The sequence below is a fragment of the Cydia pomonella genome, chromosome 15, assembly GCF_033807575.1.
Source record: "Cydia pomonella isolate Wapato2018A chromosome 15, ilCydPomo1, whole genome shotgun sequence".
NCBI classification, from domain to species: Eukaryota; Metazoa; Arthropoda; class Insecta; order Lepidoptera; family Tortricidae; genus Cydia; species Cydia pomonella.
This window is the reverse complement of record NC_084717.1, coordinates 1-218942: the sequence shown is the minus strand read 5'-3', so window position 1 is coordinate 218942 and position 218942 is coordinate 1. Positions and strand designations below refer to the sequence as shown.

Sequence of the window (218942 nt, the reverse complement as noted above, 5' to 3'; positions counted from 1 at the left end):
CTCGCCTCATTCCGCTACGCGGGGTCGGGTTTTCTAATCTTGAGGCACCAGGTATGGCGTGAAAATGCCAATACTACAGGTCACTTTACGTAGGTTTGTCGGTCACCTGGACTCGTTGCGCCAAGCAATGAGAACAGTACCACGACAGTCGGCACCTTACATCGACAAATCAAAGTGTTAGGTAACAATATGTAATGCCGGAGATGTAGTGAAAGTTAGCCTGAATACCGCGGGAATGTGGCACGCGGCCAGTTATGTAGGCTACGAGGGATGAAAAACACATAATTATTCCTATTCACTTTGTGTACGAGTATGGCGCCGCCCAAGAGGTTATGGGCCGAAGCCATCTAGACTTGCTAACTGAAACACAGTGGAAAATATTTACCTCTGTGAAACTCTACGACTGTAGCAAAACAATTTCAAGCTAACGTATAGGTATATTGTAGTTCATTTACACATTATAAAATAAATATAAAAGAAAACTGGGTCTACAAATCTGTAAGTACCTACCGATAGTTACACATTAAAGATGCTGATAGACTTGTAATGAGCATTCTCGTGAACATCAGAAGAATGTACCTACCCGCGTTCGTCAAACAATTCACCGAAACTGCGAATGCCCGATGTCCTGCTAGAGTAAATGCTCCACTCTATCAGTACCTTTAACTCAGCATCGCACAGTGAAGGACGTTTTGTCTTTTTAAGGTTTACGAATTGTCGGTCAACAGAGACGATGGTTGGCAACTGGTCGCACCGTCCATACTGCTAAGTTGCTAACAAACGACTCGTAAGCCTCATGCAAAAACAATAGCAAAGGGTTCACCATTCAATGGTTTGTATCTACTTAGTTGGGATTAATTCAACGTCCATAGATCAGGTGAACGTAATTTCAAAAACCTCGCTTGACAGTCTGTCTCGTATTCCTTCCATCCTTCCGCGCGTTGCATCAGCTGCGTACGCACACGCAACGCTGCTGCAGACAATTTACCGCACGTTCCTAAACCAAGAAACCAATTCAAACTCACATTGTGTCATGAAAATGATGTCCGTTGCGATTTCCTTCGTACTTGTCCGTACATGTAATGGCGCGAGCGAGACGCACGGGCGATGACATCATTTTAATTTCACAATGTAAGTTTGAATTGGCCTCTAGGCTTTTGACCAAATGTCACTGTTATTATTTTACTAAACTTGCGTACCTTCGTATTTACATACAAAAAAAAATTAACATAGTCCTGGAAGCAGTGAAAATTAAATTAATTATTATCAATTGGTACAAATGAAAATTCTTAGGCTTAGCAAAATAAAAGAAATGAGAGTCACAAGTAGTATGGAGCATGATACCTGCGTACCGAGATAGCGATCTGCGCATGGACATCATATATATGTGTTACCTATTGACTTACAAAAGCTCTACCTAGATGTGATGAATTTAGCAAATCAGTGCATCAAAAACAATATTACCTACACTAACACACTTTCAATATAAATTCCACGTCTGTCACTTAATCCACCCTCATATTTATGTAAACATGTCACAGTTTTCACGTCTAAAAAAAGATGTTTTGTAACAGATCGCTGCCATTTCCACTCCCTCTTGCACAACACGCTCTCTCTACCACCGCGGCGCCGGCGCAGTTGCACCTGACGAGCCAACCGACGCGCACCAATCACAGACTAACAGTGCGAGATTCCAATTTCAAATCTCCGAACGAGAACTTTGATTTTTTATAAGTTTCAAGTGCAGTGTTTTGTTTCTTGTGAGTGTGAAGTGTGGGCATGCGTTAAGTTTTCGCTTTCTACGGCGACAGCACGGTGAGTTGACCTCGGCTTGCGTAACGAAGAAAGTGCATGAAAGTGTGACCTGGAGTAACTCGGGTAGAAAATGTTGGTTGTCCACTGGACGGGTTTGGTAGGATTGTGGACAGGTAAAGTTAGCTTACTATTGAGCATTATCGACTAGCTGGGTTTCAGGTACTAAGTCGTATTGTTCATGGAAAATAGTAACGTATGACGTTAGATTTACGGACACTATCCAAACCATACCTTTCTTTTCTAATTTATCTTGTATGCGATCAGATTTGTTTAGTTGTTTAATCTGAATCCAATCGAAAATTAGGCTTAAAGGCCCTTAAAGTCTACAGGAAAGACGTACTCGTAAATCTGAGGGTCGGTTGTACTAGACCATCTGTCACCGTTAAAGCATTCGTTAAATTTTATTGTATGGGAATTTTCATAGTTGTTTGTTAAGTGACGTTGATCAGTCTGTTAAGTGTGGTCGGTGCAACTGGCCCTAAGTCTCTGATGACCTACAAGGGGTAACAAAAATAATGGTCATCCGTTTAACGGCATATTGGGTATCGTATGTTGATTAGGAAAAATTAGAAGAAAACATTTTTGACGTGAAACATTTTTTTACGGGGCAGGTCGTTCTAGTCGAGCAACCCTTCGTTAACTAAACATTTTTGGCGTCAAAAAACATTTCTTATTATTTTTCCTAATCAGAACACGATACCGAATATGCTCTTAAACGAATGCCCACTATTTTTGTTACACCTTCTATAGAGTACGAAACAACTTGTTGAATTTAACAACTGCTTTATCTATGGTAACATGGTTAGCAAGGCCATCCGTCACCGACACTGACCTACTCCTATATTATACTAACATCAAGAAGTAGAAAGAATAACTTGACAGGTGCACATTTGCTAGTTGCAGAAAGATTCCAAAAAGTTTGATGAGTTCTCGGAAATTTCAGGACACAAAAGAAATTAAGGATACTTTCATTTTGAAAATAGAAAATTTTTATTCTTATATAAAAATATGGGAAGTTACAGTTTAGGTGGCCCATGAGCTCGTTAATGTCTAAAGCCTGCTATTAAAACATCGGCATAAGCTCACTCATCTGAAGCCCGGTCGGCGCCTTATGCAAGCGGTAGGTCGCCGCGACCCGCCATCAATCACCTGCGAGCGTGACGTTATGTAACCGCCATGAATGACCCGCCGTGTGCCGAGCCTAGTGGCGTACTCATAATCATATTAGCAAACGTTTATAAACTTTGGTAAACTTTCACGGTCTTCGTTCATCTTACTCGTAAACGTGTAAATGTTTTGTTTTGTATATACGTCGTCGTTTCGTACGTGTGACCTTTGTCATGTTTGACATCTACTTACCAAAAGATTTTATAAAACGCTCGCTTTTTTGTGACTTAGACTTAATCTCCGATTAACGCCATAAAATGTCAAGTTTGGCGAACTCAATATAAGCTACAAATGTACCATACTTTTTGAAAAAAAAAAAATAACAACGTGAATGTCCGACAATAACAAAGCAACGTCGGCTATCTAATATTTAAGTCAACTAATGTAAACATAAACTTTGAACTGTCACAACTACTAATAGTTATAGCGAGCTAATAATATAAAGATCGTGAACGTTTAATAAAATGATTATAAATGATCATAAGGGCGGAGTTATCTATCGCCGAGTAATTTACGAGTTCATACGAACACTAATCGGAGTACAAATGATTATGAACGATGTGGGTGTCTGCCTGTAGATACTGACCTACAGCAGACTCGCTTCAAATGCAAAATGCAGCCTACGCGTTTACAGCTAGTTTTGATTAAACCATACGAGTTCATATAAAGTAGCTACAAACAAAAGTATGTAATACATAGGAATGTTTTATTGTTATCAAAATTGAAACCAGGCAACAAAATTACCATTAACATAATTAACTTGTTAGGTCTATATACAATAAATTGACGACTTGAATTTTGATACTAATAATACTTAGAAATAAAGGAAAAGTGGAAAAACTCACAGTCTCGGGCGGGGCTCAAATTTGCAAGTCCGGGATAAAAGCTCGCCGCTCTACCAATTAACTACCGAGACCTACCAGCTGAATATCGCCCGGGACAGTGACGTTTCCACTTTGACTTTATTTCTGAGTACGGCATCGTTTGCAGACGTTTCTGCATAATACATAATTAATTAACAAGAATTATTACGAATTGAAACAGCCGTAAGTAATAAATTACACTCAGGGTATGATGGATATGATGATGAAATATGCCACTTTACAAGTACCTAACGTTACATACAAACGTAGACACGTTGATGAATAAATTAGTTAAATTAGGTTAATCAATGATGGGAATCGGGTTATATGTATGAACGCAACTATATTGAGTAACGCACCAACATCCATTTTCTTTTTCGTCATTCAAGTTCTAGTTAGGTTTTTCTACCTTCATTAGTACACCTACTCGTACCTACATAGTTAGGTACATATTTCGTGATGAATGCCAAACGTTTTGCCTGAGGAATCTTGCACGCGACGTGCACACGCTTTAATGTCGCGTGAGCTACGTGACGCAACGCATAGATGGAAGACTAGCAATTAACAGCAAAACGAAATTTTGGACGACATTCTTGTAAACGAACTGAAGGGCAGAAAGGAATGACACTTTGTAACACCGCGCAATTGATAGAGCTGTTATTATCATGCTATGACGTAGACCTAGAAACAGACAGCCTCAAGCCTCAACTACTAAACGGAGCGGAGCGGATAAGCGCTCCCGTACTACCTAATTTAGAATGGGAGCGCGACCGCTTAATTTAGTCGGTAGTCCTCAACTGTGGGTTTCTCCAAAAACTTCCTTCCTCGCACTGCTAAACTATGGAGTGAACTGTCGCCGGGATATCTCCGGACTGACACGACTTTAAAACCTTAAGGACCGGCAAAGCCCTACAACCCCTCTGTTGTTGCGGGTGTCCATGGGCGGCGGTAATCGCTTACCATCAGGCTCGTTTGCCTCCTACCTATATCATAAAAAGAAACTGTTGTTAGCCAAGTCAGTGTTAAACCAACACCCTGCCTGTACAACGTGCCCGCGCCCGCGCCCCGCCGGTTGCACCCAGCCATTGTGCACTTGCCGTTGCCCAATCATTCTCGTTCCCATGAGAATCGGAACCATTAATTCATCCATTGACTTTCCAGTTAACAATACAATTAGCCAAAGCCCAATTGCAGGGCATTTTTCCGATTGGTTTTGCTGTCTGTGAAATATTGTGGAGATTTTTACTTCCAGTTTTGTAATCTCACCATAGCTACTCTGTGGATAGAGTTTTTCAGAAACAAGGCATTTTTAGCTCTTACTTTTAGCAGATGTTTGGAACCTAATATCATATCAATCGGCTGTTGACTATTGAAAAACAAAAGAGATACGTATCTATATGCAGAAAAAAAAACGTTAATAAATACTTTTGAGTGCACACTGTATAGATTTACCCCTATTTAAAAGATTATACCAGGTTGGCAGATACCTTTGACGCGTTCTTTCATCCGCTACTATTGACGCCGGTGGCGATATAAATAAGTACCTACTTAGCTATTTCTTATAGAAAATATCTTAGCAGTGGAAACGCAGCCTAACGGACGTCAGGTAATTTGATTGATTGGCCGAGGAACGTCTCAATCAGCCACAACTGCTATAATCACGCCTTTTATGCGCATGCGCGGCATGCATGTCAAAGAAAGGCGCATGCGCTTTTATTTCCCGTCAATTAACGACTCATTTTATAATTGCTCCGATGACAAACTACAGTTCAGAACTACACGTATAATCAGCATCAAAACTAGCATATCAGACTATGCACTAAAAGTATCTGCCATTATCTGATTGCTCAACAAAAGGAGATAGTAATGTAAAGAACAATTCAACTGTGGCGGATAGTTTTCACCGGGAACTGTCGACATACATATGTCATCCCTGCTTAGAAAAGTATTTGGCGGTGGCACTAGCATGGATAGCAGTCTAATAGCATGTGTGCATTAATATCTCTTATACGTATGTTTGTCATTTATCGCTAAGCCAGTGACCCACATAGCGCCGGCGAGAACCGTCACGCGCCGATAACTCGCCGCTAAATGCGTTTAACGACCATCACTCGGCGCAATCACAAACATTGTGTAGGTATACACATACAGAAACTGATTATATCGCCATAGAATGAGAGCTGACCTCTTTAACAACTATACTACTTACATAAAACAAGCAAAACTTTTGAAAACTGACAATACTAAAATGTTACAAAAATAACCTTAGCACAGGGTGAAATTAAAATGAAATAAAACAGAAAGCCAGGAATAGTTTATAAATGGAAGTGTTATTTTTTTCAATAACGAAGACGAAATTAAATAGATGTTAAAGATCCTGAGGCAGCACAAAATCACTATTGCGAGTGTAGGATTCGATTCGGCTAGCAACAATGTGGAAACGAACACAAACGTCAAAGTCCGATGAAAATGCGCACCCCTTTTCGACAACGGCGACAATAATTGTTCCCTGACATTGACAACCGTTACTTCTGTTTCACTCATTTCCAAAGGTTAACTGGAAGAGATCCCATACATGGATAAGTTCGCCTTTGTTGTATTTAATTTACTCTGTAACTGTGTTTTTCGTGTTTTTATTTCTATGTACAATAAAGTATATACATACACACATACATACAATTCACCGTACATTGCGGTCAAACAAGAAAATGTTGACGCCATAGATTATACAGCCGTTACTTACCAACCTAGAAATGTACGGGAAATTATCATTATCAGGTGTCGAGTTGGTGAAACAGGTGCCTGATGCGCACCGTCTAAATGAGCCTTTATGAAATTTAATAAGTGGCACCTTGCGTGTGCGCAGGTTGAAGCAGTAATAATATGGTGGGCGCGACGATCGCATTACGATACGAGACCTGCCGGCTCTCGGGCAACAAGGTCAGATATTTAGCTGGCGTGCGAGCGGATTACTACTACCTACACTAATTTGTTTGTTATTTGTGTGACTATGTTTACATACACTGGCCTGACTTGCTAGCGTGAGTTGGTTCTCGCGCGCGACTCCATTCATTTTGCGCAGCTTCAAGTATGGACTCGCGCGTGAAAACACAACTCATGCTAGCCGGTGAGACTGTCAGTTTGGCCATTTATAATTTAATACAAAAAAGCGATCTATAGATCTTACAGATGTGCAGATTGCGGAAAGTTTCCAAAAAGTTGGAAAATTCTCGAAAATATCGGAAAATAAAGGAAACATTTTGGGAATGGATAATTTCGATCCCAATACGAAAAAGATAGTATCAAAGTCTTTGATATTCATTCATGCGATATTTTCACAATTTGTGGACTTTCCGAACGCACATAAGTAATTAGTCGAAGACGCTCGGCGCTCTTAGATAGATAGATAGAATACTCTTTATTGGCATACCTCAGTAAAAAGATACAAGAAAAATAAACAATTGATTAAATGTAGAGGCAGACAACAGGCTCTTCAAAAGCACTTTTATTACTTTACAGGCCAATTAGAACGCACACTGACAAGAGAATTATATTTTATATGTTATTTAGTTATCGTACGTCTCGCTCGCGCCAATACATGTACGGACAAGTACTAGCGAAATGCACGCTAGCTGAATGAAATCAGTTAGATGTCATTCTGATATCAGTGTACGTTCGAATTGGCCTGTTAAAAAAACAATTAAATAAATTAATATTATAGGCCATTATTACACAAATTGACTAAGTCCCACAGTAAGCTCAATAAGGCTTGTCTTGTGGGTACTTAGACAAGGATATATATAATATATAAATATTTATAAATACTTAAATACATAGGAAACACTCATGACTCAGGAACAAATATCCGTGCTCATCACACAAATAAATGCCCTTACCAGGATTTGAACCCGGGACCATCGATCGGCTTCATGGGCAGGGTCACTACCCACTAGGCCACACCGGTCGTCAAAATTTAAACGTATCATTTGTTTGTTCGTTTGTTATTCCAATGCTAAACACTACTTAAAAACTGGCAAAATCTAGCGAATTATATTGCACGTGCGCCGAATGTATCCAGAAAGGATAAGCCTCAAGAAAACAATAACGTAGACGTTATTAACGCGACGACACACTCGCACAACAAAATGTAAACCATCTCCACCTGCAAAGAAAAAGTTAATTAATTATTAATAAGCACTGACCCCTTTTAGGAAAAGCATTTCACGAAACTTACGCAACGGCTTCTAATGAACGCGTTACGTCATATCATCCAAATTAAAGATCGCCGTTAACACTAATTATCTATTAAGCGTCTTTATGTTATTTCAAGATATATTCTACAAATTTTATGGAAACTTCTATGTAATTATGACATTTAAAATAACACTTGCACAGTCTATGCTATCCAAGTCGCTACCGATTTAGCTTGGTTCGACTCTGGTGGCTTGGTATTAGAAGACAGAGTTACTTTCGTACATAGGTACATGTTATAATACTTATCAACAATATATAGTACAGTCAAGTTTATAAATATGTACACATTTCTCCACCTTAATCCTTTGCAATAAGGTGAAAAAATTTACACATATTTATGAACTCGACTGTACGGATTACAATTATGTAATATACATATATATAAGAAAACGCTAAAGTCACGTGCGTATTAAATCCCCCACCACTCCATATATTAAAATCTGAACGGCTGCCGCCTTAACAATAATGTTTATATTAATGTAGTATATTATGCCAATATGGTATAATTGTACAACATGTAATGTTCGTGGGAATCTCATTCGAGCCGGAGCCGGTCGGAGCCGTCCGGCTGCGCGTTGGAGGCCAATTCAAACCAACGTTTAGATATCGAAATGATGCCACTTTGTGGCGAATGATAATGCGCCTGCCATTTATACTTAGGTAGATTAGGTAGTATGTGTAGTTGTCTTGCGCCCGCCAATACATGAGCCAACAAGTACGAAAAAATGCATGCGCGACTAACAGCATTTAAACATATTTATTTAGTACATGGAATACTAACAGCGTTAACCCAGATATTACCTCTACCTGTGAAAACTTATAATTGGCTTACTGTTTTTATTTCGGATCATATTTTGTTACTTTTTCTTTAAGTTTTTCTTAGAAATAAAATAAAAAATAAATTACAATAAAATTTCAAAGCCAATTTATGTTGTCACATATAGAATTGTAATAAATCATAATAATTTTAAGTGTGAGCGGTGATGGTTGTAAGACTAACTAAGAGGCAATATTATCACCCAGGTTTGCACGGTGTAACGAACACGTGGAACCGACGCTATTTCCTAGGATGCTGCTGAGGCTGCGGGAGCAGTGCAGTGTATCTGGCATGTTTGCCGCTGACGACTTCTTTGCCATTAGGCGAAAAAAAATAGCTGCACTGCTGAAACGAGTGCGCGGCGGTGGCAACAGCATGCTGAGGTGTATGACCGAGCGTCTTGACCGCCCGCTGATAATAGGTATCGGGTTGATGTCACGATAGGGAGGGACGAGTATAGTTAGCCCAAAAGTAGGGGTATTTAAAAAAAAAACATTTATTTCGCATAACGAGACCCATACATTACTAATTACACAATATAATATAGTAGTAGTATTATGTTTCTTTCTTTTTACTTTGCTTTTCTTTATGTACACTATCCTTAAGGTTTTTAAGGTCCATTTTAGTAACTCATCTACGGATTATGTTGGTGCGAAACAAACATTTTTTTTGCCCACTTTAATTAGATCCTACAGCACAAGAATAGTAGATATATATAGTTTTTTTTTCCAAAAAATTAGAGAAACCTATCAATAGGTACATATATAGTCACCCATGAAGTATCAAATTAATTTATTTTTGATTAAAATGTTGGTTCGAATCGGCCCCCTGACGTAACCGTGCTTTCACCGCGCGCCCAAACACGAGCGGTTTTATAATTATATCGGAATGCGATGCTTTCTTATTTCGATTCGCGCCGGTTTCCGATGCCGTAACATCGATTATTCACTTCCGTAGGATCTAACAGGGATTAGCATATTTAGAATGGGATTGAGCACATATGGTCAATGTCCTAGTGCCCCATATGATAATGTCCAGTAGGTGACACCCTTCACTCACCTCACGACTTATACGACAAGCACTCACCTTAACAAAAATATACAAATGAACATGATTTCAATGGAATCATCATTGGCCTTAAAGTCTATTACAGACTATAGAAACAGTGTCAGATAAATTTAAATGCTTATTTCAGTACAATAACGATCTAAACCCAGGAAAAAGTTATTTAATTACATTAATTTAGTAAACATCACGGTGCAAGTGAGTCAGAAATTTTGTTTTATAAATACCTACATTACGTTCGCTGTTAAATCTTCGGGACGACGCTGTGTTGAGCAAATCTTGATTGTCTTGGATTGCATCCTAAAAGTATGTTCGGAGAAAAATAAATTCTAGGAAACTCATTAGTCGATGTCTATATTTCCAAGTCACGACCCTCAGTTTGAAAGAAATCATAAATGAACTCGACTACCGGGGTATTCCACAAAAGTTCTAGTTCGTCGGGGACGTGAACAACCCGCAGAAATCTGTAATTAATGCCGTTGAATAAGCTAAGGTATAAAACGTTTAACAGCTTCTTATTAGCATTAACAGGAGTGTTACTAAAATAACACCACGTTGACCCAATACTTACAATCTGGACTGCTCCTACTGAGCAGTTTGTCAAGTTACTCAATGTGATGTGTAAAAGACATAAACGCGCGCCGCGCTTCACATTTTTTGACGCCAATAAATTTTAAATTAATATAAATAACTGACAATACTGACATCATTCGTTTATCTCCTCTCACTCAGTAATATCAAATACCTCGAATAGTTATGACATAACGTGGCATAATCGACCTCGTACATACATATGTATACGTATTAATATTAATCGTTTTATTTATTACGGATGCTAATGTTTTTCCTTCCGTTTCTAAGTAGTTAGGTATTAGTAGCTTCCAGTTTTAAGTGTGTAACAAATATAGAGTTTATATTCAAGACTTATGGTTCACATTCGTATGTTATCTTTACACTCGTAATAGGCCTTGGCTTGTGCTGTGTTCATTACTTAACTAAGTATGTCTAGTGTTTAGGCTTTAAAATTTCCGCACTATACTTGAAAAAAAGCGGCCAAGTGCGAGTTGGACTCGCCCATGAAGGATTCCGTACCATTTATGACGTATTAAAAAAAACTGCTTACTAGATCTCATTAAAACCAATTTTCGGAGAAAGTTTGCATGGATTACCATGCGATATTGCATATACATTAGTATATTATATTTTTTTTTTAGGTTTATCATTCTGTTATTTTAGAAGTTACAGGGGGGGGGACACATTTTACCACTTTGGAAGTGTCTCTCGCGCAAACTATTCAGTTTAGAAAAATATTATATTAGAAACCTCAATATCATTTTTGAAGACCTATCCCCCACACGTATGGGTTTGATGAAAAAAGAATTTTTGAGTTTCAGTTCTAAGTATGGGGAGTCCCCAAAATTTATTGTTTTTTTTCTATTTTTGTGTGAAAATCTTAATGCGGTTCATAGAATACATCTACTTACCAAGTTTGAACAGTATAGCTCTTATAGTTTCGGAAAAAAGTGGCTGTGGCATAAACGGACAGACAGACGGACATGACGAATCTATACGGGTTCCGTTTTTTGCCATTTGGCTACGGAACCCTAAAAATGGGTCTTATCGTTAATAACTAAGTACTACTGTCGGATCTACAACTTCCTAGCTGTTTAAATTTTCCTGAGTTGTTATTTTATTAATAAACTATCATGAACTGAATGGTTAACGCAAACTACCAATATATACTTATTTTGTAATTTCTACCTAATTTAAATATTTAAAACCAATCGTTATCATTTCAGCACTGGGAAAGTATTTAACTCCACTTTGATTATGAATTTTATAGAACTTTTTCGATATAAAAAATAAATAAAGTCAAAAATGCCTTAAAATAAGAAATGAACTAAGTATTACAAAGAATATGGCTCTACAGTGCCATTTTTCTTGTCATTATATGGTGTCACTATCAACATTATATCTTGACTTGTGAAAGAGCCCTACTACAGAGGCCTACTTGCAGAATACATTTTTGAATTTTAAATGTTGTCCATCTTCCATGAGTGCTTGTCCATTATGCATGCAGCTTATTATATAAAATGTTCATGTTCGTGTCCCGATGTAAACAGTTGCTTTGCTACTAATACTTTTCCCATAAAGGTGGCCTCCAGGAAAATGTGGAATACGCACAGATCTACCATCATCATCTATCATCATGTTCGAGTGATTGCGTAAATTATTTGCTTTGTAACAGTATATTCCAAGATATAACCGTCCGCCGTATCTCGTGAATTCAGCTTTTCATAATTTCTATTCTGCTAACCTTACGTTTCGGTACATTCAAGTGGCCGCTAGCGGCCGATTTGAAGCTCAAAAATGGTCCCGCTTTTTAATTTGCAGTCTGCCTCTTTCGCACTCATGTATTGTTCATATACGCGATGGCTTTCCTTTTGCCGATTCAATTATCTCTAAGCGTAAGCGTCTGCAACCCTGTAATCTAGATCTGTAGAAATACGAAATCAATTAAGGAGAAGTCTGTCACATTTCGAAATGCTTGCAATTTATCGGTCCCTGGTAGGTATTGCGAAATCCAACAGAAAATACGAGCGAAGCCTTCAGAACGAAATGAGCCTCATTACCTCATTTCTAGTTGCAGTCTCAGAACACGTCTCAACTTTGGCGGGCGCTTATAAGAGGACGCATTCCACCTGCTTAAAGAACTCCATAGACTTGAGATTATACGTACTGTAATAGTACAAAGCTCGAGTTCGTTGGGAAGAACTTATAGTTTTGTGTTGAGTTTGAATAGGAAGCACTTGTTTTAGTTTGTCCATGATAAAAACTTAATTCTTCCTCACCGAGTTTTCTATTGAGCTTTTTTAAAGTTATCTTTCGAGTCTTTTTGAAGCGTGTTAAGACCTGTAATAAAGACTAAGACCTAACCTCACACCTATAATGAATAGTTCATTATTTCTAAAGAAGCTAACGAGTTTCAGATATATTCTATAAAACGTATTCCAGATTCTACAGAATACTTGAAGTCAAACAACTGAAACAACTAAACTTTACGAGCATATAATAAAGGAAATCATGCGGTCCTAAAAATTAAAAAAAAGTAAGATGAAGATCATGAGACATACTAACATTTAACTAATTCTACGGATTCCACTCACGTGTTTTTATTTTTAATCACGCGCGCGACATGTTCTCTTAAACATTAAAATAAAATCGGTTAAATGACAGAAATTCTTTATTTTTATCGCCTGTCACCATGCCTATCACATTCTAACCAAGTATGTAAATGCGAACTGACCGTCATAGTGGCAGGAGATAAAAATGAAACCATGCTACTACCGCAGGTCTTACAAATAAATATTAACAGGAAATTTTTAGTGTCAGATATCAGTTGTTACCGTGGTAAAACATGTAGGCCCCTGCACTCGGTAAGCTGTCTAAATACGTAGCCAAATCGCCACCGCGCATGCGTGGCGCGGAATAATGCATGTGCCGGCGCCGCGCCGATTGCGAACTACTTACCACCGAATAATGCATGAGGCGTTCGGCAGCCCGAATGGCATAACGTAAATCTCGGACGGACACTTCGGGCCGTGTCGACTTTTTGTGCACAGTGCATAAATAAATATTGGATTTCGTCAACTCCTTCAGAGCATTAACAGCAAATACAATTTAAATGGTAGTTAAAATAAATATAAAACGCAGTTAAAATTGTGTCTTAATTATAATCCAGAAAAATTACCATAGATTGAAAAGAAAGTTAAGTTTTCCCAGATTTGATCAGTTGGTCAATAAAGTATTTCTGATTCTGTGTCTATGTTCAGGATGTTTACTGGCTTGATCCTCTCATCTAATCAAATGTCTCGTAATTAAATCAGCTGGCTAGGAAACAGGTGACATTTATCGCCCTAGGTCTATACCTACATCGAGGTCAAGCGCATCCTAATGTAGAGATTGATCTATTGAGCTTATTAAATCCGTTTACAGGTTAAACAACACGATATTGAGGTACCTAGCTTATCTTGTTGCAGTAAGGCCAGTTAACAGTACCTGTAGTTGCCAGCGATGAAACGAGTGACCCCGTCACAGACATCTAGAACCCCATCGAGGGCCAACTTGATCCGGCGTGGCCGTGAACTTGGTCAAACGCCTATCATCGGCCTAGTTTGGTTGCTATATACCACTGTGCACTGCGCAGCGAGAAGTGAACAGAGTTTGTTACTTTTAATCAATATTCAAACTCATTTTAGCATCATACATTGCAAGGTTCACGTACCTCCCGTGGACATATCAAAAATGAACGGCTACCAAGAATAATTTTCGGATTCAACGCTTAATATTATGCGGCTTAATGGGTACTTCTTTTCTATGAACACAATTATTAGTTGTAAATACACACAAGCTGTTAACGATTGACCACAACATGCCAAGTTTTCTTTTAAAATCAGTGTATTTTGAGAATTAACCCTTCAGCATCTTGAGAAAAGTTTACTCGTAAACCACGATCAAACACAAGACAGTTTTTGACGTTATACGAGTAACTAATAGTCGGTGGTCTAGTCGCATTTTCATGGCAGTTGCTGAGAAAGTACAATTGGTAGAAGCAAATTACTTCATCGTAAATTGGATACCTATATCAATATTTGAAATTATTTACGTAGTCGCGAATATAACGAGATTATTGGCCAATTACACACATTGAGCATTAACCGAGGCGTTAGATCGTAGCTTGTTACGTGTAATACATTTTATAAGTGTGATATATTTTCTCGACGATAGCGATCGTAATTACATGTTTACCATACAAGAGTTAGCAGTCACTGGTTTCACTTTCATGGCTCGGCCGTCCTCTTGAACATGGGCCAACTATCCTCGTCTGCGCGGGAGCAGCGAACTCTATATCTCACAAAACCATTGTACCTTGAACTCGAGTTGCTTACCTTCTAATGTGTAATTAGAGTTTGTATATCTGACTGGATTTCTGAGACTTTTAGTCGCTGGAACACGGTGTGTGGCTGGAATGTCTTGATATAATTAACCACACACAGATGGCAGATAATTCTAACGAGCCCGGGAAAGCGTCCGGTGTGCGAGCGAGGCGGAACTAGTGATTATTATTACTTAATGTTAAACAGATTATTTTCGAGAAAATCTTATATCTTAAATTACATCTGGATTATTCGGATAATGGCTTCTCATAACTTTAATAATGATATACGTGCGGCCACTACCTTTTTCAATAAGTACTCAATTGGGTACTTGACACATGTCGAATATTATATAAAAATTTAGCTAAATGGATAGAAAATGAGCCATCCATTATAAAAAAGTGTAATTTAAAAAATTATATTGATGTTATAAAAAAATACAAGGCTACAAAATCTCAAAAAAATTTTTTTTTACTTTCCAATACAAAAAAGGAAATGGTATTCGTTATTCGTATTCGCGGGCTGGGTTTCCGCAACTCGACGTCGCAATTCGCGCCTATTTTGCGTGAGAGGAAATGGTACCATTCGATTCCTTACATTTTATTGAAAAATGAATTGTATGACAACTATACACATAAACGCAATATTTCAGGGTCAAAATGGCAATTTCCTTGATTTTCCATACATTTAGGACAGACCAATGTAATGTGACGTCAATATAATGTGACGCAATAGGTTCACTAATGTTTAACCAAAACAATGTTGGCAAATTTTCATTTTACAAAAAACGTTTCACCAAAGTATTATTTGGCAAATATGTTATTCCGCAAATGTATCATTTTACAAAAAGTCACTTGACAAATAATCATTTAGTAAATAATACATTATTACAATATGTCAAAATACAAAGTATCAATTTTATATTTTTCATGTCACCTAGTAATATGTTTAGCAAATTTATACATTCACCAAACTTTGAGGGAATAATTCTGCATGGTTGCAATTTTCATTTGGGCCAGATTATTTTGAGGTAAGTTACTTAGTTGCAAGACAAGCAAGCAATCGTTGCTTACATTTTTCGCGTTGTTAAAAAAAAAATAACCTCGAAGCCTAAGGCGGGAGCAAAGCTCCCGCCTTAGGCTTCTAACCTAACCTATCCGAGTCGGATTGCCCCGACAGGTCTGGCTCGCTTACAGTTTATTAGTACAGAAACACATGTCAAATAATACATTATAGCAAACATTTTTTAACCAATGATAGATTTATTTGTTAACTTTGTTGTTAAATAATCATTTGTCAAAAAGATCTGTTATGAAATGAAATTTTATTAGTTAATTATTTGGTAATAAGAATAATTTGTCAAAAATATTGTTGTAAAAAAATGATTTGCTAGAATATAATTTTGCCAGTAGTTGGTTGCCAAGTGTCAATTTGCTAAACATCTTTTGGCCAAACGACAGGACACCGACGCAATAAGCTTAACTGGAGCTTAAAGAATAGTAAATTCTTAACCAAGGGATGAAACGGTACCTTTCACCCGAGTTAAACAAATAGGCAAATTTGCATAATCAGTACCTAATTAAAGTAAGTAAGTATTTTTACTATGAAGGGGAAACTTTTTGCGATAACTCAAAAACAGCTAAACTGATCATGTCCGCTATAGTTTTCATTTAATTTATTTCTTAAGCTCTACTTCCATGATTTTTTTCATATTTTTTGGACCTATGGTTCAAAAGTTAGAGGGGGGGGACACATTTTTTTTTTTCGGAGCGATTATATCCGAATATATTCACTTTATCAAAAAAAAATTGTTGGCGACCCCTATTAGTTTTGTAAGACCTTTCCAACGATACCCCAAACTGTAGGGTTGAAGCAAAAAAAAATTCACCCCCACTTTACGTGTAGGGGAGATACCCTCAAAAAAATTAAATTTTTAGATTTTATTGTACGACTTTGTCGGCTTTATTGATTTATATATCCATGCCGAATTTCAGCTTTCTAGCACTAACGACCACGGAGCAAAGCCTCGGACAGACAGACAGACAGACGGACATGGCGAAACTATAAGGGTTCCTAGTTGACTACGGAACCCTAAAAAACTGTCAAGTAGCCAATTAAAGCTTAATCTTTAGATAGTACGAGTAACACAGTTGCCATCAGTTATATCATATTGATTATATTTGTATTATATTTTTACATTTTTATGTTACAATAAGAACAAACTTAACATAAGAATTAAGATTTAACATGTAAGTCTGTGTGACTGTACTGTAAGTTTATTATGTCAATTATGTGTCTAAATAAATTAATTGAATTGAACATGGTAGCGGCCAAGGTGTTCCCAAATATCTGAACAAATCCTCTATTAACGTTGAGCTGCGTGTTCAGATATTTTTGAGCACCTTGGCCGATCTGATTTATCTGATGGCGACTATACATTACATTTCAAATGTGATTTTCACCTACATATCTGCAAATGTAACTTTAATGCATTAGGTTGGGATTTTAATCGTCTTGTCTAATTGCGTCTCTTGGGTCGTTCTGCATAGATCCCATGAAATTGAACAGATTTCACAGAAATATCCATTGATACTTGATAGCGTTGATGGCTGAATACACAGTTTTATGAACGGAGCTGGCGATTTCTCTAGAAAGTATAAACAATTTAGCATGAAATGGTTTCTTAACGCGTAATGTCTTGCAGCTGACACGGATGCAGCGGATAGCTACTAAGTTCTATAATTAGGTATAATTTCTTTAATTCATTCGATATTTGGGCTGATGTTTCTCATTGGCCAGTATAACTGTTACAATCGGAATTTTTAGTTGATAAAGTGCCAGGATTAGGCCAAAAAATTGTTTGGAAATATTATAATATTATAAATTATGAACAAAAAAGATGATGTCACACCACACCAGTTAGCAGCGACTCTGCTAAAGTAACATACAGTACATCGATCGATCGATCAATCTCAGATGGAAAACTACAACCCCTGGGCACTTATGAATGATCAACTTTAAAAACCAACAACTTTGAACTTACAACGATCTAGTTATAAAACATGTAACCATATTGAAGCCATATAGATATAATATTTTTTGTTCTTTTACTTTTGACAGAGTACATAGTCGTGGTCATTATTTACATGTACAAGCTCCATACGCTGCCATTTTTCTCTGATGGCTGCCTTCCTGGCACATTCGTGGGTCGAAACATCCACTATTGGTGATTTTCTTCTTGAATTCTTGATAGTGTTAAATAAGGTACTTCTTCTATCTTCTTTCACACATGTTAGTGACAAAGCACAATCAGAATATATAGATCAATCACCTCACCCACTAATAAAAGTGTTATAACTGCCATTCCGTAATGACCCATGTATCCAAAAAAATTAGATATCTAAGGTTGTTTTATAGCTTCTAAATAACAATAGAATCCGTGATGAAGAGTCGTAGATAGTCGATAGCAGTCGTGTCTATCAAGGCATTATACTTATACCAAACGTGAATACGACTTATGTTTCTAACAATAAGAATTAATTGATAAACAAAAGGGCATAAGTTAGTTAGACTGATAGACGGCGACGTGAATTGTTTTTTGTCGAGAGCAATATGGAACAGTTTCCAATAGAGACCGTGAGAGAATTACACAATGCCGGTAATGAAACTGGGGAAACGCGGAAAGCGCGAGAATTATGTAAAGATGATCGTATAATGTCATGTCTATTATGACATATTGACAAAGGGGATTCTATCGGCGAACGAGGCTGACATAAGTAGGCAGTAATTAAGAAATTGATTAATTATTTTACATTATTAATTTTATGCCTGTACCTTGGAATGAGAAGGGACTTGGAAACGTGGGTACCATTTGATGATAATATTTATGATTGCTCAGAGGTACTACAACACCAATATATTTATTGCTATATGTTACAAAAATAATTATATTAGAAGACACGTGTATTTACCACTAACATTTTTACTTACAATGTTTTTTTTAATCTTCTTTTTATCGCAGAAACAAACTGAGAGACATTTTACTCCAATTAACACTTATATCTTATATTACATACGGCGGGATGCATCTATGGATAATGCATAATTTAATCACACAGCTCCCACGCGCGTGCGCTCGGCATTTGTAGTGTACTCCTGTGGAATTATATATTAGAATCAAATGTAACATCGCCGTCGCTTGCGTAGTATGACGGCACTTCTTGCACAATGCACAAGCACTTGCGGGCGTAGCGTAGGACGGACGCTGCTATCCACGTGATAAAGCAAATGTCACTGTATCAGGTCGATAACGGCGAACATAATAATACATGCGTATTAGTGATTAGTCGGTATGGATGGTTATTAAGTCCCAGCACGCCTGACCTTTCGGAAACAAATAATGTCCATCCGCACCATCTATCATATTGATCGATGAATGCGTGTAATATCTCTATCAGCAGGGCTATTATGGTCGATTTTATAAATGATATGGCTGTATAAATGATAATATAACTAACATTTTATCCAGTTTTTATTGATTTGACGTCTTTTCCACTTTTGACAGCGATAGATGTTAAATGATTTACGCATAACATGGTCGGTGGATAATTTGTCATTTGTCTAAATTTCTACTTAAACTTAGTTGATAAGTGGATAAGTTAAATGATATAAATGACACTTGTCTAGATTTATATCGTTTTATAGCATTTATACCGTTTTGTCTACTTTTGACAGCGATAGACGGTAAATGGCAACGTTTGTTGAATAATTAAATATATAGTCGAGTTTTGACGGCTAGACTTTGATTATTTTATCCTAGTGCTCACTGGGTCACGATAAGTGCTCTTGTGCTATATAAATGGTGCAAAATACAAATTTTTGGAGTTAAATATCAGTAAGTATCTGTGTTTTTCATTATATATACAATCAAACTCATTTATTTACATATAACATGATCAATACATTTTTCAGGGATGGCAAGACATTTCTTCTTGGCAGCTGCTGCTATCGAAGAAAAACAAGACAGAAAACTTCAACGCCGGGCCATAAGGGATGCATGCAACCCGTTTGATAAGCCCGACGGGGAGTTATGGCGCATATATAGGGTGCGGAAAGAATTAGCACTCTATGTGTGCTGAACTTGACGCCGACCTCAAGCCTCAACATGGCGATGGATTGCCGGCACATCTTAAAGTAAAGATATAATGTTGCACTATTCCTCAAATCATTCCCGTTACCTTTACCACCTTGATCATAATCATTATTTCATAATGATATACCTACTTACAAGTCTTTGTTTTAGGTTTTAACATCACTGCACCTATTGGCTGACGGTAGTTACTAACGGGGAACTGGACAAGACCATGGCTTGTCCATTGCTCAGTCTACCGTCAGCCGGTACTTGGATCAATTTGTAATTGTGGTGAATAGAAGGTATGTCCATTTTGGTACAGAATACCACTGACACCGGAGATAAGAAGGTAAAAAAACACGAGTATGGATGTGCAGTGGTGCATATGAAGGCAAAAAGACGCAGTCAGTAACAAAATATTTATATTTATTTTCTTACGTAGATTTTTAGGGACCATGAAGTACAAATGAGGCTTGAATGTGGATTTTTGTGGTATTTGTATTTGAAGTGTTTCTACCTAAATATTTCAATGCAGAATCATACCTTATTTTTGTTATTATATGCAACTTCTTTACCACTCTTACATATGTATTTATGTAAGTATTATTCAATGCTACGTGTAGCTAAAGTACCAAATCATGAAAGTGTTGGATTGTTTACAGACTCAAGGACACTTGGATAGTCTTCCCAGAAAATTAGAGGTGTTCAGGAGGCATATGGGGTTGCTAACATTTTAGGCACAGTAGACTGCACCCAAGTAAAAATATTTCCATAACCTTTACCGCATGGCGTACAGTTTCTAAACAGAAAAGGAATTCATTCGCTAAACGTTCAGTTGGTATGTAATAACTGCAAAATCATAATTAGAAATTTTAGAATAAATCGAATGGATGGACAGAATCGATATTTTCTTGTAAACCGTAAGATCGCCAAAGTAATCCCTGACAACACCAATGGGGATTACTTTGAATCGGGATTAGTACGTTTTGTTACAACTCATCATTTTGCTAAATCGGATACAAATAGGTAGTCAAATACTATTTTGTAATTTCTAAAATATTAAGAGATTACATATACATATAACCGTTGTTATAATATTTTAAGTATAAATATTTGTGAAATGTTTGACGTTTTCCGCGATTAGGTACATAGATACCCAGAGTCGTTCCATGCAAGTCACCTGTTAGTTTTACGTGATGTATCTGCAAAATTGCATGGACATTGGACACTTTATGAATAAATTAAATTTAGGTTTACCTACCATGTTTAGGGCTCCACTCCTCAAATTTGCTCTGCGGTGACCGAACACATACCCATGTACATGGATTTTTTTAAATGGGAGACTGGGGGCAGCTGCCTACCATATCCATTGAAAAAGTATTGTACCTACGTTGGTTGCTCTTAAAGACTAAGAATTGTTATTAGAGAAAAGTGGTTTACAAATACCTTAACTAGGATTCCTTGTGTTTCAGGCAGAAATGGACAATATGAATATTTTTTTAACTATTCACTTAATTATAAAATCTTAACGTCATAATGTGTTGAGAAAATAACTTGTGAGACTTCTAATTGTTTTTGCTGCAATTACCTTATATCTTGCGATTAGCTTAATCAAAGTAGTTTTAATGCAACAATATGATATTGTGATCAGAAATTTTAATATAAACTGACGATAAGGCACCGACTTCAAACATATTAGTTGGTAATGCATATACTTAAAAAAGTATAATATTTTATTTTATCCTTTTTGAAGTCGGTTTACTTTTTTTGTAAAAAGTTTTTTTGATTATTTTACTTTATAGGTATAATTGGTTTTTCTTTTTTCCAGAAATCTTCCAATAAAAGGCGAACCTGAAGCGGAAATGGAAGGGGGCGCTGCTCGAGGGATGCATTACATGCAGAGAAGCGTGCCCTATTAATAAATAAATATTTCGCCTAGTATTATTTTATTTTGTTATGTTCATTAACACTGCCTTCCTGAAAACATTCTGAGGAAACCGGACTAGCCCCAAGAGGTCATCCATTAATTAGATCACACGTTAAGGAGGAGAGAGGGGGTCAAGAAAATGTGACATGTTGTGACTAGAGGGAGGGGAAGTCATAAACTTTGTGACGTCATAAGTCATTCATTTACGAAATATAAGGTATACATAATCCTATGTATGCAGTTCATAGTTAACTGAGCCAAGCTAACAATAAGCACGGCATGGGATCGAATTTAAACGGTTGTGAGTCTAACTTTAGCAAAAAAGAAATATGACTAGCGTGAATGCTCAGATGAACTAGACATGATTGAAAATGAAGACCTAATAGGTTCTCCGAAACATGTCGCACAAGTGTCAAAAATAACGTGAGTTAGTTAAACCGTAGTGTTTAACTTACGGTGTGGGCTGTCATTAGATAGGTCTTTTAAAACAAATATGGGTCTTTCATGACCATTTTTAGATAAAGATAATATTTTTGTAAATAATCGCTCTGAAAGAAAAAAGAAGAGTCCCTCCCTCTAACTTTCGAACCATGTTGGGTCCAAATAATATGACAAAAAATCATACATTCAACTTGGAACACACGACTGGCTATTGGCAGGTCTCGACATTTTTTTTTTTAAGAGCTCTCAGAGGATAGCTTGTTATGCAATAACTTTAGTTTTGTACTAATTTAAATTAAATTATGAGCAGGCTCAATCAAGGGGTTCTGGAGCTATATAAGAGCCTAGAAACCCAAAAGCTATTTGTGAGGGGTCTTATTGCTATTCTAGTCAACTTGTTTGCAAGAAAGTGTGGTCGGCGGTATCAAATGAAAAAGCCCGGCTTACACGTTTTTGATATTGTTTTTAAATGTACCATTTTACATAATTAGCAAGATAAACGAATTCAAAATTACATAATATAGTCATTTGGTAAGAAACGTAACCGTTTACCATAGATACGGTCTTTTTAAATCTCTATGGTGACTTGAAACTATACTCAAACACACCCAGTTTGGCAGTAGAAAAAGGCGCAAAGTTTAAATTTTATATGGGAGACCCTTTGCGCCTATATTTTTAAAAATTTACCGCCTTTTTTCTACCGACCAAGTTGCTGTACCAGAGTTTATCATTTTCCGAGTAAGTAGGTGCAACAAATGCAATCGCTATACATAATTTTTGGCAAACCGCGAGTTCTCAGTTCCGGGCGAAAAACTATTGAAGGAAAACTATAGCGAACTCCGCCGTATACTAAATCATCCACATCGCAATGGAATGTGGTGCAACGCCAGTGTGAAGACCGCCTTACGTTAATTTCACTCAATAGGCACAGTCCGTACCAAAAGTAACTCATCGTGTGAAATGTTGGAAATGATCTACACGCTTAATTTTGAACACCTTACACGCTTCACTACATTTGCCTGTCTTTCAAACCTTAAAACGTGCCTTCAAATCAAAGCGAGCAATGATTCCCCATTTGCTATGTATGAATTGTAGACACAAGCCAACTATTTATTAAAAGACGTCTTAATTAAACACAATAAGAATCTATTTTGCAAACTCTTAAATCATGGATAACTTTTAACTATCAATGTCAAATGTGGATATGTGGTAATATGTCATTTAACCAACTATTCATTAAAATACGCTTTAAGTATACTTGTTTACAATTTATTTTTCAAAAGCACAAACCATGGATAATTTTTAACTGTTAATGTCATATGAAGATAAGTGGTAGAATGTGATTTAATCATCTATTCTTTAAAATACGCCTTAAGGCATAGAGTTTAAAATTCATTTTTCAAAACCTCAAAATATGTCGCGCTATCATTAGTCAATTATAGGTTACCCTCGCGACTTTATACCGAATTAAGTCACTTATCAGATAATCGCCAATCCAAGCATTAAATGATTAATGATATAATGACAAAACCATCATAGGCCGGCTGCATAGGTCATTTAGAAAGTGATTTATCGAATTAATCGATATTACAGATTTAATTACTTACATGATACATCCGACTTCCGCTGATCTGTTCAGTTGGTTATCGCACTAATTCGGTGCAGATGCGATTCCAAAGTGATATTTCAATGTTTAACCATCTTGGATTTAAGCTAAGTCCGTTGTTCAATACGACGCTTTGAAATGTCCAATATAAAGAAACCCCTAAATGTCTTAGTAATTTCAGCCAACGTTCCAAAAATAAGTTTACACGACAACCCGACCTTAATATCAATATCTTAGAGGCGTGTAAATATATTTTGGAGCGTTGGCTAGTGAAGATGTTTTATTTGTGAACTCGACTGTTCAGTCACCAGCACATATATCGGAGCCGCTAAGGCACTCACAAATATATGAACTCATCTCTATTGTCAAGGCGTTAGTGCGTGTTCAGATATTTTTGAGCACCTCGGCCTCTCCGATATATCTGACGGCGAGTGAACACTATGGCTACTTTATGAATGTGTTAATTCATAATGTGTCCATACAATTTTGCAGCTCGCCGTACATATCTCCTTCTTATCACGCGATATCTAATTACTTAATTAGCTAGGTATGTCATGTTGAACATTGTGTAATTAATCGCTGAACGCTCCAGTTGCCGGCTCACAATAGTCACGACGCGCACATAGCCCGCTCGTTACAGTCGGTTAAAGGGCAACTTTCTAGGAAACCGACAATATGGCCGGTGCAACTCTTGTTCATTAGATAAGTGTCCTCTAGGAAAGTTAAATAAATCGAGAAACAATGACAGGTTCTTTACGAGCCATTAAGTGGAATCAGTACCCCTAGTGTAAATTTGATCGACATCATAACGTGACGAACGCGTTTGCGTTAAGTCTCATTTTGTATAGGATTTTGAGTTTCCAAAACGTCCCTTTTCGCGCTCTTTCTAAATCCAATACAAAATGAGACTAAACGCAAACATTTAGTCTCATTTTGTATTGGATTTAGAAATCACGTCACGTTTCGAAATGGAATTTATTTACACTAGGGGTACAGTTCTCAAGAAATTTTCTGTATATTATAGACAGGTTAAAGAGCGTAAATCAAAAATGCAGGTTTTCCTGAGAGTTTCACATTTAATTATTAAAAGGGGGCGTCAAGAGGGACGGAAGATTTGGTCATCGCACCTTTTACCTATTATATAAATATATACTTCTTTTAAAAAAAAATATTCGTCGGATCCCTCGGCTATATCACTAGCTATTTATTTTAGGCTCAAATTATACGGCTATGGTATAGTATGCAGGGTAACGGTGTTCAACTGAAAACAAATGTACCATAGATGTGTGTTAAGTGGTAACTTAAGTCGAGGGGAAACAGAGACAGCAGCGTATCAGATTAGATTTCAGTGCCGTACCATGTAATTAATAAAATAATAAATAAATAAATAAATATTTATAGGACATTATTACACAAATTGACTAAGTCCCACAGTAAGCTCAATAAGGCTTGTGTTGAGGGTACTTAGACAACGATATATATAATACATAAATATGTATAAATACTTAAATACATAGAAAACACCCATGACTCAGGAACAAATATCCATGCTCATCACACGAACAAATGCCCTTACCAGGATTTGAACCCGGGACCATCAGCTTCGTAGGCAGGGTCACTACCCACTAGGCCAAACCGGTCGTCAAATTAACGTTTCCAGTTGTATTTATTGATAAGTACAGTCTTAATTGCTGATTAGGTAGTCCTTGCTGAGAAAGGTAGAATAGCATTTAGAAACTCTGGGTGTTAAAATATTAAATATAACCGGCCAAGAGCATGTCGGGCCACGCTCAGTGTAGGGTTCCGTAGTTACTCTTCCGTCACAATAAGCTAAACTGGAGCTTAAAGTATAGTAAATTGTTAACCAAGGGATGAAACGGTACCTTTCACCTGAGTTAAACAAATAGGCAAATTTGCATAATCAGTACCTAATTAAAATAAGTCTTTTTACTATGAAGGGAAAACTTTTTGCGATAACTCAAAAACAGCTAAACTGATCATGTCCGCTATAGTTTTCATTTAATGTCTTTCTTAAGCTCTACTTCCACGATTTTTTTTCATATTTTTTGGACCTATGGTTCAAAAGTTAGAGGGGGGGGGGGCACATTTTTTTTTCTTTCGAAGCGATTATCTCCGAATATATTCACTTTATCAAAAAATGTTTCTTGAAAACCCGTATTAGTTTTGAAAGACCTTTCCAACGATACCCCACACTCTAGGGATGGAGCGAAAAAAAAATTTCACCCCCACTTTACGTGTAGGGGAGGTACCCTAAAAAAATTAAATTTTAAGATTTTATGGTACGACTTTGTCGGCTTTATTGATTTATATATCCATGCCAAATTTCAGCTTTCTAGCACTAACGACCACGGAGCAAAGCCTCGGACAGACAGACAGACAGACAGACAGACAGACGGACATGGCGAAACTATAAGGGTTCCGTTTTATGCCATTTGGCTACGGAACCCTAAAAAGGATTTTTTAAATCTCTACATACATTTTCACATAGAAATGGAACTCCCTCACGAAAAAAGTAGAGTTTGCCAAAGGGACAAAATTGTCTACATGCTAATATTACATGAAACTTGGCAATGAGCATTTAATATATCATTTAACATAATAATATATGTATAAAAATATGTATAATTCCAATTTCTAGCAACAAAAACTATATATTAATGTTAAATGTCATGTTACTTTAGAATGTCGTTAAGATGACTTCGATTGTATGGCGGCGGCCTGTTCGTGTGACCCGAATAAAGTTCGTGGTCATATATTTATGTCCCTTCATTCAGATACTTATATTGCCTGTTATGCCAATTACATTATATCCATAAAAAGCGGTTTGAGGAATTAATTCCCAGTAAGCTGGAAATCGTTTTAATACCTTCATCTGGTCCAAATTGCGTGTAATCCGAGCTTGCGCAATCCCAGGAGGTGTGCATACATTTTGAGAGCTTTATATAAATTGTTCCTTGCATTGCCAAACTACTCGATGCAGAAGACCCCACCATCGATTACAATGGCACCACCAGCAAGGATGGATCAACACTGGTGAAGCCAAGGATATCGTATTTTTAACATGATCATACCAAAAATAAAGAAATTCAAAATGGTGGCCATTTTTTTACAATTTTGTCTACGAATTCATATTAAGGTGCGTTTCGAATCCTCAGATATCAATTATCATCAAAACAAATTTTAAGTCGGATTTACTGTTTTCGATCTACAAGCAAAAAACTTAAAAAGAGTAAAAATTTATGCACACCTCCTGGGATTGTACAAACGCGGATTAAACGTAATTAAGACTAAATAAAGATGTTCAAACAATTTCCAGATTCTTGGGAATAAATTTTTCGAAAAATTCTAATTTGATCTGCCCATGCACCTACCTAAGTAACTTTTTTTCAACTCACAATAATAGTTGTATGTTAACACATTCAGTTGCATAACAGCCATTTACACGTATTTTGTCACGTCTGAGAACAAAGAATAGCTTTCATGGTCTATCGTTGTCAGTAATGGACCATTATTATGTAAATCCACACGTTTGTACGTCATCGCCGTCGGATAAAGGAAATTATCAGAGCGTGACTGATGTCCAAGGCGGGGCAGAGGACCATTTGGTGATTAAATTCATGATTACTTTACTGACCAATACTCGTATTATGACTGCGAAAGACACTTTCACGCTATAACTGAAGTATAGTGTATTCGAATAATACCTTAATACTTTCAGACTTACCTTAATACTTTCAGTGCCAAGCGCCCCATTTCCAATATAAAATGAACCCACCTAGCGGGTTCTTGACAGTGAATATGTGTTAAACTAATTATTTTAACATTTTTTATGAGTAGAAAACTCAATAGTGGCGTCTTACACGACAAAAAAGGTACGATTTACGACAAATGATGATGATGAAATTTACTTTTGCAAAGTTGTTATTTTGACCGCTGGTGCATGGCCTAGCGTTAAGAGCGTGCGACTTTTAATCCGAAGGACGCGGGTTCTAATCCCGTCTTGTACCAATGAGTTTTTCAGAACTTAATATGTACGAAATATCATTTGATACCTATTTACCATTCGCTTTTCAGTGAGGAAAACATCGTGAGGAAACCGGACTTATCCCGATAAGGCCTAGTTCCCTCTGGGTTGGAAGGTCAAATATATGGCAGTCGCTTTAGTAAAAATTAGTGCCTACGCCAATTATTGGGATTAGTTGTCGAGTGGATCCGCAACCCCGATGAGCCGCGGCAAGAATGCCCGATAATTCGAGGAAGATGATGTGATGGTGAGAGTTAATTCGTTTGACTCATAGATTCATTTAAAAAGGGGATCTTAAATATTAAATTTTCTTTGCATGAAAAATTATGACTTGCCGCATGTCGTCCCCCAAAATTAAAAAAAAAGACAAGTTTTCTGTGTGACCATTTATTTTAGTATAATTTTTATGTAAATCAAAATATGTTACTGTCGATGTCGGCACAGGCTACATATTTATCGGCACAAGAAATCTTTCTTACTTCGCGTTCTTTAATATACAATATACGCCAGTAAGTATTTAAAAAAAAACATTTCTCACTAGATCCATTTTGGATCTATAGACTGGATCTATCGAGAATGAAGGTGCTGCAAAGTAAACCAAAATCATGAAACTTGTTTAAACACATATAGCCGTATTTTCTTTTTCGTTTCTCTGTCTCGAATAGTCGGAGTTTCTCGCTGACTCATCCGTTTTCCGCCGCGTTTCTCCGCGCTCTTTGATGTGCGCCGGCGCCGACGCATAGCACAGCGGCATTCCTACTTAAAAAAATACGTTAGGTCAGGTTATTTGATAGGTAGTTATGTTATGACTCGCTCGCACCAAAATATACGTCGGCGGCTGATCGTAAAATCAGGCAGATCATGAATTTCCTAGGCATATCGTGAAACGTGAAAATCATTGTCTCGTTCCCTTAAGCACCCAACCTAATCTAACCTAACCTAACGAACTTAACCTGCCTATCTATTGGTTTAATTCAATATGACTACCGTCAAAACATTTCACAGGAACTTTACGATCGGCCGTCAATAACACTTTATAACAAAGTACCCTTAGAGGCATGGAACCTGCCCTATACTTCATTCAAGCAATACGTCAAAAATGCACTTCTCAAAAAGGGATACTATAAAATAGATGACTACTTGGGAGACACGGAATCATGGCCAAGTATCCAGTCTCAAAAGCTGTAATAGTTTTGCGTGCAGTGTCCCGGAGAGGCATATGGCGCTGTTGTTTCTAGCTGTTCAACCTTATGTATTAATGTTTGTTATGTTTTAGTTATTTTGATGATGACATTGACATATTAAATACATAGTAGTTATGTATTCTGTAGAACTAGTTTTAAGATTGTTAGCTTAACAGTCTCTTGACGTGAAATATGTATTTCATACAATTTTTTATTTTTTTTATTCTTTGACATTTGGAGAACCTTTACACCTCCAAATCTTATTATTGTGTATTATTATTTTTCTCAGACCGTGGGGACCTTATACATCTCCAAACTTAATGTATTAACCGTGGAGACTATACGTCTCTGTCATATTGTATAATATACTTGACTTGGTACATACTAGTTATGTACAGAATGTAGCATTAGTTTATGAGACTGCTAGTTTAACAGTCCAGACGCGGTTTATTTATTTAGTATAAATTTTATTTTGACACTTGGAGAGACTTTACACCTCCAAATTTTATTAGTATTAGTACTCTGACATTGGGGACCTTTTACATCTCCAGATTTAATGTGTTTTAACCATAGAGACTATACATCTCTATTGTATTGTATTAATTATTTATTTTAAGATTATTATAATGTAATGTTTACCCAGGTATTGGCTGTTGTATTTATAAATGTTGTTATGTATTTTTCATGTCACTATATGATGTTACTATAAATGTTGTATTGACTTGTAAAAGAGCCCTTGAGGCCTACTTGCAGAATAAATTTTTTAATTTTGAATTTTGAATTTTGAATATATATGACACCGTAAAATTGTAAATACTCGTCAGTTTATAATGTCGCTAGTTACATTATAAACTGACGGCAGTTAGATTACAAACTAATTTAACCTAACCTACGTTATATTATCTTACGGTGTCATATAGGTATACATCAAGACGACAATTTGAACGCCATATTGGGTCGGGTTAATCTTCGTAAGATCACCGTTTGCTGTTGCTACTTAAATTTTTAAAAACTCACAGCGGATATTGGGTAAGAAGAAAAAATTATGTCTATACTTTTTCTTCCATCAATTAACCAAACTACGCATTTTCTATTTTCCCTTTTTACAGGAACTTGTCTTAAAAGGTAAAATTACCCGAAGTGTAACTTACAGTCGATACAAATGCAAATGGAATACTTTTCCGTTTCGTGCACAATGTTTTGTTGTTATAAATGACACGAAAATTTAAAGAACCATTTAGACTTTTATTGCCACTTTTCATTGTCCCTGTTTACAAACATAAACATCACTCAAGTGTGTTTATTATTCACGCAGTGTTAATGTTAAAACGCTCGGAAAATCACACCGCTTCTCATAGCTTTATAGGTTTCCTGCCACTTTCACTCACTATGAGGGTTTAAGTGTTATGCGTGTAGAAAACGCGACCAATGCTCATTGGCTAATATTATATAGGTATTGATAGTAATCAACTGATCAGGTAATCGCAGTAATATCAATAAATGAATAGACTAATAGCTAGCACGCACGCATGTATATGTAATTAATTTGAGTTACTTGCATAAAATGGCTGACACGTCGTTTTCATGGTTTATGCTGACGTTTTCTATCTGAGGGTTGAGTTTCTCATAACATCTGGGGTGCGGTAGACGAGCAAAGCGAAGTGCAACGGCGCTACTTACCTTTTCTCGAAGCGCTTCGTCGTTTTTTTGAACTCTCATAACTTGGGTTTGAATTATACCAGATAAACGAAAATCTCGGGATATAATGTCAATAGTGGACTTATTAAGCCAAAAAAATTCAATTGTATAGCTATCATACTCTAGATTTCTTCATATCTAAAAAAACCCGATTTCGTCACTGACTCACTCACTCACTCACTGATGTTCATCGAAACCCTTAGGGTACTTCCTGAAGTCTTAGGAAGCTGAAATTTGGTATGTAGGATAATATTAGTACACAAATAACAAAAAAATCAAAAACTCGTAACCATACTTTGCATGGGGTCTTTCGGCACCTTCTCGTAAGCTGAAGTGAAGCTGTTAAAAGTACAAAATTAACCCGCTTTCTAAAATGGCATTAAATCTTATCAGTTGTTTCTTTTGTTCCAGATGATTCCCGTAATACGGACGTGCGCCGTGCTCTGGCTAGTGGCGTGCGTGTACGGCTCTGACGACAATGCCACCACCACCGTCATCCGCACCACGCTGCTGCCCGCGCGCACCACGCGCACCGAGCTCAAGGTCTCGCGCAGCCTCAACCCCGACGCCACCACCACCCTCAACGTTCGCACCAGGACGGGGCACATGACTCAACTTATAGTCAAGAAAAAGGATAGGTCTACTACCCTAGCCAGCACAACTATCGCCCCAACCACCCTCCCTATCAAGGACGCAAATGACATCAAACTAAACATCACAGAGGAAAACAAAAACAAAACCGAAGGCAGAGACCAAAGAAAGCTCAATTACGTAGGATCGCTTAACAGCGACCTAGCTGGATTCGATTATTACTTAAATCGTAAAAACTCCGAGGAACCCAGCGACATCAAGGCGGAGTACGGCAACTGGTCGCCCGTGTCCGTCTACCCCGAGTCCCACATTCAGGAGGACGGCAAACAGCCGCAGGCGGACCCGGAGACTTCCAGTTACTACCCCACGTACGACAACGAGAAGAGAACCGAGAACAAAAAGGTATACATCACATCGACCAGCTTTTTGGATTACGGAGGCCCTATTAAGAACTATAGGTTCGATCCCAGTAATCCGGTTATAAAGAACGACAGGAATCCTGTCTACATCGAAGTCGTCAGCACGAAAGTTTCCGATGGCGAAGGACGGTCTTCGAAAGTGCCGGATCCCGTTATTATTAGTTCAGACCCCGTCTATACGAAGAAGGTTTTGGACAAGTTCAACAAACGTGGCAGGTCTATTCTGACACTCGGTGATGACGGGATTCCTGAAATCCAGGGCGTAAGAATGCCCGACGACGAATCCGACAAGAAAACGTGGCGCAACGCGAGGGTTGTCAACGGTGAGCTTCTACCGTACCCAGAAGGATATACTCCCCCCAAGGCCATACCGGAGGCTGACGTGTATCCTGACGTATCTGTTGCCGACCCCGCGCAAAACTTCGGCCCGTTCACCAAAGACGACAATTTCGAACTAAAGGACGGACCCTTCACCAAACACGACAATATCAAGTTCGACGAGGGCGACAGTATCGGCCCCTACATGACCAGCGACAACCCAACGTTCGCATATAAGCACAAAAAAGAAAACCATTATCTGAAATCCGGATACGGTCCTTTCACTAAAGCCGATAATTCGAAAGTCGCCAACTCGAAACTCATTGAATATATTAAGCAAATTAACGAGCAGGAATCGAAACGCGATTACTTCAGTGGGCGGAGCTCCCGCGCGCACACCGGCGACCTGGAGTACGCCGAGAGCCACATCCAGCGGCGCATGCTGCAGCACCCCGGCGAGGTCAACTACCCCAACTCCGCCATGTACACGCCCAAGAACGCCAAGCCCGGCTTCGACGAGAGCGTTAGAAATCCCGTCCTCCAATACGCGCACCCCGATCTAGGCGTGCAACCCGCTAAAGTCACACGCGACAATCCAGAATATTACGAAAACAAGGAACGTAAAGTAAAATACTACACCACGAATGTACCGAAGAGCGCTCACCCGTATCCCATGGAGCCCATTGACGGATACGGCCAGCAGCGCTCGCAGGGCCCCACCAACGCCAACCGTTACTACGAGGACGAGTACAACAAGTTCTCGTACTACGACCGCAGTCACACCAGCCCGCGCTACCCCTACAGCTACGGCTACATCAAGCGAGTGCCCGAGCCCTCCCTCTGGAAGAAGTTCACCGACTCCATGAAGGACACGTTCCATACCGCGACCCAGACCGTCCATCAGTTAGCCAAGCCGATAACTGATCCTATTGCTAAAGTAACGCAACCTATTTTTGATCCTTTAGTCGAAGCTACGCAAAAAATATCACACAACTTAGGTCTGTATCCGTCAAACTCTTTACAAACACAGAGATATGCTCAGGATAAGATCGGTGTTGCCGCGGTTGCGTCTGGAGCTCCGGCAATGTTGCCCGCTATAGGCTTGATGGCCGGAGGCGCGGCGCTCGGAATAGGCGCCGTAGCTATGGGCAGACTGTTCGATGGCAACTTAATGCGAAGTGCGAGCTTAAGCGAGGACTACGACGAGTTAGAGAAGGAACACAAGCGCGCTCTAACCGGCGCTCCGTACGACATCGACAAAAAATTCATCAGCCGACAGAAGGTGTACGATGACAATTACAAAATGCCGAGTGAGAACGTGTACGTGGTGATGTCTCCCGATGAAGCGAAGAGATCAAAGCGAGATGTGTTAATCCAGGGCGATAGTTATCACGGCAAGGATTTACGGAGGACGAAGCGTCAAAGACGGTCTCTGTCTGAAGACATGCCCGATGAGCTGCAGCACCTAGACGGCAACGAGGGTGGGTCGTCGCTGACGGCGGCGGCGATGGAGCTGGTGCGGCAGACGGACTGGCGCGACCACCAGTGCGCGAAGCGCACCTTCTGCCGGGTGCTCACCGCGCAGACCTCCGACTCCATCTTCGCCATGGAGAAGAAGATGGAATCGTTACTTAAAATGTAAGTAGCCTTGCCTTACCCCTGTACGCTGTTAAGGTTTTTAAGGTCCTCTATCATTAGCCTTCGTTTCATCCGTACTGAATGAGTTTCCCTGTGTAGTGGCGTCATGAGAATTACGTGCTTAAAAGGTACACAGATATTTAGATTCGAATTTCCCATTTGTTCGCATTCAGTCAAAGTATCCGTCATTACTAAGTGTTAAACAACTAGTCAGGTACCAAATCATTGCCTAAAAACCATCCTGGAGAGCAAATAGAAATTTTAGAGATCTACGACCAACAATTCATCATTGTTTAGTTTTAGTTATTCCGAAACTTTAAAAGCACAGGCCGAAAATCTTCAAGCAATGAAAGTTCCTGTTCAATTTCCAAATTTGAAATTTGATGACTGCAGTAATGGTCCATTTCTTGAGCGCATCACATTGCATTCGCGCTGGTATGCATATATTCCCACACTTTTCGCATACAAACGAGAAATACTAACTGCCCTATTAGAGCACACTGTCGTTGCGTCACAAGTTTCACTTTCAAAGGTCGCCAGCGCAGCGTAAATATCGTCGCAGTATTCCACGCACGCGCTGTTACAGTCACCTGCTTATATACGCGCAGCTGACCGCTGATGTGCGAGTAACTTTCGTGATTTCAATAACAATGCAATAAATCACGACGGGAATGTGTAAGGCTTACATTCAGGTTATACTTAGCCAGGTCATAAGTTCTGTCAAAAAGGTTTTGACTGATAAAAAAGCTATAGGATACTACCTACCTAGAAACTAAATTTTCTGTCTCAGTTTTGCACAATTCTATGCAATATTCAGAAAAATGTTATAAAAAACATGCATAAAATACGCGACCTGTTCGAGATGATTTTGATCCCTAGTTATTTATTTTTCTTGTTTACATGGTCGAATCTTACATAAAATAAAAGCTGGATCTTTTATCTTCCTTAAAATATATAATTTATGTGTATTGGTATTGCCAACCTGCAACTGTACGTGTTTTACCAAACGTACTCGTAGGATGGCAGTCAAAAATTTGCAAATCACTGAAAAATACCCTAAGTTTGAAGGGTATTAGCTGAAGTACAGACTTGTCGGAAAACTAATTGCAGGTGATAAAATAACATTCTAATAAAGTAGATTCAAACAAATAAACGATTGTACCTATTTTATTAATGTGACTCTGATTTTTACTTCCTTTGGTAAAGTATAATTTTTCGCAATCCAGCCGCGTATTTGCATTTAACATCAATCCCAAAGTAAACAAGTAGTAAATTAAGACGTGACTTAAATTTTAAACTAATTATATTACGTTTTGATCAGTATAAAATAAGCTTTCAATTCATGGCAAACTTTTTTTATTAAATGCTTTATATTACATTTTATCAGTCAAAACCTTTGTGACAGAACTTATGACCCAACTAAGTAGGTCATATTATACTATGAATGTTATAATGGTTCTCAATGCTTAAAAGGTACACGTAATTGTTCCTTTCGTAATTGTTATTTACAGTTTTTAACCATATATACCTACTGTGTTAACACTTTAATTTTGTGATGATACAAATGAGCCCCATAATAACTCAACATTTAACATTTAAAACCTTTGTGTTACGAACATGACGGCATATAGTGACAGTCGATCAAAATGGAACCATCCTGCCACTGCAGGTCAGTATTGCTTCCAATACAAATGAATAAAAACATCCAAATTACGGTAGCATCTAAAAGATACTTTAAGCAAATCATGATATTCATGATTTACAATAAAACCATAGTGCACATCACATGAAGAGTCGTAGTTATGGAAGCTAGAGGCAAGGAACAGAATCTCCATATACCAAAAAGTGTCCGACAAGAAACCATAAATAGGTGGCGCTACAATACCTAGAATACTTGGGAAAAAAATCTAATCATAGACAGCGCACTTCACTCCGTCAATAACGCCTAGGTTCTTAGCTACTGTAGCGCTACTCTAGAGAGATTTGGAACTATTATTTATAGCTGACAGCTGGACACTTTTGCAACAGTTCTGCCTAAGGAGATTCTGTTCCTTGCCTCTAGCTTCCATAGTCGTAGTTCCTCTATCTTTTTAATCCGGCATTTACGGGTTCACACACCCACATAACGATACAAATAACCACAACTGTCATAAACCTATGGCTTTGAAACACCGAAGTTTAAAGTTTAAACCCTGCCAATGTTTGTACCGTGCACGCGGGCAGCTTAAAGCCACAAACACGTGCAACGAGTTGCGTCAACTTTCCTTTACAACGGCCCAGCGGGATGACGATGGCGGTGACCGTCGGGACAAGTATTGCTAAACGCTTTGCCAGGGGAAAATAATCAACAATCCATCTTCTATTCTTTATTACCAGCGGGATGGCGATGTCGAGTTGATGACCTTTGGGACACAAGCAAATACGCTTTAGATGACGGAAAATACTGACAAATGTAAGTCCTTTATGGCTATAAACTGCGGGTAACGACCGTTAGGACACAAGTTGACAGGAAAACACTGACGGGTACTGTCAATCTCTTAAGTTGGCAACGCGTTAGCAATCTCGATATTGTATATATCCGCAATGTGCTAGTCTTAGCCGAATATATATGCGTTTGATACGACGTGTCCAATTAAATTGATAGTAACTTAGTAAAGCCCGACCAGAAATATGTGATCATGTCAAGAGGGCGCTGTTACTCCCATGTATAGGGTGACACTTCAGTTTAGTATGAAAAATTTAGTTCCAATGAAATTCCGCAATATGGCACGTGATCATATATTACTGCTCAAGCTTTAACTTATACTATATAATTTTGTAAACTCTAACGGGATTAAATAATTAAACTCTTACTCTTATCAGCAAATTGGAAGAATAATTACCATCAATATTTATAGATTTCACATACCGTAGAGAAATGTTCCATCGGTCTTTTGATTGAAAATTTCATTGCTAGTTAAGTTTCTCTCTGAATAACTGCTAATGCCACCATAGATATATAAATTACCACTTATTATTTTGTAAATAAAGTATTGGACAGAAATACGTGTAAAAAGTGGGAGGCCTTTGCCCAGTTGTGAGTTTCTTTATTCCAAGCTAACAAATATAAATAAAGTTCTGTCAGAATATTCAAAATGGAAATCCAAGAGCTCTGAAGGTTCTGAGAGACGTCTCAAAACAGTGCGACCGTATGCATGTAAAGTAAATATCCATGTGTTTGTGTTACTCCAAACATTTGCTTAGTAGCATCAGTCGCAAAAGTGAGTGGCCGGAGAAAGTGCAGCCTCGACGCACCGTCATGTAATATGTGCACGCATGCTGGCACACTGGTCTACTGATAAATACAAATGCAACGATTAATATCCGAATGAAAATCTCCTGGAAAACTATTATTAAGATTTTCCATTCTAACCTGACAAGGAAAGGCGTTTGGACAGTGCACGAAAGTACATCTGGTGTTATGCTGCGAAAACGATGTATTTCTCGTCCTTAAACATCACTTCAGCCAAAACCGGCAGTAAGAGTATTGATAGAGGCCCTACCAGTAGCTCTTTTAAGTACACTGATATCTAGAATTTGGAACAATGTAGTTTTAAAAAATATAATGAAAAAGAAAGAAGTATATATGGACGGTGGAATTAAAAGGAGTGAATTCTCTTATAGTAGAACTGTTGCAAAAGTGTCCAGCTGTCAGCTATAAATAATAGTTCCAAATCTCTCTAGAGTAACGCTAGAGTAGCTAAGAACCTTGACGTTATTGACGGAGTGAAGTGCGCTACCTATGATTTGTTTTTTTTTTTCAAGTATTCTAAGTATTGTAGCGTCTTTATTTAAGGTTTTTTGACGACACTTTTTGGTACATGGAGATTTCATTCCTTACCTGCACCAGAATAAAAAAAAAACAGAAAGTCCGTTCTCGCCGTTCTTGAAACTACAGACCTAAACTTGCCCGACTCACTAGGGTTGCTTCTGTATTAAATTTCGAATTTTAAAAAGGAGTAGGTAATATAAGTTTACAGACATACATATACATAGATTCGTTTATACATACATCTTATCATATTTACATTCCTTAGAGACTGCATTTTGAAGTACATGACAGTAGGTACCTACGTAGCGGCGGGGACGCCAAGTGAGCAACGCACGCACAGCCCGACTAAGCTCTGCCCGAGAGTGCCCGAGAACGCCTGTAAATGTAACGTCTGTGTGCGTAAATGTCACGTCTGTGTGCGTGCGGCGAAAATGGCACTTTGTACTGAGCGGACTCTCTGCTCCGGCGCGCGCCGCCGCTATTGCCTCCTAATACTATGTGCCTCCACCTTCTATAAAAAGAAGCTACGTGCCTAAATAAAAGCAATTTCAAGTCATAAAAAGTATGAACGCAGTAATCACATGAAATACACGCCCACAATTGTCACTTTACTTTTTCTGGATTCCGACTACAAGTATACTTAGTAGGTATATTCAACGAGAGGGTTTTAAAATCAGCTGAAATGTATACCTTAGGTAGAAACCTGAAACTGAAGTTGTTCGTATATTACTTTTGATATCCTATTGCCCGGCAGAGGAGCTTTCTCTCTGCCTTTTAATTTACGAAAGTTCTTCAAAGTTTATCCCTTGACCGTAAAACAAATGGCTGCCGTTAAGAGGAAAGAATAGCTTTTTGAATGTATGAAATTCCATTTCGGGAGAAAACGGTTTCCACTTACTAAATCTTAACAAATCACTTTGATTTTGATGTCGATCGCTTCAGCATAATAGGTATATTCTAGATTTATAGGTGTCGCTTTTTTGGAAAAAAAAAAAATTTTTTCAAATTTTGAAAAAAAAAAGGAAAACCTATAAACCTAGTTTTTCATTGTGTCAATATTATACAAACCATCAGTGAGAATGGAAAATATTTTGAAGTGGAAAAACGTTATCTCTTTTTGTACGAACGATCACGTGGTATGATACTTCCCTCATTCAGTATTCAGTATTCAGTATTCAGTCATTTATTGCCTTCATAGGTACATATTAAGATGATACATAAGAATTCTGATCAGCTATGAACCCTGTAAGGGCACTGCAATTCATTCATCGTCATCATCATTTTTAGCCTCCAGCCTCCCACTGCTGAGCATAGGCCTCTCTTCGTGTACGCCACTTATCCCGGTCCTGGGCTAGTCTCATCCAGAAGTGTCCCGCAATTTTTCGAAAGTCATCCACCCAACGAGCCAACGGACGCCAGGCGCTTCTTTCATCCGAAAGCGGCCACCAATCTGTCAACATTTTGGTCCACCTGCCATCACTCTGCCTGGCAACAAGTCCCGCCCAATTCCATTTTAGCTTGGTAATGACATCACCCACTTCTCGCACCTTGGTGCGGCGTCGGATCTCGACATTCCTCACTCGGTCTTGAAGTTTAATGCCGAGCATGGCGCACTCCATGGCTCTCTGTGCTACTCGTATTTTATGCACAGCCTGCTTAGTGAGCGTCCATGCCACTTCCCTCATAAAGCAGTAACAGCAATGAAAGCCCAAATGGCCGGCCCCAGTGGGTCTGTGGGGCAGACAGCGGTTACGATGCCGCAGACAGTGCACAATTAACACGTTACATTTACATAGTGATGGACGTTTTACACGCTTGGTGAATGAAGGCCGTTTAAGTGACCCGAAACTAATATACAGCAACGCGTGGTAAGAATAAGAATTCCCTCAGTTTGTGTTCCAATGTTTTTGTCGGAACCCTTTCTTACACTGAGCCATACTATCATGTAACATAATGGACTTAGCAATTACATTTGTTCTTATTTTACTGAATCTTGTCTTATCAGTACAACGAATCCATTGTAACGCGTCCATCGTCGGTAGCGAACTGTCCCTCCCTTCTCATCCAGTAGATTTAGGTAAATACAACTTATAATTTTTATCACCATCACATTTTTAAAAATACCCATTATTCTGTCTGATGCAATGCAAGTCATGCACTAGCGAGCTGAATCATCAATTGACAAATCAATTTGTCCACACGTGATCCCCTCGTTAGAAACGTCAGTATATCAAGCCGAGACGTGTCCGCGACACGCGGGATGCAGTCACGAAGCAGAGTCACGAGCGAGTCGGCCGTGACGCCCGCCACTGATGCTCTGACTTATCGCACTGCTTGTATATTACTACAAATGTGCAAGTTACGGAAAGTTTCCAAAAAGCGAAAAGTTTTCGGATATTTCAGAAAAAAATTACAGGAAACAAAGCTAACTTCTTATTTTGGAAATGGAAAAAAGGATTCCCATACAAAAAACGTGCCAAGTTTCTGAAATGTTTCCATATGGAAATCTCGCAGTTTTGGAAATATGCCAATAAATAAGGATTAGCAAAAATACGTGCCATAAATTCTCCTTTAGTTTTTTTTAATGTTAAAAATAGAACTGACATACGGCAATTGACACACAGAGGAGCAACGCTGTATCTCTTCGCTGAACCTCAGATATTCATCACTCTCTCTTTGTACATACATGTAGCAATTATACTTAATTTGCTTATTGTTTAATCCGGCTGCTAACTTTGCAGCCAAAACAAATGTGAACCGACTAATACTAATTAATCCAGCATGACTGGAACGTGCGAGTATCATTTTTCAGGAAATATCGGTCGCCTGTCGCTTTTGCATTGTAATAAATGGTTTAATTAGTTTCCGATCGACAAATTGCATGCCGATATCCTTAGCACGCTTTGTTTATTTGTTATATTGCTGCTCCGTTCAAAATATACTTTTACCAGCCATTGTTACCAACTTGTCTGTTTTTAACAACATTAACAACCTATATATTATTTAATACCTGCTACTACTTTCATACAGATCTTGAAGAAATTATGTTCGGATTGCCACTGACAATACTTGCGTTGCCACCACCACTTTGGCGATGAATTAGCAACGGAAGTTTAATGGTTTTTTCTGGTTGAAAATGAAAACGAAATACCCTGCAACAACGGGGACGCCTACTCATGTGTAGATTTTGGAAAGAAAGCACGTGGAAATTTTTTGGCAATTTCTCATAATTATATGGGGGACGATTTTCCATTACCAAAATGGAAATTTCCTATTTCTTGTCACCGTTCCTGGGCAATCCGACTTTTAGGATACTCTCACAACTGCAAGGATACCATATCGCGTCTTTGGCACTCTGGCCATCTTTAGGTTATAAACATTGAACTCTTATAATACAAATCTTATACCACTGGTTATAAATGTTTTTTGGTGATTATACCCAAATCACTTAAAGTTGTAGTAATCATTCTCCCATGCGTTTAAAGCAGGCAAATCTAATCATACTCATCATTCAATCATCACTCAAGGTTACGCAACATCCACATTATTGTCAGTAACAACAAAAAATACCGATCGCACGCAATCTACAGCCTATGGACCTTTTAATCGAGCTGAGTCAGAGCAAAACATTTTTTCCTAATTGGAGACCAAGCAAATAAAAAAGCAAAACAGCATGACAGCATCGGACGCAATCGAGGCGCCATTGCATCACCGAATCTAAGCCACCAAAAAAACAACCTGCCGGTCAGACGGCTTGCCGCCAAAAAAATATGACGGCGACACGCTCAGATTACAAACAGTACCCATAGGTACGAGTTACAACGTATTGTTATGGAAACACATCATTAAATCATTTATAAAAATATAATAATATATTTTATTTATTGATTGGTATCAGTTGCTAATAGTGGTTCGCCTAGTGTTAATATTTAGCCTATTTATGTCATGGTTGTTCTCGTAGCGCAATAGCGGAAAATATTCAATTCTATAGACTTAATTATTCAAATTTCACTCTTCACTCTATTTGACCTGTAAAAGGTCCTGAACATACCAAACCGATCCAGGACGTGGTAGACCCCCCGCTATTTGGTGGACAAAGTACAAAAGGAGATGAACCAGAACAGCCTAAGGGTCTCCCCAAACTAGTCGACGCCGTTTCGGCAAATCGCGTACGGAAAAAGCTTTATGTCAACGCAATAAGAGCGAATAAGTCGTAAATCGGCTCGGCCCACGCGAAACGACGTCTTTCGACGGGAAAACGGCGTTTTGCCGTAAAGCTGTTCGCATTCGTACGACGCTGTTTGCAGCCTACCGCACACGTTCGCATTCATAAATCTCCTTATACCGCCGTACGGTGCCGGAAAGAGTTGAACGGCTCCGATCACGGCCGAGTACCTACGATAAGGACCGGTCAGAGCTGGCGGAAGCCGTTCAGCGTCTTCGACGGCCGAACATAGCTGACGACGGCCGAACAGAGCCGATGACGGTAAAAATGCTGGTAAGTCTTTTTTTTCCATGCCCGTCTGCGTAAAATATCCATCATCACAGGTTATTATATAATATGTAACAATTACCAAGGAAAATAATCTTACAGGTCTGTTCAATTTCAAACTCAGGTTGTTACTAACAACCAGTCTCCAAAAATGAGATTTACAATTGCCGATCACCCGCTGTCCTACATCTGTTCGTCGGACTCAACGGCTGTACGTGTGCTGTCTGACGTCTCGACGGCAGGACGGAGCACGGGAGAGCCGACCGTCGCTTTACAACTGTTGCGATAGCAAGTCGCAGGCGATCGGGCGTCTCTACGGCCGCAAGGAGGATGAGACTGCTAAACGCAGGTGTCCAACCGCGGAGACGGTCGATCGGCTAAATGCGAATAGTGTGGTGTAAAACACTCGGCGAAAGCCGACTCCGCGTCGACTGGTTTGGGGAGACCCTAACTACGCAGACAGCCTAGAACAGAGCTCTCTGGCGCAAACGTACTTGTACAAGGACAGATGAGCTGGTAAGAAGACTGTTTGACCTGTTTTTGCGGTTACATATTCCATTATTTTATTCATTATTCCTACTCGTTTTTGTATGTGGTTTGTGGTTATTATCAATCTCAATAATTCACTGCCATTGCCGCGAATGAATGTCGTCGTGTCCTTCAGAATGTGTTACTGATGAGATCTGTGTGTCGCGGACATAACCTCTCGTTGCGCAACTCGGAAACGGTGAAAGTGCGCGGACGGCATTCCGGCGCGCGCGCAACTTTGTGTACGCATAATATGTAAACAAGAGGGAAATGTAGGATTTTACCAACACCTTTGACATTCGGCTTTTCTATAATACTATCTTTACGACCAGTTTAGCCTAGAGGGTAGTGACCCTGCCTACGAAGCCGATGGTCCCGGGTTCAAATCCTGGTAAGGGCATTTATTCGTGTGATGAGCATGGATATTTGTTCCTGAGTCATGGGTGTTTTCTATGTATTTAAGTATTTATATATTATATATATCGTTGTCTAAGTACCCTCAACACAAGCCTTATTGAGCTTACTGTGGGACTTAGTCAATTTGTGTAATAATTATAATATTTATATTTATTTAATATTTATCTTATTATATGTATTCAAAAGATTCTACTTACGTTTAACTGCCAGTGAAACTTTCTTTACTCGTTGATTAAAACTGAAGTTGCACTTCAATTTTTTCATTAAAAACTACTTTCATTATGACAAATCTGCATGAAACTCCATAACTTGGTAATTACCAAGAAGACCTTTGTTCGTTGAACGTGCGAACTCTGCGCAATAAAGTGATTTACGAGTATCTTAATTATTTGCTTTGCTTTAATTTAGTAATTTACGCACAAATTATTTTATCCGCTAATAATAAATAGGTTTATTATTTATAATCACACCACCGTCTTCTCTAATTGAAGCTTTCACGATTTTCTCACATTAACTCATTATCTGCCAGCAACGCATACATGCAAACACCGTCAAATAAAATCACGTCTCCCGGCAGTGGTATTTACTGACGCGTACAGTGACGCTGTAAATATCATAGTCGCCGTGGTCTCGGAGAGAGACTAAAGCTTAAGTATAAGAAAATAATAATGTCTGATAATTTCCGTTGTATACTTCTGATTAAAATGTCTTGCTCTGATTCTGACTAACGCACGATTATTTTCATAAACACCTTGCACGCACCGTGGTCCTGGTCAGTGGTCGTGGTCGCTGCTCGGCGCTCGCACGGTTCGAACACAGATGAGCCGATAAGGCAGCGCTGCGTGATAACATCGACGTTGATCGATGGGGTTGCGCAAGCGCCGGCAATACCGTTAGTTTTCCGTGTCGACATGACAGAGATTAGAGAACATTTGCAACAATGTAATTACTCGTAGTACGTAGTATCCATTTATCAGTGATGGAGTAAACTAGAAACTCTAATTTTATCTCTTCGGTTTATATTTCTCCATCACTTTAATCTTCATCTGTGTGCAGCTTTTGTTTTGTGATAAATGCATACCATAAGCTCAGGGCTGTGAACACAGGTCGTGTGCGAGTAGATGTGCACGTTCACGTTGTAATAGGCGGATCCTTATAACGGCACGCTGCTTGCGTGACGTATGCGAGCGCGGCGACGTCTACGCACACAATGCCGGATTTAGAGGTCTGGAGGCCTCGGGCAATAAAGGAGTGGAGGCCCCCTGTCCCCAAATTATTATCCAAATAAAATGGTAAATTTTCCGAAGTCTCTATTGTGGGGGCCCCGGGGCTGTAGCACTGGTTGTCCTCCCCTAAATCCGGCCCTGTACGCACACGCAGCCGGTGTGCTGCTGAAAGTGATACCCCGAGCATATAAGTTATTGCAATAGCTATCACCAGGAAACTATGTGGCAAAAAGCCATTCCCACTGACCGGCTGGAGTCAGGCTGCCCCTGAGCATATTTTCAATGTGTCTATTTATCATGTATGTAAAAAAAGAAGCGATGGAATCCGTCCGGAGCCGGTCAAGTCCGTGAGGAGCCGACCGGCTTGCGGCCGTACAAATGTGAAATGCGCGCTGACTCTGCCATCATGTGTATCTTGCACCTTCTCCAAAAGCATATCTCAAGCGATATGGCGCATTATCTGCAGTCACATGCGTAAATGCGTCGCCGGCAGCTAAAATTTTACGTCTAGATCGATCTGTGTTAAAAATTACTTGCAACTAATAATCAACTTAAAAATAACTACAGTCTTTCTAAATGTAATCATCATTTTCAATAATCTCTACATGCCCAATGTAATCACGTTAAGCAAATCACTATAGAATAGGTTTACGCAATTTGTTTATCGCCAACATCTCATTTCCTCTCACGAATCACGACAAGTGCACATCAGCAGAAATTGCTAGATGAGCGACGTGTTCAAAATGAGCTGAACGCAACCTTATTGTTAAGATACTAAGTGCGTGTGTAGGTTATTTTGGACACCTCGACCGCTTGGCTACTTCTGCTGCTGACTGTACACTGTTATTATCGACGTAACATTGCACTTTCATCGATGTTGTTTGACCCTCGGCAGAAGTCGGGCCGATTAAGTGCAAGTACCTAATAATACTATAGTAAGTACAGACAGAGATGTAAAGTTCAAAACGTGACTTGTGCCGTCGCCTGATTGTAGCTTTCGATTCAATCGATGTAATATTTTCAATGCCTGTGTGAGCTTCAACGACGGAGATGTGCTTGAATTGATCTAGTTCAAATCTTTTTTTTTTATACTACGTCGGTGGCAAACAAGCATACGGCCCACCTGATGGTAAGCAGTTTCCATAGCCTATGTACGCCTGTAACTCCAGAGGAGTTACATGCGCGTTGCCGACCCCCTCGTTGAGCTCTGGCAACCTTACTCGCCGGCAGGAACACAACACTATGAGTAGGGTCTAGTGTTATTTGGCTGCGGTTTTCTATAAGATGGAGGTATTTCCCCAGTTGGGCTCTGCTTTAGATCTGGAATGACATCCGCTACTGTGCTGTGCCCTACCACACAAAGCGAGATGACATTCACAATGCCCATACCTCTCTTATGGACGTAGTTTAAGGACGTACCCGGGTCCAAGATCTTTTTATTAGAACTGAAAACTATTATGCGCGATGTGTCGTGCCACTCGTGACATGCCACCTGTGTGTTTTTTCGACTCGTCGACTTTAAGATGAAAGTGCGCCGTGCGAAATCGCCTTGTAATACAAACGTAGTCCTCATTTTCCTCTCTGGATATTAACATTATTGAAAATATGTTGACACAATTTGTTGTATATGGAATACATCTATGCCCCTACGTTAGATTTTTTTCAATTATTTAATTGTTATATTGTTGTAGATTTAGTATTTATAAGTTTTTTCTTTAGAGCTATGTAGTTTCCAATCTAGTTTTTTGCACCTCCTAAATAGTTAAATTAATATTATCACTTCTCCGCTACCTAAAGGTTGTCTGGTAGAGATCGCTCTTTAGCGATAAGACCGCCTGTTGTCACCTCTGTCTTCATATATTATGTATGTCTCTCTGTAAATGTTATTTTGAGGTTGTGCAATAAAGAGGATTTGTATTGTATTATAAGAGTTTAAAACGGTTTTTCGCTCCTGATTTTTACAATAATCAAAAAAACTAAAAAATCTAACGTAGGGGCATCGCTATTGTTAAGATACATCAAACTACGTAAAAATATTTTCCATACTGTCCATATCCAAAGAGGAAAATGGGGACTACGTTCGTATGAAGAAGCGGCCGTTCCCTTTCCTCTTAATGGTAGAATAAAGACGTCGTATGGGCTCTCGACTCAACTACAAATACTACAATGCCTTTATTACGAAAAACTTTACTGTAGTATGACGAAATTGATGAATTTGACCAATCACGTGTCGCCGCGGTCATGAAGTAACGCGGTCAAAACAAACGAGGGAACAACAGACAACAACGAGCTTCTTTTCAGAAGATAATTTTGTTTAATTATTGAATTTGTCACATCTAAAATATTGATACAGAAAAATTGCCAGTAACATGTATACACGACCTTATTGCCCATATATTAAGGTAGTGTATACATATTTTTGACACTTTGTCCATATCGATATTTTCAGACGTGACGAGTAGAAAAAGTATTATTTTATTTCACTCAATAGAAAAAGTATTGTACTCGTACACAATTTTACCTTGTCAATCTAAGTATTATAACTACAGCCGCAAGTCTAAATACACAAGCCGTGAGAAATGTCGATCCCCAGGGCGTGTGTCGCACGACATTTATTGTATGTCAATGTAATTTGTTAAGATATAAACGGCACGAAATTACCCGCGACATTTTGCGAAGTCAATAACAAATATAACAAGCGTAATAAACAGTGTATTTATGGACTGGGAACCTGCACTTTAACACTACCCATAGTACCCTTAGTACCTACGGATATTTGAGGTGGCCAATCACTAACCAATAATCATTTGTGTCTTGCTTGCTTGTTGTGCCGACCCCACATAACGTGGGATAAGGGCAGGAGGAAGAAGAAGATTTGTCTTGCTTGAAATTATACGAAGAATGTTTGACAATAAATAATTCGTAATTTATTAGATTCGCTTTAATTATAAGTATGTGTCCCAGTTGTACCTCTAGAGACAACTCTACAACTCAATACCTTTAAAATCTCTGTTTGATATTAAAAGTTACGATTACCGTAGCTACAGAACCTAATTACCTAAATATCGTTTGAAATAAAATACCTGTATTTGATCGCTCCCGGCGTAAACAGTTTATTCAAGTTTTATGATGATTTAGGTTATGTACACAAATGTAGCTTAAACTGTTTATATTAACGTATTATCTTGAATCTATGTTTTAAATTAAAGGTAATAAAAATAAAGTGCTTTTCATGAATTCATAATTAGCCCCGTATATCCCGTATAAGGGAACAAGTAGTATAATATTGTCGGGCCGGGTCGTGCGAATGTATATTTGAAGTTATTATTTAGTAAAAGGCACCAGACAGCAGTTCGGCCTTCGGCCATATTTGGGCTACTTACAATCATTTGGGGTTTTCATTATACCACAAATTTGGCCAAGTCTGCTCAAATTACTAACGTTAGGTTAGGTTAGGTACATAAGATTGAATTCAGGTTAGAAGTTAGTGCCGTTCTAAAATAAGGGCGACATTTTCACACGCTAGGTACTTTAAATGAGTTAGTTAAACTATAAGAACAATATCGATGTCATTCATGTAATCATGTATTGCTTTACTTAGCTTCATAAGTCTTAAATGGATTGCCTTAATAGGTAGAGTCACAAGAGACTACAGGTTTACTGCGTTATTTCAACTTTCAACACAAGCTTAGTGCACAACAAAGTGATGGAGTGTCAATATAAGGTCATATATTCATAAAAAAAAGGTCCTTGCTTGGTCCAACTGTACCTTGATATTCAATAGCCACGCGACTACATGTAGCTCTCTCTCATTCCAGGATCACCCGCGGCGGCGCCGGCGCAGGCGTCGTGGCGCACCACCTCGGAGACGTCATGGCGGCCAGCCGCGACCACGACTGCTCGAGGTTCTACTGCGACCGACACTAACGCCATCTGTCGCCGTTTACGAGTAGACTGCCGCCACTGGGGCTGCTAGGCTAACATTACAATCAACTATCGACAAACGCCAATTGAAAAGTAAAAATGTGTGACAGATGAGAAGTCACGTGATCATTGCCATGCATTATTTAAGTTTTGATTGGTGTTTAGGTAGAGTCAGCTGCAGAGATTGTTAACCTTCCTGCTAACAAATTTATAGGTATACAATGGAAGGGTCAGTTACCGCTGCAGCTGACTGTAATAAACGATACCGTGACTACTTTTGCTGGTATCATTGCCATGTTACCGTCAGACGCGGTTTGTCAAGTGGAAGTTGAGGATTGACAGCGGCGGGAGCATTAGAAGTATAAACGGCGTTATACTAAGGGACGTGGACAGAATAGAGACTGATTTGTCGATGTGTTGATAGAGCACTGCCAACAGCAACATTTTACTGACCTATGGTAGACCCTATATCTTTCAAGTAAGGTTTACGAATTGTCAATTAACAGTATGAACGATAATGCTACAGTCGGTGAAGCGAGCCGAGCACCCGTGCTCCACTAGACTGATGGCCGGCTCGTGAATCCCTTAAACGGCTGTACGTAATTACGTGTTACAAGTAACCGCTTGATTCGATTTGATTTGAAAATTGGTACCAGCAAACACTCGAGTGACCAACTTCAAACTTTAGCACAATAAGATACGACCTACTTACAATCATATAAGTGGGTCTTCTTTTGTATTGAAGGCAATTGATTTTTTGTTAAAGAAAAAACTTCCTTTCGTGTGAGTCACTTCTTCTCGGAACGTAATACTTTAATTTTCAATTACAAGTATTGATCAAACAAAAAAGTGTTTGACAGAAAGCCTCGAGCTCTACAGATAGCCTTTTTCCAAGTGGGTTATTCCATTACAGATCACTCTATAGTATGTCCGGTGTTCTGTCGCAATCAGATTAATGTAGAAACAAACTAGATGTTCACAAATATATTGACAAGAATCTATTAAAGCGTAGGAGTATATTTTAAACATTTCTGAGTATCCGGTAGGACCATAGGGTAGGACAGATATCATTTGGTTGCGACGAGTCACTGGACTACTCTAACGATTACGATTTGCAAACGCAAAATTAACGGACGTGGCAGAACTTAATAGTCATACAATTTTATTATATTTACGCAACAAGAAAGTGCGAAAGTGTTACGGTTACATCATGTAGCGTACGAGTGTGACAGGTGGTCTTGGCTACCAAGTAGCCAGTAGGTGAGGCCGGTGGATCTATTTTCGGTTTGAGGAGAGGAATGACGTTTCGAAATATCGATCGAGACTAGAGTCCGTCTAAGCTAATTTAGCCACCAACTTCAGCCAATAAGTGAGGGAGTGTCTGTTGACTTCATATTTTCATCCTTGGTCTGACTGTAGGAATAGACAGCCCCTCATGTTTGTTTATGTAGCCTAAACATTCCCGCGAAAATCTCACATCAGAATAATGACTAATTTATTTTTGAAAAATAATTGTCTAGTTTTTTACGAGATTGCCTCGGGAATGCGAGCGCTTGTGACACATTTCCCGGTGAAATGTACAGTGAATAAATAGAATAGTAATTTATTATTATTTAATTAAATTTAAGTGATCAGGGTGATTTCTTGTTTTAAATTATTTAGTGCAGCGAGACAATGATTTGTTAAGTAATTTAGGATCAAACGAAGCCATATTTTTCCGATATAAAATTACAATCAACCTTCCTATAATGACTACAAAAGTTACTATGCTGTAGCCATATTTGTTTCGTTCCTAGATGTTCACAAAGCATATATTATATGTAAAAAAAAATATTGCAGCTGTACTAACTAAAATTACGTTTAATCAGTGTATTTATTGTTACCAAATAATTATTTATTCGATTACTTTATTCCCCTTGAATTAGTGTTTTTATTTATGTAAATGATTTTATACGACTTAAACGCATTAGTTTTTTGCTTTTCTTAGGTTTAACTTCTTAGTTAGGTTATTCGTATTAAACTACCCGATAAAAAGTAAAACAAAACCCTTGTTATCCATAACTAACAGATACCTTGAGCAATTTGCTATATCACGAATTTTATAATACAAGTGTTAAAGTTTGAGGAAGTTTTACCGCCCCGGGCACGGGTTGTTCACGCGCGAATGTCACGCCAGCGTGGAGTGAACCCCGGCCCCGTTACAAATATTATACATTGATTGTAACATGATTATAGTTAAGTGAATACAAAAATCTATTTATTTAATTTATAATAGATGCTTTGTAAGTTGTAAATACCGCTTTACTGGATGTAAATTATTTATTTATTACAAATTAAAATAAATTGAAATAATACACTTTGTTTTATTTTCAAACATGGTTTTATTTATAAATTTATTTTGTTTTGCAATAGCAAAATAATTAATAATTCATAAATCTACATGATATACAACTGTGTGCAATATTTTGCTAAAGAATATTGATTTTCATCCTTGTTGCGCGTCCTATAAGAATTGGATTTAATCTGGAAATAAAAGATCCAATTACAATTTTTGTAACCCTTGCGAGGCTTATAGGAACATGGCACCAATTCTTTTTGTTTCTATGTGTTAGAACGCGTTTCCAGTAACTTTTTTAGGGTTCCGTAGCCAAATGGCAAAAAACAGAACCCTTATAGATTCGTCATGTCCGTCTGTCTGTCCAATTATGTCACCGCCACTTTTTTTTATATGATTCAACATATAATCACCACTACCATTTCTCCACTACCTAAAGGTTATCTGCAAGAGATCGCTCTGTAGCGATTATGTGTTTCCATGTACATTTATTATGAGGTTGTGCAATAAAGAGGAGGAGGAGGAGGAGGAGGAGTAAACGACCCCGTAGTCCGTACTATCTTATCACTATTCAGTATGTTCATTTCGACCACGGAAACCTTGAGTCTTTAATTGGCGGGGATTACCCACAAAGGGAACACTTAATACTTACTCGTATACCTAGCGCTAGCGACACAGACTCAGTCAGCCGCACACACGCTCACATCACATCCCGCGCTGCGACCGTCACGTCACCTACGTAATGATACCACTTAGGGCTTGTGCACAAATCACGCGGTTTTTTCGGCTACTTTTTGAGCTCTTGGCTAACCCCCCCCTCCCCCACATAACTTCTCTTGTTTTTTTTTATATTTTTTTCATTCGATCTTAACCCGGCCCTAATTTTAAGATAAATAGTATTGTATAGATTAAAACTTGTTTTGAATCGCTATTTTGAAGTGCCAAGTGATGATTTATGTTTAATAAAACCGAGAAAAAGTATGTGATAGATATTTTTTTCGTAGTTTCGTTCACAATAGAAAAATATACGTGAGGTCTCCTTAACCCCCCCCCCCCCCCTCCCCCAACGTGATCTGTCGTGATTTTTTCCTGACCCCCCCTCCCCCCTATCGAACCTCGCGTGATTTTTGCACAAGCCTTTACGTACCTTGTATGAAGTATACGGCCTCAGTGACGAGCGTCCAGGCAGCGGCGCATTCTGCGAAGCGTGTAGCGTTATGTGCTAGGAATTTAACACCTCGCGTCTGTCAGCAGGCGCAGTCGGTGGGCGCCGCGTCGCCGCCCCCCCGGCCCGCGCCGCCGTCGCTGTTAGAGTAGGCACCTCGCGTCTGTCAGCAGGCGCAGTCGGTGGGCGCCGCGTCGCCGCCCCCCCGGCCCGCGCCGCCGGCGCGGGTAGAGTAGGCACCTCGCGTCTGGCAGCAGGCGCAGGCGGTGGGCGCCGCGGCGCCGCCCCCCCGGCCCGCGCCGCCGTCGCTGTTAGAGTAGGCACCTCGCGTCTGTCAGCAGGCGCAGTCGGTGGGCGCCGCGTCGCCGCCCCCCCGGCCCGCGCCGCCGTCGCTGTTAGAGTAGGCACCTCGCGTCTGTCAGCAGGCGCAGTCGGTGGGCGCCGCGTCGCCGCCCCCCCGGCCCGCGCCGCCGTCGCTGTTAGAGTAGGCACCTCGCGTCTGTCAGCAGGCGCAGTCGGTGGGCGCCGCGTCGCCGCCCCCCCGGCCCGCGCCGCCGTCGCTGTTAGAGTAGGCACCTCGCGTCTGTCAGCAGGCGCAGTCGGTGGGCGCCGCGTCGCCGCCCCCCCGGCCCGCGCCGCCGTCGCTGTTAGAGTAGGCACCTCGCGTCTGTCAGCAGGCGCAGTCGGTGGGCGCCGCGTCGCCGCCCCCCCGGCCCGCGCCGCCGTCGCTGTTAGAGTAGGCACCTCGCGTCTGTCAGCAGGCGCAGTCGGTGGGCGCCGCGTCGCCGCCCCCCCGGCCCGCGCCGCCGTCGCTGTTAGAGTAGGCACCTCGCGTCTGTCAGCAGGCGCAGTCGGTGGGCGCCGCGTCGCCGCCCCCCCGGCCCGCGCCGCCGTCGCTGTTAGAGTAGGCACCTCGCGTCTGTCAGCAGGCGCAGTCGGTGGGCGCCGCGTCGCCGCCCCCCCGGCCCGCGCCGCCGTCGCTGTTAGAGTAGGCACCTCGCGTCTGTCAGCAGGCGCAGTCGGTGGGCGCCGCGTCGCCGCCCCCCCGGCCCGCGCCGCCGTCGCTGTTAGAGTAGGCACCTCGCGTCTGTCAGCAGGCGCAGTCGGTGGGCGCCGCGTCGCCGCCCCCCCGGCCCGCGCCGCCGGCGCGGTTAGAGTAGGCACCTCGCGTCTGTCAGCAGGCGCAGTCGGTGGGCGCCGCGGCGCCGCCCCCCCGGCCCGCGCCGCCGTCGCTGTTAGAGTAGGCACCTCGCGTCTGTCAGCAGGCGCAGTCGGTGGGCGCCGCGTCGCCGCCCCCCCGGCCCGCGCCGCCGTCGCTGTTAGAGTAGGCACCTCGCGTCTGTCAGCAGGCGCAGTCGGTGGGCGCCGCGTCGCCGCCCCCCCGGCCCGCGCCGCCGTCGCTGTTAGAGTAGGCACCTCGCGTCTGTCAGCAGGCGCAGTCGGTGGGCGCCGCGTCGCCGCCCCCCCGGCCCGCGCCGCCGTCGCTGTTAGAGTAGGCACCTCGCGTCTGTCAGCAGGCGCAGTCGGTGGGCGCCGCGTCGCCGCCCCCCCGGCCCGCGCCGCCGTCGCTGTTAGAGTAGGCACCTCGCGTCTGTCAGCAGGCGCAGTCGGTGGGCGCCGCGTCGCCGCCCCCCCGGCCCGCGCCGCCGTCGCTGCGCGCGGTGCCGGGCGGCGCGGGCGCCGGCTCGGGGTTGCACTCTGCGCACGGCTCCATTGGGGTTTCCATCCAGTATAGCTGAACACAGTAAACATAATCAGCTGGGTTTCATACTTCACAGTCATTATCAAATTCATAATCCACGATAATAGTAGGACCCGTGACCCATGCTTAGGCAAAATTGCTATAACCGCTAAAATCACTCTGCTAGTGAAAAGATGTCAAAAGGCTTCCGCGAACATCGAAAAGAATTGTAGGATCTGCAGACTGCAAATTGAATAGCCATAATACATGTATGTACCCGCTCGTCGTCGCCGTAGCCAAATTACTTTTTGCTGACGTTGGACATCGTATGCGACCTACTGAGCGGCGATAGTGAACAACAGAATGTATACTATATACAATATGTATGTATGTACCCGTCCATCATCGCCGTAGCCGGTATACTTCTTTGTGACATCAGGAAGGTCTATTGGTGCGGCGTGCACTCGCCCAGGTGGCAGCAAAGTGTGGGAGCCGCCTACCCAGCGGTGGCATTTGTGGGTTCTGGAAAACAAAATCCGGCGGTCATAATATAAACGCATTTTTGAGCAAGAACTTCTTTTCAGTGGGGTGGGTTTCAGATGACCCAAAAGCCCTTTAAGTGCCATTTCTACTATAAGGACCACCAAACATTTTATAGAGTTGTCTAAGGATTGTCTATTCAGCGACTTATTGGTATCCAGTCTTTGCTAATCTTAACCCTTAAGAATTACGGACGGATAGAGAAATTACCATTCCCATAATATTCATAGAATGGTGTTTCTGTAGTCTGGATAATAATCCCGCCTAACTTAGGCATAGGTCATATAGGGCGATGTACTGTCAGATCCATAAAGCCAGCGGTTCCACACTTTGTTGAAGTGCATCACTGACCGGAAGTCGGGGTAGTCGGGCGCGCGGGGCTCGGGCGGGCAGGGCGGCGGCGCGGGCCCGTGGGCCGCGGGCAGCGCGGGGGGCATCGGGTCCGCGCCCGGGTGCATCATGGCCGGCGTCAGGCACGAGCCGCAGACGGCGTCGCGCGCCAGTTTACGCATCAGCATTGCCGCCTGAAAGGATCGAGTAATCGTCTCGTCAGTTCTTAGTTTTACAAGAAGGGGATGTATCTTATGTCTCATCAGATCGCGTCTTTAAGGAGCTCCTAGCCTAATCGGTAGCGACCCTGCCTACAAAGATGGTGGTTGTACTGAATTTAATATCAAGCCAATTTTACTGTTTAACTCACGTATTTTTAGTCACCCGCGCGACTTGTTTCGGAGAGCCTGAGTCTCTTTTTTCAAGTCACTGGGAATACCTTGGACTCTCCAAGTATGAGGGCGATCGTCTCATCAACGAAGCAGAGACGTGTGGTCTGGCCTCGTCTCGGATCTTCAGCAGCTCCGTCACCTGGAGCTTAGTCTCCGCTTGCTCGAGAGGTCTACATTATAAGTATACCTTGGGTTCTCCAAGAATTAGGGCGAGGCGGTTGATCCTCTCATCAATGGAGAGGAGCTGTGTTGTCGCCTCGTCGCGGATCTTCAGCAGCTCCGTCATCTGAGCCTTCGTGTCCGCGAGCTCGCGGAGGTCCCTTATTGCGTCCTGTATTTCGAGACAAAAAAATAACATACAGTCAAAGAATTTAATTTACAACCGACCTAAGGTTCAATATCGTACAGCAAACTGTCGCCATAACAGCTAGCTAGAGCATGGCGTTGCTTTGACATGTCGTAATTTTTGACCTCAATGCATTGCGAATGTCTAACAACATTCAAATAAAATGGATAGGGTATTATATAAAAAAATGTTTATTACTAATGACTCACTAACTAATTATTGTGGCGCAGTGATCCTAAGAGGGTCTTGGCCTCCAAAACGAGAGAACGCCTCCTGTCCCGATCCTGAGCCACTTCCTGCCAGTTATCGGCTTTGAGTTGGCACAGATCCGCCTGCACACTGTCGCTCCAGCGGTATCTCGGCCGACCCACTGGACGGCGACCAATCGGTCGTCCCAAATAAGCTCTCTTAACACCCCGATCCTCACCCCACCTCAGTAAAAGGCCGAACCAGTGAAGTCTGTGGCACTTTGTTTCGCCGATGATATTGGGTTCGGCCACTAACTCCTCGATTTCGGCATTCTTACGGATCCTCCAGGTGCCGTCATCTCTCTTGATAGGTCCCAGGATCTTCCGTAACACCTTTCTTTCCGCTACCAGGAGCTGACTCTCTTCTTTCAGTGTTAGTGTCCAAGACTCGCAGCCATACATAAGGATTGGTCTTATTATAGTTTTATATACCCGTAACTTAGTATTTCTGCTGAGAAGCTTGGACGTCAACACCTTATGGAGGACTGCGCTGCATCGCAGGACGTTTTGGATGCGTATATTGATCTCCTCTCTCAAGTCTCAGGTCTAGGTCTCAGGGTCAGGGTCTCAGGTCTTCAAGTTGGAGGCACCGTTTATCGGGGAGTTGACAAATTTCGGTGCCTGGGATGCACGATTACCGACACAAACGCCAGAGAGGAGGAGATCAACATTATTACTAATGAAATTAATTAACTTCCTTGACTGTATAATTGAAGTCCAACGGGCTTCCTTACATCCCGCGTTATATGAAAAGGACCGCCTTCCATCCAAAAGATCGAAACTATTTCTGCTTCTCTACTTATAGCACCCGTACACTCTAACAATGTAGACTCGAGTACGAAAAATATAAATGCGATAGTAACTCTGTCTGTCTGTCTGTTAGGTACCTCTTAACGCTCAAACCACTGAACCGATTTAGATGTAATTTGGTATGGAGATAGTTTGAGGCCCGGGGACGGACACATGAGTTCATCATCATTCTACGCGGACGAAGTCGCAGAATTTTTAAATGATCGTTTCTCACCATCCAGACTTCATCCTGCCTCTTAAACTTGTCGTTGCACTGGTCAAGCCGCTGCTCCAGATCCGCTTGTGCTCTTTCGAACTCCTCCTGTCGCACCAGCCCGTCCAACATACTGATGTCCGCCTGACAAAACCAAGAAACTTATAATTAGGCAGCGCTATTTCGCTGGATAGCAGTGAATAACTTGATTGATCTCTCTCTACGGTGAATAGTTGTTGACAATGTTGTGTATGTAATTGTTGATGACAAAAATTTTGGTTTAAAGTTTCATAACAATTTGGTCGTTTTCATCCTGTACTGTGATAGCCCGATTGCTTTCAACCCGAACACAACACACAACTACCTTTTTGTACTATACTTTTTGTCTATTTGTGGAGCGGAGACTACAGCCAATGCTATTTGTTGAATCTTTATATATCCGCTCGTCTCCGCTTCAGTAGACAGGCAGCGTAATAAAAAGTATGAAGAAAAGAGCAACCTTGTCTCGCAAAATGTCGAGGAGTTCATCCCGGTCAGCCTTCTGTTCCCGCAGCATCTCGACGCCCTCCACCAACGTCTGCACAAATGAATTTACTTAAAGCTTTTGGTTCATTTAACAATAGATAAATATCGTTTATTACTACACTTATCACAGTGATCAGATATGTTTGGGTGAGGATTATTTATTTGTGGAAAACGCCATTTACGCACAGTGGTTGTTGGTGTGCAGTCACCATCAGGTAAATAGTGACGACGAAAATAGCGAACTATATCGGAATATATCCTTATTTCTAATGATGATAATGATGTGTTATGATATGATGATATGTGGCCCTTTACTCCTAGGTAGGTACTCCTGTCAGCACTATACTCAAGTCACCTTCAGCTCTAGAGTGAGCTGGTGCTGCATGTTGGAGAGCGCCGTGTGCTGCAGCAGGGTGTCGTCCAGGCCTCGCACCAGGTCCTCGAAGCGCTCGTTCAACTCCATCACCGCTGCCGATATCAAGAAACATTATGTAGTACGTCGACTGGTGGGGGATTAGCAGGGCAGGGCATTTAACTTGCCCTGTTAGTATGTATGTTAGCTATAGATCGTTTCATTTCCGAAGACGCATGCTTTGGTTCGTATTGTCATGTTATTAAAGGTTAGAATTTAACAAATCTGCGCGTTATCGTGAATGACATGATCTATAGTGTGGATCAAATCTTGGAAGCTGAATTTGACCCACTTCCCGATTTCCGATTGAGCTGAAATTTTGCATACATATGTAAATCAGATAACAATTCAATATTATGATGACATGGAGCTGACCTCATGATTCAGACAGGAGGTGGCCCTGGGAACTCTGCGATAAAACAGTGCAAACTAATTGTGTTTGGGGTTGTTAGAATCGTCTCGATGAATATTAGTTGCATGTGCATAGAAAAGTACAGTAAGCAATAAAAGCTTGCACAACAAACTAATTTTATGCCAAAAACTTACATATTATATGTATTTAGTTTTTCGTTTGTAGTTATATTTACGAAAAAAACTTTTGGAAAGCATCGTTTACTAAAGTAGAACTGCTAATGAAAACCATCAAACAGCATTTTAAAGTTTTGTCACGGGCCACGGCTTCCTGCAAGGAGGAATCACCTCAAAGCGGGAGGAAGGTGGGTTGTTTACCAGCAGTCTCGGGGTTGCTGTTGCCGACTTCCAGCTGCTCCAGTCCACCTTGCAGCTCGGCGCGCATCGTCGACATCTGTTCCTTGAAGCTTGCCATCTGCACACAACAATTACGTTCAAATCTAGGTAGATTCCCATTACCATAATAACAATAGCCTAATTGACTGTGTTCTTGCAACAGTCAAACTTTTCATCTATCTATCTAACATGTGCAGTGTGGTGTCTCCTAACAACACCTATCTATTATTATTATAATAATTCAGAGTCAACTGTGTCCCACTGCGGGGCAAATGCCTCCCCCCTCTTTTTCTATTCGTCTCTGTTTAGTGCTATATCTGGCCAGCCTCTCAAAAAGGATTCCAAGTTATCCCGCCATCGCCGACGAGGTCTACAAGCTCCTCGGTTAAAGTCGTGGGGTTCCCACTTAGTGGTTCTTGGATTATCTTATGTATATACAAATAAAGATACCTAACACCTATCTAAGAACTACATAAAAAAATTGACTTAAGAAACAAAAGAGAGATCTCATATAAGTAATTGTTACAATGCTTAAACATGTAATGATCACCTGGGTAAGGTAAGACCAGCGTCGAAGCCATTCAGCTGCTCGGCGTAATGCTCCACTGTGGAGTGCAGCGCCGTCAGCCACGAGTCCATCTTCAGGAATCCCTCCATCTTCTCCTGTCGGAGTAAACTATTAGTATAATGATCACCTGGGTGGTGAGACCAGCGTCGAAGCCGTTCAGCTGCTCGGTGTAGTCCTCCACAGTGGAGTGCAGCGTAGTCAGTCTCGAGTCCATCTTTAGAAGTTCCTCCATCTTTTCGCCTGTCGGAGTAAAGCTTCTTTCAGTGCAAACACCGTTTAAGGTAACATAAACCTAAGTAAAAATAAAGTGGAAAGCACGTAACAGTTATGAATTGCCCAGGGTTTGTGGTGACCAGGTCGAGATAGATCTAAGCGCGATGATCGCAAAACCTGGGGGGAATTCGTACAAGGCAGGGTGCGCTGGATACTGACCGACGGTCTTGGCCGTCTTCTCGGCATTCTCGGCAGCCGTGGCAGCTTTGTCGATTTGTCCCTGCAGCGATTTAGTCACTTCATCACGGAACTTCGTCAGCGCGGAGCTGTAAGAGAGATGCTAATGATGATAAAATATATAATATATATTGAGGGTTTACTGAAAGTCGAATCTTATTGACATTTTAGTGGAAAAGTAAGTAGTTTTTTGTACCTATTATTTGAAATTTCAAAGTCTAAATAAAAATTGTGCTTGTTATTTTCAAAATTCTAAAGTATGCTTGTTATAATTGTTAATCGTGCTCGTGTATTATCTTATTTACTAAATGTAACTGTTAAATTCAACTTTAAATTAAAAATACCCAAATATTGTACTTTTTTTCGGAGCAAAGGAATTTTGTATTAGCTGTAAGTGGAAACTGTTTTGGCTTATGTTCTAACTTTATCTTGTACCTTATTGTATTATTATGTGCTGTATGTTTCCCAAATAAATAAATTAAAATTAAATTAAAAAAAATAATAATTCACACTCACACCCTATAATGTGTTCGGTATCCATACGGCTACACGTAGTTGGCGATTTTTTTACTCACTTCATCTCCGGTTTGGTGACGAACTTGTCGGCGGCGGGTACGCTGCCCTTCGACGGAACCCCCGTCCCTCCGGGCGCCGTCTTCCCGGCCTGAAAAAAAATATATATGTATACATACTAGCATCAGTCAGATTATACTTCCTCATACCCCTCCCACTTACTCGTAGTACTAAATTGCAATCCCAAAAACCCTATCCTCTTAGGGGACAATTCCAAGATAAAAAGTTTTCAACGCTACGTCCAACAGCGTCGCCAGAGGGAGGATATTTTGGGTACGGCCTTTTCCAAGCCCCCTAATATGAATAGGTAGATTAACCTATCTATGTGCCATTGCTTTTAGCCGATTGTGCTTGAGGGTTCTATCCAAATATACAAACTTTCACATTTTTAATATTAGAAGCATACATATTTAATTTAAACTAGGATTACATAAATACCTCTCCACCTCCAGGCATATCCTTAGCCGAGGGGTCGATGCGGACCGACTGGTACGCCGTGCCCAAACTTGTTGATTTTATCAGCGCCTGGCATATAAATTTTTCAATATGAATGCGTTCTAATTGGTCTGTAAGTTATTTTATCTCCTAAAATACATCCAAGGTTTGAGTGCGAAAGAAACACTTTGTTCAGAATAGGTGCTTAAAATAGGTATAAGACATCATGGCATCATTTTTTTCCAAAAAAATTGTTTTAGAAAAAAATTAGGAAATGTCGTTGACAATGAACCAATGACATACTTTCAACTTGGGAAGTTTGAATGCTAATAGTGATCAACTCGGCTTATACAACAGCAACACTCTTAACTGCCCATCGATAGACATTGTCTTCGTAACCAGGTTTGCAGTTAACACTCGGGTTCTCGGGTACCTCGTCCTCGTCCGCCCAGCCGCCCGCCATGACAGCCCCGGCGGCGTCGGGCGGCAGCGCCCCGCTGGCAGCGAGCTGAGTCAGCAGCCCGCCCAGCTTCATGATGGCCTGCTCCGCGGCTTGCACGCGAGCTGACACCTGTAATGAAACGCCCAGTAAATACATTGACTTGAAAATATGTTAGTAGGTAGATCGCCCCGAACAGAACAGAACCCTTGCGATACTTTAAACGGCAACTTGTAGCAAATACCTCCTACAACAATAGATGCTTCTGGTTCCTGTTTTGATCCTCCTAATTTCTTAATTATATTCGAATTTAAACATTGTATTACGGAGAATTAAGTTCCTGTCTAATATTACTTAAGTATTAACATTAGTCATAAACGTTAACGAGGACTCATAATTGTGAACCTGCATGGCCTGCATGGCATCGGTAAGCGAGGCGCCGGCAGCCAGGTCCTGTCGTAGCTGCTTGTTGTCAGGCATGGTCAGCTCCGGCAGCGGCCCCGCGGCACGCAGCAGCTCCTCCACTTGCGCTTCGAGTAACTGGAACTGCGACTGCGTCACCACGGCTATGCTGTCTATTACCAATAAGAACAAGCGTCCGTTAAATTAGTGCTAATTCTGCTTCGACTTGGCAAGCAACAGAGCCGCCATAAAACTCAAGTTCAGTGATACACTTGTCATTGCAAACTGTGTGTGAATAAGGCAAAATTCGTGCAGGAATTCAGGAGAGAGAGAATCAGGAGGTATGGTAACAAGGTTTTAATTAATTTTAATCTGATGATGCAGTTGGAAAGTGACGCAAGGAATTCCTAGTAAAGACACCCAATCGCATAGAGTTCGAGCTCATTAAGAATATCTTTAGGAGAAATTGATAGTCTTTCAAACAGCAATGATAAAGCTAGCAATAATGTGTATTAAATTTTGTTTAGTAATTTGTTTTCATTATTTCACATTACCTAAAATTGTATGTTTACTATGAGTAGGTACCTCGATCGCGCGCAGATCCAATAGTAGTTGGTCCTTTTTCAACTGAAATGGAAAAACAATTTAGGCCTTTCACTCGCTTTATTGGGGTTTACCCTGAAGAAATAATATAGAACCAAAAGTTAAATAATTCTCATTCCAATTAATATTTAGTAAGTGGGATGGAAAGGTGGACCCTACAAGTGACAAAAAAAGGTGAAAGCCTAAAACCTGACCAAAATATAAATCACCTACATAAAGAAATCTTACCCACAAGTACTTTTTCTTTTCCTGGCCCTTGGATTTCTGTTGAAATAAATACAGATACGTAAACATTTGCACAGTTTTTAAAAGAAAAACTCTTTTTTTAAACTATGTATCTTGCTCACCACGAACTCCAATGCCCTGTTTTCCTCCGCGTTCCGCATCATCTCTACCTCTTCCATCTCGTCCACCATCTCTCCCCCGTCCGTCTCGTCCTCTACCCCCTTTCCCTTCCCCTTCAGAGCTTCCCTCATCCTCCCGCCCGCCTCGCCTTTCTGTCCTATCCCTTCCCCCTTCTCCATCCCTATCCCTACCGCCACGCCCTCTTGACCTACCTCGACCCCCTTCATCATCCTCGTCCCTATCCTTACCGCCACGTCCCCGTGATCTACCTCTACCCCCTTCATCGTCCTCCTCGTCCCTGTCCCTACCGCCACGCCCCTTTGATCTACCTCTACCCCCTCTACCCCCTTCATCTTCATCGCTGTATCTCCCACCTCTGCCACGTCGTCGACCATCTTCATCTCTACCTTCCGACCCATCACTACCACTTTCCTCGTCGTATCTTCTAGATCTATCGCGGCCTCTCTCATCCTCGCCATATCTACCTCTTCCGGCCCTTCCGCCTGATCTATCCTTATCTGCACCTCCCCTACCGTCTCGCCCCCGTCCTGACCTGCCCCGGCCCCCTGGTTCGTCATCACGACGGCCACGCCCCGCCCCAGGCCTATCGTACTCATCTTCCTCTTCGTCAAAATCTAAGGAGCTCTGTCTCCGTCTAGATCTGGCTCTAGAACGTTCTTCCAGTTCATCTTGTTCTTTCTCCCACGCGATCCGTTCTTCCTCGGATTTGAACTCAGGCGGCGTTCCGCGACGGTACACCTATGCAGTGGGATAAATCCGATAATTAAACATTCCTTTATTATTTTCATTGTCAATTAATTTACTCGAGAAAATGGTCTCATTTTGAATAGGTTGGAGGTTGGCAAACTATAAAGAAATAAAAGCCCAGTCAATCAATAAATTTCAAACACCAATTCTTACGTTGAGCCGACATTAAGGGCGGGTTGCACTATGCCCACTGATGCTGTACAGTTGACGTCAAAGAAATGTCGACTGAGAAAGGTCGACTGTACATAGTAGTGGTTAGTGTACATTTTCCGAGTCATGTAAAAAGCCGGAATTATAGGTCCTTAAGAGCGCATACGGGTCGCAAGCTGCGGCTTGCCGACCGCTGGCCTTTGTTGGACCTTATATCATTGCAATAAGTTTTACAAATCGACCATATCGTCAGTTAGAGTTCATTCCCACTGACGTCCAGTTTGTTTGCGGGATACGAGTTTCTGCAGGATCCCGTTTTAGTAGTATACGTGCTATGCTAATACAGTAACGTTCACAGCATGCAGGATCCGGAAAAAACTGATCAGTTCGAATTTCACTGTTTTTTTACAGCATCATCAGCAGATTAATTTGCAGAAACAGGATGCAAATTTCTCTCAGTGTGAACACACCCATGATTATTGCGGGATATATATAAACCGTTCCCGCAGAACTGGACCTCAGTGGGAAAGGGACGATGGAGTGAGATATGTAAAAGCCTACCTCTTCGTCGTCTCTCCTCCTGCCTCGGCGGGTCGGTGGCGGCCGTAGCTCGGGCAAGTCACCCGCCACCAACACCACCTGCGTTCCACGAAACTATGACTACTCGTCCAGGTACAATAGTAACACGTTAGTCCGTCTAAAATAACTCTGCACAGACTTCGAACCGACAAAAATGGCTCCACAAACTCTATATTTTTCATAAGAATTTGACATTTACGTTGCCACTCCGTTACTGCAAAGTCTGTGCAAAATTAGCTTGGTCTGACTTTAGTTACTATAACGACGATAAAGTAGTAATCCCATCGGTGATTTTAGGGGTTTTATACCGCACCACAAATGATTCAAAATACCGCCTTGAGAGAAGGTAAACACCTAATATGAACCTACACATAGCTCTCATAGTGGAATGCATTCATAAAGTGGAGTGGGTAGGGTAACCAGGCCAAAAGCGGGTACGTCGCTTAACCTTTTCAACGCTTTCTCCCTCGCATCAAAATGTGGCATACACGCCGATATGTCAACTATTGTGAAACGAATTTAAACCTTATCTGTCAACAGTAAAATTGCTTTGACAGCGTCTGCCATGACCTCTTTAGTGGTCGTTGGCGTGGTAGGCACGACAGCACACGACCACTTTAGTGGCTCTTGGCGTTCAAAAGGTTAAAGCGGTTAGGCGCCCATACATCGTTGTATGTAACAGTATGTATTGTGAATGTATGCATGCGCCCTAACAGACCGACCGCCAACGAGTTTCAATAGGGTTGTTTCCATTTACAAATCTTAGGGCAGAATTGTATCTCAATAAATTCTTTTGGATTATAAGAACATGTTACAACTACTTTTAGGGGACCTGTAATGACCATATTTTTGTAAATATTGAATTTAAAATATCTTTTGGCACACATCACGTGACCAAACTCGAAACGTCATTGAAGATTCTGATGACGTCACAACTCTCGGATTGACACTGTTGACAGTTATGCGATAAACAACAAATAACAAATGTCAGTTGACAGTTTGTATCTTCTACGTGTGTATGTAGTGATGTGTCAAACCGTAAACTGTGACGTCACACAATTTTCAAAGAGCGTTTTGGGCGCGAAAGCATCTGTCAAAATATATTTTGATAATTTAACATATTTAAAGCTGTTTTTAGTATAAAAGTTGAATTTTAGGGCAACTTTTAGTTAATATAGAACGTAATACAAGCGTTTCAAAAAATTGGAAACAACCCTATTAGGTCCCAGCAATCCGCTTTCCGCCTTTTCTTATAAGTATTGTGTGAAGATTTTAAGCGGAAACTTAAAAATGTTCTAAATTGAAGTTCGATTAGTTGCCTAACTAATGGCTGCATTTTTTTTTTGTTCAATTCTCACTGCACCCACCTTGAAGTTTCTCTGTTTTGCCTTATGGTTGACTGGTAGAGAATGCCTATTGGCATTAAGTCCGCCTGTTGTACTCTTTTTTATGTGCAATAAAGTTTAAAATAATAAAAATATATTATCGTAGATTTATGCCATTTATGGACGGTTGATATTAGCTTACCCGCGTTGGGCCCGCGTACCCTATCCACTTTTGCAGCTCACAGTACCCACCAACCGTGATATTACGCGTAACAGGTCACTGATAGAACGAATATTTTCGGAAATCTCCCTCTCTTATCTTCTCAGGTACTGCTTCGTAGCCCACATTTTTTTTCCTACACAGTGAATGGTTTACCAATATTTGCTTGTCTGCGATATGCCTATATTTCATATTATCAAGAGGCTTTATAAATACATATTGATTTTAGTTACTTTTTGCTCCAGCACGCGCATCTGACGAGCCAAGATGTGCAGAACTGTCTGGATCATCTTGAAGTTCACTGTATTCCTCTGTAAACAGTTAAATAACATCAGAACTTGCTTTTGTAAGTTACTACCTATGTCCAGTAGCCAAACTCTCCACAAGGCGACTATCGTACCTACCTAGGTACCTACCCATCCATGCAATGGGAGTCCAATAAGAAGTAGAATCGAATGTGGTCATAACTTTGACGTTGGCTCATGAGTCATGGGCTTTTACTGAGTATAAATTCAAAGACTACCTGAGTTAGTTATCCATCCTGTGGAATGTCCTTTCTGAGTAAGGTCAATGTGAGGAAGACCGGTATATACATTTTTTGGTTGGCAACAACTCTCGTATTTGAATACGTTCTTCGCTCAGACACCGTCATAAAGGAAGAGCTTTATTCCTTCTGCTCTGTAAGTGGAGTATGTCATACAAACTCAAGAGTTAAAAGCGATGAAAGAGCTTGTAGATGGTCTTACCTGATGGACCGTCTTCTCCACATTGATACACTTAGTGATAACACCTAGCCGCCTATATACTTAACTCAACTATAAAACCTTCATTATATACATATTCTTGTTGTTTGACACTACCTATCTACCTAATTCTGTGGAGTTCCTCTCTTGGACCCATGGCCCATGGCCAAGGTAATGAGGTCCTCGACGCTGAGCAGCAGGGTCTTGTCGCTCATGGTGGGCGACTACAGCGACATCGCCGACATCTTGGTGTTTATCTACTCGTATTTACCCTATCTTCCTATCTAAATCTGTGGAGCTATCTCTCTGGGACCCATGGCCAAGGAAATGAGGTCCTCGACGCTGAGCAGCAGGGTCTTGTCGCTCATGGTGGGCGACTACAGCGACATCGCCGACATCTTGGTGTTTATCTACTCGTATTTACCCTATCTTCCTATTTAAATCTGTGGAGCTATCTCTCTGGGACCCATGGCCAAGGAAATGAGGTCCTCGACGCTGAGCAGCAGGGTCTTGTCGCTCATGGTGGCCGACGATAGCGATATCGCCGACATCTTGGTGTTTATCTACTCGTATTTACCCTATCTTCCTATCTAAATCTGTGGAGCTATCTCTCTGGGACCCATGGCCAAGGTAATGAGATCCTCGACGCTGAGCAGCAGGGTCTTGTCGCTCATGGTGGGCGACTACAGCGACATCGCCGACATCTTGGTGTTTATCTACTCGTATTTACCCTATCTTCCTATCTAAATCTGTGGAGCTATCTCTCTGGGACCCATGGCCAAGGAAATGAGGTCCTCGACGCTGAGCAGCAGGGTCTTGTCGCTCATGGTGGGCGACTACAGCGACATCGCCGACATCTTGGTGTTTATCTACTCGTATTTACCCTATCTTCCTATCTAAATCTGTGGAGCTATCTCTCTGGGACCCATGGCCAAGGAAATGAGGTCCTCGACGCTGAGCAGCAGGGTCTTGTCGCTCATGGTGGCCGACGATAGCGATATCGCCGACATCTTGGTGTTTATCTACTCGTATTTACCCTATCTTCCTATCTAAATCTGTGGAGCTATCTCTCTGGGACCCATGGCCAAGGAAATGAGGTCCTCGACGCTGAGCAGCAGGGTCTTGTCGCTCATGGTGGGCGACTACAGCGACATCGCCGACATCTTGGTGTTTATCTACTCGTATTTACCCTATCTTCCTATCTAAATCTGTGGAGCTATCTCTCTGGGACCCATGGCCAAGGTAATGAGGTCCTCGACGCTGAGCAGCAGGGTCTTGTCGCTCATGGTGGGCGACTACAGCGACATCGCCGACATCTTGGTGTTTATCTACTCGTATTTACCCTATCTTCCTATCTAAATCTGTGGAGCTACCTCTCTGGGACCCATGGCCAAGGAAATGAGGTCCTCGACGCTGAGCAGCAGGGTCTTGTCGCTCATGGTGGCCGACGATAGCGATATCGCCGACATCTTGGTGTTTATCTACTCGTATTTACCCTATCTTCCTATCTAAATCTGTGGAGCTATCTCTCTGGGACCCATGGCCAAGGAAATGAGGTCCTCGACGCTGAGCAGCAGGGTCTTGTCGCTCATGGTGGGTGACTACAGCGACATCGCCGACATCTTGGTGTTTATCTACTCGTATTTACCCTATCTTCCTATCTAAATCTGTGGAGCTATCTCTCTGGGACCCATGGCCAAGGAAATGAGGTCCTCGACGCTGAGCAGCAGGGTCTTGTCGCTCATGGTGGCCGACGATAGCGATATCGCCGACATCTTGGTGTTTATCTACTCGTATTTACCCTATCTTCCTATCTAAATCTGTGGAGCTATCTCTCTGGGACCCATGGCCAAGGTAATGAGGTCCTCGACGCTGAGCAGCAGGGTCTTGTCGCTCATGGTGGGCGACTACAGCGACATCGCCGACATCTTGGTGTTTATCTACTCGTATTTACCCTATCTTCCTATCTAAATCTGTGGAGCTACCTCTCTGGGACCCATGGCCAAGGAAATGAGGTCCTCGACGCTGAGCAGCAGGGTCTTGTCGCTCATGGTGGGCGACGACAGCGATATCGCCGACATCCTTGGCGTTTACACTTCTCTTCAGACGCTAAACTTGACCTTGTCTCGCTTGTAAATATTTCTAAAAATTTACCAACGACCAAACATTTAGGTATGTGTTGACGTTGATTATAGATGTCAGTTGGATAGCTGAATGTCAGAGCATTGTCAGAGTATTTGCTTTAAGAACAGTTTTAGAATCAGCCAGTTTAGTTTATACTTCAAACTTGCTCCAAACCAAATCCTAAGCTACAGGATATTCTGAGTCATCGGTACTTAAACTCTTAACCAGACAGAAGTTTTCGTGGCAAAATAAAGTGTTTGACAAAATGAAATATCGACATGTCTGTTATCGATGTTACCTACTTATATACCTAGCTTAGGAGCTTCGTCTGCCAACAAACCACTCTGTGGTTTGGCAGAAGTATATTGTAAATATTTATAAGGCATGAAATGTGAATAAACGTTTATTTATTTATTTTTATATATTTTATGAAGTGAAGATAGCTACCGCAAAATACACAACACGTTCGATATCTTCTTTTATATATTGGTCGTTTTCTATTCTTTTAGCACTACTGCGGTTTATGTACATTAAAGTACAAAATAAATGTAATAAAGAAATTATTACGGAAGGTAGAGATAGAAATTATGTGTAATTAATTTTCATTCTTGACACTTCTCGGTAATTAACAGCAAGTAGAATTTACATCTCTTAATTATTAATCTATGGCTAAGTTATCGATAGCAGATTTATCGATGTTTAATTTTTTCAAACACTCATTTTTGCCGCAATAACTTCTATGTCCGCTCATAACCCTATTTTCTGATGAAGTCGCTCCAAAATGGCTGCGATTCCTCGAGGTCCATGAAAAAGGGGCCTTTAACTTACATTCATACCAAATTTCAGGACTGTTCGTTGTATTTCGATTGTGCTAAATATGATAGCATGTGAAAAATAAGTTTTCATTTTCATAATAATTGTACGGGAAAAGTTTTCCTTCACTTGTGGCTTTTCTGGCCGTTTTTTTGTCCCATACAAACTTTTGACTATGGATAGGAACGGCATCGATTGGCATCAAAAGTTTTTCAAAAATGATCTATTTCTCGCACCCTGTATGTTTTTTCCAAAATCTATAACGCCAATCTTCATTAATTTGAAATCGAGGGAAGGTCTAAGACCATTTTCGCGTAGCAGCACGGGATCTGGTAGCTTTTTATCTAACAACAAATGGCGATGAACGGTATACGTTCAACAGCAGCCTACTCAATAAATACAAAATTAATATTTAATATATTTATTATTAATAATAACTCTCGTCTCCTCTCCACACTTAACGTCACAGAGCCGAAGCAGCAAGAATCTCGAGCAATACGAGGAATCGTTAATATTTGTACAACTGGAACCGACTTAATACTGAACACAGACTGCCGGAAACGGCGAGCCGAAGCGTTAACACGATTTTGATTAACTCTAAATATAACGTGGAATGCAAGAGGATTTCATTATACATTGATTTCGAAAATTCACACAAAATATCATCGGGCAAATAATTCATAGGTAGGGTATATAAATAGTATATTTTATTTAATAATAACAACTAATCAACCGAGGGTGCGAGCACCGCGGGGGAACAATATTTACAATGGACGCCCGACAGCTTTAAATACGTAACACAAGTACTTAACAACCTACGCTCTCTACATAGACAATCCTTAGGGCTACGGTCCGCGGCGGGCGTCGACCCCCCCCCCCCCCCCCCCCGCACCCCGTGCAGCATATTCAAGTGCTAAAAATAAAAATTAGAAACGGATAACACAGTCGGGCCTTTAACCCTTTGAACGCTTCACGTCATCAACAAAAACAACACTCACACGCCAAAGTTTTAGTACACCTTCCTTGGAAGTGTGAAGGTTAGTTTGACAGCGTCCGCTATACACGCACTTGCGGTCTCGGCGCTGCAGTCCGGACGCGTGCAAAGGGTTAGCAGCTGCGGGCGGCGGGCGGGGCGGGCGGGGCGGGCGGGGCGGGCGGGGCGGGCGGGGCGGGCGGGCGGCGCGGCCTCTAGTCCTCGAGGTTGCGGAAGGCGGCGGCCATGTCCTCGAGCAGCTGGTCGAAGTCCGCCTTGATCTTGGCCTCGCCCTCTTTCACGGGGTCCTGGTGTCAGAACATTGTGGTTAACAAAAAAATTACTCTTAAAACCTTCAGAATTTATGATCTCGTTTCGCTCGGCTAAAAATGGAAAAGCGATTACATTACTTTTAAGCGGGTCCGGTGGTATTTGTCTTGTAAAAGTTTCCTATATTGCTGCTTTTTCTTATTATCAGAACTAACGAATGGCCCCAGTTGATTACTTTAAGAACTGACGCGGACTTTTGGGGCGTCTGCTGGATAAACACTAGGGGCTCCGTTCGTAATCATAAACGTTCGTCAAATTGAATTGAATATGCCGTTGATCATTGTTGTCGATCTATTTCTGTCATTTGTATATATATTCGTTAGAAAAAGACGTACCAAATATACTTGGTTTGCTAAGTTTTATTAGCGGGGGGGTTCAAGATTGGAAATATTTCGAGACCAGTGTCTTTGGTAAACCTTTTTAAACCGATGTCAAGCCATGACGATTAAGGTTATGATGTACTAACGTCAGCGGACCGTCGGTGACCCTCATGACTTCGCAATAAAGTTTAAAATATATGTCAGTGAACAGTATGGACGATGGTATGTGTAAATGTGCAACTGACCTTGAACTTCATGGAGGAGAGCTGGTAGAGGACGGGCCCCATGGCGTCGCGGATGGTGTTCCACGTGACCTTGTTGTCGGACTGCGCGGTGGCCTCCACGGCGTGGCGCGACATGTCGTAGAACGCGATCATGTTCTTCAGCATGCCCACCGTCTTGTAGAACGGGCAGAAGCGGTCATATGCCGAGTAGCTGTCGAGTAGATTAAACATATTCCTTCAAACAAATTAAATACACGGAAACATCTGACTGCGTAGACAAAACTAACCCTTAATGCCAGAGCACACCGGCTGCGTATGCGTAGACGTCCACGTGCACTAAAATGTTTGACCTGCGCACGCACACGTCACGCAAGCGGTGTGCCGTCTGTCATAAGATTCTGTATACTAAAACGCGCACGTGCACGTGAACGCACACGCACCCACAGGCCTTTAGAGTTAAATAATTGCTTAGACTAGTGAATTCAGTTTCATTCCTTTAGTAATAATGATTGTAAAATCGTATTTCGACGATAAATAATTATATGATTAAATGATTGATTACAGAGTTAAGTACGTTTCAGATTGTGATGTTTTTATTCGTAATATATTCCGTGATCACTTTCATATGAAATTTGGTGAAATTTTGGTTCGCACCCTTACTTGTTCTAAATACAAAAAAAGCGTACCTGTTCTGCTGCAGGAAGTCGTCCTTGAGTAGCTTGGCGACCTCGAGCGTGATCTTGTCGGTCTCGGCCAACGATGCCTTGCCGACCAGCTGTACGATTTCTGACAGATCTTCTTCCTCCTGGAGGATCTCCTTGACCTGCAATGTTTAAAAGGTAATTTTTTACGTTCTTTGAAAAATACAATACAATTTTTTTCAGTAGATAATGGCTCTGACGTAGTTCGGGAGACAAAAGCTGGACTCTGGTGAAACCATTATAAACCTAATTATAAGCTTTTCTGTGTCTAGTCTAGTATAGTATAGCATAATATCGACACTCTATACTGTGTTAGGTTTTTAAGTGAATAAAGATTATTATTATTATTATTTAAAAAAATCGACAAAATGTTTTTCCAATCCACAGTCGCAGTCTGCGATGTGAATATGTTCTTCATACTGAACAACTTTAGGGTTAAACCTGAAATCGCGACAAAAATTAGCTGCGATAAAATAAAACGGGATTTGGTAACTATTAGAGGCTGAATAAAATTTGCAAAGGTTGAAAATAGCCTGTACACGACTAGTCTCACTACATTTTTAGGGTTCCGTAGCCAAATGGCAAAAAAACGGAACCCTTATCGATTCGTCATGTCCGTCTGTCTGTCCGATTATGTCACAGCCACTTTTTTCCGAAACTAAAAAGCTATACTGTTCAAACTTGGTAAGTAGCTGTATTCTATGAACCGCATTAAGATTTTTACACAAAAATAGAAAAAAAAAAAACAATAAATTTTGGGGGTTCCCCATACTTAGAACTGAATCTCAAAAATCTTTTACAGTACATATGGGGCTACTTTAAAGCACTAGTGCGAGAAGTAGCATATTACGTTACTGTGTCGAACATTTAAAGGGCCATATGTACTGTAAAACGTTGTACGATACATGTGCGAATAGGTAATTCGCAACTCGTGTCGATTTAAAACACTCCCTTCGGTCGTGTTTTAATTTATCGCCACTCGTTTCGAATTTCCTATTTTTCGCACTTGTATCGTAATGTACTATTTTCATCAAACCCATACGTGTGGTGTATCTATGGATAGGTCCTTAAAAATGATATTGAGGTTTCTAATATCATTTTTTTTTAAACTGAATAGTTTGCGCGAGAGACACTTCCAAAGTGGTAAAATGTGCCCCCCCCCCCCACCACCCCGTAACTTCTACAATAACAGAATGAAAAATCTAAAAAAAATATATGATATACAATGCCATGCATCCTTCCACCGAAAATTGGTTTGAAGGAGATCTAGTAAGTAGTTTTTTTTAATACGTAATAAAATGAAAAAAAAAAAAAAATTTATTCATCAAACCCATACGTGTGGGGTATCTATGGATAGGTCTTTAAAAATGATATTTAGGTTTCTAATATCATTTTTTTCTAAACTGAATATTTTGCGCGAGAGACACTTCCAAAGTGAAAAAATGTGTGTCCCCCCCCCCCTGTAACTTCTAAAATAACAGAATGAAAAATGTAAAAAAAATATATGATATACATTACCATGCAAACTTCCACCGAAAATTGGTTTGAACGAGATCTAGTAACTATTTTTTTTTTAATACGTCATAAATTAAAAAAAAAAAAATTTTTCGTCAAACCCATACGTGTGGGTTATCTATGGATAGGTCTTCAAAAATGATATTTAGGTTCCAAATATAATTTTTTTCTAAACTGAATGGTTTGCGCGAGAGACACTTCCAAAGTGAAAAAAATGTGTCCCCCCCCCCCCCCTGTAACTTCTAAAATAACAGAATGAAAAATCTAAAAAATATATATGATATACATTACCATGCAAACTTCCACCGAAAATTGGTTTGAACGAGATCTAGTAAGTAGTTTTTTTTAATACGTCATAAATGGTACGGAACCCTTCATGAGCGATTCCGACTCGCACTTGGCCGTTTTTTATCATTTAACATGTCAATGAAATTCAATACGTAAATAATATTTTATAGGGTATAGTGGTTACCTTGGTCCTGAGGGGCACGAAGTCGGGGTAGTTCTTGTCATAGAAGTCATCGAGAGCGCGCATGTACTTGCTGCAAACAAAAAACACATATCTGTATTAGAACCATACTATTGCGAAAGAGAATGATGTTAAAAACCTCTAGAAGAATTTAACAGCATAATTTTTTTTCAGGGATTTGCTATGTCCTTACTCGTATGTATGAAGAGGACAATTTCTATTTATCGGTACCTGTAGGAGATGAGCCAGTTGATGGAGGGGAAGTGCTTCCTCTGGGCGAGCTTCTTGTCGAGACCCCAGAACACCTGCACAATACCCAGGGTGGCGGCGGTTACGGGGTCGGAGAAGTCACCACCGGGCGGTGATACGGCACCTACGATGGACACGGAACCTGGAACAGGGTGAAAGTTGATTGATCTGCTGAAGAAATTACTAAAGTGTGATCGATTAAGATTCACGTTACGCCATGAGGTATCACCGACATCGAGGCGAGCACCCATCAAAGACGAGTCGGAGAACAGGTCAAGGTGTTGATCGAACGCCTACGGCTTCGTGCGGAGTACAAGTGTAGCACGTGGCGTGCGGCTCGGCTCCCTCCCCGGGCGCCGCTCGGGGAGGTGCGGTCGGCCGGACGATGCCTCCGACGACGACTCTCCCTCGCGGTCGGGGTCGCCGAGGCACTCGCAGGAGAGGCTGAGGTGGACTGGGTGGCTACAGGCGGCGGACTCACCCTCGCGGTCGGGGTTGCCGAGGCACTTGACGCGGCCGGCGCGCTCGTAGAAGGAGGCGAGGCGCGCGCCCAGGTAGGCGGGGTAGCCGAGGCACTCGCAGTGGGCCGGGGCTACAGGCGGCGGACTCACCCTCGCGGTCGGGGTTGCCGAGGCACTTGACGCGGCCGGCGCGCTCGTAGAAGGAGGCGAGGCGCGCGCCCAGGTAGGCGGGGTAGCCGAGGCACTCGCAGTGGGCCGGGGCTACAGGCGGCGGACTCACCCTCGCGGTCGGGGTTGCCGAGGCACTTGACGCGGCCGGCGCGCTCGTAGAAGGAGGCGAGGCGCGCGCCCAGGTAGGCGGGGTAGCCGAGGCACTCGCAGTGGGCCGGGGCTACAGGCGGCGGACTCACCCTCGCGGTCGGGGTTGCCGAGGCACTTGACGCGGCCGGCGCGCTCGTAGAAGGAGGCGAGGCGCGCGCCCAGGTAGGCGGGGTAGCCGAGGCACTCGCAGTGGGCCGGGGCTACAGGCGGCGGACTCACCCTCGCGGTCGGGGTTGCCGAGGCACTTGACGCGGCCGGCGCGCTCGTAGAAGGAGGCGAGGCGCGCGCCCAGGTAGGCGGGGTAGCCGAGGCACTCGCAGTGGGCCGGGGCTACAGGCGGCGGACTCACCCTCGCGGTCGGGGTTGCCGAGGCACTTGACGCGGCCGGCGCGCTCGTAGAAGGAGGCGAGGCGCGCGCCCAGGTAGGCGGGGTAGCCGAGGCACTCGCAGTGGGCCGGGGCTACAGGCGGCGGACTCACCCTCGCGGTCGGGGTTGCCGAGGCACTTGACGCGGCCGGCGCGCTCGTAGAAGGAGGCGAGGCGCGCGCCCAGGTAGGCGGGGTAGCCGAGGCACTCGCAGTGGGCCGGGGCTACAGGCGGCGGACTCACCCTCGCGGTCGGGGTTGCCGAGGCACTTGACGCGGCCGGCGCGCTCGTAGAAGGAGGCGAGGCGCGCGCCCAGGTAGGCGGGGTAGCCGAGGCACTCGCAGTGGGCCGGGGCTACAGGCGGCGGACTCACCCTCGCGGTCGGGGTTGCCGAGGCACTTGACGCGGCCGGCGCGCTCGTAGAAGGAGGCGAGGCGCGCGCCCAGGTAGGCGGGGTAGCCGAGGCACTCGCAGTGGGCCGGGGCTACAGGCGGCGGACTCACCCTCGCGGTCGGGGTTGCCGAGGCACTTGACGCGGCCGGCGCGCTCGTAGAAGGAGGCGAGGCGCGCGCCCAGGTAGGCGGGGTAGCCGAGGCACTCGCAGTGGGCCGGGGCTACAGGCGGCGGACTCACCCTCGCGGTCGGGGTTGCCGAGGCACTTGACGCGGCCGGCGCGCTCGTAGAAGGAGGCGAGGCGCGCGCCCAGGTAGGCGGGGTAGCCGAGGCACTCGCAGTGGGCCGGGGCTACAGGCGGCGGACTCACCCTCGCGGTCGGGGTTGCCGAGGCACTTGACGCGGGCCGGCGCGCTCGTAGAAGGAGGCGAGGCGCGCGCCCAGGTAGGCGGGGTAGCCGAGGCACTCGCAGTGGGCCGGGGCTACAGGCGGCGGACTCACCCTCGCGGTCGGGGTTGCCGAGGCACTTGACGCGGCCGGCGCGCTCGTAGAAGGAGGCGAGGCGCGCGCCCAGGTAGGCGGGGTAGCCGAGGCACTCGCAGTGGGCCGGGGCTACAGGCGGCGGACTCACCCTCGCGGTCGGGGTTGCCGAGGCACTTGACGCGGCCGGCGCGCTCGTAGAAGGAGGCGAGGCGCGCGCCCAGGTAGGCGGGGTAGCCGAGGCACTCGCAGTGGGCCGGGGCTACAGGCGGCGGACTCACCCTCGCGGTCGGGGTTGCCGAGGCACTTGACGCGGCCGGCGCGCTCGTAGAAGGAGGCGAGGCGCGCGCCCAGGTAGGCGGGGTAGCCGAGGCACTCGCAGTGGGCCGGGGCTACAGGCGGCGGACTCACCCTCGCGGTCGGGGTTGCCGAGGCACTTGACGCGGCCGGCGCGCTCGTAGAAGGAGGCGAGGCGCGCGCCCAGGTAGGCGGGGTAGCCGGAGTCGGCCGGCATCTCGGCCAGGCGGCCCGAGATCTCGCGCAGCGCCTCGGCCCAGCGCGACGTGGAGTCCGCCATCATGGACACGTTGTAGCCCATGTCGCGGAAGTACTCCGACAGCGTGATGCCTGCGGACAAGGAATACGACTTGAATGGTTGGCGCGACTCCGACGTGAGGAGTGAAACGTTTTCCCACTAATACACTAATAATACATGTGACCCGTTCTCGATACGATGTGTTTGTCCACGAGTAGTGGAGCCGCTGACCGAGAGTAATTATCATTTGAAAGGCAACTTAGTTCGACGCACATCACAGAAAGTTTTGTTTGGACTCGTGTAACTTGTGAAATGTTAATCATGATCATAATGTTTTAACTAGGCCTATCATTTTGATGTCAACTTTAAGCTGATATCCTATACTATCATTTAATAATAAGAAAAGTACAGGTCGACGACCTCGTTTTCGAAAAGAATTATAAAATGTTAAATAAAAGTAAATTTGAAGACAATTTTTATCTTTGTTATTAATTGTCGAAGTATGGAAAATTAAAGTTTGTGTTCTAATTCATAAGCTACCGAATGATTTTTATTTCTTAAAAGTGCAACAGGTAAATGAACAGATAATGGTACATTAACCAAGTGCAGTAGTGTTTGACACAGTGCAGTAGTGTTTGGCACAGTGCAGTAGTGTTTGGCACAGTGCAGTAGTGTTTGGCACCATAAAACTTTAAGGTGCAATTTTAAAACAATGGGAATGGAATGTGATTTGTCGATAAAATTCATCGTACAGTCATGTCTAAAAACATCGATACAATTGAAGTGCAAAAAATATCTATACACAAACTTATGGCCTATATATTAAGGTAATGTGTACATATTTTTGACACCTTGTCCGTATCGATATTTTCAGACGCGACCGTACTATACGTGGTTAACGGCTCCACTATACGTGTACAAACATTGTATATTTAATATGTCTGTGTCTCACGGAAGATTTGGTTATACCTGGTAATTATCTAATCGTATTTGATAGAAATAGAAACGGTTTGAAGTAGACATATGTTTAGATGCGGTGACCGTACAAAGCGGCCGTCGGTAGTACGTGTAGTGTGTGGACTCACCGGTGTAGATGGAGGCCTCGCGCGCGGCCACGGGCATGTTGGAGGTGTTGGCGACGAGCGCCGTGCGCTTCATGATGGACTCCGTGACGCCGTCGGTAGTACGTGTAGTGTGTGGACTCACCGGTGTAGATGGAGGCCTCGCGCGCGGCCACGGGCATGTTGGAGGTGTTGGCGACGAGCGCCGTGCGCTTCATGATGGACTCCGTGACGCCGTCGGTAGTACGTGTAGTGTGTGGACTCACCGGTGTAGATGGAGGCCTCGCGCGCGGCCACGGGCATGTTGGCGGTGTTGGCGACGAGCGCCGTGCGCTTCATGATGGACTCCGTGACGCCGTCGGTAGTACGTGTCGTGTGTGGACTCACCGGTGTAGATGGAGGCCTCGCGCGCGGCCACGGGCATGTTGGAGGTGTTGGCGACGAGCGCCGTGCGCTTCATGATGGACTCCGTGACGCCGTCGGTAGTACGTGTAGTGTGTGGACTCACCGGTGTAGATGGAGGCCTCGCGCGCGGCCACGGGCATGTTGGAGGTGTTGGCGACGAGCGCCGTGCGCTTCATGATGGACTCCGTGACGCCGTCGGTAGTACGTGTAGTGTGTGGACTCACCGGTGTAGATGGAGGCCTCGCGCGCGGCCACGGGCATGTTGGAGGTGTTGGCGACGAGCGCCGTGCGCTTCATGATGGACTCCGTGACGCCGTCGGTAGTACGTGTAGTGTGTGGACTCACCGGTGTAGATGGAGGCCTCGCGCGCGGCCACGGGCATGTTGGAGGTGTTGGCGACGAGCGCCGTGCGCTTCATGATGGACTCCGTGACGCCGTCGGTAGTACGTGTAGTGTGTGGACTCACCGGTGTAGATGGAGGCCTCGCGCGCGGCCACGGGCATGTTGGAGGTGTTGGCGACGAGCGCCGTGCGCTTCATGATGGACTCCGTGACGCCGTCGGTAGTACGTGTAGTGTGTGGACTCACCGGTGTAGATGGAGGCCTCGCGCGCGGCCACGGGCATGTTGGAGGTGTTGGCGACGAGCGCCGTGCGCTTCATGATGGACTCCGTGACGCCGTCGGTAGTACGTGTAGTGTGTGGACTCACCGGTGTAGATGGAGGCCTCGCGCGCGGCCACGGGCATGTTGGAGGTGTTGGCGACGAGCGCCGTGCGCTTCATGATGGACTCCGTGACGCCGTCGGTAGTACGTGTAGTGTGTGGACTCACCGGTGTAGATGGAGGCCTCGCGCGCGGCCACGGGCATGTTGGAGGTGTTGGCGACGAGCGCCGTGCGCTTCATGATGGACTCCGTGACGCCGTCGGTAGTACGTGTAGTGTGTGGACTCACCGGTGTAGATGGAGGCCTCGCGCGCGGCCACGGGCATGTTGGAGGTGTTGGCGACGAGCGCCGTGCGCTTCATGATGGACTCCGTGACGCCGTCGGTAGTACGTGTAGTGTGTGGACTCACCGGTGTAGATGGAGGCCTCGCGCGCGGCCACGGGCATGTTGGAGGTGTTGGCGACGAGCGCCGTGCGCTTCATGATGGACTCCGTGACGCCGTCGATCTCCACCGTCAGCTCGGGGAAGTCCCGCAGCACCTCCGACATCTCGTTACCTGCGAGCCACGGGGAACAGTCTGAGGTTTAGGGGTCGTGATAGAGGAAACGGTCGACGTATCAACCGGACGACAATAAATAAATCAATATTTTTTTTATCTAAAGTAGCGGTACTATTAATTATTTGCGTCGTGACCTTGAGACGCGAGTCTAGTAATTTTCCATTTTGTTCACGTGACGTGGAAAACAGTTTCCAGTCCTATAATAAAGACTCCTTAATCGACTGGTTTTATTTAAATAAGACTAATGAATATCGTCGTCATTGAAATAATTTGTGTATCTATTTAAATCACAAATTTAATGCAAAGGCACCTGTAGACTATAGATGGTGAAAAGGGTGCAGGGAAGAAGAGTAGCAGGAGAAAAAACAAGTAGGTATACGAAAATGAAATAGTTATAGCGGCCGCGAGGGACAGCGTCTGTGTGTGACAGTGGTCAGTTAGCAACTGATTTGGCTTCGATACAGGTACGTATGCATCTATGTATGTATATATAACGTTGCATGTCGCTCGTGCTCACTATTCAATGCGTAAGTATAGATTTATTTATATAAGAAGTACATCATCATACAAAATAGGTAAGTAAAAAAGGTATATATAGATATAAGTATAGGTAAGTATTAGTTTTAAGTTTCTTTTTCAGATTCTGTCATCTACAATCTCCCGCCCAGTACTGCTTCGGCAGTACTCACACTGGTAGGAGTACAATGCGAGATGCTGGTCTCACTAACACTCGGGATTTTGTTTTTACATGGACTGTCTTCACTTGCCAGTCGTCCGTCCTTTATATTAGTTGTAGCTAAGCGCGCCGCTATCAATGAAATTTTATTTCTGCATGCGATAAGGGACACGCACACATCACCGTTAGCATGTACAAGCCTCCAATATGCAATAGCTACGAAGGCGGTCGGCGCTGCATCACGAAACAAATGAAAGACTAGAAGGCTAGTTGTCTCTTTCGCACCCGTTATAAAATTTGCAAACGTAGTAAAATACCATCTTGGTATGTTGAAGTGCACAACACCCTTTAGGTCGGTCGGTGAGCCAGTGTTTACATTCAATAAATAGTTCCTCAGATATTTTATCGTCCCACGATAGGGCGGTCTTCCAGATAGACTTTAGTAATATTTTTCCTTTTATTGTTACAGGTGCCAATATACGAAATATATTATTAATTGACATGGCGTTGCGTAAAATTTCTCGCTTAGTCGACGTTTTCTTGAATTTCAGGATGTCTTCGGGTATATTTTTAAAAGACACATCGACTGCCAAAGTATCATTCGCTGGATCCCATAATAATCCCAAGGTTCGCTGAGTTTTATTTTCGCCATCCACCAACAAACTTTCTCCGTTAGTACTTAATTGATCTTTAGGTAAGTGTGACAAAACATTTTTGTCGTTACTTGTCCAGCCACGTATCTCAAATCCTTCGAATTTATGCACCGTAGAAACATCGTCAATAATATTTATCGCTTCGCTTTCTGTGGGCAGCGAGTCTATGAAATCGTCTACGTAATGACTATGCATAATAGCTCGGACGGCATTAGGCTTTGTTTCGGAGAATTGTTGAAAATTCTTATCTCTTATAAATTGTGCAATAAATGGGCTGCAATTTCCTCCAAATAAAAGTGACGTCATAATATATTGTTTTATTGGTTGATCTTGACTGTCGCGCCATAAAAATCTTAAGGCGTGTTGATCTTCTTCTCTTATTTTGATTCTCAGAAACATGTCGCGAATGTCACCCGTTATTCCTATGGGGTTTTCTCTGAATCGTAACATAATCCCATAAAGTGAGTTCAATAAATCAGGGCCTTGAAGCAAATAATCATTTAGGCATTTTCCATGAGAAATACTAGCACAGTCAAAGACTAGTCTCAATTTCTTCTTCCTGGGATTATCCACTCCGAAGTGGGGAATTACCCAAATTCTATTCCCACTTTCTTCCCGTTTTAATTCTCTTGCGTAATCATTTTCAAATAAGTGTCTTATTCGCTCGCGATATCTCGAAGCGTATTCTTCGTTGCTTCGTAATCGCTTCTCCACGGATTTTAACCTTCTTTCCGCAGTTGAGTAAGATTCCACAAATTTTTCTTTATTTTTCCAAGGAAGTCCTACTTCCCATCTGCCATTTTTTAACTTCGCCGTGTCATTTAAAACAGAAATTGCCTGTTGTTCTTCTTTATTTTCCCTCTTTTTTGAAGTTACGCCGACACTTTCTAAGTTAAAATAATTTCTCACTGTTTCGTGCAATAACACATCTGCGTTGTAATTATCAGCGGGCTCGCTCACATCAATAAATAAAACTGACGATTCAACACAACAGGTTTGCTCGGCCGGCGACAACACGGCTGACGCACATGTACTTACAGGGGCGGCGCGCGCGCCGGGCAGGCCGCGGTTATCGTAGGTAAGGCGGCCAGCTTCATCAACAATAGGTGATGCGCCTGACTTGCCAAGAGGGAGCGAGCGATAATGATGCGCACGCGAGGGAGAGTGAGACACGAATAGGATGTCGCTGGCAGTGCGCTTCTTTGACGAGTCTTGATTTATAGGGCCGTGGACACACCATCCTAAAACAGTTAACGTAGCACAAGGTTCGTTCCATTTACGCGAAATTATTTTAAGAGGCAAAATTAGGTGATAATAATCTTGTCCAATCAATAGTTCCGGTTTCACATTCGTATTTTGATAATAATAGTTATTTAATTCACTTAAGTGTTCGTAGTTTTTAATGTTTATTTTAGATAATTTTTGCACTGGTATATTCAGCTCCGACATTTTTCGAGCACGTAATTTCAAAACATTCATTGTCCACGTTTGATATTTTTAAGTCCACTAGTTCCGATTTGCACAAGATTTCTCCAGAGTTCCAAGCACCACGTAAACGCAAATTTTGAGTTTTTCCAGTCAACCCCACTCGATTTACCACGTTTTCCGAAATCAATGAAATTGCCGCACCGTCGTCTAAAAAGGCGTGCGTTGTGATCACACCCTTAGGACCGTGAACATTGACACGAACAACTTTTAAAAGTACTTTGTTGTTATTATCACTAACGTTCGCCACAATACTATTCTCAGACGCGGGCTCACTTTCGGGCTGTGAGGATTGGGAATCGTCTTCAGGCTCCACCTGGTCCAAATCCTTGTCTTCAGCGATAACATCAACGACATGAACTTGCTTCGGGGTTTGTTTGTTGATAGGGTAATGAAGTAGTGCATGGTGTGGCTGTGCGCAACCGTCCTTGTCGCACATCGGCGCTCGGCAGGTTTCCTTATCATGATCAGCTGATAAGCATTTAAAACAAATCCCATTATTTCTCACAAAGTTCCATCGCTCTTTGCGTAATGATTTTTTAAATAGCCTGCAATTAATTAGGCTGTGAAAGGATAACTTGCAAAACTTGCATTTTTCTGTTTGTTGACTTGTCGTACAAACTGCATGTTGTTTAATCCACTTTTATCAATACTGTAATTTATTTGCTTCATGTTTAGTAAACTGATACCAGATTCAGTAATTTTTGTAGCTTCTTCTGAGAGGAACTGTGATAATAATTCCAACTTGGTTAGCTTGATGTCGATTTTTATTTCTTTTTGTTTATAATAATAATCCGACCACTTAGTGAGTAAGGCCGTCGGTAACTTTGATAAGTCGATTGTACAAATACTGACGCCTTTTAGGTACTCATCTCGGTTGTGCGTTTTTACTGCTGCCATGAAGTTTTTAATTTTTATTGAAAATTTCACAATGTCTCCAATATAATCTTGAGGCAAAGCAGGTAACTTCTTAATATCATTCATGATATTATTTATGATTAATTCTGGGTTTCCAAATTGCAGTTGGAGGGTTGCCATGATGGTGTCGGGCGACGAACCGCTGGTAAGTAATGCCGCTACTGCTTCTCGTGCCGCGCCGACGAGGCACTTCCTCAAACGCCACATATTTTCTTTAGCACTGTAATTACAGAGTTCTGTAGATTCATCAAAGGATTGTTTAAAGTTTAGCCACTCCATAGCATCACCAGAGAAGGTAGGTAGTTCTCGCGGTGTACTCAAACGACTAATTAAATTATTATTTTGTTTGCAGGTGGAAGCTGTGAGATCCTTGAGGGCCTGCGCCAGCATAGACACGGTGGCTTCTGAATCGTTGGCGGCAAGCGCCGGCGGGCGGCCAGTGACGTCACCCTCCTCGCGAGCCTGTTGAAGCACTTGTTGACCTTGGACGATCCACTTCTCAATTTCACTTCCATTATCCTTCTTTTCACTTGACTTCGACGACGATATGTGACTGTATTTTTCTTCCAAGGCTGCTAGATCTGCCGCTAATTTCTTTTGAACTAATTCCGACTGTATGCGAGCTAACTGTTCAGCAGCTTTTATTTTTAAATTTTTGCGTTTATCTAATAATATACTCTTAAACGACGGAGATTTCTTCGACTTCGAGCGATTGCTACAGCGTGAACCGGATGGGTGTTGGGGCTCTTTATCAGCCGGGCTCAAAAACATTGTTGAAGTACCCTCTCCTGGCTCGGGTGCTACGTAAGTCTTGTCGAATTCCTTAACGTTTTTCTTCGAGTTTTCATCGGTAGACTCCTTAGTGAGTTGCTTCACATCACTTTCCTCCTTGTCCGCCTGTTTCATATCGCGTTCCTGCTTTTCACGTTCTTTTTTAACGTTTCTGCGGGTGTTCACCATCTTGCGCGGCGGTCAGGAAATTTCCAGATCCGGCTCGAAGGACCACTTTGTAGACTATAGATGGTGAAAAGGGTGCAGGGAAGAAGAGTAGCAGGAGAAAAAACAAGTAGGTATACGAAAATGAAATAGTTATAGCGGCCGCGAGGGACAGCGTCTGTGTGTGACAGTGGTCAGTTAGCAACTGATTTGGCTTCGATACAGGTACGTATGCATCTATGTATGTATATATAACGTTGCATGTCGCTCGTGCTCACTATTCAATGCGTAAGTATAGATTTATTTATATAAGAAGTACATCATCATACAAAATAGGTAAGTAAAAAAGGTATATATAGATATAAGTATAGGTAAGTATTAGTTTTAAGTTTCTTTTTCAGATTCTGTCATCTACAGCACCGTCTCACTAATCGACGTCAAGACCATCATAGCTTTACGGGAAGTAACCCATGAAATAAACAAGGGAGACGTAATATCAAGCTTTGTGCAGGTCAAGTCGGCCGCCTCTACGTCAGTGGAGGAACTAAACCACCCCAAAATGTTGAGAGACAACACTTTATTTTCTCCCGGACAGAAGTGGGTCACAAAAGCTTCCCGGCTCGCAGTCCATAGTCCCCCGGCCGGCGTGGGAGACGTACCACGCTCTCCGCAGCCCACGTAGACGATGACGTCGGAGTTGGAGTACTTGGACAGCGCCTGCGAGATGACCGTCTTGCCGCACCCGAAGGCTCCGGGGATGGCGGTGGTGCCGCCCTGGACGCACCTATAGACATAACATGTTTGTCTGACTTGCAGTTTTGCGGCACTGCTGGGTGTTAGTAATAAATCATATTTACCGTAATTACAATATATTTTTCGGTAGATTTAAATTTAAATCGTTTATTTATTTACCAAACTTTTTATACAAATTGACATAACAGATTTAACTTAACATAAATTAGATTTTACAATTAAGCTAATATCCATCGGCCCCAAACTAGGCTCAGCCTAGTTTGGGGCCGATGGATATGCTGATGGAAATGCTGGCAACTTTAACTTCTGCCTTCAGTATTGATGTAAAGAGGTAGTAGAAAAGAGGGGTCTTGGGGGACTTTCAGTATATGATCCCTACTCCATCTTCGCACTCAAAAATGTGTCGTCTTGAGCCTCTGACTCTTATCCAGACAGCTCTAATTACGGAAATTTGGACTTTAACTTTCAGCTAGAAAATAATTTGTGAATACGCTTTAATGCTGTTTTACGTTTTAAAGGTTGTTTTCCAGCTCACAGTAAAAACCTATTCGATTGATATATTATGAATACTCCAGCCTTTTAAGCTATTGGACAGTCGGGAATACTTAAAATTGAAAGGGATAGAACTGCAAAACATGTTCTATATAACAACGGACGCTAGGGAAACTAGTGTAGGCGCAGTTTTATATCAGACTCAATGTGTTGTCACGGGTCACACTTGCAACAGTTACATTTTGAACTTGTTCTATATAGCAATGGACGCCAGGGAAAGTAGTGTTAGCGCAGTTTTATATCAAGCTCGGTGTGTTGTTACAGGTCACACTTGCAACAGTTACAACATTTTCAACTTGTTCTATACAACGACGGACGCTAGTGACACTAGTGAAGGCGCCGTGCTATCCCAGACTACGTACGGGAACAGAGAGTCGAGCACGCGCTGGCCGGTGAGCAGCGGGTGGTTGGCGGGCTGTTTCTCTGCACTGGGGCGGGGTTGACGCACGGGCCACACTTGCAACATGCTGAACTTGTTCTATACAACGACGGACGCTAGTGACACTAGTGAAGGCGCCGTGCTATCCCAGACTACGTACGGGAACAGAGAGTCGAGCACGCGCTGGCCGGTGAGCAGCGGGTGGTTGGCGGGCTGTTTCTCTGCACTGGGGCGGGGTTGACGCACGGGCCACACTTGCAACATGCTGAACTTGTTCTATACAACGACGGACGCTAGTGACACTAGTGAAGGCGCCGTGCTATCCCAGACTACGTACGGGAACAGAGAGTCGAGCACGCGCTGGCCGGTGAGCAGCGGGTGGTTGGCGGGCTGTTTCTCTGCACTGGGGCGGGGTTGACGCACGGGCCACACTTGCAACATGCTGAACTTGTTCTATACAACGACGGACGCTAGTGACACTAGTGAAGGCGCCGTGCTATCCCAGACTACGTACGGGAACAGAGAGTCGAGCACGCGCTGGCCGGTGAGCAGCGGGTGGTTGGCGGGCTGTTTCTCTGCACTGGGGCGGGGTTGACGCACGGGCCACACTTGCAACATGCTGAACTTGTTCTATACAACGACGGACGCTAGTGACACTAGTGAAGGCGCCGTGCTATCCCAGACTACGTACGGGAACAGAGAGTCGAGCACGCGCTGGCCGGTGAGCAGCGGGTGGTTGGCGGGCTGTTTCTCTGCACTGGGGCGGGGTTGACGCACGGGCCACACTTGCAACATGCTGAACTTGTTCTATACAACGACGGACGCTAGTGACACTAGTGAAGGCGCCGTGCTATCCCAGACTACGTACGGGAACAGAGAGTCGAGCACGCGCTGGCCGGTGAGCAGCGGGTGGTTGGCGGGCTGTTTCTCTGCACTGGGGCGGGGTTGACGCACGGGCCACACTTGCAACATGCTGAACTTGTTCTATACAACGACGGACGCTAGTGACACTAGTGAAGGCGCCGTGCTATCCCAGACTACGTACGGGAACAGAGAGTCGAGCACGCGCTGGCCGGTGAGCAGCGGGTGGTTGGCGGGCTGTTTCTCTGCACTGGGGCGGGGTTGACGCACGGGCCACACTTGCAACATGCTGAACTTGTTCTATACAACGACGGACGCTAGTGACACTAGTGAAGGCGCCGTGCTATCCCAGACTACGTACGGGAACAGAGAGTCGAGCACGCGCTGGCCGGTGAGCAGCGGGTGGTTGGCGGGCTGTTTCTCTGCACTGGGGCGGGGTTGACGCACGGGCCACACTTGCAACATGCTGAACTTGTTCTTTTCGCCGTCGAACTCGGTCTCTAGCACGATATCCTATAAACAAAGGTTATGAAGGTGTAAGCCTTGTCTTTGTATCTCAGATAATGAAATAACAGTTTTATTGGCCTGATTTTGTAATAAAATAACACATTGGTTGGACAAATAGGAACATTCGAACTGTTGTTTTCGTATCTAAGATGTAAAATAAAGTATACCTATAGTTACAATGTTTACAACTTTTGTTGCCCTAATACCAAAACCGATAATTTAATCTTTATAAAGGCTGCCAGCTTACAACTGACAATCGAATACCAGTTTTTGAGCATAGAACAAACATTTTAAAAGACACGTGTGATCGCAAAGACCGCCTTGATGAGGATTAAATTCTGAGCAAAGTGCTAAAATAGTAAAGGGGTTTATCTCCTAACTCATTTCGCGTGAAAGACAGGGCACGTTGACACCGCGGGGGATGTAGATTGACTGCGTCATATAAAGTAATTTTAAAAGCAGAACTAGCTAACGCAACGCGTAACTGACCACCTTTAAACCTTATGCCTAAGCAATTAAGACTACAAATGATCATTGAACATAAACAATTGTACTTACAGTGACTTTGTAGTTGCCGGAGGGCGCGATGTAGGTGACGGTGCCCTTGGCCTTGGGGGGCACGATCATGCGGTGCTTCACCAGCGTGTTCTCGTGCACCACGCCGTACAGGTCCCCGCCCGTGATGTGCGAGCCCACCTGCGGACAGGGGGGGGGTTAGGTGGGGGAAGTGACACCTATATAATAATAGAGTACAACTTTAGTCTAAGGACTAATCCTACTTTATCATAATTCATAATTTACATAAAAGGTGTTACAAAAGCTACATATCCTAGCCTTTTTAGCCGTTTTTGGCAGCATGCAAATGGGTCCTTATAATATCTGAGGAAATAGGAACTATAATCGAGTCCACAAATATTGTGTGTTGAGAGGAGCGAGCTGAGGACAAATTTGACTTTATGTGGGGGAAATAAGAACTATAATTAAAGGACCAAGTGAGTGCGATGCCGGCGCCGAGGATCATGGACAGTTGATACCTCCTTTCTAACCGAGTGGAGCGAGGTCTTAATGGTTAGTTAGCGGAGCTCTCCAATGTTGTCTCTCTTTGTTTGTAAGACAACTTCTTGAAATTTGGCAGAAGTTTAGTTTAGAGTGACATCTACTGTTCGTGCCAATAAACAGACGACCCTCGTGCTGCCACAGACGACAGTTCACAGGTCACCTAGAAGTATGACTGACCTTGACATTGAGGGGGTTGAACTCCCAGCTCATTTCGCGCGACAGACAGGGCACGTTGACACCGCGGGGGATGTAGATGGACTGCGTCATCTCGTTGATGTCCTTGAGCGGGCGCTGGATGCCGTCGAAGATGGAGCCAAGTATGACTGACCTTGACATTGAGGGGGTTGAACTCCCAGCTCATTTCACGCGACAGACAGGGCACGTTGACACCGCGGGGGATGTAGATGGACTGCGTCATCTCGTTGATGTCCTTGAGCGGGCGCTGGATGCCGTCGAAGATGGAGCCAAGTATGACTGACCTTGACATTGAGGGGGTTGAACTCCCAGCTCATTTCGCGCGACAGACAGGGCACGTTGACACCGCGGGGGATGTAGATGGACTGCGTCATCTCGTTGATGTCCTTGAGCGGGGGCTGGATGCCGTCGAAGATGGAGCCAAGTATGACTGACCTTGACATTGAGGGGGTTGAACTCCCAGCTCATTTCGCGCGACAGACAGGGCACGTTGACACCGCGGGGGATGTAGATGGACTGCGTCATCTCGTTGATGTCCTTGAGCGGGGGCTGGATGCCGTCGAAGATGGAGCCAAGTATGACTGACCTTGACATTGAGGGGGTTGAACTCCCAGCTCATTTCGCGCGACAGACAGGGCACGTTGACACCGCGGGGGATGTAGATGGACTGCGTCATCTCGTTGATGTCCTTGAGCGGGCGCTGGATGCCGTCGAAGATGGAGCCAAGTATGACTGACCTTGACATTGAGGGGGTTGAACTCCCAGCTCATTTCGCGCGACAGACAGGGCACGTTGACATCGCGGGGGATGTAGATGGACTGCGTCATCTCGTTGATGTCCTTGAGCGGGGGCTGGATGCCGTCGAAGATGGAGCCAAGTATGACTGACCTTGACATTGAGGGGGTTGAACTCCCAGCTCATTTCGCGCGACAGACAGGGCACGTTGACACCGCGGGGGATGTAGATGGACTGCGTCATCTCGTTGATGTCCTTGAGCGGGGGCTGGATGCCGTCGAAGATGGAGCCAAGTATGACTGACCTTGACATTGAGGGGGTTGAACTCCCAGCTCATTTCGCGCGACAGACAGGGCACGTTGACACCGCGGGGGATGTAGATGGACTGCGTCATCTCGTTGATGTCCTTGAGCGGGGGCTGGATGCCGTCGAAGATGGAGCCAAGTATGACTGACCTTGACATTGAGGGGGTTGAACTCCCAGCTCATTTCGCGCGACAGACAGGGCACGTTGACACCGCGGTGGATGTAGATGGACTGCGTCATCTCGTTGATGTCCTTGAGCGGGGGCTGGATGCCGTCGAAGATGGAGCCAAGTATGACTGACCTTGACATTGAGGGGGTTGAACTCCCAGCTCATTTCGCGCGACAGACAGGGCACGTTGACACCGCGGGGGATGTAGATGGACTGCGTCATCTCGTTGATGTCCTTGAGCGGGGGCTGGATGCCGTCGAAGATGGAGCCAAGTATGACTGACCTTGACATTGAGGGGGTTGAACTCCCAGCTCATTTCGCGCGACAGACAGGGCACGTTGACACCGCGGGGGATGTAGATGGACTGCGTCATCTCGTTGATGTCCTTGAGCGGGGGCTGGATGCCGTCGAAGATGGAGCCAAGTATGACTGACCTTGACATTGAGGGGGTTGAACTCCCAGCTCATTTCGCGCGACAGACAGGGCACGTTGACACCGCGGGGGATGTAGATGGACTGCGTCATCTCGTTGATGTCCTTGAGCGGGCGCTGGATGCCGTCGAAGATGGAGCCAAGTATGACTGACCTTGACATTGAGGGGGTTGAACTCCCAGCTCATTTCGCGCGACAGACAGGGCACGTTGACACCGCGGTGGATGTAGATGGACTGCGTCATCTCGTTGATGTCCTTGAGCGGGGGCTGGATGCCGTCGAAGATGGAGCCAAGTATGACTGACCTTGACATTGAGGGGGTTGAACTCCCAGCTCATTTCGCGCGACAGACAGGGCACGTTGACACCGCGGGGGATGTAGATGGACTGCGTCATCTCGTTGATGTCCTTGAGCGGGGGCTGGATGCCGTCGAAGATGGAGCCAAGTATGACTGACCTTGACATTGAGGGGGTTGAACTCCCAGCTCATTTCGCGCGACAGACAGGGCACGTTGACACCGCGGGGGATGTAGATGGACTGCGTCATCTCGTTGATGTCCTTGAGCGGGGGCTGGATGCCGTCGAAGATGGAGCCAAGTATGACTGACCTTGACATTGAGGGGGTTGAACTCCCAGCTCATTTCGCGCGACAGACAGGGCACGTTGACACCGCGGGGGATGTAGATGGACTGCGTCATCTCGTTGATGTCCTTGAGCGGGCGCTGGATGCCGTCGAAGATGGAGCCCAGGATGCCGGGGCCGAGCTCCACGGACAGCGGCTTGCCGGTGCGGAGCACGGGGTCGCCGACGGTTACGCCTGAGGTTTCCTCGTACACCTGATTTAAATACGAATTTAGAATTAACTTTACATATATAATTTTTCTGATAGATACAAAATATTTTTATATATTGCACTTAAAAATTTCACGATTCCACGAAAGTATAGCAAGCTTTAAGGGTAAAATTTCAGTTTTCAAGAATCAAGCACATGTCGGAATTTACAAACGTAGCGACGTCATAAACTAAGTAAGTACAGTCAGCGTCAAATAGATAGTGCCGGCCAAAGTAGCCAAATAAATCGGAACAGATCCATATTCCTATGGCAACAAAGGTGTGTTACGACAATGTACTTGTACTGCACCATCTTTTTGATGCTGATTGCACAGCAGTCACCTATAAGCCTTGTTGATTTAGCAGTGGGCCTGCACCCATTCATAGTTGCCAAAGGCAACCCCGGACGCTTATATAATGCAACTAGGTATACTCTAAGATGAGTAAGGAGATATTTAGTAAGTATTTACCTGAATGGTGGCCATGTCTCCCTCCAGACGGATGATCTCTCCCACCAGCTCGTTGTATCCGACACGCACCAACTCGTACATAGCCGCTCCAGACATCTTTTCCGCCGTCACGACTGAAGAACGAGACGAATATTATACGAATACATTCATATACCTAGACCTACATACAATAGTTAGGCAAAAACGTCTTCTACATCCTGTAACGTTACTTCGATTTTAGACACACTAGAACCCAAGGATATAAACTCCAGTTGATTTTTCTTCGTGTCGTCTTTTGTTGACAATGCGCAAATTATTAATCCATTTCCAGGCATAGTACGATTTATCGACCACATACGCGGCAATAGAATTTCAAGTTTAGCATTCTGGTTTAAGGTTCACATTGGAAAAAATGACATCGCTCGTTTTGTATTACTTTTTCGGAGTGATTCCCTTGAAACTAGCTCAACAAATGCTTTCGAGTGTATTCTTCGGATATACATGACTTCTTAATTCTGGCTTTAAAACATTAGGTTTCTAGGCTTACATCTTATACATAAGTTAGTTAAACCAAAGAGAAATAAGAAGACCAAGAGTGCTCCATACAACGGTTTTGTTACCAAAAAATACTATTATTTTCGTAGCAATATTACGTAACAGGCGAGACGTAGTCTCATTTGGCCAAACATAATTAGGACAATGCCCGTCTAACGTGACGTCACCCATGTCAGTAAAGGAATTTAAAGTCTGAACTTACACTACTGAAAAATGCTTGAACATTACTAACCTTATTGCAATGAGATTAAGAGTTATTAATGGACTCAAGCTTAGAGTTCACTCATAACAATGAAGATGAAACTAAAATAACTATAAAAAACCGGCCGAGTGCGAGTCTATAAAACGGCAAAAAAAATCATGTTTGTTGTATGGGAGCCCCCTTAAATATTTATTTTATTCTGATTTTTAGTAATTGTTGTTATAGCGGTAACAGAAATACATCATCTATGAAAATTTCAACTGGCTAACTATCAAGGTTCATTGATAGATACAGCCTGGTAACACACAGACAGACAGATACGTTTTGGGTACAAACCCTAAAAATTATACAAAGTGATCCATTTTTATTTACTCTTGAGTGTATTTGTTCCAAACTCCTTGCTTTAGAAAAAAATAAGTTTTTAACCAATTAAATAGGAGATTGATTCCCAAGCACACCGCATATGTGGACATCGAAATTATGTATGTTCCAGTGGGAGAACGTCCATAGATCTCCATTCCCGCCAGTTAGACTAATTTTCAGCCAGAAACTACATCTCATGAAGCCAATTTACCCGAAAAAAAACATATTATTCCAACATTTGTAAGCACTTTATGGCACCTGACATTCATTAGCTCTCAAGCAACTGGCCTAGCATATTGGCCACAATCCCCGCAGAACACCTGTAGGTACAGTCACCTGCAATAATATGTGACACGCTTTTATGCTCTACAAATAAGAGCGTGTCAGATATTTTTGTGGGTTGTGAAAATTTCTTCGTTGTGTAACATAATATCATTGCAGGTGAGTGTATCGACACTTCTAAAAAGTGATTAAAGGGTACGGCACTTGTAATAAGTAATTTAAGAGTACTTTATAAAGTAGCCTTCTTAGGCTAATAGGCTACTCACCGGGACCAGAGACGGCGAACACGTAACCAAACTGGTCCTCATTCTCCTCATTGGCAATCATCCTCAGATTGGCCCGCGGCCGCCATTTTGAATTTATATTCTTATCTGCAAACATAAAAAAATTCACATAAATATTACTGCAGGTCACCATCCAACCAAGGTGCTCAGAAATATTGGAACAAGCACTTTAATGTCATGATAATAGAGGCGTTTTTGGGTACTGGTGAACCCCTTGACTTGACTGTTCCAACATACCAGATGGAAACTGTACTGAATAATATAGTAATTTAACCATTCTCGTCTGGGTAGTATAATGGTGGTTCAAACAGTTGTGAATTTAATGAAATTATAAAATGTAAATATCTGTAACTTAACATTCCTGATAATATTATGCTAAGCCATTTTCAAGTCCGCCATTGTCAGTTAACCCAATCAATAGAAGGAGACATATTTATTAATCAACTGCTAAGCTACTCAGATTGCGAAAATGTAATGAATAAATGAAAATGTTTTCATAGCACTACACATGTAGCCGATTCTAGTGTTTTCCAGCTTTGTAGAGGAAAGCAACTACAACCAGAGTGCTTGCCAAGCAGGTTCCCGGCACTCAATGTGTTAAGTACCTACAACCACGTCATATATGTTACATCACAATAATCTTAAAGTATTTCACCTGATACAATATGACAATTATAGAGTACATAGCATTGTCCAAGTATAATAAAGGAAGTGAAATAAAAAAACTATAGGAAATAAAATTTCATAACATTAAATTTATAAAACTCATAAAACAATTAAGTAATATTACATACAACAACAATTACAATTTATTTATTTTCAATTTTACTTTAGTTTTCTTTTCTTTTCTTTCTTTTCAAGTTGTCTTGAAAAATAGAAGTAAAATTATTTGATGTTTTTATAATTTAAATTAATTCAATATTGCACAAAATTTTTATATGAAACTAGGAAACTAGAAATATAAAATGTAGTAACATACTTACAAGAAATTATTAAGCCAGTTAAAAACACTGTCAGTGAAATAAATATTCCCAGTGTAGCTAGGTTACCTCAAAATATCTTAAAGTGAAGCTAGGTATCTGTCACAGATCAGATGATTCTTATCTGCTGATAACTTCACTATCCATCATTGTCAATTCTGAATATGTTAACTTTCATTATGAGTCAAATTTAACCCTTTAATGGACCAGATTTTAACAAACCTATGATTCTAGCCCCATTGCCACTTCATAACCTCTAAAATGTATACATGAGAATATTGAGAATAAATACGAAAAGATAATATTTTAGGATGAATATTTTTGCCTTACAATTTTTAACTATTAAAAAATTTTGATTGTTGATGACATGAAAAAGATGAGTGATTTCTTTAATTTTAAATAGTACTGCAGTAACTAATTTAGGGTTTATTCTATTTTATATCTATAGTACTTAATCTCCTTCAATGGCTGATATAATGAAAGCAATCATGTGATCTCAACATGATAAAATACTGGAAAAACATGTACAAGAACCCCATCTTATGAAGGTCTACACCTTCTATGGGATATACATTTATTACTGTCAGAGGGATATTAAAGCTGATTTCATAAGCTGAGAGGAAGTTAATTTTATAAACATTTTATAAACACACAAAAAAGTTCGAAACGATGTTGGGGTAACTTAACTAAGTTTAAATAGATATACAAATAAAGAAATAGCAGCCAAATAACACCAGAGCCTACTCATAGTTGTTGTGTTCCTAATGGCGAGTAAGGTTGCCAGAGCTTAATGAGGTTGCGGAGTGTTAGGGTCGGCAATGCGAATTTAACTCCTCTGGAGTTGCAGGCGTACATTGGATAAAGAGATTGCTTACCATCAGGCGGGCCGTATGCTTGTTTGCAACTGACTTAGTATTAAAAAAATGTATTTTTTTCATCTCATCTCTTGTCAAGAAAACCCCATTCACTGCTAGCTGTGATCATTGCCTACAAGATTCGAATAAGATGTTCATGTACTTTCTTATTTGAATTAAATAATATAATATACCTACTGTATAACAATTTTGTGAATAAAATAGTGTTGGAGAAATCGCAAAAAATGACGACCAAATTAAGGATAAAATAATTGCTTCAATTCATTCAATCAAAATAAGAATACTTATCAAAGCAATGTTAGTGTAAGGGTGTGCTAGGGTTGGTAAATGATGTACCACCAATTGATCACATGATGGGAGTTAATTATTAAATTGCACTTAATTCACGTACCTCGACTCTATCAAATACATGTAATGATCAAGGAAATTATTAATCACATTTAGAAACGAAGTAAAATTATGACGACGTACCAAAATTCAGCAATCAGCAGTCACTTTACACTGAACTACCAAATTTCTGTCAATGGCAGAGTTTGTAAATAGGCTTACCGATTATCAGGATTTTACCTAAATATCCACAATGAATAACACAAGCACAACTAAAAAACAAACCTCGCAAGACCTCAAATTCGATGTTAAATAATTAAATGAGACTCACAAGACGATAAAGATGGAAAAGTCGGGCCGAGAATGGCGGAGAACTACAAATTATCACAAGACCAATGATAAAAGTAAAGTCAGCTGAACCTATCTTCTCTATGGTTAAAGTCTATGGTCGTCATTTCATTGATTTTTTTTGCGTTTTGTTCAGCTATCTAGAAAATGTTATCTATTGTAAAAATACATTTTAGTTAAACTTTACAGTAACATTAAGTCAATAAATTATAACACAACTAGATTACAAAAATCAAATCTTAATTATGTAAGAATTTTTACAATGGTAATACCAAGGTAACGAAATGGTAACAAACGCGAAACATAAATTTTATTGCCAGTGTGCTAAAAAAAAAGGATTTCCCCTAAAATAGAGGAATTCTAGTTAATTCAACATTCATAGAAAAAAAGCTGTAATAAACCACTAAATCTATTTAGTTGTGAATAAAAACGAATAGTACGTAAATTATAAAAAAAAAAATGGTCAACTTCAGTGAGCTATTTCTTAAATTTTTTAAATAAAGACAGTCAGACCTTCTTTTATTAATCTGCATTTTTTTTTGTTTGATGCCAATAATTATATTAATTAAAGCAAGGTTAAAAAGCTGATAAACTTCAAATATGTCTTTATTCAAGTACTAGTCCTAGCAACAACTTCTTTCGAATAGGGGATATTACGCAAAACTCTGAGTGGAGGGCGCCACTACCACATTCTGAGAGCTTACCACGAAACACGAAAATCGAAATTTCGTTATCTGCCTCTCTATTGCTGCCTCTTGCATATTTGAGCGATAAAGAGGCCACACAACGAATTTCGATTTTCGCCTTTCGCGGTAGGCCTTTGTTACAAACCGCTTTGATACATCAATGTCATAGTAAAAACTACTCAAAAAAAACTGAGGGCCTACCGCGAACGTTCGACGTGTTTGCCTCCCTGTCCACACTTACGTACGAATTGCGGTAAGCCCTCTGTTTAGTTTAAAGAATAGTATGTATAAGTTACTCTATGGTTTATGTGATGTGATAGTGCTGCTCTCTGACGGCAGAACATTGGAGTATAGTCCCTATATTGTAGCTTAAATATATAAAATCTTAAGCAAATTATCAGAATATTTTTTTTTAAGCCCTCATTGGTCAGTCACATGTACAATATTTAAATTATAGTATACTTTTTTTTTAAACTATATTCGCAGGAATTCAATAAAAAGTAGAGGGAACGTGGAATTTTTTTTCTGGCAACCCTCTCCCTCAACCCCTCATATTGAATCGTCCGGACAGATCCACAACTTTAGTATTTATTTCCATTATTTTCTAATTTAATACCTACACTCACATGTTAATTATTATTTAATATTTTCGAAATTAATAAAGTTATTTATAAAGTGCTTTCACGTCTCTCGCACAAATACTTACTGAATACATTGCATTGCTAATGTAAGTGCAACTATTCTCTTTGTTGAAATTTCTGTTGACGAAGCAGTATGACTTGTTGTTCCTTATTTATATTCAGTGGTGTGGTGATGTTTGCAGGAACAGTAAGGATATACAGCTGAGTAAATCCTTGTCGTGGCTTTTGCGACACGGAGCGGTGAAGGAAGGATTCGACTTGAGGGTACGTTATTTGTTGACATAGATAGGTGTATTATTATTATTATAACGGCGCTTTGAACAGTTTCGGTTTACTTATTCTGGCTCTAATGCTAGCCTGAAATTATTGTCAATACCCAAATAGATTCTCATTTTCGCGTGGAGGTGTTTATTTGTAACACAATTGGGTATGTATGGTGCCATATGTCTCTGTACTTTTGTTCATCTTCTTAACTTATAGAGCAAATTGTTGTTAAACTGGTTATAACCTAACTTTACCCTGTAAAAAGCAAACATTTGTGACATTCAGCAGGGTACAATCACAAATTGTTGAAAAGCTTTAAAACTAAGCAGCAACACACAGAGACTTTATGGTTATGACATTTAAAGTAACAAAAACCGCAGTTCACTGTGTCAATGTACCACACAATATCAAAGTGTAAAATAATTTGGTATAATAACTTAGAGGGTCCCCAGCAAGCTTGCCTCTCCATACAACTATGTTACACTCCTGTTTTTATAAGACTAGCCAGATTGCTCTGAAACTTTGTACCTACTTACAATAGGATAAAGTATATCTATGCCAGATGCCTGTAATTTCTCTATGTAACTTTAGATACCATAGTTAAAAAAAGTACCACCAATTTAAGTTTTTCATACAAAACCCTTTTTTGGCTCTCTTTCGTTTGTTTTAAAAATTGGAGCTATATAAACTAATTACAGAACTAGATATACCTCATGTCATTGTATGTGCAAAGTTTCAATATAATCCAACACATAGTTTAAATGAGAATGAAACTCCGTTTGTATGGGAAGGTGAAATTGGGTCAAACTTCCCGGGGACTCATAACAAATATGCAGGATGAACATGGGCTCATCATATAAATAAATACAACATGGATTCAAGCCCAGTACCAGCAGCTTTATTGCCAGTCACTACCAACTGGCCTAAGCATCACAGTGCGTTGTTCAAAATACAAACATATTTTGTGTTTTAGCCCAGAAGGATACATTGACATTGAAAAAATATTAAAGCACAAATCATTCAAACAGTACAGCAGCAGTGACATAAAGCTGGTCCATCCAAAATAATGAGAAACAGAGATTCCAACTGAGAGTGAACGCTGACACCGGGGCCACAGAGATCAAGGCTAACCAGGGACACAGCATTGACAAAGTTATGACGCGGAGTTGACTCCTATTCTGACAGTGAGTAAACTATGATTGCATCTTAACTTTTCAAATCACATGAGAGCACTTAACATAATTTAATTTCATTTCATTTTAGTGTAAGGCCAAAGTATTTGACATGACTAGAAGTTTTTTTATTTAACACCACATTGAAAAATGTTTACCAGGCAATGCTACAAAAACATTACAAGCCTTAAAATGAAACTTAATCAGTATTAAGTTTCATTTTAATCAATAACTTATAAAAAACTTTTAAAAATTATGATGCTAAAAAGGAGCGAACCTCAGCATTTTCAGAAACAATTGTTCAGAAAAGTCCAAAAATGTGTCCCTAATTGTCCTATACTAAACTTTTGATAGGTGTGATTTCAAAAGTATGAAGGTGATCGTAAAAGAGTTTTGTCCAAAGTACGAAAAACTCCCTAATATCTGCATAATGCAAGGGAAGATGGCAACTGTTTCAAACAAAAGTTATCTTGAAATGGCCATTATTCTGTTTCAAATCAGAAATATTGGATCAGATCAGCCATGGCCATGTAGATTTATAACATGCCTGTTTTGCAGGAATATTCTTCATACTTATATTTGAATATTATAATAATTGTATGTCCAGTGTCAGTTGACTTGTTCGATATTTATTTAGGTATGTATACAGTCCAATGGTGGGTTTATTAGTGCTCATTATGATAAGCTCGGCTTGTATCATGTTCAAAACAGCCACATAATAGGTTCTTGTGACTACTTATCATTAAGCACTAAGTACAAATACAGATTATACCTACAAACTTTTACTCTGACAAAGTTTCATTGAAGAAGTGTTTATTTTTGATATAGGACAAGATTGCTTAACTTAAAATTATTATGTGTGACCGCGGCCATCAAAACGCTCCACTTTGTTGCTTGCAAATCTTGCAATACGGAACGAGCTTTGCTTTGTATCTTTATACGAATAACCTGACAAGGAGTCCTTATGGCAAGCAACAAAGTGGGGCATTTTGCTGGCTGCGGTCATATTTTATGATTCTGTAGCAGTGAACGGAAATAAAACATAGAAGCATTCTGTCCGCTCAATTATAGCTCAACGTAAACTACTCTGAGGTGGGCGGCGCTTACAAACTACTCGAATGGCAAGTTCAGTTCGACCGAATTGATAGTCAATGACAGATGGCTAAATCGGCTTATAAAAACAAAGTTTTTTTTTATAATTAAACATCTCTTAATGTGTCGTAAAGTGGTGCAGAAGTTATTCTGGTAATTCCAAGGACAGTGCACTCACTTTTCACGAGTAACTAATCAGATAACTTCAGTAAAATTTGGAATAAATAAGAAGACATTTGTTCAGTACTACCATGCGAAGCTAAAACGTAACTGCATACGACTTTCATAGCAACATATGACTTTTTAGATTACGAACGATAATAGCGATGATGTTATGCCAAATGAAAGTAGACTATTTTATTACCTATGTTTGATTTAGGTATTTTCTATATTGGAATGGGTTATCAGTGGATTTGCTTGTTGTAAATTCTAAATCAATGGATATATTGTGATTCATATTGTCAATAATAAACAGTGTTTGGTCTGTAATGCTTATAAAGTTATTTTGATAGCACATGTATTTTTTGTATCAGATTTTGGTAGCACATGTTCATTGAATATTCATTCAATTGACTGAATACACTTAAATAAATTTTGATATCAATATCTAAATTATTTCAAAGGTAAAATTTATAAAATGAGTGCTTGCCTTGAAAACTTGTCAACACTAGATGGCAAGTTGGGTCACGCGCGGTCCCAATACTATGTTTTATGTTCATATCCAATACCTTATATTTCAACACTTTTATAAATTTACAGTTTGTTCAATTGTTTGTTACCACCGCTCTAGTGACAACCAACCCGTGAAATAACCTCACAAATGACCATACCCGGTCTCCTATATGTAGGATATGTTTTTTTCTGTCACTCTTTCAATGAATTAGCTTAATAAATACAGACATTATCTGAAATGTTGATCAGTTTGAATCCATCCTCTACTGTCATATACAGGATGAAATTTTAACCACCAACCATACTCTGCGTAGTGACTTTGTAGGTCATACTAAACAACTTTTATTATAGGACCAATACCGAAAGCACGAAAATAAATTTGGCTGTCCCATAGAAATCAGCGGCATCAGAATCAGCCGGAATGTATGAAACAGGCAATTTTTTCTCAGCTCAGTATGACCTTTAAAGTCACTACTTAATATACTCGTATATCCCTGTATGGCTAAGACTATTTGTCGAATCTTTCTTCCGTTGTGCATTTTCACTTGCAGTGGCCCAGAAATCTTTCATCCATCTTGCATTTACACAGCGCAAAAAATATTTCCGTTGGAACTGAAAGTGGGAAATGAGCCTTTCTTGTCACTCCCCCTGTTCAAATATTTTTGACTCGATTCGTGTACCCATTTAATTTTGCTGGTTGTACCTGAACGTGACTACGCACTGCCATACAGATTGATAATAAAGTACTTATTATAGCGGAATATGTTAACAACAACAATAAACATTTACTTACGTTGGCTTAGTCTGTCATTTCATAATCTGCACAAAATGATTATACATGGATTATTTTACTGGTTTTTTCGACCTATTATGGCATAAACATATCCCTGTCCAGGTCATATTCTAATCGAAATATGAACCGCGAACTCTCAGCTGCCAGTACGTACAGTAGGCAGGTTATTAGCAGATTAATGTCGCTGATTGGTACTATTGGTAGTTATTGACATAATATGCATTTCATCGACACTTAGCTGTGTACATTAGTGTAATAGAGATGACTATTATTTCGTTCACCAGTTTTGATTGCAGGCTCTGTAAACGTATCGCCTTATTTAAATGTAGGCGTAATTGTGTATGTGTGCTAATTGTCTACGAGAATTTGAACGGTAATGTTCTCAAAGGCGGATTCTATGTTATTTCCGTTCCTGTTCTGTGGTCAATGTAGATATCTGTGTCTTAGATAATTTTGCTACACGCCAATATTTTTTCCAGATATCTGTAAGCAATTAGTTGAGGAGCTTGTCATAAATTCAAATCGTTTTTCAGATAGTCCCTCATTAAATGTTAAATAATATATTTTTTTTTTTCTACAGGCCAATACCCTACAGTTGTCCATGGCACTTACACAAATTGCTGGCCACAGATAAAACAGAGCGGGCTCAGCCGAATGAGAAGACGCCATATCCATCTTGCCAAGGTTTAAATACAGATCGGACCGTAATCAGTGGACTGAGGAACAACGCACAGATACATATTACGTTAACTTGAGTAAGGCGCTGGAGGATGGTATAAAGTTCTACGAGTCGGATAATGGAGTCATACTGACTCCGGGCAATGACAACGGCTTGTTAGAGGCCAAGTAACTTTGATAGAGTCGTTGAAGTTTGCTACAGGTTGGTGATTTGTTTGCACTATTTTATGGGTTCGAAAAATCATATATTTTTTTTTATTAAAAAGTGATCGGCGATTGGCTCTAGTCACACGTGATGGAAAGTGAAGACAGGGCTAAGATGGAGCTCACCGGTCAGTAGTAGCCTATTCACTGTTGCTTTAAAGAGTCCGAGGCCATATTTATCAGGGAATACAGATGGCGGGAGCGCATTCCATTCTTTAGCCGTCCGTACCAAAAAAGAGAAAGGCTAACCGTTTAGTGCGAATAAATGGAATGTTTACCACGAACGGCTGCATTCGCTCCCCACGCCTGGATGTCCGATGATGGAATAATTATTTTAATTGAATTGAAAATATTTATTTCAGATTTACAACCATCCATATTGTTAGTATATAACTTAGGAACTAATGTTAATTTTGTACTTATTATAATATTACAACTAAATACCTAACCTATTTTCTAAATTTCAAAAATCCTATAACTTGGCGAAATCCAATGCGCCAGTATAGGATTCTCAACCTCTCTGCAATTACCTCTGCAATTATGATTGATTGTGATTAGGATGAGGTATGATGTGCTAGGTTGACAGTTTCTGAATAAAAATAGTTGTGAAATAATTCCAAAAATCATTTAATATATTGAAAAATGTATAAACTTGTTTCTTTTTTTTTTGTTGAAAAGTTTTCAGTATTATGTATTTTTTTTTTAAGTTTTAAAGAATAGTTGAATAGAAGAAGAAGTGATTGAAGTTATTAGAATAGAGGAATAGTGGTGTTTAAGCAACACCTACTTTTTCGATTAACTTCTCTGTTTCCACTACCCAAAGATTGTCTGGAAGAGATCGCTCTTTAACCAATAAGACCGCCTGTTGTCTGCCTCTACATTTAATCAATTGTTTATTTTCTTGTATCTTTTTACCGGGTGTGCTCCAATAAAGAGTTCTATCTATCTAATAGTACTTATACATTTTATATACAATCAATATAAACATATTGTTGGCCGGAAAAAAGTTATTTGAAATGTGATCACATTATTGTCTGAAAATTTCGCCTAGCCTCATGCTGCCCAATGTGCTATACATTGTACAAAGTGACACACAGCATAACTGCCCAGACTTAAGAAATGAAGTTCAGAGCTAAACGCCCAGTGTACAATACGCTGTATATAAAAGTTTATCAGATGTCTGCTCGCTCTGTGAGGACCCAACTAATGTTTAATGTTGTAAGTGTGTGTGCTTATATTTACCTACTGTCCTGCCACCGATTGCGATTACGGATCTTAATATGTTTGCAAATAATTTATCAACATTAAGGAAAACTTCAGGTTGAGTGAGTCCTATCATAATGTCTGACTGTATGTTATAACTGTTTGAATTCTGATACTTTCAGGTCACCCTCTTCACCCCGTAATGGAGGTACCCGTGGCGCTCGTGCCGTCGCGGCCACCGCCCGTGCACGCGCACGTGCCGCCGGCCGCGCACGCGCACGCGCACGTGCCACCGCGCGCGCAGCTGTCGGCGCCCGCGCGAGCCCCGCTGCTGGCCGGCCCCGCCCCTCGCGAGGTGCGCTCCGCCGGGGGGCGGCGCCGGGGGGAGGCGGACGAGCTGCTGCCCAACGCTGTGCTAGTTACTGGTCAGTACCTGTACCTACACTGCCGCCGCTGCTGGCCGGCCCCGCCCCTCGCGAGGTGCGCTCCGCCGGGGGGCGGCGCCGGGGGAGGCGGACGAGCTGCTGCCCAACGCTGTGCTAGTTACTGGTCAGTACCTGTACCTACACTGCCGCCGCTGCTGGCCGGCCCCGCCCCTCGCGAGGTGCGCTCCGCCGGGGGCGGCGCCGGGGGGAGGCGGACGAGCTGCTGCCCAACGCTGTGCTAGTTACTGGTCAGTACCTGTACCTACACTGCCGCCGCTGCTGGCCGGCCCCGCCCCTCGCGAGGTGCGCTCCGCCGGGGGGCGGCGCCGGGGGGAGGCGGACGAGCTGCTGCCCAACGCTGTGCTAGTTACTGGTCAGTACCTGTACCTACACTGCCGCCGCTGCTGGCCGGCCCCGCCCCTCGCGAGGTGCGCTCCGCCGGGGGCGGCGCCGGGGGGAGGCGGACGAGCTGCTGCCCAACGCTGTGCTAGTTACTGGTCAGTACCTGTACCTACACTGCCGCCGCTGCTGGCCGGCCCCGCCCCTCGCGAGGTGCGCTCCGCCGGGGGCGGCGCCGGGGGAGGCGGACGAGCTGCTGCCCAACGCTGTGCTAGTTACTGGTCAGTACCTGTACCTACACTGCCGCCGCTGCTGGCCGGCCCCGCCCCTCGCGAGGTGCGCTCCGCCGGGGGCGGCGCCGGGGGGAGGCGGACGAGCTGCTGCCCAACGCTGTGCTAGTTACTGGTCAGTACCTGTACCTACACTGCCGCCGCTGCTGGCCGGCCCCGCCCCTCGCGAGGTGCGCTCCGCCGGGGGCGGCGCCGGGGAGGCGGACGAGCTGCTGCCCAACGCTGTGCTAGTTACTGGTCAGTACCTGTACCTACACTGCCGCCGCTGCTGGCCGGCCCCGCCCCTCGCGAGGTGCGCTCGGCGCCGGGGGAGGCGGGACGAGCTGCTGCCCAACGCTGTGCTAGTTACTGGTCAGTACCTGTACCTACACTGCCGCCGCTGCTGGCCGGCCCCGCCCCTCGCGAGGTGCGCTCCGCCGGGGGGCGGCGCCGGGGGGAGGCGGACGAGCTGCTGCCCAACGCTGTGCTAGTTACTGGTCAGTACCTGTACCTACACTGCCGCCGCTGCTGGCCGGCCCCGCCCCTCGCGAGGTGCGCTCCGCCGGGGGGCGGCGCCGGGGGGAGGCGGACGAGCTGCTGCCCAACGCTGTGCTAGTTACTGGTCAGTACCTGTACCTACACTGCCGCCGCTGCTGGCCGGCCCCGCCCCTCGCGAGGTGCGCTCCGCCGGGGGGAGGCGGACGAGCTGCTGCCCAACGCTGTGCTAGTTACTGGTCAGTACCTGTACCTACACTGCCGCCGCTGCTGGCCGGCCCGCCCCTCGCGAGGTGCGCTCCGCCGGGGGCGGCGCCGGGGGGAGGCGGACGAGCTGCTGCCCAACGCTGTGCTAGTTACTGGTCAGTACCTGTACCTACACTGCCGCCGCTGCTGGCCGGCCCGCCCCTCGCGAGGTGCGCTCCGCCGGGGGGCGGCGCCGGGGGGAGGCGGACGAGCTGCTGCCCAACGCTGTGCTAGTTACTGGTCAGTACCTGTACCTACACTGCCGCCGCTGCTGGCCGGCCCCGCCCCTCGCGAGGTGCGCTCCGCCGGGGGGAGGCGGACGAGCTGCTGCCCAACGCTGTGCTAGTTACTGGTCAGTACCTGTACCTACACTGCCGCCGCTGCTGGCCGGCCCCGCCCCTCGCGAGGTGCGCTCCGCCGGGGGGCGGCGCCGGGGGGAGGCGGACGAGCTGCTGCCCAACGCTGTGCTAGTTACTGGTCAGTACCTGTACCTACACTGCCGCCGCTGCTGGCCGGCCCCGCCCCTCGCGAGGTGCGCTCCGCCGGGGGGCGGCGCCGGGGGAGGCGGACGAGCTGCTGCCCAACGCTGTGCTAGTTACTGGTCAGTACCTGTACCTACACTCCATCCGTGCCAGTTGCTACGATTATCATCTAGCCTCACTTGATAACATACACGGTTGTAACATCAGGAAACCGAAAGATTTTAACACTATATTCCTGATCACGTTTAGAGACTAAAATGTCATATAAACTTTTCTGGATTTTGTCTTGTTTCAGAGTTAATACCAATTAATAAGAAAACATCTTCATATTGTAACATACTCGTAGTACAAAAAGCCTTTTTGATAGCGATGATGCCATTATGGGGTACTCCCCATAATGGCATCATCGCTATCAAAAAATACCCTTATTGATAATGTTAAAAAATAACAAGTAACCTTTAAATTTTTTTGGCTCATTTAATTTAACTCATGGACAAACGTGAATAACGCAGCCATACTGGCCTTAATGGCCAAGAGCAGGAGAGAGATAGCAAAGGTGGTCGCCGGCGTCCGTTAGAGCATGGCAAATAAAGAAAAAGAAGCACACACATAACACACACACACTCATATAACATTATTTCCTTCTCTGGCCAGAAGTGCGTGGTTAAAATGTTTTGGGTTCCTCGTGTCACACAGTGTATATGTGGTCAGCGACGTGAGAGACCAGCGGTCACTCTTCTATGATTCCTCGTAGTTTATGCTCGACCCCAAATTACCTTCGTTTTCCAAACTCTTTCAATTATATTCAGGAAAAATTCGTATATACACATAATAATTATAAATTTATAATTCTGTTTATTGTGAACCCTCAACTTAGTTCATAAGAATACTTGCCCGCCGCGCCGCCCGAAATATTATTTGGAACTAAGCGACTCCGTTCGACGCGCATTACAGAAGGTCTTGTTCGGACTCGTGCGACTAGCATTTTGATCTCAACTTTTATAGATAATAAAAAGCGGTCAAGTGCGAGTCGGACTCGCGCATGAAGGGTTCCGTACCATGTAAGACGTATTAAAAAAATCTACTTACTAGATCTTGTTCAACATTTTACCACTTTGGACACACTTTTTACTACTTTGGAAGTGTCTCTCGCGCAAACTATTCAGTTTAGAAAAAAATGATATTAGAAACCTCAATATCATTTTTAAAGACCTATCCATAGATACCCCACACGTATGGGTTGATGATAAAAGATTTTTTGAGTTTCAGTTCTAAGTATGGGGAACCCCCAAAATTATTGTTTTTTTTTCTATTTTTGTGTAAACCTCATAATGCGGTTCATAGAATACATCTACTTACCAAGTTTGAACAGTATAGCTTTTATAGTTTCGGAAAAAAAGTGGCTGTGACAGAATCGGACAGACAGACGGACATGACGAATCTATAAGGGTTCCGTTTTTGCCATTTGGCTACGGAACCCTAAAAAGTAAAAGTAAAAAAAAAAATGTAAAAAAAAAATTTAAGACAATTTTTCATTTTGGTATTTCCTTAGCAATTTTGGAAAATTCTCTGTAACTTTAATGCTTGAAATGATGCCCTAATTCATAGACTATCGAATGATATTTTTTTCTTTAAATGTGGGACAGGTAAATAGACAGATAATGGTACATTAATCAAGTGCAGTCGTGTTTGGTGCCATAAAACTTTGAAGGGTTGCATTTTTAAATGGTTGAGAAAAAACATACGCGGTTAACGGGCGGACTACGTTTACAAACACATTGTATAAATATGTGTTCAAAATGCGAATGTTTTAAATCATACCGTCTCAAGTATTGACTCTTTTTTTTATAAACAACTGACAGTGGGATCTGTTTGACGGCAGGCTACCCTCCCTACACCAAGCCCCAGGACCTCGCCCACGCCTTCTGCAAGTTCGGCTCCGTGCGCCTCAACCACGACTGGATCACCGACACGGCGGCCTGCCTCGAGTTCACGGAGCCGAGCACGCTCTGGCAGCCATACGGTACGGCGGCCCCGGAGCGGCAGCTGACGTTCACATATATACATGACACAACTTGTGACAAATGTTATGTCCTATAAAAAAAACTACAACACAATCACCGACTACACGGTCGGAAACTACAGAGATCACAGCGGTTAGTTTATTTATATTTATTTTTATTTACATTTTGTAGGGCGAGCCGGGCTGTGAACGTGTACGGCGCCTTCCTGACAGTGACGGCCTGCACCGTCCACACCAGACCTCAGCGGCAGCCCCGGAAGAGGGAGCCCAGGGTCGGCAAAGGACAGAACTTCAAAGGTGAGCCGTGTTACCCTCTGACCGCCAACGGCACCGGCCTCGGCCCGCCCCGCCCTCCGGCCCGGCCCCGCCCTCCGGCCCGGCCCCGCCCTCCGGCCCGGCACCGGCCTCCGAGCGCCGGCAAGCTGCACGCTGCACGCCGCCGCGCCGTCGCGCCAGTGTGGTTCCTCTGACGGTTATCAGGTCACAAACTGCGCAGGAGAAAATAGTACAAAAAAAATCTTAGCAATCATTCAGATTAATGACAAAATTCCTGTTCATCTGATATTATTATAAGAGTCAGACCGAGCTAAGATGATAGCGATTTTGGTAGACCAGTGTGTGCAAGTGTTAAGTAAACGTCATAATTTCATAGATGTTTGACGTTTCGGATAACACTTGCACTGTCTGGCTATCAAAATCTTGCCACTTTAACTTAACTTTAAGTTTCATTTATTCACCATAAAGTAATATGTGCATTACATGGTATGTCATTACAAACAATCAAATAATTAATATAATTCCAATACACTATAATACATTAAAAACAGTTGTTTGCAAGCAAAATAATTACGTAAATTCAATGTAATTACTTAACATTATGCAAAGTTTTTTATTCTTTTTTGATTACATATTAATTTTTATTTTTTTATTTAATGCATGTTAGTCATAAAATGTAATGTTTGAAAAGATGTCCATATTGGGATACTCTCCTACAATTTAGGAGAGGTTTTAATCTTCTGGGTCAGAGGTGGAGGTTAAGAGCCGGTGTAGCTTTATATGACGTTTATAAGCGCATTAATATGTCTTTTGAAAAATCAACTATCTTTGGAATAAATAAATGTAGCAATTTTTTACCGATATTGCTTTTCCTTCCCAGATTCATTTGGATCTTATAAAGTGAGGTTTATTCCGTGCAGGTACGATAGTGGACCCGGCGAACATACCGCTGCAGGGCGCTTCCACCAGCAGCTGGACGCCTTGCTGAGCGCCGTGCGCCTCACGCAGCCCGAGATCGAGCGCCTCGGCCAGCTCTACCGCGACCTGGAGTATGTGCTCGGTGAGCTGTGGCCTGGTGAGTTGTGTTTCTTGTACATAGTGGACCCGGCGAACATACCGCTGCAGGGCGCCTTCCACCAGCAGCTGGACGCCTTGCTGAGCGCCGTGCGCCTCACGCAGCCCGAGATCGAGCGCCTCGGCCAGCTCTACCGCGACCTGGAGTATGTGCTCGGTGAGCTGTGGCCTGGTGAGTTGTGTTTCTTGTACATAGTGGACCCGGCGAACATACCGCTGCAGGGCGCCTTCCACCAGCAGCTGGACGCCTTGCTGAGCGCCGTGCGCCTCACGCAGCCCGAGATCGAGCACCTCGGCCAGCTCTACCGCGACCTGGAGTATGTGCTCGGTGAGCTGTGGCCTGGTGAGTTGTGTTTCTTGTACATAGTGGACCCGGCGAACATACCGCTGCAGGGCGCCTTCCACCAGCAGCTGGACGCCTTGCTGAGCGCCGTGCGCCTCACGCAGCCCGAGATCGAGCGCCTCGGCCAGCTCTACCGCGACCTGGAGTATGTGCTCGGTGAGCTGTGGCCTGGTGAGTTGTGTTTCTTGTACATAGTGGACCCGGCGAACATACCGCTGCAGGGCGCCTTCCACCAGCAGCTGGACGCCTTGCTGAGCGCCGTGCGCCTCACGCAGCCGAGATCGAGCGCCTCGGCCAGCTCTACCGCGACCTGGAGTATGTGCTCGGTGAGCTGTGGCCTGGTGAGTTGTGTTTCTTGTACATAGGGACCCGGCGAACATACCGCTGCAGGGCGCCTTCCACCAGCAGCTGGACGCCTTGCTGAGCGCCGTGCGCCTCACGCAGCCCGAGATCGAGCGCCTCGGCCAGCTCTACCGCGACCTGGAGTATGTGCTCGGTGAGCTGTGGCCTGGTGAGTTGTGTTCTTGTACATAGTGGACCCGGCGAACATACCGCTGCAGGGCGCCTTCCACCAGCAGCTGGACGCCTTGCTGAGCGCCGTGCGCCTCACGCAGCCCGAGATCGAGCGCCTCGGCCAGCTCTACCGCGACCTGGAGTATGTGCTCGGTGAGCTGTGGCCTGGTGAGTTGTGTTTCTTGTACATAGTGGACCCGGCGAACATACCGCTGCAGGGCGCCTTCCACCAGCAGCTGGACGCCTTGCTGAGCGCCGTGCGCCTCACGCAGCCCGAGATCGAGCGCCTCGGCCAGCTCTACCGCGACCTGGAGTATGTGCTCGGTGAGCTGTGGCCTGGGTGAGTTGTGTTTCTTGTACATAGTGGACCCGGCGAACATACCGCTGCAGGGCGCCTTCCACCAGCAGCTGGACGCCTTGCTGAGCGCCGTGCGCCTCACGCAGCCCGAGATCGAGCGCCTCGGCCAGCTCTACCGCGACCTGGAGTATGTGCTCGGTGAGCTGTGGCCTGGTGAGTTGTGTTTCTTGTACATAGTGGACCCGGCGAACATACCGCTGCAGGGCGCCTTCCACCAGCAGCTGGACGCCTTGCTGAGCGCCGTGCGCCTCACGCAGCCCGAGATCGAGCGCCTCGGCCAGCTCTACCGCGACCTGGAGTATGTGCTCGGTGAGCTGTGGCCTGGTGAGTTGTGTTTCTTGTACATAGTGGACCCGGCGAACATACCGCTGCAGGGCGCCTTCCACCAGCAGCTGGACGCCTTGCTGAGCGCCGTGCGCCTCACGCAGCCCGAGATCGAGCGCCTCGGCCAGCTCTACCGCGACCTGGAGTATGTGCTCGGTGAGCTGTGGCCTGGTGAGTTGTGTTTCTTGTACATAGTGGACCCGGCGAACATACCGCTGCAGGGCGCCTTCCACCAGCAGCTGGACGCCTTGCTGAGCGCCGTGCGCCTCACGCAGCCCGAGATCGAGCGCCTCGGCCAGCTCTACCGCGACCTGGAGTATGTGCTCGGTGAGCTGTGGCCTGGTGAGTTGTGTTTCTTGTACATAGTGGACCCGGCGAACATACCGCTGCAGGGCGCCTTCCACCAGCAGCTGGACGCCTTGCTGAGCGCCGTGCGCCTCACGCAGCCCGAGATCGAGCGCCTCGGCCAGCTCTACCGCGACCTGGAGTATGTGCTCGGTGAGCTGTGGCCTGGTGAGTTGTGTTTCTTGTACATAGTGGACCCGGCGAACATACCGCTGCAGGGCGCCTTCCACCAGCAGCTGGACGCCTTGCTGAGCGCCGTGCGCCTCACGCAGCCCGAGATCGAGCGCCTCGGCCAGCTCTACCGCGACCTGGAGTATGTGCTCGGTGAGCTGTGGCCTGGTGAGTTGTGTTTCTTGTACATAGTGGACCCGGCGAACATACCGCTGCAGGGCGCCTTCCACCAGCAGCTGGACGCCTTGCTGAGCGCCGTGCGCCTCACGCAGCCCGAGATCGAGCACCTCGGCCAGCTCTACCGCGACCTGGAGTATGTGCTCGGTGAGCTGTGGCCTGGTGAGTTGTGTTTCTTGTACATAGTGGACCCGGCGAACATACCGCTGCAGGGCGCCTTCCACCAGCAGCTGGACGCCTTGCTGAGCGCCGTGCGCCTCACGCAGCCCGAGATCGAGCGCCTCGGCCAGCTCTACCGCGACCTGGAGTATGTGCTCGGTGAGCTGTGGCCTGGTGAGTTGTGTTTCGTTGCAAGTTGCGTACAATCTTCCATCCTCTATTTAAAAATCCTGAATTATGTATTTTTTTAATATATAAATAAGGTCTTATCAATTTTTAGATTTAATACGCGAAATAAACATAAGTTAGTAGTCTCCAAGTTTCGTCTACAGAAAGTTAAAAAATCGTTCATGGAAAACTGTGTAACATTTTATAACAAAGTACCCTTAGAGGCATGGAACCTGCCCTATACTTCATTCAAGCAATACGTCAAAAATGCACTTCTCAAAAAGGGATACTATAAAATAGATGACTACTTGGGAGACACGGAATCATGGCCAAGTATCCAGTCTCAAAAGCTGTAATAGTTTTGCGTGCAGTGTCCCGGAGAGGCATATGGCGCTGTTGTTTCTAGCTGTTCAACCTTATGTATTAATGTTTGTTATGTTTTAGTTATTTTGATGATGACATTGACATATTAAATACATAGTAGTTATGTATTCTGTAGAACTAGTTTTAAGATTGTTAACTTAACAGTCTCTTGACGTGAAACATGTATTTCATACAATTTTATTTTTTATTCTTTGACATTTGGAGAATTTTGAATTTAGACCTCTAACATCAAAATTTGCGAAATCCTCATGCAAACTTTCATTCTCTAGTTTACTGGTTTGGAGGGTAAAAGTTCCAAGTTTTAGATTTTGTTCGTTCGAGATGTAAGGCGTGCTGGTCTCCCCGCAGGCTGCCGCGCGATCCCGTTCGGCTCGGTGACGACGGGGCTGGGCGTGAAGTCGTCGGACGCGGACTGCTTCGTGTCGCTGCCGCGCGGCTCGGGCGCGGGCGCGGGCTCGGGCTCCGGCTCGGGCTCGGGCTCCGGCTCGGGCTCGGCCGCCGTGGGCCGCGCGCGCCGGGCGCTGCAGGCGCACCCGCACGTGTTCGGCGAGCTGCTCGCCATCCCGCGCGCCAACACGCCCATCGTCAAGTTCCTGCACCTGCCCACCGGCGTCTACTGCGACCTCAGCTTCAAGACCGCGCTGGGCTCGCAGAACAGCAAGCTCATCGCCTTCCTGCTGCACTGCGACCCTCGCCTCGTGCCCGTCGCCGTCGCCGTCAAGTACTGGGCCCGCGTGCACGAGCTCACGGGCACGGGCAAGTTGACCAACTACGCCCTGACCATGATGATCATATTCTACTTCCAGCAGCCGCCGGTCGCGATCCTACCCGCGGTCGAGTGGCTCCAGAGGGACCGCAGCTACGACTGCTTCGTGGATTACTGGAACACGGGCTTCATGAGCGAGACGCGCTGCGTGCCCAGGTCCACCGATACGTCGTCTATAGCGGAGCTGCTGGGGGATTTTTTGAGTATTATGCTAAATTTGACTTCGAGCGGCTCGTCGTTTGCCCGGTCCTCGGCCGGACGATCAAAAAGGATGACTTTAGAGACTTGAGACTTCTCCCGGAGGAGTTCAGTCGGTACAAGAGGAACGTTTACAGCGGCGTGTCGCTCCCCATCCGCTTCATGACGTCCATGTGCGTCCAGGACCCTTTCGAGCAGTGCCACAACGTCGCGTCCTCGGTGTCCTCGCGGTTGGCGGCGGATATCTGCGCCTACTTCAAATTCGCCGCCGACGCCTACGAGAAGGAAAAAATGAAAGATTTTTCGGGGCTGCTGCCGACGATCCTGCTCGAGAAGCCGGACCTGCCGCGCGCCAAGAAGGGCGGCTCCGAGTTCCGCGCGCGCCTGCCGCCCGGCCTCGTCGGCAACATCGCGGCGCCCGACTGGAAGGCCGCCGTGCGCGACGTCGCCCTGCAGCTCTTCCAGACCCTGCTGCGCGTGCAGCTCACCCGGCTCGAGGACAAGGAGGAGCCTGCCACGCCGAGCAAACAAGCCAAGCCTGGACACGCCACTAAGGGAGGAAAAGTTTCTAAGCCGGAGGAGACCCCCGGGTCGTCCAGAGCGGGCAAGATAACCAAGCTAGAAGAGACGGCTAAATTGGGGAAAAATACTGAAGATGTTTCGAAACTTGGACAAGAAACTTCTAAAGTGGAAGTGATCACTAAACAAAGGAGAGACTCTCAATCGGAAGAATCTGCAAAATCTGTTAAGGAAGCCCCTAAACCGGAAGAGGCTGTTAAACCTCAAAATGAAACTGCTAAGTCGGGAGACACAAAAGGAAAGGAAAAAGCGACAAAGGAAAAATCTAAAGTGGAGATAATTAAAAACGGTAAAATAGTCGGGGGTATAACCAGGAGGGAGAAGGAATGGTACACGGGCGCGATCACCCGCGCCATCTGGAAGCGGAAGATGTTCTCCAAGCTTTACAGCGTGATGGGGCTCAAGTTCCTCGACCGGGAGACGATGATCACGGAGGAGATCATGAAGGTGGACAAGAACGTGATCGACGTGCGGTTCACGGTGCTGGTGACGTTCGTGAACGCGCCGCGCTCCGCCGTGGTGGCCGTGCGCCACGCCGCCGGCGACCTCAACGCCTTCAAGGAGTTCGGCAAGTTCTTCAACAACACCTTCCAGCACTGGTTCGTCATCCTCTACAAGCCCTACTGCAAGAAATCCCTCCAAAGTACTAACGCCGAGAACAAAGTGCCGGCCGTCACGGACGAGGAGGCCGCCGCGAAAGAACTCAATGAGGCTATGAAAGAAGACAAAGATATAGACAAGAGCGACTCCGACAGTGATTCTGATCTCAGCTACGAGGATGAGAGAATAGATCCGAACGCGACCAATTCCGAAGTAGGCGAGAGCAAAGAGAGTACGAAGCTAAGTGATGCGGACAAAAGCAGTAAAAACGAATCAAACAGTGCTGTTAAAAAACAGAGTGAAAACGATAAAAAATGTGATACGAAAGAAAATTATGACAGTAAAGTCCAAGTGGAAAAAACACCTGACGAGGATGGGTTAAACGCATCCGATAAGTCGCCGCGGAGGCGCAAACACAAAAAGCAACACGCTAACAAAGATCAACCGATAAACCACTTAAATAACAGGGTCGGGGCTTTAAACTTAACTGTCAAATCACGAACAAACATGAATAATATGCGAAATCACGACAAAACACATCAGCAACAAACAGTAGACGATCAAAATGAGGGGAAAGAGTCTCAGCACACATCAACAAAGAACAAAAACAGAACGCAGCACGGTGACCACAACGACACCGGCCAAGAAATTGTCAAGAGCAAATCTACAAGACACCGGCACAGGAAGGGCAAAGACAAAACGCAGAGCGCTCCCGCGGAGCACAGCGCCGCGCCGGCAGCGCCGGGGAGCACGGACCGCTGCCTGCATGGCGGCGTGTAGTCACTCCGATACATTACAAATCTTGATTATTGCCCTTAGTAATATTTAATGTAGCTAACTTCTATGGACTAAGAGCTATAGGTAATTATGGAATAGAGCAACTAAACGTATCAGAATCGTTTTTTTAAGGAGAATTTGAATGTCTGTTAATGCTATTTTTTGTATGTATAATTACTTCATTTTCAATCAATTATTAAATGTTATTTCTCATAAAGCGTTTGTTTTCATTTAATATCATGGATTTTATTCTGAAACGAACTTCTTGGTATGTATAAATTTCCACCTCATCCTACCTACCCACCTTCTTTGAAAGCCAACAAGTGGCCCGAAGCGGTGCCATCAGCGTTCAACAACCAATTAAAATATGTAATGACGACGACGAAGGATTATTCGAAGACTATATCCTATTCAGTAAACGAAGTATTTCTATCGCATACAAGCGTCTCGTAGACGTAGATGTGCCCCAGCTTGCTAAATAAGCAACGGTATTGGCTCCTCTACATGGGGCCATGCGATGGTTGAAACGTAACTACACAATATAGTTCTGGAGCGGCTCACTTGTAGATGCGTACTGCCATACCTTTGAAGTACGGATAAAAAACAGACCGAGGCCATCCCGCCGCGTCCTAATCATTTCATTCATAAGCGTTTAGCAGCTTGAGTATGTACCAAAGAGTAAAGTAAGTATCGCGAACGAAAAACCCGCGCGATCTGCGTAACTGGAGCAAGTACCTAAAGACGCGGGCTAATATGATATGACCTGCTCAAACTACTTGCTCGAATAGCTCGCTCTAGTTGACCATGTTATGTTTTTGAATAAATATTTTCCGTATTATATTAGTATTACGTATGTTTTTCATTCGCTTTTCATTATGCGCAATTCAAACTACATGCGCCTGTGCAAGAGCATTACCTCAGCCATACAAAGCGTACAAACGTACAATTCGGACCTTATTGTGCCATTGTCAAAGTTTGCTGGCTACATTTTTAACATTTTACATTTTTTTGACAATTTGGTTCAGTGTTGCCAGGCGTACGATAATTATCGTAAATGCACGATAATTTGGGCTCCAGTGCGACGTACGTTCCAAAGAGCATTATCGTACGCAAAAGTACGATAATTTCAGCCCTTGGACGATGGCACCCAAAAAGTCTAGTATTTGAAGCAAAATGTGATACTTTCCCTCAGAAATTGGCCTCATGGGTGTTCGGCTCCTTGGTTTAAGTCAATAATGACGAATTTTCCTGTAAACCGTTTAGACCTATAACAAAATACACGAATACGAAACTGATTTTTGTGCAATTAGACAAAAATTGCGTGTGTTTTCTTTGATTATGTAAGCTTATTTTGCAAGAAATTTTAGTGGAAGTGCCTTTTTGATAGACGTACGATAATTTTGTTCATCGGTACGAATGGTTCGATAATTTTAACACTCAAATACGATAATTCTCATCCGCTCACCTTGCAACACTGATTTGGTTTGATTTGACAAATTGACATTCTAACCGAAACGATAACCCATGTTGAGCTAAGAATATTATTTACTACAATATTTTACATAATTTGTTACATTGCTTGGTTACTAGTACGAATAAGAGTACTCCTAAATCACAACTTTATAATGTTATGCTGATGTTCACGATTTAAATGAAACATGGGAACTCAAGGTAAACACGTTATTTTGTAATTCTCTTTCTCTATAGCGAGAGCGTATACCATAACATCTACTAACTTTCTGTTCAAGAACCCAAAGGATCAATTATAAAAATCTTCTCAATCAGCCGCATTGTCAATCCGATATTTACAAAAGGAATGTTTATAATATGTGTATCCCAGTCTACAACAAATTACCTAATAGACTGAAAAGTCTCTCAAGGCAGGCTATTCAAAACTTCCTTAAAACAATGGCTATTGACTTACTTACTGCTTTTACACTGTAAACAAATACTTGAATTCTACTGCATTTGACATGTAACTTATTAAACAAAACATCAATTGTTATTATATTTCTTTCTATGACTATGACATTGTAATTATTTCAGTTTTTGATGTAATATTGTATGTTGACATAACTCGTAATGTAATATTTGTATAATGTAAAAATGTGTATATAGTTTAATATTTGCATGTCGAAAATTTGACTGATACTGGTACAATAACTACAAATTACTGTAACATCTTGTAAGACGTACTATGAGGCAAATAAATCAATTAAAAAAAAAAGGTATAAGATAAATTAAATCATAAATAAAGTTTAATAAGTATTGTAGTTTAGTATTAAAAGAATGCAGCCACTGCACTGGCATCCAAAAATTTCATACTAAAGTCACTATGGAGAAGACTTTTTACAAGCTCTTTCATCAGTTTTAACTCTCGCATTTGCACACATACTCCATGTACAGAAGGTTGGTAGAGCAGGAGTGAAGCACGTCCTTTCTGGCTGTGTATGAGGGATGCATGTATATAAATAGGTCTTCCCTGAAATAAATTTTACATACCAGTATTATTATTATATTATTGTTTGTTTTTTTATACAATTACTGTTTGTTTAGATAATTTTAAATGTTTGTCAAGTATTCCCCACATTGACCTTAAAAGCAATAATTGCAGGAGCCAATATCCTAAATCCAACATGGATGAGGCTAGAGGGTGATTTTGATGAGCAGGTGGCCTGCCTGTTCCAATATGTGCGGCTGTCCCGGGAGGAGGTGGAGAGCTTCCGTGGCCTGTTCCGGGATGTTGAGAATACACTGAGGACACAATGGCCAGGTATGATCACCTAGAGGTTTTTTCGTGAGGTGTTTCAGAGCGATTTCGGTGATTTTTGGAGATTAGACTATAACAATTTTTGGCTACTCATCCCGGTTATCGAAACGGCTCTAACTTGACGACTTGGCGATCTTTTTGACTTTTGGTGTTTTTTTGACTTGGAACGATTTTGTGCGGTTTTTGTTTTTCATTTAAAAATTTCTATCTTCTTTTTCTTTCTTTTTCTGTTCTTTGTTTTAGGCTTAAAATTTTGCATTTCCTTTCCTCTTTCTTCTGTTGTTTTCTCGGTAACGCTGGGACTCTTGGTTCCAGAGTTATAGGGAAAACAATTGTTTGTTTTGAAGTTTTGTGTGTTGTTTTATTTTTGGGAAAAATTTTTTTATCTTCTTTTTCTTTCTTATTTCTTCTTTTCGAGCGATAGGGGTAGCTAGGTAAGGGTAAAACCTACCTAGGGACGTTTAGTTTGTAGCTCTACGACGTCAGAGTCGGGAGTTATTATTTGAAAACCTGGTTGCTATTCCGGTTTTTGCGGCGCTTCCAACTACTTTTCTTAAGTTGGTAAACTTTCGAAAAAGGATAGCGCCTGAACCGGAGTAGTTGGTGTCAGGACTTTTTGGGATTTGGGTAGAGGGGGTTAAACCCCGTATTACTCCACTTGTTTCAAAATTTTTGGCCAACTGGAAGGGGGGAAAAAATAATTTTTAAGCGCTGATTTCGTAAGTTTGTCGAGTGTGGCACAGATCACACTTGACCGTTTTTGCGAAATTAGTGTTTTTGGTTGTTTCCTCCATGGGTTTGGAGGGGGAAACCCCGGATCCGGGTGGGGAAAAGAGAAGAGAAGGGGGGGAGACAAACAAAAGGGGGGGTCACGGGCGATTTGGGGAAAGGGGGACCAACTCGGAATCTCGAAGTGAGGCGAGATCGGAGGTGAGCCAGGATGGCGAGGAGTCTGGAAGAGGGTACATTGGGGGGGGGGATGTCTCTCCCACCCCTAGCTTGGGAAGATTTTGGGCGGGTAATAAAAGGAGGGTAAGGCGCCTCTCAGAGACGTCTTCTGATGAGTGGGGCAGTGTCATTGAGACGGATGGAGCCAGGAGCCTGAACTCTGATGGAACAGGGGGGGAAAAAAGGGGAAGAAGGGAGAAAAGGGTTAGGGACAACCTAGAAAGTGATGGTGAAGGTGAAACTCCGGTGCGCAAAGTGAGCACCTCCCGCCGTGGCCGAGGCAAAGGCCACTACACGGGGCTGTGCGCCGCCAAAAAACAGCTGGAGAACTACGAAACGGAGACAGAGACGGACGCCCCCTATAGTCCCAAGCCTAAACGGAACTCGGGCAGGCGATCGCAAAGCCCAATGGACGCCGATGAAAACCCAGCGGGATTTGAAACCCCTGGCAGCCGCATCAAGGCCTGTGCGCAGGAAATAATGAAGGGTGCGGCCAAGAGCAAAAATCTCAAAGGCGAGATTTGGGGCCAAATTAACTCTGCATGTAGAGAATTAATAAATCTCGCAGAGTCGCTTGGAGAGTCTGAGGTTGTCCGCGCGCTGAAAGCGGACAACGAAAGGATGCGCAGCGAATTGGAGAATCTTCGCTTAGAAACGAAGGCGCTGCGCAAAGCCTTCTCGGAGCGCAAAAAGACGACGGAGCCAGCGCAGGGGAGAGCAGACACGCATACCCTCCTTGAAGAGTTGGGTAATTTAATGGACGTTCGCCTAGGGAACTTCAGGAGTGAAATCTTCAAGTCCCTAGGGAATATGGTCAATGCTCGCCTTGAGAGCGTAGAGGGACGATTGCCGCCAGAGCCCATCCGCCGGCCACCGCTGGCTGCTGATAGGAGGAGGATCCGAGAGAGCCAAGACCTAGAGATGGACGTAGAAACAATGGCGCACCAGGTTGATGAACCTAGTGCCCCAAGGCCGGAAAAAAGGAATAGGGGGGCATCTCTAGCGGTCTCACAAACGGCGGCCAACCAACCAGCAGGGGAGGCACCCCGTGCGGCAGTAAGGCCCCAGCTGTCGCAGGCCCAACCCAGACCGGTACCTACACCGAGGGGTAAAAAACTAGTGGTCCCAGCTCCCAGGGTACCAAGGAAGCAGGCTCGTCCGGGTGTGCCACCACCTGCGCCGCCCGCACCCCCACAGAACGAATGGACCACGGTGGTTAAGAAGGGGAAGGGTAAGGCCAAGGGCAAGAGCCCTGCCTCTCCCCAGACCCAACAGCAGCAGACCCCAAAAAAGAAGACGGCCCCAAAACTAGTGGCCCCAACCATGGCGGCGGTTGTCGTGGCCCTCAAGCCTGACTCCCAAACCGACTACAGAACGGTCATGGAGAGGGCCACTACACTGAAACTGGCGGAGCTGGGTGTCGACCACCTAAATGTGCGCAAAACGGCCACAGGGGCGCGAATTATAGAGGTCCCCGGGGCGCAGAGCAGCCAGGCGGCCGACAACCTGACGGACCGTCTCCGGAATCTAATAGGCGATGTGGCTGACGTCTACCGGCCAATTAAAAAGGCGGAAATCAAAATTTCTGGTTTTGACGAGTCCGTGACACCAGAAATTTTGAAAAAGGAGGTTGCTGCCAGAGGTAACTGTCAAGTAGAACAGGTGACGGTTGGGGCGATCAGGATGGCGGCCAATGGGACTGGCTCTGTCATCATACGTTGCCCACTATCAACGGCCAAAGTGGTAGTCACGGCAGGTCGCATCGTGATTGGGTGGTCGGCGGCCCGAGTGGAAGCCTTGGAACAGCTGCCCTTACGCTGTTACCGATGCATGGGGACGGGACATACGAGGCCTCTATGCCCGTCCTCGGTGGATAGGAGTGACTGGTGCTATAGGTGCAGCAAACCAGGTCACAAAAGCCATGACTGCACAGCGTTGGCCCCCTGGTGCGCCGTATGCCACCATGCTGGGTTAAAGGCGGGACACGTGATGGGTGGGCAAGCCTGCACCCCCCCACCAGTTAAAGGGAAGGAGGCCTACAGGACTGGTCCCGCAAATGCCGCTGCGACCGCCCCCCGGAATGTGCCTAATCGGACGGAACGCCAGCCCATGGAAACTTAATGCCGCCAATACATGATATAGAGGTACTCCAGTGCAACCTAAACCACGCCGCACGTGCACAAGATCTGATGATCCAGCACATGGCGGAGTGGGGGGTTGCTGCGGCGGTTGTGGCGGAACCGTATTACGTCCCGCAACAACCGAACTGGGTAGGTGATAGGGTTGGCTCGGTAGCCACGGTAGCCATTGTGGCGCCGGTTATGGGTGGTCTGCCCCTCTCCAGGGTGTCCGGCGGCCCTGGATATGTAGTGGCCAAACTGGGGGGTATCACACTAATTGGTGTGTACTTCTCCCCTAACAGGCCACTGCATGAGTTTGAGGCCTATCTGGAGAGACTCGGAAGGGCGGTGGTTGGTGCGGCTCCTTCCCCCATAATGGTCCTGGGGGATCTTAATGCGAAATGCGATGCCTGGGGCTCCCCTAGGACCAATCCCAGGGGAACGGTGCTCCTGGATTGGCTGGTTGGGCTCGGACTAGAAGTGGTCAACCGTGGCGCAGCCAACACTTGCGTGCGCCAGGGGGGCGGTTCAGTCATTGACGTTACACTGGCCTCTCCGGCGGCGGCAGTACGCGTCGCAGACTGGCGGGTCCTGGAGGACACGGAGACCCTCTCTGACCACTTGTATATCAGAATGAGGGTCTCCAGAGCCCAACCGGGCCAGCAGCCAAGACCGGCAAGGGGAGTAGGGAGACCCCTCAGGTGGAGTCTGGCCTCCCTGGACCGTGAAGCGGCCAGGGAGGCGGCTATGGTGGAGGCCAGGTGGGGGCGGCAATTGCCGGAGGCCAGCGTGGATGTCTTGGCCCTGGGCTTCCGGGCCTCTCTCGCGAGGACCTGTGACGCCTCAATGAGAAGAGCGGGGCCCCCACAGAATAAAAAGGCCACTTATTGGTGGTGCCCGGAAGTTGCCGCTCTCCGGCTTGCCAGTAATGCGGCAAGGCGACGCTACACACGCTGCCGAAGAAGGCGGCACACGCAAGTGGAGCTGGATGTGCTGTATGGGGAGTTAAATGAGGCCAAAAAAGCCCTGAACCTCGCTATTGCCCAGGCGAAGGACGCGGCGCATGGGGCCTTCCTGGCCTCTCTGGATCGGGACCCATGGGGGCGGCCCTACAAGTTGGTAAGAAAAAAGCTCCGCCAGGCTGCCCCCATGGATGCTATGGACAGGGGGACACTCGAAAATATACTGGAAGGACTGTTCCCCCCAGCACCAGAGTTTGACCCGCCTGCAATGGTGGTCCCCAGGGAGGAGGAACTAATGGATCCGGAGGTGATGCCCCTGGTGACGGAGGGCGAAATGGCCCATGTCGCCCACAGAATCAGGGCCTGCAAAAAGGCCCCCGGCCCGGATGGGGTACATGGAAGAATAATTCCAATTGTGATGGAGCACCTTGGAGACCGCCTTCAATCCATTTTTGATCAGTGTCTAAAAGATGGACGGTTTCCAAGGTGCTGGAAAGAAGGAATAGTCTGCCTCCTCCGGAAAGAGTCTAGACCGGCGGATTCCCCATCCGGATGGAGGCCTATAGTCCTACTGGACGAGGCCGGTAAGATGCTTGAACGCATAATAGCGTCAAGAATCAACCGGCACCTGCACGACGCGGGCCCAAATCTTTCGGAACGCCAATTTGGGTTCCGGAATGGCAGGTCCACAATGGACGCATTGGGGGCACTTCGGGCCTTTCGTGAGGGTGCTCAGAGGAGGGGGGAGGGTGCCATTGCGGTGTCTCTGGACATCGCCAACGCGTTTGGTACCCTCCCGTACTCAGTGATTCGGGAGGCCCTCAAGTACCACGAGGTGCCCCTATACTTGAGGCGGGTTGTGGACCAATACCTGTCGGATAGGGTGGTGGTCTGCAACACTCCTAATGGACGGTTGGAGAGACGGATGGCCTGCGGTGTTCCTCAGGGGTCTGTGCTTGGACCCCTGTTATGGAACATCGGCTTTGACTGGGCCATCCGTGCAGAGCTGCTCCCCCGAATGGCCCTCATGTGTTATGCTGATGACACAATGGTGGCCATTCGGGGCAAGGAGCTGAGGGAGGCACTGAGGAGAGCGGAAGTTGCGGCTGACCTCATGGTCCTGAGAATCCGCCTCTTAGGACTGCAGGTCTCCCTCCAGAAGACAGAAGCAATAGTCTTTGCAAAGAGAGGTTGGAGGGTGCCTGCAGGTGCCTCCCTCAGAATTGCCGGCGAAGAAGTACAGGTGAGGCAACATATAAAATACCTTGGCCTCACGCTGGACAGGAGGTGGAACTTCGGGGAGCACTTCCGTCAAATTGCTCCCCGAATAGTGACGGCAGCCTCGGAGATGGGTCGGCTGCTGCCTAATGTGGGAGGACCCTCCCACGTTTGCCGACGTCTCTATGCAGGAGTGGCTCGATCAATGGCTCTCTATGGGGCCCCGATTTGGGCCGACAAGCTGAATCAGGAGAACAAGGCCCTCTTACGAAGGCCCCAGAGAGTCATAGCCATACGAGTGTGCAGGGCGTATGTGTCGGTGAGCTGGGCGGCAGCGTGCGTGTTAGCGGGCACCTCACCATGGGAGTTGGATGCTGAGGTGTTCGCTGACGCGCACAGACGACGAATCAGGAGCAGAGAGACAGGTGACTTCCCTGCCCCTGAAGAAGTCAGAAATGAGCGCAGAATGGCGACTAGGAGAATGAGGGAAAAATGGAAGGAAGACCTGGAGAACTCCCTCTATGGAACATACACCATAGGGGCAGTTCTCCCGTCATTAGACAGATGGCTGGATCGGACGCATGGCAGGGTGGGGTATAGACTGGTGCAGGTATTGACCGGACACGGGTGCTTTGGTCATTACCTGCACAGGATCGGTCGTGAACCTACCCCAGCCTGCCATCAATGTAATGAGTTGGACGACACCGCCCAGCACACCCTCAGGGTGTGCAATCGCTGGGTTGTGGAGCGCGACGCACTGGAGGTTGCCATTGGCACAAGTGATCTCTCGCTGCACAGCGTCGTGGCGGCCATGTTGAGCAGCGAGAGATCCTGGGAGGCGGTGGTCTCCTTTTGCGACACTGTTGTCTCGCAAAAGGAGATTGAGGAGAGAGAGCGCGAAGAAGACCCGAGTGCGCACCCGATCCGGCGCAGACGAGTGGGAAGGAGGCGTAGGCGGTTCGCCGTAATGAACCGCACTATACCCCAGTAGGGCAGCGGGTGGGGGACCCGCACAACACGGCCCTACATGGGAGGGGGGAGAGTCAGTTATGCGTTTGCTGACTCTCCCCGAAATGGAGTGAAGTCCCGGTTCAACCGGGCCAGGACCGCCGGGGGGGTGCAGAGGTGACATGCTAGCGAGCCCCCTGCACCCCCCTTAACGGCATGGACGGAAACGCCGCAGGGGAGGTTAGTGGGTATTCTCCTCCTCTCCCTCTGAATAGCAGAGGGGGTTACGGAAGGAGCGAGTCCCACATACCGCCCCCCCAATGGGCTTCCCTCGCCCGGGGGGCGATGATGCGTAAATGCATTCACCCCTGCGACAACAACAAAAAAAAAAAAAAAAAAAAAAAAAAAAAAAGGTATGATCACCTACAGTACGAGCAGGTGGCCTGCCTGTTCCGATATGTGCGGCTGTCCCGGGAGGAGATGGAGAGTGTCCGCGGTTTGTTCTGGGATATTGAGATTCCAATGAATGTATTACTTTGTTGCATTTTTTTTTTGACATTTGGATGTTATTCTAGGTACACTTCATTTCATTTCATTTATTTCCGTGCATTTATCAGGCATTAACAAAAGATATACATATCACATTTTAAATAGTTGTTTCAATCATTACATGTTAAATTTACATCTACTTAATATCAAATTAATAATAATAATAAAAAGGAAATAAAATAATAGGAGTAGGAACGAAAGATAGAGAGATGCATGTATTTATCCGAAATATTATTTCACTCTAGACTAGTAATTAATTAAATTAATAAATTAAATATAATTTATTTTCAGGCAACTATGGCCCATATATACATACCTTACCACTTACCAATATCATTTTGGCGACGCAGTTTTCGGTTGCGCCGCCTGTTCTGGTGCGGGATTCGGCAGATTCCCACGAAACCGCCGAAATATCACACCTTTCGGCTAGAAGTCTGATACTATTTTTTATTTAATATTTGCCAATCTTATTGTGAAATTTTATTATTAAATTTGACATGTGTATAACAATTCAATATTATTCTGGAATAATAAGACAGCAATAAATTGCTCTGATACTTAGCTTAAGATAAGATAATATATAAATGACAATTCGAAAGAGCTGTTGCTAGGCCTACTTAAATAAAGAATATTTGAAGTTACACTGAGGACACAATGGGCAGGTACAGTGAAAATCAATACATTACTCTTTGATTTGAAGAATTTCAAATTTATAATCAAAGGAGACCAGAAAACGGTTGGTTCCCCCGGTTTATTGGACAGGATATGTGTATGTAAAGAAGAAATATTAATATTTTTGCATCTCAACTACTGTTGTGTGCAAATTCCATGAGCATGTTACCTTAAATTAATCAAACTGGTTTCGAGATACTTGGGACATAAATAATTTGTGTATACAAATACAACAGGCTCAGACATTAATCAGGCTCTCACTCTAAATTACAGAGGAAAATAGAAGGAAACAAAAGATATGGCGCGCCATGTGACATTTTTGATGAAGGTTTTGCCACCTTTTACTTCAAATTCAATTACTCTGACAATATCTCTCTCTGGACGCTTTCTGTTTAAAAATTTTGCTTGTAAGCTTGCTTGTAAAAGAGTCCTTGAAGTCTACTTGCAGAACATTTTTTTTGTCACATCTCGGCTATATACTATGCACTATGCTTATTTTATCGTATTTATCGTATGTAGGGTAACGACATATATATCTTATACCTTTAAACGAGCAATTCTTGTATGTATATATATATATATTTTTTTTTTTTTTCAGGGATCTCGGAAAAGGCTCTAACGATTTCGCTGAAATTTGGTATATGGGGGTTTTTGGGGGTAAACAATCGATCTAGATTAGTCTTATGTTTGGGAAAACGCGTGTTTTCGAGTTTTCATGCGTTTCTCTTTCGACGCCGAATATGGTCGCTAATTTCGTATTGCAGGCCACTGTCCGTCTGGTCCAGTGGGTTAAGACGCGGGCGGCAAGAAACAACCAGTGTTACGGGTTCGAATCCCGCCCGGTGACTAACTTTTGTTTTTTTTTATATGTTCAAGCTTATATAATATTATAATTTTTATTGTTTTAGACAACTTTAATTTAGTAAAAAAATGTAAGTAGTTAAGATTAATAAATAGTTATAACCGAGCAAAGCTCGGTCGCCCAGGTACTGTATATAATATCTGGGAAACCGAGCTTTGCTCGGAAAACATATAAAAACTCAGAAATGCGCGTTTTCCCTGAGATAAGACCTAGATCGATTTTTCGGCCCCGAAAACCTCCATATAGAACATTTCATCGAAATCGTTAGAGCCGTTTCCGAGATCCCCGAAATATATATATATAAATATACAAGAATTGCTTGTTTAAAGGTATAAGATATATATACTTCAATTGAAAATGAAAAAAAAAATTAATCATGTTTTCGATAGTTTTTTTCTAGAAACGTACAATTTTGCGTTAGCCCCATCTTAATATCTACCGATCCTGGGTACGCCACTCCACTCGCACTACTTTAATGTTTTGTGTGTCTGCTCCTGAGCCGCACATTTTATTTTCAACTGAATAACTATTATTTGATTATTGTCTGCTTTAGGCTGTGAAGTGATCCCCTTCGGCTCCGTGGTGACGGGCATGGGCATCAAGACGAGCGACGTGGACTGCTACGTGCACATCCCCGTGTGGTTCCGCATGGCCGGCGACAACCTCGTCATCAGCGCGCGCAACGTCCTCCGCCGCCGAGCCAACATCTTCGCGCAGCTGTTCGCCATCGCCAACGCTAAAGTCCCCATCGTCAAGTTCCTCCACACCCCCACTCGGACAAACTGTGATTTGAGCTTCAAAAGCCCTTCAGGTGTCAGAAATAGCAAGCTGATATGCTATCTCCTCCACTTGGATAGAAGAGCGCTCGATCTCGCTATACTAGTCAAGTATTGGTCCAAAGCCCACAATTTAACGGGCACGAATTTAATGCCGAATTACGCTTTAACGTTACTAGTAATCTTCTACCTCCAACATATAGAAATATTACCTCCGGTGTGTGATCTACAGAAGCTCGTCCCTTATGATTATGTCGACAATTGGAATACTGCGTTTGAGGAACGCGAGCATAGGAACAATAATGAATGGTCGCTGCTGCAGATTTTAGGCGGTTTCTTCTCCTACTACAGCAGTTACGACTTCGAGAACAGTATAGTATCTCCGTTCCTCGGGTATCCTATAGTCCGGGAGTGTTTTAAGAAGTTAAGTGACGTGCCAGAGGAATTCGATCTATATAAAGATTTGTATAAAAATGGTATGTGTCAGCCGCTGAAATTGGATACACCGATGTGTGTGCAGGATCCGTTCGATCACAGCCGGAACTGTACCGTCGGGGTGTTCTTCAAGTTGAGCCGGAAAGTGTGTTCGTATTTCAAGTTGGCGGCCACGCTGTACGAGAGCAAGTCGAGCGCCGAGTTCCTGCGGGCGCTGCTGCTGACGGCGGCGGGGGTGGGCGCCGGGGCCAGCCAGGCCAGCCGGGCCAGCCAGGCCAGCCGGGCCAGCCGGGCCAGCCAGGCCAGCCGGGCCAGCCGGGCCAGCCAGGCCAGCCAGGCCGGCCAGGCCGCCCGGGCCTCCCTGCACGGCAAGGTGAGCAAGCCGCAGCACGGCCAGGGCTTCAAGACCCTGAAGAAGGCGGTGAGGAACAACATACAAGCCTTGTATGACCACATTAATAAGAAAAGAAAACGATAGCTCATTATTGATTTGATAGCGATTGATTGGAGTGGTTTCAATGGGTTGAATTGATGATTATGTGATAAACATGGGTTTTTAAATATGTTTCATCGATTTCGAAATATGTTATATAATTTTTCAACTATGGAGTTGCCGTCAAAGATAATGTATACGTTATCACAGTGGAATAAACTCTTGTTTTGGATTGACTCATTTGATTATAGTTTTGCTACACTACTTACTCATTCTCAACATTGTGTTGTGTGGTAGTATTTTTATTGTTTATCGTAGTAATTATGTACGTGATAATTTGTAATAAATGCGGACTCCGACTGTCCGATGGGTAATACGGCAGTAGTGATACGTTTTACTACTAAAGTGTACTCTTGTCAAGTTAATAAATAAATGTGTTTAAACTTTTCTGTATGAATATCACTAAGACAATGATAAAGTAATTGTTTATCAAGCCGAGTCGTCCGGTCGGCGAGCGTTACTACAAAAGCGTATTTTAAAGACAATATTTTTACAAGTTGATTTTAGATAAAATTATCCCAATCATTGTGAAGGATAAGCTGTGATGATTGAATTTGTTTTGTATTTGATAAGTAGGTTAAGCCAAAAACACATTTCCTCAAAATGTGGCTTCTAGGATATTAAATTGATGGAGAATGTACGAGAATAATAAATAAATAATAAAACCTTTTCTACAAATAGATATTTATTCATTTGTTTGTACTGAAAATAATACTTACTCAGAAATGCACAATATTCAAGCTCTTCATACCGATTGGTTTTAGTTAGTATTAGCAATACCAACCAACAAAAACTTTAAATATATATCTTGGGGTCAAAATTGCAACAATAAAATTGTTAATGTTTCTTTTAGGTAAAAATGTAGGCAAATCAAAACTTGTATAAAAGTTTTTACAAATAACCCGTCAAAATATCCGATTAGCCAAGAACGTTCAAACTTATGACAGATATTATAAATTAGGTGCGTATGTGCATTACAATTCAAGGCATGTTGAAGGAGAGCTTGGTCTTGACGAGCCAGAAGGAGTCGATCACCTGGCCTTTGAGATCCGCGGACACCTGGAACGGAACATGTATAACATAGGTCAATGCCGGATTTAGAGGTCTGGAGGCCTCGGGCAATAAAGGAGTAGAGGCCCCCTGGCCCCAAATTTTTTCCAAATAAAATGGTAAATTTACCGAATTCTCTTTTGTGGAGGCCCGGGGCAGTAGCCCCGGTTGCCCTCCCCTAAATCCGGCCCTGACATAGGTAGCCTACAATAGTACTGGTGGCCTGGCTATAGCATAGCTACTTCAAACTAATGTCGTCGGCCGCAGTTGCTTCAGTCCTTTGAATGCCACAGTTTCATATAATACTCCATGAAACCTTATTGTCATTTCAACTAGTTTTCTTTCCTGAAGGTAATTATTCCATGGTAACCGTGCGCGTCTATGATAGACGTTTTCAGCGGTCAAAGGCTAAGGGTGCATTTCGACCAGAGATGTGCTATGGTTGCTATGCTATGTTTTCATACATTTGAAACGCAGCTACAGCTACGTTTCAAATGTAGGAAAACATAGCATAGCACATCTCTGGTCGAAAGGCACCCTTAATCAAGTAAGGCCCCTGCAGGAGCGAGGGTTTGGGCGTCTGCCATGACGAGAAGGTAGCGTGGTCGCATTTTTATCGTCTGTCACGTTCTAACAAGTAGGCATGTAAATTCGAAAGCGACAGGCGATAATAATGCAGCCATGCTGCCACCGCTGTTAGGGCTCCGCCGGGGCCGCAGAGCTCACCTGCTCCATGTAGAGGTGCGTCCGGTTGTGCGCCGCGAGGCGCGTGTAGCCGTAGTCCTGCGACCGGAACGCCGACCACGAGTACGGGTTATCTGCAAATACAGCATTTTCGTTTTGAGACGCCTCATAGAAGCCGATGACAAAAAGAGCCATATAAAAATACATCTTGCTTCTTTGTGTTTCCCACGACAGTATCGCGACTACCGGTCCCAGTTATAGAACAGTAAAACCTACCTACTTATTTGTGGAGTCATCTTTGTCGATGGGCGCGATGCCGCGACTAGTCTCTTTGGTTTTCGAAATGTTTCAACGCATCTTATGCCACACATCAACCTTTTGGTGTCGAAACTGAGCCGAGCCTCACACCAAGGTGTAGCGGCGGTCGGCGGTAGCATGGAAGGATTTTTATCGCTTGTCACTTTCGCACTTCCATACTTGTTAGAACATGATAGGCATGATGACAAGCGATAAAAATATTATCACGTTACAACCGCAGATATCTCATACAAACGTTAATAATTTATTTGCCACTTTGCCGCTTGCCATAAGGACAAAATTTGCTTGTATCCTTATATCCTGTCAAGGCGCCCACATGGCAAGCGACAAAGTGGGACGTTTTGCCGGCCGCGGTCACATTTGTTCCTGAGTTATAAGTAGGTATGAGTGTATGTATTTATATCTATCTATTATATCGACGTCTGGTACCCACAGCACAAGCCTCATTGAGATACTGTGAGTGGCCCCGGAGTACTGTGGGTCGATATATAAGGATATTGCGACTTACGGGCCACAGAGAGAGCATAGAGTGTACTCACGATAGAAGCGGTCGCGGCCCTCCTGGCAGCCCGCGGAGCCCGTCACCACGTGCACGGGCGCCCTGCAACACGCGGGCGACTTACGGACCACTGCGGCATTACCACTTATCACTACTCGTTGAGTGAGGAAAACAACATGAAGGACGCAGAAATTACGCAAAAATGAACTCTATCACTCACAAGTTCATAATCATTTTGGGAAATATATTCCCTCTGCCTTCTAAAGGTTTAACTCAGGCGGAATGGAAGCTTTTTGTGCGCTGGTTTCATAGTAGTTGACATGAACGCCTGTAAACTATTCAACTGATGGCAGTTATGTAATATGTACGATCGTCCGTCCCATTAACTAACGATTCGTTGACATTATTAAAATTAAGTAGGTATGTAAAGTCGCAAATAGTTGCTGCTACTCAAAGTTAAGTTTCAGTGAATGCAAATGAGATTTTGGTATAAGTAGTCTGTTTTTAGAGTTCCGTAGCCAAATGGCAAATAACGGAACGCTTATGGATTTGTCATGTCCGTCTGTCTGTCCATTTATGTCACGGCCACTTTTTATTTTTTATTACAAGTACCTACTGTTCATAGGAAATTCTTGCATAGAAAATGTATGGCGTAGACCTTTATAGTTACAAAACAGACTATAGGTTCAGACTACACTGTACACTACAGACTATAGGGTAATGTGATGCATTGTACTGTGGTTTCAATATCCCTGTAGAAAAACTAGAAAATCGTCAAAATAATTGTACTGCTTTTGTAGTTTTACATATCAAGGTAAGGAAAATGAAAGCAACATTATTTGTACCATTTATTAGCAAACAATTACATGATTGGCACATTTAGTACAGCGAATAACGCTAAATACATAGCTACACAATGTCGAGATGCCGGTGCGTTTTTATTAAAGCTGTCTCAAAAGAAAAAAAAAAACGCCCTGTTCATAAGAAAATATAAGTATCATATCACAAAGGTACTATAAGTCTATTTTTTTTCTAAATCTTTATTTATTGTATACCTATTTGAGCTCTTAATCCCAGCTAATATCTATGGATATGGAATGAAATGGATGACTTTGGATGCCTTCGATGTAATTAATTACAGTGGCCATGAGATAAGTCGAAAAGAAGCATCTTTCTTCTTCCCTCCCTTCTCCCACTATTTGGTGTGGGGCCACCGCACATATTTGCGCCAAGGTGTCGTGTGTTTGCGAGATCTTGGTTTGTCAATCCTGGCAGTTGGGCTTGCTCGAGGTCTCCTTTTATTTTAGACCACTAACTATAGTCTGTATCTTTAGGTAGTTAAATAACTATAAACAATGTGTTTTTACATTTTCGGGTACTTGAAACATTTAACAGTTAACCAACCAAATAGAAAACTGTCTGGATCTGTTCCTCATCGTTCTGGCTTTAACCTACTTTATTTAATCGTGTAATCTTTTCAGCTACCCGCAAATGGTTAAATATTCCATCTCGTTTTAGGTCCTTTACTAGGGCGAAGTAACAGAAAATATTACAAAACTAAATTCCTATTGATTAACCAAAACATACCGATATATTCCTATTACAGAATAGCACGATTACAGCAGTCCCGTTGATACGTCGAGTAAGTAATATATTGTAGTAAAACTTCTGTAAGTTTTGTCACATCGATTTAAATTAATTGTTTTGAAGAAATGTCTTACACAATAAAATACCTAATGGTGGTCTGTTTATATTCTTTGAAATACCTAAAGATACAGACTATAGGTCGATGGTTTACGGCCTTTGTCTCTATTATGTCGAAAAGAAAAGAAGCATAAGGCGCTCTATTGACAAATATTTAAACACGACTATTTTTCAAGGTGTTGGAGTGCATATTAGGTGGTTTAGTGATAGCGGGAGGGCTCATGGTTTGTCGTAATTGTAGGGCTCTGGGATGATGATTGGTTGGCCCAGTGCAAGGCAGGTAGGGCCTGCAGCACGGGTTAGTGGTAGGGGGTGTGAGGCCCGCGGCGGTCCTTCACGAGCCGGAAGCTGTCCACCACCTTGCCGCCCTGCTCCACGTCCACCTGACGAAGTTACAAATACCTTATCACCAGAATTCATTCATTTGTATCGATTTCGGTAGATGAAAACGTATACCTACACATTGTTTGATTTAAATACTTACACCTCTGATTTATACATAAAACATGAAGAGATTTTTTAATTATTGCACAGTCGAGTTCATAAATATGTATACATTTCTTTGTCCTAATCAATAATTGCAATAAGGTGAAATATAAATAAATATAATAAATAAATATTATAAGACATTTTTACACAAATTGACTAAGTCCCACAGTAACTCAATAAGGTGTGTTGAGGGTACTTAGACACCGATATATAATATAAGTATTTATAAAATTAAATACATAGAAAAAATGACTCAGGAACAAATATCCGGTCATCACACGAATAAATGCCTTTACCAGGATTTGAACCCGGGACCATCAGCTTCGTAGGCAGGGTCCCTACTCACTAAGCCAAACCGGTCGTCGTATACGAAAAGGCCAATTTGAACATACATTTCGATGTCAAAATTATGTCATTTTGATATCATTCGCCCGTGCGTCCCGCTCGCGTCAATACATGTATGAACACGTACGAGCCAAGTGCACGCGCGAATGGTAACTAAAACACATCATTTTGAAATCGGAATTTAATTTCAAATCAGCTTTAAAGTCGACAGTCTGTTGGACCTGCGAGATGGTTGTAACTGCTTTTTGCAGCATTGTCATAATGTTTTATAACAAATAATTGAATGACATCGATGGTTTTACATTTTCTTGGCCAAGAAATAGATACGGTATTTTGCCCAGTCACCTTAAGCTCAAAAAGGATATCGACCTCGGAGAGAGAGATACAAAGCTGGAAAGTCGTTTACATCTTTATTGTATTGGAGCGTTCTAAAGGTTCTCTCAAAACCCTACGCATGGATCGTGTGCGCGTCTGAAGTTATTTAAGGTCAAATGTCATAAACAGTTTTTTTTTTTGCGGATATCAACGTTTCTATAGATCCAATGTTGTTTTCGTCTAGGTAAGAATTGAAGAGCATAAAATTTGCTACAAGTTACGTATCAAACATTGTACAGCTTTCTGTTATTCCGAGGTGGAACCTTAAATTTTTCAGCATTAATTGGAGTTCGCAAGTGAAGTATAGCTACCTGCTCGAAGTGCAGCTCGGCGCGCGCGGCGCGCAGGCGCGTGTAGCCGTACGCCTCCGTGCGGAACGCCGACCACGGCGGCCGCGTGGCTACAACCACATGCGATATATATATATTTCTAGGAACTATTCATACAAGATTGAAAAATAATTATGTAGCTAAGATCATTTTGTTTAAAAATGTTAGTTCAGCCAAAGAGAATTTGCAATAGAGGTATCAAAGAAAACTTTGTAGCCACAGTAAATTTACTGCCACCTTTCGACACATGATTAAAACTTTTAGAACGCCATTTGATTTTGATCCTTATATCAAAAAGTGGCGTCATTTAATAGATCAAACGCCGTTTCTAGCGCCATGGCGCCACAACCTTTAGCCGATACCCGGTAAGATGGAATCACTTTTTGGTATTTAACACATATCGGTGAAAGAATAAGGATCAAAGTCAAATGGCGTTCTAAAAGTTTTAATTATATGTCGAAAGATTGCAGTAAATTTACTGATGCTATAAAATTTTCTTTGACAATCCACTTCCGTTTCAAATTCTCTTTCGTTTAGCTGATCGATTAGATATTTAATAGCTGAATAAATTCTAGGTAATTTTAAAATAAATAACATTTAATGCGTTATGTCCGGATCCATATTCCGACATAAAATAAATAAGTATGTGTAGCGATTTATTCTGCTTTTAAGTAATTAATTTAGTTTTGCAGTTCAATACTCTATTCTATCATTCCGAAGTCAGATTTTTGTGGCAGTGTTAAACTGTCGCAATGTCTAAAAAGGTAGTCGTTGAATTATCTAATGTTTTCTCATCGGTATCAATAAAAAAAGTACCTACAACCAGGAGTGATTGTCAGTGAAAGGGCGATAAGTTTTGTGAGCCGAGAGCTCACCGCTGCACAGGAAACAATAACACCTAAATAAAATTTTAGTCCCAGCGACGCCACGGCCGGCCGCCGCTCGCTCGGGCGCGCGGCGGGGGCGCGCGGGGCGCTCGGGACGTCTCGTAACGACCGTGTATAGTCGTTAGCTATGTAGCTGGCCCCTAGTGGCTAATCTTTTGTGTATTGTTAACTAAAACCGCGCGCGATATAGGGGGTGATTTCTCGATAAAACGTACCGTACAATGCGCGGTTAACGGCTCCACCGTATGTTTATAAACACATTATATAACAATGTTCTATTGAAGAAGTCATTCATTCGATCATAAATTGACCTACTGTAACATTTTACTTAAACACATAAAATGGCACTAAAGTGAAAAATATTTACGATCTCTTTATTCCAAAACGCCTTCTACCACCGATAAACGATAAGACAACAAAAAAAATGCTTATTACGGGGAACAAAAAAAACGTATCCTTATTCAAAAAAAGCTTCGTAGTAGCGGGCGTCAATGTTGGCTATTTGACAAGCTAACTAGCACGGGGTATAGTAGCCCTACCGACACCGCGATAACAATAACTTAGTATATAAAAATAAGTAAGAAACTCACCGTTGAACTCGCTGTGGTTCTCCTGGCAGCCGGCCGAGCCCGTCACCACGTGCACGGGCGCGCTGCAAGCGACCCGACATTATTAGTAGGTACATGACGCGCGCGCCACCCACAAGTACTCAACAACAAATACACACTAAATAATGCTAAACGGACGAGGGGTTCCAATGAATCTGCACTCGCTCTCATTCACTAAAAAATATGTATAATGATATAGTTTTGAACGCCTTTCCCATTTAGATAATACTGCTGAAATGCGAAGTAATGGAATGTAAATTAAATAAACATAATATATAGCATGCATTACAAGTGAAAGCAACAGTATGTGAAAGGAAAATACAATACAATAAGTAAACAGAATTATAACATTCATAACATAAATTACTACATCAAAAAGAAAAGGCGTCAAATAGCTAAATGGTTATAAAAATATTTATATGTTACAATAATTTAGACTTACTTATTTAATATATATAATTATCAGCATCCAGTACACCGTTTTAATACCGAAAATAAATTGAATAATCGTAAAAACAGTCATTGTTTTGCAATCGCAATGTTTCCAACAATATTTTCTTGGTAAAAATTTCAGAAACTACCAGAAACTTGTTTAACTTTTTGAAACCTTTAGGTATACTCGGAAAATTATTTATTAGTCTTGTTAATTATTTTATTCTGACGCAATTTAAAGAAATATAAAATATCCAAAAAGTAAGCTTTATTGACTTCCAAAGGTAGGAAGTATTTTTAAAGAATTATTATTATTATTTCCATTATTTATTTTTGTTCTTATTATTATTATTAAGCCTTTTTTCTCCTTAAATTACAAAATATTTTAATTTTATTTTATTATTTTAAAAAATAGTATTTTTGAAATCTGCAAAAAGTACGCAATGATTTTAAATGGTGCCTGATCAAAACCGCGTTTACATCAAAAAATTAAATATAACATTCCCAGATAGATAATATACTCCGTCTTACTCCACTGGTTGAAATTATCAAGACAACTATTATTGGCGACCGCGTACCATCGTCCACACTGTTACAATACGGAAACCTTTTTGCAAAGATAACTTTTTTACGTTTGGACATGTGTCTTTGTTGTGGATTCTTCAAAGAATTCTGCTGTATTGCAAAGGCCACCTTGTGAGACGTGAATACGTAGGTCACACTGAAAAACTTTGACTAAGTATAAGGCCGTCCCGGAAACAGCAAAAAAATCTGCGGTTTCATATATTTCGCCATACATAATGTTGATGTTTTTTAATGGAACGGATGATCATATATTATTTATTTATTTATTTGAAACATAATATACAGCATTACAGTCGGAACCAAAGCATTGTACAATTCAGATTATAAAATAGGATTACACAATAGGAAAAACAGATCACAATCAACTTTCGTCCATCACCTCGCAATACCGCAGACACATCCGATACACAGCCGTCCATCGACTTGCAAACATATCACAATCTGGTGCCCACGACAGACGGGAGTTCAACAGCCTTAGAGCCCGCACAGCTGGCGACTTTTTGTGTCCGTGCGTGTAATTGGGACGGCTAAAAGCTTGTGACTTCGCCACCATTATGACCAACACATATACATATCAGGTTAAAGATATTATTTTCTGCCCTCCCACTTCTTATCCACGGGCCAAAAGTACAAATTCAAGGCCGTGGTTTAAAGGTCCCTGCTTCAAACTTACCCAGGATTGGTATAGGGGTGCTCAAGGGACCCGTTGTAGACCTTGCCGTCGTAGAGCGGCCACGAGCGCTCGTACGAATGTTCGTGCGCCCAGATCACCACGTCCACACCGTACTGCTTCAGAAGGGGTTCCAGACCTAAAAATGTTTATTCATACTTAAGACATCTTGTTGGATCTACTACGTTGTGCGCGCTGTGTGTAACAAGACACAGTCAGATGATAAAGTTCCTGTATCTAACTCGAGAACAGGTGCTATTTATGTACATATTTATTTTTTGCGCAAAAAAAAAAAACACTTAACTAACTTAAAAGTAATTGCACAGCTTAAAACATCAATAACTTAAAACAGCATTCTGATGTGCAAAGATGTACTTTATGAGGGACGATTTATTCCTTATATTCCCTTTTGAATTCAAACAGTAACAAAAATGTAATGGGGTGCGTAAATCAGGCTCATCAAAGTTCTAGCAATCGAAATGTATAAAATTAAAGCCGCAGTCGACGTCATAAGGCTGGTATTGTTAGAACTCTCTTACGCCCACGATGAGTCGGCGGATTTACTCGAAGCTGTCGATGTTGGACCTTATGCCCAGCTAACTCACTCAGCCCGATGAAGGGGCTCCCTCGCCTCGTGAACTCGAAGCTATGTAGATGTCGACGCGGTCTACCGTTGGAGCCTCAAAAACAAATTACATTTTAACTCGAGTAAGTGCGAGATGATGACCTTTTCGCGATCGCGTGGTCCTATTGAGTACGAGTATACCGTCGGTGATGTTTGTATAGCGCGGTCGGCCCGCGTCCGTGACCTGGGTGTGCTCTTCGACCCTGTACTCTCATTTCGCGATCATGTTCAGGCAGTGACTGATGCGGCGTACAAGAGGCTCGGATTCGTTTTGCGTAATTCTGGGTCCCTGAGCGTTTACGCCACTCGCGTGCTCTATGGTGCACTCGTCCGGAGTTTGCTGGAGACGAATTCTATAGTCTGGAGTCCGCATGAGAATAAATATATTCTTATGTTGGAACAGGTCCAGAAAATGTACCTAAGGGCTTTGTACAAGAGGATATACGTCTATTATCCTTACATGTACCCGACCTTGTTCTTACAGGGTCAACTGGGGTATGACTCCTTACAGTTGCGAAGGTCGCACTGCTCGACTCCCTGCTCGAGGCGCAGCCGCATGACAGTGCGATTTGTTTGTGAGTGCGATGGGGCGAGTGATAATGGAATGCAAGAGGATATTAGAAAGAGAGATGCCTGAGAGTACTATACCGGTATGAATTCCTGTGTCTTAGCTGCTCATGTGTTATTGCTTTATAATGTTAATGCTTTATGTTGTTAATGTGTTCCAATTTGTGCCGCTTTGGCATTAGCTGTAAGGTGCAATTTGTTATTTGAAATAAATAAATAAATAAATGTCGTCGGAATTGCTGCAGTACAGTGCACCTTATTTCCATACAGTAAGGTTCATGTTGGACTCACTCATCCCGATGAAGGGGATCCCTCGCCTCGTGTACTCGAAGCTGCAGTCGATGTCGTCGGAGTTGCTGCAGTACATCGGCCGGTGGCCCATCAGCACGATCCACGGACGCTCGGCTCTGGAACAGAAAACATTTATCTAGTCTGATTTGTAAAAAAAGATGTGATTATTCGACGACGAATGTATGAGAAATGAAAAATATACTGGGAAATTCAAAAGCCGGTGGGGGTTACGGCACCACTTTCCAGCCTGGCAACATCGGGTTTGATGAGCCTGAGAAACACGACTACAAGGATCAGAAGGGAAACTGCGATCTAATAAAATATTTATCCATACGACATTTCGGGAATGCGCGGTCTAGCAGGCGAACGGCCCTCTTCGCGGAGCGCAGAGCGGCGGCGAGTGCCCTCGGGCCGGGGCCGGGCGCCCTCGGGCCGGGGCCGGGTGCCCTCCGTCCGGGGCCGGGTGCCCTCGGGCCGGGGCCGGGTGCCCTCGCAGACTGTTCGTGGGGCGCTGCGGCGCGCGGGCGCATGCGTGCGGCAACTCGATGGTGCACTTGCTTTTAGGGTGGTTATACCTGTTTTTAGGTTCATTAGCCTTTGCCAAGTCTTGCTGGAGCCAGGCGAACTGCTCGAACAGCATGCGCGCGCCCCACTGCAGGAAGTAGTAGTACTCGGTGGAGATGGCCACGACGTGCACGGGCCCCAGGTCGAAGCTGTAGAACATGCTCTCCGTGCCGCCCGGCATCGAGAAGCGCGCGCGGTAGTTGCTGAAGTTGCTGGAGAAAAGTTTAACACATATTAGACAGAAAGAGTCACGGAAGTGACCGATACATGGACGAGTTAGTTTAACCTAGCAGGTCGGCCCTCAAAGTTAAGCTGTCTAGAAAAAAATCTATGTATGAGAGGAGGCCTGTGCCCAGCAGTGGGACGTACAAAGGCTGAATTATTATTATTTATGTATTGCACTTTCGCCCTAGTCATTACAGAGTACTTTTCACGCCTACTGTGAGGAAATTTATTAGGGCGGCGCATGAACTGGTCTCCGACCCTCGCTGTCGCTAGGCGGCCTCGTGGTTGCCGGGGCACGTCATGTAGGGCACCATGGCGGCGATGGGCTGGATCTGGCGCATGAACTGGTCTCCGACCCTCGCTGTACTCACTAGGCGGCCTCGTGGTTGCCGGGGCACGTCATGTAGGGCACCATGGCGGCGATGGGCTGGATCTGGCGCATGAACTGGTCTCCGACCCTCGCTGTACTCACTAGGCGGCCTCGTGGTTGGCGGGGCACGTCATGTAGGGCACCATGGCGGCGATGGGCTGGATCTGGCGCATGAACTGGTCTCCGACCCTCGCTGTACTCACTAGGCGGCCTCGTGGTTGCCGGGGCACGTCATGTAAGGCACCATGGCGGCGATGGGCTGGATCTGGCGCATGAACTGGTCTCCGACCCTCGCTGTACTCACTAGGCGGCCTCGTGGTTGCCGGGGCACGTCATGTAGGGCACCATGGCGGCGATGGGCTGGATCTGGCTCATGAACTGGTCTCCGACCCTCGCTGTACTCACTAGGCGGCCTCGTGGTTGGCGGGGCACGTCATGTAGGGCACCATGGCGGCGATGGGCTGGATCTGGCGCATGAACTGGTCTCCGACCCTCGCTGTACTCACTAGGCGGCCTCGTGGTTGGCGGGGCACGTCATGTAGGGCACCATGGCGGCGATGGGCTGGATCTGGCGCATGAACTGTCTCCGACCCTCGCTGTACTCACAAGGCGGCCTCGTGGTTGCCGGGGCACGTCATGTAGGGCACCATGGCGGCGATGGGCTGGATCTGGCGCATGAACTGGTCTCCGACCCTCGCTGTACTCACTAGGCGGCCTCGTGGTTGCCGGGGCACGTCATGTAGGGCACCATGGCGGCGATGGGCTGGATCTGGCGCATGAACTGGTCTCCGACCCTCGCTGTACTCACTAGGCGGCCTCGTGGTTGCCGGGGCACGTCATGTAGGGCACCATGGCGGCGATGGGCTGGATCTGGCGCATGAACTGGTCTCCGACCCTCGCTGTACTCACTAGGCGGCCTCGTGGTTGCCGGGGCACGTCATGTAGGGCACCATGGCGGCGATGGGCTGGATCTGGCGCATGAACTGGTCTCCGACCCTCGCTGTACTCACTAGGCGGCCTCGTGGTTGCCGGGGCACGTCATGTAGGGCACCATGGCGGCGATGGGCTGGATCTGGCGCATGAACTGGTCTCCGACCGTCGCTGTACTCACTAGGCGGCCTCGTGGTTGCCGGGGCACGTCATGTAGGGCACCATGGCGGCGATGGGCTGGATCTGGCGCATGAACTGGTCTCCGACCCTCGCTGTACTCACTAGGCGGCCTCGTGGTTGCCGGGGCACGTCATGTAGGGCACCATGGCGGCGATGGGCTGGATCTGGCGCATGAACTGGTCTCCGACCCTCGCTGTACTCACTAGGCGGCCTCGTGGTTGCCGGGGCACGTCATGTAGGGCACCATGGCGGCGATGGGCTGGATCTGGCGCATGAACTGGTCTCCGACCCTCGCTGTACTCACTAGGCGGCCTCGTGGTTGCCGGGGCACGTCATGTAGAGCACCATGGCGGCGATGGGCTGGATCTGGCGCATGAACTGGTCTCCGACCCTCGCTGTACTCACTAGGCGGCCTCGTGGTTGCCGGGGCACGTCATGTAGGGCACCATGGCGGCGATGGGCTGGATCTGGCGCATGAACTGGTCTCCGACCCTCGCTGTACTCACTAGGCGGCCTCGTGGTTGCCGGGGCACGTCATGTAGGGCACCATGGCGGCGATGGGCTGGATCTGGCGCATGAACTGGTCTCCGACCCTGGCGTCGTCGTCGTGCATGTCGTACGCGAAGTCGCCCACGTGGAGGATCAGGTCGAAGTTCCCGCGCTCCGCCTCTTCTTGTAGGTATGAGAGGGACTGCAAGTATAAGGTAACTTTGTGTTTTTAAAGTTGTATGGATACGACATGTTGTTACTTTGCTAATTCGCGAAAAAATAACGTGCTAGTCAATCAGTGCTACCCCGTTATACTTACTTGCGTATTTTTACATGCAATTAATGTTCCTACCGCAAAAAAAAAAAAATATAACAACCCACCACCAAGAATGGTCGGCCATATTTATACCTTGACCAGTCCCCCTACGGTGCAAGTGTGAGTGAGATGGAAAAAATCTTAATAACGGCGATGACGCAACATTCAACTGTTCGTTAAGAATCATCCCCCTATTGTTGTACCTAATTATTTCCAACTGTTCCAGAACACTCTAACGCAATCATTTTTCGAAAAACAAATCCCTTCCTTCCTTCCTCCTTCTTCCTTTTCTGAATTTCATAAAGGTGATCCAGTACATAGTGCTTTTTTATCGACATCGACTTATAAAATGTGTGTCCTCTTCTTCCGTCATCCGGGCTTTACTCACCACGTCTCTACAGTACTCACGTGCGCGTTCTTATTGCCCATGTCGCCGTAGATGGCGGCGCGGACCTTGATGTCGTTGCCTTTGGGCGGCACGTGGAAGGAGAACAGCTCCGACATGCCGAAGTCCGAGCCCACGTTGTATACTGCGAACAAATGTAAACTGTTTATACTGTTGTTAAAGCATTTTTAACAGAACCGTCAAACCGTCCGCATAACACAACTCAATTCAAAAATTCAGACATTGACAAGGTGAATGTCGCCACCCCCGTCAAACTTATCAAGTAAAAATTTTCTGCAAAAAAGCAGTCTTCTTAAAACTGTATAATGTGCCATCATTTCATGGCCCTCATCAGCTGTTCCTCTTCATCAAATAGTGCCTCCGACATATAAATGAATAATAACGAAAAGCTATTTGAATAAGGCTGCCTTTCCATGAGATGTGTGGAAATCAATCCATAGCATTGGTTAGAACCGATGTTATTGGTTGATTCCCTCGAGTCTCCTCACCTCCGCCTCACGGGAACGGCAGCTATATAATCAATACATACAATAAGTGTGTCAGAAATATTTGCAGAGTTCACTCAATTTCTACATCCCATCGTCTAATCCTGACTCTTTATGCTGCCATGTTGTGACTTGCTACTGATTAGCTTTATTTCTAAGCTCTAGAATTCTAGATAAGGCCGAGAAATGACCGTATCGTACCGTATGTGGTGTCATAGTCGAGGCCGGGCAGCGTGACGCGGTGTATGTGCAGCTCGCGGCGCTGTTTGGGGGTCGTCCAGAAATCATTTTTTTTTTTTTAGGAAACAAACAGTCACATATTAATATGTATAAGCTTAAGTGATAACAAACAGACCTTTAGTTCCATTGAAAATAAAAGAATACATAGTAAATTACAAATCGAAACAGGGAAGGTGTTAGGCATCTTCTTGTCTGTCACGCGTACAGGGACTTCAAAACATCGGTAGGTAATTAATAAATGCATGACATAGTACAGAATTTAAAATGGTATACAAAATAATTAAAAATATATGTATCGCTATAGTTGTTATGCGTGCAAATAATATATAGTTACTAGGTACTTAAAAGAAAACATACAATATTTATAAAGAAAAGATTGAACTTTGCAGAATGCTACTGTATTTACAAAATGATAATGAAAAAATATCTAAATTTGAATCATGTGATCATATTTGGCCTATTTTTTGACCCCCCCTCCCCCTTGGTGATATTTGGTGATTTTAACGCAACCCCCACCCCCCTGCCACAATATCACGTGATAATTATGATGCGGGGTACCCTTACACGCTAAGCAAGTCTAATGCCGTTTCTACTATATTGCGTATATGTTCCAGATCCTATCTCTCAAAAACAGGTTATATAAATACATCGTTTTATATGTATTCATTAGTTTTTGATGGCAATGGTGGATTATTGAGAAAAAACGTCTCATAGCTCCCGCAAATTGTGACAGTTCTAAATTGTGGTTAACAAGCATGAGTAATGTATATAGTAGGTACTTATTATAATTAGAAAGGTAATTGAAAAACAGTTATAACTAAGTAAATAACACACACACACAGTAAGTAACACAGTGCGGAGAGCGGGGGCTGCGGCGGAGGGTGCAGCAAAGCTCAAGCATTGCAAATACTCGAACTTGGAACCAGTTTACGACTTTGTCCCAGTTGCAGTGGAAATTGGTGGACCCTGGTGTTCTAAGGCGAAAACCTTTATTAAAAATCTAGGGCGGCGGTTAAGAGAGCGAGGTTTGGGTCCCCGTTCTGGCTCATACCTGGTCCAGCAAATATCATTGGCAGTACAACGCGGTAATGCGGCCAGTATTTTTGGAACTTTTGCGCCGGGTACGTGTCGTCTCGGGGATTAACGGGGAGGCATAGGTAGTGTTAGGTTTTTGGACAAAGCTTGTTGCGGATTTTATGTTGTACCTGCATTTATGACGAAGCCTGTGGCGGATTATCACTAATGTAGATTGGACGAAGTTTGTTGCGGATTCTGTTTAGTGTCTATATGCTTTTGACGAAGCCTGCGCTGTGGATTTGGATGATGGTTATGGATTCTCTTAATGGTAAGTAGCCTTTATTATGTTTTCTTTTCCTAAGTAAATAAAGTTTGATTGAAACTACTTCTTTTCACCTTCTTTTCCCATTTTTGAACTCTGTTAAATGGTCCCAGTACAGATCCCTAAGCTTGGACATCATATAAAAATACATATTGAACGCTGATACACGAATAACTGTGAAACCGTGAGTCTACTCGCTACGAAAATCACTAAAATATGCGATGCGATGCGAGGCGAGCTTTTATTATGAATGTTTTAAAGATGGTGCGATTAATGTTTTTTATTGGGTAAATACGCATATAAAATAGAGCGGATTATTTGATCTGATTAAATTTTTGAGTAATATGGTTTCGGTTTTTCCCGCTTTGAAAAATAATTACACGTGATATCTTTTCTGACCCAAATCGTGATCATTCGTGATATTTTTATTACCCCCACCCCCCCTCCTAAACGATCACATGATTTCTGGACGACCCCTTGCCGCCGTCCCGGAACAGGGTGCTGTAGACCTGGTCCTTCAGCTGTCTCACCCCGCGTGTGTTGTACCGTATCTGGTGTCATAGTCGAGGCCGCGCAGCGTGACGCGGTGTATGTACAGCTCGCGGCGCTGTTTGCCACCGTCTCGGAACAGGGTGCTGTAGACCTGGTCCTTCAGCTATCTCACCCCGCGTGTGTCGTACCGTATCTGGTGTCATAGTCGAGGCCGCGCAGCGTGACGCGGTGTATGTACAGCTCGCGGCGCTGTTTGCCACCGTCTCGGAACAGGGTGCTGTACCCGGACACCTGGTCCTTCAGCTGCCCCTTCCCGTAGGTGGCGTAGGAGCCCTGGGTGTCGTTGAACGTGGTCCATGTCAGCACGATGTCGTTGGGATTTTCTGTAATCAGAAAATTTGGTTCTGCGCCGTTCAACGTAATGTACTTGAGTCAATTATTCACGATCAATGAATAATTGTCAAGTGCAGAAAACGTTACTACAGAAGGCAGCTATAAAGAAAACCAAACTCTTAAAACATAGAAGGATCCAAAGATATGATTCACTGACGCTATTGCCAAATTGTCTTCTTATACTCTGTTAAACATTTTAAGCAAGTTTCTCTAGTCCCTGTATTTTCAGCCCACAATGTCCCGGGCTACCATCACAACCATCCGGGTTCATGTGCCACTTGTGTACCTACTAGAGGTACCTATCTATACTTTTAAGTACATGAAATACCGGTAATTTACAGTGAGCTGCGAAATTGCATGGAGAAATTATGAATGAATTCATTGATAAAGTCGCCATGCACTTTTATGACTGATGGGACAGTCAGCATCAGTAGTAGCGGCTGAAACAACGCGCCAAAAGCATCTGACATTTCGGATAACTTTTCCAAATATAGATAAATCTCTAAATTCACATTTCAAAGTATATCTTACAGTTTCACTTGTTTTACCTATAGAACCATAACTTTTTGTTAAGCTGTTAAAGAATGGTAGGTACTTTTGAAGCGTTGTTTGATCTGCGACTTTTGATGCTGACTGTACGTGAAATGCAACAAATAAATACCAAATTTTAAAATATCCTTGTAGTTTAAAATGTTAACTCATACGAAGCATACCTAATGCTGCAAAAGTAGTAAAACAAACAGGGAACAGCAGATGGTAAATATGTATATATGCATTGCATCCATTTTCAATTGTAAGTACGACTCACATCCAATACAATATTTTAAATTAGAAAGTAAATGTCAGTCAGGCAGGAGTCCCTTTACAGTAGGTATAATGAATTAGTCATGAAACTCATGAGCCATCGCCCACACCAATAAATTGTCAATTCTTAAACCTTATTGCAAATGCATAAAGTCTACTTATGATCATTTAAGAGAGTAACTGTCAGAACATGAGCATGACACCTTATTACATGATGAATTACATGATTGTTGCACAAACAATAAGTAATTATATTTGCTAATGTAGTTAACTTTGAATTATACAGCATCATGCCACACATCAACAGTCAATCGTAAACATGTAGATAATTACTTATGATTATGACAATCATAGTCCAACATTATGTAAACTAAACCATATTATCTACAATGTGACATTAATAATTAAATATACTTGTTACTAATCAACCACTAAATATTAAAGAAGTAATTGTAATGGGTATTTTACAACAAAGTATTAGCAACAAATTACTATGTATTTGGCTACATAAAATACATGTTTATATTAGATTAGAATCGGATGCACACCACTCAGTTCAGTGGAGCATTGACTTATTTCCTTATCAGTAATATACTTGAATGGACCCATACAGATTATTTAAGTTATGCTGTTGAAATGTTTTTGCAGTATTTCATTACAATCTAGTCCAGGGTGAAGTCGTTTTTATGTCAACTGATAGATAACAAAGAAACATGTAAGCAGTTTTACTTAAAAATGTATTTTATAAAAAAATATTTTAGAGGTAGCACAGCATGTATGAGCTGCTTTAATAACTCTATATTTCTAGTGTTGGTAGCACTCAAGTCTAAATTTAAAAAACTCAACTCATTGTTACGAGACTGCATAAAAGAAAAATTGATAATTTTCATAGTTGAGTCCATTACTGAGGCTTTTCTAAGTGCAACTCAAAAGGACCTGATAAAGCAATTATATCATGATTCTAAGCAAGGAAAGTGACTTTATGAACAGTAACAAAATTAATTCAATAAATGTTACTAAATTTAAACAAGCTTTTGATATTGAATGGAATCTTAACCTGTCAGCACAAAAGGCAAAAAGGTAAAAATATGATACAACCTGCTTCAAAATATGACACAACCTGCTTCAAAATATGACACAACCTGCTTCAAAATATGATACAACCTGCTTAAAAATGTATGTCTCTTAAATATTCAATTCAATATAAGAGAGATATAACATTTCTTCTCTCTCATTTAAGAAAATGTATACCTTTCAATTATTAATCACCACCTAAAAAGATTCATGTTAAAACTTGCCCAAGTTTTAAATAATGAAATAGTGTACAGATCATATTGAACACTGGGCTTGTTCAGCTACTTCCGATGTAGACTGTATAATTATTGCTTTATTGTAGAACAAACACAAGACTCATGCTACCTAAATAGGCCCTAACCTGGTTCTAACTTTCCTTATTGGCTATGTGCTTAAAGGTGAACGAAGTAGTTATTAAGAATGAAAATGATTCTTGTGTATTACTAAAATAAAAATAAAACTTTTTACTTTAGTACCCCTTATACTTCATTTTAAATAATCTACTATACTGACAATAAAATGTGTGGCATTGCGAATCACTAGTGGCCTAGCGGTAAGAGTGTGTGACTTGCAATCCGCAGATCGCGGGTTCAAAACCCTGGCTCGTACCAATGAGTTTTTCGGAACTCATGTACGAAATATCCTTTGATATTTACCAGTCGCTTTTCAGTGTAAAGGAAAAACATCGTGAGGAAACCGGACTAATCCCAACAAGGCCTAGTTTACCCTCCGAGTTGGAAGGTCAGATGGCAGTCGCTTCCGTAAAAACTAGTGCCTACGCCAAATCTTGGGATTAGTTGTCAAGCGGACCCCAGGCTCCCATGAGCAATGGCAAAATGCCGGGATAACGCCAGGAAGAAGACTGACAATAAAATGTTTCTTAATGATCACAGTAAAATTGCGCATTGATTTGGAAAACATTTTTAATAAATGTGATAAATGTTAAATAATAAAAAAAATTGTGTGAGAAAAATGAAATATTACCTCCAAATGCAATGTGAACTTGTTCGGGCTGGCAGTACGGACAGTCGTAATTATATCCGATTTCCGACGCCCGAGCGGCGCCCAGGACCAAGAAAAATAATAATAATTTCATAGCAATAATTTCGACCACTACCCGCTGTAGCTAAATTTCTATTAAAAATAAAGTAACAACGGCCGCGCACTAGTGTCGTTACGAATCAAATGAAACTACACATCCTGAGGTTCCGATTACTTAAAGCAAAACAAGGGCAATAGGTATAATCGCGATAGCATAAACGAATTAAACGATTCAAAACATACAATATTTATAACGCTAGGTCAAACTCAAACGTCAAACGCTGGAACTGGGATACCAGCGCATTGTGGAACATAATACAGAAAACATAAGAAACTCAAAAAAATGTGAATGCCTAAACAATATTTTAACTCTATTAATAAAATTAAATTATTTGAAACAATTATTATTTACACTCAAATTTATACTTTAAAAGGGAATTAAGTATTAAATTTGTTAAGAAAATTTTTGTAGGTAAGCCATTTCCGTCAGTAGAAAAAAAACGGCAAATTTCATAAAATTAAGGCGCATTGCGATAACCCTTTCCATAGAAAATTTGTATTTGGCGCCATTTTCTACTGACAAAGTTTTTTGACCGGCAGTAAGTTATTTTAACGTAGAAATTCTGATATTGTATTTTGTATGGCAACTCTCAAAAGGCGTCAACATGATGTCAGTGCACGTTCTGAAATCATTTTGTAATTGACCGATTTTAGGTTCTGGTGACACAAAACATTATCAAAATAGAACCATTAATCATAAATATGGTATAAAGTAATGAGACTTTTATTATTATATAATATATGGATATTAACTTTGGAACTTAGTTTGAAACTTTGAGTTCATTTTAGAAAAAAAGGAAAGTTCCGGAATAGTATTTAAATGATGCACGATTTGTTATGACATGACGGGATTGGTGGTTCAGTGTCGATCGAGGGCGGTCGTCGTTGAATTTAGCGTTTTTATATTAAGTTCTTTTTAACTACGATTTATTTTAACTCAATATTTACATGACTCAGTTTATATGGTCGGTGGTGGTTTTTAATTGGTAAGTTAAACGCTGATGTTAACAACTTTATTCCCACGCCGATACTTATTAGTCTCGATAATCAGAGACTACCGTATTTTGTGGAAAAGGGACCCCTATTAAAACATGACGTTTATATTTTATACAAAAAAGATATAATTAATCTTCGCAACAAAATGTAGCATTACATATTTTTTTATGAGGAAAATAACAATAGGCAGTGAGTCAATTGCGAGCCTAATCACCAATCCGTATGCCTACCGCTCCATATGAGGTCGGGTATAATTAAGGAAAGTATACCCTAGCTACGTGACATAAAGTGTAGTTTTAAGTATTGTATTGGCGGGAGCTGTGCTAGTGATAACAGAGCTATCCCACGCCACGCGTACGGTGAACGGTCAGCCGCGAGCCGCCCGGCTCATGTATTAGCAATGTTGCAGTTTATTAAACATTAGGGTTGGCAAGAATAGGCACATACCCTAAAATGCTTTTAGTGGCTAATAATGAACAATCCTACATAACTGCAAAAAATTGTATCATGGCATGGGATTCATGGGCGTACCAATTCAACATAAGGATTTGGAATAAGTTTTAGTATAATTAAATAATAAAAAAACGATAAGGCTCGAATTTGGGGACAATTCGCGACTCCGGCTGTGGAATGACGAGGTCCTTGCGGAGGTATCCCTAGGGGCTACAGTATGGGGTTCTGGTTCTTCAGAAAAGGAGTGTACATGCAGGTTTTTAAAGGGTCGGCAACGCGCATGTAACACCCCTGTAGTTGCAGCAGGCGTACATAGACTATGGTGACTGCTTACCATCAGGCGTGTCAAGGGAATCAAAATGTATAGGAGGGTCGTATTTGCCGTTGACATAAAACTATATATACCTACTACAAATATACGGAATAAAACCTGAAAACTATAAAATAAAAAATGAAAATAAGCTAAATTTGTACAGAACCCTCGGTGGGCGAGTCCGACTCGCACTTGTCCGGTTTTTATTATTTACAACCGAATAGTTGTCTTACGGCACCGACGACATTTTAATATCCTATTGTTAAATATTCCGAAAATTATTGGCGACAAATATCAGTCTACACGTGTCGGACTATTATAACTTATAAGTAAGAAGGTAATTTAAAACTAGTTGTGAGTTTTATGTTTTTGAAAAATTACCTACGTAGTGATTATATGCCCTTTGTACTTACCTATCGATGTAAGGTGCTACAGATACTAAATACCTACCGTCACGTCAAGGCTGGGCAAGTGGCCACTATTGAAATATCTGTTAATAACGTTCCGTTACAATGATTCCATTTACTTTAGAGGAAAGAGGACGGCCGCTTTTCCATACAAACGTAGTCTCCATTTTCCTCTCTCCGATTTTTTGATAATTATACAAAATAAGTGCGAAAAACCGATTGCATACAATTTTTTAAATGCTCCTAACTCTTATAATAATTAAAAATTCGAAAAAATCACACAAATCATAGCTGTGGTTGACATACAAGTTGTGTCAAAATATTTTCAAAAATGCAGAGAGGAAAATGAGGACTAGCGTTTGTATGAAAAGACAATTTCGCGGGGGGTCCTCCAGTTTCGTCTTAAAATTAATTTTCTAAATGAAGTCTGAGCAAGTGCTTGCAATTATATAATGACAAAATCTTAATTATACACGCAACATAACATATACCTACTTTCCTTGCCTACTATATATAAACGATCAAGCTCTCCTAGTGGCTGAGGCCGGATCGGAATTGATCGGATATAATACATTTTTTATATTACTTAACAAGCAAAACAGTAATTTTATTTTCGCTTATTCGCTTTATCTCTTCAACTTTTTTACCTAGCTGAGCAGTGAGGAGCCACAATGAAGTCGCTTGTGCTCTTTCTCACGCTGACGGCGTTTAGCTCGGCGTCGGCGCAATCGCCGTACGCCGGACTGGCGGCGGAAGAGTGGGGCGCGGCGGCGGTGGCGGCGGCCGAGTACATCACGGTGGAGCCGGTGGAAGAGTACCTGCCGCCGATAACGGAGTCGAATTACTGCGAGCACTGTAACCCTGAGCAAGTCCACATTGCCTTTGGTGGTAATTATATATTCTTTGCATTATCTCAACGAGCTCGACGAAGGGAGGGAGGGTTGTTAGGGTCGGCAACGCACATGTAACTCCTCTGGAGTTGCAGGCGTAGATAGGCTACGGAGACTGCTTACCATCAGGCGGGCCGTATGCTTGTTTGCCACCGACGTAGTATAAAAAAAAATCTAGTGGGAGTCGGTGATAACCGTCGTTCGCTTTGCTGGCGACGACAGGATGGGGCATGGTGGCGTTGGTGGACGGCGGTGGCGGGCGGCGGCGGCGGCGAAGGTTTGCCTTTGGCGGTAAGTAAGTAAGTAAGTAAATATTCTTTATTTCACCAACAATTATACATTTTACATACATGTAAAACTACAAATGAATTTTAAAGGAAAATAGAACCAGGTAACAACAGGCGGTCTTATCGCTAAAAAGCGATCTCTTCCAGACAACCTTTAGGTAGCGGTAATTACTTGCGAATGCGAATTTTTGTTATTTAGTTGTTTGTTTCGATAACTTTAACGTAAAATTATGCTAAACAATGCTAGTTATTAAACTATGGTGGGTATTCCCCAAATTAACATGTTAATGATTGATTAAAAGTCAAAATATTATGGTTGTTAGCAAAATGTATATTTGATATCGTGTTGCCAGTTGACAGCTAATTGTTTGTTTTAATTGCTTAAACGCCACATTTTTTTGATTGTTGATTGTTTAAAAATCCGGGATTTCTTTGAATAATTAGTAAATGATGACAAACGTTCCGCCGAGCCTCCTGGTACTTTGTCATACATTCTATATATATATATATATATATATATTATATATATATTATATATATATATCATATAAGCTCTGTTTTTATATCCCAGATACCAAGATCATTCATATTCATATTTTTATTGATAAAGATAATTACACGTCAAGGTTAGAGACATAAAGTTAGATTACTTAACTTAATGTAAATTATATAATCAACTAAATACAAATGTCAATCATAATTATAAATAGATCACAATATTATTAGCCAATTACCACTTTTAATAAAATAACCCAGAAAGATTTTATTAAATAAAATCACTCGATATGCGGCAATAATAAAATTGTGATTTCAGAGAAATCCAACGACATTGTAATAACTTGGTCGACTTTCAACGATACTCCCAGCGTGGTCCACTACGGGGTGGACGAGCTGCAGCACTATGCTTACGGCGCTAGCTCGTTGTTCGAAGACGGCGGAAACGAGCGCCGTCAACAGTACACACACCGCGTAACGCTTCCTGACCTGCAGTATGATACTAAATATGGTGAGTTCACCATCGTCAACACTGTTAATTGACAATTCGCAAATTTTATTTCACAAATATAAAGGTTCTTAGGGTCAATTAAGAGTGTTGCTACGGTTGCTGTCAGTAGTATGGATCATGCTTGCCTATGGCTTCAAAACTTCTTCAACGGTTATAAAGTTTTGGGTGGAGGTGGCAATTGGGAGACCTAAATAGAGCATGGCAACCTGCGCCCCTCCTCTCCACATATCTTAGTTTTTAGTTATAATTTCTTATTTTTATTTTTCTCATAGTACCTAAATAATTAACATAGTTTTAAGTTTATACTAATAGTCATTATGGATTAGTGATCTGAAATAAACGGTTTTTTTTTTTCATGTGAGTGTACTATTTGAAATTCTTTTCTAGTCATAGGATTTCGGACCGTAATTATTATTGCGTTTTTGTTTTTAGTATGACGGCAAGTATGTTGCCGATATGGTCTTAGGGGTTAACCTCATTATCATTGAAGCATGTGTAAATCGCATCAATGTTGATACTGCTGACAGCTTACACTAGTAAATAGTGTACCTTGTAGCTTTAAAATATGTAGGTCTAGCCACTAGCAAGTCTTTTCCAGAGAAGGTAATTCATCTAGTTATCTTTCTGTGGCAGTGTACAACGTGGGCTCGGAGTACGGCGTGTCGAGCCTGTTCTCCTTCCGCACGGTTCCGAAAGGGAACAACTGGCCCGTGCGCGCCGCCGTCTTCGGAGACATGGGCACTGAGGGCGCCAAAGTAGGTGTAAACTATGTGTTATATCCTTCAACTAGCTGAAGTAGCTTCTGTCCTTTAGCAGCATATTTTTTTTTTAACTGATTTCGATTACCTAAGGTGTTAACTTCCATTCCCCTTTCGATTTATAAGGAGATGAATTGTGGGATAACAGTATCCTATATATGGTTCCAACTTATGATATTACTAGTATCCGTAGCTTACCAATCCAAAAAGGGCCTTATCCTTCGAAACGATCATTCCACATATCTCGACTAGCTATTATTACTGTCTTACTGCAGCGGTACCGTTTTCAATTCTTTCACACAGCGAGCTTTCACATGTCAGACTTAGGTAATCAGTCGGTCGTCCTAAGTACGCGCACGATACACACACATAGTATAAAACAGACGTCTTAGAATGATCTGGAACCTTGAATAAAGACTACTGTCCTTAAACCAGTGGGAAATACTTTAATACACAGGCGATGCCATACCTTCAAGAGGAATCCGAATGGGTCACTTCGATCTGATCCTCCACGTGGGCGACATGGGCTATGACATGGCGACCGACAACGCGAGGGTAGGCGACCAGTTCATGCGGCAGATCGAGCCCATCGCGACCATGGTCCCATACATGACGTGTGTCGGCAATCATGAGCAGGCCTAGTGAGTACCAAAGTTTAATTCGAGATTTGTATGGAGACCGGGATTTTTATGTGATTTCAGAGTTACTGCTATATACTCGTATACCTACCTACCTACCTGCTACTTAGTGAGTAAAAGTTGATCATAGAAGATCTCATATTACTACCAGCATTTGATACCCTTTTAATTAGTGATGAGCAGCCGCACACTTTACTGAACATCATTTACACCTAATAAGGTTATCAAACATCGAATTGACCGTGCCCGTGATGGTCTCTCATAAGAACTCACGCGAAAGTACTGAATTGTCCAAATTCTCATATAAACCCGGCCCAACTGTTGTGAATCACCTTTACATTCTGCTAACCAAGATAATCTGAAAGAGATGGTTTACAGCGATAAGACCGCCCATTGCTACCTTTATTTACACTATGAATCTGTGTTTCAATTTCTTTTTTGGGGTGCAATAAATAATATTTACTTAATATTTATTTACATGAATTTCGTATATTCAGTAACTTCAGCAACTACCGCGAGCGCTTCTCGATGCCGGGCGGCACGGAGAGCATGTTCTACAGCTTCGACCTGGGGCCCGCGCACTTCGTGGCCATCTCCACCGAGTACTACTACTACATCAAGTACGGCGTCAAGATGATCTACGAACAGTACCAGTGGCTGGAAAAGGATCTGGCCATGGCTAGTCATAAGGAGAACAGGTAAGGTTCTATACTAAGTTGTATTTAAAATACCTTGTACATACTATAGAAGGTAGAGCAGTTCAGGCACTTCTATAAACTCCCTTATGTCGCGGAATATTTTACATTCTTTATTAATGTTGATTTATCTATTAAGCCCTCCCAGATTAACTGACAACATAAGATGAAATTAAATTAATTTTGAACAAGCAGAAAAGTCTGCGAACGATGCTTTTAAGCTGAGAATAAATTTTAAAGTGGAATAATTATTGTCTGTCTTACCAAAGACAGTAATTTTTCCACTTTAAACTCACAAGCGGTATTGAACCTTTAAGTCTAAGGAGAGCCTTTGCCTCCTTGCGTGTGTTCTACCGCTTGTACAATGGGCTGTGCTCTGAGGAATTGTTTGACTTGATGCCAACGGCCACTTTCTATCACCGCACCGCTCGCCGTCGGCAGGGTGTTCATCCTCATACCTTAGAACCTAAATGGTCGCGTACTGTGCGGTTCAAGAGGAATTTCCTCCCGCGGACGCTCCGGCTGTGGAATGAGCTCCCTTCCGAGGTTTTCCCGAGGGTCTACAGTATGGGGTTCTTCAAAAAGGAGTGTACAGGTTTTTAAAGGGTCGGCAACGCGCATGTAACACCTCTGGAGTTGCAGGCGTCCATAGGCTGCGGTGACTGCTAACCATCAGGCGGGCCGTATGCTTGTTTGCCACCGTCATGGTATTAAAAACAAATATTCTAAGCTTAATAAGATGAAATTATTTAGTGCTAGTACAACAGTATAGTCACTTAGTTGATCCCTTGATTATGACGGAACTTTTTATTATACGCGAGTCTTGTCGGCGCAACACCACCTGTTATTTTACCATGCCGCCATCGCCACCGCTAAAATTTACGGATACGCTGCCGTCGATCATTTTTAAAATGTTAGGTTAGACCACTCAAATCAACGTTAACTCTCTGAGATGACCAATACGTAATATGGTGATTTCTACTTTGGCTCTTCTCAAAAGTTTAGCCTAGAAGTAAATGGACTTATACTTAAGGTGATATCAGACTGTTCACTCGAATGAATGAGATCGAGTTGAGGTTTTTTTTTCATGTTCACACGGCTTAGCTGGGATGACACGACACATAATGTTCCCTTGTTATTTTATTATTTCATATGTAGGAAAATGATGCATGTGTGTGTTAATCAAAAATGCAATAAAAAAGAATAAGCGAACGCATCGACAGCAGTGGTTGCAACTCTGAAACCATATACATTAGAAGAATTTATTTGTGCCTCAGATAAGATAACCACAGCAACCTAAAGCTAGTGTTAGGCTGCGGGCTGGACACAAGCGGCCCGCGCCGCGGCAAGCGGCAATCTATGTAGAGTCTGTTCGGAAAGAGAAGAGTCATGGAACATGTTAGTTACCTTATATTCCGCGGCTTTTCTCTTCCCGCACAGACTTTGTGAAATTGCGCTATGTGCGCTCGACCAAATGTATGATTTGCCGCTCGCCGCGCTGCGGGCCGCGGGCCTCTCGCGCCCCGTGCTCGGGCTCGGGCTAACAGGATGGCACGGTGCGCGCAGGACGGTGCGGCCGTGGATCGTGCTGATGGGCCACCGCCCCATGTACTGCAGCAACGCCGACGACCTCCCGGACTGCGAGTACGAGTTCTCGCGCACCGGCAACCCCTTCTTCGGGCACGGTGCGTATTACACATCACGAATACACAAAGCAAACTTCAAAAGGACACCCAAAAACTATACTCTCTGGCAAGCCAACTTTGTCATTGTGGGTGCATTTTGGACGCACTCACCAGCGCGAGCGCTCGTCTCAAATCAATATTAAAACCTTAAGAAATGTATTTATTTATTCAATGGTATGGCATATTTACTCTGTATAATATAGCAGAGTGTACAATACCGTTGTTTTGTTTTGAGTGTTTATTTTTATGTATTTAATTAAATAGATAAATACAATAATAAATAAATATTATTACACAAATTGACTAAGCCCCACAATAAGCCCAAGAAGGCTTGTGTTGTGGGTTCTCAGACAACGATGTACCTATACCTCGTTTGTTCATAAGTTTTCAGACGACATGAAATGCAATTTAATAATGTATGCTGATGATACGGATGCAGTGGTTCATGCTGATCACATAATAGAGTTCAATGAATTAGTCAATCTTGCATTATCTTCCTTTTACGAATGGTTTACTCTTAACAATCTATGCCTAAATACCAATAAGACCCGAATAATGCTATTTAATCAAAACTCTAAAAAAGTATGTAGCTGTAGCAATAGTTGATAGTGTAAAATCTCGGTATACGTCTCGATTCTAAGTTAAAATGGATAAAGGAGCTGGATGCTATTGAGAACGCAGTTAGTTCAGCATGCTATGCCCTGAGAACCCTCAGAGATGAAATTGACATAGACCATCTTAAAATAGTTTATTATGCGCTAATAGAGGCTAAATTGTGAGATAAACTATTATGCTATGGGGAAACACCTTCCAGTATAACATCAATAGAGCTCTTATTGCTCAAATAATTTTTAAGAAAAAAAACCGTCTTCAATGAGGGAGACCGGTGAAAGAAACATTATTATATTATATTAAAAAATGTCTTGAAAATCTAATTTACTTAACAAACACAGCGTAGAGCACAAATCGCTAATCGTGAACTATGCGTCGTTGAAGAGTTCTATTCTGATCATCATCAGCAGTCCCACTTCATCAAATGTCACTTTTTTAAATGTAAATGCTTGAATTGTTAAAGAAAATACATAAATCACTATATGTATGCCTTTAACATTTATGGAGTTTTTTCGATTCCTCATAGATAAGATCATCTCAACCCCATCAGATCTCGAGCCCCATCAGATATAATTTTTTGACAATTACAATCTTGTAACTACTTTTTTTTGTTAATTAATCATGTTTGAAGTCAACATAGTTGGCATTAATTAATACACGTGCTAGCTATACTGCATGTCCATCGATGAACCAATAAAATAAGTACATATATGTATAACTGTAAATCATAAACAACTAAAGTAATAATTAAACTACTTTATGGAATGTGCACAATGCACATGTAAAGTATGTAACTGATATGTTTTATCTACACTTTAGAAACACATGTTAATTAAGTACTAATGATAATAAATGAATTATTCCATACTTTAGCAACGAATGATCAGTGATCATTTTCTTAATAATTTAGATGAAAAAAATTACAATAATATAAATCTATTTTTATTTTAACTAATATTGAAATATGACACATTGTTGCATTCACTATCCGTACCCTTCGTGTTTAAAAAATACTATACTGAAACTGGACGTTAAAAGTAAACCCCTACGTTAAGTATTAAATCGTTGTATGTCTTGGGTTGGTATTACTGAAATGCACGCCCTACGTATTCTGTGACTAAAGGGCTGCTAGGGCTAAACTTAGTTAAGAAATTGAAAAGAATAAAGCCGACTTCAAAAAACATAAAATAAAATATATTTTATTTATTTAATAGATACTTAAAAATATGCGTTAGCAACTTTTATGTTGGAAGTAGGTGCCACGCCAAATCTTCAATCCGCCGTCAACCAGAATGTCAACCCTGGTGTAGTTCGATGAAAAAGGAAGGACCAGTACTGTAACAATTTGGCTTGGCACCGACTTCAACGTATCAGTTGCTAGCGTATCGGGACGATATTTTATTTTATCCGTTTTTTAAGTCGGTTTAACTTTTTTTTTAAAGATAATTATTTTTCCATTTTTAGGGTTCCGTAGCCAAATGGCAAAAAACGGAACCCTTATAGATTCGTCATGTCCGACTGTCTGTCCGATTCTGTCACAGCCACTTTTTTCCGAAACTATAAAAGCTATACTGTTCAAACTTGGTAAATAGATGTATTCTATGAACCGCATTATGATGTTTAGACAAAAATAGAAAAAAAAACAATAAATTTTGGGGGTTCCCCATACTTAGAACTGAAACTCAAAAAATCTTTTTTCATCAAACCCATACGTGTGGGGTATCTATGGATAGGTCTTTAAAAATGATATTGAGGTTTCTAATATCATTTTTTTCTAAACTGAATAGTTTGCGCGAGAGACACTTCCAAAGTGGTAAAAAGTGTGTCCCCCCCCCCCGTAACTTCTAAAATAACAGAATGAAAAATCTAAAAAAAATATATGATATACATTCCCATGTAAACTACCACCGAAAATTGGTTTGATCGAGATCTAGTAAGTAGTTTTTTTTTTTTATACGTCATAAAAATTCAAAAAAATTTTTTTTTCCATTAAACCCATACGTGTGGGGTATCTAGGGATAGGTCTTCAAAATGATATTTAGGTTTCTAATATCATTTTTTTCTAAACTGAATAGTTTGCGCGAGAGACACTTCCAAAGTGAAAAAATGTGTGTCCCCCCCCCCTGTAACTTCTAAAATAACAGAATGAAAAATCTAAAAAAAATATATGATATATATTACCATGCAAACTTCCACCGAAAATTGGTTTGAACCAGATCTAGTAAGTAGTTTTTTTTAATACGTCATAAATGGTACGGAACCCTTCATGGGCGAGTCCGACTCGCACTTGGCCGCTTTTTTGTTTTTCTTACGAGTGATGCATCATTCTGCAAGACTATCATTAAACATTTTTGCGCTTTGGGTACATTTCAAGTTTTAAGGTCTGGATCTTAAGTCATCAAGATTTGGGAAGTTGGACCTCATGGAACCCATCATCAGAACAAGACCTTAACACAAATGTTCAGACCTTACTTGCTTAACAAACATAACGAAGAGGACAACTCGTCAAAAGTGAAATATGTGTTATTAAAGAGTGCCGTTTTGTTCATCATCAGCAGTTCCACTTCATCAAATTGCATTGTTTTGTATGAAAATGCTTGGTTTGTTAATGAAAATACTAAAATCGTTATATGTATGCCTATAAGATTTGAGGAGATCCCTGGATTCCTCATAGAATAATTATAGGTTTAGAAAAAAGTTGTCAATGCAAATAATGCTTATTTTAGTATATTCTTTGAAATTAGACCATAATAACCCAGTACCATTATGATTTAACTTTGGTCATAATTATTTTAGGAGTCAGCCTCCTTTAGAATTTCCTTACCATACCAACTGTTTCTACTATCCCACAGGCCTGGAGCCATTGCTGCAGCAGTACGCTGTGGACCTCGTGTTCTGGGCACACGAGCACTCGTACGAGCGCCTGTGGCCCATCTACAACAACACCGTGTATAATGGCTCCCTGGCCGAGCCTTACACCGATCCAAGGTGAGTGCCGAGCTGCGCTGCAGCAGTACGCCGTGGGCCTCATGTTCTGGGCACACGAGCCCATCTACAACAACACCGTGTATACTGGCTTCCTAGCCGAGCCTTATACTGATTCCGGGTGCACAACATGGGATACATTTCGTCACCATCTTCTTATCGTTGTCCTGGCATTTCGCCACGTCTCGTGGGAGCTTCGGTTCGCTTGGCGACTAATCCCAACAAGCGGTGTAGGGACTAGTTTTTCGAAAGCGACTGCGCATCTTAAAAGGTAGGGCGTTGTTGTGGTACAGAAATTACGTCGATTCATGGACCAATTGGGATCAATTCTTATAAACATTTAAGTTATACTACTCCCCGATCAATTACGAAGAGGATCTCATAGCCAAAATCGTAACCAGAAAGCAAATTAAGAGTCTACGAAAGGTATACCGATTATGTCACGGATATACAACACTAATGCGCAGGTACGGAAACCTCAATGAGATAGAAAAGTTACACCGTGTCCACGAGAATATACTGCGTAGCGACAAGCTATACATAAAAAAGCAGGACTACAAGACCTTACCAGAACTATTAAAGTTAGGAACCGAGTATAAAAACATAAGGTCACCCACGTACGGTACAACAACATCGTCAGGAGCATGGCGATCCACCAGCGACTACGGCAAATGGAGGGACAACAAGCAAGTAAACAACGAACAAACGATCCAAGGTAGGGACGACAGACGAAGCAACAACCTGAAACCGAAACCCGAACAGAGAGAGAGTACGAGCCAAACAGTACATCCGAGGTACGACCCCAGATACAGTTGCTGGTCTTGTGGGAAACCGGGACATAACGCAGATGCCTGCAGAGGCAGACGCCAAGTATTTTGTAGCCAGTGTGGAAAACTAGGAGTGCTGAGCAGAGCCTGCTGCAGGAAAGCAACCTGGAAAGGGCAGGAAAAGCTAGGAGTATCCGACAGCCAACAGACGATCGACAACCGTATATACGCCGATTTGCACATAATGGGAAGAAAATACCAAGGCGTAATAGATACAGGCTCCACCAACTCGTAAACCAATCCACAAGTATACAATGAATTTAAGGACCGCGCGTACCAGGATAAGGTAAAAACAAGAGAAATAATACTAGCAAATGGGACCAGGACTCAAGCTCACAACAACCTGTTAGTTGACATAACAATCAAAGAGATAACGATAAGGCACTGGCTGAGGGTGCAGCGACGGACATTATAATAAGGATGGACGTATTGAAACGACTCGGAATGTCCATACAATGGCCAGGAGAAAGCCAAGACTCAGATGACCGCGGTAATAAGAATAGCCAGCGGCAACACAAAGAAACCGGAGAAAGAGAATAAAAAACCGTAGGAAAACACAAGAAAGCAAGAATACACAAGAAACACTACCCCAAGAGCAGCACAAGAGCACCACGAGCGCAGAACCAACACATCAACAACCAACCCGACCACTCACAAAGGTACAACAAGCACAATTGCAGGAAATGCTACGACACCAATCCGAACGATGCGACAAGAGTCCGATAATATCTGGGCACAACACAGAATAAAACTGAAGCACACAGAACCCGTCACACAAAGATACTATCCACGAAATCCCAGGCAGCAAGAAATAATAGACAAACACGTGAGTGACATGCATCAACAGGGCGTGATCGAGAGGTCACACAGCCCATATAGTTCCCCCGGGAAAAAAGCCGTCAGATCAGTACCGATCCTGTGGAGATTTCCGTAAAATTAACCAGATATCCGAGAAAGATGCCTACCCAGTACCACAGATAAAGTTACATAACAGCAGAGAAAAAATGCTTAGCAATCCGAGGGAGTATAAAGGAAATGAAGGCATTCCTAGAAGGCGACCAGTTCACCGTAGTAAGGGACCATCAAGCAATAACTAACTAACTAACTTATTGTGGTAACTTATTGTCCGAGTATTGTGTAAACTACCTTCTTCTTGTTTTCTTAACGCTTATTACTAAGTAATTAATTTAAGTTCTCATAATAAGTGAATTGTAAAATTCTTAATGGGAATGATCTTTAATACACTGGTTGAACAGCATAAAGGACCCCACGGGCCGGTTAGCCGACATCGTGTGTCGGAGCGAAACGCAAAACCAGATAGCAGACGTCCTATCCTGAAATCCAGTAAGTACAGCAAGAGAACACGAATGATACCAAGATATCAATGATACTAATAAGAATATGAGAGAAAAGGGGCAACGCTCTACGAAGCCGAAATTCAGATGTGCAATATTTATCGCCGGGTACCGTAGGTACCTATGTTAACTAGGTAATGAAAGGCCAACGTAACGAGATAAATAATTTAAATAAACGTTCATGGATACAAAACTTTATTCGAGGAAATTATTCATCGTCACAATCAATGAACTCGTCAACTTCCAACTGTCGACTGCTGTTATAAAATACACAGCTTATTACAACCAGTCAAGGTCACGCCGAACTTTTGCCAGCGGCGGCGTCCTTGCAAAATAATTCGGTTTCGGCGCGCCAATACCTACCAACGAAAAATTATAAATAAGGTTTTGTCATCTCTAATTCTCTGAAAGACGGTCTTTATTGTTCTAAAAAGTGTGCAGTAAGTTGATACGTTTCTGCACTAAAGAATTTAACTGTTCAAATACGATTTATTTTTCTTTTTTTTTACGATTAAGCAATTGAAATTTCCTTTTTTTTGTTATACAACTTCCATTGTGATTTTTTTTTTTTATATTAAAGGACATTATTACACAAATTGACTAAGTCCCACAGTAAGCTCAATTAGGCTTGTGTTGAGGGTACTTAGACAACGATATAAATAATATATAAATATTTATAAATACATAGATAACACCCATGACTCAGAAATAAATATCCATGCTCATCACACGAATAAATCTGCAGTCTGTGGGTAAATTTTACCCAAAGGGCATACAACGCACTGAGGGTCCAGTATAACAATGTCTTGAGGATGCTGTTGCGACTGCCCAAGCACTGTAGTGCATCTAGCATGTTTGCGGAAGCGCGAAGTGATGACTTTTTCGCAATCAGACGCAAGCGTGTTGGATCATTACTTAGGCGAGTGCGTTGCAGTGGCAATAGCCTCCTCAGGACATTGTCGGAAAGCCTAGACTGCCCTACAACAAAATACTGGGTCGAAGTCGCCATTGGAAGGGCCAAATAGGAAGTTTTTTTTTTGTTTTTATTTGGTTTTTGTTTTTTTTTTATGTGTTTTCTCAAACTAACATAGTTATTAAGTCTAGAGTATAAGTACTAACATAATATGGATCTTTGATCTGTAATAAATAATTTTTTTTTTTATTTTTTTTTTTTTTTTTATAAATGCCCTTACCAGGATTTGAACCCGGGACCATCACCTTCGTAGGCAGGGTCACTACCCACTAGGCCAAACCGGTCGTCAAAAACTACAGTACTTAGGGTACTCAGTTACTTTACTTATATTTAACTTTATTATGATTTTATCTGCTAAGGAATGCTACAAAATAGAATAGTCATGTTTAAAAAAAACACATGTATTTTACTTTCCTCGTATTCGAAATGAAAAGTAGAGTTTAGTTCGGGTGAAAGGCATCATTTCAGCCTCGGACTATATATTGGCCTAACTACTTTTGCAGAAATGAGTGCCTTTCATCCCTTGGTTGGATTTACTATTTATGTCGATGCAATTTAATTATAAACCATCAATATATTAGTGATAATGATTTTTGGCTTTTAAGATTATTAATATTGTTATGTATGCATGTAATCTGTAAGGTATATGGTATGGTCTAAAGGTTTAGTTGCCTGAGAATAAATAATAGTTAATTTGATATGACTTAGTTTGTCTTGTATGTAATTTATTTCAGAGCGCCTGTCCACATCGTGACGGGGTCCGCAGGTAACCACGGTGGTCAGGACCCTTTTACTGGTGAGTGTCACAGCAATTGTCTCCAACAACATTATTTTCAAGTTCTCAACTATAGGGTAAAGTGTTGCTTCTAAAGGGGCCCACTGATTATCAGTTCGCCGGACGATATCGGCCTGTCAGTTATTCGTAAAAATTGACAATTGCGAATAACTGAAAAGCCGATATTGTCCGGCGAACTTTTTTTTAATACTACGTCGGTGGCAAACAAGCATACGGCCCGCCTGATGGTAAGCAGTCTCCGCAGCCTATGTACGCCTGAAACTCCGGAGGAGTTACATGCGCGTTGCCGACCCTAACCGGGGGGGTTAGGGTCGGCCCCCCCCCTCGTTGAGCTCTGGCAACCTTACTCACCGGCAGGAACACAACACTATGAGTGAGTAGGGTCTAGTGTTATTTGGCTGCTGTTTTCTGTAAGGTGGAGGTACTTCCCCAGTTGGGCTCTGCTCTAGATCTGGAATGACATCCGCTGGCTGTACCCTACCACACAAAGCGAGATGACATTCACAATGCCCATCATACCTCTCTTTTGGACGTAGTAGAACTGGTAATCAGTGGGCTCCTTTAGACGATTTTTTTACGAATAAAATAAAATAAAAATAAATTACCTTTACAAATAAAAACCTAAACGGCTAGAATTGCTTAGACGGAGATGTGCGAGGACGTGTAGCGAGGCATGCGTTTGTTAAGAACTATAGAACCAATATAATCACTTCATGCACCTCCTCGCTTGGCGCATGGATAGTGGGTACAATTGTATTGGCTCGCTACGCATCCTCGAACATATCTCGTTACCCTGGTATTGGCTGTTATATTTTTATATTGTATTGGCTCGCTACGCATCCTCGAACATATCTCGTTACCCTGGTATTGGCTGTTATATTTTTATATTGTATTGGCTCGCTACGCATCCTCGAACATATCTCGTTACCCTGGTATTGGCTGTTATATTTTTATATTGTATTGGCTCGCTACGCATCCTCGAACATATCTCGTTACCCTGGTATTGGCTGTTATATTTTTATATTGTATTGGCTCGCTACGCATCCTCGAACATATCTCGTTACCCTGGTATTGGCTGTTATATTTTTATATTGTATTGGCTCGCTACGCATCCTCGAACATATCTCGTTACCCTGGTATTGGCTGTTATATTTTTATATTGTATTGGCTCGCTACGCATCCTCGAACATATCTCGTTACCCTGGTATTGGCTGTTATATTTTTATATTGTATTGGCTCGCTACGCATCCTCGAACATATCTCGTTACCCTGGTATTGGCTGTTATATTTATAAATTGTATTGGCTTGCTTCGCATCCTCGAACATATCTCGTTACCCTGGTATTGGCTGTTATATTTATTTTATAAATTGTATTGGCTCGCTTCGCATCCTCGAACATATCTCGTTACCCTGGTATTGGCTGTTATATTTATTTTATAAATTGTATTGGCTCGCTTCGCATCCTCGAACATATCTCGTTACCCTGGTATTGGCTGTTATATTTATTTTATAAATTGTATTGGCTCGCTACGCATCCTCGAACATATCTCGTTACCCTGGTATTGGCTGTTATATTTATAAATGTTGCTGTTTTATTTTGATGTCACTATTCGCTCCGTGCATGAGTGGCGCCGCCCTAGCGTGTGTAGTTCCAGGGTTGGGTTCGGGTGACCGTTTAATTTGAACATCATGTAACATGTTTTTTTGTTTTTATTTTCTTTGTTCATGGCCAGGCCGGTAGACTGGAACCATTGGTTTTTAGTAGTTGTTCCATGGATTTTATAATGAATTCATTACAGTATATACTATTTGTGATTTTATAAACGTAATTACAAGACATAATGTAAGTACTCACTATCAAGAAACGACTTGTAACTTTTTGTTATTAATAAATATTTGTGTTCATCCCATTTACATGGGGTCGGCTCTACGGCGTCGCCAGGAGCGTCTGTCCTGGGTCATCTCTGGTGGTATTCTTCCTTCTTCTAGGTTCTATTTAACAAGACCTACCCCATGCATGTTACCTGGGGCCTCCCGCGACCCTAGGCTCCTCCCTCATCTCTAGCACCTCTCTCGTCACGTGGGCGCCTCATGACGTGCCCATACCGTCGTGGCCTTACTTGCAGAATAATTGTTTCAATTTTAATTTGCCTTCATGACCTTACTGTGGGGCTTAGTAAATTTGTTTGAGAATGTCCTATATTTATTTATTATTATTGATTTGCAGGCACGCATCCGCCGTGGTCGGCGTTCCGCACCGACGACTTTGGGTACACGAGGATGGTGGTACACAACCACTCACACATCTACATCGAACAGGTGACGCTTCCAGTGCTGGTTTTGCGTTTTTTTATTTGACAAAGCTATGTTGCCAGAGTAGAGAATATTCGTCTTCAATAAGTAGTAATTTAATTGTTAATTTCCAGACGTCGGTGGAGAAGAATGGCGACGTGGTGGACTCGTTCTGGCTCATCAAGCACAGGCTTTCCTTCAACGATCCTGACGACTAAAGAGCTCTTTATATGCAGTCATCTAATATTAGTTAGATTATTATTAAACGTTACATTTTGTACGATCCTTACGACTAAGGCTTATTTTCTACCAGAGATGTGCAAGAAGCAAGAATGCGCAGCGTTAGCGAGAGATGTGTTTCTTAAAAAAATAACAGAAAAATGAACTCTACTAAGTTCTCAGCAAACACATTTCTCGCTACGCATCCTCGCACATCTCTGGTGGAAACGCAGCCTAAAGTGCTCATTATATTACGCCATCTGTCATCTTAAAAATGTAATTTTCCACCTATACGCAACAATAATCATTTTAAAGTCATTACTCCATCTGGCCGATCGAGTTTAAGTTTCCTTGAACACGGCGAAGACTAAAAGTGCTCCATTGCTCATTACATTACAATAACACCATCTAGTTTGAAATTTACAGATCGTTTTAAACATTTACTTTGCTATGTATTATTACTATTGTTAGTTCTTTATATGTATGTCGAACAAGTCATAAAGCACATTTGGGGACACGGCAGTACCCGCCAAGTCTAGCAAAAACAAAATACTGCGCCTTTGTATCAAGGAGCGGAATACTCATAGAAAAGATTCAAATGGAAAAGGGACGGCACAAATGAATATATCGACAATCGGTTGAATATATAAATAAAAGAATTATTTCCATTTTATTAATTGTATCGTATTACTTATTAAATCTGTTTGAAGAGCTGCGTTACTTATCAATAGTTGTTAATATGATAGTTGTCTCGACGACCGGTCTGGCCTAGTAGGTAGTGACAGTGCCTACGACGCCGATGGTCCCGGGTTCAAATCCTGGTAAGGGCATTTATTCGTGTGATGAGCATGGATATTTTGTTCCTGAGTCATGGGTGTTTTCTATGTATTGAAGTATTTATAAATATTTATATATTATATACAACGTGTCCCAAAACTCAACGATAAGCCGGCACCAGAGGATGGAGCTGCTTATGATTAGTCGAGAAAAAATAAGGAAAAAAATATATCTCAATTATTTTAGAAATTACAGAAAAAAAATGAAATTCATCGAAAATCGACATCCCTAATGGTATTTTTAACGACCATGTCACAAATATTCAAATATTACTGTTTTTTTTTTTTGTTTTTGGAAACTTAAGTAGCCCTGCTATCTAACACAGTTCTTAAAAATACCATAATACATGTAGTTTTTACACAAAAAATAATCAAAATTCATTTTGTCCCTACAATTTTGAAAGATTTTTTCTTACAGTCCACTTTCAATCATCATGGTGTAAAAAAATAGTATCGACACCACTATGGCAATTATTTTCAAAAGTTGACGCAACTAACCAAGATTCCAAAATGGTATAATACTTTAGGAAACCTAGTCACAAAAAAAAACAACGAATTTTTAAACAAGAATCGACATTATTTAATGTTGGCGGTAATCACTTTTACTGTACCCAAAAAAGGATTTTTGTTGTTGAAAAATGTTGACTAAATGCAAAGAAATGGTACAATTTTTTTTTCCTTTTTTTTAAATTCATTTACTACATTATTAATACTACAGTAAATGTTCAAATTGCCTGCCACCGGCATTAATACAGACATGACATCGCCTTAGAAATGATCGTTTTATCCGTCGTGCATATCTTCTACCATTGATATGATCCGCAGCTTGTGTGATTTTTTGGCGAAGCTCGTCCAATGTTGCTATGGGTTTTGAGTAGATTTTGTCTTTAAGACAGCCCCAGTAGAAGAAGTCCAGGGGGTTCAGGTCGGGCGAACGGGGTGGCCACAAGATAGGACCAAGTCGCCCGATCTAACGCCCTGGATACTCTTGGTTTAAGTATTCTCGCACTGCACGGGCAGTGATTAATATCAACATTTAAAAATGTCGGTTCTTGTTTAAAAATTCGTTGTTTTTTGTTGTAACTAGGTTTCCCAAAGTATTATACCATTTTGGAATCTTGGTTAGTTGCGTCAACTTTTGAAAATAATTGCCATAGTGGTGTCGATACTATTTTTTTACACCATGATGATTGAAAGTGGACTGTAAGAAACAATCTTTCAAAATTGTAGGGACAAAATGAATTTTGATTATTTTTTGTGTAAAAACTACATGTATTTTGGTATTTTTAAGAACTGTGTTAGATAGCAGGGCTACTGAAGTTTCCAAAAACAAAATAAAAAAACAGTAATATTTGAATATTTGTAGACATGGTCGTTAAAAATACCATTAGGGATGTCGATTTTCAATGAATTTCATTTTTTTTTTCTGTAATTTCTAAAATAATTGAGATATATTTTTTTCCTTATTTTTTCTCGACTAATCATAAGCAGCTCCATCCTCTGGTGCCGGCTTATCGTTGAGTTTTGGGACACGTTGTATATCGTTGTCTAAGTACCCTCAACACAAGCCTTATTGAGCTTACTGTGGGACTTAGTCAATTTGTGTAATAATGTCCATTAATATTTATTTATTTATTTATTTATAATAGTATTTTCATTTCTCATGCTCTGAAAGTGGGTAGTAGTTGTTCTAAAATGTGTGCAGAAAATGACACGTCTCTGCTCTAGAGCACTGTACTTTCTGAGTGGGTACGTTTTTTTTCTTTTTTTGTACAATTTTGAAATACAAAAATTACTTCCTATTCCATAAATAATATATATTCTTACCTAAGTTGTTAGTTGAAAGTCAAGAAATACTATTCTACTGAATTAAGTTTATACTTAGCCGTGTTTTTTTTAAATGGACATGTGTTTTACTTTCCTCGTATTTGAAATAAAAAGTCCCACTGCGTTCCAATGCCAAACGACCTCGACAGTAATGGGTGTCTTTCATCCCTTGGTTAACAATCTACTATTTATACAATCGTGATATATATTGTTCTTTACTTTTGTCATTGAGATTTTTGCGATGGCAAAGTCCTCCCTTGCGTTGTATCATCTTGTTTCGAAGCCGGTTAGAGCATGTTCGCCCTCTAAGTATTACTTGTAATGGATAAAGCTATAGATTAGCCCCAATTTTCAAAGAGGACATAATAAAACGTAGATATATCCTCAATTATGTTTTATTTGAACCTTTAGTTGAGTTGTTGCACTTCAAAGTTTTCTTTAAAATATCTAGTCATTATATTATATGTATATTTTAAAGAAAGTTTGATTTGACGTGCAACATTTTTTTACTATATTATAAATTTGATGGCATTTGTTATTTAATACATCGATGTTTGAACGTCTAGAGATGTGGCAGTTGCGTGTGAGATTGTTTGCTCTAAACTCTCTGACAGCGATGTGCGGGTCGAAAAGTAGATTGAGCCAACAACTGTATTGGAAGGGAAGGCAACGTTTATCCCCTCGGCGGCGGCTCGTACCGCCGCCCGACGACGGACTGCCGCCACTGCGCGAAGGAGCGCCGGTAGCCGCCGCCGCCCGGCCCCGCGGCCGCCTGCGTCTGCACCATCTCCATGTAGCTCACACAACAACGTAGCACCATCTTGCACATCAACAAGAACAGGATCAAACACACGACGATCAGCGTCGCGAGGGCGATAACTTGATCATATTTTTGTCGGAGTTCATCGTTTTTAGCCGTTTGTGTGGTACTTGAATCCTTCACTTGCAGGTTTGCGTTTAATTCTCCTCCGTGTCCCGCCCCTTGCGTGTTTGTTGCAGACTGCACTTTGGTGCTCCCCGAGCCCATGGTGACTGTACGAATAGTGTAGAATCAACGTAAAGAAAGGAACACCGCCCAAAATGACGACGGGAATGAAAATGGAGTGAAATCGTTTATTTAATGATCTGCACCATCTGTAACAATAGTTATTTTTATATGACAATTCCATAATTAGATATCATCAAAATAGAGTAGAGCAATTATTGACCCTGACGACATTACATGTTGTTTAATACTAAAGTACTTCCGCGATAAATGTTAAAATATATAGGCACCCACTTAGGGCACTTTAGGCCCGCAAGAAGAAACTATAATACACCTGACAACTAACAAAAGAAAACATAAGTGTGTACTGAAAAAGTTCTCAACAAAATAAATTACTGTAAGTATTTTAGATTTAGTAGGACACGCCCCAAAGTCGGTTATATGGATGAATGATGGTTGCGGTGGTCGCTCTGGTCTGACCAATACCTAGGCTGTGTCACTTTCGTATAGTCCGCTGCAGAGAAAAGATACCCGCCTTGCATACAAATTTCTATGTGGGGGTGGTGAGGGGTACGAGGACACGAGTTACAAGCAACAGCATTGAAGAGAGACGCTGCCACGACATCACCGAAGTCAGTGAAATTACTAAATCTATTGCTCCTGAGCATCCTGAACCCCAAAAAGTAATACGGCTAGGAAAGCTTACCGAAGGAAAAAGCTCGTCCAATAAAAGCATGTTTCACATCTTCAGATACAGCAAAATTGATTTTACGGAACCGAATCAGCAATACACAGCGAAAAACCAAAAATCAAAATCTACCACGATGAAACCCCACTCCAGAAAAAAAACAATGCAATACCTAAAGGATGAACTAAAACGCAAAACTGAAAATGGTGAGACAAACTTAATTATTAAGTACATCAAAGGCGTCCCTAAAATGACGCCTTTGATGTACGTTAATAATTAAGTTTTGAAGCGACTCCAAAAAAACTACCTAGCCAAAAATCCATCGAAAAACAATCTGCCACAGATGATGTAAGTATCACATACCAAATATCAAATAGCTACCACAATCTTACAACAGATAACAAGGCCTTGACATTCCTATACACAAACATACGTAGCATTATAAAAACCCGGTAAACTTGACGAGCTAAGAGCTATTTCAGAATCTACAATAAACAAAATACATGTGTTTATAGTTACTGAAACTTGGATAAAGTCCGAAACCGAAGCCAAGAGGATACAGCTACCAAACTACACACATTATTTATTACAATTATAGAACTAATGGAAGAGGAGGAGGAGTTTCAATATTTGTTCACAATAACCTCAAACACAACTTTATCGAAGGATCATGTAAAGATGATAATCACTACTTATGGATACACTTAAACAAATTTTCTTTAGACATTGGTGCAGTATATAAACCTGAGAGAACAAACAACGAAGACTTTCTAGATACATACTCACAGCAGTTGCTAGCGCGCAAGAGAGTACTGGTATTCGGAGACTTTAATTATGATCTCCTTAATCGAAGTCGACCTACTTTAGCCTACAAACGCATGTTACTAGAAAATGGCTATAATATACTGAATAAAACTGACCCCAATCTACAGTAGATCGAGAGACATCAAGCACGAAAACCATTTTAGATCATGTCTGCTCTAATATTAAAGATATCCCCTGTCACCTCGCAGTTGTAGAAACAATGATTTCTGATCATAAGCAGCTATATTTGGAAGTGCATAAATTTAAGCCACAAAAAATTAAAATGTGTCAGTATCAAGCAATCGACTACAGCAGACTCAATAGTGAACTACAAACAGCCAATATCAGCGGATGTAACAGTAAATATTTGAAACTGGAGCAAATTATCACAGAAGGGATCACAAAGAGTAAGACAACGAAAACCAAAATACTTAACCCACCAAGAAGAGATTGGATCACTAAGGACATCATAGACGCAATAAACCAACAAAATGACCTTGGATACATTCATAGAAGATTAGAACATGATGAAGCAGCAAAAGAAGAATACTTACTTAAAAAAAGGGAAGTCTAACGTAGCATCCAAACCACAAAAAGCAGCTATTACCAAATCTGTTCCAGAAATGTTCAAATAAACCCCTCAAGATGTGGACATTAATCAAAGAACTCAGTAATAATAGTAAAAATACCAGCAGCCCACCACAACAAATTGAAACAGATAACGGTCATATTACAGATCCTACAGATATATGTAACTACTTCAATCATTACTTCACTAATGTAGGGCCTACTCTTGCAAACAATATACCCGCGCAATACCATAACCAATCTCCTAACGTTACATCGTTTAATAGTTCATCGGAGCTATTAGAATTCTCACCTACAACTACGCAAGAGATTGGAATGATAATCGATAACTTGAAATCTATCAAAAACCTAATTTTGGATGAGCTAACGAACTGTATAAATAATTGCCTAAAGACTGGTTCATTTCCAGATTCACTGAAAATTGCCAAAGTAACTCCAATATTTAAATCTGGAAGTAAAACCGACGCAGGTAATTACCGCCCAATTTCAGTGCTCCTAGTTATTTCAAAAATCATAGAGAAAGTAATATATACCCGTTTGGAACAATATCTGCAAACTATAAACTTCTTGTCTCCCAAGCAATATGGCTTCCGTCCTAAATCCAATACCCTCTCTGCTTGTATAGATCTCGTTACAAATATCAAAAACAAAATAGACCAAAAACAATTGGCTCTAGGCGTATTTATCGATTTGCGCAAGGCATTCGATACAATAAGTCACAAACTTTTGCTAAACAAACTAAGTGCCATTGGTATAAAGGACGTAGCTGCTAACTTACTTAAGTCGTACCTAACAAATCGATACCAAATAGTAAAAATTGGCGAAAACCAAAGTGCTCCTGAAAAAATTACCTACGGCGTCCCTCAAGGCTCGATCTTAGGCCCTTTGCTTTTCCTTACGTACATCAACGATATAACTAATTTAAATTTAAGTGGATCAATTTCACTGTATGCCGATGACACAAGCTTATTTTATTTTGGTAACGAAGTAACAACTGTACTGAACCAAGCTCAAGATGACCTAAATACCCTACAAGAATGGTTCCAAACTAATTTATTGACTATAAACGTAACTAAAACGAATTATATAATCTTCAGTGCTAAAAACAAGAAAACAACTCACTCTCAACCTTTGACTATAGACAATCAAGGACTCAGTCGAGTAGAATCCGAAAAATCTCTTGGTCTAATATTAGGCAGTCGTCTAACGTGGAAGCCACATATTGCGAAAACTTTAGTCTAAATTGTCATCTCTTATGGCTATACTCAGAGGTTCAGTGAGATGTTTTCCAAAATCGGTACGGTATATTGTTTACAATTCTTTGATAAAATCCCACATAGAGTATTTGATTGAGGTATGGGGATGTGCAGCGAAAGTAAATATAAAACCATTGCAACGAGCACAAAACAAAATCATAAAACTTCTCTTCAACTATAACTACCTAACACAAACTAAATAAAACCGGCCAAGAGCATGTCGGGCCACGCTCAATGTAGGGTTCCGTAGTTACTCTTCCGTCACAATAAGCTAAACTGGAGCTTAAAGTATAGTAAATTGTTAACCAAGGGATGAAACGGTACCTTTCACGCGAGTTAAACAAATAGGCAAATTTGCATAATCAGTATCTCAATTAAGTCTTTTTACTATGGGAGAAACTTTTTGCGATAACTCAAAAACAGCTAAACTGATCATGTCCGCTATACTTTTCATTTAATGTCTTTCTTAAGCTCTACTTCTACGATTTTTTTCATATTTTTTGGACCTATGGTTCAAAAGTTAGAGGGGGGGGGACACATTTTTTTTCTCTTTCGGAGTGATTATCTCCGAATATATTCACTTTATCAAAACATGTTTGTTGAAGACCCCTATTAGTTTTGAAAGACCTTTCCAACGATACCCCACACTGTAGGGTTGAAGCTAAAAAAAAATTCACCCCCACTTTACGTGTAGGGGAGGTACCCTCAAAAAAATTTAATTTTTATATTAGATTGTACGACTTTGTCGGCTTTATTGATTTATATATCCATGCCGAATTTCAGCTTTCTAGCACTAACGACCACGGAGCAAAGCCTCGGACAGACAGACAGACAGACAGACAGACAGACAGACAGACAGACGGACATGGCGAAACTATAAGGGTTCCTAGTTGACTACGGAACCCTAAAAAGTATATAAAGAAACCCAATTGATGACCCTTTCCCAACTATATATATTTAATACCTGTATCTTAGTGCGAAAAATTATAAATAAAAATATTCACACACAGATATCATTTACAACAAAACTGCAAGTGAGAAGCGATTACTAAGGCGAGCCAATCATATATGTCTTCAAGCACCGCGTACAGTCTACTATGGTAAAAGAAACTTAATGTATGAGGGCGCACAGTTATATAATAGACTACCTAACCAAATAAAAGAAGCTAAATCATTTCCTATATACAAAAAACACCTAAAAAAGTACATTTTAAACAATTACACCGAATTCATATAACTACAATTTATAAATACCTATTACAATAATGACCAAAATAAAGTATGTACTTATATCAATTATGAAATTTAAAAGGGAGTCAATGAATATTAGCTACTTAATATATACATACAAATAATTAACAATACTGCCCCTTCGGCATGCTCTCGAGGTTGATGGCAAAAAGGAAATAATAAACATGTATGTAAATTAGTAATATAGTAATAATCTAATAATTCATATAATATAATAATACGAAAATAAAATAAAATATTTATTATACGTAAAAAAAATGAATACAATTTTAACAAGCAACATTGATTGAATTGCTATCGGCGCGTATGACCTCCAAAGCAATCGAAAGTAAACACGTAATATAGCCCCATCCATGTTTTAGGACTGTTATTGCCAACTGCTGGGCGAGCTCGGCGGACGTGTTGACCGCTCGGACCAACCAGTATAAACGTCGTATCTCTGGCGCGCTCTCTTTATTAAATGTCTCGGTCACGTTACGCTGGTCTACGCGACGACCCGGTCCGCCCGCGCTCGCGCGATGACAATCTCACTGTACTGTACTTGTACTTGGCTTACCAGTTGCCGATTCACACTATGTGCCCACTTTTTAAACCATTAAACCATTAATACGCCATGTGTCGTGGCACAGAAAAGGCACTGACTCAGCATAATGATGATGATGATGAATGATTTTAATTATTTATATAAGAATTCAAGCCTTGGCGACCCTCTACATCTTTAAGGATAATTTAATATATATTTTTATATTTTATCTCTGACACTTAGAGACTTTGTACATCTCTAAAGAATTTTAGTATTTTATGGGTTTTTTTTTTCATAGTTTTTTTTTGTGTAATTTGACATTTAGAGACAGTATACATCTCTAATAAAGTATTTATTATTTCATAGATTCGATATTTGTAATTGTTTTTTTTTATTTTAATTTATTGTTTGTAAAAATGGACATGTAAAAGTGCCCCTGTGGCCTATTTGCTGAATAAATGTTTGATTGATTGATTGATTGATGCAGCAAGCCACATCGCTGGTATTCTGCCAGTACTATTGTACTACTGATGGTATGAAGTTTTCACATGTTGATGTTTTCACATGTGACATCTCAGGTATATATTTTTAATACAAACCGTACGTATATATATACTTATACTTAATTAGGCAACTCTTTAAAATATTACACTTGAAATTTCAAAATTCTTGGAAAGTGACACACACTACCGGCCAACTTTAGGGGCATGGCACACTGCGTCCGATTCGCACGTCGCTCCGAAGTTGGAGCGAGACAATCGGACGCAGTGTGGGGTACACGAACTCAATGTCAGTTAGACTCGGACAAGTGCTACGTCAAGTATGACACTTATAAGGATATGTACCTAGTCTTACTACCCAGTTTGTGCAGAGTCAATGTGGTCAGAGGCTATTGAGTCTAATGCAATATCAAATAAATAATTTTTTAAATGCTCTAAAAAGAAGAAAATAAAATTTTCCTTTAAAATTTTAATAAATAAATAAAATAAAAAATAAAATAAAAAATATGTTTATTGCACAAGAAAGGACACAGAAAAAGTATACAGCGGTTGTTTTTAAGAGTTGGTGCATAACTAGATTGACAACAGAGTGTCCAGGAGTCCCCGCACTAAAGGCTAGGCCTGTATCGCGGGAGACCAGAAGTACATATAAATGTCATGCAAGTCAACGAAAAACGAAAATTTATTTTTATATAATAAATATGACATTCAGGTTTATACCTAAGTTGATACATGCAGTTTTCAGTTTTTAACTATTTATCTAATGCTTCATTCTTTATAACTTCGGTTCTATACTAATCTTTTAGTCAAGTTCATTTTATATAATTAATAAAGTTAATGTTAAACAATTCTTAGGAGTAATGTCTCAGTTTCGCTATAATCAAGTGACAACAACCAGTTGAAGAGTAACCTTTTGGCTACATGCAATGATCAACTTATAACCTCATTATACACAATTTATATGTTCATAAAAGCTTGTCAAAATGATGGGACAATCTTACACAAATCGACGTAGCCCCTGCTATTAGCCCCACACTCCAGAGGACGCTAAATAAGGTCTGTGTTGTGCTACGTACTACACTACGATATATATAATAAATAGATATAGACAAATACTTAAATACTTAAGTTAAATTGCTTCAAGAAGTTAAATCTACATCTGCACAAGATACAACCACAGCATTTTATTCCAATTTTAAGTCTAAGTCGTCTAGTCAATCTGTACAAAATAAAAAGTCCAAGGGACCTCGTTGTTACAACTGCAATGGCTATGGACATTTAGGGAAGCAATGCTGGCACAAAAAGAATAATAAAACTGCAAATGATAAATCCAAATTTAATAATGGTTTTGTAGCTGCTTTTTCAGCGACATTGTTGCAGGATCACAACAATTGGTATGTTGATTCTGGTGCCGCCAAAAATATGACAATGCACCGTGATTGGCTGCACAATATAAGGCCATCACCTGTAAAATCAATAAGGATTGCCGACAATACATTTCTCCAAGCTGAATGCTGTGGTGATGTGACCATACGAGTCCCCGCTAAGGATGGATACAACAAAATACAGGTGAGAGAAGTTATTTATGTCCCAGAGCTAGCTACCAATTTATTGTCAGTGAGCAAAATATTAAAAGCTAATTGCAAGATTGAGTTTAGTAAAGGGGGTTGTACAATATTTAACCAAATGGGACGAGAAATAGCAAGGGCTGATGAAATAGATGACACATATAGGCTGAAAATTTATAATGACACAGTAAATGCAATGTCAGCTGTAACTGAAGATGATACCTACCTGTGGCACCAAAGAATGGCACACTTGAATTTTACTGATGTAAATAAAATACCGGCATGTACTTCAGGTGTTAAATTGTCACCGAATCAAGAGAATAGCATATGTATTACTTGTATAGAAGGCAAGCAGACGAGGCAACCATTCCCGCACAATGGTTCCAGAGCTACAGGTTTATTGGAGCTTGTGCATTCTGATGTATGTGGACCCATGCAGGCGGCATCTTTTAGTGGTTGCAGGTACATAGTTACTTTCATTGACGATTTTTCAAGAAAAGTATTTGTATATTTTATGAAAAGTAAATCAGAGGTACATGATAAATTTATAGAGTTTAAAAACAGAGTAGAGAATGAATTAAATAAGAAAATAAAAACTTTTAGAAGTGATAATGGCAAGGAATATATTAACAAAAATTTTCAAAATACAATGAAAAAATATGGCATTTTGCATCAGACTAGTAACCCTTATACACCGGAGCAGAATGGTCTCAGCGAGAGAATGAATAGAACCTTGATAGAGCGCGCTAAATGTATGATTCTCAATGCTAATTTGCAGAACTGCTACTGGGCAGAGGCAGTAGCAACTGCGGCACACATCATAAATCGTTCGCCTACTCGAGCTCTCAATGACGTGACTCCGGAAGAAGTTTGGACCGGTGAGCAGCCTGACCTCAGCTATATGAAGATCTTCGGGTGCAAGGCCATGGTTCACATTCTAAAAGAACGAAGGCAAAAATTAGATGCAAAGTCACGTGAGTTGATATTCGTAGGTTACAGTGAATGTACAAAGGGCTACAGATTTATAGACCCAGAAAGCAAACAGGCCATAATGAGCAGAGATGTTGTATTCTTAGAAGCCACCGTGAAACAAAAGAAGGTCCCTCCAGCACCTGAAAAAGAAGAAAACATATTAAATAAAAACAAAGGTGAAGATACCAACACAGAAATAAACAAAGATGAATTTAAAAACTTACCATCTGACAAATGTGTATAGAAGAAAGTAGTATACTTACCAATACTGGAAGATAACAGAGCTTTTCAGGACACCGATTACATTGATGAATCCGATGAACAGAGCAGTTCAAGTTCTCCGAATGTTACTGTCACTGATAATTGTATTACTTCTGAATCTGAAATATATGAAGATGGACTAGATGAAACATACATACCTAATGAAAGTGTAAATGTTACTCCACCGCGTCAAATGAACCTAAGACCACGACGACGGGAAGGGCCTGCTGAACGCGATCCTACAACATATCTTTGTATAAATGGTGAGTCAGCCATGAGTATACTAGACAGTGATCCACAAGATCTTAATGAAGCGCTTCATAGCGATAAGGCTGAGAAGTGGATAGAAGCCATGAATGAGGAACATGAATCATTACTAAAGAACAATACATGGACGTTAGTTGACTTACCTGAGAATAAGAAAGTAATACCATGCAAGTGGGTTTTCAAAACAAAGACAGATGAAAGAGGAAATGTCACGCGTTACAAGGCAAGATTAGTCATAAAAGGCTACAAGCAAGCAAGAGGTATAGACTACAATGAAATATATGCTCCTGTTGTTCGGAACACTTCAATTAGATATTTGATTGGTTTGGCAGCAAAATACAAATTACAAATCCATCAAACAGATGCAACAACAGCGTTTCTACAAGGAGACATAGATAAGGAAATTTATATGTCACAACCGCCATACTTTGAAAATGGACAAAAAGTATGTAAATTAAACAAGTCCATTTATGGCCTTAAACAAGCAAGCAGGCAGTGGAATCTTAAATTAAATGCTGCTCTACTTGAGATAGGTATGAAAAGATCAAAATTGGATCCCTGCATATACTTTAGAATATTGAATGAAAGTGACATCTTATTTATTACTGTATACGTAGATGACCTACTGTATTTTTTTAACAACTACAACACAGCCCTGGAAGTTAAAAATAAACTTAAAGAAAAGTTCTTTATGAAAGATTTGGGCGAAGCCAAACATTGTATAGGTTACAGGATTACACTGGAAGACAACGGTGACATTTCCATTGACCAGTCGGCTTACATACAAAAAATATTAAGTCGCTTTGGAATGATGAACTGCAAGCCGGTGTCTACACCATGTGAAACAAATGTTACATTAAAAAAGGCTAAAAATGAAAAGGAGATTATTAGAGATAAGCCATACCAGGAAGCAGTGGGCTGCTTGTTGTACCTTTCACAAGGCACACGGCCTGACATAGCATATATAGTAAATACACTAAGCAGATTTAATAACCAACCTACAGAAGAGCATTGGATGGCTATTAAGAGAGTGCTAAGATATCTAAAGGGCACTATATTCACAAAGCTTACATACAAAAGTGATCAACACACTAATATTGTTGGATATAGCGATGCTGATTGGGCCAGTGACTCTGAAGATAGACGGTCATGCACTGGATATATTTTTATTTTTCAAGGAGCCGCTTTGAGTTGGAACTCACGGAAACAGCAGACCATTGCCCTATCGACATTAGAATCGGAATACATGTCATTAGCATCCGCTACACAAGAATGTATTTGGCTACAACAATTACAAGAAGATTTTTGGCCTAATCTTTCAGATATTCCTACGGTTTTATACTGTGATAACCAAAGTGCCATTAGTCTTTCAGGTAACGACATGTATCACCCGAGGAGCAAACATATTGATGTCCGCTACCATTTCCTAAGAGAGCGGATATCCACCAGACAAATATCTGTGCAGTACTTACCAACGCAGGAGATGATTGCTGATCTCCTAACTAAAGGACTACATGGACCTACACACAAAAAGTTTACTGCGTTAATGGGTTTGTGTTCAGGAGAGGATGATGGAAGTAAACACAAACCATTTAAGCGCCTGCATGAAATCTAGGAGCAAAGTGCACATGCTCAACGATTGTCTTACGCATAGTCGCATACTCCCTCTTCTAATCTCGTACTCTGTGTGATTGCACCTAAGTGTCAATTGTTTTTCTATAATTACTTGTATAATTAAAGTCTCATAGTAAAAGCCATTTCTTTCATTTCTATGAAATACATAGAAAACATCCGTAACTCAGGAACAAATATTTGTAATGAAAACAAAAAATGGCCTTACCGGGATTTGAACCCGGGACCTCCTTCTTCGTAAACAGGATCACCACCGCCTAGGCTATAGGGGACCGTTAATTTAAAAAAAAACCTACCTTCTTTCTATTATTTACACTTCACTCGCCCACCGACCGCCACTGCCGATTGCCGACGCCGACTAATTAACTATTTATAACTGATATCTCACATACTCTTAGTTTATATAGATACGTATTAAGGATAATCATCTTACGACCTTATATGGTAATGTGTTACAATAATCAGGACGATGATGTGCTCTATATACCTCCACAGTAACAAACATAATTATTATTTAATAAAAATAACCATATTGTTTAGCCCCTAAATACAAATGGTCTACTAGCCGGAAGATCAGCTCAGCGCTGACTTTTGATTAGCATTTAAATATGCTGAGGCGGGACCATTTCGTAGTAAACTATTTATTTATTCCATGTTTAAAAATTTCTTTCTTTTGTTATTATGCTATACTTTTGTATGTTATAGTTTATCACGAATAAATGCGATGATTTCTGATTTCTAAATATTTATTAAACATAAAAATTCAAAAGGTAAAATCGGATATTAAAGTAATAGCTACTCAGCCCCTATAAGTACGGTCACGTCTGAAAATATCGATACGAAAAAAGTGCCAAAAATATGTACACACGACTTTATTCTATTCTATTAACGTTTTCTAATATTATATTGCACCCGGGTATGTCCGTAAACTACGTCCAAAAGAGAGGTATGGGCACTTGCCTGTCATCTCGCTCTGTGTGGTAGTGGTAGGGGCACAGCACAGCGGATGTCACTCCAGATCCGGAGCAGAGCCCAACTGGGGAAGTACCTTATAGAAAACCGCAGCCAAATACATAACACTACACCCTACTCATAATGTTGTGCTCCTGCCGGTGACTAACGTTGCCAGAGCTCAACGGTGCGGAGTGTTAGGGTCGGCAACGCGCATGTAACTCCTCTGGAGTTGCAGGCGTCCATATATATATATATATATATATTTCTAATCTACTCACAAAGTCCTTTCATTTGGTATGGTAGATGGTATGTTTAAAAGAAAAAAGTAAAAATCTTTGTACTGCCGGCTTTATGACGCCACAGCAACTACATGAATTACCCCACCATTTTCGCGCTTGGCGTCTCATATATTTGTGTTCAGGACATTATACTGAATGCATTAATAACATATTTACCCATATCCGAGATGACATGAACGAAACCTAAAACCTGCTCCTACTATATTAGGTAAGGAAAAAAAACACTCTTTCCTTGAACGTAAAATAGTAAAAAAGCGGCCAAGTGCGAGTCGGACTCGCCCATGAAGGGTTCCGTACCATTTATGACGTATTAAAAAAACTACTTACTAGATCTCGTTCAAACCAATTTTCGGTGGAAGTTTGCATGGTAATGTATGTCATGGGTCTCTATTGGTTCCCATAAATTTTTAGTTCCGATTTTCTCAGTCCATAACGTTTTCTACCATAATTTTTATTAGTCATATTGTTAATAGTCATAAAATTAAACGACATAAATTGTAGATCCGATTTTTGCAGGTCATCATTATTGTTAGTCATAATATTTGTCGGTCATAATATTCAAAGCTCAGATTCTATATCATTACATAATGTAGAAGGTAATAAACTTGTTTATAATAATTGTCGTAAGGTCTATTTTCGCAAGGTATAATTATTTTCGCTCTGAGGGACACAAGGTAACTAATGAACCTACCTGGGGAAACATGATTTATTGTTTGGCTTACTGACTTTACCTCCGTTTCCTATATTTCGTGTAACTTATTAATCCATTTCGTGCCGCCAACGAGTCGACGGAGCCCCGCTTCGCGGGACTCCTATTTTCGCTCTGAGGGACACAAGGTAACTAACGAACCTACCTGGGGAAACATGATTTTTTGTTTGGCTTACTGACTTTACCTCCGTTTCCTATATTTCATGTAACTTATTAATACATTTCGTGCCGCCAACGAGTCGACGGAGCCCCGCTTCGCGGGACTCCTATTTTCGCTCTGAGGGACACAAGGTAACTAACGAACCTACCTGGGGAAACATGATTTTTTGTTTGATGATTTTTTGTTTAGTAATTAAAACTATATGAATAATAACCATTAGTCCGTTAAAATGTATGCCTTAAAATATTTCTGAATAATAATGCATAGGCCTTAGAATGTTATACTAATCAATTTTATAACTTTTGCGATTATAGTATTTAATATTATAGAATGATAATGTTCGAACTATTAAACGTTATGCTTAGCAAAAATTATGACTATTGATCTTTATGTTCTTTAATTATATGGATATCAATTTCTGACTATCGAAATTCGGAACAATAAGAATATGGGAAAGAAAGGGATCCCGTATATCATATTTATTTTTTAGATTTTTCATTATGTTATTTTAGAACCACCAGTTGACCAGTTTTGAACCTTGTTCCAATTAGATAAGGCCCAGGGACTGGTCAGGTAAGTGTATTGCTGTTAGTACCTTACACAGTAGATTAAGGAAGAATGTTGAGTGCTACCGTTCGCCAACAAACTGTCAAGCAGTTAGGCGAAAAAATATGTTAAAATAATTATGCAGTGTATTTCTTACTGTGTATTTAAAAAAAAAAAGAAGTTACGGGGGGGGGCACACACACATTTTACCACTTTGGAAGTGTCTCTCGCGCAAACTATTCAGTTAAGAAAAAAATGTTATTAGAAACCTCAATATCATTTTTATGGGTTTGATGAAAAAAGATTTTTTTGAGTTTCAGTTCTAAGTATGGGGAACCCCCAAAATTTATTGTTTTTTTTTCTATTTTTGTGTAAAAATCTAAATGCGGTTCATAGAATACATCTACTTACCAAGTTTGAACCGTATAGCTCTTATAGTTTCGGAAATAAGTGGCTGTGACATATTATTATTATTGTAGTTTGTGGGCCTTTGAATGCCACGTCGACCAGGCATTGGTCTATTGTGACAGCCCTTTAAAGTTCATTACTGATGCCCGTTGAATCCAGGAAATTCCAGATTCTTTGGGCCGTAATGTTCTGTACCTCATAGGGTTGCAATGCGTGCCGCCCTAGGTGGGTACTTCTTTTTGACATTAGTGGTCCACAGGAGCAGAGAATGTGCATTGCAGTCTCCTCTGACTCATGGCAGAACCTGCATGTCGCGTCTTGTTTCTTGTGACATAGTCGGACAGACAGACGGACATGACGAATCTATAAGGGTTCCGTTTTTTGCCATTTGGCTACGGAACCCTAAAAAGCTTCGCCATAGTCAGGTAATGAAGTTTGACACATTATGACGTAGGTATGTATTTACGAATATTATCTTTGTTATGCATATATAGTCTGTCAAGCCATATAAAATTATCGTCCCATAGAAAATTTGAAATTCGGGCCTTTTTCTACTCTAAAAAGTTATTTGACAGACTATACTCGTAGATTAAGTATAGAGACAAGGGCAACTACGACTACCTACTCTAGCAACAACCGGAGAAAAAGGGTTAGAGGCCCTTCTACCATGACTAACATTTCTCTTTGTTCCTTTAGGTTGCACTTATTTATAAAAACCGCCCAAGAGCATGTCGAGCCATGTACCCATCAGCCGTAAAAGTGCACGGTGACTTTATCAATTAATTCATTCATAATTTCTCCATGCAATTTCGCAGCTCATTGTACATAACGAGCAAAAGGGAACTTCACAGCGCTTCGTACATCTTGTACTAAGAATAACTTTGTGCGATAACTCAAAAAATGTCCTTGATATTGATGTTAGTTAAGCAGTATTTTAAGAAAAACTGCAAAAGTTTCGGAAGTTCGGAGTTCTTGGTGATATTTTTTACAAAAATAAAGTTTGATTTTATCGAGTTATAATGTTTTCGGTGTTTTAATGTATATGGGTGCGAACAGAAGTTATCTAACTACGAGTATATAAGGTAAAGTGGGGTAAGATGAATATAGTTCATTTTGCTCGGGGCAAGACAAACAGTTTGAGGATTCCATACAAGTGTTTGTCTTGGCCCGGTGATACCTAGTCTTACCCCACCTTGCCATAAGGAAGGGCAAATTCATAATTATATGTATATTATAAATGTTTTTATTCTTTAAAAAATCCTTATGTTCAATAAAGAGCAAAAAAAGTTAAGACATGTGAAAAATAAGTAGCTTTTTTTGTTACAAGTTTATGTTCAAAGAGTTGTAATTAATGAAGTTTAAATTTACGTTTTAGCCTAGTATTTTAGAGACAATTTCATATATCTTTAGAATAGTAAGGCCCAAAGCGAATTATTTCCACTAATGAAAAATATTCTTCCGTCGTGAAAATACGAAATATTGTTTTTTTGTTTAAGTTTAAAGTTACAAACAATTAGAATCTGTTGTCACTCCCAAAAAATATTTTTGCGGGCCTTTATACCCTGCTAGTGTCCAATAACGCTCAAAATATTTTAAATTATTATTTGATATTGTTATTATTATTTTGTGTGTTTATGTATGGGCATGTAGCCTGAAAAAAATAATATGAATTGAGTTGAATTGATAATAGTTCTTTTATAAAACTTGTATTTTTCAAGATTGCTGTCATATTTTTATAACTATTTTGGTATATTAAGAATCTTAATAAAGTGAAGATATATTTAGTGAGTTTTACATAATATCCTGATTATTACTAAAAATATTTCAGTTAAAATTAAGGCGGGCCTTATATGCCGCACCTACCTTAGGTATACCTTACCTTATGAGAGTCCGAGAAATATCTCTTCTTATTAAGCTATCAGAGAGTGGTATACACTTTTGACGCATACTTTGATACGCCACTTTTGATGCTGATTATTCAACGCTTTCGAATCATCAGAAAAAAACAAAATAAGGATAAGTTATTTGTTATTGGTTAGTTGGACTACGAGTGTTACCGTTTAGATAACAGAGTGTTACAGCAAAGTTGATTCACTTCTGTGCGACTAAACTGCTCTAGTCATTTGCCTGTTTGCAGTGTTTCTGCTATAGTTTATTATCAAACATACATCGCAAAAATCGTCACTGCAAGACGTAACGACTAGACACACACCTTACCGTGGGAAGGACCGCTGTGTCAACCATAAGTCAAGCACGCTAGCCGAGAGAGAGAGTAAAATTACTAAGTTCTTTATTTATTACTGTGGAGTTGCATTCAAATTATCAAATTACTGCTGTTAAAATGGAAAAGGATACATTCCTGAACAATCAAATCAAGATAATGCCGTTCAAAAAGGAACAGACGTTGTTGCTGGTGAATCTGATTATCGTTACTCTGATCCTGGTGTACTGCGTGTGTACAACGTTGTTGAGCTGCCTGGGCGGGTACGAGAAGATGGTTCGGCGAGGGGTGACGGCGGCCGGGCGCCGGGGCCGCCGGTCGTGGGGGCCATGGAGGAGGAGGGCCCCCAGGGCCCGTCCGCTCGCGGCCCGGCCCGCGCTGCGGGTGTAGACTACACTCTACAGTCGTACCAAGCTTAATCTACTGCATGGCGTTGGCAAAGTGTAGGAATGTCCTCATTTATAACACTTTCTTAGATGGAAGACAAATGCTAGTGACACTGACATAATGTTACTTTGGTATTTAATTTAATCTAAACTATATTTTTTTAATGTAATAAAAAAAATTCTAATGTATCATTGTGTTGTTTGCTATATTGTACGATCCATATTAGGCCATCATTTACAGAGATATTAGTTATCCTCAATTTATAAATAGTATAAATTAGTAGGTATAGTATAATTATTGTTATATGAATAATATAGTAGTCTTATTGAAGTTGTCAGCAAAAGGCAGTGTCAGCTCGCGAGTGCATGTTTTATATATTTAGTATAAAGTGTAATAATAATAAAATACTGACCAAGTGCGTGTCAGGCTCGCGCTCCGCGGGTTCCGTACTGTCACACAATTAAAATCCTTTGTTTTTTTCTCGCGTTGCTTTGCAGTAGATATTAGGTGGTAATATTTCGCAACAAAGCAACAAGTACCTACTCGTAAGTATAACTATAGGCTTTCCTACATACATAGTATTTTTTCGTCGTATGGTTCCTCTGCATATTCTGGTAATTGATTAGCCGGTGATTAGGGGGCTCAGTTTGAATAAACCATTGCGTGTTTTCACTCACTTACGGCCCTGACGGATGACCAGCGTAGGCCCAGCCAGCTAGCAACATGCGGAGTCAGGACCGGCTCGAGGCTAAAAATGTGTTGTTACTTGTGATAAATGTGCCTGTGTGGGGTATCTATGGATAGGATTGATTAGCCGGTGATTAGGGGGCTCAGTTTGAATAAACCATTGCGTGTTTTCACTCACTTACGGCCCTGACGGATGACCAGCGTAGGCCCAGCCAGCTAGCAACATGCGGAGTCAGGACCGGCTCGAGGCTAAAAATGTGTTGTTACTTGTGATAAATGTGCCTGTGTGGGGTATCTATGGATAGGTCTTTAAAAATGATATTTAGGTTTCTAATATCATTTTTTTCTTCCAAAGTGGTAAAACGTGTGTGCCCTCCCCCCCTGTAACTTATAAAATAACAGAATGATAAATCTAAAAAAAATATATGATATACCTACATTACCTTGCAAACTTCCACCGAAAATTGGTTTGAACGAGATCTAGTAAGTAGTTTTTTTTAATACGTCATAAATGGTAAAAACTAAACCCTTCATGGACGAGTCCGACTCGCACTTGGCCGCTTTTTTTCCATACAAAGTTTCTCGTATTTGTTCTCTCTGGATTTTGGCCCTAGATGAATATTGTTGTATACGAGTTCAGTATTACCATTAACTGTGCTTGATATTCTGTTAACTAGGTTACTTCGAATAGCGCTAAAAACGGCCAAAAAATGCGCCGTAAACGGATGCGGATACAAAATCGGCAACAATAAACGCAAAAAATCAAAACGGTCAGACAGATAATTTTTTCTCATTCCGTTCCCAAAATTACGTTACAATTAATTGGTTAAGTTTAATTGGGTAAATCCTCCAGGAGGAAAATGCCGAGAACAAAATCTAAGATTTTTATGCAGGGTTTTTCACTTAAAGCTGCAGTTGTCCTTATCGCACTAATTTCAGGAGCCGTCCCCGTCAACGTGACGGAGATATTTAACTAAAATTCTCAAATCTAATAAGGGGCTCAGTTGGTATTGCCTCTTGCCTTTGAACATTTTCTGTCTCTTCCAGATTACTAGGACTACGCTAGTGCTCACAAAATGGGATCAGGCGGTTCCAAGCAAACGACACAGCACATTATCAACAACCAAGTGACTGGACAAGGAGATCTCTCTGCAAGTGTAGTCGCCCACGCTTCTGGGGGTGAAGATTTTACTTCAGTGACAGCCGGGAACTCGGACTCCATAAATGTGGATGATCACGCGATGCTGCTGGCTATTCTGGTGTTCGTTACTCTGATCCCCTTGTACTTGCTGTTGAAAGTGCTGTTGTGTTGGCACGGGAAGTACAAGAGCATGGTTGCTGGAGGCGGGGGCTGGCGGCACCGACTGAGGACTGCGTCGGCGTCCTGGGTGCAGTGGCCGAGGAGACCCGCGCCGCCGCCGGGGAACCTTCCACCGATCTACGACGAGTGTAGCGATGACAAAATATACGAAAACTCTGCTTCACCGCACCGAACAGCCGTAACGGCCATTTAACTAAACTCCCACAACGATAACTTCGCATAAAAACCGCATACATCCCTATCTATTATTATTGCGAAAGTAACTCGTCTCGTTTGTCTGTCACCTCTTCACGTGTAAACAGCTAAATCAATTTAGGCGAAATTTTGGAAAAAGGACATAGGATAGTTTTCCATCCCTTACATAAGTACCTAACCAAATTTTTGCAATGTTTCTAGGAATCTGTCATTAACATACTATACACCGCACTCGACGAGGCATTTTGCGGGCACGTCCGTTAGTAACGTTTTTAAATAAATCAATACATTTTCGAGTTGTCAGAATAAGGTATTTGTACTCAGTATATGTAAACTGGTATTTAATCATAATGACACATGATTTTAATTTGTCAAATGATGATTCCTATTGACAGTTCCTACAATTTTTTTTGGTTAGGTTTTATAAAGAAAAAAATAGGAAATATGTTTCTACCGTATTTTTATTTCCTACAATTTACATGCCAAGTAAATGAATGTGCTAAACGTGACAGTTATTCTATATAATAATTGTCACGGGAACCATCATTCGACGCGCGAGATATAACAAATGACAATCATGCGTCATTGAGATTAAATACAAGGTTACAAATACCTACTAACAAAGAAAGGTACCCAACTGTCCGGTTCCGATTTGATTTATATTTATATATGTTATACATAGAATAGTCCAAAATAACGGATACGTATTTTTTTTAGCTACCCAAACTCAACCTATTGAGAGATATTGTACTCCAAAGTGCTAAAAAATTACAAAATCTTCTAACGCAGCGGCTTACGTGAGCGGTGACTCGCGAATGCGACGCGAGGCGGCGCGATGGCCTAACGGCATTCGGAGATCGCCCACGTAGGACACTTCCATAGGTATCAAAGGATTGAATTGACCCGCGCCGCGCCCCGTCGCGCCGCTTCGCATTCGCGAGTTATTCGCTTACGTAAGACTGCCAATTCCTATAGCAAGTGATGCGACTTTAAAATGTATTACTACACGGAGAGAAAAAATTAGTAGAAACAAGTAAAAAATATTAATCATTAGTAAAATTTTAGTGAATTCCAGGACAAGGAGATTATACTAACGGTTATAAACCAGATTTACTAATAGTATTTACTAACACCAAAAAAATTGTCCTCCTTGGAATAACAATACTGTTTACTAAAAACAAGCAAACTTTTATTTGAATTCAATAATGTAACATACTTCCTTTTAACATTAGACAAGAATAGTTTTTTTTTATTTCTAGTAATTTTTTTATGGGTTTTATTATACCTGTTACTAGGATTTATAAAAAAAGTCATGGAATTTATTAAGCCGAGAAGTTTTATCTCGTGTATTGTTTCTTGGTTTTAGTAATCCCATGACTAAAATTCATAATAGTTTGCTTGGTTACAATAAACCAGCACTCTTATTTTCAGTAATATTTTTACTAGAAATTACAAATCTATAGAATAATTCATGGGATTTAGTAACCTGCGATTTAATTTCAAGTACCATAATTGCAATGTACAGTTGCGTCCGCACCTTGCGATATATTTAACCACTTTTGGCCATTACTATCTATTTAATGCTGACTGTACCTACTATAATATGGTCACAAAATTTCACTCGAATCGGTCGAGAATTGCGACCTGTAGAGGAGAACATCCGGACATACGAAAGCAAATTGCCCGAGTCAAAACGTAGACCTACGCTACGCTTCGGTCAATAATATCTCCAAAGTAGTTGGGCTGAATGGGCTGCTCCGGATTCAAAAGTGATTGCATATTGCAGAGTCTAGCGCTGAAATAATGCACCGTGCAATAATGGTGATAATGGTCAAAACTGTTAATAATTTGAGCCAGAGGTACTCCATCCGCAGAAAGAGCGAAAGCTCTCTCTTAGGTTCTCTAAAGTTAACGATATGTACTGGAGTAGGGATTGCAAACCGGATTGGTTTTCAATCCGGCCGGATCCGGCCGGATTTTGGCCGTAGTCCGGCCGGATCCGGCCGGACCGGATCCGGTTTGGTATAGGGGTGTAAAAGTTAATTAAATGACATATTTTTCTAGTTTTTTGCGTAATACGTATTCCTAAATCTATAACTTGAAGTTAATAAATAACTTCTTAACAATAAAATAGAACTTGGTAGTAAAAAGTGTCAATGTCAATATCACTTTAAAAACAAAAAATTTAAATCGGTAATTTATTATATTTAACCATTCAAAAGTGCTCAAATTTTCGTTTACAATTATAAATTTGCTTAGTTTCCAAAGCCTGATGATGGGATGTGGGGTGGAAATTGGAGCTCCTTGAAAGGACAAGTTTTCGTAGGTAACTGTTCTTTGATTGAATTCTTTGTAGAGACTGTTCGAAAAGAGAAGAGTCGTGGAATGTATTGGGCCCCATACATTCCACGACTCTTCTCTTTCCTCACAAACTCTAACGTTGACATCCATTCTAGCATAGAGAAATAAGAAGTACATAGATTGCTCACTCCATACATCAGTTTTGGTACCAAAACGCTTATTATTTTCATAGTCGACATCTAGCATCGAGTAGCGAAACTCTCAGTACTGCTACTCAACAATAGATATCGCGGCAAACAAAAAGTCTAATCCTCAACGATTTTCCGCTAATATTATAACCAGAGTAACCGGAACTCTATTTTCAACTCCTACGCTTACTATTATTTATTACTTTTAACGATGATATTTTACTTTTAACCAATTATGATATTAAATGCGCTCTAGTATTATCTTGCTCTAATTTATTTGTCCGAAAAAGTAGTAGACTGTATGACTTAAAAAAATTGCATTTTATTTATTTATGGAAAAGTATATTGGTCAAATTATAAGGAACAACACACGACACGACGATCTCATGCGAAAAATAATAGAATGTAGGATTGAAAACCATCGCGGAAAGGGAAAGTTGCATAGATCAAATAAAGAATTGGCTAGACGTAGAGTAGCATGTACCAGGAGATGAAGGAAATTGCATAAGATTGGATGAAATTGTAAAGACAAAAGATTCTCTCTTAAATTTTAATAGAAAAGAATCTATATTTTATCATATATATACATATATCGGAGAAAACTAACGATTATCAATATTATCATATATTCTTCATTCACACATATTGATGAGCCCAACTGTAGTCGGTTAATCTCCTATCACAAGATTATGACACGACATGAACCTTCTCTTTAGCATAAATTACAAATGCCTCCCATGGCTTCTCCATCCTTTCATTTTTCCTTCTATTACAGTATTTATGTAATCATCATATCGTGCCACCAACATGAAAGAAGAAGAAATCCTCTTCTGTTCCCAGTCATCGTCATAATAAAAACATTTTTATCTTACTAAATTTAAACTTTTTCATTCGTTTTTTGTTCTGTTCAACGTCATACCTCGTATCCGTTGCCTTTTCCTCATCTGAAACGCACAGCGCGTGCTGTATTTAGGCGTTTATTTATTTTACCGGATCCGGTGATTTTTACCGGATCCGGTAGTGCCTGAAAAGTGCCGGATCCGGCCGGATTACCGGATCCGCCGGACCGGATTGCAATCCCTATACTGGAGTGAAATTAAGAAAAAAGTAGTGGTCTGCCACTCGTCGTACAAACATGTTTGATAATAACGCCATCCAGGGATTATAAGAGAAACAAATCGACTCGACTATATTCGTAACAAATGTCCGAAAACAAGCTAATAGATATAAAACAATGAGTCTAGGTGATTGCATAGAGAAATACTTATAAGTAAGCATAGATTTATACTACTACTTGACAATAGATGTCGCGACGAACTAAAAGTCGAATGCTTACTTATCTCATTCTCATTATGCTCATTTTCAGCTACTTAATAGTCTGATTAAGCGGAACCTTCTTCTGCTTGTAATGTTAATTGTAAATTATTTAGGAATACGCTTTTCGTCAGCCGCGAGTGTCGTCGTCGTCGTCGTCTAGATATCGACTACGAATATAATAAGCGTACCAAAGTAAGAAAACTGATGTATGGAGTATGAGCACTATGATTGTAATTTGTAACAAACCACGACCATGTCCCGTGCAACTCCCTCCACCGACAAGTAGAGAAACAAATAAGAGTTAAACAACGAACCTAGATAGCGCTAGTATCTAGTCGGTAACCTGACGGAGTTCAAGAGTAAAATTAACTAACACGTTTAAAAAGTTATGTACAGCAATAACAAACGGATACGTACCTATTTTATTAAAATCGGTTAAAAACGTATTTGATTAATATTCGTATCGTATACGTTTGCAGGCAGTTTAATAGCGCCATCTAAGTGTCTGATCGGTAATTCTTTTGTTCCTCTACTCACTACTGGAGAGCGCTAGATGTACTGGTTTTGCTGGAGTTTTATCAAGTTGTTGTGTTACTATGGTAGACAGCGGCATATGAATCGATTTTAATAGTACATTACGATACAAGTGCGAAAAATAGGAAATTCGAAACGAGTGGCGATAAATTAAAACACGACCGAAGGGAGTGTTTTTAATCGACACGAGTTGCGAATTACCTGTTCGCACATGTATCGTACAACGTTTTACGGTACATATGGCCCTTTAAATGTTCGACACAGTAACGTAATATGCTACTTCTCGCACTAGTGCTATAAAGTAGCCCCATATGTACTGTAAATAATATTTGTTATTGAATGCCTGAGGGTTATTTATAAGAGGGTAAGTGAGGAAAAAAAAACTCAAACAAAAACATTACCAAAGGGTTATATAGCAAAAAAAAAAAATTACCAGGGAGTTTACTAGCAGTAAACCGTATAATTTATAGAAGTTGCTAAGAGCAGCAAAATACATAGCATAGATGGACCTGGGAAGCCGATCCTTCCACCGTCCCCTTTTTGAAACCCTACACAATAAGAAACTACTACTGCCATCTAGGGGTGAATAGGAACACTTATTTCTAGGAACTTAGTCATAACAGATGATTGGTTAGTATAGCAGCCCGCGGCGCTATATCTGCCGACGATAGCTCACGGAGAAGGCACCGGGCTGTCGCCACCACTCCTACTGCCAAAACCGTGACCACGGCCCTCTACGTCGCCGCGTGAAGAGGAACGAATACGATGCGCGAGGAGATATAGCTAAAATAAACTACCGATACGCACGAACTCACTTTTATTTACTACGCGATACAAGGTATAAAAATACTCCTACAATCCCTACTACGCTATTGAACCGCTTCTGGTTCTCTTCCGGTTCGCTTCTTCTTGGTTTTCTTGAGGCTTCTTGTTGCTGGATCACTCGACGACTGACTACGATTTCTCTCCGTTCCTTCCTCGCTTATATTCGAATCTCGTAGAAAAGGAACAGCCTTACGATAAGGAGATAAGACGCGTTTCGATTCGTTCTGAATCAAGCCCTCTGATTGGTCGGTTACTTCATTCGGCTTTGTTCGGGTCAATTCGTGTTATCTCGTTATCGCTTACATGACTATAATTCTTACGAATATCTAATTATCGACTTAAATATTGCATAACACGCTAACTCGGTTACTAGGTCAACGAAACAAAACAGTAACACCTGTCCGACTTGCTTACTTCACGAATACAAAGCCTATTGTTCGCCCGCGCTCGGAACAATAGCCCGTTTCTCGACGGTTTACGGCATGCTATTATCTAATAGCTAGGATTACGATAACATGACCTATATTAGGGTGTTAAGCAATTCACGCTCTACGATTATGTGTAACATTCATTAGCCTAATTAAAGTAATTACTGATATAATAACCTAAATATGTGCGTCTCATAGTCTCATAGCAATCGAATTCTGTACGGGAAATTGACTGACCAATCACGATCGAGATTTTCTGTCTCGCTGTTTTTTACTTTTCCTTGTCTCTATTTGCGTGTGATTGGCTATAATTATGAACCAATGAATAAGCTTTCTTTATTTTCTTATTCCTTCGTTCATCTCGCTCTTCGAATAAGGATTTGGGATTTAGGGTTTGCGTGACCTAAATATCGAATAATACCTGATATAACTAACGATTACATAACTCTTATGTCTAATAACAATCTAATTATATATCTGCCCTACCTAACGAATAAAATCTTTATTTCGAATACAGCCTTAATCGTATTTCAACTTAAATAATCTTAGCGTCATCTAGGTTTTTCAGTCGCGTCGCTAACAGTTAGGTTATTTTCCCAAAATCATTATTTCCTTGTAGCGTAATTTCCAGTCGCATTTTTTCCTATTCTTAATTTACACCAGACGTATTTATTCCTAACATGATTTTTCCATTCGCATATTTTCCCATTAGACAATTTAACTATTCTTAATTTACACTAGACGTATTTATTCCTTGCAAAATTGTCGGTGTTGGGAGTGTTGGGATTGGGACGGTGAAAATTTAACGTTAGGTTCGTTAGGTATCTTCAAACGGCCGAAGGCCAAACGGCACAGAATAGGAGCCCCGCGCAAGCGGGGCTCCGTCGATATTGCTAACTGTACGCAATTTGGGTGATTGTGGATAAATTGCCTAATGGGAAAATCTACGCATGGAAAAATCATGCATAATCGCTACTCTCCAAATAAGTAACAACTCACTTATTTGCTCTCATATAAAAAATAAAATAGAAATAATGAAAATGATTGTACAAAATATCGATAGATGGCTCTCATAATACGAGAAATGCGAAGATAGATCACGCTGTTAAGATTTTTCCACGATGTAACTGGTTATTTCGACAATACATAGGTTAGGTACGGTTCGGAGTTAGGTTAGGTTTTGAGTTAGGTTAGGTTTTGAGTTAGGTTAGGTTTTGAGTTAGGTTAGGTTTTGAGTTAGGTTAGGTTTTGAGTTAGGTTAGGTTTTGAGTTAGGTTAGGTTTTGAGTTAGGTTAGGTTTTGAGTTAGGTTAGGTTTTGAGTTAGGTTAGGTTTTGAGTTAGGTTAGGTTTTGAGTTAGGTTAGGTTTTGAGTTAGGTTAGGTTTTGAGTTAGGTTAGGTTTTGAGTTAGGTTAGGTTTTGAGTTAGGTTAGGTTTTGAGTTAGGTTAGGTTTTGAGTTAGGTTAGGTTTTGAGTTAGGTTAGGTTTTGAGTTAGGTTAGGTTTTGAGTTAGGTTAGGTTTTGAGTTAGGTTAGGTTTTGAGTTAGGTTAGGTTTTGAGTTAGGTTAGGTTTTGAGTTAGGTTAGGTTTTGAGTTAGGTTAGGTTTTGAGTTAGGTTAGGTTTTGAGTTAGGTTAGGTTTTGAGTTAGGTTAGGTTTTGAGTTAGGTTAGGTTTTGAGTTAGGTTAGGTTTTGAGTTAGGTTAGGTTTTGAGTTAGGTTAGGTTTTGAGTTAGGTTAGGTTTTGAGTTAGGTTAGGTTTTGAGTTAGGTTAGGTTTTGAGTTAGGTTAGGTTTTTAGTTAGGTTAGGTTAGGTTAGGTTAGGTTAGGTTAGGTTAGGTTAGGTTAGGTTAGGTTAGGTTAGGTTAGGTTAGGTTAGGTTAGGTTAGGTTAGGTTAGGTTAGGTTAGGTTAGGTTAGGTTAGGTTAGGTTAGGTTAGGTTAGGTTAGGTTAGGTTAGGTTAGGTTAGGTTTTTTTTTTTTTTTTTTTTGTCAGAGGTGGAGGTAATCCTCATTGGATACTGCCAGTCCGGATTCTGGCAGTATGCCCGACTCAGCTGGGATTGCTCCAGCCGCCTACGGACTAAAGCCCTCCACCCTGTTTAGTATTTTGTTCCGAAAACTCGGCGCTATCGGTTTACACGTTGTTTTCGGGTGTGTTTCTGTGCAATCCGGAATATGGTGTTTGTGTGTTGTGAATGTAGAGTGTAAAGTGTGTGTGTTTAGTGTATGTAGAATTATTGAACAGATGAGTGATTATATCAATGATTTACGTGCCGTTAAAGGATTTTAAATTGTTGATTATATACTCTATTAAATTGTGGAAACATTTTGTGGTTGATTCTTTAGTTAGTATAGCCTGAAGTTTGTGTGGGTCAATATTAAAATTTTGGCAAATGATTGTTAGGTCGTGACGTTTTGATGAAAATCTTGGACAGTCATAAATTAAATGGTTGAGCGTTTGTGGGATGTGTGAGTTTGGATCGCATGGACAATTATTGTCAGTGATTATTTTAAATCTGTGTAAATAAGTTTTATGATAGCCGTGATTACTTAAGAATTGGGTTATGGCAAAGGTAAGTGTAGTTTTTTCCATATATTGCATGAGGTCATCGTAGGTGGGAAATAGGGTTTTAGTGTACTGGCAGTTGTTCGGATGGTTATAATAGTCTTTCCTTTCATTCTGAAGCTCGCATTTTAGTTGGTGTTTAATGTGACTAATTGGTATTTGTATGTAATCCGGGGCACGGTGTAGTTTAGTGGCTGCCTTTGCTGCAGCATCCGCTTGTTCATTCCCTTCAATGCCGCAATGTGCCTTGGTCCAAAACAGTTCCACTTTAGTGGATTGTTTGTATCTGTCAATAAGGGTTTGTATTCCATTAGCAAGTTGGTTGTAACTGTTTGGGTTTGAGATTTCGGTGAGTCCCGATTTGCTGTCAGAAAACACGAGAATTTTGTGTGGACGGGCTTGGTCGTTGAACGCAAATCGGAGCCCTTCTCGAATAGCTAGTAATTCGGCCTGGAAAACCGAGCAGCAGTCGTGCAGTTTCAGCTTCTTCACTATCGCTAGATGATTGGGTTTTTCTAAGACAAAAGCAGACCCGACTTTTCCGTCGGCTTTGCTTCCGTCGGTATACATATGCCAAGTATTTGTGTTCCGTTGATTTTCTATAATATTGTTTAGCTCTTGTTGATTGTTAATAGGTGTGTATTCAATTGTTCGTCTTTTAGCTGGGTGTAGTAGAGATGCTGGTGTCGCGGGAGATTCTATTGGTATATCGTTAGGGAGTAACGCAGAGCGCCTGGTGATGCGAGCACCTTCTACTTCTGCTGCATAGCACACAATCGCAGGTAGGGGAGTTAGTCTGGCTAGAGTGATGGATAGCGGAGTGTTGAGCGTTTTAAAGCCGTGGATACATTTAATAGCGAAGAGTCTTTGCAATGATAGTAATTTGTCATTTACTTTATTGTATTTCAGGGCGTTGATCCACACTGATGCAGCATATGTAAGTATCGGTTCCACTACGTGTTCAAAGATTGCACGAATGTTATCCGGATGGACACCCCATGTTGGTCTGATGAATTGCTGTAATTTGTAGTATAGTTTCTTGGACTTTTCTATTGTTTTAAGTGCGTGTTCTACGAATGTCTGTTGGGTATCAATGATCACACCGAGATATTTGAAGGAATTGCTAAATTGTATGAGGTTTCCATCCATGTATATTCGTGCTTGTTTTGCCCTGGGGACGAATGCGAGGAGTTTAGTTTTATCATGGCCAAACGATAGCTTCACTCCTTTTCCCCATTCCACAACTTGCGCTAATGCCGAGTTCGTTCTATGTTCCAGTTCTAGGACGTTTTTGGAGCTGCATATCAAGAGAATGTCATCGGCATATGCCTGTATGTGACAGCCTTCGGGCATAGGCATATCCAGTACTTCGTCGAGGATGAGGTTCCAAAGGACGGGGCCGACAACGGAACCTTGGATGCAGCCTCTAGATGTTGCTTTTTCAGCCAGGCAGTCTGCAAAGGCCAGGACCACGCTTCTGTCGGTAAGATAGTTCCGAAGGATTTCATAGATGTTTTTGGGGCATTTGACGAACTTGAGGCGTTTAAATATAGCTGGCCACCAAGCATTGTCAAATGCAGCTTTGATATCCAGTGATACCGCAACCACAAGTTTATTTTTGTTTCTGGCGCTATTGATGGTATCCAAAGCGTGGTGGATGGCATTTGTAGTGGAGGTTTGTAGTCTAAATCCAAATTGTCGCTGAATTATTTGGTTGTGGTTATGCATATAATAGACTAGTCTGTTTATAACAAGTTTTTCCAACAGCTTACCAAAGACTTTAACTAGACCTATAGGCCTATATGCAGAGGTTTTGGTGTAGTCTTCTTTGTCTGGCTTAGGTATAATTTTTGTTGTGGTGACCTTCCAGCACTCTGGAAAGTATCTGAGCTCGAGGCACCGGTTCATTATGGCCCTGATAGTCTCGGGGTAGTGTCTTGTGACCTGAAGGCAAATGTCAGCGGTAAGATGATCATGACCCGGTGCCCTTTTGTGACTGATGGTTTTGAGGGTCTCAATTATTTCGGTATCGGTGAAAGGAGGTTCATCTGGTGTATCAGGTGGTTCATACATTTGATTCCTAAGATTACGCTGGTGTACGGTGTCAGATGCGCTATTGTCGTCGGGGTAGAAGGAATTCAGGAGGGCATTAGCTGTGTCAAGACTGTTTTTGGTGTGCGATCCATCAGGCAGCGCTAGCGTTGCAGGTGGTTGTGCCAGTGGTCGAGTTCCAATTAGCCGATTAGTAACCGCCCAGACGTCCTCTTTGCCCTGTCTCTGACAGAACTCTTTAAACTTATTAGTAGATTCCTGGCAGCATGCGTCAGAGTAGCTTTTTCTGAGCTTATCTCTTTCATTGAGGATGTCGTCAAGAGGGAGTTTCTGCCGAACTGCTTTCCTAAGTTTGTGGTGGTTCTGGATAACCTGCTTCTTTTTAGTCTCGAGATCCTCAGTCCACCACGGTGGCCGGGTGGGAGGGCCTTTCGACCGCGGGAGCAAATCATCGCAGATTTTTGTTATGCCAGCCGTCATGTAGATGATTTCGGCATCTAGCTGATCCTCTGTGCAGGACATTATGTGATCTGCTGGGGGTATTTCAGGGCTTAGCTCAGTCTTGAACTCATCTGCTAGTTCCTCCCACTTAACTCTAGATGTATCATAACGGAACGTCGAGAGTTTAGTTTTGTTTTTAAACAAAGCAGATTTATGAGGCGCCGTGGATAGCGTAAATGTTATGGCGTGGTGGTCTGATGACGGGCAGATCTTAGTATCAACGTTCCAGTCGAGGATTTTTACCGCGCGGTATCCGTAAGGTGGTTGGCTCTTTAGCAATGTAAGGTCTACTATGGATACACGCGGTTTCCCCGCTGTGATAACTTCGTAGGTAGGTTCAGAGCCGGTATTGCAAACAGTTAGGTCGTTAGTTATGATCATATCGGCGACCAAGTTCCCTCTGGGATTATTTTTGGGGCAGTTCCATAGACTGTGCCACCCGTTGAAGTCCCCTGCGATAATATGAGTTGAGTCAGCTGTTTCACTCAGGAATGCTTCCAATCTTTTTAAGGTGTCCTTTGAATCAGTCTTTGGCTCAACGTAAATCGATGTTAAGTAAATTTTCTTCCCTGATCGCTCTGTTAACTGCACTATGCACAGGTTAGGGTTTGAAAATTGCGTGACCCCTAGGGTGGAGATGAAGCTATTTCCGATGCATAGAGCAGCCCGGACTGAACAATCAGGAAGAGGGAATTGGTAGGTAGTAAATCCCGGAGGCGATTTCATTTTCTTAGTGGTTGACTGGACGTATGGCTCTGTTATGAAAGCGAAATCAATCTTGGCAGTTTTGTCACTGAGCGCAACGATTGTTTCTTGATAGGCATTCCTGCCCCGGCCTTGGTTGATCTGTAGGCAGTTGTGGCGGTGGATGTTGTGGGTACTGTTTTTGTTTCCCGTTGGCAGGCCCTTAGCAGTATCGTATGGCCGTGCGGGCTATACGATCCCACTTTTGCCATTCGGGGCAGGATTGACTATATGCAGGGTGCTTATGGGGCTGGCCTGACTTTAGGCAGTTGGTGCATCCCGGCGTGGTTTCCTCCCTAAGGCAGCTCTTGGTGCTATGCTCGCCAGCGCAGAAGCCACACGTGGGTCCATTAGTGCACGCCGATGCTCTGTGTCCATACCCCATGCAGTTGTAGCACTGGAGTATGGGTGATTGGTCAGTTGCCAAAAGACACTGATAACCAATTTTAATCTTTTGGTCTACCATCTTCCTCCAAACCTCTGGGCTGACCTCTATAATAGCGTTCTTGACTGCGCTATTGCGTCCATTAACAGCTCTGATGAACTTCACGTGAATGTCCGAGTCCTTTAGTTCAGCTAGCATCCTGGCATTCTGTTTTAATATTGCCTCTTCGATTTTCTCCGAGGCATATTCTGGTATAATACCATTCACCCTGATAGTCGGGTTGCGTAGGCGCGGGACTTCTACCGTTATCTTGCCAGTTTGAGCTTTAACTGCTGCGCTGAACTTTTCCCTATCCTCGTTTGAATCGCAGCGGACCACAACTTTGTTATTTCTTGTTTCACGGATGTTAGTGATCCCTACTCCTAGCCCAACAACATTTACTTGGTCCTTGACTATACGCAGTACATCCTTTGCCTCATCTCTTGGGTCGATTGACTCAAGTATTACAGCATAGCTGTTGGCAGGTTGTGCAGTTGGTCGGCGGGGAGGTAGCACTCTTTCTGCGTTGGATGATGGGGCGCTTTGGGGCGTTGCAAGTGTGTCAGGCGTTTCAAGAGCGGCGGCCTCAGCTCGTGCTCTCCTCCTTGCTTTCCGGCTGAGAACGGGGGTAAAATCTTCGTCGTCATTGTTTGCGCGCAGCGCTGTCTCCAGAAAGATTTTCATTTCTTTTTGTTCTGCACTGATTTTGGCCAGCTGTGTGTGCAAATCTTCGATCACACTTTCTTTGATAGGCGCAGGACTCTGGCATAGGACTATGGGTGATGAGATTTTCTCGCCAACGCAGGTTTCCAGTTCTGCGAGAAAACGCTCCGTCTCTTCCCTGATATTGTCTGCGCAGGCCACGGCGGCTTCTTTGCTCGCACGTTTGCAGCTTTTGTCCAGGGGGAGCAGGCGTTTGATCTCATCAACATGTCTGGTGATAATTTTTCGAAACCGGTCAGTTCGACTTGCGGTTGCAGGGGTGCGGGGGACATCGTCGCTCATAAAAAGCCTGTCCATGTCCTCAGAACTATAAATCTCGACCTCTACGCACTCCTGCTTGCTCTTGGACTCGTCCGCTTCGGTTTTGGGCGGAGCCGGCTCTGCAGCGGCTTCGTTTTCTAGGTTTATAAGGTCTTCCTGTTTCTCTACCTTAGGTGTGACCTTGCTTTCGGACTCAGGTTGTTCTTCCATGTTTTTGGGAAACGTAAAGCGTAGTTTCATTGGCGTCGCGGGTGGACTATGGAAGATTCCACTCATTTTAATTCAGGATTGTAGCAGAAATTGTGAAAATTGGATTTTCCCACGAAATAACGTGACTTAGAGAAAAACTTAATAGAATGTAAAAGATGCAGAAAAATTATAGCTCTTAGTAGAAGCCAAGAAAATGAAAATCTGATGGTTAAATTTTATGAAATCTAAGGAAGTGTAAAAAATTTTAAGAAATTTTGTGATTTTTGAAAATTTTGTTAGAGAAAAGTTATAGAAAAATTTATTTTAGAGTACACAAATTTGAAGCTACCAAAGACAAGTTAAAAAGCGAAAAAATAATTAAGAAATATTGAAAACTGACGAAGTTACGAAATTTAAAAGAGCGAAATTTTTGTAAAATATGGAAAAAATTGAATTTCTCCGTAACCAGAAGGGCTACGGAAACAAGAATAGTATCAAAAGATGCGGCTTAATTAGTACTACTTATATTCCAAAAATGAACGAAATCGGTTAATATTGGGTCACTTTAAAATCGGTTGGTTAGGTTAGGTTAGGTTAGGTTAGGTTAGGTTAGGTTAGGTTAGGTTAGGTTAGGTTAGGTTAGGTTAGGTTAGGTTAGGTTAGGTTAGGTTAGGTTAGGTTAGGTTAGGTTAGGTTAGGTTAGGTTAGGTTAGGTTAGGTTAGGTTAGGTTAGGTTAGGTTAGGTTAGGTTAGGTTAGGTTAGGTTAGGTTAGGTTAGGTTAGGTTAGGTTAGGTTAGGTTAGGTTAGGTTAGGTTAGGTTAGGTTAGGTTAGGTTAGGTTAGGTTAGGTTAGGTTAGGTTAGGTTAGGTTAGGTTAGGTTAGGTTAGGTTAGGTTAGGTTAGGTTAGGTTAGGTTAGGTTAGGTTAGGTTAGGTTAGGTTAGGTTAGGTTAGGTTAGGTTAGGTTAGGTTAGGTTAGGTTAGGTTAGGTTAGGTTAGGTTAGGTTAGGTTAGGTTAGGTTAGGTTAGGTTAGGTTAGGTTAGGTTAGGTTAGGTTAGGTTAGGTTAGGTTAGGTTAGGTTAGGTTAGGTTAGGTTAGGTTAGGTTAGGTTAGGTTAGGTTAGGTTAGGTTAGGTTAGGTTAGGTTAGGTTAGGTTAGGTTAGGTTAGGTTTTTTTTTTTATAAGGTTTTGTAGTGTCGTTTGAAGACACAGGGCCCTCGCTAATGATACGGGCGACCCTGTGTCCGCGGTGACGTTTCGAGAGGCTGTTTTGATTTATACGATGCCGGGTCCGGCATCACCATCAGTCAAAACAATGGTGATGCTCAGTTTAGAGACCCGGCGTTATGTTTGTGTTTGAGCTTTGTTGTTGAACCCATGGTCCCCGCATTGGGTACGGGCGGCCATGGGCCCTGGTTGAGTTTTGTGAGATAATAATTGGTTTTGAAATTTGCGAGAGTTAAATTGTGTTGCGATTTTTGAATTTGTGTTGTTGTTGTTTATGGTTGTTGTTAGACGTAGGTTTGTTTGTAACTTTGATTTATATGATTGGTTGATCTGATTTTTTGTTGGATATACGAAAGGGGACCGCAGTAGGTATTGATAGAAATTCTCGACGGATGCTGCTGCCCATCCGTCGGTGTTCCCTTAGTCGCCTCTTACGACACCCACGGGACGAGATGGGGTGGTGCTATTCTAAACGCCGGCACCACACGGCGGGTTAGAGATGATAGAAATGATGGGGGGTTTGATTTGAATGGGGGTTTTGTTTTGGAAGTTTAAGTTGATTGAACGATTTGGGACCGCAGTAGATGTTGATGACAATACTCGACGGACGCTGCTGCCCATCCGTCGGTTTTCCCTTAGTCGCCTTGTACGACACCCACGGGACGAGATGGGGTGGTGCTATTCTTACGCCGGCACCACACGGCGGGGTTAGGTTAGGTTAGGTTAGGTTAGGTTAGGTTAGGTTAGGTTAGGTTAGGTTAGGTTAGGTTAGGTTAGGTTAGGTTAGGTTAGGTTAGGTTAGGTTAGGTTAGGTTAGGTTAGGTTAGGTTAGGTTAGGTTAGGTTAGGTTAGGTTAGGTTAGGTTAGGTTAGGTTAGGTTAGGTTAGGTTAGGTTAGGTTAGGTTAGGTTAGGTTAGGTTAGGTTAGGTTAGGTTAGGTTAGGTTAGGTTAGGTTAGGTTAGGTTAGGTTAGGTTAGGTTAGGTTAGGTTAGGTTAGGTTAGGTTAGGTTAGGTTAGGTTAGGTTAGGTTAGGTTAGGTTAGGTTAGGTTAGGTTAGGTTAGGTTAGGTTAGGTTAGGTTAGGTTAGGTTAGGTTAGGTTAGGTTAGGTTAGGTTAGGTTAGGTTAGGTTAGGTTAGGTTAGGTTAGGTTAGGTTAGGTTAGGTTAGGTTAGGTTAGGTTAGGTTAGGTTAGGTTAGGTTAGGTTAGGTTAGGTTAGGTTAGGTTAGGTTAGGTTAGGTTAGGTTAGGTTAGGTTAGGTTAGGTTAGGTTAGGTTAGGTTAGGTTAGGTTAGGTTAGGTTAGGTTAGGTTAGGTTAGGTTAGGTTAGGTTAGGTTAGGTTAGGTTAGGTTAGGTTAGGTTAGGTTAGGTTAGGTTAGGTTAGGTTAGGTTAGGTTAGGTTAGGTTAGGTTAGGTTAGGTTAGGTTAGGTTAGGTTAGGTTAGGTTAGGTTAGGTTAGGTTAGGTTAGGTTAGGTTAGGTTAGGTTAGGTTAGGTTAGGTTAGGTTAGGTTAGGTTAGGTTAGGTTAGGTTAGGTTAGGTTAGGTTAGGTTAGGTTAGGTTAGGTTAGGTTAGGTTAGGTTAGGTTAGGTTAGGTTAGGTTAGGTTAGGTTAGGTTAGGTTAGGTTAGGTTAGGTTAGGTTAGGTTAGGTTAGGTTAGGTTAGGTTAGGTTAGGTTAGGTTAGGTTAGGTTAGGTTAGGTTAGGTTAGGTTAGGTTAGGTTAGGTTAGGTTAGGTTAGGTTAGGTTAGGTTAGGTTAGGTTAGGTTAGGTTTTTTTTTTTTTTTTTTTTAAGAAGTTAAATAGTGTCATGTTTGGCCTCAGGGCCCTCGCTAAGGATACGGGCGACCCTGAGGCTATAGTGACTTTTGAGGAGTTGTTATTTTTTATGCGATTACAGAGTTGACATCGAAATACTGATGTATCGCGATGTTCTATTTAAAAATCTGTTTTTGCTGTTATGTTTTTGCTTATGAGGCATATGGTCCCCGCAGTGATACGGGCGGCCATATGCCCAGGTCTTGGTTTTGATTTATGAAAATTAATAGTTTTTTATTGCTCCTTTCGGAATACAGAGTTACTAAAGTTGTGTTTATTTATTGTGTATTTTATATTAGCAGAGTTATTTATGTTTATTTGTTTTAACGTTATGTTTTAAATTAATCATACGAGATTCTACTTTCAATATTGCATTTCGCAGCAGCGAGTCTAGGGCATGTGTGACTGACGGCGGTGTGGTTGGTGTCGAGCTGTTTGTTATATTTTTGGTTGTGATTATGACAATTGTAGCACTTGGCTATTGTGTTACGGTTGGGACAGTTTTTGTACGTATGGGTTTGATCCGCACAGTGAGAGCACGGCTTGATTGTTGCCTTGCAGTGGACCCGGGTATGTCCAAACTGCAAGCAACAGAGGCACTGCCGAAATGGAGAGTGCTCTGTAGCGTGTACACGCTGGTGTTCGATATTTAGCCTCCCTTGCTCCATGATTGCTCTCCAAGTGGCAGGCGGGCACTTAAAAACGGCGTTATATAAATTCCCGTTCCGGTTGGTGGTGACGAAACACAGTTGGAGCGCTTGGTCGTCGCTCAGGGTTGCCCTCACCGATGGGTTTTGAGAGGCAATTATGTCTACAAGTTGGTCCTTGAGGGTATCCTTATAGATACCTTTCAAAATCACCATCGGCGAAAGGGTCCTGGCAGGCTCGGCTTTTATATTTGTGGTGTTAAGCCTCTGAAGTGTTTCGTCACGTTGGTTGGTGTTGTCGAATTCTATGCGTATCTTGTTGTTGGTTAGAGGTTTGATTTTGTTTGGTGCGAAATTCTTGTCCTTAAAAGAGATTTGGCTTCTAATTGTGCCCATTGCCTCAGCGGATGTTTTGGCGCTCTCCACCGTCGCTACTAGAGCGGGGTGGTTTTTGGTTTTGATTGGGACGGGCTTCTTAACTTGGTCGCTGTACGAAGGGCGACTTTGTTGTACAGAGCAGCCCGACTCTGCTCTGCCGATTGTGTTCTTGACCAATTCGCCAAGGGCTATTTGCTCCTGGCGAATTTGGTCAAGTTGCTGCTGGACCGTCTCAACGACGTCCCGCGCACGTGTACCCTGCAGTCCATCATCGGGGTCCGTCTGCACTCCTTTCGATGATATATCCACAGGGGTAGGGGTTTGATTTAATATGTCCCTTATTTGTGCTCGCATCTGCTTAGCGTAGCTGTCAAATAGGGACGTGACATTTTTAGCTGCGGTTTTGATTTGGCGCTTATTCTCAATAGTTACGCTGCGGTGGTTATGTGAAGTTTCAAGGTTTTCATATATGATTTTGCATTCAGCGTCTAAATAGTCAGCAAGTTCCTCGAGCAAATCCAACACCGGGTGGTTATTTGCAGCGTCGCGATCAGGCGACGGTAAACGTTCTTGCAGGGTGGGTGGACCCTGTTGTAAGGTGTACAGATTGTCGAGGTTGTCAAGATCAAGATTTAGGTCTAACAAACTGTCCATACTCATTTTTACTATTAATGTGATTAATTTCTTATGAAAATCTTAAATAATCTAAATTAAAGATGAATTTTTTAAAATAAAAACAGATAATGTTAAAATTTAAAATTGAAAAATTGTTAAAACTCGGTAACGACACGCCGCTAAGACGAGCCACTAATATCAAAAGATAGCGCTTATAAGGCGCTATAAGAAATGGTTAACAACAGAAATTTAGAATAAACCAAAAACTAGTTATGAATTTTTAAGTCAAAAATTTTTTAGTGCCAAAAAGTGTTTTTTGAAAATTTTCTTCGAAAAAGGTTATTAAAATTACAAAAACTATATGTAGCAAGAAAGAGAAAATTATTTAGAATCAATAGACATAAAGATGAGGAAAATCGGAGTTATAGAAGAGAAGATACGAATTTTTTAAATTTGAAGATTTTGAAAGATTGAGCAAAAAAGGGGAAAATGGGATTATCTCCGGAACTAGAAGAGTCCCGGAGGTCGGGATAGTCTTAAAAGATGCGGGGAAATTAGGAGAGCTTATGTTTCGAAAATGGGGTTAATACGGGTATTTTAAGGGTATTTGCGAAAGCTTGGTTAGGTTAGGTTAGGTTAGGTTAGGTTAGGTTAGGTTAGGTTAGGTTAGGTTAGGTTAGGTTAGGTTAGGTTAGGTTAGGTTAGGTTAGGTTAGGTTAGGTTAGGTTAGGTTAGGTTAGGTTAGGTTAGGTTAGGTTAGGTTAGGTTAGGTTAGGTTAGGTTAGGTTAGGTTAGGTTAGGTTAGGTTAGGTTAGGTTAGGTTAGGTTAGGTTAGGTTAGGTTAGGTTAGGTTAGGTTAGGTTAGGTTAGGTTAGGTTAGGTTAGGTTAGGTTAGGTTAGGTTAGGTTAGGTTAGGTTAGGTTAGGTTAGGTTAGGTTAGGTTAGGTTAGGTTAGGTTAGGTTAGGTTAGGTTTTTTTTTTTTTTTTTTTTTTTTTTTTTTTTTTTTTTGTCAGAGGTGGAGGTAATCCTCAAAGGATACTGCCGGCCCGGTATCCGGCAGCATGCCCGACTCGGCTGCGCTGGTGTTAAATTTTCTGTGTCAGCCGCCTACGGACTAAACCCCTCCACCCTGTGAAGTGTTTTGTAACCAGAAACTCGGTGCTTTCGGTTTACACGTTGTTTCCGGGTGTGTAGTTGTGTCATCCGGGAAAAAGTTAAATGAAGTGTATGAAGTGTATGTGATAAATTATTGTAGTGTTGTGTAGTGTTGTGTGTGTGTTGAGTGTACCTACTTATGTTTGCAGTGCCAGAGATGGTCAAATTGACCGACTCTGTGCATCACATAGAAAGGGAGAATGAAGAAGAATGAAGAATTGAAGAGGGAAGAAGAGGTAAGAGAAAGAAATATGAGGACAGGTTGTTGAGAATATTAAGTTTGTATTGAATCTATTTTTGTATTAAGTGCCGTTAAATTTCTTCAGGTTTCTAATTATGTGTTCTATGAATTCATGAAAACTATCTGTTGTGGATTCTTTGCTTAAGATTTCTGGTATGTTATTTGGGTCCGTGTTTAGATTCTGACATAAAATTTCATGGTTCACTCGTCTTGTTTCGAATCTGGGGCAGTCATTTATTAAATGTTTTAGGGTTTGCTTGATCTGTTCTGGTGGGTCACATGGACAGTGATCATTATTAGTAATTTTAAATCTAAGAAGGTAAGTTTTGTGGAATCCGTGGTTACTAAGGAACTGGGTTATTGCAAAGGTGGGTGGGTATTTTCAATGTAGTCTATGAGCTTTTCATAATTGGGGAATAATGTTTTCGTATATTCACAGTGTTTGGGATTATTGTATAACAGTGCTTTTTCTTTAACGAGTTCGGTTTTCAATTTGTGTTTTATATGACTGATGGGGACATAGGAGTAGTCAGGAGCGCGATGTAATTTGATAGCAGATTTAGCCGCAACGTCGGCTAACTCATTGCCCAGGATTCCGCAGTGAGCCTTGACCCAGAAAAATTTTACTGTCGTGCGTTCTTTATAATTATGTATGAGCCTATGTGTCTGGTTAACGAGGTTATTGTAACTATTAGGATTGGCCAGTTCGGTTAGCCCCGATCTGCTGTCGCTAAATACATAAATTTTGTGAGGGTTTGCTGGTCCCTCGAGTGCGAATCGGAGACCTTCCTTAATGGCTAGAAGTTCTGCCTGAAAAACAGAGCAACAGTCGTGGAGTTTTAACTTTTTGACGATCGGATTATTTGGGATGTTGGGTTTCATGACGACAAAGGCTGCCCCTACTTTGCCGTCTGTCTGACTACCGTCAGTATAGATTTGCCAAGTTTGAGTTAAATCTGCTGGTTCATTATGACTCCTAATCGCCTCGTCAAGTTCTTCTTGCGAGTTTAGTAATTGGTACTCTGTTCTCTGTCTGTGAGCCGGGTGAAGGAGGGCTGCTGGTGTAACCGGCGATTCTATGCGTAGGTCGTCCGGTAAAAATGATGCGTGGCCATGAATTCTTGTGAGTTCGATTTCTGCTGCATATCTGACCTTGGCAGGTAAAGGTGTTAGCTTGGATAAGGTTATGGAAAGAGGCATACTCAGTGTCTTAAATCCGTGAATGCATTTAATTGCGAATAGCCTCTGTAAAGATAATAGTTTTCCATTTATATATTTGTACTTGAGTGCCTCTTCCCATACCGACGCCGCGTAGGTCATAATGGGCTCTGCTACATGCTCGTAGATGGTGCGAATATTCTCTGGGTGCACGCCCCAGGTTGGTCTTATGAACGCCTGCAGCTTGTGGAAGAGCTTTTTGACTTTCTCCACCGTAACCAGAGCATGCGTCACAAACCTCAGTTTCTCGTCAATAGTTACCCCCAGGTATTTCAGGGAAGGAGCAAAGGTCACGGGGTGTGTGTTCATGACTATTTTAGCTAGCTTGGCCCTCTGTGTGAATGCAATCATCCTAGTTTTTTCGTGACCGAAGGTAAGTTTTACACTTTTCCCCCAGTCAGCAGCCATCTGTAGAGCGAGACCTGTTACGCGCTCCAGTTCCGGGATCGTTTTGGAGGTGCACACAAGGAGAATGTCGTCAGCGTATGCTTGTATGTGGCATCCTTCTGGCCAGTGCATATCCAACAGATCATCAAGTATTAAGTTCCATAGAACTGGGCCGACGACAGACCCCTGTATGCAGCCTCTGGTGGTTGCTTTTTCCACAAGGCAGTCCGCGAACGCAAGCTGGACGCCTCTGTTGCTCAGATAGCTGAGGAGGATTTCGTAAATGTTCCGAGGACATCTTAGGTGTTTAAGTCGCTTGAAAATAGCTGGCCACCAAGCATTATCAAATGCGGCTTTAATGTCTAAAGACACAGCAATAACCAACTTCTTGTTCTTTTTGGCTTTGTCAACGATATTGAGCGCATGGTGGATTGCATTAGTGGTAGACGTCTGCAGCCTAAAACCAAATTGCCTCGGTATGACATGGTTATTTTGATGCATGTGAAAGACAAGCCGATTTATAATTAACTTCTCTAACAGCTTGCCGAACACCTTTACCAGTCCGATGGGGCGGTATGCTGAGGTCTTGGTATAATCGTCCTTGTCAGGTTTTGGGATGATTTTTGTGGTGGTAACTTTCCAGCTGTCAGGGAAATATTTTAGAGCTAGGCATCTATTCATGATGGCAGTGATAGATTCTGGAAATAGTTTGGTAACCTCATAGCATATGTCCGCTGTCAAGTGGTCAGAACCGGGCGCTTTCTTGTGGCCAATTGTCTTTAGTGTTTCAAGCACTTCAGTCTCTGTAAACGGTGGTTCATCCGGCGTATCGGGAATATCGTGCATCTGACTTCTTATATTCCGCTGGTAGGTGTTGTCAGTGTTCTCATTATCGTCTGGATAAAAGGTGTTCAGCAGCGCATTTGCCGTGTCTTCACTGTTGGCCGTGTATGTTCCGTCCGGTAATTGCAATGTAGCAGGTGGTTGGGTTATTGGTCGTGTTCCGATAAGTCTGTTGGTGACTGCCCAAACATCCTCCTTGCCTTGTCTTTGGCAAAAGTCTCTAAAAGCTGTGGTTGACGCCTGACAGCAGGCATTTGAGTAAGATTTGCGGAGTTCGTCCCTCTCTTTCAATATTTCCTCCAGAGGTGTTTTCCTTCGTACCGCCTTGGCAAGCCTGTGATGGTTCTGTACAACAGCTTTCTTTTTGGCTTCCAAATCGTCATTCCACCAAGGCGGTCGCGTTGGAGGTCCCTTGGATCTAGGGAGCAGATCTTCGCAAGTTTCTGTAATATCCGTGGTCATGTAGAAGATCTCCGTGTCCAGTTGTTCTTCCGTACACGTTTCCAGGAAGTGTTTGGAGGGCATCTTGGAGGAGAGGGACTCCCTTATGTCTTCCGAGATCTCATGCCACTTAACCTTGGAAGTGTCAAATCGGAAGGTCGATAATTTGATTTTATTACGCAGTTTAGCCTCTTTTTGTGGTGCCGTAGTAATGCTAAAAGTAATGGCGTGATGGTCAGAAGAAGGGCATATCTCCGTATCGACCTTCCAGTTTTGCACTCTGAGTTGATTACGGCCGCGTCTCGGTGGGCCTCCGGTCAGGGTTATGTCAACGATCGAAACACGGGGCTGATTATTTGTGATTACCTCATAAGTTGGGGTTTTCCCCGTGTTACAAACAGTAAGATCATAAGCTATAATTATATCTGCTATTAGATTTCCCCTTTGGTTATTTTTAGGACTCCCCCACAAACTGTGCCATCCATTTAGATCGCCGGCTATGATGTGCGTGTCATCTCGCGTATCATTAAGGAATACTTCCAATGTGCGAAGGGTTTCATGTGCATCTTGTCTGGGTTCTACATAAATTGCTGTAAGGAATATTTTCTTTCCCGATCTTTCAGTGAGCTGCACTGTGCATAAATTGGGAGTCGAGTACTTTGCCATCCCAAGGGTGGAGAGAAAGTGGTTTCCGATGCACAGTGCAGCCTTGGCTGGACGGTCGGGAAGGGGAAACTGATAAGTGGTAAAACCAGATGGAGATTTCATGTAGTTGGTGTTTGATCTGATATACGGCTCAGTAATGAATGCGAAGTCTATCTTATTTGTTTTATTGCTAAGTGCTACAACGGTTTCTTGGTAGGCATTTCTACCTCGGCCTTGATTTATTTGTAAGCACTTTAGTCCGTTTTTATTATTGTGTCCGTTGTTGTTAACCGATGGCAGGCCCTTAGCAATATCGGATTGCCATGCGGGCTATGCGATCCCACTTTTGCCATTCGGGACACGATTGGCTATAGGCAGGATGCTTGTCGGATTGTCCTGCTTTGAGGCAGTTTGAGCAGCATGTTGGAGTTCCACTCCTAGGGCAGTTCTTTGTGCCATGGCTCCCCGCGCAAAACCCACATGTGAGCTCTTTGGAGCATTCCGCAGCCCTGTGTCCAAACTCCATACAGTTGTAACACTGCAGGATTGGGGATTGGTCTGCGACAGGAACATTTTGGTAGCCAACTTTGATCTTCTGGTTAACTATTCTAGACCAGATTTGTGGGCTGACCTCAACAATTACATTTTTGACAGCACTGTTGCGGCCGTTGACGCAGCGGATAAACTTCATATGCATTTCTGTCTTGTCAACGTCCGCAAGGATCCTTTGGTTCTGTTTCTTGATTGCCTCCTCTATCTTTTCGGAGGCATATTCCGGAATTACACCTACGATCCTAACGGATGGGTTGCGTAGTTGCGGTACATCAACTGTAATTTTTGCAGTGTTTGTCTTGACTGCCGAGCTGAATTTCTGCCGGTCTTCTTCGGAGTCACAGCTGACCACTACCTTGTTCTTCCTTGTCTCCCTAATATTGGAAATGCCGACTCCCAGATCAACAACATCGATTTGATCTTTAACAATGCGCATAACATCTTTAGAGTCATGTCTGGGGTCCACAGACTCCAGAATAACTGCGTATCGAGTGCTAGGTTGAGTTGTTAGTCGGCGACGGGATTCCACTTTGTTAGTTCCAGTGAAGCCGGGTGCTGTTTGAGATTCAGTCTTGGCTGAGGTAACTTCTGACTTTGTAATAGCGACAGCCTCTGCGCGTGCCTTTCTCTTGGCTTTTTTGCTCAGCACAGTTGTGAAGTTGCCACTATCGTCATTGTCCTCGCACAATGCGGTTTCCAAAAGGATTTTCATCTCCTTCTGCTCAACGCGAATGCTAGCAAGTTGCTCTTGCAGCTCACTAATAATGCCTTCATTGGCAGCTGGCGCGGTATTTCCCAGATCAATGATTGGAGTTTTTGGTGATGTGATTTCCTTGCCCGCGGCGGTTTCGAGTTCCGCAATAAAGCGCTCCGTCTCCTCTCTGATATTATCGGCGCACGATATAACGGCTTCCTTATTTTCCCGTTTGGCGCTCTTATCAGTGGGGAGTAGGCGCTTAATCTCGTCAACATATCTGCGTATGATTTTGCAGAACCGCTCTGGGCGACTTGCTGTTACTGGAGAGCGCGGGGGCGGGACGTCATCACTCATGTGGAGCCTTTCCATGTCCCCGGTGCTCATGAGGTCAGCGTGCTCTGCATCCTCCAGCTTATCATCTTGATTTTCTGTGATGGTTTGGGCAGCGAGTGCTTTTTCGTTTTCTCTCGCTTCTTCCTTCAGGTTTATTAGATTATGGACCTCCTCTTTGAGCTTGTCTCAGGGGTCTGGGGGTCCATCGACTGGTCTGTGGTTTTCCTGAACGTAAGCTTCAGTTTCATGGGGGTTCCGGGTGGTGAATGAAAAATTCCACTCATTTTTAAGAAAGTCAGCGAAGGTCAATTTTCTAAGAAAATTTTATATGAAAGAAAAGTCGTAGAAAAATTTACTCAATCTAATAAAGTCAAGATGAAGAAAATCTAACCGTGAAATTCTGAGAAATTGTCAAAAAACTTAAAAGTATTGAAGAATTTTAAGAAAAATAAGATTTTTGTTAAAGAAATTTTACTGGAAAATGATTTAAAAACTGCAGAATTTTAGAACTAGCTAGGACAGATATTTTAGTGAAGAAATGGGCAAAATCTATTGATAATTGAAGAAGATATGAATTTTTTAAACAAGAAATTTATTGAAAATTAAGAAAAAATTGAATTTCTCCGTAACCAGAAGGGCTACGGAGGGGGGGGTAGTACCAAAAGATAGGTCTCGGAGAGCTTTAAATTTGTGCCAAAAATCATTCAATTCGGGTTATTTCAAGTCACTTTTTTCAAGCTTGGTTAGGTTAGGTTAGGTTAGGTTAGGTTAGGTTAGTTAGGTTAGGTTAGGTTAGGTTAGGTTAGGTTAGGTTAGGTTAGGTTAGGTTAGGTTAGGTTAGGTTAGGTTAGGTTAGGTTAGGTTAGGTTAGGTTAGGTTAGGTTAGGTTAGGTTAGGTTAGGTTAGGTTAGGTTAGGTTAGGTTAGGTTAGGTTAGGTTAGGTTAGGTTAGGTTAGGTTAGGTTAGGTTAGGTTAGGTTAGGTTAGGTTAGGTTAGGGTTAGGTTAGGTTAGGTTAGGTTAGGTTAGGTTAGGTTAGGTTAGGTTCGGTTAGGTTAGGTTAGGTTAGGTTAGGTTAGGTTAGGTTAGGTTAGGTTAGGTTAGGTTAGGTTAGGTTAGGTTAGGTTAGGTTAGGTTAGGTTAGGTTAGGTTAGGTTAGGTTAGGTTAGGTTAGGTTAGGTTAGGTTAGGTTAGGTTAGGTTAGGTTAGGTTAGGTTAGGTTAGGTTAGGTTAGGTTAGGTTAGGTTAGGTTAGGTTAGGTTAGGTTAGGTTAGGTTGGGGTGCTACGGACAGGAAACCTCCCAGTGTGCCAGGTCCCTTCTCATTCCTCTTGATCCTAGTGATCCGGAGGTAAGGGAAGGGCTCTTGGACGGTGCGCCCCGGGGGCAACGGTAAGTAATCTCTTGTTTCAAGTTATTGCTTACCGGTGCTGCCAATGTCCTGTCATGGGGGGGAACGGGGGGTCTCTCCGCAGGTCCTCTGTCTAGCAGAGGTCCTTGCGGATGGGGCCAGGGGGGGTGGGGTAACCTCTTTAGAGGGACCGTTTTCGGTCAAGAGGGCGGTTTTCTTCCTTTTTGAAGAGCTTTGTCGACCTATTGGTCTGGGGAGGGTCTGGGTGGTCATCTTTGGCCATCCAAACTTAGGCCGTACAGTATTGCTTTACTAGGCTTCATGCCTTGCGCGACGGTCGGTGGTTTCTAACGAAACTACATAGGGGAGTCTACGCCAGCTCACCTTGAATCCCGCAACCCGCAGCACCTTCCCAACGACCCCCATCACTGGCGGTATGGGGTACGGGTAGTGTTCGCGGCGCGGAGGGCTTGCCTTAACTGGCCGGCCCGCGGGAAGGAAAACCCTTTAACACCCGACAGCGAAGTCGTTAAAACCTCTAGATAACAGGTGCCCTCTAGAGTATATAGCCCACTGCGTTTCGGGATGAGCGTCACCCGCCAGTGTAATTTATTTCGTCTCATTCTCGTGGGAATCAAATGGCAATTGAACTTAATAAAAACATAAACCTAAACGGCCCTTCTCAGGGCCAACTTAAAAACGGCCCTTTTCAGGGCCAAACCGAAAACGGCTCTTCTCAGAGCCAGCCAGAGCGGGACTTTGGCAAAGGGATGCTGGTTAAGGGCATCCTACGATTGAGGGGTGGCGGTTCGCCGTCACGAGACTCGAAGGGTCGATCTACCCGGGGACCAACACCAACAGGACGGGAGATCGGGGAGACTTCGACGGTGCCTGGTAGAAGTACAGGCGACCCCGCGATAGGGTCGAAACCAGGAAGGGCCCCAACCAGGGGATCCCATAAAGGAGCTTTAGAGGCGCAGTCTCCAGTTTCGACTGACTGGGAGGATGCTATGGAGGGCCAAGAGACGGGCGAGGCCCCTTCCCTCCCCTCCAACAAGAGGCCCTACGAGGAGGACCAGGACCAGGAGGACCTGGACTATGAGGCCCAACTCAGAAGCGGGCCTAAAATTAGCACCATGCTGAGAGGTAGGGCCAAGACCAGGGCCAATGCCAAGGCCGTGGGGAAGAAAGCCCCCAAAGGCCACTCTACTGGCCTGGCCGCAGCCAAAGCCAAACTGAAGGCTCACAAGGAGGACCTTCTATTAGAGGTGCTGGACAGCGGGGAAGTGAAGGGGACGGTCCTCCCCTTCCCCCCTCTCCAGACAAGGTCTCAGAGGGACAGCAAGAAGAAGGGGGAAAAGGACACGCGGATGCGGACCCCGTCCCCACCCACAAGTCCACAAAGCCGAGTCAGCCCGCCTCCCTACACAGGGTCGGACTACATTGACATAGTGCGGGAGGCGACCAACACGGTCTTGGAGGCCGCCGGAAAATCCGGCAACCTTAATGGGCAAGTCTGGGGGAAGATGAACCAGGCCTGCCGGGACATCCTGGCGGCGGCGGACTGCCTGGCAGATAGGCAAGAGAGTGAGGAGTTGCGAGCCTTAAAGGCCGATAACAGAAGAATGCGGGAGCAACTTGCCCAATGCCAGAGTGAGATGAAGGCCCTTCGTAGAGCCTTCTCGGAAAGGGAGACCCGGCCCCTAGCGCAGGCCCCGGTGGCTCAACTTGACCAGCTCCCGGCGGGCTTTACCGAGGCCCTCAAGGAACTGAAGGAGGATCTGAAGCGGGATCTCACAATTACCATGGGGAACATGATATCGGCCCGCATGGGTTATTCCCCAGAGCCGGTACCCCGCCCCCCACTCGCGGCGGACAGGAAGAAGGTGACTGCGAGCCAGCCAGTAACCCAGCCGGAACCTCTGCCTAGGGCGCCCCCAAGGTCAGAGACACGAGCGCCGCCCACCAAACAGCCTAGGGCCCCTGCGGCTCAGCCCTCGGCACCAGCGGCACCAATAGCCAAGAAGAGGGCTAACTCTGCTCCCAGGCAGAAGACGACGAAGACGACGAAGGGGCCCAGCGTAACCCCCTCCTCACAGCCGGCATCTACAACACAACAGCCTGCCGAATCTTGGACGCAGGTTGTCAGGAAGGGCAAATCACGCAAATCCGCCAAGCCTTCCCCCCATCCCACCGCTCCGACCCGAAAACCGGCACCGGCACCCAGGGGCCCGCGGAAGTTGGTGGCGCCCTCCACGGCCGCAATTGTGGTGGCCTTGAAGCCGGAGTCTGAGGCGACATACGCCTCAATCATGTCCAGGACTACCACATCAGTGAACCTTGCTGACGTGGGTCTTAACCACGTCAAGGTCCGCAAAACAGCTGCCGGAGCCAGGATCATTGAGGTGTCAGGGTCGGACAACGGCAGAGCGGCAGATGAACTCTGTCGAAGAATGACGGAGGTGATCGGAGAGGAAGCCCGTGTATACAGGCCCACCAAATCAGCGGACCTACGTATTTCGGGCCTAGATGAGGCGGCCACTCAGGAGGCGATCGCGGGTGCAATCGCCAAATTGGGCGAATGCACAACGGGAGAGGTAAAAGTGGGAAAAATTAGGGCCCAAAACAACGGTGCAGGGTCGGCACTGGCACAATGCCCCATAACAGTAGCCAAGAAGGTCATCGCAGCGGGTCGACTACTGATAGGATGGTCCTCGGCGCGGGTAGTGGCGCTGGATCCGACACCGATGAGGTGCTACAGGTGCATGGGCAGGGGGCACACCAGAGCACTGTGCCCATCGCCAGTTGATAGAAGTAGCCTCTGCTTCCGATGCAGCAGGCCGGACCACAGGATAGCGGATTGCAAGGCGGAGACTGCCTTCTGCTCAGTGTGCCATGCGGCCAAACGTTCAGCGGGACACATAATGGGTGGCCTTTCCTGCACACCCCCGCCGGCAAAAGGTAAGGAGGCTCTTCTGAAGACCCAAAGAGCCCCCCCAACTCGGAACGCCGACCAACCGGCAAGTGAGGGACAAAATATGGAAACGTAATGCCAGTACACCCATATCTCGACATTTTGCAGTGTAACATCAACCACTCCCCTCGTGCTCAAGATCTATTAATGCAGTTTACGGCGGAGTGGGGCGTGTCCATAGCGGTGGTGGCTGAGCCATATTTTGTTCCTCCCCAGACAAACTGGGTTGGGGCCACAGACAGTAGGGTAGCCATAATGGTACCGGCGGTGGGCGATTTTCCGCCCCTTACGCCAATAACCCATGGGCGGGGATACGCGGCGGCAAAATGGGGGGACACTATAGTCGTGGCATGCTATTTCTCCCCCAATGAACCGCTTCGGGATTTTGAGCAATACCTGGAAGACATTGGAAACATTGTGAGGAGAGCGAGTCCCAGCCAGGTGCTCGTATTAGGCGATTTTAACGCCAAAAGTGAGGCTTGGGGCTCGCCCCGCACAAACCCAAAGGGAGCTGCCCTAAGGGACTGGGCGGTGGCGACGGAATTGGTGGTCCTCAACCAGGGCACCGTAAATACATGCGTGCGACGGCAGGGGGGGTCTATTGTTGACATCTCGTTCGCAACCCCTGCCATTGCCGAGCGTATTACCAACTGGCGGGTTCTGGAGGACGTGGAGACACTCTCCGACCACCTCTACATCCAAATGCGGGTCCACAATGCACCGGCGGCCCCACAAATGCCTGGCCGCAGAAGAATCGTGTTCCCCAAGTGGACCGTCTCCAAGCTGGACCGCGAGATGGCGGACGAAGCCGCAATGGTTGAGGCATGGAATAACCCTCCTCCAGTCGCGCTAGGAGTGGACGAGCGTGCCTCACGCTTACGAGAGGGCCTGCAATCTATATGTGATGCAGCAATGCCACGCGCCAGGCGACCAACGGCAAGGAGGAGGGTGTACTGGTGGTCGGAGGAAATTGCGGCCCTCCGTATCACCAGTAACGCGTGCCGCCGCGCATTTAACCGGTGTCGACGGAGGAGACACACGGAAGAGGAAGAAGAGGCAGCATACCAGGCCCTCAAAACGGCAAAAGATGCCCTCAACCGGGCAATAGCGAAAAGGAAGGATGAGGCGCGAGAGGAGTTTCTGGCCACACTAGACCGGGATCCATGGGGGCGACCGTACAAGCTGGTACGTAACAAGATGAAACACGCCCCCCCCATGGACTCTCTGGAGCCGGAGCTCCTCACGCGAGTTGTGGAGGGTCTCTTCCCGCCGGCGCCGAACTTTGTGCCGCCGGTAATGTCCGGTCCCCCAGGCGGAACCGGACGGTCCGACGGAGAGCCCCGGAGTCACCGACGTTGAAATAATGAGGTCCGACATCCGCCTAAGGGGATGTAAGAAGGAGGCTCCAGGGCCTGATTGGGGACACGGAAAGTCCTCCCTATTGTCCTAAAAAGCATTCCTCGGAAACCGGATTAGGGAACTATTTGATGATTGCCTGAAAGAGGGTCGGTTTCCGAGATGCTGGGAAAGAGGGTAGGCTATGCCTCCTCCGGAAGGAGGGCCGCCCGCCGGACAGTCCCGCCGGATATCGGCCTATAGTCCTCCTGGACGAGGTCGGGAAGATGTTGGAGCGCATTATCGCTGGCCGCATTCTCCGACATCTCAAGGGTTCCGGACCGGACGTTAGTGATAGGCAGTTTGGGTTTCGGGCGGGGCTGTCCACGATGGACGCACTTTCCTCTCTTAGGAATTTTTGTGAGGACGCAGCGGGTAGAGGTGAGGGTGTCGTGGCGGTATCACTCGATATCGCCAATGCCTTCGGCACCCTCCCGTATACTGTGATCAAGGAGGCACTTCGGTACCACGAAGTGCCTCCCTACTTGAGGACAATCGTGGAGCACTACCTATCCCAGAGAGTAGTGCTCTACGAAATGAGAGGGGGCCGTCGCGAGCACGAAATGGCCTGCGGTGTTCCGCAGGGGTCGGTCCTAGGACCTCTCCTGTGGAACATCGGCTATGATTGGGTAATAAGGGGGGCACAACTTCCCCGCATGTCCACCATATGTTACGCGGACGACACGATGGTGGCTGTGCGGGGACGAGAACTGGGAGAGACCCTTATGAGGGGCGGGCGGTTCGCCACGGAAATGACGATCGGCCGCATACGCCCTGCTTGGGCTAAGGGTAGCCCTCCCTAAAACAGAGGGAATAGTCTTCGGGGGTAAAGGATTGGTTGTTCCTGACGACCTGACGATCCAGGTGGATAGAGAACCTGTCCAGGTCAAGGCCAACATTAAATATCTTGGCCTGGTCCTGGACAGGAAGTGGGATTTCAGGGAGCATTTTGTCCGACTTGCTCCCCGAATTGTAGGCGCGGCTTCCGCTCTGGGCAGGCTCCTGCCTAACGTGGGAGGACCGAGAGCCCCATGCCGCCGCCTTTTTGCGGGGGTAATAAGAGTATGGCCCTATATGGGGCCCCGATCTGGGCGGACCGGCTGTCGAGCGACAATAAATCCCTGCTCCGGCGGCGGCCGCAAAGGGGTGGTGGCCCTACGAATAATTAGGGCCTATTCTACAGTATCCCATGCGGCGGCATGTCTCCTTGCCTGCACCCCACCGTGGGAGCTCGACCGCCAAGATCCTGGCGGAGAGATATGTGTTGAGGGTGGAGGCAAGGGCTCGAGGAGAGCACCTGGACCCAGAAGCGCAGAGCGGGCAGACCGGGAGGCTAAGGTCAGACTCCGGGAGCTCTGGGAGACCAGCCTGGAGGACTCCCCCTATGGAACACGCACCATAGGGGGCAGTCCTCCCTCATATAGAGGAATGGTTGAAGAGGAAACACGGGGCCCTGTCATACAGGGCAACGCAGGTGGTGACCGGACACGGCTGTTTCGGTCACTACCTGCACCAAATCCAGAGGGAATTAGGGCCCCAGTGTCACGAGTGCGGCGATCCTGATGACTCGGCCCAACAAACCTTAGAAATGTGCAGTCGTTGGGAAGGGGAGCGCCGCACTCTAATGAGAGCTATAAGGACGACGGATCTCTCGCTGCACAGTGTCGTTGCAGCCATGCTGGGCAGCGAGAGAAAATGGAAGGCAGTAGTCTCCTTCTGCGAGGAGGTCATCTCGCAGAAGGAGGCAGCGGAGCGGGAGCGCGAAGACGCGGCCGACGCGCCCCCGCTCCGGCACAGACGAAGAGGAAGAGCACGCGCGCAGTACGCTGCCGCGAATCGTGCCCTCCCTCGGTAGGGCCAGTGGGTTGGGGCCCACATAGCACGGCCCTACACGTCTGGGGGGGGAATCAGAAGCGTCCCTGATTCTCCCCTCCTTTGGTGCGGGTTCCCCGGCCTAATGCCGGGAAGAGACGGGGGGCATAGTGGAAGAATGAATGCGCGAGCCCATCATGCCCCCACTAAACGTCTGAAGGGTGTGACGCCGGAGTGAGGTTTAGTGGGTATTCTCTCTCGCCCCACTCCCTCGCTAGGAGAGAGGGCCGAGAGAGCGAGTCCCACATACCCTCCCCATATGGCCTTCCCACGGTCGGGGAGAAATGCGTAAAGGCATTCCTCACTCCGTCAACAAAAAAAAAAAAAAAAAAAAAAAAAAAAAAAAGGTTAGGTTAGGTTAGGTTAGGTTAGGTTAGGTTAGGTTAGGTTAGGTTAGGTTAGTTTAGGTTAGGTTAGGTTAGGTTAGGTTAGGTTAGGTTAGGTTAGGTTAGGTTAGGTTAGGTTAGGTTAGGTTAGGTTAGGTTAGGTTAGGTTAGGTTAGGTTAGGTTAGGTTAGGTTAGGTTAGGTTAGGTTAGGTTAGGTTAGGTTAGGTTAGTTTAGGTTAGGTTAGGTTTAGGTTAGGTTAGGTTAGGGTAGGTTAGGTTAGGTTAGGTTAGGTTAGGTTAGGTTAGGTTAGGTTAGGTTAGGTTAGGTTAGGTTAGGTTAGGTTAGGTTAGGTTAGGTTAGGTTTAGGTTAGGTTAGGTTAGGTTTAGGTTAGGTTAGGTTAGGTTAGGTTAGGTTAGGTTAGGTTAGGTAGGTTAGGTTAGGTTAGGTTAGGTTAGGTTAGGTTAGGTTAGGTTAGGTTAGGTTAGGTTTAGGTTAGGTTAGTTAGGTTAGGTTAGGTTAGGTT

General features: G+C 42.7%; 11 protein-coding genes and 1 long non-coding RNA gene across 16 annotated transcripts; 8 read left to right on the top strand and 4 right to left on the bottom strand.

The window, feature by feature from the left end:
- Nucleotides 1-1316: 1316 nt before the first annotated feature.
- Nucleotides 1317-50668, top strand: LOC133525488 (uncharacterized). 2 transcript variants are annotated; one of them, XM_061861745.1, is made up of 3 exons: nucleotides 1317-1815; nucleotides 31362-33916; nucleotides 48209-50668. In XM_061861745.1, the coding sequence occupies exons 2-3, from the start codon at nucleotides 31362-31364 to the stop codon at nucleotides 48315-48317; spliced, it is 2664 nt and encodes an 887-aa protein (XP_061717729.1). In that variant the 5' UTR covers nucleotides 1317-1815; the 3' UTR covers nucleotides 48318-50668. The 2 variants fall into 2 exon arrangements, with proteins under 2 accessions (XP_061717729.1, XP_061717731.1); XM_061861747.1 differs by lacking the exon at nucleotides 1317-1815 and adding an exon at nucleotides 1830-1928.
- Nucleotides 19923-21486, top strand: LOC133525564 (uncharacterized). Its single transcript, XR_009800587.1, has 3 exons — nucleotides 19923-20111; nucleotides 20221-20351; nucleotides 20712-21486. It is a non-coding gene; the product is annotated as an uncharacterized LOC133525564 (long non-coding RNA).
- A 1198-nt stretch (nucleotides 50669-51866) lies between the features above and the next one.
- Nucleotides 51867-53394, top strand: LOC133525816 (elastin-like). The gene is made up of 3 exons (XM_061862205.1): nucleotides 51867-51870; nucleotides 51904-53300; nucleotides 53332-53394. The coding sequence occupies exons 1-3, from the start codon at nucleotides 51867-51869 to the stop codon at nucleotides 53392-53394; spliced, it is 1464 nt and encodes a 487-aa protein (XP_061718189.1).
- On the bottom strand, nucleotides 53122-68069 carry LOC133525815 (uncharacterized). Its single transcript, XM_061862204.1, has 21 exons — nucleotides 67624-68069; nucleotides 65129-65206; nucleotides 63181-63410; nucleotides 63046-63073; nucleotides 61856-62612; nucleotides 61737-61772; nucleotides 61491-61532; nucleotides 60909-61078; nucleotides 60498-60635; nucleotides 60068-60154; nucleotides 59632-59720; nucleotides 59039-59145; nucleotides 58734-58846; nucleotides 58021-58117; nucleotides 57235-57347; nucleotides 56854-56931; nucleotides 56376-56498; nucleotides 54945-55088; nucleotides 54387-54559; nucleotides 53891-54017; nucleotides 53122-53549 (listed from the first exon to the last, which is right to left on the bottom strand). Exons 1-21 carry the CDS (start codon nucleotides 67717-67719, stop codon nucleotides 53409-53411), a joined length of 2967 nt encoding a protein of 988 aa, XP_061718188.1. The 5' UTR covers nucleotides 67720-68069; the 3' UTR covers nucleotides 53122-53408.
- Nucleotides 68070-69692: 1623 nt separating this feature from the next.
- Nucleotides 69693-94731, bottom strand: LOC133525486 (V-type proton ATPase catalytic subunit A). Its single transcript, XM_061861742.1, has 14 exons — nucleotides 94692-94731; nucleotides 92161-92265; nucleotides 90514-90626; nucleotides 89821-90048; nucleotides 86878-87015; nucleotides 86174-86325; nucleotides 83927-84051; nucleotides 78450-78596; nucleotides 75789-76004; nucleotides 73339-73498; nucleotides 73111-73180; nucleotides 71109-71245; nucleotides 70444-70633; nucleotides 69693-69856 (listed from the first exon to the last, which is right to left on the bottom strand). The coding sequence occupies exons 2-14, from the start codon at nucleotides 92219-92221 to the stop codon at nucleotides 69764-69766; spliced, it is 1830 nt and encodes a 609-aa protein (XP_061717726.1). The 5' UTR covers nucleotides 92222-92265; nucleotides 94692-94731; the 3' UTR covers nucleotides 69693-69763.
- Nucleotides 94704-101015, top strand: LOC133525814 (tRNA 2'-phosphotransferase 1). The gene is given in 8 exon segments (XM_061862203.1): nucleotides 94704-94764; nucleotides 96127-96303; nucleotides 97278-97354; nucleotides 97356-97452; nucleotides 97455-97487; nucleotides 100609-100707; nucleotides 100710-100763; nucleotides 100766-101015. Coding segments are annotated over 8 exon segments (711 nt in total). The 3' UTR covers nucleotides 100879-101015.
- A 7925-nt stretch (nucleotides 101016-108940) lies between these two features.
- Nucleotides 108941-113821, top strand: LOC133525484 (uncharacterized; the record flags this gene model as incomplete). Its single annotated transcript, XM_061861741.1, is given in 3 exon segments — nucleotides 108941-110306; nucleotides 111033-111635; nucleotides 111638-113821. Coding segments are annotated over 3 exon segments (3939 nt in total), but the record flags the coding sequence as incomplete, so codon positions are not given.
- Nucleotides 113822-114915: 1094 nt separating this feature from the next.
- On the top strand, nucleotides 114916-127035 carry LOC133525481 (terminal uridylyltransferase Tailor). 2 transcript variants are annotated; one of them, XM_061861735.1, is made up of 3 exons: nucleotides 114921-115275; nucleotides 116219-116377; nucleotides 125207-127035. In XM_061861735.1, the coding sequence occupies exons 1-3, from the start codon at nucleotides 115263-115265 to the stop codon at nucleotides 126340-126342; spliced, it is 1308 nt and encodes a 435-aa protein (XP_061717719.1). In that variant the 5' UTR covers nucleotides 114921-115262; the 3' UTR covers nucleotides 126343-127035. The 2 variants fall into 2 exon arrangements, with proteins under 2 accessions (XP_061717720.1, XP_061717719.1); XM_061861736.1 differs by lacking the exon at nucleotides 116219-116377 and having other exon boundaries at nucleotides 114916-115275.
- On the bottom strand, nucleotides 127025-146247 carry LOC133525482 (acid phosphatase type 7). Of its 3 annotated transcripts, none has more exons than XM_061861739.1 (10): nucleotides 146107-146247; nucleotides 143040-143234; nucleotides 140298-140419; nucleotides 139591-139775; nucleotides 137391-137591; nucleotides 136816-136931; nucleotides 135336-135471; nucleotides 128949-129010; nucleotides 128134-128225; nucleotides 127025-127416 (listed from the first exon to the last, which is right to left on the bottom strand). In XM_061861739.1, the coding sequence occupies exons 1-10, from the start codon at nucleotides 146216-146218 to the stop codon at nucleotides 127339-127341; spliced, it is 1299 nt and encodes a 432-aa protein (XP_061717723.1). In that variant the 5' UTR covers nucleotides 146219-146247; the 3' UTR covers nucleotides 127025-127338. The 3 variants fall into 3 exon arrangements, with proteins under 3 accessions (XP_061717723.1, XP_061717722.1, XP_061717721.1); XM_061861738.1 differs by lacking the exons at nucleotides 143040-143234; nucleotides 146107-146247 and adding an exon at nucleotides 140982-141423 and having other exon boundaries at nucleotides 127025-127299; nucleotides 127333-127416; XM_061861737.1 differs by lacking the exons at nucleotides 143040-143234; nucleotides 146107-146247 and adding an exon at nucleotides 140982-141421.
- On the top strand, nucleotides 144657-167461 carry LOC133525480 (acid phosphatase type 7-like). Its single transcript, XM_061861734.1, is given in 12 exon segments — nucleotides 144657-144763; nucleotides 149044-149280; nucleotides 150384-150575; nucleotides 151209-151330; nucleotides 151791-151818; nucleotides 151821-151974; nucleotides 152469-152669; nucleotides 154233-154351; nucleotides 157816-157951; nucleotides 161838-161899; nucleotides 164127-164218; nucleotides 164326-167461. Coding segments are annotated over 11 exon segments (1407 nt in total). The 5' UTR covers nucleotides 144657-144763; nucleotides 149044-149063; the 3' UTR covers nucleotides 164410-167461.
- A 93-nt stretch (nucleotides 167462-167554) lies between these two features.
- On the bottom strand, nucleotides 167555-178719 carry LOC133525483 (uncharacterized). Its single transcript, XM_061861740.1, has 2 exons — nucleotides 178665-178719; nucleotides 167555-168207 (listed from the first exon to the last, which is right to left on the bottom strand). The coding sequence occupies exon 2, from the start codon at nucleotides 168098-168100 to the stop codon at nucleotides 167747-167749; it is 354 nt and encodes a 117-aa protein (XP_061717724.1). The 5' UTR covers nucleotides 168101-168207; nucleotides 178665-178719; the 3' UTR covers nucleotides 167555-167746.
- A 38688-nt stretch (nucleotides 178720-217407) lies between these two features.
- On the top strand, nucleotides 217408-218073 carry LOC133525813 (uncharacterized). Its single transcript, XM_061862202.1, has 2 exons — nucleotides 217408-217556; nucleotides 217683-218073. The coding sequence occupies exons 1-2, from the start codon at nucleotides 217408-217410 to the stop codon at nucleotides 218071-218073; spliced, it is 540 nt and encodes a 179-aa protein (XP_061718186.1).
- The last annotated feature ends 869 nt before the right edge of the window (nucleotides 218074-218942 follow it).

Excerpts from the sequence above, each read along its gene's own strand:
- LOC133525488 (XM_061861745.1), top strand. The coding sequence starts at position 31,362 with ATGATTCCCGTAATACGGACGTGCGCCGTGCTCTGGCTAGTGGCGTGC. Across the intron at positions 33,917-48,208 it reads ATGGAATCGTTACTTAAAAT|GATCACCCGCGGCGGCGCCG; the intron begins GTAAGTAGCCTT and ends CTCTCATTCCAG.
- LOC133525816 (XM_061862205.1), top strand. Across the intron at positions 53,301-53,331 it reads CGGCCCGCGCCGCCGTCGCT|GCGCAGTCGGTGGGCGCCGC; the intron begins GTTAGAGTAGGC and ends GTCTGTCAGCAG.
- LOC133525815 (XM_061862204.1), bottom strand. The coding sequence starts at position 67,719 with ATGTCGGCGATATCGCTGTCGTCGCCCACCATGAGCGACAAGACCCTG. Across the intron at positions 62,613-63,045 it reads ATCCCGCAAACAAACTGGAC|GTGTACCGTCGCGGAACGCC; the intron begins GTCAGTGGGAAT and ends CCCACTGCATAG. Across the intron at positions 56,932-57,234 it reads AGCTCACTCTAGAGCTGAAG|ACGTTGGTGGAGGGCGTCGA; the intron begins GTGACTTGAGTA and ends TCATTTGTGCAG.
- LOC133525486 (XM_061861742.1), bottom strand. The coding sequence starts at position 92,221 with ATGATTGCCAATGAGGAGAATGAGGACCAGTTTGGTTACGTGTTCGCC. Across the intron at positions 86,326-86,877 it reads CCGGCAACTACAAAGTCACT|GATATCGTGCTAGAGACCGA; the intron begins GTAAGTACAATT and ends CTTTGTTTATAG. Across the intron at positions 76,005-78,449 it reads CGAGGCCTCCATCTACACCG|GCATCACGCTGTCGGAGTAC; the intron begins GTGAGTCCACAC and ends CCTTGTCCGCAG.
- LOC133525481 (XM_061861735.1), top strand. Across the intron at positions 116,378-125,206 it reads ACTGAGGACACAATGGCCAG|GCTGTGAAGTGATCCCCTTC; the intron begins GTATGATCACCT and ends TGTCTGCTTTAG.
- LOC133525482 (XM_061861739.1), bottom strand. The coding sequence starts at position 146,218 with ATGAAATTATTATTATTTTTCTTGGTCCTGGGCGCCGCTCGGGCGTCG. Across the intron at positions 139,776-140,297 it reads TGGGCAATAAGAACGCGCAC|TCCCTCTCATACCTACAAGA; the intron begins GTGAGTACTGTA and ends TTATACTTGCAG. Across the intron at positions 128,226-128,948 it reads GGGCCGCGACCGCTTCTATC|ATAACCCGTACTCGTGGTCG; the intron begins GTGAGTACACTC and ends CTGTATTTGCAG.
- LOC133525483 (XM_061861740.1), bottom strand. The coding sequence starts at position 168,100 with ATGGGCTCGGGGAGCACCAAAGTGCAGTCTGCAACAAACACGCAAGGG.
- LOC133525813 (XM_061862202.1), top strand. The coding sequence starts at position 217,408 with ATGCGGCGGCATGTCTCCTTGCCTGCACCCCACCGTGGGAGCTCGACC. Across the intron at positions 217,557-217,682 it reads GGGCAGACCGGGAGGCTAAG|GGCAACGCAGGTGGTGACCG; the intron begins GTCAGACTCCGG and ends CCTGTCATACAG.